Genomic DNA, 250922 nt, shown 5'->3' with positions numbered 1-250922 from the left:
ACTGAATTCTTTTTAAAAATGTTTTATGAACAACTTTCATAAGTGTAGACAATATGCCATGATCATAATCACCTTCTACCACTCCTATGTTCCTCCTCCTGAGTGCCCCCTCCACTGAATCCCTTCTTCTTTCAACTTAGTCTCTCCTCTATTTTGATGTCACCATTTTCCCCCTCTATTATGCAAGCCTTGTATAGGTAGCCTCAGCTACTATGAGGCCATGAGGCCACTTTGTTTCTGGAAGACAGCCGCACAAGTATTCTTTCCTTCCTTTGGCTCTTACATTCTTTCTTCCACTTCTTCTGCAATGGGCTGTGAGCCTTGGAGGATGTAACAGAGATTCCTCACTTAATGATGAACATTCCATTGTCACTTCTTAGGATTATGGTGAGTTTTGAGTCACCCCAGTGGTCAGAGTTTCTCTAACGAAATGAATATATGGACATAAACATAAGTGTTTATTTATTTATTTATTTAGAGAGAAAGAGAGAGAATGGGCACGCCAGAGCCTCCAGCCACTGCAAACAAACTCCAGATGCATGCACCACCTTGTGCATCTGGCTTCCATGGGTCCTGGAGAGTCGAACCAGGATCCTTTGGCTTTGCAGGCAAACACCTTAACCGCTAAGCCATCTCTCCAGCCTCAACAAAAGTGTTTAGAGGGCAGTTTGGTGACATAATATATGCATTTACAGATGGACAGGCAGGTGGAGGAGATAAGTAGGGTGAGGCATATAGGGAACAACACTGTTTCACTACCTTCTCCAAGGCACCATACTCTGGCAAAACATCCCAGGTTCAACCATCTGTATGCCCATTTGAACTCATCTTTTTTTTTTTGTAGGTATGGTCTCACTGTAGCCCAGGCTGATCTGGTACTTACTTTGTAGTCCCTCGAAATCACAGTGATCTTCCTACCTCGGCCTCAAGTGCTGGGATTAAAGGCATACGCCACCATGCTTGGCTTCTGGCTGGGAGTTATGGAGCCTTCATTGCATAGCCATGACTGATGACATTATTGGCGGTCTCTTCTCGCCAGAGGTTGGTGGGGGGGAGATCAAAGAACCAGTCCTACAAACTGCATTGGTCTTCCTGGTGACTTGTCTGTCCTATTATGAAGCAACCTGGAAGCCCTAGCCACCAGACAGGCCATTCGCATGCAAAAGTAACTACTGCTGTGAGGAACACCCAGAACTTTCTAGGCTGTGTGCCAGGGGCCAGGGGTAGAAACTAAATATATATTCTTAAAAAAAAAAAAAAAAAAATATATATATATATATATATATATATAGTTTGCAAGCAGAGAGAGGGGAAGAGAGAAAATGGGCATGTCAGGGCCTCTAACCACTGCAAACAAACTCCAGATGCATGCACATCTTTGTGCATCTGGCTTTACATGAGTAATGGGGAATCAAACCCAGGTCATTGGGCTTTGCAGGCAGTGCCTTAACTGCCGAGTCATCACTCCAGCCCTAAAAATAGTTTTTTTAATGTCATATCACAGTCCTTTGCCTCATCCTCATATGGCCTAAGATTTGAAAACATACCGGGAGCACTGGTTAGGCTTTAAAGTGCAAAACTGTGCCCCATGGCCTCAGTTGAACCTCTTCACTCCATACAAAACTCTGCAGGGCTATGAAACTGGCCCACAGCACTGATGAGAGGAATAGGTTAACCATGTCTGGAGAAAACATGGCACTCACGAGAAGTCGGGGGCAGGAACAAGATGGCAGCCACAGACTGTGAAAGGGTAGGACTTCTTTAGCAAAGACAGGCAGCACTAAAGTGCCTTTGAGCAAGCCGGCATTAAAGGCACTGCTGGTTGTTCATTTAGGACTGTGGTTCCTTTCACCTAGTTTCCCATGATGAGGATGGTCTTCATCTTTATGGTCAAGGCTGTAACCACTTCTGCATTCTAGCACATGACAGCAAGACAGGTGTAGAGAAATATGTGCAATAAGACAGCCCCAAACACAGCTGGTACTCCATGGTCACATGAACATGAGCAGCCACAAAGGAGGCTGAGAAATGGAATCCCCAGTTGGGAGGCCATGTGCCCAGCTATAGCTTGCTAACTGCAGGAGGGGGATTTGATAGACTCCTCCAAGTGTCTGCCAAAATACCACACACAAATAAAGAGCTCCCAGCCAGGTGTGGAGGTGCATGCCTTTAATGCCAAAACTTGGGAGAGACAGGTAGGAGGATCACTATGAGTTTTAGGTCACTGAGACTAATTCCAGGTCAGCCTTGCCTAGAGTGAGACCCTACCTCAAAAAAAAGAGCTCCTAAAATACATAGGAATTCTGAAGCCTTAAGCACAAATTTCATAAATAAGGCTTTGGTTATGTAAACATATCACTATTTTGTCAGTTGAAAATGGTGGCTTCACTTATTACTTCAAGTGCCCAATGGATACAGTCCCGTGTGCAGAGGCAAAACTGAATGCATTTATACCAGTGGTAAGGAAAACGGAAAGGAACACATTAAAACTTTTAGCACAGCCGAGTGTGATGGTACACTTGGGGGGCAGAGGTAGGAGGATCACCATGAGTTCAAGGTCACCCTGAGACTCTGCCTCAAAAAAAAAAAAAAATTCAGGCACAAACTAGTTGTGATCTTTAAAAAACCTTTCAGGCTTTTTCAGTGAGGGTGGTCATAAAAGCTAAAGTGAAAATTTGTATCCACAAAGGGATGAACCTTTCATAAGAAAAATACTATTTAAAGCAAAACTGATTGAAAACAACTCTAAGAATTTCATTATGTTAAAGCCAAGCATAATTTCATAGCTCTGGCTATTGTATAGTGATCGCTGACGGCAGTGCACAGGGGGCTGGTATGCAGAGACAGTGGTGGTTTAAGCATCTAAGGAAAGGGAGGATTTGAGGATCTTTGCTGGGGCTTAGCATCTGGATTCTATATGGATGAAAGGAAGCTCGAATGCATATGCATCAGGTGCATTTGCAGTCATGGCCAGGTGTCCAAGTTTACTGTATCAGAGAATTCCAGGTTCTGTCCTGTTCTCTGGCCTTCATTCTGAAGGAACTAAGACCAAGATGCTCTGGGAAGAGAAGAAAAACCACTGATTGGTGTTGTCCAAGAGGGAGCGAGTAAAGATCACCATGCAGCTTCACAGAGCCTTAGTCTCATAGGAACACACAGAACTCATATGTGTAGAGAAGAACCTGGGTGTCACCAGACTTGATCTGCATTCTCAAATATGAGGAGCCTTGTGATTGTTAATCTTTATTGTCAACTTGATTGGATTTAAAGTCACTCAGGAGGCACATTTCTCATCATATCTGAAGGTGTTTTTAGAGAGGATTAATTAAGCAGGAAACGTCCTCCTTGGATGTGGGTGGCACATTCAATGGGCTAGGTTCAAGGCAGGGAAAATTATAAAAGGGAAAGGGGGTGCTGGAGAGATAGCTCAGCTGCTAAGGTGCTTGCCTGCAAAGCCTAAGAACCTGAGTTTGATTCCCCAGTACACATGTACAGCCAGATGCACAAGGTGGCTCATGTGTATGAAGTTTATTTGCCGTGGCTAGAGGCCCTGGCACACTCATTCTCGCTCTTTCTCCAATAAATAAAATATTTTTTTCTCAATTTTTATTAACATTTTCCATGATTATAAAATATATCCCATGGTAATACCCTCTCCCCCTCTTTTCCCTTTGAAATTCCATTCTCCATCATATCCCCTCCCCATCTCAATCAGTCTCTCTTTTATTTTGATGTCATGATCTCTTCCTCCTCTTATAATGGTCTTGTGTAGGTAGTGTCAGGAACTGTGCAGTCATGGATATCCAGGCCATTTTGTGTCTGGAGGAGCATGTTGTAAGGAGTCCTACCCTTCCTTTGGCTCTTACATTCTTCCCGCTACCTCTTCCACATTAGACCCTGAGCCTTGGAAGGTGTGATCAAGATGTTACTCAGTACTCCAGTCACTTCTTTCCAGCACTATGATACCTTCTAAGTCATCCCAAGGTCACTGCCATCTGAAAAGAGAAGATTCTATACCCAAAGTGAGAGTAGTGTTAATATAAGGGTATGAATATTAAGAGAAGTGCTTTACTGGGCAGTTTGATAAGCATAGTATATACATTTATCCAGACATCAGCAGATGTTACACCCCAGGGCTCATGACTATCCCTGTTTTAAGTTTTCAGTATCAGGGATGTATTTCCCCCCATGGAGCAGGCCTCCAGTACAACTGGATGGCAGTTGGTTTTCACCATGACAGATGTGCCACTATTGTACCCATTGGCTCATTTGGCTGGCTGGCCAATTATAAGGCTTGCAGTGTCCACTGTTGAGTATCTTCACTGGTGGTATCTCTTTCTCCCATTGTACTACGTGTAGAATGGCTTCTTCCAGCTTTCTGTCAGCTGGTCTACATGGAGGAGGTTATCAGCTCAGTTCTAGCAGGATTTCTCAGTGGCTTTGCAGTCCAAGTATGTGGAGTCTTCAGCAATATGGTCTTACCATCTATTCCTGGTGGGAAACCAAAGGCCTCGGCAATGGCCTATAATGTCTTGAGGGCATCAGGGACCTCCCTGGCCAACAACTCACTGGAGGTATCCCACCCCTGTCACTAAAAATTTTCTAACAACGATCTATGGCTCCTGAGTGTTCCATTGTCTGAAACCAGAGGATTCCATATGATTTATTTGCATCCTCTTAGATTTTGATTAGCCTTCCCTCCACCTTTCCTTTACTCAGTCTCTTCCCCTGACCTCACTTTGGGCCTTTTCACCCCCATTAATCTACTTACATATATACAATACCAACCTATTAAGTACCCTCAAATAAAATATTTTTTAAAAGGGTGCTGGAGAGATGGCTCAATGGTTAAAGGTGCTTTCTTGCAAAACCTGATGGCCTGGGTTCAATTCCCCAGTACCTACATAAAGCCAGATGTACAAAATGTCGCATGCATCTAGAGTTCATTTGCAATAGCAAGAGGCCTTTGTGCACCCATGGTTTCTCTTTCTCAAGTAAATAAAAATTTTTATAAAATAAGGGGAAAAGCCAGGGCATAGTAGATGGAGAAGAATTCTACTCCAAAGGCATAGTAGGTGTCAAAAATAAAATAAGGGAAAAAGGAAGGAAGTCAGATGAGAATTTTCCTTGTTCTGCTTCTGAATCCGCACAGATGGAAGCAGACACCCACAGCAGAGAGCCACTCCCTGGACCATGCTTTCCCAGCTATGCTGGGCAGAGCCCTCAAAACATGGCAAACTAGAACGTTCCTCCATTATGTTGCTTCTTGTCAGGTATTTGGTCACAGCAGCAGTAAGAGTAACTAACACAACCCTACTGCACAGGTTCAGCCTCCCGAGATGTGCAAGGAAAAACCCACAGATCCCTATGGGCCAGAGAGTAAGGATGAGGGGCTTGCTGTGGATTTTGTTACTATCTCATGTCTTGTTGCTGCCTCTGGTATCCACTGCCCCTTTTCCAAAGACTCCAGTGTAGAAAACAATGACCCAGCTCATTTAATATGTTTTAACGAGAAAACTTGCTGCTTCATATGCATGGTCCTCGGGGGAATGTATTCCCCCCCCACACACACTGAAAATGTTGCTGCCATAGTTCCTGGTTTCAGGATTTCACAGTGGTATCAGGAAGTCTTTGGATGCTTTATTACACTGTGAAGAGAGGGTCACTGCTCACCACAAAAGTCAAGCAAGCTAAACACTTTGAAAAATGCATACAGAAAAGTGGAAAGCTTAATGTACTTTCAACAATGAAGAGAGTAAGGGAAAAACATTATCTGAAACTCAAAGCTTTTTCTCCATCAAGATTGCCTGGGAGCCAGTCTAGGCTCCTAAGAATGCCTTGTACTCCACGTACAGTACATCCCTGGGATGGCCAGAGGGCTTCCTCTTAAGACCTGTACAGGGCACTTTGGACACTACTGGGTTTCTTCCCACAAGGCCCACTATATTGCACTTTCACTCTATTTCCCTGACATTGAGTCTCTCACTGAACCCAGAACTTCTGTTTTAGGCTTGCTGGCCAGTGAGCCTCAGTTATTCTCCTGTGTCTTCTTCCCAGAAGACGGGGGTCATAGGCATCTAGGCTTTTATTTATTTTGAGGTAGAGTCTTGTTCTAGCCCATGCTGACCTGGAATTCGCTATGGGGCCTTGAATTCACAATGATCTTCCTACCTCTGCCTCCCAAGTGCTGTGATTAAGGTGTGTACCACCATTCCAAGCTTCATTTTTTTATGTGAGTGCTAGGCAATAACTTCCCCCCAGGTCTTCATGCTTGAGGGGCAACTGCTCTAACCAATGAGCCATTTTCCTTGCCCCTAAGCCCAACGTTAAAACAAAGTAGTCTCCAAATAAGGAAACTGACTAAGCCATTTTGGATTGAGTGCTCAGAAGTTAAATGCACTCCTTACACAAGTATGAGAACCCAAGGGGGCCTGAGACCACTCCAGAGTCCACATAAACATCTGGGTATGGCTATATATGCCGGGGACCCCAATCCTGTGGGAAGCAGACACTGGAGAATCGGTGGGACTTATGAACAGAAAGCTCTGGAATTAGTAAGAGACTCTATTGCAAGCAAAAACAAAAACAAAAACAGGCAGGTAAGAGATGGAGGGGAACACCACGGGGTGCTTCAGATGAGCACAGGGGTGATGCCACATCAGCACATGCATACACACAATAAATAAACCTATATTAAAAGCAAAAACAAACTTTGACTCAAAGACCAAAATAAGAAAATTACCAGTGGCTTTGAATGTGGGCTTGTCTTTCCACAGCACAAATATTTGTTCACTCTTCTGTTAAAACCAGGATAAGGTTTCACCCTCTGGAACCATCTATCATTATGCCCTGGTTACTCTCTGGACTCTGGTTAAACTGATCTTTTTGTGTCCTTTTCCAGGGAGCCATCATCTCACTCATCTCTAGGCCTGGCTCTACTGTTCCCTCTTCCTGGAGCTTCTGCCTCCTCACCCCCACGTATGTCAGAGCTCCTTCATTGCCTCTTAGTTATGTGTACTCCAGACTCTCAGTCTTTTTGGTGTTTGTTGAGGCAGGGTCTCACTCTAACCCAAGCTGGCCTTGAACTCATGGTGATCCTACCCATCTGAGCATTGGGATTAAAAGCATGAGCCACCATGCAGGGCTCTGCTCCCAGTCTCTGGCTCCAGCAGGGCCTGCACAGAGGTGTCCTCTTCACATAGCAGACCTCCAACATATATTTATGACATGAAGACATGGTTGAGTAGGTGAATAGGTGAATGCATGAATGGAAGGGAAGAATTCTCTCCTTTACAGGAAATGCAATGTGTAGTGAGTCCCTGGGTCCTTCTGCTACCTCTCTCTGTAGCAAGGTCACCTCTAATTCTGCAGTTGTAAGGATGTGACAGGAAGCTTGGAGAAAGCCACCATAGCTGCAACACTCAACCTCTGGGGCAGTCCTTGACAGTCCCCAGATAGCATGCAGGGATCCTTGAACAAGGGTTAATTGTAAGTGTCAAGGTAACTCATTCATAGGGTGCTCCAGTTACACATTACTTCCAGAAATGCCAGAGAGAGCATTCCAGATAGATGATATTAGCATTTGACTAGGTGGTCTCAGTGGAGATTGATCTCCACTCATTGGGTGGGCATCACAAATCTACAGAGGGCGCAAAGTGTACAAAAGATGAGTGAATAAAGAATCCAGTCCTTTTCCATACCTACCTCAGTGCTTGACCTGGGGCATCTCTGATCCACTCCCAGATTCAGACTTAGACCATCAGCTTCTCTACCTCATCAGCTGTTGAATGCAACCCTACTTTCCTGATCCTCCAGCCTGCAGAGGCAGATGTGGGACTTTTCCTGCCAGGCAGTCTCCCCCACCCCCACCTCTCTCAGGCACATACACACAGTAATTCCTATGGGTTCTTTTTCTGGAGAATCTTGAGAAGACTACGCCGAGGATAGCTGACTTCCCCTGTCCATTGTTTAAGCAGCAGCTCATTTCTTAGTATTTGTATAAACAGAAAATACCTGGAAATTACAGCAGTCGGTACAAATCAAGCACAAACAGGACCCCAGCAGTGCCCCTGCCTGCTTCCACATTCAGTTGTGTGAAATTGCAGTGATGGGGCAGAGATAATGATGGGTTTACGGGATGCTCTCACACTCGACGTGCCCTGCCTCTATAATCAGATAACCTTTGCTGTGGTCTATTCCACCGAGATTATCCAGGATACAGTCCCACAATGCAGGTGTGTAACTGCTAAGAAATCCACAGCATCCAGGCTCCCCATGGCGGTGGGAGAAGGAAACTGGCTGCTTTTGATGTGCTGAGGTGCTATTTCTCATCTCATGCATATTAATTACCTGCACTCCAGGCTCTCACTCATTTTGTTGTTTTGTTTGTTGAGGCCAAGATGCACACCAGCCTTTTCCATCACAGACCAGACCTATCCTCTGTCCCTACCATCTATACTGTCCATGTCACTTCCTGCCCTCTCAAGAAAGTGAAGCCAAAAATGTCCCCTTCTGTCCTGCAACCAGCTCCTCAGGTTGTTAGCTCCCTGGATTCAAATGTCATGGAGTGACGACCCACTCAAAATTAGAAATGGGAACCATGGTAGTTGCAACCATCTTCTATGTAGGAGTGTAGCCAGGATCTGGAATTGGAGCACATCTTCCACCCTACCCCAAAGATGTGACAGATTTAAATAAGGGGTGATTAAAGGGGAAATGATGGGACTGCAAACCTTCATTTGACCTGCAGTGAGACAGATGCCTGCCTGGTTTGTCCCATGCTCTGTCCCACAGGCACCCATCTTGGATGTTTTGTCCATGTAAGTCAGTCTGGCTGTTGTTTCTCAGCAGGCCTGACACAAACCTTTGCAAGCAGCACATCAAAGATGGGAGAGCTTTGTGGACAAAGACCTTGTGCTGATTTTGAACCCACTCTAAGGACCTACACCAGAATCTTGTGAGCTGTCTGTCAGTTTTAACTCAACCGAAGAGGTCAGGACAGTAATAGATTCCATTTAGATGGACCGACTGGTTATATTTTACATACTCACGTGAATGTATACAATAGAAATTCTAATTTTATAAAAATTAAAAGAATATAAATGGTCTATGTGCACACACACATACAGACACACACTTTTAGTATCCCACTACTTAAAAGCCATGAAATGAATGTGAATTAGTACTTAAGAAGGAAAATCTTGGGGCTGAGAATGTAGCTCAATTGTTAGAGTAATTGCCTAGTATGCATAAAGCCCTGGGTTTGATCCCCAACATCATATAAACTGGATGTAGTCAACCATACCTGTGATCCCAGGAGGAAAGAATCAGAAGTTCAAGGTCATCCTCAGCTACATAGTGGGTATGAGGCAAGCCTGGGCTACATAAGACCCTGTCTCAAAAAAAAAGTGTGAGGGGTCCTGGAGAAATGGTTCAGCAGTTAAGGTGCTTGTTTGTATAGACTAAAGACCCTGGTTTGATTCCCCAGTACCTACATAATGCTAGACATACAGAGTGGCACATGTATCTGAAAGTTCTTTTGTAGCTGCTAGAGGCCCTGGTGTGCCTATTCTCTCTCTTCTTGCAAATAATTAAATAAAAATACTTAAAAACCAAACAAAACAAAAAGACAGAAGGAAATTCATGAGATGAGGAGATAGCTCACTCAGTAAGTACATGCCACATAGTGTGAGGCCTGAAAGGGCCTGATTCAACCCGAGTTAAACTCCTTAACACCCATGTAAACAGCAAGGCATTGCCACACACACCTGTAATCCAAGACCTGTGGGGAACAGAGACCTGGAGAATCACTGGGGCTTGCTGGTCTGACTGAAAATCGTAGTTCTGGGGTGAGAGACTCTATCTGAGGGAAACACACAGATGAAGGGCATCTGATGTTTCCCTGTGGCCTCAATATTTGTGTGTTCAAGGGGTGGGCATATTTACACACACATGCCACACCACACATAATACACCTGAAACATGCCACAATATGGACAAACCCTGACATAAGAATTGAATGTAGCCAGTTGGAAGAAAATACATACTACTTGATTGGACTTGTTTGAACCACAGGGTGTGTGTGTGGGGGGGATGCAGGGAATGCTCCATGCTGAGCACAGAACCTGTTTGGGATGATGAAAAAGTCACAGTGGGTGGTGGTGATAGTGGAACAACACTGACTACACTTAAAATGATTGTAGTGGTAATGTTTATGCTATGCATATTTTTACAGTTTAAAAAACTAGCAGACACAGGAAATATTTTTAAAATATAGCCATATTAGTGAGGTAGTGACTGGTCTTTTTTAATTTGGGGTGCTTAGCACTGAGTTCTTAACTTTGTGTATTCTCACAAAGTGAACATTAGCTGAAATCAAGGAAACAAAAGTGTCTTTATGATTATTATTTTTGCAAATAACTGAGAAAATGCTCTTGTCCTTTTCACTCTCAAGAAAGCAAAAGTTTAGGTGCTGCGGAGATGGCTTAGAGGTTAAACGCACTTGCCTGCAAAGTCTGACAGCCTACATTTGATTCCCCAATGCCCACATAAAGCCATATGCACAAAATGGCACATACATCTGTAGTTCATCTGCAGCGGCAAGAAGCCCTGGGGGCCCATTCTCTCTCTCTCTCTCCTCTCCTGTTTGCAAATAAATATTTTTATAAAAATTGAGCATTTGGTTATACTTATGTATGAGCTTCAACAACTATCTGCAACTCAGCAATGTACTAAAAATGCAATTTAGATTTTTGGAGGTCCCTGTATCATCCTGACTGCAGAGGTAGGAGGGAATGAAGGCAACTGGCCCCCTTCATTTCATCATGCTTATCAGCTGATCTAGGCATGTCCAACATGTGCATCAGGGACCAAGAGAGAAGGCAGGGTGAGTTGGCTTAATAGGCAGCAATAATGAAGCAAACAGGTCATTGTTGTGAGTTCTAATTGAGACTAAGTAGTTTGGGAATTTGCCTTCTGAGCTTAGTTGGGCACAAATGGAATTTGAAATGAAAAATATATTTCAAGTAAGACAAATAGAAAATGTTCTTTAAAGAAAGATGCCTGGATCCGATTTCCTGCCAAAATGTATGCAAAGCAGTAGGAGCTCTGGGATCCTGTAATGGTTAAGGCCTCACCAAAGCCAAAAACAAGAGAAAGGGCTTCTTAGTCCAGAGTGGAGGCACCTGGAGGACAGAGCAGCTAAGGCCAGCATGTGAAAAGGCACATACAGACTTGCTCCAGACAACAGACTGGCAATGGAGTCTCTCCTAATCCAGGGACTGTCCAGTGAGGACTGAGTGTGCTAATATCCCATGCTGACACATTCACGGCCATGTGAAGAGCTCCTGTGCTGGGTGCTACAGAGGCCCGAAATCCTGCAGGGCAGCACTGGCTGTGGAAAGCTGAGATATTGCACACTACTTACCTTGACTTCCTCTGTTGGAAATTAATGCCAGAAGGGCCTTCAGATACTATTCCTTTCCACCTCCCACTTATTAGATCCCCAGCCCCTGCAAAGTCTAGGGAACACGGCTGTACAAGATCATGGTCGAGTGTCTGAGCTGAATGGCATCCAGGTCTGCTGGCACCTAACACCTCACTGCTCAAGTCTTCCTTGGCCCAGAGCTGTGTGCTCCTTCCTACTGTTGTTGTCACGTGATCTCATTTAACTAATTTATGACTCTGGGTTGCAGACTGAATTACAGCTATTTGTTTCCCTTCCCAGTTGCAAGCTAAAGAAATGAAGGCATCATTAATTCAGCACTCTTCTCCCAACAGCATGTTAACAAGCTTTTAGATGGTGCTCCAGCCACTGAGCTTTTCTGAGGAGGTGAAAAGGACTCTGGTCCATATGGTCTAGATTCTTGTACATTTTCATTTCAAGTGCTAAGGTTGACAGATCTGCAGGAGCAAATGGGGTGTTAGTTAATATCTAATTACTCCTAACACAAGTCACAGGCCATTTAACTGAGGCAGATGCCAGTCCTGACTTCCACCCACAGTCATTTACCTTCTCTCAGCTGACTGCTCTTCTCTTACCTTAGCAGCCGTGTCACAGTTCAGTGTGAATTCAGCCCCTGCCTTTCCAGTCCAGCTTAGTCTTGCTTCCCTGCTTTCTTCTCCCTTACCATGCTGATGGGCCCTAGGACACTGAAACAGAGAATAAAGATGGCTGCTTGTGTCTCTGGGAGCAGCACCACTGTGGTCTGAGTAACGATGAAACTGGGCTGGTTTCTTGAGCTTGCAGGAGAATCTGCAGTGGGGAGCTATCCTGGGCTGCCTTGTTACCCCAACTCTAAGAAAATTGCCAGAACAAACCTTACCTCAGTTTTAAACATCATTGAGTCATGGCAGCTCACCTCTCTCCACTCACATGAGATTTATGTAGCCATGCAGCAGGCAGAATAGGGTTAGCAGAGTAAGGAAGTCACCCGTGTTAACTTCTCCCGGGGGGCGGGGGGGTTGTGCTGGGGGGAACCGCACTGGAAAGTGCTATGAGATTCAGAAGGATGGCTTGAATACTGGTCATGAGCAGTGTTCTAGGGGAAGAAATATGACTTAAAAGGTAAGATATGTTATATCCTTGAATATGTTCTGGACTGGAAATGTAGGGGAAGCATGCTTAAGAGCATTCAGTTCCAAAGTGAAATAGGGAGGTCATCAGAAATCTCCTCAGGGCACAAATGATTTCTTTGAAGCAGCAAACATCCAAGAGCACCGTGAGTATGTGCATTGCAAAGCCAGAGGTTAAAATCTGGCCAAGTGATAGACTCTAAGAGGCTGCTGCAGTAAGCCCCTCTGCAAGTGCAGGGAAGAGCCAGGAGGTACAGCTAAGTTCTAGACCTTCTTAAAAAGGGGACAGCCTGTGTGGAAATCAACATTTCGAGATAATTTTTATTTAAAAAATTACAGTGAGAAGAAAGAATTAGAAGATTTTAATAAAAACAAATTTACATTTGTACATTTGTGTATTTGGGATCCAATCAGAGGTAAAGGAAAAGTGGCAGGGACAAAGGTTTTTATGGGACAGCAAGCAGAGAACACGGGCTTCCCCACTGTGAGCAGGCCCCCATGTGACAGTATGAGCCTGCCACCACCTCACTGTGCTCCTTGGTGACAAGCACAGCTCACCAAGTCTCTCAGGTTCTACACTCAAACCCAGTGTCCACAGTTTATATGACACCCCTACAATAACACCTGGTAGGCAACAGCAGGTAAACAGTTCATAAAATTAAATAGTATTGCCCACTAAATATTACTGTAAACAGCTTGGCCCACGCTGCTGTAACTGGAGCGTTTACATGGAGCCTAATGAGTGGGGAAAGGCCTGAACATCAGTGAGTTCTAACTGCTCTATTCAATGGCACAGCCACAAAACAGCAGGTCTGTGAGAAAGAACCATGTGTCTCATAAACAGGATTTGAGAAAAGGACCTTGTGAAAGTGTGAGAATGTTAGAGAGGACGGTTTTTAACATATGAGCTGATTCTTCATGTTGCTGTAGAATTCTGCTTGTGTCAAAGAAGTGGTAGAGATGGGAAACTGCTCAACTTTAATTTTCAATCTTTGAAAGGATTACAGACATTTCAAAATAGTGATGATCGCTGTTCAGAGAAAAACAGAGGAGAGTGTTCCCAGGTTAGGAGTGAGCATTCACAAGCCTTTTCCAAGGCCGCACCCCCTTTGTGTAGATACAACAGTGCTTTAACAGTGCAGTGCTGAATTATGGTATCTCACTCTTGCGGAATAGAACCCCAATTCGCAGGTTGTAATGACATGCAGCATTCTGCAACAGTCATCCCCAGGGACGCTCATGCCTGGCTTCAGATGCACACATTTACACAGCATACAGTGCAGCTACAAAGAGATTTCATCGTTTATTCTTTAGACGACACTTAACACAGCCCCCAAACAGTGCATGGATGCTTTTGCTTCTTGGCATACTTGAAATCCCAAAAGGAAAAAGACACACTGATCATTGTAAGTACAGAAAACATTTTGTAAAGAATAGACTGTGAGCTCTTCATCGGCCCAAGGGAGAGTCAGGCTGACAGAGGGAGGGTGTGTTCCAGGACCCTTCTGTCAGGGCAACCATCTGACGCCTGCTTCCCAAGCCTCATGGTAGGGAGTGTGCTGTCTTTCCTGTGAGGTCCTCACAGAATGATCATCCTAATGAGGAGATTCAAAAGAGGGCAGTGAAATGGCAAGAGTTGCAGCTTGTCTGTGGCAATACAGAAACAAAGAGAGGGTTGGTTGGTCACGGATGACACCTTTCCTCTGAGGGCTCAGGAAAGCTCAGGACAGGCATAAAGAATGCCGGCAGATAAGGCATCGTGCTGGACTTCTTAAGGTTGTGCAAAAGCAACTTCCAGGAATAAAAGTGCCTTGGTCAGGGGTGGAGGCAGAGGCAGCTCTGCCTGCTGCCTACCTGCCACCATGACCAGGCTAATATCAACTTCTCTCCTGGACAGCTCCCTCAGTTCAGCTTATCACATCAGATTCCCTTTTTAATTTCCCAAGTGTTCAGTAGGAGGTACATTTTAATGAGAAAAAAAAATCAGTAAAGAATATGGCAGATGAAGTTCTGAATGAAAAACCACAAAGATGATGTAAGTTCAAATTGAAACATTTAGTTGCACCTGTTCATTGAGGTGTCTCCTGTCAACAGATGGATGGAAAGGAACCTGCCCCTGGCCCTCCACCCTGCACCCTGGATGTCCCCTTTCTGCTGCAGTCTTCAGGATGGGAGACTTTATGCTTGGAGCTTTGTGTTTCTAGGTAATCTCCGGGTGCTAGGCAACCCAAAGTGTCACTCTCCCCCAAGTGAATGCTGAGGTAAATGAGGCAGAAGGAACAAAAACTATGTCCACTTGTAGTGACAAAGCAGAGCCCGGGGGTGGATGGAGATCACACCTCCTCAGGAAGGCGGGGGTCCATCGCAGGGCTCTGCACACTGGACACTTGCCCCAGAGAGACAGGGCTTTACTCTCCGACCCCATGGAGTCACAATTCCAGTGCCCATGACTGAGGTGGGAGGTGGAGGCCACACCCATGTCTGGAGTACCCAGGCAATGCTCCCTTCTTTCAAAGATGGCTTGTGCTTTGATGACTGTCACCCAGACCCCTGCCTGTCACTGTTTGGGGGATTTTTAGGGCTTTCCCATTTACATTCACACAAAGAGTAGTCAGTAGTGAGGTGGCATGTCCTAGGGATGGCATCTCCCTGGCACTCAGATGCCTTTCCTTTGTCCTGCCTGGCACAAAGCATGGTGACTGCCTGCTCCTTGCATTCAGCAGGCTTGGGAAAAAACTTGGAGTCCTCTTGGTACCCTGGAGCCAAGCTTTTCAAGTCCGAGTGCCAGGGCTTGGTGAGCTGGGCGTCGTGTGTCTGCTGGCAGCACAGTGGGTATGAACGAGCCCTCCATTTGGGTATCTAACAAACACAGGTTCAGCAAAAGGGTTCTGGCAGAGCTGGCAAATCTTTTTGTCTGAAAGTTGGACTGCATTTCCCTTTAGCTTCATCTGCAAACAGAAAGCAAGAGTGAGAGGCTGAAGGTAGTTGTCCCCGAAGTGGCTTAGCCTCCATGGACTATTAGCCCAGATAAGGACTGCTTTCACGCTAGCTTCTTGAAATAGGACATGACAAATGGGCATACAAAGAACCATCCTTACAGCAGCACAGAAGTGAATAGCTACAATGCTCTTAAAGTAATTGCTGCTTGTGTGGAATTTCTATCCAAGATCTTCCCTCCAACACAGGCCTTTCACAAAGTCATGAGCTGAGTGAGACTGTGTGTGTGTGCATCATATTACACCTTAGTCCTCTCATTTCACATAAAAAACGTAGGGCAAGAAGCAGGGACATGGCCGAAGTCAGTTGGTCAATTAGTGCCACATCCCTAGTCATAGGAAGCACAATTTCATCCATTTGGAAATCACCAATGAAAGGGAGCCAAGACCATCCACCCCAGTCTGATAAGCAAGACTTGAGTTTGTAGGTTAAAGTTTTTCTGCACAATTCCTTCCTCCAGCCTGAGAAAGCCAGTGTATTGGTAGGACCAAGAAGTACCTCAGTGAGTTCTCCTGCACTCACTAGAGGCCCTCACCACACAATAAACATTTATGCAGCACCTTCAGCATGCCAAAGATGGTTCCAGGGACACAGAGATAAAGAAAGTTTGCTATCCTCAAAGAACCTAGTCTAATCCCAAAGAAATAAAGTTGTGACTGGTGCTGTAGAGACGGCTTAGCAGTTAAAGCACTTGCTAAAGGTAAAGCTAAAGGACAGAGGTTGGATTCCCCCAGGCACATATAAGCCAGAGGCACAATGTGGCATATGTGTCTGGAGTTTGTTTGCAACTGATGAAGTCCCTGGCCTGCCCACTCTGTCTTTTTCTATCTTCCACCTCCCCACATGCAAATATAATAAAATAAATAATATAACATTATCTAATAATACTAATAAGTATTTATTTACATATTATTAATATTAATATTTATTTAAAATAAATTATTTAAAAAGAAAGTTGTGACTGCATGTCCTCTGTGCAACTCAGATACAAGTAAATACTACATAAAACTTGACGAAGGCAAATGTGCAAATGGATCCACAGTATGTGTTCCGTGAGTGTCACTGCTCTGGCACTACTAGACTTTCTCCACACACTCACTGTTTTCTTGGAGGGGATGGGAAGGGTGAGACAAGGTCTCACCCTGTAGCCCAGGCTGCCCTGGATCTCACTTTGCCTTGGGCTCCTGGCAGGCCTCGTGCCTCAACCTCCTAAGTGCTGGGACCACAGGTGTGTGCAACCATGCCCAGCTACACACACTCTCTTGATCATTAGTCTCCAAGTGTGGGGAAAAGCCACATTGTCTGCTCACATAGACCTCTTCATCTGGGTGAGAAGAATCAAATAGTTGTACAGAGAAAAAAAGAAAAGATGAAAAGGCCATTTTCCGTATGTATAAACTTCCCTTGCTTGAAACATGAGCTGACAGAAGCGAGCAAGAGCAAAGGCCAGGCACTCACCTTATCATATGTGTAGATCAGGTTTTCTGACCTGGCTAGGCCAAGAGCCACCTGTGTGGTCCTCTTGGTATGGATGCTGTTCCTCATGGCCCCCATGAGGAATGGGCAGAGCAGTTGCACAGACCAGGTGCCGGGCAGCATCTGTAGCACCTGGGTAGCGTCAAATTCCCTGGCATGATGGTTCAGCAGGTCCACTGCAGCCACGGTCAGGTCCTGGGCAGAGGGGCCGGCATGGAGGTACATGGCAAGCAGTGTGTGGAAAAGGCGCTGGCGGCAGGACGCATCCCGACCCTCGGAGCCCCACAGGCAGTAGTCCTCGGCCGCAGAGAAGTCTCCCAGCTCATGCACCAGGATATGCAGGGCCTTCTCATGCTCGCCCAGCTTCCCATGGAGGATGGCACTTTCCATAGGCAGGCCGGCACCCTGGATCTTCTCTGTCAGATAAAATTGCTGCTCAGACACAGGCAGGACTGGGCTGGCTGAGAAGCTACCCTGAGTGCATTGCAGGCTATCTGGCTATATGCACATTGCTAAATACTGCCACTGAGATGAGTGAAGGACAGATCTGCTTGAATTTTCACCTCAAGAATCTGAGTCTTAGGAAAACAGAGGATGGGCTCTATTTATAATGTTCCAAGAATAAACTCATGGCCCATGGTCTCAGAAGGCTCTAGAGAATCACTGACTGCCATTCCACCTGGTCTGTAGCTGCGACATCAATCCTCCCATATTCCCAGTACAAAAGAACAACAGCCATCCTTCCATGTCCCAAAGGAAAAGGGGCCAGGACTCTCCCATGTGTACACCAAGATATCTGGAAGTATTAGCAAGCAACCAATACTGTATACTTGAAATCACCTCTAGATGACTTATGATACCTAATACAATGCAATATGCCATCTGTCAACACTCATTCTGTGTTGTTTAGGAAACAGTAACAGAAAAATAGCTGCACATGTTTGTACAGATGCATTTTTTAATAATTTTTGTTTATTTTCATTTATTTATTTGAGAGTGACAGAGAGCGAGCGAGAGAGAGAAGCAGATAGAGAGAATCAGCGTGCCAGGGCCTCCAGCCACTGCAAACAAACTCCAGATGCGTGTGCTCCCTTGTTACAGATGCATTTTTAAGTTTCACGTTGTGTGTGTGTGTGTGTGTGTGTGTGTGTGTGTGTGTGTGTGTGTTTGAGGTAGGGTCTCACTCTAGCCCAGGCTCACCTGGAATTCATTATGGAGTCTCAAGGTGGCCTTGAAATCATGGCAATCCTCCTACCTCTGCCTCCCGAGTGCTGGGATTAAAGGCATGCGCCACCACGCCCCGCTAAGTTTCACTTTTTATTTTTTAGAGAAAGAGGCAGAGGAGGGGGGCGCACTACAGGGCCTCTAGCCACTATGCAAACAAACTCCATAGGCATGCGCCACCTTGTGCATATGGATGCATTTTTTGTAGTCTACTTAGAGCCATGTTGTTCACGTTTGCACCTTCGCTGGTGATCTGCTGCACTGCTGGCTACTGCTCCTACCCAGGAGGCTGGATGTGCCTTATGGAGACTCACGTGGATATGCAAGCTCCATCCAGTGGGGTCACAGTGCTCATTCTGAGCTTGACATTAATAATTTAACAATTTATAATAAATGTGGGACTTTTAAAAAAAGATGTACTTGTTGGGCTGGAGAGATGGCCTAACTGTTAAGCGCTTGCCTGTGAAGCCTACGGATCCCGTTTGGAGGCTCGACTCCCCAGGACCCACGTTAGCCAGATGTGCAAGGGAGCGCACACATCTGGAGTTCGTTTGCAGTGGCTGGATGTCCTAGCACACCCCTTATCTCTCTCTCTCTGCCTCTTTGTCTGTTGTTTACAAATAAAATACATACATACATACATACATACATATATATATATATACATATATGTATATATATATACATATATGTATATATATGTATATATATATACATATATGTATATATATGTATATATATATATATATATTTTAAACACACTTGAAAAACAAGCTGGCACACTGGTTGGTTGGCAAAAATGTTACCAGAGGTTTGCAAGAACCTAACTGCACTTTGTTAGGGACAACTGGTCAGTGTCCACTAGCTCAGTTTAGGGAGAGCTGCTAGAACAAAAGTATTGTGAATAATGTAAACTGACTGACTACTGATCAAAAAAATGGTATTAAATGCTGTTAAAGAAATTCCTTTAATTCCAGTACTCTGAAGCTGAAAGTAGGAGGATCACTTTGAGTTTAAGGCCAGCCTGGGACTACAAAGTGAGTTCCAGGTCACCCTGGGCTAGGGCGAGATCCTGCCTCAAAAAAAAAAAAAAAAAAAAAAAAAAAAAACAGGCTGGAGAGATGACTTAGTGGTTAAGGCACTTGCCTGCAAAGCCTAAGGACCCATGCTTGACTCTCCAGATCCCATGTAAGCCAGATGCAAAGGTGAGACAAGCACAAGGTTGCACATGCCCACTAGGTGGTACACACATCTGGCATTCCATTGCAGTAGCTGAGGCCCTGGCATACCAATTCTCTCTCTCTCTGAAATAAAATCTAAAAATAAATTTAAAAACCAAAAAAAAAAAAAAAAAAGTTACTGACACTAGTAAGTACAAGATCCAGGAATTTGATGATGTAAAGTATGGCAAGAAAGTACTCATTCTACCCACTACCAGAATACCAATGGTACTCTGAGGCACTTTCTAGAATATACAGACTGTGGCCTTTTCAACTATGAGTGAGTGAAAGCCTGAGTCTACTCCCAGATACTGCACTGTCTTCCCTGGCTTGGGACTCCAGGGGCTCTGAGCTGTGAATGGGCTGAGAGCTGGCTGCCAGGGGCAATGCCAGATGTCTAAGAACCTTGATCAAACCAAGCTGGTCCTCCATATCAGTGAACTCAACCTGCTAGCAATCACAGTATTTGGAAAAAAGATACTGCATCTATTCTAAGCATATACTACCTCTCCCCTTGTCATTATACCCTAAGCAATGCAGTCTAAGTACCTGCACAGCATTTGCATTGTGTTACATTATATTTGGCATTGCAAGTCATCTTGAGGTAATTTGTAGTATAGGGAGAGTAAGTGTAGGTTTTAGGCATACACTACACCATTTTCCACAAGAAACTTTAGCATCACAGCTTCTGTGTCCCTGCAGGGTTACAAGGACCTCTAAAGTTACTCAGGGAGGAGTGTATTTAAAGTCACTAGAAGGACATGATACTTCAAAGCCAAATCTAAAGCCTATGAGGGCGACCCTGAGGAAAAAGGCTCAAGGAACCACCCATGGCATCTCAACAGTAAGCTCTGCTAAAGCCAGACTCTGCCCACCCCATGGAAGCCCCAGACGAGGGGTGCTGAGCTTGCTCTCACCTAACAGCAAGTGGACACGGTACAAGTCGGATTTCTGGAGCAGGTGCCGGAGTTTGGCCTGTGTCTCAGTGCCTTTGGCATCCTTGCTGCTGGACGGCACCCGCTGCTGCAGCACCTCTTCTAGGTAGAGGATGGCCAAGTGGGTGTGGTACTGTTCTTTCTGCAGGAGACAGGGGTTGACCAGACAAATAGCATTTGCATGAGGGAGGTGGTGGCAGAGTCTCAAAAACAGTGGATAGGACACCCTTGATAGACTAGAAGCCTCCAGAACCCAAACACAGAAAAGACAGTGGTAGATTGGATGTTGACTGTCCACCTAAGGCCCATGTGTTAGAGCTCTGGTCCCCATGGAGGAGTTATTGGGAGGCTATGGAACTTGTAAGAAGTGGGGCCATTGGAGGTGTGCTCTTAAAGGGAACAGTGGAGCCTCATCTCATTTTCCCCCTTTCTGGCCATGAAGTGAGCAGTGTTGCTTCCACTACACTCTCTGCCAATATGTGCTGCCTCACAGAACAGCATGGGAGGCAACCAATCATGAAATGAAATCTAAAAGTACGAGGCAGAATAAACCTCTGCTCTTTGTAAGTTGTCGCAGGTATTTTGTCATAGTAACAGACAGCTGATGCACAGAATAAGGACATGTAAAGGGGAGACTTTTCATTTTGACAAGTAAAGGTGTTAGGTATTCTATAAAATAATGCAGCTTCTCTGTGTACTTTGAGAAAGTAACAAAGAGGAGGAAAGAAGAAGTGGAATGGACATGAGATGGGTACTAAGAATAATCTGCCTAATCCTTTAGGTTTCTTGCATAAAGCTTCACATTCCCTCAGAACATTAACAAGTACAGACTGAGTGACCAGAGGCCAGGAACATGATCTTAGAACCATTGCCAAAAAAGAACAGCAAGGTTCCTTCTCCTAAATTGCTAGTGACACTGCAGCCCCACGTCTTAGTCCCTGCTCAGATGTGCTCACCTGCAGTTTCCTGTCAATCACAAGGTGTTCCAGATACTTAATCAGGGCTTTAGGGTATTTTCTAAGGCAGCTGATGATGTCATCTGGATTAAAACTAGCCTTCTGCTGTTCATCCAATGGTCTCTTGGTGAAAACTTGAACTCCAATCTACAGGAAGAGCAACAATTCAGTTATTAAACTTTTCAATCACCTTTCCTTCATCTTTATTTTTGTTGCCGAATGTTCCTGCTTTACATAAAAACATTATGCAAAATATGGTGACATAGTAAATAGGAAAATTCTTATATGTCACTCCTATCTCAAAAAAGTGCTTAAAAATATGGTTATGGGCTGGAAAGGTTGTTCAGTGGTTAAAAGTGCTTGTTTGCAAAGCCCACTGGCCCAGATTCAATTTCCTAACACCTGGATAAAGCCAGACGCACAAGAAAAGTGGTGTATGCATCTGGCATTCCTTTGCAGGAGCAGAAGACCCTGGTGCATCCCCCTAAACACACACAAATAAATAATTTTAAAAGATATGGTCATGAGGAGTAATAGCTCATACAACCCCTTAAAAACAAATAAACAAAGAGCATAAAACAAGACAGAATGGCTGACAAGATTGCTCAGTGGTTAAAGGTGCTCACTTGTAAAGCACACCCACCTGGGTTGAACTCTCAAACTACCCACATAAGTAGAACATGAAAAGTGGCATAAGCACATAGAGTTTGTTTCTAGTGGTCAGAGGCCCTGGGACACCCATGTGTACATACACATGCAAAAAAAAAAAAAAAAAAAGATGGCGACGACGACTGAAAAAGCACTCTGCATTTTTAAACTCCTCATGTGTCCAGCCTAGATTTCTTTTGAAATGGTTGGAAACTAAAGAATGAAGCATTCTGTGTTAATAGGCCTTGACAACCTGTGGAGCAAATACCTGCACTATTAGGACCAGTCCAGCATTGGAGAGAGAGCTCAGTCAGTACAGCGCTTGCCTTGCAAGCACAAGGGCCTGAGTTCCATCTCCAGAACCCAAGTAAATGTGCTAGGTATGGTGACGTGTGCTTCTGAGGCTGGGAAGATAGAGACGGGCAACTCCCTGGGGCTCAGTGGCCAGTCTAGTCTAATAGGCAAGCTTCAGGCCAGTGAGAGACCCTGCCTCAAGAAAGGTGGATGGCATTCCCAAGGAGCAATGCCCAAAGTTGTTCACTGAAGTCCTCACACACTTGGATATACACATCTGCCTGCACACACGTGTACCTGTACACACAGCAGCACAAAACAACAATCATCCCAAATAGGAACTGTCTCTTACAAAGGTTAAGTGAAAAAAACATGGAAAGTACAAAATTCATATAATAACCTCAGTTCTACCTGGCAGATTATTTACTTCATCTGGGTGGACTGAGACCTGAGCCTGTGCTCCCTGAACAAGCTTGCAGCCTGCCTTTCTGTGCCCATCATGTGGAGCACACTGGGCATATCCTGCCTTCCATGGAAATAGGAGTGTGGCCATTATATCCTCCAGAGCTCCCCAGAGCACTCACATGTACAGGGTCTATCAAAGTACACGTGCATGTGCACACACCTCATGTACTCAAACAAGAGAAATATGGCCCAGTGTTATGACTATGGATTATGGGTTCTGTAGGCCTTGATTTGTCTTAGGGCTGCCATCTATGTAACCTTGGAACTTCATCTGTGAATCACATCATTCACGAGATGACAGAAGGCCACTGTGTGGCACCCAAAATCCTATGCATGTTTTGCTGCGATCCTCTGTGAGCAACAGGAAAGGCCCACCCCTTTCACCTCCCGTTGGAGTATATGCAGGTATGTTCTACAGGTGTGTGTACAGAAGTGAAGGATGGTGAGTAAAAAGTGTGAAGGCAGATGGCTCTCACAAAGGCAATATGATGGAGGATGGAAGAATATATTTCTATCTCTATCTCACACAGGAGAGCTAATCTTGCCATCCAAGGGGAATCAAGGAAATGGGCATGTTTTAAATGGTGAGAACCAAAATGATTGCTGTCTTTGTCACAGGAATCTGAAGCATTAAGATGTCCATGTTCCTCTGTCCTGAACATGTGCTACTCCCCCCATACAGACAACAGCCAACAGGTGCTTTTTCCCTGTGGTCATTTCTTAGCCTCCAAGATAAATCGGATCCTGCACATGCTACACTTCATAGCCTCCAAGTCAGGGTGATAAGAACAGAGAAGAGTACAATGGTCTTCCTGGTATGGCCCAGATTTGGGGTTGTCTCCCACCTAGGACTAAGCTACAGTGACCTGATCCCACTCCAGGAATCCACAGTGCCACAGCACAAGGGATGGTGGGTGGAGACAGGGCTAAAAATGCTGTTTCCCCAAGAAGACACCAGAAGGATGAGCTGGCTGGGCTGCTGTGCTTCTGAGAGGCCCCATAGAAAGCAGCTCTTACAGAAGCATCCAACCTTAGCGCTTCTGCCAGAGCCTGAGCCTCGATGACCCTTGGGAAGGGGAACAAGGAAAACAAGGAAAAGCAAGTTGAAGCTCTTTCCCCACCCAAAATTAAAAGGACCTTTTATTTTGTATTGCCAACTATTCCAAAAAGAATACATTTAAAAAGTACCTACCTCCTCACTTTTCTGCAAGACCCAGTCAGCATAGGTCCACACAAGCTCTTGGTCTAAGCAGTAGGTAAGAAAATCAACAATGTATTCATACAGGTCTGAGCGTGTGGAGTCCTGGATATCCCCATTCACAATGTTCACCCACAACTGGAAAAGAATAAAAGAGTAATAATTTTTAAAAGCACAGCAAAAAAAAAAAAAAAAAAAAAAAAAACCAAAATGTTATCTTATAAAATTAGTTTAGAAAGCCATGTGTCTTTACTGGGTCTTTTAGAACTTTTAAAAGTTTAGGTTTCCCTAATACAAAATAATAAAATCTGAAAAGTTTTAAGAACGTTGAAAATGAATTTTGGATTTCAGATTAGGGAAGTTCCACCAGCTAGAGAAAGCCTATGTATTATTCCAAACTGCAAAACCCTCTGAAATCTGGCCCCAAGCACCTTGAAAAGGGGATATATACCTATGGTATGAAAAGTTATAAATTCTTAAATTTGTTTAACATTTTTTTCAAAGTTCTTGCTGCTTTGATGAAGAAACTGATCACTTCTTTTACAACAGTGGAAGAAACATGGACAATGGTGGTTGTTATAAATAAGAACTCAGAACTGTTCAGTCTTAAAACAACTTTTCTTGGCTTTGAAAACTAAAATTGAGCCATCATTCTATTAATCTCTGAATGCCCAAGCCATGCAAAAATCTACTTGTATTAAATATTTGGGGATGCAAATAATACAGAAAAAAATGTCTGGTGAATGTGAAACATTATCAGGATTAACTTTCACAATAGAAAAATACTGTTAATTCTTTCAAAATGATGCAGTAGTGTTGTAACACAGGCGGTGCCCAATTCTGGGTGGTTTTTTGTTTGTTTTTGGTTTTCTGAGGTAGGATCTCACGCTAGCTCAGGCTGACCTGGAATCCACTATGTAGTCTCAGGGTGGCCTAAAACTCCTGATGCTCCTCCTACCTCTGCCTCCTAAACACTGGGAATAAAGGTGTGCTCCACCACATCCAGCCCAATTTTGAGTTTTTAAAGTAACAGTTCAATTGTCATTTTCCTTTCTCTACAATTATAAAGAAACATGTTGTAACATGAAGTCATTCAAGGTCTAACAATGGTATAATATTAAAATAATTCAATTTGTAATCATAAAGGGGCATCTTCACATTCCAGGATACATAATTGATATTTTTAAGGGCATTTTTCCAGATGCTTTTTCAGAATGGTTTCATCAGGTTGGTGAGAATAAGCAGTGGGCATACAGGAGTAGCACGTAATGTGGGTGGCACCTTGCTGTGGAGGTGCTTATGCCCTTTAGATCATTTGGTGCACTCCTTGTTTCTTGTAAGAGGCTTTCTGTCTTCAAAATACTTGCTTGGTATCTGATAATATAGGCCTGACTCTACATTTTACATTATTTTACTGTTTTTTTAAACACGGCTTTTAGAAAGCCTGTTTGGCTTTGTGTTAAAAGAACACTGGCCCTTATAATTTGAAATTTTTGAAATGTTTAAAGTGGTAATAGAGGAGTCAGAAACTTAAGCATTATAAAATTTTTTGAATTGACATTGACCTAGCCTGGGAGATAGTAGATGCAGGAAAGATACTAAACAAAAGTGCATTGCATAAATGTACTTTCAGAGCAAATCAATGATGGCGGGGGAAAGTGTTGCGAATTTGTTTATTTCCTGGGAAGAAATGTGAAGTGTGATACACAGTTTAATTTTTAAGGAGCTGATCTCAATTTTAGTACTTTCTAATTATAAAAGAAATCGGTTTCCTTAAATTTTGTTATTGTTTTGTCACAACTACCTTGGGTTCTCATACAAGTTTTTGTGACAACTCAATTTTATATAATCTTTTTAAAGGTAATTGTGATGTCTTCCTGACAGTATAAACAGGAAGTACAAATGTAAGTTTAACTTATTTTGAGAAATAAACCTGGAAACCCAAAATGTGCCAAAATTCAAAATTTTTTGAGTGTTGACATGATCCTGAAAGTGGGAGATTTCACATCATGAAACTTTGTTTCATGTCCTAAATTATATAGAAAAATTTTATAAATCACTTACAGTATGTATACAAGAGACACATGAAACATAAATGTAGTTTGCATTTAGACTTAGGACTAATCCTCAAGATAACTCACTTTGTACATGCAAGTATTACAAAATCTAAAACAGTCTAAATCAGAAATGCTTGTGATCCCCTCCAAATCAGATGTGATCAGGGGTGCTCAAACTGAATTCCTCAAACCAAATAGCCTGATTATTATATACACTGAAAAGTGCTGATTTTTAATAGAATTTCTGCCACATATGAAGATTTACTCTATATTTTCTGTGTAACTATGCTAATATTATTACAATTCTCATATCATGCTGTGTAATTCTAAAAGCACTACCATGCTTTTAAAAATAAAATTTTATCTTGGCCTTGGGGTACATGTTAATGGGAACTCATTTTCTTCTTGTACTCTGCTCTGCAATTATGTTATCCTGATGGATTGGCAAAGCAACCAAAGACCAGCTGTATGTTTGATATTGACAATGCCATGGAACTCGGGATACTTTGGTAAATATAGCTGGTGTTTTGGTATCTCACACAACAAAACAAAATGCTCATGAGGGATCTGACACCAAGTGTAATTGCAGAGGTAACAAGGAACAGAAGGGAACAAGTCTCCTGCGGGCATAAGAGGCTTTGTCAAGATCAGGATAAGGTTTGAGACTCAAGACAAGAGACAAAGCTAACACATCAATGCCATTTGAGCCAGGCACCACATTCCCCATGGTCTTCAAATTCCACCTCATCCCTGAACAGGGGCATGAACTTGACCAAGCTCACTTCTGGATTGGTGACCAGCTCACTAGCAATGGGTGTCATCATTAACACTGGACATTAAAGTACAACTGCTTCTTGATAATCTAATTTTCTGATGAGGTAGTGATACCATATGCCTCAGCAAGAACTTAATATTTTCAAGATGCTTTCATAAAATTAGAATAAAATAGTGGTTATTAGAAGTTAGAAAAGTAGGACATGAGGAAGAGAGAAGCTTGGTATGGGGTAGGTAAGTAATTCCTAGTGTTTCATAGCTCACTAGGGTGAATAAAATTTACAATTTATTGCATATTTTATAAACACTAAAGCAGAGGTGCTTGAAGTAAGAACCTGACTTGATCACGGCACACCACAAGCATGTATCAAGTTGCTACACTGAATCTATAAATGTACACAATTGCAAGTCAATTTTTTTTAAAAAAGATGAAATGACAACAGTATTTTCTTTTTCAGCACAAACTCAACCTCAATAACATTCTTTAAAGAAACTTAAAGATGTCACTTCTCATCTTTGTGGCTAAGATCAAGTATGGAGATAAAACTGCTTATCAGTATTCTCAAAGAATTCACTTTGAAGACAATAGTGGTTTTGTTCTAAAGTTTATAATTAGGCCAGGGCAACTTCTGAGCTGGTGATTTTTTTTAAAAAATAACACGGAACTAAATGTAACTAGTTTTAAAATGATGCTAACAAGCTTTCAAACTCACCTGAACCGCAGCAGCGTCCTGGTTATTGTAATGGTAGAGCAGTCCAAGTGCAAAGTACCTGGAAGAGAAGTTGATGTCACACTTCTCCCTGCTGCCCCCTGCAGGCGGGCCCCTAGCCCAACATCCCTGTTACCAGCCCTACCAGAGTTCAACAGCTACTTTCACACTACACAAGGTTGTTCATTTCTGTCTATTTTACTTACTATACTAAAAAGCACACGCTCTATGAATCTCCAAAAATAAAATCTTAGATTTTAATCTAAGAAGATCTGAGGGAAAAAACTTTAACAAAATATCATGTTTGGAACTGCTTTCCAATTTGCTTCAAATATATTTCCCCATTTCCCCAGTTAGCCACTATCAGTCCATTAGAAAGTATTAATTGTACAGAGGAGGCCAGGGAGTTTGCTCAATAGTTAGAGGTGCTTGTTTGCAAAGCCTGGCAGCCCACATTCAATTCCTCAGTATCAACATAAAGCCAGGTGCACAAAGTGGTGCATGCATCTGAAATTCATTTACAGTGGCAGGAGGCACTGGTGCACTCTTTGTCTGCCTCTTTCTCTCTCTCTAACTCAAATCAATAAATGAAAATATTTTTTTAAAATGTACAAAGGGCTGGAGAGATGGCTTAGCGGTTAAGGCACTTGGCTGTGAAGCTTAAGGACTCATGTTCAACTCTCCAGGTCCAGATGCACAAAGTGACATAAGGTTGCACATGTGCACTAGGGAGCACACATGTCTGGAGTTCAACTGCAGTGGCTAGAGGCCCTGGGCCAATTCTCTCCCTCCCTCCCCCCATGCTTGCTTGCTCGCTCTCTCTCTCTCTCTCTCTCTCATAAAAAAAAAAAAAAAAGGTAGTACAGAAAAGTTGGGCATAGTGGCATATGCCTTTAATCCCAGAGGCAGAAGTAGGAGAATTGCTTTGAGCTCAAGGCCAGCTTGGGTCTACAATATGAATTCTAGGTCAGCCTGGGCTAGAGTGAAATGAGAAATAGATGCCTGAGCCTTTCCACACGAACAGCAGCAGCACATGGCAACAGCAACAGTGTGCAGCCATCCAGACATCAGGGTCAGGGCTCTGGAGGTCAGGGACCAGGGCTTTAGTCAGGTTTCATAGCTTATGAGTTCCATGAATGTGAGCAAGTAGACTCCTTTCCCCAGCCATCCAATTTCTCCTCTGTGAGTGGGAAGGACAAGCAAGTACATGGACACTGAGTGGGGGCTGAGCCCTTCATGTCCTGCCAAATCTGCACAGCACCTGAGCCTGGTCCTCCTCCTCCCCAGCAGGGGACTCAGTAAGAGGTCAGGTCCTACCCTCAAAGAACAAACTCTCAAGACACTGAAGTGTCAGCTGGAAGCCTTCTCTTTGAACCCTCTGGGACATTATACCACCTCTCCAGGTCCTAGTACCTGAGTCACTACCACCAGTCAGTGCATTCTGTATCCAAAACAACATACATGCTGAGCATCCTCACTCTGGAAACCCAAAATCCCAAATATGTCAAAATCTGAAACTTTAAAGACCTACTTGATGATCAGAAAGTTTCAGGTTTTAAAGTAATTTATTTAATTTTGGATGTTCACATTAGGCTATATTAAACTATTTAAATCTACAAAAATGTTCCAAAATCTGAACAACTGTGAATTCTGAAATAGTTCTGTTGCAAGCATTTTGCACAACAGACACACTGCCTGCACTCTCACTCTGTAGGGAGTTCACCACAGAAGCTACAGAAAGAGCTCACAGCGTTGCAGAAGCCAACGCCATTCCAGACACCCAATGAGATCGAGCGTGGTAGCCCCCACAGCTGGCCACTTCAGATTCTTAACAAAAATCATAGCCAAAACTACTCTTCAGGAGCTGTTAGCCCTAACCAAGCTGATCAGAGTGTGTTCACTGCCCAGGAATCTAATGCTGTCAGTTAACTTCTGGGTATAATGAAGGCACAGTTTTAAACCATTACCTTGTACTAACAACACCAAGAAGGCTTCTTTCTCAGATATTTATCTAGATGTCTATCTAATCGATTTGACCACTGGAAACTCAAGGGCACCATTTTACTACCTATTATGTGTCATCTTCAACGTTGACTCAGAAGGTGACAACAGAATGAGCTCTGCTAACAAACCACAAGGTGACCTCTAAACTGTGCTCTTCAATACTGAGGAATAAGAGTGAATATTTCTAAGACCCCTTAGACTAGAATGATAGTGTCACTATGAATTCTTGGTCAAACACCATGCTACCTGAGCAAACTTCACCTCACAGCAGCCTCCCTCTGGAGCAGAGGCCTCATGGAGTGCAGAAGGGGAGGCAGAAAGTCCCACTCACTTTTTGTGCTTCTCCAGCCAGGCAGCACTATCTGTCAGCAGGCAGAAGTTTTCAGTGACCAGGAGGTCCAGCAGGCTGTCATGATCGGCCTCTGCATACAGCTTGAGCAGAGCTGTGTCAATGTCTTCCTTGTAGCCATTTGCGACCTCTGAGCTACGGACTTCATTCAGGTAGCTCATGAGGAAGCGCTTGCACTTGGCTACCTTCTCCTGGTCACCCTGGGTCAGCTGGTTCAGGTCTGCATACTCGTGAAGAGGAGGGTGAGACCGGGTGAATGAAGAGGAGGTGGGCAACAGGAAAGGGTAGAGAGAGATCAGCTCCCGGACATCCAGCTGGCCGCTTCTGCAATTACAGTGTCAAACTAAATGAAGCAAAGAGAGAGAGAGAGAGTACACATAGGCGCACAAAACGACACTTGAGGCAGTGCCCATGGGCACATGTTAAAGGGGGTAGACACAGGGTGAACACTTTAAGCGATAATCCCAATCTCCAAGTGCGATTAAACACTGGCAAACCTGGTTCCACAAAGTAGAGAGGGGACAAAGGCGAGTAGTGCAACATCAAGACATATGCACTGTGAAGAAGATATAGAGAGCCCTGAGTTCCCTCAGAACCACATTAGAAAGAGCCACACTTAGGATAATGCAAAATCAGCCTGAGCCAAGACAGCCTCATGGTTCTTTAGAAAGTGGCATCTTCCTGACACTAAATTACAGACTGCTCAATGGTCCTTAATAAAGGAACTTTATAGAAATCTAACTTACAATGTACCTAGCAATGGTCTGGCAACATAAGACACAAATGTTTATGGAGCAATTTTTGTTGTGACTCTTGATAGAATTTCAGAGCAGAATGTGAGGATACAACTTTGAATTGGCCAGCACTGCATCCTAAATGCTTAAGTCCTAGGAAGCTATATTTAAGTGATGTCCCCTCTCTGATTCATTGTTGGGATTTTTGTGTCTTCTCCCCTCCAGCCTACTGGTCCTGTTGCAATAAACAGAGCCCTTGTGGAGCTGTAATTTCCATCCTGGCCCACCTACAGGAAACCTCTCAAGGGAACAGAAGCAGGGGCTATCACGATCCTAGACTGAAGGCAGAGGACCCAGAAGGCACTGTCTATGATATTCCTGTATTTGCCTTGAGTCAAGCTCTACCATCCATCTTCCATTGTGCTAGCTTTACCTCTAACTCTCTGCCTTCACTCCACTCTGTACTCTCATGCTCTCCTCTCAGCTTGACATTCAGGTCCTTCCTACGCAGTCTCAAACTAGTAACCATCCCTCTCACACTGGGCACATTAGCTATATCCACTGACCTAGCCAATGTCATGGCCATGCTTCTTCGACTGCTGTTGCTAGAGCAGCAGCTCTCATCAGGAAGCAGTGTTGCTTCATTTGAACTTGACATGACTGTGGATAATTTTGTCATAACTTGGGACATGCTGCTACTGATGTCTACCAGGTAGAAGCCTGGAATTAACACCTTACAATGCACCAGACAGCTGCCTGTCCAACACACAAAAAAGTACCAGCAGGCCTAAACATCAAGAATGCCAAAGTCAAGATACCCAGGCCTACAGTAAAACTCCTCATACGGAAACTTCTGCTGAGATCAGGGTGAAATTGGTGAAGGGAGAGCCCTCTACTGGCCAACGTGAGCCCATGCATTGCTCTCTGGGCAGCATGGTACCTCCACTGTGATGAAAGAGGTTCCTTCCCCGCAGTTGCATAGCCCTGTCCTGCCTTGTGCTTGTGTCCCTCATTCTAATGCTTGGCCCACAATGGCTCAATGAAAGAGCCAAATCCACTGGTTGCAGGGCAAGCAGCATATGTCCACGACATGAAGATGGGTACCAAAGATAACAAGCTGGCAGTATGGCCTGTGATACAATTCTGGGGTGAGTCTAAGGATGTGTTCCAGTATGACAAATGAGTTATTAGCAATGTGTGCTAGGGGAACAGGAAGAAAGACGGAATCTTTTTTTCTCTGTGTCACACTTTTGACAAGGTGAGCAGTCAGAAGTTAAACTATCGAGAGGCTGGTAATGTACTGAAGTGTAGGAGCCAAGTCCTAATGACTGATAGATGCAGCTTTTCTCTCACCAAACCGGACTTTTCTAGTCATGTACCTGTGATCATTCACCTGGTATCACAGAATGAACCATGACATGTACTGGCATGCACCATGACATGAGTATCAAGGTTTTTGACACTGCATAGAAGAGCAAGACACAATGGCAAAGAGCTGAAGTCTAAAGGGGCAGGGAACCTACTTAAACTGAAACACTGCCCACCTTTCTAGAAACAGAGGGTAACAGCAACTGGATTGGTATGAGATAAAGTGATATTGGACACCTTTCCTCAAGTGATGACACTCTATTTACTCAGAAACCTGTTCTCTACAACCAATTTTGTAACAGAGGACCAGATCAGAGCTGCAATGGATATCAGCACATGCCTGGGTAGTGTGTAATCGGTCATCCTTAAGGCAAGGCAAGGAACAGCAGGGAACAGTCCAGCAGAGAGGGTTCCACTAAGTCCTCTGAGATGTGTAGATCCTTCTGGAACTTCCTAAATGCCAGTTTACTTGAGGTCTCAAAACTTACACCAAGGCAGTGCTCTCATGGGATAAAGATTAGTGCCACAGCATGTATAACTTCATTTCCTGCAAGGAGTTCTGAAAAAGTACCTGAATAACTATTGCCTTGCCCAGCACATGGCCAGGAGAACAGGTGTGGATGGTAAATGAGTGCTGGAAATAGGGATGGGCAAGGAGAACTAACTGAAGGAACAAGAGGACGAGAGAAAGGAGGGAGAGGATAGAGGGGACATAGGAGAGAGTAAATGCACACAAGAGTTCCAGGGGACTCTACAATGCAAGGTTATTCATAATGGCAGAACCTCAATAAGACAACCTCAACTCGCTGAGTGAGCTAACTCGGATGTCTACACAATGATGAAAAGGTCTTACAGGTCTTCCTACAAGTCCTTGCTTTTTCTAATTAAGCTACTACTAAAATTCCCTGAGAGAAGGTAGCAAGAACAGGTGTTCCTCAACATCCTTACTTAACTCTCCACAATCCTAATGTCCTGACCCACCACTCCCACCACCTTCAAGGGTTCTCCTCAGCCCTGCCAGCATAGAATTGGGACAACAGATACACACAAGCTGCTGGTGGAGCCCAAGGAGTAGCTTGGGTAGTGTGTGTTACTATGAACAGCTCTCCACTCCTACCCACAGCTCAAGCTGGCCATGCCGTATTTCTCCCATGAAAGCACGCAGGAGAACCAGGTTCCCAGCAGAGGACACTCAATGGCAATCTTTCCACCAACATTCAAATTACCTGAAGAGCTCTTTAGCTTCCAGAAACTGGAGCTGTGCAAACTGTATAAAGCCGGCTTGCTGCAAAATTCTTCTGTACATTACCTGTGAGGAAAGACAAGGTTCATTTAAAGGTACCTTAAAATCACCACAAGAAGAGAGGATGCCTTCCTCATTCACAACACAAGCTAACTCATTTTGTGTGTGTGTGGGGGGGGGTATACAGACACATGTGCCCCATGTGTGAGGGCAGAAGAGAAGGTCAGGTGTTCTCTACTGCTCTTCTGCTTCACTTCCCTAAACGAAGTTTCTCACTTAACTTGAAGTTGCCAATTTTCATCTGACTGGCTGACCAGCAAGCCCCAGGGATTCCCTCTCCTGACTCTACCTCCACTGACCTCAGCACTGTATGACCATACCTAGGTTTTTCTTGCATAGGCACTGGGGATCAAACTCAAGTGCTCATGCTTGCACAGCAAGCACTCTTCTTCACTGAGCCATATCCACCCCCCCAAGCTAACTTATTACATGGAGACATGAAGTTACAAGTTAAAGACATATACAAAATTACATGTATGTATCAGTATCAAAAGCAGACTGGTTCTAGCACCTCTACAGCTACACCAGCATTCAAGGGATGCTCAAATCCTTACATAAAATAGCACAGGCCTGGAGAAAGAGCTTAGCTGGTAAAGTGCTTGCCTTGTAAGCATGAAGACCTGAGTTCAATCCCGAGTACCCAGATAAAAAGAAAAAAACAATATATAAACAACATAGTATTTCCATAGAACCTATGCACACCCTTCTGTGTACTTTAGCTCATCTCAAGATCACTTGTAAAACCTAGTGCACCACAGATCCATTGCAGACAGTCCTTACACTTATACTATTTCGCTTAGGGAATAATGACCACAAAAGTCTGTACATACTCAGTACAAATGAAATGTACCTTCTTCCAGTGCTAGGGATGGAATCTAGAGCCTCATGCATGCTAAGCATGCTCTATCATTGAGAATTAGCCTCAATACTATCCTAATATTTTTTCTGAATACTTTGAAACTGCAGTTGGTTAAATCCAGATGTAGAAGCTGCATATATGGCAAACTGAGCACACAGACAGACAGACAGATGCATGCATGGACGTGCACACCATGCACCCCAGCATGGATCTGATTCCATTACTCTTTAATGCACAGACCTAAGGACTGGCCCAATTGTATCACCTTACAACAATGAGCAGAAGGAAGTAGGGTAAGGTTCTGTTGGCCAGCAATTCCAGCCCCATTTCTGAAAGTAGAAATGATATAGGCCATCTATGTAGCAAAAGGATCAAAAGATCCACCAACAGGGAAATGCCCACTTATACCCAGGCCTGCCAATGAGAAATAAGATAGCATTCTGGTATATGTGGCTATTAGACTCAAGCATCATCTACCTGAAGGAAAATAAAGCTACTATTGCCAACATTCCAAATATCCATGAATTATGATGCTAAAGTCTAAATGAGCCCTGTGTTGGGAACCTAAGAGGCTTACATGAGGTTATGAAAGTGGGGTCCCAGGATGATGATAGTGTCTTTCTGGTAACCAGAGGTGAGACGCAACTGATCACACTTACTCTTTCTCACCATGTAATGATGTAGCAACAAGCCCTTAACCAGACACTGAGCACATGTCAGTGTCATGCTTTTGGACTTCCCAGACTCCAGAAACATAAGTTAAACAGACTGCCTTCTTTATCAACTATTGGGTCTCAAGAATTTTTTTTTTTCTTTTTGAGGCAAGCCCAACAGAGTGACCTGTTTTGTTTATGCAAGAGTCTGAGAGATATAGAGAGAACTGACACCCATGGGCCTCCAGCCACTTGTAATTGAACTCCAGACGCATGTGCGACCTTGCACACTTGCATCACATCTTGTGTCTGGATTAAGTGGGACCTGGAGAATTGAACATAGGTTCTTAGGCTTTGCAGGCAAGGGCCTTAACTGCTAAATCACCTCATCCAGCCCTCAAGTTTCTTTTTATTTTCTTTTTAATAATTTGAAAGCAGAGAAAGGGAGGGAGGGAGGGAGAAAGAGAGAGAGAATGGGCATGCGAGGATTTCTTGCCACTGCAAACAAACTCTAGATGCATGTGCCACTTTGTGTATCTGGCTTTATGTGGGTATTGTGGGTATGAATCCAGGCTGCCAGGCTTTGTAAGCAAATGCCTTTTAACCACTGAGCCATCTCTCAAGTATTTTCTTACAAAACAGAAAATAGACTGAGAAAAGAAGTTCTAGTTAGAGAATGCTTGTCATAGTTAGAACTTCACTGTTGGGACAAAGCACCCAACTAAAAGCAGCTGATAGGAGGAAAGATTTTTATTTTGGCCTGCAGTCTCAAGGGGAAGCTCCATGAGGACATTGGAAAGCATGGCATAAGCAGAGGCTGGACATCATCTACTTGCTAACATCAAGTGGACAACAGCAGCAAGAGAGTGAGCCAAATTCTGGTGGCGTGGGAGCCGGCTGTAACACCCCTAATCCTGCCCCCAACAATACACCTCCTCTAGCAGGGCTCCACCTCCCAAATGACTATCAGCTGAGAACTAAACATTCAGAATACATGAGTTTGGAGGGGGGGACATCTGATTCAAACCACCACAACATCCCAAGAAGACTTGAAGGAAGCATGCAGTGACTCTCATTCTGCATGCAAGCAGCAGGATGCTGAAACCAAGCATGCATAAACCTCTCTGGATTTTACCTAAAAATGCCTGGCTAGAAACTTTACCAAACACTATCAATTCTTGGGTCTCTGTCTAGTGTCCAGGAAGTCTACCATGTCTGACACCTGCTTTCCACTCAGATGATCCTCAACTATAAAACCTGGAGCCAGGCTGGGTATAGCAGCATATACTTTTTAAATTTTTTTGTTTATTTTTATTTATTTATTTGAAAGCGACAGACAGAGAGAGAAAGAGGCAGATAGAGAGAGAGGGAGAGAATGGGCGCACCAGGGCTTCCAACCACTGCAAATGAACTCCAGATGCGTGTGCCCCCTTGTGCATCTGGCTAATGTGGGTCCTGGGGAACCGAGCCTCGAACTGGGGTCCTTAGGCTGTACAGGCAAGCGCTTAATCACTAAGCCATCTCTCCAGCCCTAGCAGCATATACTTTTAATCCCAGCACTTTGAGGCTGAGGGAGAGGACCAGTATGAGTTCAAGACCAGCCTTGGCTATAGAGTAAGTTCCTAGGCTAGAGTGAGACCCTACCTCAAAAAAAAAAAAAAAATCAAGATGGGTGTGGTGGCACACATCTTTAATCCCAGTACTTGGGAGACAGAGGTAGGAGGATCATCATGGGTTTGAGGACAGCCAGTGAATCCCAGATCAGCCTGGACTAGAGCAAGATCCTAACCTTGGAAAACTGAACACAAAACAAAACAAAAAATCCCGAAGCTTTGTGTGGTCTCATGGGAAAAAGGGAGGGTGGATGAGTACATGGTGATTTCAGGATATAGGAGAATCTGTATCTTTTGACACCAGAACTATCTCAATGACTTTATTGCTAGCTCATCCTTCATTATCAAAGGACTCGGCAAAGCACACCTCTAAGTATTCACTCAGTCTCCACTCTATACATAGCCAGGGCACAACGTGCAGGCAAGTTGAGAAGGCCTGAAATGGTTGCATGCTGATTTTGAGTATGACAGATGCCACATTGAGGCTTCCAACTAGTGATTTAGGGAATTGGAAATTTCTGAAATGGAGTATCCTATTGTGAAGCTTTCGAAGTTTATTTTCAAAGCTACATTATTGAATATCACATAAGAACTTCTAGAAAAAAACAGTTCTTTGGAGTACTACATTGAAAGGACAGCTTGTTTTGTGGCTCCCTTAATATGAATGGCCCAGTGAAATAAGGAATTCTGGATTGGGGATATGCTCAGTGGTAGAGGATGTTCCTAGAATACATGAGACCTTGGTTCAGTCTCTAGCATCAATAATAAAGGAAGGAAGGGAGGGAAGAAAGGATAGGAGAGAAAGAAGGGGAGGAAGCAAGGATGGGAAGGAAGGGAAGGAAGAGAAGAATTGACTGGAAAGAAGGGAAGGAAGAAAGAAAAGGGAGGGAGAAGAGGAAGAAAGAATAGGAAAGAAGGAAGAAAAAAATGAGAGAATGAGGGAGGAAAGGCGGCTGAAGGAAGGACAAAAGAAAGGATTGGGGAAAGGAAAAGGAAGGTAATCTTCCAACTGAGGGAATGTTGTCTTTTTTATTATTTTTGTTTAGCTTCTGAGGTAGGGTCTTACTCTAGCCCAGGCTAACCTGGAATTCACTATGTAGTCTCAGGCTAACCTCAAACTCACAGTGATCCTCCTACTTCTGCCTCCAGAGTGCTGGGATTAAAGCCATAAACCACCATGCCTAGAAAGTGAATTTTATCTTAAAAAAGGAATGAAATTTTGACACATGGTACAACAGGGGTGAACTTTAAAGACATTATGCAGAGTGAAATAAACCAGTGATAAAAGGACAAATACTATATGATTTCACTTATATGAGGATGTGGAGGAGGAGTCAAACATACAAATGCAAAATACAGAATGGGATTGATGGGCTAACTATATGTGCTACATTCAAGTAGGAGTTGTTTAGCAGGTATGGACTGCAGGTAGGAAGACAAACCACTCTGCAGAGGGATGGCAGTGAAGCTGGAGCACTGGGGATACATCCATTGAAAAATATACTCCTAAAGAGAGTAGACAATTTTATGTTATATAATGTATTCCCTACCATTAAAAAAAGAAGAAGAAGAATTTTTCCGGGCCTATTTCTTTCTTTTAGTGAGCTTGGCAGCAGCTGAAGGCTTCTGAGTTCAGGGATCCCCACTGGTTCAGCCTGAGGATCAATATCCTGGAATCTGATGTGTGACTGTTGCTAGCTGGCAGGTCCTGGGACAACCACTTCCTCCCTCAGCAGTATCTTCATATTTACAAAGGGATCTGAGGACTGAGCTATTGTTGACAGCTTCACAGCAGTGCCTGGCATGCAGTCTGCACCCTCACCAAAACCAGCTTCCACTATCATTTCAAGTCCACTTGTTTGATTACACTACACATATGAAGATGGGTAGGAATAAGGAACAGGAGACCTTTGCTGATGAAAGAAAAAGATTTAGCTGAGTATATAATCCCAGCATGTGGGAAGCAGACAGGAGGATCACAAATTCAAAGCCAGCCTAGGCTACATACTGAGACTTTCTCTCTAAAGGAAAAAAAAAATAAAAAGGTGAAAAAATGAGATTTCATTAGGTATTTTCCTATAAGTGGTGGAAATGATCACAGAATGGCTGTGCAGAGCTTTATTGTGACAAGTACTAGTTTCTAAAATAGGGTGTCTCAAGTGGCTAGAACAGCACATATCAAATGTGATTTTAAAAAAAACGTCAAGCTGGGCATGGTGGTGCATGCCTTTAATCCCAGCACTCGGGAGGCAGAGGTAGGAGGATTGCCATGAGTTCGAGGCCACCCTGAAACTCCATAGTGAATTCTAGGTCAGCCTGGGCTAGAGTGAGACCCTACCTTGAAAACCCCCCCCCCCAAAAAAAAAAGCTGGAGAGATGACTTAGCAGTTAAGGGAACTTGCCTATGAAACCTAAGCACCCAGGTTCAATTCCCCAGTACCCACGTAAGTCAGATGCACCAGGTGGCACATGTGTCTGGAGTTTGTTTGCAGTGTCTAGAAACCCTGGTGTGCCCATTCTCTCCCTTGCTTTCCCAAATAAATAAACAAATAGACTACAAAGATGACTCAGTGGAGAAAGTGCTTGCTGATGAGCATGAGAACCTGAGGTCAGACTCCCAGCAGAGACGCTTGGCATGTGCCTGTAATCTCAGAGCTGGGGAGGAAGACCCACAGAAGCTTGAGGGATAGTTTCTCATCTAAATCAGTCTAGCTAGGTTTAGCAAGAACCTGTCTCAAAAAGTAGGGTAGAAAGCAACTGAAGAAGATATTCAGCATTAATGTCTGGCTGTCACATGCAAGCACAGAAGCATACACATGCGCACACACACAAGTACCACACATATATGAACACACATATACACGTCCATGCACACCACACACACACAGAACAAGAAAGGGAGGGGGGAGGGGGGAAGAGGAGGGGAGAAGAAAGAAGAGGAAGAAAAGAGTTGAACAGTAAGGCTAGGACAGGGAATCAAATGGGGCCACAGACTGTCATGCAGAAGAACAGTGTATGAAGTCCCAGCTACTCAGCATCTTTTACAGCTGTAACAGGTCTTTGAGGAAGAGGACAATCACAGCCAACACATCTGCAGACACCAGGGCAGAAGTGGCCCATGTAAACCCAGGAGCACTAGACACCTTGGAAAGATGGAGCATTGTATGCTGACGCAAGAATGGCCCCTCCTCTTTCTACAGCCTCTTTCGCTTAGCTGTGACTGGTTCCTGGATCCTGGGTGGGTGAGGAGGAGCAGGTGACCTATAGGAGGAAGCTGTAAGTCTCCTGCACAAACTAAGATACAAGTGGACAACTGAGATAACTAATTACTAAGACAATGTGTAGGGGGCTAGGAAAATGGTTCGGTGGTTAAAAGCACTTACTTGCAAATCCTGTTAGCCCAGGCTCAATTTCCATGCCAACCACATAAGCAGGGCATAAAAAATGGCGAAATGTCTGATGTGTGTTTGCAGCAAGAGCACCTTGTGGACCTCTGACAGACATATAGGCGCGTGCGCACGCACGCACACACACACACACACACACACACACACACACACACACACACGCACACACACACAAATGCATAAATGAAAAACTTTAAAAACAAAGACAATGTGATAACTATTCTAGGGGTTTTCAACTGAAGAAAGGCAGCCTAACTGCAGGGTCTGGCTTGGATCTCACCTCTTACTCAAAAGACTCAACAGTGGGCTGGAGAGATGGCTTAGTGGTTAAGCGCTTGCCTGTGAAGCCTAAGGACCCCGGTTCGAGGCTTGGTTCCCCAGGTCCCACGTTAGCCAGATGCACAAGGGGGCACACGCGTCTGGAGTTCGTTTGCAGAGGCTGGAAGCCCTGGCGAGCCCATTCTCTCTCTTTCCCTCTATCTGTCTTTCTCTCTGTGTCTCTCGCTCTCAAATAAATAAATAAAAATTAAAAAAAAAAAGACTCAACAGTATCTCACATCAATAGATTCAACCAACTAACTACAGGTCAAACATATCTGAGAAAAAAAAACAACCTCCATCTATGATGAACAAGTACAGACATTTTTCTTGTCATTATTCCTAAAACAATACAGTATGACAACTATTTATTTACTTATTGGTTTTTCGAGGTAGGGTCTCACTCTAGCCCAGGCTGACCTGGAATTCACTATGGAGTCTCAGGGTGGCCTCGAACTTATGGCAATCCTCCTACCTCTGCCTCCCGACTGCTGGGATTAAAGGTGTGCACCACCACGCCCGGCTAACAACTATTTAAATAGTATTTACATTGTATTTCATATTATAAGGAACCTAGAGATGATGTGAAATAGATGAAAAGGTATTTAAAGCAAGGATATGCATTTAATGTATGCAAACAGAAGTCATTTTATAAACAGGACTTGAGAGCTAGGAAAGATGGATCACATTTATAATCCTTGCACTGGGAGACTGAGGTAAGAGGATCACCATATTTCAAGGTCAGCCTATGCTACAAAGTTAATTCCAGGTCAACCTAGGTTACAGTAAGACCCTGCCTCAAACCTCCATCACACCCCCCACCAAAGACTTGAGCATTAGTGGACTTTGTTATCTGACTGGGGGATTCTATACCCAATCTCCCAAGGATACTGAGGGACACTGAGGTATGGCCATAATTTAGTTTTGTCAGTGGGCTTATCTCCAGGAGAACAGGGGTTATGGACATGCCTGGTCTTGCCAAGACTGATTACAGGCCCTAGAAGGCAAAACATTAAATGCAGTCATCACAAGCCAACTACCCATGTACAGAAAACAATCCATTCCAGACACTAGACTGACCAGTAAGATCCATATTAACATACATAGTACATCATGGTATATTTATCATACTCACACATGCCCCTCCATTCCTACCACTTTTGGAGATTCAAGAAAGATAAAGCATTATACACACATACACACCCTTAGGTAACCACAGTTAGTACTGTCTAGACTCCAAGAAATGCTTCAAGTTACAAAATTCAGTTAATTTAATCTTCCAGAACAAATCTCTCCCCATTCTGAAGGGAGGTGAGGAAAGGAGAAAAGAGAAGGTAAAAGGAAAATGTTATGATCAAAATATAGTATGGAGGTATTGCTCAGTGGTTAACAGGGCTTACTTGCAAGGCCTAATGGCCTGGGTTCAATTCCCCAGTACCCAGGTAAAGCCAAATGCACAAAGTGGTGCATGCATCTGCAGTTTATATACAGCAGCTAGAGGCCATGCCATGCCCATTCCTGCTGTCTCTCTTTTCTCTATCTCTTTCTGCTTGTAAATAAATATTTTTTTAAATGCATTATATTTATGTGTAAAGATTGTCCTTAGTGCTTAGTGGCTAAGCCACTTGCCAGAGAAATCTAAGGACTTAGGTTCAATTCCCCAGAACCCACATAAGCCAGATGTACGTAGTAGCACATGTATCTAGAGTTTATCTGCAGTAGCTAGAGGCCCTAGTGTACCCAATTCTCTCCCTCTCTCACACACATAAATAAAAATAAAGTATTAAAAAATATTGTCAAGGGCTGGAGAGATGGCTTAGCGGTTAAGGCATTTGCCTGCAAAGCCAACGGTTCCCAGTTCAACCCTCCAAGACCCATGTAAGACAGATGCATAAGGGGTGCATGCATCTGGAGTTCATTTGCAGTGGCTAGAGGACCTGGCACGCCCATTCTCTTTCTCTCTCAAAAAAATAAATAAAATATGTTTTTAAAAATATTGTCAGGGACTAGAGGGATGGCTTAGCGGTTAAGACGTTTGCCTGCAAAGAACAGACCCGGCTCGATTCCCCAGGACCCACATTAGCCAGATGTACAAGGGGATGCACGCGTCTGGAGTTCGGTTGCAGTGGCTGGAGGCCCTGGTGTGCTCATTCTTTCTCTCCCTCTTTCTCTGTCAAATAAATAAATAAAAATATTTTTAAAAAATATTGTCAGTAAAGTCATTCCTGCCCAAGTGTCAAATGAAATACAAATGGGGAAGGCCTGATCTGGAAGGAACTGTACAATGGACAGGCACAAGAGTAGGTGTGGTCCATTCCCAGATGGGGAGTGTGGGCAAAGGTGGAGGCACGAAAAAGGAGTATACAATTTATGGGGCTACAGAGATAGTTTAGCAGTTAAGGCACTTTGCTGAGAAGCCTAAGGATCCATGTTCAATTCCCTAGTACCTACATAAGCCAGATGTATATGCATGCATCTGGAGTTCATTTGCAGTGGCTAAAGACCCTGGCACACCCATTCTCTTTATCTGCCCCCCCTCTCAAAATAAGATAAAATAAATATATAAAACATCCAAAATTACAATTTATAAGACAAAGCCTCCCACCTAAACTCTTGGGAAGGATGTATATAAACTGACATTGGTGGCTTTCAGAAGTATCATACTAAGGGATTTCACCATTTGGCTTTTTTAAAATAAAAACAAAACAGATGCATGTATTTTCTGGAGCAGTCATGTCAGGTACTGATAAGCAACTCATTGCACCCCATTCCACAGTCAGTGTGCCCTACACTGAGTGCTTAAACTTTCTGTTCTCTTGATGACATCAAAAAACATACAAAGGGCCTTGACTCCCATAGGCTCAGCACTGTAATATCCTAATAGAGTGAGATACATTCATCACTACCTACCGGGGGCCTTCAAGTTTCATTGATTTTTAATTTTTTTTATTTATTTAAATATGAGAGGGGAGGAATGTGTATGAGTGCACCAGTGCTTCCTGTCACTGCAAATAAACTCCAGATACATACACCACTTTGTACATCTGACTTTACGTGGGTACTAGGGAATTAGACCTGGGCTAACATGATTTGCAAATATGTTCCTTTAAGCACTAAGCCATCTCTCCAGCCCTGATTTTTTTTAACAAAGATCTTATCTAATCCTAATCACTCCCCAAAGGTCCCACCATTTCTATATTGTTTCCACCCTCTTTTTTTTTAATTAAAAAAATTATTTAGGGCTGGAGAGATAGATTAGTGGTTAAGCACTTGCCTGTGAAGCCTAAGGACCCCAGTTTGAGGCTTGATTTCCCCCAGGATCCATGTACGCCAGATGTACAGGGGGCGCATGTATCTGGAGCTTGTTTGCAGTGGCTAGAAGCCCTGATGCACCCATTCTCTATCTGCCTCTTTCTCTCAGTCACTCTCAAATAAATAAATAAAAATAAACAAAAAGTATTATTTATTTATTTGAGAGGGGCCAGATAGAGAGAAAGAGAGAATGGGCATGCCAGGGCCTCTAGCCACTATAAACGAACACCAGACGCATGTGCCCGCTTGTGCACCTGGCTTACATAGGTCCTGGGAGAATCGAACTGGGGTCCTTAGTTAAGGCAAACGCCTTAACTGCTAAGCCATTTGCCCAGCCCTTTATTAACTTTTTTAAATCAACAACTTCCATAATTATAGCCAATAAACCATGATAATTCCCTCCCCCATGCCACTTTCCCCTTCACAAATCTACTCTCCATCATGTCCCCTCCCCCTCTCAATTAGTCTCTCTTTTATTTTGATGTCATCATCTTTTCCTCCTATTATAAGGGTCTTGTGTGGGTAATGCCAGGCACTGCAAGGTCATGGATATCCAGGCTATTTTGTGTCTGGAATTTCCACCCTCTTAATACAAGACAATAGTTGCCGAGTTTCAACACAAATACCCTTAGTGGACATGTTCAAGCCATATTCAAGCCCTAGCACAGCTATTCTCAAACTGCCCTCCCACAGAGGTTGTGTCCAGTCACAAGTGATGCATGGAAGTGCCCATTTTCTCACACCCTTACCAATACCCTGTCATTTTTTGATCTCTAATAATCTGGTGAATGAGAAGTATATTAGTATATTTATAATACGTATATGTATGAGTGAACAAGTATCTTTTTATATACCTATCAGATACATAATTTCATTTTCTATAAATGTATTCATTCTAAGAAGTTCTTAACATATTAGAGAAAATAGCCTGCAAACTACAAATATTTTTCTAGTTTGCTATTTCCTTAAATACTATCATGAGGGTAGCACTCTCAGAAATTAGATTAGTGCTAAGAGTCCCAGGCAAGCTCACTTCCTCTCTATGCTCTGCTGAAACATAGTGAGATGACACTATAAACCATGAAGTGAAGTGAGCCTTCACCAGTACCAAACATGCTCATACTCTGGCCCTGTTATATCTCTTAGCTTTCAGAAAGAACACTGGGAAGTAACTGTCCATTTTTTAAACCATCCAGTTTATGACATTTTGTTACAGTAGCTTGAGCTGAGTAAGAAAGTAGCAAGGTTTTTATTCTTTATACATTCCATGAGTCTATAAGCCAAAATAAACCCTTTTTATCCCAAAAGCTGCTCTTGGTCAGGTGATTTCTGCCAGCAATGTGAATCTGACTGCATCAGATAGCAAATCCCAATACTCATAAGTTTATAACCAAATATATGACAAGGCCCTACAAATCTGAAAGCACAAATCAATGAGATAAGCCACACTACACAGGACCCAGATGGTACCAGAAACCACACAGGAAAGTGACAGGGCAAAGAGGCTGTGAGGCTGACAGCCAGAGTCCGTCATTGCTACCAGGAGCCCCTAGGAAGCCTGTCAGCCATATGAGAAGAGTATGTGGGAGGGAACCACCCAGGCTCCAATTAGCCAGACTTTGCACTCGAAGCAGAGGGACCACGTTGCCACAGGCAAAGAAATTCACATTATCATCAAAGATTGAATATACCACTTATAATAGTAGAATGCATTCAAAGGTTCTCACTGAAAGACTAGCTAGGTTCAATGGCACAGACCTATACTCCCAGGTATTCCAGAAGCTGTGGAGAACTGCAAGTGTGAGGCCATCTTGTGCTACAATGGGAGATTATGTTTCAAAAAAAAAAAACAAAAATTATTTTAAACATTTTTACTATTGTTTTAATGTTCTTCTAACTTCTTTTTGAAGCAAAAACCTTTCTGTTACAGTATTTATTACATTATTACATCATGGCTCTGTCCGAAGACCAGGTCAAAGCTCTGACTTTCCCACTCAGTCACTTCTTTGAATAGATGAAAATCTAACCAGGAAATATAAAAACAGCCCACTGATAAATACTGATGGGCAGTGTGTATGTTAATGTGAGAAGTCGTGCCTCTCTTATCCAAAAGGGTTAGGAACAGAAGTGTTTCAGACGATTTTGAACTTCAGAATATTTGCACATGCATAAGGAGATGTTCTGGGTTATGACCCAGTTCTAAATGCAAAAGTTATTTGCTCTGTATACACCTGATACACATAGCCTGAAGGTTATTTCAGATAGTGCTTTCAGTATGCTACATTGCAACTGGGACCCTACCCTTAGCTCAAGTGTAAATTTTCACTAATGATCTTACACTGGTGTTCAAAAGGCTTCAGATTTTGGACTTTGGGTTTTGAGGCTAATGAGGGATGCTCAAACAGTATACACTGGTGTAGATGGTGGAGGGAAGAGTTCTCAGCTCTGCCTGGAGGAAGGGCACCAGGATTAATGAAGAGGGAATACTGAAGCAAGGAATTAAAACAGAACTTTGTGAAACAGAAATGTGTGTTTCAATAACAAGAACTGCATAAACAATAAGTAAGAAAGTTCAAGAGTGGAGAGGTATGCTAGTGCACAGCATGTTCTGTAAACGTGGTGGGGAGGGTCAGCATGGCAAAGCCTGCCACTTTGAGGGCCTCCTTGACTTCAGTAGCCAGATCTCCACAAGCAAAACAATCTCAGCTGCTCTGTGTCTGGGTCTTTTCTATTAAACTAGGACAGTGGTGCCAGCTATTTCTGAATTCTTTTAAGGATTAAAAAAAAAAGTGTCTTAAATGCTACCAGAGTGTCTGACAGGCGATGGGGCTCAGGCCTTGCTCTCTTTGTGCTCCACCTTCTCGGGCGGGCAGGTATAAATTATACAAGGGCCATGCAGCAACAATATGAACTGGGAAAGATTAGGCCAGAGAAGTGGATGGGGGCAGACCACGAAGCCCTTCAAGTGTGTGAACATTACTCCGGCCATTGGGTGCCCACTAAAGTAGTTAAGCAAAAGGAGTTGGTCTGTGCGGAGAAAAAGAGCACTTCCATAGTTGCATGCTGGATGAACCACAGATGCACATACCCACTGGAGGCTATTCACACAGCTCAGGAAAAACAATTCACAGAACCAAAGTGCTGATTTGCAGCAACACAGGGATCCTGCAGAGATCAGGGGAGGAGGAATAGAACCCCTCAGTTAGCAGGGTGGACAGCAGGAGAACTCATGCTATTTCATCAGGCACTACTAAGCATCTCTGCTCTTGGTAAAATGCAGATGAAAACAGCAAAATTCAGACACAGAACACTGAAAGCCTCATAAGTAAACCCTATATAATTAGTGTGCAGAGCACATGGAAAGGACTTACCCTCCAAAAGCAACTGTAACAATACCATGGCCCCTTCTCAGCCACAAACTGCTGAAGCAGCAAGCTGGAAGTCCTGCCCAGCACCACATGGCTATAGCCACCACGAAGTGTTAGTGAGATAAAGTGCCCAATACAGTAACAGGTACTGAAGTGACAGCCGCTTTCTTCCTTAGCTTTTGCTGCCCCCTGCTGAATGCTAATACATCAGAGTGTCACATAAGTTAGGAACAAAAAAACTTTATCACTGTACACATAGACAAGATGCCACCCTTTTCCAAATCCCAAAACTGTAACACACCCTCTCTTTATCCACTTTCAAAAGCCATCCTTTGCTATATAAGAGGCAACATTAGCTCAAACACACTTCCTCCTACAGCAATCAGTTACATGCAAAATCTGTCTAACATTAATTTATGAGAACTTTCAGTGATCAGTTTTGCTAGTAATATTGTTTAACATTTTTATCTTTGTTTTATTACTAGGGATTGAACCTAAGGTCTCATCCATACTAGGCAAGCTATATCCTTAGTCCTCTTTTTACATCTTATTTTGAGACAGATCTCTATAAATTGCCCAAGCTGGCTTTGAACTCACTCTATGGTCTAGGCATGCCTTGAAGTTGCAATCATCCTACCTCAGCCTCCCATGTAGCTGTGATTATAGGTCTTTGCCACCAGTGTCCATTAACATTTCATTTTATTACTGTCAAATACGTAACTTGAATGACACAACATCTGACCAAGTATTAATTTTAGAAAATTTGATATTGATTATAACACCAGCACATTTGTGTGTGTGTGTGTGTGTGTGTGTGTGTGTGTGTGTGTGCTGAGCGTGCTATGCCACACATGTACAGAGTCAGAGGACAACCTCAGGTGTTGGTCCTCACCTTCCATGTGTTCTGAAGCAGCCTCTTATCGTTCACTGCTGTGTATGCACAGCAAGTATGATGGTTAAGTCCTGCTGTCGACTTGATCAGATTAGGAATCCACAGACATTCCTCTTGAGTGGGTCTCTGAGATTGCTTCCAGGAACAATTAACTGAGGGAGGAATCCTTCCCCCAGAGTGGGCAGTGCTCCTGGTGATATGCTATATATAACAAAGCGCTGAGAGGACACAATTTCACTTTTTTCCACCTGGCTGCTTGCGTTACTCACTGGTGAGTGCCTTTTACCTAGCTCTATCCTGCCCTCTACCCCATTGACTCGTATGTGCATCTATCCTGTTTGATTATCCTTCATAGGCATTGGAACCAAGTTTCCTCAGCCTTCCAGCATGGACTGAAGATCCATGGCTCTCCAGAAAGCCTCCAGGCTTTCTGTGCTGGACTGAAAATGCTGGGGCATCCAGCCACATGGACTGAGCAGCTACCTGGTTCCTTGACTATCAAGCCTACAGATAGCTATTATTGGACTGCTGTAAACTAATCCAATACATGCCTCTTTAATACCAATTTATTCTACTGGTTTGGTTCCTCTAGAGAACCCTAATACACCAGCCTAGCTGACCCAGCTTTCAGGGATTCTTCTTTGTCTGCCACCCATCTATCCATAGGAGACCTGGGATTACAGGCACCGACTATTATGTCCGGTTTTATGTGGGTTTGGGGATCTAAACTCAGGTCCTCACATTTGTGTAGCAAATGCTTTACCCACGAGGCTATCTGCCCATCCCAATGTTAGTGGTTCTGAAGTATACTATGAATGTGATGGTGCATCCCTAAGACCCTAGCACTAGGGTGGCTGAGGCTTCCAAAGCAAATCAAGTCTATGGGCCCCTGCAATATGAAATACTTTTCAACATGGGGGGGGCAGGGGCAAAGCCTAAAGTTAACTTTAATTCAATTCTACTCCAACAGACAGAAATTCCAAATTTGGAGGCCAATTAACTGAACTCATTCTTCCAGTTTATAAGAACTATGTTAACTGCTCTCCTTGGAAGGTCCCTGAATAAGAAAGTTGTTAAAAATACAGCTCAAACCAATGGCCATACCACCCTGAACATGTCCAATCTCATCTAATCTCCAAAGCTAAGCAGGACCAAACCTGGTTAGTACTTGGATGGGAGAAATACAGCCGTGTGTATCAAGTCAGTAGTTCAAAACCTGACTTCTCTACTGTTAGCTGTGTATGTAGTTAAATCCAAATGCTTTTCAACTGGTGGCTTACAGGCATGCTTTCTTGTGACCAGTTATTACAAACCTGAAATTTCTCCTTTGGAATGTTCCTCCGGGCTCCTTTTGCCAAGACCAAAGCTTCCTCGACTCTCCGGCTTGCTAGCAGATCCTGTATTTGTTTTTCCAGAGGTAATGGAACCAAGATGTAAACTCCTTTACTTGTGGCAACAATCACTCTTCCTGAGGGGGGAAAAATCATTATTAGAAAGAAAACCTTTGCATTCAAAAAATTACTGTTCACCTCAAAGTGGATCCTTATCTAGTATGCTCCTCACTCTTACAGTCTCTCTCAAAAGATGTCTCATTGAGCCGGGCGTGGTGGCGCACGCCTTTAATCCCAGCACTCGGGAGGCAGAGGTAGGAGGATCGCCGAGAGTTCGAGGCCACCCTGAGACTACAGAGTGAATTCCAGGTCAGCCTGAGCCAGAGTGAGACCTTACCTCGAAAAACCAAAAAAAAAAAAAAGATGTCTCATTGAAACTTTAAGTTAGAATGCCTCCTTGTTCTGCCTATCCTGACAACTAGCAGGAAAGGACAAACTTTTAATAATATATTTCCAAAAAATAACACCTCTTCTTTAGGCTTTTTCTATGTCAAAATGCTGGTCAATCTAGGAGACACATAATTTAAAATCCAGTGAGTCCAGTGAGCCAGAACTCTGCCATGAATCATTACCAACAACAACTCTAAAACACCTCATCTAATCCTTATTAAAACATTTTTTTCCTTCCAAACTGTTTACATAAAAATTGAGGCTTTAAGGCTAGAGAGATGGCTTAGTGGTTAAGAGCTTGTCTGTGAAGCCTAAGGACCCCGGTTCAAGGCTCGATTCCCCAGGACCCACATTAGCCAGATGCACAGGGGTGCACGCGTCTGGAGTTGTTTGCAGTGGCTGGAAGCCCTGGCGTGTCCATTTTCTCTCTCTTTCTCTCTGCCTCTTTCCCTCTCTGTCTGTCGCTCTCAAATAAATAAGACTAAACAAAAAAAATTGAGGTTTTAATACTACAATTTTAACCATGAGACATTTCATGCATAACTACCAAAATACCTCTTAAGTCTTGCTATTCACTTACTCATTTCCCCACCATCCTGCTAATTCACCTTGCTATCATTGTTGTCCTTATACCTGTGAGATCCTCCACATGCAGCCCTTAAAAGAATCAAACTAATTCTGGACTAGCTCCTACTATTTAAAATTCAGCACTTTGAGTGATGTTCACCTAAGCATTACCTTTTACACGAAGCAGTTTATTGATATCTTCTTTCTGTTTTCCATGTCCCAACTGAAGTGGTTTTCCTCACATTCCTACCAGGTTCTTTCCCTCTGTTTGGTACTACTACTCTTCCCAGGAAGCCCCTTTGCTTCCACACAGGGTGGGTTACATTGGCCTCCTCTATGCCCATAACCTCTATTCAAGTCTGAACTACTCAACATACACAGCACTACAACTTGGATTTACAATCAGTCCCCTGTGTGCCCAGAATTAACATTCACAGCTTCTGAATCTGTGGATTCAGCCAGCCAGAAACAAAACAATTCAGGAAAAGCTAGCTATGTCTGACCTAACATGAACAGTTTGTCTTTTTTTCATGTCAATATTCCCTAAATAAGAATAACAACTATTCAGACAGCATTTACATTGTATTAGATAGTGTAGGTAATCCAGAGATGATTTGACCAAAGCCTATAGGAGGACATGTGGAAGCTCCATGCAAACACTAAGTCATTCTATGGAAGGACTTGAGCATCTATGAATCTTGGTATTTGGGAGGGGTCCTGGAAACAGCCCTTGGTGAGTATACAAGGACAACTTCTGTATATGCATGAGTCAGTGCCCCAAATGTTATCTCACAGTGGAGACTATACTTTTTATTGTTTATATTCTCAGAATCTAAGACACTTCCAGGGCAACAATTAGTGAACTAAAAATCTGTTCTTAATGTGACACTTTGGAGGAAGAGTCCTTGTTCTTAAGAGATGTGTGCCAAGATAGAACAGGATTAAATGTCACAAAGTGATCCATTCACTTTCAAACAATGCTGTGAAACACTAACAAAGTTTCGAATCTAGGTGAAGGGGCTATGACAGCTCATTGTGTTTCTCCTTCAACTTCTCTGTATCCCTGTAAAAGTTCAAAATAGAATCTACAGAAATGAAAGCAAAGCACATTACACCCAAAACCACTTGCTAAATGTGCTCAGCACCATGACAACTGAAGCTGGTCCACTCCTCCACTCAAGAACTGAACTCATACCACACTGCCTGTGGGGCTTCTCTTGAGAGCTCACATACAGTTTTTCCTCTACTGGACAGTTCTGCACATCACACCTGCTTGGCTGACTCCTAGATAGCCTTACAGCTTTGGCTCAAATGTCATAGTCAGGAAACCCTCCCCATTATTTCAACAAAATACTTCCTCTTCTGCTCTCTCCACGGGCCTTATTACCTCTCCAGCCAGAGCCTGAGCTACAAGGGCTCTTCACTGACATGTCTCTCTCACAGCTAACCTTGCCATCCCTGAACCACACAGACTGTGCCACAGTCACTAGTATACTCTTGATGATTAGCAGAAGACCAAGGACCCCTAATAACGTTTACTGTAGAAATACAAGAAGTTTAATAAGTAAATTCTGTTAAGATTTTGATGCTAACAGGTACCTTCAAAATCCTGCAGAATGTGGCCTTCCTTAAATGGCAAGGTCTGTTTTTGCTGCTGATCCAACATGCTGTGAACTGTGATGAATTCATCATCAAGTGCTATGACATATGGGAAGCAAACAGCTGCCCCGATCACATTCTCAGACCAGTGCACAGGGGCACGCTGGGAAATACCGGCCACAGTAGCGAACATGCCTAGAAAAACAGGAAAAAATATTGGTAGTGTCTTCAAAACACTATGGGCTATTCTTTGCTGTAGATAGGATCAGAAGTAGAATAATCCACTCAATTCTCCTGCAGTTATATTCATGTGCAAAGAACCCTCTAGGACTTAATCACAGAGAAGAGAACTACCTTTTCTAAATATATATTTCATCTGCTCCCAATTCCTAATGTGGCTAAAGTTTTTTTTTTTTTTTTTTCATTTAAGCCTCATGCTCATTTATAAAGGACATGTCCCTATATAGGGAAAAGTGAGTTTAGGAAGCACTGCAAGCTTTTCTGCATGTCCACACCTACATCTGGCTTGCTTCTGTAAGTTTCACTCTTCCTCACATACTCATCAACACATATTTACTGAGTACCTACCACGTGGGTGTCAGTAATGCTTGGAGCTGAGCTTTACTCTTTCATTAAAGAATAGTTGTATAACCTGTAACAGTGCACATACATTGTAAAATAGAGAACTATTTTGCAATTCAGGACAGACTGCCATGAAGTGTTTGTCAACAATGACTACCATATCTTGTTGCTAAGGCATAAATATGGGGGACTACCAATAAATACATTCAGCAAATGAAATCAATCCTTTTAAACTTAATTTTCAAGAGGGTTAGAATGCCTTTGTGAAAACACTATGCCATCACTTCCAAATTATCAGGTGCCACTACAGCAGACAAATGGCTTCTAGTGAATGAGGTGGGAGGGGCGTCAGGTGTGTAAAAGAGAAGGCATTCAAAGGCCACATTGCTTTGAGCTGACAGAAGCATGTGGCAGGACAAACACACTCAGTTCATAAACCAGAAGCAAGCCCAGAGAATAATCCTGTTCAAGACCATGCCAGTGACCCCGAAAACCTTCCATTTGCCCCACTTCTGAAAGGATGCACTATTTCCCAATGGCACCCTCTTGAAAACTAAGCCTCTAGCAAATGGGCCCTTTAGTAGATACTCATCTAGATCACAGACACAGTAATGCTCAAATATTCAAAACAGCATCAAAGAGTGCTGTGGGAGGGACCAATGACATAGCTCAGTGGATTAAGTACTTGCAGTGTTAGGTGTGACTACCTGAGTTTGGACTCCCAGAACTCACAAAAAGCCAGATGCATTACTATAACTGTAATCCCAGTGCAACTAAGGTACGAAAGGAGGCAGGAACAGGAGAGTTGCCTAGCTGGTGAATATAACAGTGAACAAGGAAAACCTCTGCCTCAGGGTAGAAGGTGAGTATCAACACCAGAGGCTGTCCTCTGACCTCCACACACCCATGAACACACACACAGTACTAAGAAAGAAAAACACAGCAACAAAATGCACCAAGGAGTCTGAAATGAGACTAAGCTGGGGAGTCAGCACTGCCGTCAATTCTCCATGTACTTCGAAACAGCCAGATAAAGAGCTCTAGGTTCAGTGTGAGACCTTGAAGCTAGATGCAGTATGAAACTTTTACACGAATAAAAACAACTACTTTTGGGCTAGGGAGATGGCTTAGCGGTTAAGCACTTGCCTGTGAAGCCTAAGGACCCCAGGACCCATGTTAGCAAGATGCACAAGGGGGCGCACGTGTCTGGAGTTCGTTTGCAGTGGCTGAGGGCCTGGTGCCCCCCCCACACCGCCTCTTTCTCTGCTGCTTGCAAAAATAAATAAAAATTTTAAGAAAAAACTACTTTCGCTGGGTGTGGTGGCAGATGCCTTTAATCCCAGCACTCGAGAGGCAGAGGTAGGAGGATCACTGGCAGTTCAAAGCCACCCTGAGACTCCACAGTCAATTCCACGTCAGCCTGGGCTAGAGTGAAACCCTACCTCGAAAAACAAAAACAAAACAAAACACTACTTTCTTAAGAAAAAAGAAGAAGAAGAAAAGCTTCTGTGAAAGTTTCACTGGAATAAATGAGTATGGTCCCATGGACTCAGGCTTGAGTCTTGAGTCTCCAATGGGCAGAGGCCTATTGGGGAAAAGGCATGTTACTGGGATGGATCTTGGAGGCATCTCTAAGGTGTGTGAAAAACAGTTTGGGCTCTGGAAGTGTATGCCTGCTGGTGTTTGCTGCCTGTTTGATGGTGTGTCTCTGCTGCTGATGTATGGAAGTAGTATGACCCTGGATCGGTAAGCTTGAAATAAATGTTGTCCTTCCATAAGCTGCTTCTGGTTGGATATTTGTCCCAGCAATGGGACCTGACTGCAAAAGAGCCATAATGGTGAACGAGGAGGTCTAATTAAGTCAGAGAAGTGCCTGTAGACTCTTTTAAGCAGACCATACTAACTAGTTTTACTGCTAATATTCACCAGCTAAATCTATTTTTGCTAAGCAGCTAATGAAGTCTATGAAGCAGATTTGTAAATAGCACACCTATGTCTTAAAGCCACTCTTTTCAGTTGTGCCCCCTTTAAATTTCAGTCAATACTCTGGCCTAAGCCAGAGTGGGAGAGGGAACCATGTAGGATGAAGAGTAGCAGAATAAGTTTCCTTTGTTGAGAAGCATTGACAAACAATATGGTCAAAGCATTAGGAAAATTTCAGCAAGCAATTGCTTTATAAAAAGTCAAAAGCAATCTCTTTTGACAGGAGTGCTCACAAGTTAGAAAGGTAGCAAACAAAATGAAAATAGTTTTAGCGCCAGGCGTGGTGGCGCATGCCTTTAATCCCAGCACTCGGGAGGCAGAGGTAGGAGGATCGCCATGAGTTCAAGGCCACCCTGAGACTACATAGTTAATTCCAGGTCAGCCTGGACCAGAGTGAGACCCTGCCTCAAAAAACCAAAAAGAAAAAAAAAAAGAAAATAGTTTTGTTTGAACTATTTTTAAATTTTTTTGTTTATTTTTTATTTATTTATTTGAGAGTAACAGAGAGAAAGAAAGGGGGCAGAGGGAGGGAGGGGCAGGCAGGCAGAGAGCAAAAGAGAGAATGGGCGCGCCAGGGCTTCCAGCCACTGCAAACGAACTCCAGACACGTGCACCCCCTTGTGTATCTGGCTAACATGGGTCCTGGAGAATAGAGCCTTGAACCGGGGTCCTTAGGCTTCACAGGCAAGCGCTTAACTGCTAAGCCATCTCTCCAGCCCTGAACTATTAATTTCTAAAGGCATATAAGGATGCTGTTAATTACTATGCTGTATGATATATCCTTACAAGTGATCTTTCCATTTGCTTACAATTGTATCAACTGCATGCAGAATGACAATTAAGAAAGTCATTTCATTTGGCATGCTTGTGTAGCTCAGACACAGTAAGCTTGGAGAAAATGCATACAGAATATGGCTGATGGTCTCCTTCAATCTAACAATGCAACCAACAAGACGACTATGGGAATATGGTTTTCCTCATGAGGGCTTTACAGTCAAATTGGTTAGGGATAGGGTAGGCAGACAGGTAGAATGAAACAAGAGATCCCAATGGTCTTGGGAATTTTGTGTACATTAAAGGCAACCACCTGTATCAGTGAGGAAGGGCTCTTCAGTTTGTAAGGATAATGAGCAACAATGTAAAAAAATGCAAGTTTGGAGATGGCTTAGTGGTTAAGGTGCTTGCCTGTGAGTCCTAAGGTTCCATTCCCCAGTACCCACGTTGTGCACAAGGTGGTGCATGTGTCTGGGGTTCATTTTGCAGTGGCTAGAAGCCCTGGGATGCTCATTCTTCCTTCCTCCCTCCCCCTGCATTTTTCTCTCATAAATAAATAAAATACAACCAAGTCTATTCTTTACATGATAACAGAAATATTAAGTGAAAACCCAAATGACTATGTATAACCTGGAAGATAGGAACACATTCCTAATTAAAACTCAAAACCAAAAAGTAATAACTTAAAAGACCAACATATTATGGGCTGGAGAGATGGCTTAGTGGTTAAGTGCTTGCCTGTGAAGCCTAAGGACCCCAGTTCGAGGCTCAATTCCCCAGGTGGTTCCAAGTTAGCCAGATGCACAAGGGGGTGCACGCATCTGGAGTTCATTTGCAGTGGCTGGAGACTCTGACACACCCGTTCTCTCCCTCTCTCTCTGCCTCTTTCCCTCTGTCTGTTGCTCTCAAATAAATTTAAAGAAACAAAAAAATGTTTTTAAAGACCAACACATTATACAGACTTTTTAAAAAAGCTTTTGCAAACAAAAAGCTATAATCAAATATTTGAAGCATATATAGCAGATACACTGGAATCTTTTTAAAAACTTTATTTATATACAAGCATAGAGAGAAAGAGAGACAAAGAGAATGGGCATACCAGGGTCTCCAGCTGCTGCAAACAGACTCCAGATGCCTTGAACCACTTTGTGCATATGGCTCTGCATGGGCACTGGGGAACTGAACTCAGGTTGCCAGGCTCTGCAGGCAAGTGCCTTAATCTCTGAGCCATCGCTTCAGCTTTGGTATCATGAACACATAAAGAATAATAAAGCAAGCCAGGCATGGTGGTGCATTCTTTTAATCCCAGCACTCAGGAGGCAGAGGTAGGATTGCCATGAGTTTGAGGCCATGCTGAGATTACATAGCAAATTAAAGGTCAGCCAGGGCTAGTGAGAGATCCTACTGTGAAAAACCACCCAAACAAACAAAAAAAAAAACTATAAAGCTGGGCTTGGTGATGCATGCCTTTAATCCCAGCATTTGGGGGATAGAAGCAGGGGGATTATGGTTTATGGTAGGTTCAAGGCCAAACAGAGTGAGTTTTAGGTCAGCCTAGGCTAAAGTGAGACCCTACCTCGAAAAACCAAAACACACACACACACACACACACACATTTTAAATACTAGAAAAAGAAAAGAGAAAAAGCTACTAATGATACTGGATGACCTGGGGTGGTAGGGCAGCTCAGTGGCATGCACCAGGCATGCATGGAGGACTTGAGTTCAACATCCAACATCAAAAAATTTAAAAAATGGGAAGCTGGGCATGTTGGTGCCACCTTTAATCTCAGCACTAGGGAGGAAGAGGTAGGAGGATAGCCGTGAATTACTCTGGGCTTCCCCATTTCTGGAACCCCACTAATGCATTGGGCATGAGCTCTTTATTCTTGCCTTCTTTTAAGTCAAATCTATAATCTAATAAAACTTGTAAACTTTACTTTCTTGGTTTTCTTCTCTCGGTGTGTGGGTTTCAATTCTTTGAATTCATAAGACAAGAATCCCAGGACACCCCAAAATTCTCATTCATATCCATGTATTGGCATATGTTGGTGCATTGGTAAGGAACCCCAAAATTCTTGTATCATATTGGTGCACTGGTCTGGGAACTGAGAGGGTAGGTTTTCTTCTGCTTTCTGTCTTCCTCGTGGAATGAAGTGCCATCTCCTCTAGCTCCTAATTCTCTGTCTTTGCTGCAACTTTCTTCTATTTGAGAACTGAGAACATTTAAAACTTCGAAGACGGAAGACAGGAGATTTGGAAAATTTCTGTGAGACATGTATTAAAATTTTCTTTTTTCCTTTCTGCCTGCTTGTAAAGGCAATAGCAAAATATAATGTTGTGTAGAACTTTTTTTTTTTTTTTGGAGGTAAGGTCTCACTCTAGCTCAGGCTACCTGGAATTCACTATGTAGTCTTAGGCTAGCCTCAAACTCAAAGCTATCCTCCTATACCTCTGCCTCCTGAGTGCTGGGATTAAAGGACATGAGCCACCAACCCTGGCTAACATTGAGTTTTGTCGGGATATATTTTGTGCTTGCTCTTTAGAACAATGACTTGAGTTTTAAATGCTAATGGCCAGCCTGAGGGAAATGTGGATTCCACCTGGGATTTATGTGCTGGATTTGTGATGAGGAAATGCCCTGGGACACAGTTTTAAGCAGCAGCCCTACCTAGACTGTGTCATCTTTGGGGATCAGTCCGGGATTTCCTTTGTGAAGACCACTGACTTGGACTCAACTCATGGTCAGAATGAACCAAGCAAAACTGAGAAGGAAGCAAGGAGAATGATAGTTAAGCTTCTGGCCTCTCCCTTGCCCTCCTGACAGGGGGAAGCCCCAGCAAGGCCTACATGACTGAGTTCCCAAGATGGTTTTCTTTCCCTCTTTCGTTAAGGCCCCCTCCTTCCCTGGGTATGAGTGGCAGCCCTCACTGTCCCTGGAAGAAATGGCCAAAGTTCCTCAGAGACCTAGATAGAATGTACTCAGCCAGTGCTAGGATCATGTGGATAAAAGCCTGTGTAGCAGGGGGAGCTCTGCAGGGTGTCCAGACCCAGACCTTCTAGGTCCGTGACCCATGCTAGGCGGCAAATGGTGATGGAGTGGTGGTAGAGAAAACCCATGCTGTAGCGAGACCCCCACAGGCAGGGACCATGTGGCTTTGACTTGCTTGGCAGAAACAAGTATATAATTGGGCAGCAGCCTTAAGAGACTCATTTGTCTGATGTTTTCTGCTCTGCCGTTTTTAGATGTTTTCCATCTGGGAAATGAGAGACATTTCAGTGGTTAGAGACACTAATGACTGGGTCTGTCTCACAGTTTCTGGTTTTACAGGAAATATTTTATCTGTAGACACCTTTTCATTTCTGTATTAATGTGGTATGTTACGGCATAGCTTTCTTAAACAAGGCAGCCTGACAGATTTAAGTGGGGAATTCACCTTGAGTGCTAACGTGCATGCATTTTATCCCCTCTGCAGTATCTTTTGTCTGTCAGTACTGCTTCAGAATGAAGCACACTGTGTGGCTGAGACGTGCCATAAGCACAGCTTATGAGAAATTTGCCATAGATCCTGCACAGGTAGGCAGAGACCAACCAAGTGAATCTCGATGATAAGACATCCATCTTATGACTTAGTCACATCATTAAAGATCTAAATCCATAGGCTCTACAGAGTCCCATCAGTAAGAATCTATTGGTAAGGATCTAAAGCCACAGGTCCTAGTTGAGGTCTCATCAGTAAGAGTCTAAATCCTTAGACCCTAGATGTAGGAGGGACCCATTGGTAAGTACCATCTTGAAAGTGGGAAAATGAGAAAATAATACTGCAAGGTCACGCTGGTATAGCGGCTCCAAACCCAGACAGACCTTTGGAGGTCCTGTTCTCTGGCTGTGGAAATGGGTATGGAGCACAGAGACAGAAGTCTTTTTGTACAGTAGCCAAGGCCCTGCTGGAGATGTCTGTATAGGTTGGCTTAGGCTTATATTTCTCAATAACCCTGCAAACTTAAGGTCCCATTATTAAGAGTCTAAATCTATAGACCCTAGGACTATTTAGGGTCCCATCAGTAAGTATTTAAATCCATAGACCCCAGGCTTCCAAGTATGATCTAAAATGCTATGCCACCTTGATACTCTTGACTACCATGGGACTGTGTGCCCTGGCTGGAGGCATGATCTTGAGGTCCTCAGGGACTTGCTTTTCTAACTAAACAAAAGGCTTTTGAAACTTTAAAAAATAAAATAAAATAAAACCTGAAAACTAAACAACAGGTAACTCCCTATTTAAAAAAATACAATAGGGGAAGAAAGAGCAGAGAGGATGGGGTGGAAGGAGGGTTAATCAAAATTTAAGATGTTATAATTAAGCCAAATGGAAACCTACTTTTTTGCTAGCTAAATAATATATATAAGAGAGAGAGAGAGAGAGAGAGAGAGAGAGAGAGAACTGGAGAGATGACTTAGCAGTTAAGGCATGTGCCTGCAAAGCCTAACAACTTGGGTTCGATTTTCCAATATTCACATAAAGTCAGATGCACCAAGTGACACATGCATCTGGAGTTTGTTTGCAGTGGCTAGAGGACCTGGCATGCCCATTCTCTCTGCCTGTCTCTCTTCTCTGTCTGTTTGAAAACAAATAAACTTTTTTAAAGAGAGAGAGTTTGGGCAGATATGCCTTTTCTGGACCCTAACTCAAAAGGTCTGACTTTGTTTCTTCCTATTTCCTCTCCTTCTGGGCAGCTGCTGAAATTTGGAGCTTACTTACCTGATGTCTTTCTCTCATCCTTTAGTAAAGTGACTTTGAGCTTCCTTCTGTGTCCACTTCTAAATTCTTTTATCAATAAGACTAAAAACCCACAAAAAGAACCATGGTTTCACAGTTACCGGTACTGTCACATCAGAGTAGCATACGGCTATAAACACAATGAAAGGCTGGGCATGGCAGTGCAAGGCTATAGTCAGAACTATCTGGGAATATGAAGAAAAAGGACTGCTTGAACCCAGGAGGTCAAGGCCAGCCTGAGTAACACAACAGGACCCTGGCTCAAAGACAAACAAAAAAAGAAAAAAGAGGTAAAAATAAAGAACAGACATCTCTATATGATACTATATTGATCATTGAACATTAACTTTTATTTTTTATTTAAGTATTTTATTTTTATTTATTTATTTGACAGAGAAAGAGGGAGAGACAGAGGGAAAGAGAGAGAACAGGCACATCAGGACCTCCAGCCACTGCAAATGAACTCCAGACACATGCACCTTCTTGTGCATCTGGTTAACGTTTTTCCTGGAGAATCAAACCTGGGTCCTTTGGCTTTGCAGGCAAATGCCTTACTCGCTAAGCCATCCCTCCAGCCCCCCAACATTAACTTTTAAAGCAAGGTGAAAAAGTATGTAACTAGCCAAAAAAAAGAGGGAGAAACACATATTGATATAGTTGTAAATTCTGCTTAAAAATAAAGGATAAGGGCTGGAAGGATGGCTTAGCAGTTAAGGTGCTTGTCTGTGAAGTATAAGGATGCATGTTCAACTCTCCAGGTCCCATTAAGCCAGACACATAGTGATGCAAGCATGCAATGTCACAGATGCTCACAACAAGGAGCATGCATCTGGAGTTCAATTGCAATGGCTGGAGGCCCTGACATGCAAAGACTCTCTCCCTTTCTTTCTCTCTCTCTCTCTCTCTCTCTCTCTCTCTCTCTCTCTCTCTCTCATAAAAACAAAATGGCCAATCTGTTGGGCGTGCCTCAAAATAAAATAAAATAAAGGATAAATGTCCTTGAGCCTGTAGGGGGAGCAATGTCCCTGAGGCTATAAAGGAGAATCTAGCTTTTCTTTATCTCTTTTCCCTATAGGCATTCTCTCCCTAGATCTTTTTCCTTAAGCCTGAGTCCCTTCCTAGATCTCTTCCTCCCCAAAGGAGTTCCCCTTCCTATAAGTCACCAGGTGCACTATCCACTTGAGATCTCCTATTTTACAAGAGCTTTGCCTTTTTTCCTCTTGAGTTCTCTATTACAATACCTCCTCTGCCTTCTCTTAAGCGCTATAAATAAATGTTTGCTCTACTTGACTTTCAAGCATTCTTGTCTTGTAATTCTGTAATCGGTGGAAAACAATGAACCTGACCACTAGATAGGACCAATAAGACCTAAAAATGAAGATGACCTATAGGAGAATAGATGTGGGCAGGAGACATACTAGTTCTCTGGTGATTATACCTTGCTGAGTCCATGTGCCTTGGAAATTTGTAAATAGTTTTATAATAAAAAATAAACAAAACTAGGTGATTTTTTGTGATCTGAAAGTAAAATGGAACAAATCAATCAAACTGCGTATGTAATTGGTGGCATAACCACATAAGGGGGGAACCACTGCAAGTGGCTTTAAACATAATTATGTTTGATTTTGAAAAGCCTTAGGACAAAAAGAACCGCCATGAATCAGATATTTTTCCAGTAATTATATTGTGAGCAACACAGGGCTGGTTCTGCTACTCTCCTCTGTCCTGTGGAATCAATCCAAGTAGTAATTATGGAGGGGTCTAGGGAAGTTAGATTCTTTTTTTTCAAGGTAGGGTCTCCCTCTAGCCCAGACTGACCTGGAAGTCACTCAGTATTCTCAGGGTGGCCTCTAACTCAGCAATCCTCCTACCTCTGCCTCCCAAGTGCTGGGATTAAAGGCATATGCTACCATGCCTGGTATGAGAAGTTAGAATTTTGATGTGGTTGGAAGGGGACACCAGAATATAGAAGGATGGGTCCCAATAACATAATCTTATGATTGAGTAATCTGAAAAGTATGAAGTACTCAGCACTTTCTACTCAAAAGCCCTAAAATGGACACAGACCCACCACCGAGGCCATGGTCTGTAAACAGCAGCTCTGGGAATAAATGGCTGATACTAGCTAGGTCTGGGGTAGGAATACACAGTGAGCCAGGAGCACTCCAGGAAGTAAAGCTACTCAAGAGTTCTAGAGACAAACCAAAGTGTTCAGGAATCCACCTGAATAAGCTCACAACAAAGCTAACAGAGCCAAGTACATCACAGATGATTTCACAATAAGGCTTTTTAAAAGAAAGTCCTAGACAGCCAGACAAGGTGGCGTATGCCTTTAATCCCAGCACTCAGGAGGCAGAGGTAGGAGGATCACCATGAGTTCAAGGCCACCCTAAGAATGAATTCCAGGTCAGCTTGGGCTACAGTGAGACCCTACCTCAAAAAAAAAAAATAGAAGGCAGAACAGACCATCATACTGCCTCACCCTGCCTTCAAACAAAATGTTTAGGGGGTGGCCAGATAGTTAGAGAGGAGAAAGTTTGCTTCCCAAAGCACTTCCAATACTATATGAAAGAATGGACAGAAACAATGCTGCCCATCAGACCAAATAACCATTACTTACATCCAGTTGGTCATCAGTCACCTTTATCAACTGAAAGGAGAAAGTCACCCTTAAGCCCTGTAGGAAGGGCTTACCACTGAGTTAACTTGCTTAGTTCAACAACAAACACATAAAAAATTTTAACTCTCATAGTTACTTCCTTGCAGTCAACACAAGAGGTCACAGGGGTCAGAGTGGCATAACAATACTATGGGGATAAAATTAACAAAATTCAGAGTGGGAAACACAGTCCAATTTATTCAGCAAAATATTCAGGAAAAGGGAGGGAAGAAGAACCAAAAAACCAAAAGAGGTCATTCTAGAGTGGCTGCCTGAGAGGGAACAAACCAAGGGAAGGTTAAAGCAAATAACACACAACACCAAGCAAGAGATCCCCACAAAGAACATCTGGCCCCACAAAGGAAGCCTCCACCAAAGAAACCAGACACAGAATCTCAAAATGAATCTCATTTCAAACAAACTTAATGAGATCACGAATAAATGGCTGGCTGAATGGGATGAAACTGATCAAAGAGTAATGAAACAGGAACTCCAAGAACGGCTGAAGAAAATGGGAGAAAATCAGCAAAAAGAATTCAAATTACGGGCTGGAGAGAAGGCTTAGCGGTAAACCGCTTGCCTGTGAAGCCTAAGGACCCCGGTTCGAGGCTCGGTTCCCCAGGTCCCACGTTAGCCAGATGCACAAGGGGGCGCACGCGTCTGGAGTTCGTTTGCAGAGGCTGGAAGCCCTGGCGCGCCCATTCTCTCTCTCCCCCTCTATCTGTCTTTCTCTCTGTGTCTGTCGTTCTCAAATAAATAAATAAGTAAATAAAAATTAAAAAAAAAAAAAGAATTCAAATTACAAATCAAGTGATGGCTCAATGAATTGGAAGAAATACAACAAGCCGGGCATGGTTGCACACACCTTTAATCCCAGCACTTGGAAGGCAGAGGTAGGAGGATCACCATGAGTTCAAGGCCACACTGAGATGACACTGTGAATTCCAGGTCAGCTAGAATGAGACCCTACCTCAGGATAAAAAAAAAAAAAAAGAAGAAATGCAACAAAAAGATTTCAAAGGATGGATGAAGGAAAAGGAAAATAATCAACAAGAACATCTCAAATGATAGTTGAAGGAAACCAAAGAGAATCAGAAAACATGACTCCATAGATGGCTTAATAAAATTGAAGACAATCAAAAGGAGATCACCAGAAGGTTACAGGAATTTGAGGAGAACCAACAAACTCATGGGCCAATGGAACAAGCTCAATACAAACATACACAAATACAAAAATGAACTTCAGGTAGTAATAAAAAGATCAAATCGGGCAGGAGGGATGGCTTGGTGGTTAAGGCGTTTGCCTGCAAAGCCGTATGACCCAGGATTGATTCCCCAGGACCCACATTAGCCACAGGCACAAGGGAGCACATACATCTGGAGTTTGTCTGCAGTGGCAGGTGGCCCTGGCATGCTCATTCTCTCTCTCTCTCCCTCTTTCTCTGTCAAATAAATAACTAAATGAAATTGAAAAAAAAAATTTTTTTTTTAAAAAGATCAAATTAAGAAATGAAAATAAGGCTGGAGAGATGGCTTAGCAGTTAAGGCGCTTGCCTGTGAAGCCTAAGAATGCATGTTTGAATCTCCAGGTCCCAGGATGCACAGTGATGCAGGCATACAATATCGCACATGTGCACAAGGCAAAAGTGGGCTCACGCATCTATCTGCAGTGGCTGAAGGCCCTGGCATGCCCATTCTCAATCTCTCCCTCTCTCCCTCTCTCTCTCCCTCTCTCTCTCTCTCTCTCTCTCTCTCTCTCTCTCTCTCTCTCTCAAATAAATAAATAGAAAGGAAGGAAGGAAGGAAGGAAGGAAGGAAGGAAGGAAGGAAGGAAGGAAGGAAGGAAGGAAGGAAGGAAGGAAGGAAGGAGGGAAAACAGAATTCAAGCAAGGAATGGAAATGCTGAAGAATAACATAACAGAAAATAGAACTACAATAGCCCTCACTGAAGGCTCCCAAGAAAGCCTCACTAGCAAAGTAGACCACATAGAAGACAGAATTTCAGAACTTGAGGACAAGACAGAAGAAATAGATTGGCAATCAATTAACATTGTCAAGTTAAAAAATATGTGTGAACAGAAGCCGGGTGTGGTGGCACTAAACAGCAACCGGAGAGAGTACCAAAAGCTGTAAGAGAAAAACAACATGTCAAAAACAGGGCTGCTCTCACTCCTGGTGGAGAATCTATTTTATAGATGGCAGAGAAAACAGGAGAACCAAGATCCATTGATAAGACAAGAAGATGGCCAACTGCCCACCACAGGATGTGACACCTCTACCACATCTGCCAGGACCCAGGAGAAACTGCAGAGGAAGCTACAACATGAAGACTGCTCTTACTGCTAGCTTGACAAACAGCTCCAAGGTGACGGTGGCAGACACAGTGATCAATCAGAACCAAACAAAATCCAAAGGCTACAGAGAACTCAACAGGCCTGCCATAGCTTAGGAAACATTGTAGAAGAGGGGACAAAGGATTATAAGAGACACAGAATGGTTAAGAATACCCTGAGGCACAGTTCACACCTCCCTTAGACCCCCTACCCTGAGGCACAGTTCACACTTCCCCTAGAACCCCACCCCTGCTACCCCACAGGGACTGACTGAGGCCTTCATGACCCCACAGTGAATACCATAACCCCACTGAGGAAGGCCCCCAGGGTAATAGGAGTAGGGGTAAGGGAATAAAAGAGTATAATCCGTTATATATAAAATGATAAATTAATTCTTAAAAGCCTTATAAAAAAGAAATTTAATAGATATATCAACCCATTGAGTATGGATCTCAGCTGGAACTACTTCAAAAGAACTGCAAAACTACAGGCACTTAAACCTAAGTGTATATATGTGTCTATGCATATTTATTATATATAATATATGTGATATATGATAGGAGAAATACTACATGCCCAGATATATTTAATAATAGTGAATTATTGTCAAAATTTTTAGTTAATGATATTATGGTTTTTTTCATTTGTATAGAGGTTTCTAGAATGTATAAGTATATACACGAATATTTACAGACGAAATGCAATAGTGTCTGGGATTTGCTTCAAAATTGTCATAGGGACTGGACAGGTGTATAAAGGAATTGAGAACAGCTGAAGCTAGGTGAAGGCTAGGTAGGGTTCACTATGCTACTCTATTCACTGTATGTGTACATATGCTTTCCATAATACTTTTTTTTTAGAAAAAGGGTGATTGAGATACAAGATTTTTTCTTCATAAAGTAAAAGTCAGGTATGTGTCTTTGAATGGGATGGCAGACCTCTGCCCTTTCCTTTCTTTTCTTCATGTCCTAGTCAGCCACAAGGTGAACAGTTTGCTAGTCAACATGCTAGCTACACTTGACATCCAGGTCTCCCACAAGAAGCCCAAATCAATGGGTTTGCCTGATCATGGACTGCAATGTTTTAAAACTGCCAAAGTAACCCTTTTCACTTTAAAGCTTGAATACCTCGGGCATTTTGTTACTTGGTTTCCTCAATGCCTTTTCACAATGAGGAATGAAAACAAGAGACAGGGCTGGAAAGATGGCTTAGCAGTTAAGGCACGTGTGTGTCTGCAAAGCCAATGACCCAGGTTCAATTCCTCAGTACTCATGTAAAGCCAGATGCAAAAAGTGGTGCATGCACCTGGTGTTCATTTGCTGTCTCTGACGTGCCCATTCATTTTCTATCTACCTACCTATCTGCCTCTTTCTCTCTCTCTCTTTCAAATAAACAAATATTAAAAAATTAAAAACAAACAAGAGACAAACCCACCCACCTGGGAAGATATTATAAGGAAGTCTTCAGAGGTTTATTCATGGAGCTCAGGTTAGTCTGCCTCTGTTGTACTAACCTCATATCCATAATCTGATGGAACACCGGCCTACAGTGCTCATACCACTCTGATGACCTGGCCATACATCCCCAATGCTGGCAAGCCCTACTGGGTCCAGTTATGTGCTGCAGAGTGCTTTACTCTACAGTAGACTGCATATAAGATTACTATGTCACCTAAGGATGTGGTAGCCATCTTAGCTAGCCAAATTACACTGACAATGATACAACAGCAAAATTACAAAATGATGTGCTTTTTATAACCCTGTCATTAGGCACCACATGACTCTGAAGTTTTCTTACTGAACCCTCCTTCTCCCACTATGTGTGTATCCAGGGACCCCAGGAAAGTAGGCAGGGCACCAGCCCTCCTCACCCAGGCCTCCTGGGCCAGCCAACAGGAACTCCTGTCTGCCTATCCTCTTGACGATGGGCCGCTTCTCCTCGCTGCAGTATGGAAACAGGTCCTGGGAGAGGCCTGTGCTGTAGTTCAGGATGATGTACTGTGTGGTCAGGGCCAGGCACAAAAAGTGACCATCCACAGCCACAGCAAGAGGCTGCTCTGGGGTGGACACCTCCTTGACAATCTGCACACGGTCTTCATACACCAGAAACACCTGGATGGTCCTGCGCTTTGCGGAGATGATGCACACTTCCACGCAGAAAGGGTCTCCAGTCACAGGATTCTCGTTCAGTGCAAATGTTGTGGCCCCTTTGATACGGGCCCCAGAGGGGACGGGCTCCAGGTTTAACATGTTGACCAAGGTGATAGAGTTGTCACAAAGGACCAGCAGCCTGTTGAGGGCTGAGGCTGCGCACAGCTCATTCACAGGCTTCTTAAAGCCCAGGTGTCTGTGCAGCTGCTTGGTGGCAGTGAACATAGCTGTCCCTGCAGGCAGAGCCTTCTCCTCCAACAGGAAATGGTATATGAAGCAGTCATTGGTGCCAACATAGAGGTTCCTGCCGCAGCACTCCACACATTCAATGCTGATGTGCTCTTTGTCGCCCATAAGCAAGTCACGCTCCACAGCAGAGACTAAGGTGAAGGCCTTGATGTTCATCATGTCGACTGGGCGAGCTGCAAGAAGACAGAGACCATTTTAATCTCAGAGGAAGAGGGTAAAAGCAGAAACATCAGGCTGCAATGAAGCTGCACCCAAGTCCCCATCCATCATGCCAGCTAAGGAAAAGAATCTGCCATCTTTAGAAAATGGGGGGAAAGTATTCCCCCATGATTTTCCTCATCAGACAGTGGGGAAAGACTGGATGTGATAAGACGCTGCCAGAAAGTGGCAAGAACCATGCCAGGAGTTCCTCTGTGCTTCCCCCAGTGAGGGGTGCATGTCAGCCAATTTCTCACTGGTCTCCAAAAATAAACATGTACACACTGAGTAGCCAAAATGCACCTACTTCAGGCAAGATGAGCTGTGCAGTGGGTCTGTGAGCAGGCTGCTGTTCTGGCAGTTGCTGGATGGCCTCACTGGAAAGACGACCGCCCTATACTCTGGGCTTTGTGCAGTCTCCTCTGGGGAAGACTGATCTCACACGCCAGTCACAATGGCATCCCTTGGCTTCTCAGTGTTAAGAAGCAGCTTCAGGAATGGCCCCTGACACCTGCAAGGGGCAGAAGACAGCTACTTTGGAGGGAACATGAAGGCTGACAGAGTGGCAGATATGGTCAGGCTAGCTCCATAAAGCAGCCTTCATCACTTAAAGCTGCCCAAGGATGGAAAAAGGAAATCTCAGGAGAGATAAAATTACTCATTTCTTTGAGGCATTCTAATGAAGAGTGGAAGACCTCAGAAATATTCAAGAAAACATCACTTCAGGGAAAGGGAAAGGTCAGATAACCTCTCTGATGCCTTTCTACTCCCAAGATCTTAAACTACAATTTCTTACAACCTTTGTTCACTGAAGCAATAGCAGCTATACATGAATGAGATTCTAGCCCCCTTCCCTGAGTAAAAAATAAACCTCCTGAGTGGGTTCCCAGGCCTGAGGATGAGGTGTGCCTGTGAAAACATGAGTCCTTCCTATCCATTCCCATCATGTAGGCTCAAGTCTGAATGTGTCTCCCTGAAGTTCATGAGTTCAGTCGTCACCTCAAGTGTGGTGGTAGTAGAAGTAGAATGTCTGTACTATTTGGACTTCAAGGTGAAGACCTCGTGAATGGGAAGAGTGCCCTTGTCAAAGAGGCTAAAGAGAGCTTGCTTGTCCCTTCCACCATGTGAGGATGCAGCTAGAAGGTGCTTCTATAAAGACAGGCCCTAACTAGACACTGACTGCATTGGTTACTTTCCTCATTGTTGTAACCAAATACTTAACAAGAAGCAACTTAAGGAAGAAAGGATTTATTTCAGATTATAGGAGGAGGGGATATAGTCTATCTATCACAGCAAGGAAGAAATGGTGGCAGGAGTATGCAGCAGCTGGTCACACTGTATTTAGTCAGGAAGAAAAGAGAGCCAAGCTTACCCTCTTCTTTATTCAGTGCAGCCCACAGTTAGAGTGGGCATTCCCACCTCATAACCTCATGTACAAGCTCCCTCAACATACCCAAAGATTTGCTTCTATTGGGGATTCTAAATTCAATCAAGTTGGCAGTCAAGATTAACCATCACACTGACTCTGCTAGAACCCTAATCTTGGACTTAACAGGCTCCATAACTGTGACCAAGGAAGTTCTATTGTTTGCAGATTACTATGGCACTGTGTTGTAACAGTACAAGCAAAGACACTTGGCTTTTCTTTTTTTTTTAATGTTGCTTATAAGTGGTGTGTGTGTGTTGTATATGCACATATGTAAGCAAAAGTGCATGTGGAGCCAGGCGTGGTGGTGCATGCCTTTAATCCCAGCACTTGGAAGGCAGAGGTAGGAGGATGGCTGTAAATTCGAGGCCACCCTGAAACTACCTAGTGAAGTCCAAGTCAGCCTGGGCTAGAGTGAGATGCTACCTCAAAAAAAAAAAAAAAAAAAAAAAAAAAAAAAAAAAAAAAAGCATGTGGAGATCAGAGAGTGCCAGTGTCATAAACTCACGCTCACATTTCTTTAAGGAGTCTCTCACCCAAACCACAGCTTCTGATTCTGGTCAGAATGGCTGACCAGCAAGCCCCAGTGAATCTCTGGTCTCTGTTCCCCATAGGGCTGGGCTTATAGGCATGAATGGCCATGCCCAGTTATTTATGTGAGTGCTGGGGAATCAAACTCAGGGCAATTCAAGCCTTCACAAGCCCTCATGCTTGAGAGGCAAGAGCCCTCATCCATTAAGCCATCTCCTCAGCCTGACAGTTGACTTTTTCAGCCTCAGTTTCCATCTGTGAAATCAATGTAAAAACAATAGCCCCTCGTTCACAGAAGTGAGGACTATATCATTCAGCTCAGATACAAGCACATTGCAAAGGTTGATGAACTCACATGAAGACAGACTCTGTCCTGACAAGCTCTATCAAATTCAATCAGTAAATCTGCTTTGTATCCCAAGCTGAGTACCAAGAAAAAAAAAAACAAAAAACACTACGATGTTTATTCTCAGATAAGACTATCCTGCTCACCTCTACCACAGGATAGGGGAAAAGAAAAGAGTGCAAACACCTGTTGCAGTGGTACACATCTTCAATCTCAGAACTAGGGAGGCTAAGGCGAGAGAATCACACTTTCATACCTGCATGGCTTACAGAGGAAGTTCAATACAGCCTGAGTAACTTAATGAAACCCTGCCTCAAAACAAAAAGTAAAAGAAGAGCAGTGAGGATACGGCTCAGCAGAGTGCTTGCCTGGCATGTGTGAGAGACTCTGAATGCCATCCTCTTCTGGAGCCCCAAGACAGGAAGGCATGTGGGCAGGAAGGCACTGCAGAGAAGACACCTTATTCTATTATCTTCAGGCTCCTGGACTTCCTGGGTCCCAGCGACAGCTGGCTGAGAAACTCCTGTAGGCCTGTGCAAATCTTTTTTTCTTCTATATTTGTTTCTTTTTTTTTCTAAATATTACCATCTATTTGTCAGAACCAAATAGAATCTCCAGAACCCACCTAGACAATACTTTTCCATTTAAATGCTAATGAGCAAATCTCAGATATTGAAATATAGGCTTGGAGACATTTAAGTCAGTGAAAGCTGAAATAATACAAAATACTTCTTCCTTCACTGGTTGATCAATCAGGGCTGTCTTTTAAAATGGCAAGATAAAGCAATTATGCCACCAAACATGTGAATTGTATCTCCTCCTTTGCAAAAAGGATAGAAATACAAGCTTCAGGCATCTATAATCAAACTCCTCTTATTTAATTTCTTAAAAGCAGATTGTGTTTAAGTCTAGCCTCTCTCTTCACTTAGCATAGACTGAGCATATCTTCAGTAAAGAGTACCATGCAAAGAATCAAATACCTCCAATTTAGCCCGATTAAGGAGGTGGGCAAGGAAGATGGGAGGAGAAAGAGAAATTTATAAGAAAAACATGTGATTTGTTGTTTGTAAAAAGCCATAATTCTATGATATTTAAAAAGAAATGCACTATTGTTTTCTTATCTGCTTTTTTTAAACATTATATTTATTTGAGACAGAGAGAGGGAAAGAGAGAGAGAGAGAGAGAGAGTGAGAATGGGAGCGCCAGGGTACCCAGACACTGCAAACAAAATACAGATGCGTGTGCTACCTTGTGCATCTGGCTTACGTGAGACGTGGAGAATCGAACCTCAGTCCTTAAGCTTCACAGGCATATGCCTTAACAACTAAGCCATCTCTCCAGCCCTTATCTGTTATTTTTTTAAGTCTTGTAATGATAAATTTCCTAGTAGAAATCTTCAAAAACCTGGTCTTCTGTTCTTTACTTCCTTCCTTTTATCAATTCCTCCCTTTCTTTTCTTTTCTCTGCCCACATCACCACCACCACCCCCTGCCTTCTTTCTAGACAGGGTCTCATGTGGCCTAGGCTGGTCCTGACAATACACAGTGGAACTCCTAGTCTTCCTGTCTCTTCCTTCAAATTGCTGGGATTACAGCACTGTGCCATCACACCCAGCTAAGAACCTTCTTTTACAATTATATAATAATTTTTAAGTGAAATTAGATTGAGGCAAAGGAAAGCTGACCACATAACATAAAAGTTCCTGATTTTTTTTTCCTTTTTTTAAAATTTTTTATTTATTTATTTGAGAGCGACAGACACAGAGAGAAAGACAGATAGAGGGAGAGAGAGAATGGGCGCACCAGGGCCTCCAGCCTCTGCAAACGAACTCCAGACGCGTGCGCCCCTTGTGCATCTGGCTAATGTGGGACCTGGGGAACCGAGCCTCGAACCGGGGTCCTTAGGCTTCACAGGCGAGCGCTTAACCGCTAAGCCGTCTCTCCAGCCCAGAAGTTCCTTATTTTTTAAATTTTTTGTTTGTTTTTATTTGAAAGCAACAGAGAGAGAAAGAGGCAGAGAGAGAGAGAGACAGAGAGAGAATAGACACGCTAGGATCCACTGCAAACAAACTCCATATGTGTACACTGCCTTGTGCATCTGTCTTACATGGGTCCTGAGGAATTGAGCCTTGTTCTGGGTTCTTTAGGCTTCACAGGCAAGCGCTTAACTGCTAAGCCATCTCTCCAGCCCAAAAGTCACTTATTCATCTAAGCAATATTGTTCTCCCATAATCTAGTTCATGAGATAAATTTATATAGCTGAAGTGTGAATCATGAAAATGGTGAACTTGGGCTGGAGAAATGGCTTAGTGGTTAAGGTGCTTGCCTGTATGTCTAAGGAACCACGTTTGAATCCCCAGTGCCCATGTAAGCCAGATGCACTAGGTGGTGCATGTATGTGGAGTTTGTTTGCAGTGTGGAGGCCCTGGTATGCCCATCCCCCTTTTATCTGTCTCTGTCTCTCTCTTGCTCTCTCACTATCTTGCTCTCTTGCTTTCTTTCTCAAATTAAATAAATAATTAAAATATGTTTTTAAATATTGAACTTTAGGTTGAATCTCCATGTTACCATAAAGTTTAGCTTGCTGGAGTCTGAAATCAGAGGTTTCAATTTTGGAAGTAAGAATAGACATTTTCTGAGGGTTCACAACCCATCTTGCTCTATGTGGCTCGAAAAGATCTAAACCTTGAACTTTGTTAGAACTTCACATATAAAACACAGGTGTGACATAAAAAGTTGTAACTTCCACTTCATATTTTTCCTAAATATTTAAAAAATGCAGACTCAGAGAAAAAGACTAAAACATGTCAGTACATTCGTGTACTATAATGTGTTAAACAAGAAGTCACAAGACAATATCTCACTTCCCTAGGCCCTTCCAATTTCATGAAAATAAGTAAGGGAAAGAAGAATATTTCCTCAAGAATCATGGTCATGACTTTGACAAACTGAACTTATGCCCCTTGTCTTTCTTTGTAAGAAGATAGTTCACTGGTGGTCATGTGTATCTTTGCAAGCGCCTCTGAAAATGCTAATGTAAAAATATGAATCTTTTTTATAACTGTACACATGATATTTTAGTTAGTACCTGTAGTGTTGCTACAAGAACTCTGGGCATCTACCTCCAGGATCCTGCATCTCTGAAACTTGGGCTCTAGAATGAAGAGTTCATTCTCAATGGCCTCATGTGGGCTGTGCACCACAGAATATGGTACTACTTGTATGTTTCAAAAACCAGTCTAGAACAAGGTGGCACATGCCTTTAATCCCAGCACTTGGGAGGCAGAAGCAGGAGGAGTGCCATCAGTTTGAGGCTACCCTAAGACTACATAGTGAATTCCAGGTCAGCCTGGGCTAGAGTGAGACCCTACCTCAAGAAACAGAAACAAAACAACATTTAAAAAAAAAAGTCTAAGTCAGGTGTGATGGCACACATCTTTAATCCCAGAACTTGGGAGGCAGAGGTAGGAGGATCATTGTGAGTTTGAGGCCACTCTGAAACTACACAGTGAACTCTAGGTCAGCCTGGGATAGAGTGAGACCCTACCACCAAAAAAAAAAAAAAAAAATCTTTAAGAAGAGAGGGCATGTCCATCCTGAAATTTCTGAAAGTACTATGTTCACCCCCTCTAATCCAAGCTGCTCTCACTCTTGGTTAGGGAATCTACTTTTTTTCCCCCCTCAATTTTTGTTAACATTTTCCATAATTATAAAAAATATCCCATGGTAATATGCTCCCTCTCCCCCACTTTCCCCTTTGAAATTCCATTCTCCATCATATCCCCTCCCCATCTCAATCATTCTCTACTTTTTTTAAAAAAAATGTTGTTATTTTTATTTATTTGAGAGCGACAGACAGATAAAAAGGGAGATAGAGAGAGGGAGAGAGAATGGGCGCGCCACGGCCTCTAGCCACTGCAAACGAATTCCAGATGTGTGCACCCCCTTGTGCATCTGGCTAACATGGGTCCTGGGGAGTCGAGCCTCGAACCGGGGTGCTTAGGCTTCACAGGCAAGCGCTTAACCACTAAGCCATCTCTCCAGCCCTAGAGAACCTACTTTTTCAAACACACACACACACACACACACACACACACACACACACACACACAGAGAGAGAGAGAGAGAGAGAGAGAGAGAGAGAGAGAGAGAGAGAGAAGAATGAATAAATGAATGGAAATGGGTGCACCAGATCCTCTAACCACTGCAAACAAACTCCAGATACATATACCACTTTATGCATCTGGCTTTGTGTGGGTATTGGGGAAGTGAACCCCAGTCTTTAGATTTTGCAGGCAAGCACCTTAACAACTGAGCCATCTCTTTAGCCTAGAATGTTTTTTTTTTTTTTTCTAATAGATGACAGCAAATTCCTGGGAAAACCAAAATAAATATAAGAAAAGATGGACAACTGCCTAGCATGAGATGAGTCATCTCACATCTGCCAGAGCTCAGGAAACGGTAAAGGAAGTGGTGATTCAAGCCTGAGGGCTGCTCTCACTGCTGGCTACAATATTCTCTAGAAAGATGGTGCTAGACACTGAGGAGACTCAAACTAATCAAGCAGAAATTCAGAAGATGCAGAGTTCAACACTAAAGGAGACATAACACACCCATCAAGGCTCAAGGAATATTGCAGAAAAGGGATGAAAGATTGTAGGAGCCACAGAGTGGAAAAGTGTATTCAGAGACATTGTTCCGCTCTCCTCCACTGGTGCATTCGTGATGCATTCATGTGTATCCATAGCAAATACCAACAACCCCACTAAAGATAGCCCTTAGTGGAATGGGGGAATAGGAGACAGGTAATACAGAAGTAGAATATGATGGGAATATGACCAATATGTAATTTGTTCATACTGTAAAGTTCATAATAATAAAAATAACTATGAGCTGGAGAGATGGCTTAGCAGTTAGGTGCTTGCCTGGGAAGCACTTTCCCCAAAGGGAAAATAGGTCATTCTTTCAAAAAAGCATGCCTATTAGTATCTGAATAAACCAATCAGTATATATTAAAAATTTACAAGACGGGTGTGGTGGCTCACAGCTTTAATCCCAGCACTTCAGAAGGCAGAGGTAGGAGGATCTCTGTGAGTTCAAGGTCATCCTGAGACTACAGAATGAATTCCAGGTCAGCCTGGGCTAGAGCGAGGCCCTACCTCAAAAAAAACTTAACAAAAATACAAATGGCAAGCTGGAGAAATGACTCAGTGGTTGAGGTACTTGCTGGCAAAGCCAAAGGACCTAGGTTCAATTCCCCAGTACCCACATGTATAAGGTGGCACATGTGTCTGGAGCTTGTTTGCACTAACTAGAGGCTCTGGTACACCCTTTCTCCCCCTCTCTCTTTCATTCTTTCTCTCTGCCTCTTTCTCTCTCTCTCTCTCTCTCTCTCTCTCTCTCTCTCTCAATAAATAAATAAACTATTTAAATAAAAATATATACACCTGAGTATACATAGTGAATTCCAGGTCAGCCTGAACTAGCATGAGACTCTACCTTGGAAAACCAAACAAACAAACAAAAAAAAAAAATGGCAACGTTAGGGCACTATATTTCAGTTACTGCTCAGCCCACTAACCCTCCTGCTGTGTACTCAATGAGCGATTTTTCCAAAAGAAAAAAAAAAATCATTATTTTAATAGGTGCACAAAACACTAAATAAAGTTCAACATCCATGTACAACAAAAACTTGTCACATATTGTCCTATTACCTAAACCAAAAAACCTTTTAAAACTATCTCTTTAAAACAAAAAACAAGGGCTAGAGAGATGACTTAACAGTTAAAGCACTTGCCTGTGAAGTCTGATTCCCCAGTACCCATGTAAGCCAGTTTCACAAGGTAGCAAGGTGGCATGGAGTTCATTTTCAGTGGCTGAAGGCCCTGGTACATCAATATCAATTCTCTCTTTCTCCTTTTCTCTGATTAGAAAAGGAAAGAAAAGAAAAGAAAAGAAAAGAAAAGAAAAGAAAAGAAAAGAAAAGAAAAGAAAAGAAAAGAAAAGAAAAGGGCTGGAGAGATGGCTTAGCAGTTTAGGTGCTTTCCTGTGAAGCCTAAAGACCAGGGTTCAAATCTCCAGTGCCCAGCTGTACATGGTGGCTCACGCGTCTGGAGTTGGTTTGTGGTGGAGGCTCTGCTGTGGCCATTCTCTCTCCCTCTCTCTCTCAAATAAATAAATAAAAACAAGATAAGAATATTCTATTATAATCTGTGATGGGATTGGAGTTTTACTAAAACATGGTGATGTTATAACCCCAGTACTTGTGAATATTGACCTTGCTCAGGAATAACATCCTTACAGATGATCAATCAAGTTAAGATGAAGTCATTATGCACAGCCCTAATCCAATCCTTCTCACAAGAGGGAATTAGGCCATGGACACAGAGAAAAGATAATGTAAATACAGGGTAAAGATCAGGATAGACATGCTGGAAGCCACTAGAAGACATTTGAGGGATTCTCTCACACCCATCTTTAATTTCTAGCCTCCAAAGCTATGTCACAATAAGTTTCTATTGTTAAGTTATCCAATTTGAGACAGCAGTCCTGGCAAAGTAATATGCCATATATTCAACACTGTATTTATTGGGAGTCTTTGCCAGTATGAAAACCAGAAACCAAAACTGCACAACACAAAAACTCAGACTCTCAGACAGAACCATTATCAAGAGTTCAAAATGAAGACACAGAAATTCAGTTACTCAAAGGCGGTATCATGTTTAGAAGTGTTTAGTTTAAAAAAAAAAAATCAATATACCAAGCTGGGCATGGTGGTGCATGCCTTTAATCCCAGCACTCAGGAGGCAGAGACAGGAGAATTGCTGTGAGTTCGTGGCTACCCTGAGACTACATAGTGAATTCCAGGTCAGCCTGGGCTAGATCAAGACCCTACCTCAAAAAAACAAACAAAAATATCAATATACCAAAGTAATCTGCACTTCTATACATAAGTAATAATCATACACTTTAATCTTAAAATGTCTTAAATATAATGTGTGAAAGAATTAGCCAGGTATGGTGAAGCATGCCTTTAATCCCAGCACTTGGAAGGCAGAGGTAAGAGGATCACTGTGAGTTCAAGGCCACCCTGAGACTCCATAGTGAATTCCAGGTCAGCTTGAGCTACCGTAAGACCCTACCTCAAAAACAACAACAACAACAACAAAAAGCTAATAAAGATGTACAAGATCTCTGGAGAAAACCCCTATATTCTTGTTATATATTAAGGCATATCTAAATTATAATTGTAGAAAGCTTTTCTGCAAAAACCAATTAACTAGTTTTAAGTGGAAGCAAAAGAACCTGGAATCTCTAAAACTATCAAATATTCTGTTGTTGTTGTTGTTGCTTTTCAAGGTAGGGTATCACTCTAGCCCAAACTGACCTAGAATTCACTATGTAGTCTCAGGCTGGCCTCAAACCCATGGCCAATCCTCCTAACTCTGACTCCCAAGAGCTGGGATTAAAGATGTGTACCACCATGCCTGGCCTGTTTTTTTTGTTGTTGTTGTTGTTGTTGTTGTTGCTGCTGTTATTTTGTTTTGTTTTGCTTTGTTTTGTTTTTAGGCAAGTCCAACAGACTAGCCCCTTTTTTTTAATGAAAAAAGTGAGAACAAGAGGGAGAATGAGAAAGAGAGAGAGAGGGGAAAAATTGTTGTGCCAGGGCCTCCAGACACTACAATCCAGCTCCAGACACATGTGCCAACATGGGCACATGTGGGACCTTAAGCATTTGGAGAGTGGAACATGGGTCCTTATGCTTCACAGGCAAGTACCTTAATCACTGAGCAATCGCTCCATCCTCTGTTGTTTTTTTGAGGTAAGATCTTACTCTAGCTCAGGCTGACCTAGAACTAACTCTGTAGTCCAAGTTGGTCTCCAACTCACAATGATCCTCCTACCTCTGCCTCCTGGGATTAAAGGTGTTTATCACTAGTCTCAGCTCTAAAACACTATGCTTGGCTCTAAAACAAACTGAAACAAAATGATAAAATTACAGGACCTGCAATAATGAATTTCAGAAACTACTATCGAAGTACAACTTGAACTCTGATCCTTCTGCTTCCACTTCCCAAGTGCTAGGATCATAAGTATGCACCACCTTAATGACCATTCTTTGCGGGGGGGGGGGGGGGGGGGGGGCGCCAGGGAGCAGAGAGAATAAAAGAGTGGAAGCACCAGACTTCTTGCTGCACCAAATGTATGCACCACTTTGTGCATCTGGCTTTACATGGTACTGGGGAATGGAATCTGGGATGGCAGTCTTGGGAAACAAGCATCTTTAATGGACTGAACCATCATCCCAACCCTCACATGGCCATTCTGAATGTTCCTATTTCTCTTAGGTATAGATATATACATATTTATGTCCATAAAATGACTTGCACATATAAACATGCACAGCAGATAATCCTTAATGTCCTGAAACAGAAAACAGGCTTTTACAACCATTTAACTGTGGCATATTCATATCATAGAATATTACTGAGGAATAGAGTGATGAAAACAACACTGGATGAATCTCAAAAACACTGAAAGAAACAACATACATGCTGCATATTCCCATGAATTTCAGAAGCAAACAGCACTAATCTATGCTGACAGAAATCAGAAATTCCGGTCTGAGGATATGGCTCAGCAAATTAAAGGCATGTGTTCACAAAGCCTGCTGCCCTGGGCCAACCCAGATTCTATTCCCCAGTACCTACATAAAGCCACACACACAAAATGCTACAAGTGTCTGGAGTTTGAGGCCTTAATGTGCCCATTCTCTCATCATTCTCATTCTCATTTTCATTATTTTCTCTCTCTCTTTCTCCTTCTTTGCAAATAAATAAAAATATTTTTTAAAAAAGGAAGCCGGGTATGGTGGCACACACCTTTAATCCTAGCACTGGGGAGGCAGAGGTAGGAGGATCACAGTGAGTTCGAGGCCACCCTAACACTACATAGTAAATTCCAGGACAGCCGGGACTAGAGTGAAACCCTACCTCAAAAAAAAAAAAAAAAAAAGAAAAAGAATTCAGGAATTCTTACTTTGGAAGGATGAGAATAATTAAATGGCAAAGGACAAAGGAAACTTTCTGCTACAGAAATAGTCTATATTCTGCTTAAGATGTTGATTACGGAAGTACAGAGCTGTCAGAATGCATCGACCTGTAGTATACTTATGTTGTATGCTTTTTACTGTGCATGCCTACAATCCCAGCATGTAATGGGACATGCACAAGGATGGGAGTTGGGACCCAATCTGACCTACATTGGGAGACTCTATTAAAAAAAAAAAAAAAAAAAGAGCCAGGCATTGTGGCACATGCCTTTAATCCCAGCACTTGGAAGGCAGAGATGGGAGGATTGCCATGAGTTCGAGGGCACCCTGAGATAACATAGTGAATTCCAGGTCAGCCTGAGCTAGAGCGAGACCCTACCTCGGAAAAAAAAAAAAAAAAGATAGAGACAAAATACAAGGGCTCACATATCTGACCAAAGGTCAGAAACACAAGGCCCTTGGGGACAGCAAGGAAGCATAAACAGGCAAAGCCCATAAGCAGGCTTTTGCCTGAGTGGAAAAACAATTGACTAATAAACATGATAAAATATTCAACCTGATTCATCTCCTGGAACTGCAGATTATAACTGCAAGAGACTTTATGTTATACCAGTGAAATTACTGGAACATTTGAAGCTTTGTAATTCAAGTGTACACAAGAACAGGGAGGGATGAAAATCCCTACCACAGATATTTCCAAACTGGTAACCCTGTTTTAGCATTTCCTAAGAAGTCTTTGACATGATTGAGTGAGCTAAAGATTCTCCCCATTGAATTTGCATTCACCAAGACAAGAGCTCACATCAATCTTGTCTGAGATGAAGAAAACCTGGAAACACCCCGGGTTTCCTCCACAAGCTGGAAGATTATGCAGGGGGAAGTAAGAGAATGATGTACAGCTATTGACAAGGGTGAAGTCTAAGGAAAACGCCTGGAAAAGAGAAACAAATCCAGGCAGGCCAGGCCTGGGCACAGACAGAAGCCGGATTTCAGAAGTACCTTAATGTGTGGTTTCCTAAGTGGAATGCTCCATGAATTGTTATTTTCTATATGAGTACTTTTTATATGCACTAAACATTAAATTGAAATATTTATGTTTGTCTATAAAATATTAATTTTCCCAAACTAGTTTAATCTTGGAAGTAAAAAGTAATGTTTAATAAACCCATTATAATACACAAATTGTATGATATTTATTTAAAACTTCATTTCATGAAGCATATTTATCATATAAATGATTTATTCACAATTTATTGATTCACCTAAATTTAATATTTAGGTTATATTACATCTATGCGTAAGAGCCACTTCTCAGAAATCGAAGTCCATTTTGAGGTTTCCCTTAACGATGTCCCATCAATGTCTCTTCTATCGTTAGGAGATGAAGAGTAAGATGAGCAGTGTGACTGCTCAGGGTGGTAGATGCCTGCACTGGTGGGTGTCTGCACCTTCTGGGGCAGCACTTCCTCAAGGCCAGCCTCTTTGCTGGTAGCCCTGAGCCATTACTGTGCATTCTCAGGACCATGTAAGTATGTGTACTCATATTTTCTTTTCTAAAAAAATACTTTAGGGCTGGAGAGATGGCTTAGCGGTTGAGGCACTTGCCTGAGAAGCCTAAGAACTCATGCGTGACTCTCAAGGTCCCACATAAGCCAGATGCACAAGGTGCCACAAGTGTCCAAGGACGCACAAGGTGATGCACACTGCTGGAGCTTGCAGTGGCTAGAGGCGCTGGAGAGCCAATCCCCCCATCACTTTCTCTCATAAAAAAATATTTTATTTGTTTGAGAGAAAGAGGCAGATAGAGAGAGGAGAGAGAAAATGGGTGCAACAGGGCCTCTAGGCACTGCACACGAACTTCAGATGCATGCACCACCTTGTCCATCAGGCTTTACGTGGGTACTAAGGAATCGAACCTGGGTCCTATGGCTTTGCAGATAAGTGCCTTAACTAACCAGTGAGCATCTCTCTAGTCCCAAGCAACAACTTTCAAAGGAAATAAATACTTCAAAGTCCCTAGACAGTTATATGTATACCAGTACTTCCTTACTTCAGGGACAAAAAAAAAAAGATCCCCATCCCCAAGCTCAAGGAATGTGTATTTTAGCTCCATAACAAAAGGAACTTTTCCTATAACAAGCTAAAGACTTTTTCTTCATCTATCTTTTTTAAAAATTGTGAGGAGAGACAAAAAGTGTGGATGTACCAGAATCTCTGCCACTGCAAATGAACTCCAGAGACATGCACTACTTTATGCATCTGGCTTTACATGGGAACTGGGGAATCAAACCCAGGCCAGAAGGCTTTGCAAGCAAGCACCTTTAACCACTGAGCCATCTTCCCAGCCCCATTCATCTACTTTTTTTTTTTTTTTGTTTTTCGAGGTAGGGTCTCAGTCTAGCCCAGGCCGATCTGGAATTTACTCAGGGTGGCCTCAAACTCAGGGTGATCCTCATACCTCTGCCTCCCAAGAGCTGGGATTAAAGGCATGCGCCACCACGCCCGGCTGAATCTACATTTTTAAAAAGACATTCTTCCTAAAGGTAGCCTTGCTATTTTCTCCCTTTTCACTGTTAAGTTTTGTTTGTTTTGTCTTTATCTTATGGAGTTACACCATAAGTAAATAGAGATCACATGGTCATTTTAACATCTGACCCAAAGCCAGGCCAGATTTGAAACCAACATGGAAGATGGGCAGCAAAGTAGACCATGAACTTAAAACAGAAGATCAACCCTCTTTAAATAATACTGAAGAGAAGCCATTGCCAAGAGGTGCAAGGTAGATTCAGCATATGGGGGGTGGGGATGAAAATGGGAATTCTTTTTTCTAGCAGCAAAGGAATTGAACAGCTGTGTATCAGTCACATGGTTCATGAAGAAACAAATGTCAGCTGTTCGTTAGAAGGCTTCTGTTGGTGTGCTGGGGTTACTGGGGCAGTTTTAAGATCTTTATTGAATGACTTTGGGGGGGAGTGATTATCTTCTCCAGTATAGTGTTCTAGTTTAGCATCCTAGGTATAATACTTTTAAAAAGACAAAGGTTTTCCCCTTGAACATGCATTTCAGAGAGGAGAGTTTGGAAGCCTGGCCAGTCAGTTCACTCATAGTCTCAAATACTTGGAGGCTCAGGCAGGATGATCACTTGAGCCCATGAGTTCAAAACCAGCCTGGGCAACATAACAAGACTTTGCTTACCCATGCCCAAAAAAAGGAGAAGGGGGAGGGGGGAAACTGGGACTTTTGCTTGTTTCAAATATATTCCATAGAATGGCTCATGCTGGGCTGGGGCAATGGGAGCTGACTCTTAATGGAGTCTGAGCTGGAGTGTCTGAGCATTGACAGCAACAGGTAGGGAAGGTTCTGGCAGTGAGCAGTGAGGCTGAGAGAGGTGACAGCTCTCTGTTAAGACCAAGGCCCCAGAGCTCAGCTGGTCACCTAGGTATGACAGACATCCCCAATGTCAATTAGGTATCCTGAGTCCAAGCCATGGCCTGGCTAGTCATGGTCTTCACCTCTGTACATAGGGTTTATTGGACTCCACAGGTTGCTCTAGAAGGCTTGACTAGACATGGCTGGTAGGTGGAGAGCTGAGACTCCAAACCAGGAAGCTTATCTCTAAAGCACACTCTCTTAACCAGGGGTTACACTGCCTCCAAACCTGACCAGTACAAACATGAGGTGTGCACACATCCCATACAACATAAAGGTTGTTCCAAGCGTGAATGGGCATGGGTCAACATAGCCGTGAGGACAACCTTGGCTAATCATCATGAAAGTTCCAAGCAGGCAGTGGTTTGGTCATAGTGCTTTATATTGCCACCCTCCTTCTCACAGTCTCTGTGTGAAGGTAGAGGGGAGGGTGTTATTTCTTTGCAAGAGTCAGGGTCCAATAGTGTACCCCAGGCTGTCCTTGAACTCACTATGTAGCCCAGGCTGGCCTCAAGCTTCGGCTAATTCTCCTGCCTCAGCCTTCTGTGGGCTGGCATCACAGGCATGTACCACCAGGTCCAGTATCCATTCATTTGTACAATGACTCTGAGAAGAAAGTGACTGAGATGTGAAGTGGCTTGCTCAATGTTACAAAACTTCACAGGGACTCTGCCCAGTTTGTTTCTGACTCTAGCCCCATCCTTGCAGCTGCACTGATTGAAGAAACCAGAAATTTCAATTCCACTGAACATTCAGTCTTCCTGATCAAATAAAGAGGCCAGGAGCATCCTTCAAGGAAACTTGGTCCTGCTGCTATACCTTACCGGAGCTCACCTTTGAGATCAGCTAGGGCTCTTGCTTCTTGAGCCTGTGAGACTCAGACATACTTCCCATCAAAACAGGATATAAGTTTACATGCCATAAGCTGTTGAGGATACACAGACCGGCCATCACCATCTGTTTAGTGACTGAATCTTGAAATTTCCTGGAAGTGAGCCACAAATAAATTGGTTTGTACCACAGAAAACTTTTCCCCTTTGACTCTCAAGGCAGCACTTGACCAACATGGGTACAAAACAGACAGCAAAGGGCTAGTTACAGTACAAGGGTCTGCTTTGGTGACCCAAATGAGTCCAGAAAGGGAAGGAGAAGGGGAGGAATAGAGGGGAAGGTAAGGTCTAGCATCTGTTTTGATGATATTATCCAGACACATATCTATATATAACTATTTACTCATCTCATGGTCACTGTCCTTTCTCCTGAGTATACTAATCAAAACCATTCAAATACACAGAAACATATATAGCTAGCTCCTGTAATCTGTGGTTCTGCCTCTATGGATTCCATCAATCCCAGATGGAAAATTTTTGTTTTGTTTTGTTTTTTTTGGTTTTTCGAGGTAGGGTCTCACTCTGGTCCAGGCTGACCTGGAATTAACTCTGTCCTCTCAGGGTGGCCTTGAACTCATGGCAATCCTCCTACCTCTGCCTCCCAAGTGCTGGGATTAAAGGCGTGCGCCACCACGCCCGGCTTCCAGATGGAAAATTTTTGCAAAAACAATTGTATCTATACTGAACATATACAGTCCCTTTTTTCTGTCATTATTCCCCAAACAACATAACAACAGTTTGTTGTATTTGTATTTATACATCAACTAGAGATGACTTAAATGTATGGCCCAAGACAATTCTGTCCCATTGTGACCCAGAGAAACTCTAAAGTCAGACATTGCTGATCTGAAGTATATCTGAGTAGGGGCTGGGGAAATGGCCCAGTAGATGAAGGTGTTTGGTTGCAAAGACTACTATTCTGGGTTCAATTCCTCAGCCACTCATGTTACACTGGATAGACATTTATCTACAGAACCAAGAGACCCTGGCATGTTCATACATCCCCCCACACAAATAAACATTTAAATTTAAAAAGTATATGCGAGAATGTGCAGGCAATAAGTAATGCAATTATGATGGTATTTTATGTAAGGGATTCAAGCATTCACAGATTTGATATCCATGGAGGATCTTGAGCTAATAGCTCATGGATACTAAGGATGACTACATACACACACACACACACACACACACACACACACACACACACACAAAATATATATATATATATATATATCCTTATACCATATATACATATAGCATATGTACACTCGATTACACAAGGATTATAAACCATATAAATATCGTGTATGTATCATATACATCCCAAAAGTTACCTCAGCAGTTTTAACTTAAAAGAGGGGCTGGGGAGTGACGGGAAGTAGAAAGGAGCAGAATGGGAATGGGAGAGCTTCTTGGGCTTTTACTTCATAACACCTTGCTCCATACTGAACCTTCAAACAGCAACAAAGAACTGTCATGTATAAGATGCTAGGCAGTCGTTCTCATTTACATACACTATTTTTGTTGAATTTTTTTTTTTTTGAGGCAGGGTCTTACTCTAGCCCAGGCTGACCTGGAACTACTCTGTAGCCCCATGTAGGCCTTGAATACAGAGAAATCCTCCTACCTCAACCTCTCCCCCCACAATGCTGGGACTAAAGACCTATGCCACCACACCTAGCTTGTTGACTCTGTAATGTACTTCAACAGTAGGCACTTGACTATGTAAAAAAGATCTTGATTTTCAGTCATCACCAACACTTCTCAACATATTTTGCAAGAAGCACTCAATCTCATTTGGGGTAGCCCCAAATTGAGTTGTTATTTTTGCATTCATTTAGTTGTCATGTATTTTTTAATAAAGACAAACAGGTCAGGTTTGCAACAGGGAAGATGAGTTGTAAAATCTGAGCCAAGTTATTCTGCAGAATCTAACACCTGGCTGCCACAAATGCATTACTATAATGTATTTCTAACAAGGACTGGGTTCAGACCAAGACAAGATGCTTAACCCATTCAAGGAAATTTCCTTGAATGTTTTTAAAGGATGGAAAATGTAATATTAGCATAAGGCCATAATAACTTTAAAGAAAAAACACAGAAATGCTACTTGCAAGTCAGGCCTAGAAATTACAGTGCTGCTTTTTAAATAGTGGGATTTTTATAATTCTTCACATCGATGGAGCAGCCCAGTGAGGAACAAATTTAGTGCCAATCTCTATCTCTGGAAGATTTAGGCCAAGGCTGAATCCATCTGGAGGGCCTGCAGTGGCGAAAAGCAATGTCCCCACTCTAGGACCAGAGGACTGCCACACAGATATGAGTGGAGGAGAAAAGGAAGAGCGAAATAAACTCTAGAGTGTTACCAAGCCTCTTAACCAACGAGCTAAAAATGCACTTTTGTCGTGCACAGAAAACATGTATTTAAATCCACAGGTCTAACTCCAGAGTAAAGTATTCATCGGGTCAACAACTGCTCACAGCATAAAACCACAGATTTTTCAGAGCCAAGAAAAACACACCCTACATTCTCATTTATATTTATTAACAATCATTTGTGCACCTGTTATACACTAGGCCCTATGTCAAGGTGTATGCATTTAGAATACACACACGTTTTGCAATATTAGCTCTATAAGGAAGAGGGGAGACAGGGTGTCTGACCTGAAGAAGCTTGCTATGTAACCTAAGAGGGCCTTGAACTTCTGAACGTTTATTTCCAGAAAGTATATGCCACCTCCCTAAGCTATTAGCCCTATTGTGATTGGGGAAACAGACTCAGAATGTCCAATAAACTGCCCAAGGGTCACCACTGGAAGTGGCAGGGGTGGAATTTGAATCTTCAGCCCTGTGCCCGCATCACAGCTACGGAAACAGGTCCCATTTTACACATGAACCGGGGCCAGGGAAAGGCTAGTTAGTTGTGGGCAGGGTCCAGGGACTCCAGTCGGGATCTTTCTAGTATCCCTGGCTTCCTTTTGCTATTCACCACAGAGGCAGCTGTGATGACAGCTGAGGTTGCTTGGCTAGCAGAAATGGAAGGAAAAAGAAAAGGAAGCAGCTGGTCAAATGTCTTTTCCTATCTGACCATGGAGGTTCAGCTGGGCTGACCAGGGGAGATGCAAACCCCACACAGAAGCCAGACCTCCACAGCATTCTGACCAGGTGAGCCAGCTCACATGGCAGCAATCCGATCCAGCTCATGCACACCTTCTCAGTGCCTCCCCTCGCCTCTACATTCACACCCAATCTGCCTTCTTGACCCAGCACACTATCAAGGATCAAACCCCCACTCAGTGCACAGCACCAAGGAAGAGGCACTGTGTCAACTCCACTTCCAGCACCCAGGTGTAACCCCAGAACAGTGGCTCCTTAAGTGTCACCCAACAACCCTAGCATAGAAGCAGCACCCCAAAACAACTTGACAGCCTCAATCTTTCAAGTCATGCCCGTGCAGCACAGGGGACCAAGCAGAAGGCAGTGGAGCGACAAAGTCCCATGAGGATGCAGCTGCCAGCCCCTGGTGGCAGAGCCAGGGCCCAGGAACCCAACACAGGCCTGTTCCCTCCTCTCCAACACACCCCTGCCTCGCATCCCAGCTCAGGGAACAATTCAGACCTGAAGATGACCCCGAATTTCAACTCTTCAATCCACGGAGCTGGGGAAACTTCAATTACAACAAGCACCCAAAGGGGCACAGCCGTTCCTGGCCCTTCCCCAGATACGCAAGTGAAGGGCACGGTCTCTCAGGTCTTCCCTCCGCCCAGCTCACACACCGCGACGCACACACTGGCTGAGCGCCCACGCGTGGACGCCCGGCTCCCGGCGAGCCCCCGGGCGGGCGGCCGGTCTGCGTGCCCGCCTCCCCGCCGCCGCCGCCGCCCGGGCCGCGCAGCCCCCGGCCCCGCGCCCGCCCGCCCGCCCCGCAGGCCGCTCCCTCGGCGCTCACCCGCGCTCGCCGTCCCGCGCCGCCCGCGGCCTGGGGCCCCGCCGCCCGCTCCGGCCGCGGCTCCTGGGCTGCCGGCCCCGCCGCCGCTTCCCGTCACGTGGGCCGCCGCCCGCCCGGCGCCGGCGGAGGGCGGGCACTCTCCGGTCCGCCGCCGCTCGCCCGCCGGCTCCCGGCCCAGGCCGCCGCGGGCCTCTGCGTCCCGGCCCCGGTCCGGCGGCGCCCGCCCCGGGGGCGGTCAGGGGGCGAAGGGCGGGCGCGCGCGGGGGAGCGCGCAGACGGGGCCGGCCCCGGCCGCCGCCCTCGCGAGCGCGGCGTCTCCCCCGCGGGCCCGCGGAGCTCCCGGGAAGCGCCGCCTGGTCCCTGCCGCTCTCCACCTCATGGCGACCCGCGGAGCAGAGCTGGGCAAGGTGCAGGCCCCTGGACGGACGGACGGACGGACCGGCCGGGCCTGAGAGCGGACTTGCTGGCGGGCCTGCACACTGGGTTGCAGTGTGCGGTTGGGGACGAGCTACCCCTCGGTGCCCCGGCTGTAGAAGGAATGGAAGTCCCGGAGGGGAGGAGCAAATTACAGGATATTCTTCTCCGGGGGAGAGACCTGAGGCAATTCCACCCACCTTTAGGGATGCGCAAAATGGCTACACCTGCGTGTCAAGACACATTGAGGGGGTGGAGAGGTAGTTTAGCGGTTAAAGACAACGAAGAATCCTAGGTTGCCATGAATCCAGAACCCTTCAATATGGTCAAAATCCAGTTTCATGAAGGAATTAGGAAGCACCTTCCAGAACTGGGGATGATAGTTATTAACATACAAAAGTCCGAGTTTCCACTATGATTTTCCCTGACTTTGACAACTGGCTGGGCTTTTCTCCCCAGCCCTAAGGATTGTAAAACAAGGATGTCATCCTCAAATCAAATCGTTATCCCTAGCCTGGAGATTAGATACCAAACACTATGCTGTAGGCTCGCTTAACAGGAAGGGGGGGCAATTAAAGAGCCATCAATAATTAATGTTCCTAATGCTTGTCCTCCACCCCTTTCCTTAGCGTGACCTCATTCATACCTATGTCCCATCCCCTCATGCGGCTTCTGCTCTGATTCAGTGGAACCAGTGTGCCTGTCCCGGTCTCCAGTGGGGGACAGGATTCGTAGGAGCACACAGCTCTGATCAACAACTGACTTTCAAGAGCAAACACTGTAAGGAGTGTGAGGCGTCCAGTAGGCTGTGGACCACAGACCAGGAAGGTACCGCAGCAAACCCAGTTCCCATTTTACCGAGGTGCATGCGCAATATGTTATTTACCCTCAAATCGAGTGACCCAATTGGGCTCAGAATCCAAATTTTCACTTTTCCATTATAGTGTTTTGCCATACCATAGGACAGGCGGCCATACTGGAGTAACCTCAGAAGTGACCTCTGTTGATTGCCAGATACTCAACATACCCTTATGAAGTAGGCACTTCAGTTATCCCATTTTATAGGTGAGTTCACTGAGGCAAAGGGGGGAGGGAATGGCCTGTCCTGAATTCCATACTAATAAGAAACAGGACAAGAGCAGGAACCTGGGTGTGCTGGTGTAGGTACATGTGTGTGGAGGCCAGAGGACAACCTCCAGTGTCGTTTCTCAGATGATGCCTACCCTTTGTTGAGATAGTCTTTCACTGGGCTGGAACTCACCAAGTAGGCTGGACTGGCCAGCCAATGAATCCCAAGGATCCACCTGTCTCTACCTCCCCAGCGCTGCAATTATAAGTGCCTCAAGGCCTGGCTTTTTGCACTGGGCACAGGTCCTCATTCTTGCATACAAACACTACCAACTCAGCTTTCTCTCCAGTTTAAAAATATTTTATATTTTGTTACTGTTTGGCCAGGGCAGGAGAAAGTGACCCTACCCAATGTAGGCACCCCCAGTTCTTACAGACTCCTCTCTAAACCTAGAGGAATAATTGCCTGCCTTACCCCTGTCTCCCATTTTCCTCATTCTCCTAGTTCCCCAGGCCACAGTGAGTTTTCTTTTTAAAATATTTTATTTTTGTGTATTTATTAGATACAAAGAGAGGGAGAGAGTGAGGAGAAAATGGGCACGCCAGGGCCTCCAGCCACTGCAAACAAACTCTAGATGCATGTGCCACCATTGCGCATCTGGCTTACATGGGGCCTGGAAAATCGAACCTGAGTCCTTAGGCTTCACAGGCAAGTGCCTTAATTGCTAAGCCTTCTCTCCAGCCTCTACAGTGAGTTTTTTTAAGTATGTTTTTAAATTAATTTATTTATTTAAGAGAGAGAGAGAGACAAAGTAGCAAGGGGAGAAAATGGGCGTGTCAGGACCTCTAGCCACTACAACAAACTCCAGACATATGTGCCAATCAAACCAAGGTCTCTAGGCTTTGGAGACAAGTGTCTTAACTACTCAGCAATCTCTCCTACTCACCACTGTGAGTTTTTAATAAAAAATTAAGCCCTACTGATTGACTACTTTAGGGAGAAACCTTTGCATTAGGAGTGACAACGCATGGTAACAAAGATAAATCAGAAGTATTTCCTTTATGAAAGGGTTTATCACAGGATTCTTAAAGTGGCAAGCTCTGTATGGCTATTCCATATAGAAATTTCTGTTCTTCCTAGAACGTACTGAGCAGTCATGACACAAATGACAGCCACCTCTAGGTAACTGCCTGAACCATATAGCTACATAGGCTAATTTAAAATTTTCAAGAACAAATATAATGCAAAAGGTTTTTCAAAGTAATTATTAACTTATTTTATTAACATTTATTACATAAACTCTAGCCCATACTACATGCAAAGAATATTTTGTAGAATGTAATGTGTTCTCACAGAAGACTGATGAAGATGAACCTTGCAAAGATATAGCTGGATGCTTTAACAGTTGCCAAACACTTCCAAAACTTAGCATCCTCACACTTCCTCCAGGAATTCAGCAGGCAAGGAGTAGGTCTACCAGGCTCTCTACTGTATCTTTCTTTATGTAGAAAGCACTTGAAAGACCCCCCAGAGGGAGACCTTCACTCAAGTCTTGAGATAGCATGCACCCAAAGACACACGGGAGACCCAACTTGCTGCAAAAGCATGAGGCTTTATTTGGGAAACCAGAGCTCTGGGGTCGACTAGTATCTCATGCAGGAGACAGAGGAGTCGACCCCGAGCCCTATTGGGTGTTTCTTTTTATAGGGGTTTTAGCAAAGAAGGGAAAGGGGAGGGAGTTTCACAAGGGTATTTGCCAAGCTTGTACAGTTATGTCTACATATCTTATTTGTGCATAACCAGAGTCCTTGGTCAGGCTGTATCGGGAAACTATTTTATTATTTTGGTTTTTCTCAAAACTGTATTTTTGTTTTTCCCCTTCCCGGGACATAAAGTTTAGGTTGACCCGACCAACCCATATCTTGGGCCATTCGCAGCCTATCTTTTAGCCTATTTTTGATTTACTTCTGAATATACAGTTCAGGCTGTCCCCTACCTGTAGCAACCAGCTATTTCTTTACCAAGTTTACTTTAAAATTTTCCATCCTGCCTTTCACACTCAACCAAATTTTTTGTTTAGTTTTGGTTTGTGAGGTAGGGTCTTGCTTTAGACCAGGCCAACCTGGAAATTACTATGTAGTCTTAGTCTGGCCTCGGACTCACAGGGGTCCTACCTTAGGTTCCCCAAGTGCTGGGATTAAAGGTGTACACCAGGCTGGAGAGATAGCTTAGTGGTTAAGGCACATGCCTGTGAAGCCTAAGGACCTAGGGTTCAATTCTCCAGGCCCCATGTTACCCAGGTGCACAAGGGGGTGCACGCATCTGGGGTCATTTGCAGTGGCTAGAGGCCCTGGTGTGCCCATTCTCTCTCCTTCCCCCCCTCCCTCCCTCCCTCCTTCCTTCTCTCTGTCTCTAATAAATAAATAAATAAAAATAAGATCTTTTGTTGTTTTTGTAAGGAAAAAAGAAGGTGTACACCACCACTGCTGACTAAAACAGAAGCTTTTTAAATTTTTATTTATTTATTTACTGGGGTAAATAAAATTTACTGGGGTACCTGTGACAAGTTAATGCCAGAGTCTTAAACCACTGAGCAATCTTCCCAGCATTCCCCCCCATACACACCAAGCTTTTAATGTTAAGATTCTATTAGGTATACCCTTAAAAGCACACATCTAGCATGTGGGCATATCATTTTAGAAAACCAATTTAGATAAAGTTACATTTATGATTTTATTTTCATTTTTGAAATGCTTATAAATTTGCAAACAGAGAGACAGAGAATGTTAGTTGGGCATGCTAAGACCTCTTGCCACTGCAAAAAAAAAAAAAAGTTGTGCATCTGGCTTTACATGGGTACTGGGGAATTGAACCCTGGCTGGCAAACTTTGCAAGCAAACTTATTTAACCACTGAGCCATCTCCTCAGCCCACATTTATGATTTTTAAAGTAAACAATTCCTTTTTTCCCTTTTTTTTTTTTTTTTTTTTTTTTTTTTGTTTTACAAGGTAGGGTCTCACTCTAGCCTAGGTTGACCTGGAACTTACGGTGATCTGGTGATCATCCTACCTCTGCCTCCTGAGTGCTAGGATTAAAGGAATGTGTCACTACATGTTTTAAGGCTTTTCTGTTTGTAATATTACCTTGCTTAATCATATATGCTCACATTTATACACTTGTAATTTAGCTTCAGTAAAATAAGATGATCAGCTATTGTACAAGTTAAGTATTTCCTGGGCAGCTTCTTTGTGCTAGGTACTGTACCAGAGGCTGGAGGGTATACTAAAATGAAAAAGTCAGATTCTACCTTCAGGCAGCTTACTTGATTTGTGAAGGCTGTTATGTATTGTCAATTTGATCAGGTCAGGAGTAAAGTTTAAAAAAAAAAAAAAAGCCCTCTTGGGCAGGTCTGTGAAGGTATTTCCAGGAAGATTAACTGAAGGGGGAAGACCTTCCTCCAGAGTGGGCAACCCTTCTAGTGGTAGCTCTTATATTTATAAAGACATGCCAGGAAGAGGCAGTGTCATTTGCCTGGCTGGCCTTGCTACTTGCTAGTGAGTTCATCTGCCCCGTTGCTGCCATCCTCCATGAACACTGGAACTCACTTTGTTCAGCCTTCCAATGTAAGCTGATGGCCAGTGGCTCTCCAGGAATCCCCCAGCTTCCAGCACCAGATTGCAAGTACTAAAGCATTTAGTCTCATGGACTGACTTACCAGTTACCAGGTACTTAGACTCTGAAGTGTTCAGACAGTCACATTGTAGGACTGCCCATACCATACCGTGCAATACTGTGCAAGCCAAGCTAATAAATTTATATATAATATATATAAATCCATATATATAAATATATATATACACACACATATAATTTACTCATTCGTTCTATTGGTTCTGTTTCTCTAAATAACTCTGATTAAAACACTTGAAAACCACTAAATTGGGGTATTGTGGAAGAAAAATCCTCCTAGACCAAAGAAAAACAAAATACTGTATTGCAGAGGTTTGATGACAGCAGAATCAGAAGTGCCTAAAAATTGGGAAAGGTTGGTTCATTCATATTCACTCAGCATACACTTAATGTCTTGCAAGGACCCAGAAAAAAAGAAGTGACTTGTGAGTGTTGTGATCTCAACATGAGTATCTCCAGAAATCCATGTCGAAATACACTGCTGGATGTGATGATAGTCTCTAGGAAGTCATTATCATGAGTGGGATTCGTGCCCTAATCAAAGAGGTCCGAGAGAGCTTTTTTTTTTCTTCTGGCATGTGAAGGTACCACCAGAATTTGTCATCTATGAGGAAAGGGTCCTCATGAGATGCCAAATATACCAGTACCTTGGACTGCCCAGGCTCTAGCACTATAAGAAACAAACCTCTGTTGCTTGTAAGCCAGCTAGTCAATAGTATCCTACTAAAGCAGGCTGTGCACAGCAGGGCACTGGAATTGTAAGAAAGCTGGTACTGTAGCTAAGCAAAAGGTGAGCAAATGCATGTTTACCATGGTCTGAGGAATAGGAAATGACAATCATACAGATACTGTGATTAAATAGCTAAAAACATAAACCCAGAATGTGAAATATCACAGACACTGTTATATTAACTTTGAGTCTCTTTAATACTCAGATACATTTTGACAAATAATGATAAATGTTTATAGCCTAATACCTTAGATATTCCACTGTAAGTGGAATCACCACCCAAAATCCTTAGTTTATATTGTGTTAATGAGTTATGTATCTGTTGTAGTTACCATCTCCTTGCTGGGACAAAACACCTGAGCAAAAGCACCTGATGGGAGAAAAGTGTTTATTTTGGCTTATAATCTTGAGGGGAAGCATCATGATGACAGGAAAAAGGTGGTAGAACAGAAGCTGAACATCACTTCTTGCCATAGATCCGGCAGAAAGCAGCAAGAGAGTGAGTTGAACCCTGGCAAGGAGGAAGCTGCATTATAACATTCCAGAGCCCAACCCCAGAAACATACCTCCTGAAGCTCCACCCCCCAAATTGCCACTAGCTGGGGACCAAGCATTCAAAACACATGAATTAGGCTGAGTGAAGATGGCTCTATAAAGGCATTTGCTTTCACTGCTTGCCAGCTTAGTTCAGTATCTACAAAAAGCCAAATGCAGAAAGTAGCACATGCATCTGGAGTTCGTTTGAAGCACCAAGAGGCCCTGGCATGCCATTTTCTCTCCCCTGAAATAAATAAATCACATTGAGTTTTTAGAGACATCTGATTCAAGCCACCACACTATCAGCTTTTCTCATTGCTATGAACAAATCCCCACCTGCAACAATTTATGTCAGATGCGTGTTTAATTCTGCTTACAGTTGAAAGACAGAGTTTCGTGTCAAGGAGGCATGGTGACATGAGCAGGAAGCTGGCATCACACTCTAGCACAGTCAGGAAGCAGAGTGTGAACAGTATGTGAGCCTCAATGCCTGCCCCCAGATAAAGTCTTTCCCTAAAGGTTCCACAACCTTGCCAAACAGAGAGCAAGTGTTCAAACATACAAGTCTCCAGGGGACATTATACATTCAAACCACAAGAAGTTACTCATCCTAAAAAATATTTTTTTAATTTTTTTGTTTATGTTATTTATTTATTTGAAAGCACCAGACAGAGAGAGAAAGAGAAAGATAGACAGAGAGAGAGAAAATGGGCACGCAAGGCCTCCAGCCACCGCAAACGAATTCCAGATGCATGCGCCCTCTTGTGCATCTGACTATCGTGGGTCCTGGGGAATCGAGCCTCCAACCGGGGTCCTTAGGCTTCACAGGCAAGCGCTTAACTACTAAGCCATCTCTCCAGCCCCTAAAAAATATTTTTACACCACAAACATTTATTGAGCACCCACAAAGTAAAGCATGGTGTCAGGTGAGAGAGGAAAATGAAATACAGAAAACTTGTCCTACTTACCACCTGGTCAGGTGATGTCAGGAAGCCAAGTGTCATTTCTTTACAGCTTTATTGTATATAATAGAAAAATATGAATTAATGAATAAACTTGGTTGCATAGCTGAGCCATATCTCCAGCCCACATTATTCTTTTATTTTGGAAAGTGGTTGAGGTATGGTCTCATTCTAGTCCAGGCTGGCCTGTAATTCACTATGTAGTCTAAGGGTGGCCTTAAACTCATGGTGATCCTCCTACTTCTGCCTCCTGAGTGTTGGGATTAAAGGTGTGAACCACCACACCTGGCACATTATTCTTTTAAAAAAATTATAATTTTTTTCTTTTTTTCAGCCCACATTATTCTTATTAACATGGTAATTCTTTCCTTAGGGCTGTCTCCAGGTTGGAAAGATCTGAAGTGTTGAGATAATAAGACAAAACCATGAGATCCTCTCAGCACTTGTCATTCAGGAATCCCGAGATGACTTTTCTCCACCCTTTGTTATTGGGTTTCAGTCTTTTGGTCTCTGGCTCTGTGATGGTTTGAATGTAAAACATCCTTCATAGACTCGTGTATTTGAATACTGAATCCCAGGTTGCTGGTGCTGTTGTGGGAGGTGAAGGAACCTTTAGGAGGTGAAGCATTGATGAAGCAAGTGTTAATAGGGGCAGACTAGCTTGTCACTCTGGCTCTTTCTACTTTCTCCCAGGTGATGTGAAGATGTGACACAGGCATCCTGCTCAGGCCTGCCATAATGAACACTTCCTCTGAAAACCATAAGCTGGTATGTAAATATCTTCCTTTTTAAAAGACTATTTATTTATTTTTCGAGGTAGGGTCTCACTTTAGCCCAGGCTGTCCTGGAACTGTGTGTGTAGTCCCAAGCTGGTTTCAAACTCACAGTGCTTCTCCTACCCTTGCCTCCCAAGTGCTGGAATTAAAGGTATGTACCACCACACCTGGCTTAATATTTTCCTTTTATAAGTTGCTTATGGCTAGGTATTTTGTCCAGCAATGAGAAAGTAACTACTACACACTCCTGAGTTGATGGTTTCTATGGATTTCTTGCCTGGTGGTATGGCTGAAAATTTCCATGGGGCAGCCATTCTACCTAGGCATATTTGAAGTGTCACTACAGAGAATGCTTTATCACAAGATTTCTAAGATAGAAACACCAACTAAACACAGAAAACTGAAAATTTGCTCTATAGAAGCTCTGCCCAGTAAGCCATGAGCAGACATTGCCAAACAGTCTCTCCTTTCCTTGGAGGCAGGAAGGGGTGTGTAAGGAAGTCTTTCTAGTTCCTCCTTTCTGAATTTTTTTTTTTTTTGCCTCAAACTTTAATTTCCTCCATTTTGACTATTTTTGCTTTAGATAAGTGTTTTGTTTTGTTTTGTTGGTTTTTCAAGGTAGGGTCTCACTGTACTTCAGGCTGACCTGGAATTCACTGTGTAGTCTCAGGGTAACCTTGAACCAAGGTGATCCTCCTACCTTTGCCTCCCAAGTGCTGGGATTAAAAGTGTGTGCCACCACACCCAGCTCTAGATAAGTGTATTTATTTTAAGTGAAGAAGTACTTTTGGCACTGGGGTAGGGGGTGAAGACAGATTTTACCTGCCATAAAATTTTACAGATAAAGAGGTTGAGGTTTCAAGTTAAATGATGGGTCTAAAAAAAAAAAAAAACACAGGGAGGAGTAGGTTAAGGACATGTAACTGTATTTTCAGACTACTGAACTTGTTTCTTCTTACCCCATCATCTTGCCACTTCTCTCCCTTGATGATCATCAATAACTACAAGTGTCCATGTGGAAATTAATTTCATTTCAGAGATAGGAAGCTATAACTAGGGGAAAGGAAGATTTGTCATCAGTGAGAATGTAAGCAGGGTTTACCTCCAAGGCTGGGCCATTGCAAAAACTGACCTTTCTTCCCTTCACTGCATCTTAGGAACAATAACCTTCTAAAAATTACTTTCGGTTTTGTAAGCATGCATACAATTTGTGTTAGCACAAGGTTTCTTGATAAAGGACTGAAGTTATAAGATCAACTCACCTAATGTTTGTCTAGCACTGAGAACTGGGGTACGGTTTTAAACCTATGTTCCCTCCAACACAAAGCAAAGTGCCTCCAGTGAAGGAAACCAAGACAGTGAGGCCATTCGTGCTCATGTCACTACTGTTAAGACCAAGTCAGATTTGGATATAGCATGGCATGTGATGGTGATTACCATGAAGCTATGGTACCCAACTCCAATTCAGGACATTCATTTCAGTTTCAAGACTGGACATTTGGGGGCAGGTCACTTCATCTTTTTCAGATCAGACTGAGTAAGGTGGGTTTTTTTTTGTTTCTTCTCTTCTCCTCTCCTCTCCTCTCCTCTCCTCTCCTCTCCTCTCCTCTCCTCTCCTCTCCTCTCCTCTCCTCTCCTCTCCTCTCCTCCCCTCCCCTCCCCTCCCCTCCCCTCCCCTCCCCTCCCCTCCCCTCCCCTCCTCTTCTCTTTTCTTTTCTTGAGAGAGAAAGAGACAGACACAGAGAAAGAGCAAGTGCAAACGAATGCCAGGGCCTCAGCCACTGAAATTGCACTCCAGACCCTTGCACCACCTAGTGGTCAAGTGCAACCTTGCACTTGCTTCACCTTTGTGTATCTGGCTTGTGTGGGATCTGGAGAGTCGAACTTGGGTCCTTAGGCTGTGCAGGCAAGCCCCTTACCTGCTAAGCCATTTCTCCATCCCAGTTTTTTTTTTCTTGAAGGACTAACATTAATGCTTAATATCAGTATTGATTTTTTTTTTTTTTTTTTTTTTTTTTTTTGCTTTTTCAAGGTAGGGTTTCACTGTAGCCCTGGCTGACCTAGAATTCACTATGTAGTCTCAGGGTGGCCTCAAACTCATGGTGATCCTCCTACCTCTGCCTCTCAAGAGCTGGGATTAAAGGTGTGTACTACTGAAGGCTGGGGTAAGAGGGAGATACCATCACCTCCAGGGTGATTCTTGCTGGTGAACAGTTTTCAGGACCAAAGTTTGCTCATGTTCTAATGCGTCTAGTGCCTGTGTTACTAGGCAACCAGGCAGTTAGAACCTAGAGTGGTTACCTGACTATTCCTCAATTGTGACCTTGCCTCTTAGAGTGCCCAGCTTCTGAGCTACAAAGTCCTGAGTAAGAGGCTCCTAATCCCTGGCCACCTCCCACGGCTAGACCACAGTACAGAGGATGGGCAAAGCAGGGCCAGTCTCATCTGTTCCTGGCTATATTTCTACAAGGAAGGCAATAACCAGTATGAAACCCATAGTGCTAGGACCACACTCCTTGGCAAATCTGCCTGCTTGCCCACTTACCTCAACTAGTAAAGGACACAGAGCAGAAGGCAGCCTGAAACTGGGGAGAAAAAAAAGTCTTCAAAGCACAATTCTTGTTAAAATCTGCCAGAGATGCAGGCAAGGTTCCTATCAGCCTGTGAGGCCCAGGTCAAGAGTCCAAGCAGTGGTGTGCTCCCATTGCTGAATGCTACCTGCAACTCACCTGCAACCAGGCTCATTTTTTGGCATCTTTAAGGCAGGCCACATCCCAACCTGCACATCTAGAAGGACAACCAGAAAGGTTAGAACCCAAACAAGACTGAAGCCTAAGCTGGGGAGGGGCATTTGCTTTGCTCTGGGATAGCTAGAGAGATAAGCAGAGTAGGGGTGCCTGTGGGCAAGGAGGTAGGGAGTGGTGGCTTAGGGCACAAGCACCAGGGAGTCTCAAGCTCAGCAATCAGGCTCCTCCAGGGCCTTCCTAATACTGACATTAAAGCTAGGCCCTGAGGTCTGACCCGAGCTTAACAGGAGTGGTCACTACTGGCAAGATGGGCACTGTGGCTCTATAAAAGACCTTCCTTATATGGCCTGTGCCAAAGACAGAAAATCAGCCTCAAATTCCCTCAGTAACAATCTTGATGCCACACCCCCTTTCCTGCCTCTCGGATTCACACACCTTAGGAAAAATCCCAACATTAATTAGGATCAGCTCAGAAGAAAGGGTTAGAAGCTCCTAAACTAGCTTGTGAGGCCATTGCAGGAAAGCCTCTGCTGTCACGGTTCTGAAGGGGAAGGCAGGGCTAGAGGAAGCAAAAGACACACAAAGCCACAGCTCTGCAATAGGGCTGGTAGAGGTCCAACAGGCCCTGGTCCCCCACCCCAAAGTGCCAGACCAGGCCCAGTGGCTGTAAACCTGAAGACAGTCTGAGAGCTCAATTCTGTCTGGTAAAGATCTCCAAAATGCTGGTTTTCACCAGGACCTGGTATCTCCAAAACTTTTGATTCCACAATATCACCTGCCCTGTAGGTGACTTCTGGTACAAGACACTTCATTCCATTGTGGAAAGGCCGGGTGACAGAAATGGTCTGGCTGACCTGGTCCACTGCTGACACTCTTCCTTGATAGACACCCAAGCTTTCTCCACAGTTGATGGACACGATACTGCCTAGCCAATCCATAGCCATGTTTCAGAGGTGAGACCACTCTGACGAGAAGGAACCATTCAATGTACCTGACTGCTGAAAAGGAGACGACGGCAAGGAGCAGAGAAGAGACTGAGCGAGCCAGTGGCCACGCTGGCCTGGGGGTATGGGGGACCGAGTCAGCCACTTTCGCCTCTCATCTCTCCGGGTCCCCAAATTCCTGGGGAGACAGAAGGGGCCATCCCCATCCATCTGCTCCTCTCCTCACCCTAAGGACCCCCCCCACTCCGCTTCACACCTGTCCACACTGACAATGTATTAATTTCTAACAAGTAATACATAGTGAGTGATACAAACAAGCATTCAAAACATGTAAGAAGTGGGGCTAGAGGGCTGGAAAGATGGCTTAATGGTTAAGGTAGTTGTCAGTGAAGCTTAGGACCCAAGTTTTATTCCCCAGGACCCACATAAGCAAGATGCACAAGGTAGTGCATGCGTCTGGAATTTGTTTGCAGTGGCTGGACGCCCAGGACACCCATTCTCTCTGTCTCTCTCTCGCCACTAAATAAATAAAAATATTTTTAATAAATAAAATATATTATTATTTATTTTTTTATTTATGTTTTTCAAGGTAATATCTTACTCTGGTCTAGGTTGACCTGGAATTCACTATGTAGTCTCAGAGTGGCCTTGAACTCACAGTGATGATCTTCCTACCTCTATCTCCCAAGTGCTGGGATTAAAGGCGTGTGCTACCACGCCCACATTTATTTATTTATTTATTTTGAGAGAGAGAGAGAGAGAGAGAGAGAGAGAGAGAGAGAGAGAGAATGGGTGTGCCAGAGCCCCCAGCCACTGTAAAGGAACTCCAGACACACGCACCCCCTTGTGTATCTGGCTTACGTGGGTCCTGGAGAATCGAAACAGGGTCCTTTGGCTTTGCAGGCAAAGGCCTTAACTGCTAAGCCATCTCTCTAGCCCAATAAATAAGTATATATATTTTAAAAGAAATGGGGTTGGAGAGATGGCTCAGAGGTTAAAGGTGTTTGACTGCAAAGCCTGATGGCCTGGTTTGATTCCACAGTACCTACTTAAAACCAGATCCAAAAGGGGCTCATGCATCTAGAGTTTGTTTGCAGCAGCAGGATGCCTAGGGTGCGCTCATTCTCTCTCAAATAAATAAATAACACTTAAGAAGTGCGAGTTCTAAATGTGCAAAATCCTGTGAGCAGCATAATCATCATCCCATGAGTGACGAAAGAAGCATAAAAGATTCACAATGACTAGGAATTAGACCATAGTTGACACCAGCACTAGTTTATTTAAACTAAAAGCTGTTGCTTTATTGGGTTATTATTAAGTGCAGACGATATTTACTTTCTTCCTCTTGCCATTTCCTCTGTTGTCCTGAGCAAATTATCCTAACAGTACCAGTTTAGAGCTAGTTACTATTTTCCACACTTAAGCTGGTGGATGCGGAGGATCATTTTAAATACTTGAGGGCTTATGTCATACGTGATGAGGGTCATAGGGAATGAACAGTAATGAAACAGTCTCTGGCCTTACTTTATGTATAAGAGCGATTAGGCAATAAATGACAAAGAAAAATTTAAAAGAAAACAACGTTGACATGACAATGCCATCTTTGCCTTAAAGTCTATCTGCCCTCGCCACCTGATTCTTCCAGGCCTCCAGGAGAATTCTTTTGGTCTCAGCTATAGGACGTCACAGGAGGTGCGACCTATCCTGGCCAGCTCGGTAAACTTCGCTCTTCCTGTCTTCCTGCTAGGCCTTCCGGATCATTCTTCCGTCCGACATCCCTTTTCAGTCATCTAAGGGAGATTCAGACAAGGGCGCGGGCTCCCAAACTCCGCCCGGCAGCAGAGGGCCTTAGGGGCACCCGGAGGGACAGCCCGGCTCCGCCCCATGACGTCACTTCCGGGACGCTTCTGCCGCGGCGCTTTGTGGGTATCCGGCTGGGGTCTCCTGGCGACGACCATGGCGGGGGATGTGGGCGGTCGTAGCTGCACGGACTCGGAGCTGCTGTTGCACCCGGAGCTGCTGTCCCAGGAGTTCCTTCTCCTCACTCTGGAGCAGGTTGGGCGCCGGGCCGGGCGGGTGGGCCTGCCTGCCGGGGAGGCTCGGGCCGAGATCGCCGCAGGTCGCCGTCGGGGAGGACGGGCAGCCCGCTGCCGTCGCTGCTCGCGCGCGGTGTGAGCCGCGCTCACCCGGCGCGCGCTGTCCTCGCCCCTACCCCGGGAGAAACCTCCTTAGACTCAGGAATTCCGGGAAGCTTGTCCTAACCCCAGAGTGTTCCGTGGTCCCGACAGAGGCGTCGCCGATACCCGTCGGCCCGTGCGTAAGCCGGGGCCTGTGAAGGAAGGCACTGGAAGAGTGGACCTGAGCCGAGAGGGTTAGCGCATCCGAGAGACCGTCCCTTGCGCCGCTTCTCGCCGTGTTTATCGACGTCGAAACTGTATCAGATAGCAGCCATTATCATTAAGGGCCTCTTTCTTCCCAAGTGGTTCTCGCTCCCATTTAGCTAGTGTGGCATCTAATATTAAGGTGAAAAATCAAGGAATAGTGAGCTTTTTTTTTTCTTCTTCTAGGTAGGGTCTCACTCTAGTCCATGCGGACGTGGAATTCACTCTGTAGTCTTAGGGTGGTCTCGAACTCACGGCGATCCTCCTACCTCTGCCTCCCGTGTGCTGGGATTAAATACATGCCCCGCCACGCCCGGCTGAGCTAAGTTTTTTTTAAGGTGACAGAAATAAATGGATGTTTCTGTAGAATTTAAAGTGGTTTCCCCCTTCAACTTGTGTTTCTAATTTCCCTAAGCTTTGTTAAATAGATCGTTTTAATACTGACTTCTAACCTGTGGTCCTCATGCTTAACCATTGAACCATCTCTTCCCTAGCCCAGGTTTAAAGTTTTAAGAAAGTGTTTAAATTATTTTTTAATTTCAATTTTGTTTTATTGTTTGCAAAGAGAGAGAGAGAGAAAGAGAGAATGGGCACGTGCCAGGGTCTCTAGACACTGCAAATGAACTGCAGATGCATGCGCCTCTTTTGCATCTTGAATCGAACTCAGGTGTTTATGTTTTGCAGGCAAGTGCCTTTGTCAGTTTTACACAGCCTATTCATATATCTTCTGGCCTTTCTGAATTGAAGAGTATAATCTCATTTGCTTTCTCAGCTTCCTAAATCCAAACTGCCTCCCAGCTATTCCTGTGCCTAGATTTCTGTGTTCCTTGATGTCCAGACAAACTGGGAAATGAAGGACATGAGGTTATTTAGGCAAGGATGGTTGGGCAGTGGCTTGAAGGGACATGAGCAGTGAAAACATAGGGAAGTAGGCTGTTCTGATGAGTTTTTACTGTCATCACACAAGGAGTGCAGATTCCTTCCACAGTAGTTAATGTCTACTTAAGAAGCCAGGAGCTGAGGGTATAACACAGGGTAGAGGTCATGCTTAGTATACTTACAGACCTAGGTTCATCCCCAGCTGTACGCAGCCTTAGAGAGACATGAGACTAATACACCAGGTGAGACTGAGGCCTCCTACCAATCTGACGGTAATAGTTATACTCATGGTAGTTTGGAGACAGAATTATATAATTAAAAAAATTTTCTTTTCCTGCCCAGCCAGTATCTGACTTTCATTGCCTTTTATAGCTTAAGATGATTATACTGGAAATGATAGTCAAGCCTGGAATGTTTGCTAACAGTTATTGGTAGCAGTTGTCAGAGTGAGAGCATGTGACCACTCTCAATATTTGCAGGGTTTAATCTGTCTGTGATACCCCATCTTATATTACCATGTAGGTATAATAGGACTTTTAAGTGTGTGAGAATGATTTTATATTAAGCAGTTAGATTTTACCATGTTAGGTAGATAAGTAGTTATTAAAATTAAAGATGTTTTTTTGAAATTATTTTTGTTTCCTTTCCCACAGAAGAACATCACTGTTCAAAATGATGTAAGAGTAAACAAAGACAATCTTACTGATCTCTATGTCCAGCATGCTATACCATTGCCTCAGAGGGATTTGCCAAAGAACAGATGGGGAAAAATGATGGAAAAGAAAAGAGAGCAACATGAAGTGAGAAATGAAACTAAAAGGTACTTTGTAGTGTTCCTAGGTTTCATTTTTTTCCTGTATGACTGACCAGTTCCCCCCAAGTATGTAAATTGAGAATCAAGAAATTATTCATTAAAAACCTGTTTATTGAGCATCAGGCACTATGATGATAACAGTAGATAAAACTGACAAAATCCCTTGCTCATATTTCAGTGGGAGAAACACAATAAAGTTAAATGCATGCAATGTTATGAAGTGATAACTGCTAGGGAGAAAAGTAAACTGTGGAGAAATACTGCAATTTTGGTAAATTGGCTAGCAGCTACTTTACTGAGCAGTGACATTTCAGAAGAATGACCAGTAAGAAGATAACATCGACTACATAATCCTGGATCAGCAGCATGCCTGTCATATACCAGAGTCAGGATTGGAGAGAGTAGGAGGTAAGAGGTGTTTAGGGATCAGTGGTAGAGATCGTTAGATCATGTGAATCATTTAGCTTCATTCTGAGATGAGTGGAGAAGGTTTTGAGCCAGCGTGGTGACTCTATCAGGTAAAGTTTTCACAAGATCACAGTGACTGCCTAACTGAGAAGTGATGTAGAGTGGGGAAGTTGCAAGGATGGAAGCAGAGAAACCACCAAGGAGGTTGTATTGTAATCCAGGTACTTAATGGAAGTAGCTTTTAGCTAAAGTAGGGGATGTAGTGCATTGGGGTTATAACAAGTGGGTACTATTGATCAGTTGCTTGGTTTCTTGTTAAGGCAGTGCACTAGAGATGGTAGCAGGGTGGGAGGACAAGGAAAAGCAAGGATGTGTATATCTGAGTTGATGAGGGGTTTGTTTTTGTTATTTTTTGATTAGTGGTTTTAATCTCTGGTTGTTAGTTTCATTATTGAGATTATTCCCCAAGAGTGAATTGAGGAGGACACAGATGCTCATAGTATTTTAGAAAATAAGCACAGGCACAGTTTTATCTTTAATCAGGCATATTAAGCCTCATTTTAGCTTGATAGTTACAAGTTACTACAGGATACACAATACTGTTAACTTTGACAAGTCTGTGAGTTATGCTCCTTACAGCTTTTACTATTTTTTTTTTCTGGTTCTTAAAATTCAGGTAGTATTTTATCAGCACATTTAGGCACATTGTCCATGTAAGCAAAATTTTGCCTGCTAGTTATATTTTTCTTCAGAACAGAACTTCATATGACAGTCCTTTGGTATCATTTGGGAAGGATCTTTGACTCTTTTAAACATTTGCAGGTTGGTAGGTAGCTCAGTAGTAGAGCACTTGCCTAGGTATAGAAGGCCTTGAGCACCTACTCACACACAAAAAGTTTGCAACTTGCTTCTGATTCAGAGCATTAAAGTTGAAAAGATCTGTGAGAACTCTTGTAGTGTTGAACTGCTTTTTGACTTATCTGTGGAGAAAGTCCAAGCTAACACCCAGCTAGGACCAAACACTTCTCAGTATGCTTCAACTCCAGGGTGCCTCTTGACTCTGAGCTTGAATGCTCACACACTGGTGAGCCCTGCCTTCAGTCCCTTGCTTCCTTTGTGCAGGGGCAGTAAGAATACAGTGAGATAGATGACGTTTCATCTTTCACCAAATGATGTTCAGTGGTGACTCAAAGATCATTTGGGTTTGGGCAGTTAACCAACAATTTGATTAAAATGCTAGTTTTTATATTCTGATCTAGTAGTTGATTTTGAATCTTTGGATTCTACCTTATAAGGTCCCAAGGTGGTGGACTTCTGGTCTCTGGACAACACTTTGAGTAGTAAGGCTGCAGTGTCTTCCTGGCTACTCAAGTTCTTTCAGCATGTTTAATTCAAAGACTTTTTAATGCTCTAGTATAACTTGTGCTATCATGAGTAATAAACAAATGGATGTATTATTTACCTTTGCTGTTAAAATGGAAATGTAATTTTCAGAAGCTAAGTATGAGGACTTTCACCGAATCTTATGATTAAAATTGTACAAACATAATTACCAAATAGTTTAGAAAGTGCTTAGGCCTTAGACACTATTAACGACTGCAATAGACTACCAGTGTGGCAGTCTTATCAGTGTGGTTGTTTTGTTATAGTATTATAGGTTATCTTTTAAAAATAATAATTATGACTACATGGTCAAGTTAACCCTATCAGTAAGCTCATAATTTTTTAAACATTGTTACTGCTTGGAAATTCTTTAAATTCTGATATTAGGTGGCTAATATTTTTAATGTAATAATATCTTATATATTAAAGCCAACAGAATTTCTTATAAATACTTTAGACTTTAAATTTAAACAGCAGAAATTTGTGTCATTGATAGTGAACAAATTTCCAATAGTCCTCTTTAGTACAGTCTTATCAGTTAATCTTGATTATTATTGTGTATTTTAACTTTGAAATCCAGTGCACTGTTTTACCATCCCACATAGTATTTTTCAAGAGTTTTTTTTTTTTTTTTTAATTTCAGGAGCACCACTGTAGATGGGTTGAGGAAAAGACCCCTCATTGTGTTTGATGGAAACTCAACAAGTACAAGCATCAAAGTGAAAAAGACAGAGAATGGAGACAATGATCGCCTCAGACCGCCCCCTCAGGCAAGCCTTACCAATAATGCCTTTAGAAAAGTTCCAAATTCTTCCTCAAATGTTTCACCCATAATTTTGTCTTCCAATTTGCCTACAAATGATAAAACTGAGCACAGTAATAATGACAGTAAACAGAACCATGACTTAATGAATAGGAAAAGTCCTTCAGGCCCTGTGAAGTCACCACCTTTGTCCCCTGTTGGAACTACTCCGGTGAAGTTGAAGCGGGCTGCTCCAAAAGAAGAAGCAGAGACCGTGGTGAGTGCAGAGTGGCTTCCAGGTAGCATGCGGCCTGAACTGTGAGCCTTATAGCCCTGATTGGTCAGCTGATGTGCAGAGTTGGCGGGGGAGCTAAAAATCAGCAGAATTTCCTTTGGTGGGTTGCAACCTGAAAACAATCAGACTTGAGATCTTCTCAATACAGAGATTAAAATCTGGTTTCACAATAAAATAGAATGGAATGGTGATAGTTTTAATACTTTTCTCTTTACTGTGATGATTCAAACAAAGTTAAGCTGGAAAGGCTAAGAGTAAGGGGAAAAAGGTCTTCGTGAAACTAAGAGGGCAGAAAGGCCCCTCTGAATACCAGGAAGGCAGGGTAGCTGGTTTAGGCATTGTTTTCATAACGGCAGTGATTTTAATAATTGTCAATACTACTTTTTTGTTTTTGTTTTTCTAGGTAGGGTTTCATTCTAGCTCAGGCTGACCTGGAATTTACTATGTAGTCTTAGGGTGGCCTCCAACTCATGGTGATCCTATCTCAGCCTCCTGAGTGCTGGGATTAAAGGTGTGCACCACCATGCCCGGCCTCAGTACTGTTTTAAGGGCAATAAATAGGTACATTACTGTTCACAACATGTTATACACTTACACCCCACCCACCAAATAAAGGCTGGCTGAGAGCTATGACAGACATTTTAAAGCATGTATAAAAAAAAGACTCCATTGTGGAATAATCAGGACTAATGAACTTCAGTGGTAGTATGTAGGATCCAGAGTATATGTGCAGAAGTAAAAACCATCTACATGAGAGAGACGTGTGGTTCCTTCAGCATTTATACTCTTACATAGTGGGGCCTTTGAGATCAAGGGCCAAGGCTCTGTCCTACAGTACAGTCAGTACTCCAGGCCAAGTGAGTCACATGTACAAGCTCTACACTTATAAGGAAAGGTCCCTGTGTAAGACCCATCCCTAGAGTAAGACAGGCAGCCTAAGAGGGTACGGTGGCTCCGGCTCTGCACACTCCACTGTAGTTTTGAGGGAAATACTACTTTACCTATTTGTCCCCACCCAGGCTTTTTTTCAGTCTCCTGTTTTACCCTAGCAAATGCACTCCAGTGCAGCACACAGTATCCATCCCTGGCCATGTGGGCTGAGGAGCAGAGGGGTAAGGCCCAGGTATCCCAGTAAGGCCCATTCCAGGGTGGGCGTATGCTTCAGAAGACCTCTTCCGCAGGCTGTGTATCCCAGGCTCACCAGGACCCAGGAGGAAGAGAGCATGTTTGGCACCACTTGATCCCACAGCCTGAAGTGCATCCTTGTAACTCTTTAATTGTCGGATTTTGTATCTTATTGCTCATGCATTGGAACCCTGAAATTTAAAACTCCATGATAGATAATTATTGTTTTTGAAACTTCACTCAGTTTATTGCTACTTAAAATACATAGAGAAAGGCAGTTTTCCTAGACTTTTCTCACTTAGTTCCTTCTAGCATATTGGAACTAAAAAGAGAAATATCCCTTTATTAGTGAGCTTGGAACATTAATTGGTTCAGGTCATAACATTTTTATAAAGTAGCATTTGGGCTTTGACCTTAAATCTGTTAGTGCTTGCTATAAAGCTGCAGTAGAATCGTCTCTCCTAAGCCTCAAATTTTCCAGCTTTGGAAGGATGGAAGCAGTTTGGGGGGATCCATTACATATGTTGTGTTCTATTTCATGCAGCACATGGACGCTTAGATTTGATATGTTGACTTCTTATAGTCTAGTTGTGGTATAGTATAGTTTCACACACTTGCTCAGAATTCCCTTAAGTGGCCAGACTAGTTTGATTCCAGGTCTGTTTGATCCCAGAGCACACACCTAGGACACCATGCTGCCTCCATATTATTGCAGCCAACTTTGCAAGAGAGAGGAAGATGTGAGATGAGAGTGGGGAGAATAAGCCACATCTCAAATACTGTAGCAGTAAGGAGTGAGCTTTCAAGAAGTTTTTGTTTAGGCAGGCATATTACATAGGTTAACATTTTTGCATACTGTCAACATTTCCTACTGTGTTTGGATTATGAGATAGAGGAGGTGAAGTAGGGAGGGAAGAAGTGGGTCTGGAGCAACCATTGTTCTCAGCTTGGGCTGCCCAGGTAGGATCACCCAAGAGGCTTCCAGAAACTAAGAGAAGCCAGAGCTTGGTTCTCTGCTGTGGAGTCTCATTTCATTGTTTCTGGGAGAAGAGAAGGCCCAGTCTGGATGTGCACTTAAGTGCCCCAGGTGTTTCTAGTGTGGAAACATTTGAAAAGCACAGAGCAGAAAAATAGGAACCAAAGTAGCTTATTTTTCTCGTAATATGAAAAATACTCCCACCAGATGGCAGCAGTAACCTTCCACTTTTATTAAAAGTAAACCTTGGTTGGTTAAATGTTTATTTTAGCTATTCAGAGACATTTCTACAGTTCTAAACTAGCTTCTACGTCTGTCTTTTAGAACAACCTGAAGCCCCCGGAAGCAAAGAGGAAGATACAACATGTTACATGGCCGTGAAGGGAAGTTTCCAAAAATGTAAATATAATGTAACTGTAGTTTTTCAAACAAGTATACAGCATTTACAGGGGTCCTGATTATTGTGGAATTTTCTTGAGAAGTTTAAAATAGGTTTGAAAAAGTCTTTTCCTTCCCTTCCTTCCTTCCTTCTTCCCTTTCTTTAAAATTTTTTTTGACTTTCATGTCCTAATTACAGAACAAATTCTTTTTAAAGCAATGGCTTTAGTGTATATCATTTGTAACTTTCTTTACTCAAGCAGAAGCATGTAACAATTACAGTATTTTAGTAAATACTGCCACACACATCTTCAAGGTTTCAACAAGAAAAACATCTTGATAGTATTGCTGGAAACTACTCTGAAGGTTCTGTGATAAAGTTACTGTTTTTAAGTGTTTATACCACTTCATAAGAAGCAGAAGGGAGTCATTGCATGCTGTTGTTTCCTTTCCTTGAAGTCCTAACAGAATTGATTGATTGGTTCTAAACTAACTGGTGCATCCTTTAGAATGTTCTTGCCTTGCAGGATGTCTGCCTACTCTTTTCTTGAGCAGCCTGTGATCTCACTTGTGAGTTCAGCTTTTATTCCTAGGACCTTATTCTTTTTAAAATGAAGTTGATTTTAAAGTCTTCAGGCTGAGTAATCATGTTGGAGGTGGCACTTGATGGCAGAAAGTTTTGAGAATGGTGGGGCTAGAACTTAGGCAAGTCTAGGAAATATGTCAGTGAGAGAGGAAGGTCATGTGCCCTGAAAAGGTAGTAGTGGAACCACTAGAGTGGGAATCACTGCAGAGTTAGGCAGAGGAGAAACTGGGCCCTGTGCTATATAGTATGTGCAGCTTCCTGCAGGGTTGAACTACACAGATATACTTATGAAGGCCTTTGGTCTACTTATGTGTAAGTGGTACTATCACACCTGTTGTATAATGCAAGACACTGAGTAAATACAGTTTATGTTACAGTCATGAGTTCTTCTACCTACTTCCTGTTATGGTCAATATGCTTTAGGACTGTCTTACTCTTTTGTTACATTTTTAGTTCAGCTGTCCAATAGCCTTACAAAACATTAATTCAGCCTTGTAGGTAAGTATTGTACAAAGGCTTTAGTCCTGTAGTTTTTAACCATTCTGCCTTCTTTCCAGACTGTAAATCTATAAACATAAGATAAAATTGATGTGTAGTAAGTGTTGCATACATTGTTAATATTACTGTAAATTTTAAATATATTGTTAATCTGCTGTAGTATTGTTGATGGGAACTGTACTCCTATACATAAATATTAAGGGAGATTTAAAAAGTGCAGATTTTAGTATAGAATGACAAATTATATTTTATATTCAGTTGTCCACTTTGCTTCCACCTGCATTTCTCACTTTTAAGAGAGTTAACCATTTGACAATTTTAAGTCAGTGGGAACTTATTTTTATTTATTCAGTGAATTTTTAATTTGTATATTTAACTTACAGAGTAGGTTGGTAATAACAGCTGAACTGTGTAACATTGTTGCTTCAAATTGAAGTTAATACTATGAACATTCAGAGTCAGTGTTCACAAAGCAGCAGATTATTGAGCTGTTTTGAGTTTGAGAAGTGGAGAAGCGCTGAACCATGCACTGTGCATTACATATTCTCACCTTCTTAGAGTGCTGTGCCTCCTAAAGGGATCACAGAACTGGTTTTCTCCACATGATGAAGAAGCATGTCTAGTGCTGGGAATCTGGAGCAGCAGCATTGGGAATCTTCTATTTTGAAGTAATTTAAAAAGTTAACTGAAAAAAAAAGTTAATTTTTTATTTTGAAGTGGTGGTTTGGGTTGCTTGTTAAGGGTAGAAGGACTTTATTTGAATGGTGTACAATTCTGGTATAACCTTTACTCACGAACATAGAGTTCATACTGTTGCTTTTGGTTTGTATCCCAATAAAGCCAGCTGTTGTTTTTACTAGGCTAGGTACATGAATGGCATTAGAGTCAGTCAGTAGTTTATGAGGTGTAAAAGACACCACTGTTGCCCTCAGCCAGTGGGCTTTGTTTGCCTCATCTTCCCCTTCCCCCCATTTTACCCTTTCTAGCATTTTCCTTCTTGCCTTTTGTTCTTTTTTCTCCTTACTCTTTATCTAAGCCTCAGGCTTAGATTTGCAAGTTGTACTTCTTGGTCCCACTTTATTTACTAAAAGGTAAAATTGACTGACCCTCATCCCCCACAGTCTGCTTACACCAGAGGGATCATAGACTATGTGAACTCTACAGTCTCAGGACCCTGCAGCACCAGGGCACTAAATTGCTTCGGAAGGCTGGTAAAGCCGTACAGTTTTCCAAAATAGCCTTATTGATCTGGAAGCTGCTGGGCCCTTCAGAAAGATGGTTCACTACTGCTCTAAGGCTGTGCTTGCAAGTATTTAAATTCTTCAGAATTGGAGTTTTTATTTGAAACACTATTTTGGTTAAGTTTTGAGATACAATTCTAAAACTGATTTAGAGACTCATTCAATAGCAATGACCTTTAAAAACTTACATTAAGTAAAACTGCCAGTAGATTAAACCATTTATGTGTGTAAGAGCTGCCTCTCTTTACTACTGTGGAACTTCAGTAATTTGTGGAGGCTACCAATTGGTCAAATGTTTTTCAGTGTGCTCTTTTATTAAAATGCTTGTGCAAGTTTTGTAATTCAGTACAGAAAAGGTTGACCTTGTAATGTACATTTTTGTATGTAAAAAGTCTTTTAAGTAGCCTTATCCTTATTTAAATAAACTGAATAAAATTATCTTGAGTAGATCTGTTATTCATTAAAAAATAAAATGGAAAAATGCTCTAATAACTTGATCTGTGTTGAGTAAACTGTCAGAAAGCATTGTTCTGTATAGCACAACTTTCTTTACATGGATTGGTTTGGAGCAGGCATGACAGACAATCCAGCTCTATCTTGGAGCAGGAGGGTGGTTATAGAGGCAGCCATTGCTGACTGCCCCTGTACAGAGATGCAGTTCACATATCCAGACCCTCTAGTATAAAACACCACAGATAAATCACACGCTTGGGGGAGTAATTTAAATAATTAACTGGAAAAACTAATTAACTGATCATTTCTTTCTTCTTTCCCCGCCCCTTCTCTTTGGGGTGTGTGTGTGTGTGTGTGTGTATGTGTGTTTTGTCTTTTGTCTTTTTTGAGGTAGATCCTCACTCCAACCTAGGCTGACCTTGTATTTACTCTGTAATCCCCATCCTGGCCTCAAACTCACAGCAATCCTCCTACCTTTGCCTCCCAAAGGCATGCATCACCATACCTGCTTCTTGGCTTTTTGAGACAGGTCTCACTTTGCAGGCCAGGGCCCCTCATACTTGCCATTTTTTCATCTCCTGAGTGCTGAGGTTATAGTTTTGAGCTGGCATCTTAATGTTACTAAATGTAGAGACTGAAGGTCTCAACTTTTAGCTCAGGGGACTTCACATCTGCAATCTTTTCATCCCCTGAGTGCTGGAGTTACAGGTTTGAGCTGGTATCTTAATGTATTACATGTAGAGAATGAAGCTTTAAAGTAAATTCAAGAAGATGCAGTCATTTTCTACTTTGGACTCTCGTCCCTGCGAAAGAGATGAGAAATCTCGTGTTTAGATTATTTTTACTGGAGTATTCTATTAAGTGAGGTGCCTTGATTCTTTCAGCTCTTGGTCACTTAGTTGATTTCCTATTGCAGAATAAAAACTAGAGATATGAGTTACCTGTGTCTTTTTAGTAGATCTTAGGGATGCACAAGGCAGTTAGGTTCCTGTTTCCATGGAGAAGACAGATACGAGAGTAGTGAAGTCACATCAGTGCCTTGACAGGAAGTAGGATACTTAGGAAGTGTTGGAGATACTGTAAACATTGTGGCTAAGAAGGGCTCAGGAAAAGAAAGCTTAAAGAGTGACTAAGGGACAGCAGTGGGATGCTTCAAGTGGAGCATTCCATATGACAGTTTTGTAACTTCTTCTGGACATATGAATGTTTCTTAAGTTCTAACCCTTGCCACATAGGCTTGCCCACTGGAAATTCATGGCCCAGCTTATAGCCCTAAGTGTCAGACATGTTCCTGACTAGCTGCATGAGTGCCCCAGGTGAGATTTTGTCCTAAGTGCTGACTCGCAGAATCATGAGAGAGGGAAATGGCAGCAGCAAGGCTGAGGGCTGAGGATGGAGTATTAAGCCATAAGTGTTGGGTATTTGTTGTTGCATAGCAGTCAATAATGGGTACTAAACAAGGGAAGTAGGAATGGCCTAAGGTGTGAGCCTGGGAGATGGTTCAGCAGGCTAGAGCACTTTTCACACAAGTATGAATGTTTGCTGAGCGTGGCCATACGCAACAGTAACCCCAGTCCTGTGGGGGGGGTGGGTGGAGATAGGTCAATCACTGGGGGTTAATGTCATCCAGTCTGACTGAATAGGTACAGGCTCTGAGAGAGACTTTTATCTGAAGGACAACATGGAAAAGTGATAGAAGTGAGCACCTGATGTTCTCCTTTGGCTTTTGCTTGGGTATAAGTGGGGCATGCACATGAGCATATGCGTGCATATATATGTACACAGCATACATACCACACTATACATACTACACACACACATCGCAAATTAAAATTTTAGTCCTAAGGTGTAACACATTTTTAGAGGCAGAGAAGATAGGTGGGAGCCATCTTAGGTGGGATCTTAATGTGGCCATCTGTGATAAGGACTTTAGATTTGATTCTAAGGGCAGTTGGAAACTGTTAACTGTTGAGATTTAACCAAGCATTCAGTTTAATGAAAAATAAGTCTAGGCTAGGTAATATGATAGACCTAATACAATTCCCTCTAATACAATTATGTAGACTTTATTTTGTAGTATTTGAACTAAGATGCTGATGTTCCTTGAAAGAACTCTTGGACCTTTAGGTGACTGTAAAATACCAATTATGGATGGAGACACTTTTTTTTTTGTAAGTTTTAAACACTAAGTGTTCTATTATATCTGTTCTGCCTTCCTATATCATTTTTTAAAAAGTTTTAAAATTATTTATGTATTAGAGAGAGGGAGGGAGAGATTGGACACGCCAGGGCCTCCAGGCACTGCAAACGAATTCCAGGCACATGCACCCTTTGTGCATCTGGCTTATGTGGGTCCTGGGGAATTGAACCGGGGTCCTTGGCTTTGTAGGCAAATGCCTTAACAGCTAAGCCATCTCTCTCTCCAGCCCTTAGTATATAATTTCTTAAGCTCTCTAATAGTAAACTTGGGACAAGTTCATACTAACCAAAAAATTGCCAAGATAGTAGAGTTTTCCTGTACCTCACACCCACTTCCCTGCCAACATATTTGGCAGAGTCTCACTCTAGCTCAGGCTGACCTGGAATTCACTATGTATTCTCAGGATGGCCTTGAATTTATGGCGATCCTCCTACCTCTTCCTACTGAGTGCTGGGATTAAAGGCATGTGCCACCATGCCTGCCTGATCAACCTTTTTTTTTTTTTGTAAAGTATTTATTTATTGGGGTGGGGAGAGGCAGAGAGAGAGAGAGAATGGGTGCGCCAGGACCTCCAGCCACAAACTCCAGACACACATGCGCCACCTTGTGCATCTGGCTTACATAGGTACTGGGAAATCCAACCTGGGTCTTTAGGCTTTGAAGGCAAGTACTTAAAATTGGTAAGCCATCTCTCTGGCCCTCTTTTTGATGTAGGACTTTTTTTTAGATGTTTATATGTATTTCTTCTTTCGAGAAAACTCTATTTAGTTCTATTAGCCCATTTTTAATTGGGTTGTTTGATTTCTTATTGTTTAGGTTTTTGAGTTCTTTGTATATCTTGGATTTTGTCAGATGTATAGCTGGCAAAGATTTTCTCCCATTCTGTAAGTTGCCTCTTTGCTCTTTTCACAGTGTCTTTTGGTGTACAAAAGCTTTTTAATTTCATGAGATCCTAGTGGTGGATTAGTGGTTTTATTTCCTGGGGTTATATTCAGAACATCATTGCCTATGTCAATACGTTGAAGGGTTCCCCCTACTTTTTTCTAGCCCTCTTTTTGGTGTTTTTGTTTTTTGAGGTAGGGTCTTGCTGTAGCCCAGGCTGACCTGGATGGCATTCCTCTTCTGCTTCCCAAGTGCTGGGATTAAAGGTGTGCATCACCATGCCTGGCTTCTTTTTGGTTTTTAACATATGTATTCTTGGCTGTCCGAGAAGTAGGTTTCCATATGGCTTATTCATGACATCTTAAATTTTGATTAACCCTCTTCCCAGCTCTCTTCTTCCATCCCTTCCCCTGATCCTACTTAGAACATTGACCCTCAGTGTTCTGCCTTTCTGCTTACTCATCTATAACACCTCCCTCTTACTCCGTCCCCTCTCCTCTTCCTCCATAACTACTTTCCAGCTCACTGGCCTCTACTGCTGGCTTATACTCCAACTCACATGCAAATATAAGCATTTGAAGCTGGAATCTACATATGAGAGAGAACATGCAGCGTGTGATTTTCTGAGTCTGGGTTATCTCACTTATTATAATCTTTTACAGGTCCATTTCCTTGAAAATTCCATAATTTTATTTTTCTTTACAGCTGAATGATACTCCATTGTGTAAGTGTATATTTTTATTATCCATTCATCATTTGAAGGACAGCTAGCATTTCCTAGCAATTGTGAATACAGCAGCAATAAACATGGATGAGCAAGTAACTCTCTGGTAATAAGAAGAGTCCTTAATGCCAAGGAGTGCGATAGCTGGGTCATATGGTAGATCTATTTTTAGCTATCTCAGGTACCTCCACACTGACTTCCACAATAAGCCAATGTTTTGAGGGGGGTTTTTTGTTTTGTTTTTTTGAGGTAGGGTCTCCTGTTGACTTATTCCAAATCATGTTTACGTGTAGCTGCATCCTTCTTTTTGTCACTGTTTGTCTTACATATGTGTTAACCAAGTCCTGTGGTCAGCTACTTCTACAATGAAACCTGGTTCACCCTAGAGAAGAATTAAGAACTGAGGCCTGAAAAAAAAGTTAAGAAAAAAAGATAGAGCTTACAACTTGAGACTCCAGCCAGTGGCTCCCTTCCCAGGGTGTGGTGGATCCTCGGATCTTGTAATCCAGCCCCTAATGTGTGTTCAGAGCCAGTCTGAGCTCTCTCTATGCTTCTAGCTGTTTGGTGATGTCTCTCTGATATAAATCTATGGAAGTGAGTCAGTTTCTTCCACCATTGATGGATTCTGTAAGCCTGGAATAAACCATTTCCTCCCATTAACAATAAAAAACCAGAGTCCTGGGAGTGGGGTGGGTTTATTGTTGCACGGTGTCGTTTCCTATTTCTAGCTATCACCTCTGCCTCCTGTTTGTTGGGATCACAGTGTATGACCACAGTGCCCAGGTGCAGCTCTTCTTCTTGCTTTCTTAATTTCTTTTCAGTTTTTCAAGGTACGGTTTTGCTGTAGCCCAGGCTAACCTGGAATTAATTCACTATGTAGTCTCAGGGTGGCCTTGAACTCACTGCAGTCTTCCCAGTTCTGCCTCTTGAATGGTGGGATTAAAGGCATGTATGACCATACTTGGCTTCCTCCTCCCTCTTTCTTCCTTCTCCTTCCTCCTCCTCCTTCATTTCTTGCTTATTTAAAAGAGAGGCAGGTAGAGAGAATGGGCACACCAGGGTCTTTAGCCACTGAAAACAAATTCTAGATGCATGTGCCATTTTGTGCAACTGGCTTATGTGGGTACTGGAGAGTTTAACCTGAGTCCTTAGGCTTTATAGGCAAGTGCCTTAACTGCTAAGCCTTCTCTCCAGCCCCCTGCCCTTAAGACAGAATCTCCCTCTAGTCTTGGCTGACCTAGAACTCACACTGTAGCCCTGGATAGCCTCAAACTTGGAGTGATCCTCTACCTCAGCCTCCCAAATGCTAAGGTTAAAAATGTGCACCACCATGTCCAGTTTCTCTAACTTCAGTTTTAACATTTTAATTCCATTGTATTCTTTTTTATACTTCTATTGATATTGTATCTAGTGATTATTAGCAGATCTTTCTCAAATTCTTTAAACACAGCTTCTTCAGTTTTTTTTTTTTTTAAAGAGAGTCAGAGAGGTATGGCAGGGCCTCAGCCACTGCAATCAAACTCTGCTTGCACCACCTAGTGGGCATGTGTGACCTTGTGTTTGCCTCACCTTTGTGCAGTTGGCTTATGTGGGATCTTATGAGAGATCAAACATGGGTCCTTAGGCTTCTCAGGCAAGTACCTTAACTGCTAAGCTATTTCTGCAGCCCTTCTTCAGTTTTTAAAATAAACATTCAATATGGTGGCATACTCCTTTAACCCCAGCACTTGGGAGGCTGAGGTAGGAGGATCACTGTGTTCTAGGCCAGACTGAGACTACATAGTGAATTCCAGGTCAACCTGGGCTAGGTAGGGTATGACTCTACCTCAAAAACAAAACAAAACAAAAAACCCACGTTCAACCAAAGTTTGGCAGTGTACTGCTTAAGCAAGCTTTCATGGAACTCCTTCCTCTGGGTTTGATGGTTGCCTCCATCATGAAATCAGAGCAGCTGTGACTACCTGTACAAGACCCTCATCACTGAGCCCGCAAAAATCCCCCAGACAAAAAGGCTGTAGGCGCAGAGGCAATGCAGGAGTGGCACAGGAGCTGGCTCATGAGGTTTTTCCTGTCCCCAGGATATATATGCTGTTAACAGTCACTGGAAAAAGACTTCAGTCATGTCACCGCCCAGAAGTAGCCCATGCTTCTTTAAGTGACCCGCTTACTGATGTACCTGAAAGTTACCCCAGTTAAACATTGGCACATAAGCTAGTGTTTGGTGGAATTATTTTCTTGGGTTTGTTGTTAATTCTTTATTTGGGGTGCATAGACACTTGTTCACATCAGGAAATATGCCATACTTGGCACCCCAACAGAGGAACATCAGCACCTAAGTTGGTTTTGGAAGGTGCAGTTGCATTGTCCTTGCTCTGAGAAATGATAGCTAAGTTGCCTGAAGAGTGTAGCATCTGTAGGGGCAATGCCAGTGCGGCCTTCCTCCCCTATGAGGCATGGAAGGACATACCATTTTTGCTGTGGCAGTGTTCCTGTTACAGGCAGTAAGACTTGCATCTGAGGCTGCTGTGTCTGAACATGAGTGTCTATGAAGGGAATCCCAGGATGACCATCTTCTGTGTGGTATAGAGTGGTATGCCTCCTTTATGAATGGGGTCAGCCAAACAGCTATACTGCAATCCCTGAAAGTAGTGTCTGTGGGACGGGATCACAAACAGGGTATAGCAGCAGTTATGTGGCCTTTGTTGTGGCTCATAAGACATGCAGCTGAGGCTCAGCTGTCTTCCCAGAAATAACGTGTCCACATATGGGGGGAATTGCAGTGAGGATGTACAGATTCCATACAGATTCATTAGCCTCTAAATGAGCAAGAAGAGTGAAGGAAGATGAAAGAAAGGTATTGGCTTGCTGTTTCTTGCAGCTCAGTGGGAGGGTGTAAGGGAAGGACGGTACTGATGGCATCATGGAATCCATAGGAGGAATTAGACAGTGTAAAGGAAGAGAGTGAGGTAGAAGTGATAAAAGATGCATGCCCCTTAGGTCTTACCTTTAATATGGAGAAAGGGAAAATCTGTGGAATAACATCCAGGTTGGGAGCTTAATAATGTCCCAGTACAGGGAACCTAATCAGAGAATATCATGCCTTTGAGCTGCTTGAGTTGGGAAAGACTTTCAAACAAGAAATGGATTCACAGGCATTAGCTTCCTACTCTGTTGCACCTATTCTGGAGCTTAGGTGCATGCATCAGATGCAGTCTGTTACATCCCAAAAGAAAGCAGCAAGAAGAGCATGGTGCTCCTAGAAAGCTGTCTCAGTTCACAGCGCCCAGCCTTTGACTGCATACAGATGTCAATGGCCCATGTGGTCAGGTGTTAGGCGGAGAACCTCAACATTTAATCATTGCATGCAACATGTCTGTCAAAAGATTGTGTCCTGAATAACTTTATTGTAAGTTGCATAATCTTATTCTAGGCTTTACATAAGAAAGGAAATTAACAGAGCTACATATACCAATTTTTCTTGGAAAACTTTCAAGTTCGTGACAAATATTAATTGCACTTAAAAATTAAATAGGCAGTGAAAGGATGCATTTATAAAGACATCATTCAAAGGGACTTTCCCACTTGGATCTGCCTGTGTGACTATAAAACTTCCAAACCATCTTCCCTCCCAGGGTTTACATAAAAGATTTCCCTGTCCCTGGGACTGGACTGCTAACAGAAGACTAAAGGGTTGCAACAAATATGAAGACTACTGGGCAGTGAGAGGAAAGCCTCAGGTGGCTGGTGGGAACCAGAACACAGTAATTGCCTGGCTGAGAAAGAAAACAATTAAATCTGTGCAAGGCCACAGCCGTGGATTCTGCACTGCCTTCAGATGTCCTTCCCACAATCAGGGCAGAGGATGTCATCCCTTTCAGTGAGGAAGCCCCGCCCTACCAGGGACAGGGAGCACTTCTTGCAGTTAAAGCAGTCGTTGTGCCACTGTCGTTCCTCAAAAGAGATGTACTTTGTGCCACCGAGTCCTGTGGACAGAGAAAACACATGGGGAGAAAAAGTGGAGGAGTGTTAACTTGAGAATGCAGCAACTGGAACTGAAAAAGGATTTTAAACATTATTTCCACTGTACAGTACATATAAGATATGTATAAGTGGGTTGGGGAGATTGCCTAGTGGTTAGTGCTTGCTTGCAAAGTTTGACAGCCTGGAATCAATTCCCCAGAACCCACATAAAGCGTGATGGGCAAAGTTCATTTGCGTAGCAAGAGGCCCTGCCCTGTCCATTTTCCCTCTAGTTCTCTCCCCCTTCTCTACTTGCAAATAAATAAGTAAAAATATTTTTAAAAAGATAATGTAAGGCTGGAGAGATGGCTTAGTGGTTAAGGCACTTGCCTGTGAAGCTTAAGGACCCATATTCGACTCTCCTGATCCCACGGAAGCCAGAGGCACAAGGTGATACAAACATGCAAGGTCACACATGCACACAAGGTGGTGCATGTATCTGGAGTTTGACTGCAGTGGTTGGAGGCCCTGGTGCATCAATTCTCTTTCCATCTCTCTCTTACTCTCTCGCTCTCATCAAAAAATACACAAAAAAATGTTTAAGTGAGTTTCTCAAATGATCAACTAATTTGCATAGTCTTGAGTTCACAGAAGAAAGCATTAAAAAAAAATAGCTCTAAAGGGATGTGATAAATGCTACAAACACGGGCCTGTAGGGCTGGGGGTGCAGCTCAGAGGTACTTACCTCTTTCCCCCTGAAAATGTAACCCCCATAGGAAAAGGGAAATGATGTTCTTGCAAATGGCCAGTAAAGAAGTATTACAGGTGAGTGGATGGCCAGTGCCACGGAGAGAATACCCTGGGATGAGACCCAGAGGGAGGAGCCTGGGAGTGTAGGTGGATGAGAGAAGGGCTCAGCAAGGCAGGGTGTAGTGTGGAAGGAGACCATGAAAGTGTTAGGGACTGGATACGGCCATCATTTGATCTTTTTATTTATTTATTATTTTTTTAAATCAGTACTGGGGATGGGATCCAGGTCCTCAGGCATGCTAGGTAAGCACTTTAACTCTTGAGTGACAACCCCAGCTCCAAGATTTTTATTATTTATTTAGTGTGTGTATATATGTATGATGTGTGTGTTCTTATGTGTGTGGGTGCACATGCATGTACGCATGTATGTGGAGGGCAGAGGTCAATATCAAAGGTGTTTCTCAGTCACTGTCCATCTTATTCTTTGAGACAGAGTCTCTTGCTTAACCTGGAGCTCACCAGTTGGGCTACCCAGAATCTATAGGGATTCTGTTTCAGCCTCCCTGGTGCTGAGATTATAGGTGTACACTACTGGACCCAGCATTTTTACATGAATTTTGGGACTCAAAGCTCAGGCCCTCACACTTGGGCAGCTTGCACTTCACCAAATGAACCATTGCCCCAGTCCACTTGAACGTTCTTTAAAATATTTATTTGTGTGTTTGGGATGGGGTAGGGTCAGAGTCTCTTGCTACTATAAACAAATGCCTATTTTATGTGGGAGGCTGGAGAATCAAATCTAGGCCATCAGCCTTTGCAAGCAAGAGCCTTTAACCACTGAGCAATCTTCCCAGCCCCCACTCAAATATTAAAAAAAATATTTTAGCCAGGTGTGGTGGTACACTCCTTTAATCCCAGCACTCGGGAGGCTGAGGTAGGAGGATTGCTGTGAGTTTGAGTCCACCCTGAGAATACAGAGTGAATTCCAAGTCGGCTTGGGTTAGAGTGAGACCCTACCTCAAAAAATGTTTTTTTTTTTATTTGAGACACAGAGAGAGAGAGAGAGAGAGTGTGTGTGCTAAAAAGAGGCAGACACAGAGAGAGACTGAGTATGGATGTGCCCAGGCCGCCTGCCTCTGTAAAGGAACTTTGGACATATGGGCCATCTGGGTTTGCAATCAAGATATATATACATATACATATACATATACATACATATATATACACACACATTTTTTTTTTTCCTTCCAGGCTGACCTGGAATTCACTCTGTATTCTCAGGGTGGCCTGGAAGTCACAGTAATCTTCCTGCCTCTGCCTTCTGAGTGCTGGGATTAAAGAAGTGCACTACCAATCCTGGCACCACATATTTTTTAAATTTATTTATTTGAAAGAGAGAAAATGGGTATGCCAGGGTCTCTAGCCACTGCAAATGAAGTTTGGACACATGTGTCACCTTGTTCATCTGGCTTACGGGGATACTGGAGAATCAAACCTGGGTCCTTAAGCTTTGCAGGCAAATGCCTTAACTGCTAAGCCTTCTCTCCAGTGCTTTTATATATATATATATATAAAATTTTATTTATTTGAGAGTGACAGACATAGAGAGATAGAGGGAGAGAGAGAATGGGCACACCAGGGCTTCCAGCCTCTGCAAATGAACTCCAGACACGTGCGCCCCCTTGTGCATCTGGCTAACGTGGGACCTGGGGAAGTGAGCCTCGAACCGGGGTCCTTAGGCTTCACAGGCAAGCACTTAACCGCTAAGCCATCTCTCCAGCCCTCCAGTGCTTTTTAAAATAATTATTTATTTAGAGCAGCTCCATATTTTAAAAAAAGAACAACAGCAACACATGTCATTTCAATTTGAACGCTAACATGTGTCTGACCACTAATGCTAATCAGATGTTACAGGTCCACTGGACACTGACTGCACCCTCAAGGGCAGGTGGTTGTATGACTGCTTGCCATCCTGAAACACAGCATCTATCTCACAGTTGTAATGTGTTCCGGTGAAATTTGGATGATGAATTCCAATTACATAGAGTTGTTTCCAGAAATAGTGATGTGATAAACCATACTGTGACAAGGTAACTTAGGTCCTGTTGTAGCAAGTACTTTGGCTGATGCTAGGCATTGTCCTTAGAGCTTTTCCGCCTCAGCAAGCCATGGCAGGGCTAGGTCTGAGTACATGTCTAAAATGCAAGTGTCCATATCCCTACTACTACCCCACATTTGCACATACTAGCAAAACTCATCAGTTCTATTTTCCAAGTGTTGTCTAACTATAAAACAAGTTACTTGGGCTGGATAGATGGCTTAGCGGTTAAGGTGCTTGCCTGTGAAGCCTAAGGACCCAGGTTCCATTCCCCAGAATCCACACAAGCCAGATGCATATGGTGGGGCATGTGCCTGGAGTTTGTTTGCAGTGGCTAGAGGCCCTGGCATACCCATTCTTTCTCTCTATCTAATAAATAAATAAATTAAAAAGTTAAAAAAGAAAATGTTACTGGGCTTGAGGATGTGGCTTAATGGCAGAGTTGCTTGCCCAGCATGTGCGAGGCCCTGGGTTCAATCCACAGCACACAAGAAAGCAAAAGAAAAGAGTTACATCAAATAACCAGTTTCTAGACTATCAACTGCCTTTCCTAATCTTAGCCTCACAAAGACTACAGACTACAGATCCTAGGCACTGGCTCTGGGCAGAAACCTATTGGGCCTGAGGCCAGTGGGTCTAATTGGCTTGTACATTTAAGTCACCTGCAAAGCTCTTAAGAATTTCAGGGTCTTCTGGCAGATTGAAGAGTGGCTGTTTATCTTCTTTAGCATATGGCATCTCTGAGTGAGCTGCAAAGCCAAGAAGCTTCTAGGATGCCTTGGCATTACTGCCATTCCATGCTTCTCCTTTCTCTTCCCTGGTTGGTTCTACATCAGAGAACAGGAGGCAGGGAGGGGCACTGGCAGTGAACACAGACGTTGGGAGCATATGTGAGGAAAGATGTAAGGGCAACATGGGGGGCAGCTGTCCTGGGTTAAACCTGCTGTAGAGGTTCCAAGTGACAGGACAGGAATGAAAATCAATACAGGCCCAAAGGGAAGTATAAGTATACAGTCATCTGGTTACTCTTCATGACTATAAACCTTAATGTCCTTTTGAACACTGCATCACCAAATATTGAGCCTTGCTTCTAAAAAACACAGGACTAGGTTTCTGAGAAATTGGTCACAATGTTTTTGTCATCTGGTGAACACAAAATATTACATGTGCTTCTGTTTATGTGTAAGGCTTTGTGGAATGTATTTATATTTGTTGATATCAAAGTTGTCTCAGCATTATAGTTCTCTAATATTTACTTTTTGTGAAGGAACATTAAACCTTATATTGGAGCCATTTTAAAAAGCAGAAGTGCCAGAAAATCACAAAAAATACAAAAAGCATGTTACTAGACAGATTGTGAAAAGGACATTTAAAGTATAGGAACAGGAACAAGAAAGCGTCATTTGTTATTTGTCCAACCTCAGCTGGGAACATGCACATCTGGGAGATGAAATTTGTCTAAGGGTGACTGAAAACGTTCTGATTTCAGATGGCAAATCAATATCAGAGAGTAGCAACCTTGCACCATTTGTTGTAGAAATAATGATGAGCAATTATGTCTGCGAATAAAGCATTGGTTGGGAAATATTTTTAAATTTAGCTACAAAAGTCATTTAAATTGTAGTAGAGAAGAAAACCATTAGGGATCTATGTGAAATTTAATCAAAACTCAGTCTTATGCAAATCTTTGGAAATTTGCTTAAAAGTACATTTTAGTTGCAATTTCAAAGTTCTATACATTTTTTAAAAATTAGTAATTGCTTTTCAGAGAATTAACTTTGCTGTTTTAGAGGAAAGATTTTTGTTTTCTAGAGGATTTTCCCCACTGATATGATGACAGTTGCAACAAGCATTTATATCTAATGCTTTACATTTAAACTGCTTTTCTGTAAATTACATTGTTACAAAGCTTTATAAATGTTTGCCTGTGACAGCTGCATTAAAGATGAATGTGTCATTGCAAAAGATACCATTTTCCTCTTTAGATAATTTCAAGGGAACTATGATATGTAAATAGATGGAATCGTGTTAACATTGGAAAGTTTAAGTGTTCTGTTTTTCTTTTTTGAGGCAAGCCCAACAGACTGGCCTTTATTTTTATGTGAGGGAGAGAGACAGAGAGAGAGAATTGGTTGCCAGGGCCTCTAGCCACTGCAGTCAAACTCCAGATGTGTGCACCCCCTTGTGCGCATGTGCAACCTTATGTGTTTGTGTCACTGTGCATCTGGCTTACATGGGCTCTAGAGAGTCGAACATGAGTCCTTAGGCATCACAGGCAAACGTCTTAACTACTAAGCCATCTCTCCAGCCCATAAATGTTCTCTGTATTTTAATTTCACATACATACATAATGAGAGGCTGAGGAGATAGCTTATCAGTTAAAGGTGCTTGCTTGTAAAGTTTGCCAGCTCAGGTTCAATTCCCCAGAACCCATGAAAAGCTAGATGCAGAGAATGGTGCCAAGCATCAATGCATTCATTTGCAGCAGCAAGAGATCCTGCCAACAATAAAAGGCAAATATGTGAGCTCTGGGTTATACACCAGAGGACTGTCACCTGGGAAGATGAGTTAGGGAAACTTGGTTCTGAACCACAGGAAAAAGAAACTCAAGGTCAGGTATACAGAAGTGTGTAAATGTGTCTGTGTAAAGACGTGCAAGGCCACCGAGGAAGGCTTATGGCTTGCTGCTCCTACTAGTGGTGTTTGCTGACTTTCTGAATAGAGATGAAGCAATGAGCTGAACGAATAGGGTTGGAAACTCCATAACATTTCCTCTGCCAAGATGGAATCCCCCCCCTCCACCTTCCACTTCTCACCTGGTCACTGACTGCTGTAGCAGTATATGGTGAGTATTTAAACTTTAGTCTAAAGCTGTCTGTCCTCCATCCTGAATTTCTTCAGCATGCTCAACAGCTCAGTCTAGTGCCTGGTTTGCCTAACAAATAGATTTTGCACTCTCACTGTTAAACTCTCTGGAGAATAACAGAAATATTCAGAATGTGCCCTGGGCTGCCATCTAGCTGTGGCCCATGGTAGAAGAGTCCTTCAAGGTGACAGGGGGCATATCTAATAATTAGGTCAGCTGCTGAGCCTGAAATGTGGTATTCATTGTACTCACACAGTTGTTATTGTCTCACAGACTAAAGCCATATGGTTCCTCCATGACCACGTGGCTGGGAGAAGTCGTCAGTCACCTGCTGAAGCATATGCCGTATGCCCAGGAGAGGAAAGCAGGGAGGCAGAAAGAAAAGTAAGCCGGGGAAGACCCTCAGCGAGGGCAGGAAAAGCTCAGGATAGCAACACCATCACACACTAACAAATTTGTCCTGCCTGGCTTCCACATCTCTCCACAAGCAGACATCCTGTGACCTGGCAGTGGGCTTCCCTAAACACTCACCGCTGATGGGATTGGTGCACCCAGCACATTTCTTGGCATACAAGTCACAGAAGCAGGTCAGGCAATAGGCAAACTCATCCCGCGCAGTGAACCGCTGCCCTGACAGCTGCTTCTTGCAGGCAGTGCACACGAAGCACTCCCTGTGCCAGGGCTGCTCACGGTAAGTGACACCTCCCGTGGTGATGGGCTGCGGAGGCAAGCACAAGAGTTAGGAGGGGTCTCTCTTCCTGGAAGACATTCCTTGCCTCTACTACAGCTCAGGGACGATGCCCAAGCTCACCCAGGAATTATCCAGTTTGTTAAAAGTGAGAAGAAATGGCTGTGCATATCCCAGTCACCTGTATGTACTTTTACTCCATAGCTACAGCCCTCAGCTTTCCCCCTAGTGATACTGGTCCTTGGGCATCTGTACTCAGACCTTCACAGGAGTACAGAGGAACTGAAGGCATGGGTATCACAGGCACTGGTACCTCCTCAAGGAGAGAGGCAGTGCAGTGTCAGGGTCATGTCAGAGTTAGCATCAAAGACATTCACCCTCATTCCTCATTAGACCCAAGGCTAAGGCAAGTGTGGTTTGAATGTATAATATGTGCGAAGGCCTCATGTGCTTGTGATTTAGCCTCATACTTGATCTGCAGCTGATGGAGCCTTGGATAGGTAGAGACTTGTTGAAGGATGTGTGTCAGTGGGGAGGTCCTTGAGGCCTATTAGTCCAGCCCCATTGGGTATTCAGCAGCACACACTCCTTTCTTCCTGTCTTTGTGGAGGTGTGCTTAGTTGTCTATTCTTGTCATGCTTTCCCTGCCAGGATGAAAGTTTTCCTCAAAACTGTCTGTTTTGTCCCAGCAGGGAGAAGGTAATTGTTAACAGCAGCACACCATTGCTAAAGGTCTTAGTGGCTCTGGTGGGAATGATGAGAACCAAGGAAGAAATCCCAGCATCCCACTCACTCAGCCTGTTCTGGCTTTGTAGGGTAGGAAAGGAGAGGATTAATGACACCCACAAAGGGACAGACATCTTGGAAGTGTTGGGAAAACAATCTGAAGGCTCATTTTCTTCCTGTCTTAGCCAGAGAACATTTGTGAGAAGAAGCTATGAGTTAATGAACTGTTCATCCATACCTCAGTTTTATCCAATTTTTTTTTCTCAAAGTATTGCTTCTGATGCTAATTTAAATGATGGATGGACAGTGGAGTAAGAGCTTAGAAGAGTCCAAGTTAGGTCTCAGTTTGAAACACACTGGTAAGGGAAGATGGAGTGGAAAGTCCTCAAATAGAACATTGGTGCTTTTATTTTATTTATTCATTTATTTTGATATAGGATCTCACTCTAGCCTAGGTTGACCTGGAACTCACTGTGTAGTCCCAGGCTGACCCTCAACTCAGCAATCTTCCTACCTCTGCCTCCCAAATGCTGGTATTAAAGGTGTGTGCCACCATGCCTGGCTCTTTTGTTTTTTGAATAGTATGTTAGTATTTGGCAACTGCTTAGGTCATGTGTAAATTTTATTTTTATTTTTTGCTTTTTTATTTCTTGTTTTTTTAAATTTATTTATTGTGTTTCATGGTAAATTTTGTGAAGTAAAATGGTATTCTATGTTACAAAGGAATAAACTGAGACCCAGACGAAAGTATAAATGTCTTGTCCAAAAAGAAGTTCATAGTTGGTTAGACAAGGTAGGAATTAAGAGTTCAGGACCTGTATGACAGAATTCTGTCCTGTATTCATGTCATCAAACCATAACTCAAAAGCCGTTTGCCTAGAACATCCCTGGTCGAGGAACAGAACTGATGGAAGGCATTATGGGTATCCATGTTTCTGGGGATGTGGGAGCATGTGTACTGAGATGATACCTCCTGTGCCTGGAGTTTCTCTGCATCCTACGCCCTCCTCCCCACTCCTTCCCACACTTCAGAGGCTGACTCAGACTCATCTTATCTCAGCATGACTTTCTTAGAGAAGACTTCCCTAAATACCCCAGGCCTCCACTCCTCACTTAGCTTGGTCCTGCTGTTACCTCTGTGTGCATAGCACACATGTCAATAGAACCTGGCTTGCTGAACAGTAGGGTGGCTTCTGTCTAAATCAGAATTGAGTATTTCAGTGCATCTTGTCTGGTGCCTCAGGGCCTCCTTCATGGTCTAAGGAAGCATGCCTTGGGCACAAATGTTCTATGCAGATTTAGGGAACACCCACAGACAGATGGGTGTCCCACAAGGATGTGTCACCTTCAGTTCTGCAATAGAGTAGACCACACAAGTGGGCTGGAAGACAGGAAGAAGCAGCTACTCAAAGGGTTCACAAAATGCCATTCCAGAGCTACAGTGCAGTGTCTGTAGATGACCTGCGAGGCCAAGCAGGGGGGATGGACATAAGATCAGTGGCCCCGAGAAGTACTGAGTTTTTTGTTTGTTTAGAAGTAGGGTCTTACTCTAGTCCAGGCTTACCTTGCACTCACTCTGTAGTCCCAGGCTAGCCTCAAACTCACAGGAACTCTCCTATCTCTGCCTCTGAGTGCTGGGATTAAAGATGTGTGCCACTGGTCCCAGTTAAGAGTGCTGAGTTTTTGTGTGCAAGGTGCACAACTGCAGAGAATTTCTGGAAGCGGATGTCTACTCTGATCATGGAACATACCAGGGTGAACAAGGCACCCAGGATGAGCCATCTGTGGCATTTTGCAAGATTACAGTTGGATGGACCCGCATATGAGCTTTTCCTACCACACAGATGTATTCCCTGAAAAGGACCCAAATGTTCTCAAGCCAAAAGATGAGGCTACATAGCAGAACAACACCTGGAGCAAGAAGAACTTATGGGACTACAATTGGGAAAACAGGTCAGCAGTTAAAAGTGCTTGTCTGAAGTTATGGTACCGGAATGCAGACAGCATGAAACAAATGCAGAGATGTAAGACAGGGCACAACTCAACAGGTTGGCACAGCTCCTACTGGTATGGAGATCCCAGAAACTCCACCATCCATGGAGCTGCACATGGGAGTGAGTATGGGGAGGCATGAAGAAAACTAGGCCCTATTCCATGTGGCACAACAGGATAGGCAGGAGGTAGTTGGTGTCCCAATGGTATACGGAGCCACAACATAAATAGCACATAGGGGCTGTAGAGATGGTTCAGTTAAAGAAGCTTTCTTGCAAAGCCTAGTGGCCCAGGTTCAATTCACCAGTACACAATACAAGCACAGAATGGCACATGCATTTGGAGTTGGTTTGCAGTGGCAGGAGACCTTGTTATGCCCATTCTCTCCTCTGTCTCTTTGCTTGCAAAGAAATAAAGATTTTTTTTTTTTAAAGAATATTTACTTGCAAGCATAGGGAGACAGAGAGAAGAGAGACAGAGAGAGAATGGGCATGCCATGGCCTCCAGCCCTTAAGTAATATTTTTTTGTGTGTGGTTTTTCAACATAGCATCTCACTGTAGCCTTGGCTAACCTAGAATTCACTATGTAGTCTCAGGGTGGCCTCAAACTCACAGCAATCCTACTTCAGCCTTCCAAATGCTGAGATTAAAAGCATGCATCACCACACCTGGCAATAGAGAAATTTTTTAAAGCACGTAATCATGCCAATCAGTTTAATAAGCAATCTGACCCCTGCCCATAGGCAGACCCTTTCTCCTTTACTGTTCTTTCCACATTCTCTCTGTCTCTCTCTAGTTTTTTGAGGTAGGGTCTTGCTCTAGCCCAGGCTGATCTGGAACTCACTTTGTAGTCCCAGGGTGGTCTCGAACTCACAGTGATCCTCGTTCTTCTGCCTCCCGAGTGCTGGGATTAGAGGTGTGCGCCTCCACACCTGGCTACATTCTTTCTGCTCAGCTTTCTTCATGTCCCTTCCCTCTTCTCTCCTCCTCTCCTTTATACCCTCTTCCTTTTTTGCCTCTTTCAAGTTTAGCAGTTGGTTTCTTGTTTATTCCAGATGAATTTTAAAAGGACAGCTTTAGGGTTGGGCAGTTTCCCTTACTTCTAGCATCAGGTCATAAACATTGGAAAATGTTCTAGAAGGCAAGAATTTTTTCTGAGAACACACCATCACTCATCTTTTGGAAAGAAAGTTCAGAGCAAGGATACAGTCAATAAATGCACCGAACCACATGAGAATGTGCACAGAGCAGGAACTGCAGGGTTCTCACACCACTGGGCTGGGATAGGTGTCCTTTCGCTCAACATGGTGCACCAAGGGAAGGAAAGCGAAACCCCTGGGGGAATGTGAGCTACCTTTTTGCACTGCACACACTGCAGTGCATACTGCTTCTCATAGCAGGGCACACAGAAGTTCTGATTGTCTTTAGGGATGAAACTCTTCGTTCCAATGGGCTGCTGGCAGCGCTGGCAGATGAAGCAGGTCTCATGCCAGCTGCTGCCCTTGTACTCCATTTTGCGGGTACCTGAAGTCAAACCAAGAAAAAACAGCAGCTTTTATTAGACTGACCCAAGTTCTAGCAATCTGCCTTCAGAACCTGCTGTTGATTAGTTTTGTGATAAGGTAAGACTCTAGTTCTTTTTATTATTTATTTTTAAAAATTATGTATGTATGTATGGGCATAACAAGTGCTGCATATGAACACTCGATACACCACTTAAAAATATTGTTTTATTTTATATTATTTGAGAGGGAGAGATAGAGAAAGAGGCAGGCAAAAAGAGTAAGTATGGGGGAATATGGCCCCTGCCCCACCACTGCAGACAAACTGTAGATACATTTGCTCCTTTTCATCTGGCTTTATGTGGGTACTGGAGAATTAAACCCAGGTCCTTAGGCTTTGAGACTTGGCAAGCAAACAAGTGCCTTCAACCACTGACCCATCTCTTCAGCCCTGCACCACTTTCTGAGTTCAGCTTACATGGGTGGCTTGGGATTTGAACTTCAGTAGGTAGAATCTGTAAGCAAGTGCCTTTAACTGCTTTAATTGTATGTGTGTGTGTTTGTGTGTGTGTCATCCCAGCCCCTTCAGTTCTTCTTTTATTATGTGAAATTTCTGAAAAATATTTATTTATTTGTGAGGGGAGAGAGAGAAAGAGAGAGAATGAATGGGCATGCCAGGGCCTCTTGCTGCTGCAAACAGACTCCAAACACATGTATTACTTTGTGCATCTGGCTTTACATGGGTACTGGGGAATTAAACGCAGGCCAGGAGGCTTTGTAAGCAAATGCTTTTAACCACTGAGCAGTCTTCCTAGCCTCCTCTTCAGCTCTTCGAAAAAGCTTGCCTCATGCTGCGGATAACTCCTATTTCAGTTCTTTTGGTTCCTTATTACGCAGTTAGCTTCTAGAAAAATATGTGTACATAATAGATACTTGACATTTATGTATTGTAGAATGTACACTGAAAATAAAAATCTAAGTCTTTGGGGCTAGAGAGATGGCTTGGAGGTTAAGACACTTGTCTGCAAAGTCTAAGGACTCAGGTTCAATTCTTCAGTTCCCTTGTAAAGCCAGATGCACAAGGTGGTGCATGCATCTGGAGTTCATTTACAGTGGCTGGAGGCCCTGGCACACCCATTCTCTTTCTCTGCCTCTTTCTCAATGAATGAATGAATGAATGAATAAATAAACAAACAAACAAATCTAAGTCTTAGGGAGACAGTTCAGTGGTTAAAAGCATGTACTGCACAAGACCAGCAATTGGAGTTAGGATCCCCAGAAACCAGAGAAAGTAGGACACAAGTATGACAAGGTCTCTAATCCCAAATGTGCCTACAGCAATGGGAGGTGGACTAGGAGAATCCTGAAACTCTAGGGCCAGCTAGTCTGGCATACTCAGAAGAAAATTCCCACACACAAGGTAAAAGCTAAGAGGGTCACCCAGAAGTTGCTTTCTGACCTCAACATGTATACTGTGGTGCATGTATACACACAGACACATACACACGTACCAAGAACATGAAACCCAAACACCCTTTGCATTACAAAACATCATTTGGAATCTGACAGAGCTGAGCTAGTCTACATGGGGGATGAATTCTGACACAGGTACTATAGCTGTCCCTCTCTATGGGCAATCTCCATGATTTCAGTTGCCTGTGGTGAACCTCAGTTTGAAAATATTCAATGGCAAGTTCCAATAATTCATTAGCAGGGAGTGGTGGCACACGCCTTTAATCCCAGCACTTGGAGGCCAAGGTCGGAAGATTGCTGTGAATTCAAGGCAAGCTTGAGACTACATAGTGAATTCCAGGTCAGCCTGGAATTACAGCAAGACCCTATCTCGAAAAGCCAACCAAATAAACAAAAAACCCAATTCATTAGTTTTAAATTACACATCCTCTGGGTAGCTTGATGAACTGCCACACTGCCTATCCAATCCTCAAGATAGCCATCAGCCTGCCTGTCCAGTGTGTGCACTGGACCTACCCTTCCCTCAGTTCAAGACCAACTATCATGGTATCACACTGACTATGTTAACATAACCCTATTACCAAATATTTCTGTGTGCAATTTACAAATTAAATGTCATAAAGCTTAGTGAATAGGGTTGGACACTATCCATGATTTCAGTCATCCAACTTTGGGTCTTAGAACATATCCCCTAAGGATGGATGGGCTACTGTACATTCTGCTGCACATCCATAATAAACACCTTTCTTGTTTGAAGGAAGTTAGAAGTGCCTGGGGACTGATGGAATTGGAGCTCAACTAAGTGAGGAGCTCCTGCAACACTATGCACCTGTCCATGTGAGCCATACTGTGATGAATCTTTGTGGCTTTACACACTGTCATTAAAACCTGATTTTGAGTAACTTATCATTTCATATGCTTCTATTGTTTCCATAGAAACATTGTCTTCATCATCCTTGATTCATATCAAATGTTCTCTGTGTACTGTATGCAAAGTATGTGTATATTATAAAAAGAGGTAAATTGGTACTAAGATTGTAAGCAAGCATTCTTTGTATAAAGCCCAGGAAAGATTGGTGGAGAAGAAATGTAATGGATGAGGAAACCAACAAGTGTTTCTAGTACATGGTAGCTCAGGGGACAGCCTGTTATACATGGCTCATGCAACAAATCCACAATGCTGCCTGTTTTAAAAATGAAGTTTGACTTTGTTTTGTGGGACCGAGAATTAAGCTAAGGGCCTCTTGAACACTAGACAAGTGGTCTACCCCTGAGCTGCACCCACAGCTTATAGATGAGGTCTTAGTGGAGTCTAGCCAAGCCCATTCATTTACATTCATTGTCTATGAGTGTTGTATTTTTTTCCACACCACTATTGCAAAGCAATCGTGTAACTGCACACTACTGTGTAGTTTTGTAGAGTAACTATATATAGTCTACAAAGCCAAGAACATTTACCTGGTCTTTTTTTCCCTAAGTAGCATTTTTTCTTTATTATTATTATTATTATTTTAAATTTTCATTAATTTATTTGAGAGAGAAAAAGAGAGGGAGGGAGGGAGGGAGAGAATGGGTGCACCAGGGCCTCCAGCCACTGCAAACAAACTCCAGACACATGACCCACCTTGTGCATCTGGCTTATATGGATCCTGGGGAATTAAGTCTGGGTTCTTTGGCTTTGCAGGCAAGCATCTTAACTGCTAAGCCATCTCTCCAGCCTGATGAAGGTTCTGTGTAGCCCAAGCTACCGTCAAATTCACAATAGTCCTGTCTCAGCCTTCTGAGTGTGGGAATTATAGGCCTGCAGTACCACACCTAGCTTTTGAGGATCTTGATGGAAGAATCTTGTCAGCTGTGGGGTGCCATCATGTAAGGATGGAGAGCATATGGTGATAGGCACACCCATTAGATTTCAATCAGGAGCCCAGTAATGGAGGAATGGGTAGAAGAGCACTGCTGCTCCAGACCTGGTTGAAGCACACTGAATAACAGCACACAGAAGCCATGAACTAGTCTTTCGTTCTACGTCCAGACATGTTAGATACAGCCCAAACAACAAAGCTAGCGGCTGTGATCTAGCTGGTCAGAAGGCTGTTGAGGATATAGCCGTGGTTCAGGTGACAGGAATGTGAGAGAATTATTATATGATTATGATTTGCCCTGCTGGGGCTCCTTTCTCAGAAAGTGTTCTTCCAAGAACACAATTTCAGGATCTGTTGTGCATAGATTATGTAAAATATGCCGAACACATGTGTGAGTGGGAGGCTTATTCTTGGTTGTGTTCTGAAATAGAGCTTGAGCAATGGACTGCTTGGGGAATTGTACCTGCAGGGAATGTGCAGGACCAGATCCACCAGCACATCTGTGAACCAGTCTGCTATGGCCACAGACCTGTGGAACTACACAGTATGGCCAGCAGGTGGCAAAAGAGCACCTTCTGCTTAGGGAATGGGACTTAGAGCAAACCAGCAGAGGGAAGCTACCTGCAGGGAGTGGTATCATTTCCACTCCAGCAGGCAGGTCAGGAACCACCCCTCCCCATCACACACACAGGATACAGGATGAGTCAGCACCAACTTGATACATCTGTGAGTAAACTGCTGACAGACTCGGCATTCAGCCAATGACTGGAGAGCACCAATCCTGGGCAGGGATGAAATTCTAGTTTCCTGTCTGATTTTCTAGAGATTGACTTGTGTGGTGGGTGGGGGAGGGTGGGGAGTTAGACTTGGACTGAGCCCCTGTGTTATAAACCTAAATTCGCTACCAAAGCTATGCTGAAGCTCTGCCTACTCTCTCTGGAGTCCTTTTACTTTCATTTGTAAAAAAACAAAAAAAATTGTGCATGATATGTATGTGTGGGTACACATGCTGTAGCATACATGTGGAATCTCATTTCCACCTTGTCGAGACAGGGTCTCTCTTGTTTTGCTGCTGTGAGGGTCAGGCTAGGTGGCCTTCAGGCTTCAGGATTCTCTTGACTCCACCTTCCATTACGACAGGAACCTTGGGATCACAGATGTATCCAGCTTCACGTGGGTGCTAGGGATCTGAACCACAGTCATCAACTTGTGCTGCAAGCACTTTTAATTACACAGAGCCATCTCCCCAGCACTATTTTGTAATTGAAATAATACTTGTACTCATTTGAGGGCACAGAATTATAATTCAATATATGTGTGCAGTGGCTAACAATCAAAACAGGGTCATTAGCATTTCACTATTTTCAAATGTTATAATTTCTATGCACTGGCACATCTGTGGTCCCACCTTTTCAGTAGGCTGAGGCAAGAGATCACTTGATCACTTGAGGCTAGGAGTTTGTGGCCCCAGTCCCTGGGCAATACAGAATCCCTGTCTCTTAAAAAAAAAAAAAAAAAAACAGGTGGGTGTGGTGGCTCATGGCTTCAATGCCAGCACTTGGTAGGCTGAGATGGATTGTCTTGAGTTCAGGACCAGCTTGAGCTACAGAGTGATTTACAGATCAACTTGGACGAGAGTGAGACCCTGCCTTAAACAAACAAACAAATCCCACAAAACAACAAGAACAGCAAAACTTTAGCCTAGTCTAGAAGCTGTTGTGGATGTGTTTTCAGATGAAATTGGAATTTACTATCAGCAGACTTGGAATGAAGCAGATCACACGCCCTGACAGCTGGGCCTCATCAAATCAGATGGAGGTCTTCTGAGAAAAGACTAAGCTTTTCCCAAGTGAAGAATCTTACCACCTCAAGAAAAGCTACCTATCTCCAGCTTGCTGCCCAGTGGAATCCAAATGCTACACTGGGAGTTTCAGCATCAGCTCTTACCAGATCTTCCAGGTACCCAGACTGTCCTTCAACTTTCAGACTTGCCAGTGCCCTCCCCGCTCCACCACAAGAACCAGTCCTTAATGTAAACCTGTCTCTGTACACACTCACAAAAAGCTCTTGCATATGAGCATCATTTTCCTGTTGAGTCTGTTTCTTTAGAGAATCTAATACAGGCTGTCCAGACAGGTGAATATTACAAAGAGCCAGGAAACAGGTCTAAGATTTTTTTAAGCTGTGGGAGGTGCTGAGTGAAGGTCAATGGCTCCTGAACTGAGACTTCAAAATGCTTTCGAAGAGTCACTGCAGACAAACTATTCAGATGTACTCTTGTTCTCCCACCTCATCAGGAAGGGAAATGCCTCCTTCTTTGGAAGTGCAGGCGTACACCTTTGACCCCAGCATGCAAGAGGTTGAGGCAGGAGGAGGATCACTGTGAGTGTGATGGCGGCCTGGAGCTACAGAGTTTCACGTCAGCCTAGGCTAGGGTGAAACTACTTCAAAAGACAAAAACAGGGCTGGTGAGACTGCTAAGTGGTTAAGGCACTTGCCTGCAAAGTCTAACAACCTGGGTTTGATTGCCTAGTACCCATGTAAAGCCAGATTTACAAAGGGCACATGCATCTGAAGTGTGTTTACAGCAGCTAGAGGACCTGGTGTGCTCATTCTCTCTGTTTCTTTCTCTGCTTGCAAATAAGTAAGTAAATAAATCAATACAAAAACAACCACCCTGCATGAAATTATCCAGGCTATCCTTGAACTCTATATAGCTGAGGGTGGCCTTGAACTCTTGATCCTCCTAACTCCACCTAAGTGCTGGGGTTAAAGGCATGTGTCACGGTACTGGTTTATGTGGTGCTGGGGGTTGAACCCAGAGCTCTGTGTATGCTAGGCAGGTACTCTTTCAAATGAGCTGTATCCCCAGCACTTGATCCATTTTTCAATCAAAGTTGTGGTTCTTACTGGATTGGGACAGCTATGACAGCATGAATTCTCTATAGGACAGGACCACAGCTTGGTCTGGACTTTTTAGGCCTCAGTTCTCATGTTCACTGTCAACACCTTCTTGGGCTCTGAATTTTCAACACCTGCAACACTAACATGGCTGCATAGGGGCCACAGCCTGGGATTCCTCAGTTTTTGGTCACCATGAAGGTTTGTCTTTCCCACTGGTTCCCAGCTGTGCAGTGACCCTGTCAGTCTGTACGTTTCTGTTTCTTGTCAAAGCATGTAACAGTCACTTTAAAATTGTATTAACCAGAAACATGGAGTAGCAGCAAGAAATCATCTTGCTGAAGGCTTAATTATCTCCTTTTTAAAATGTATTACTTTTTAGCCTATATATCTTCGCCAAATACTTCCCATATGTCAGTCTGTCACCCAGAACTCTATAGTGCTTTTTCTTTGCCAAAAACAAAGCAAACTAAAAATAAAACAGAAACTTTAGCTGACCAATCGAGAAATTCTCCCACTGAAGCGTCAGAGCTTGGGGTCTGGGGATGTAACTCAGTGAGTTGGCACTTGCCTGACATGTAAATCCCTGGGTTCTAGTCCCTGCACCACAAGGAAAAAATGTTAGCATTTGACTCCAGCTAATCTTTTTAGTGTAATTTTTTTTCCTATGTCAATGGGATCCAGCTATTGAGTGACAGGGTTAGTCACATGGCTCTTTGGATTTCAAAATCACAATTTGCTATGTTGAAATTACAGACTCATTGTCAATAAAAATAAAGAAAGAAAGAAATCTTAAAAAAAATTACAAAACTCACCCCTCCCCCAACTCAAATTTAGTTACATGCCTTATTATTGCTTTCATAATATAATGAATTAAAAAATCTAGGGCAGGGGCTGGAGAGATGGCTTAGCGGTTAAGAGCTTGCCTGTGAAGCCTAAGAACCCCGGTTCGAGGCTCGGTTCCCCAGGTCCCACGTTAGCCAGATGCACAAGGGGGCGCATGCGTCTGGAGTTCGTTTGCAGAGGCTGGAAGCCCTGGCGTGCCCATTCTCTCTCTCTTCCTCTATCTGTCTTTCTCTCTGTGTCTGTCGCTCTCAAGTAAATAAATAAATAAAAATTAAAAAAAAATCTAGGGCAGGCAGGCACAGTAGTGCACATCTGTAGTTCCAACTACTCAGAGGATGATGTGGGAACATCGCTTGAGCAGTCTCTTCTCTGCCTTCTCTCCCCTCCAGCATATGTGGTCTCACTGTATGGTCCTCATTAGTTTCAACTCCTGGGCTCAAGGGATTCCCTCCTTCCTCAACTCACCTTCAAAGTGCCACCAAACTTGCTAAAACCATGATTTTTTTTTTTTTTTTCGAGATAGGGTCTCACTCTAACCCAGGCTGACCTGGAATTCATGGCGATCCTCCTACTTCTGCTTCCTGAGTGCTGTGATTAAAGGCGTATGCCACCATACCCGGCAAAACCATGATTCTTAAAAAAAAAAGGGCTGCAGAGATGGCTTAGGGGTTGCATATGCACTTGCCTGCGAAGCCTAAGGACCCAGGTTTAACTCCCTAGAACCCACATAAGCCAGATGCACAAAGTGATGCAAGCGTACAAGGTCACACATGTGCATAAGGTGGCACATGGGTCTGGAGTTCGACTGGTTAGGGTTTCTGGTGTGCCAATTCTCTCTCCCTTTCTCTCTCATAAAAAGTGAGCTCTCTTTTTGGTTTTTCATGGTAGGCTCTCTTGTAGTCCAGGCTAACTGGAATTCTCTACGTAGTCTCAGGCTGGCCTCAAGCTCTTTTAAGAGACCTTTATGTTGTTTTCACTCCTCAGTGGAGCAAAAGTAAACTTTCATACTTCACTTTCAAACTTCATATATTAAATAGACCTTTTAAATTCTCCAGTGAACAAACCTCAACAAACCTTTTTAGATAGTTGTGGGAGAAAGTTAAATTTATAGCTATGATGAATCATAAAAGCTCAAAGCATCAAAGTAGCTAATGAATTAAAAAATTTCAACAGGGCTGGAGAGACGGCTTAGCAGTTAAGGCATTTGCCTGCAAAGCCAAAGGATCGTGGTTCAACTCTCCAGGACCCATGTAAGCCAGATGCACAAGGGGGTGCACAACCTGGAGTTTGTTTGCAGTGGCTGGAGGCCCTGGTGTGTCCATTCTCTTTCTCTCAAATAAATAAATAAAATATGTTAAAAAAGAAATTTTAACAAACATGGATCACTTATTCAATGTATACTTTAAAACTCAGAAAGTCATAAAAATAATACATTATTTTTTTGAACTTCACACATACTTTAGCATTACTTAATATTATCACTAAGGGCTAGAGTCTCCTAATATATTTGCCCTTGATTTTAAACCTTTTCCAAGTTAAATGTTACAAAACAAGCTGCCTTGACACTTGTATTTATTTGAGATAGAGCCTTTAGTCTAAGCTGACCTCAAAATCTATCCTTCTGCCTCAGCCTCTGAGTAAGGGTCGGTATTTTGAAGATGAATACTTTCTAGGCAACTTGAGTTCACTGATCTTCACGTTTCTCAGCTAGACGGCACCAGTGGCCTTGCCCCAGTCCAGCCTGTGCCCAAGATCTGTCAGAATGCCCATACCAGAGGGCTCAGAGCCCACAAACAGGGAGTATACTTCCCCAAATCCTGTCTTCTCAAAGACAACTTTGTCTCCAACCAGATTAACATCCCTACCTGGATCCAAGTGATTACTGACTGTTTCATCATGCCCAGCCTTCCATGAGAGGCCACACTTCCTGAGGACACTGCCGAGGAGAGGCTCTGCTGGCCTGTGTGGCTCTCTAGTCAAAATGCCAGAATGCAAAGGACCCCAGGAGAATGCACACTGAAAAATTACCTGACGTTCAGGGGTAAGTTTTGATCTGTATTTTTATCTGCTGAACCCAGCGATTCTGCTTGCTGGACATCTTTTCATTGGTCATGCAAAGGACATATGGAAGATGGTCTCTGAATCAGCCATAGCCTATGCCTGTACCACCTCTTCAGTTGCCCCATGACCACATCCTAGGTCAAATTCTTTAGGCTACTCTTACCTGTATTTCACTTCTATATGAGATTGTCTTTTGTAATTTTGTACTTAAAAAAATGATCTTTCTAAAAAAAACAAAACAAAACAAAAAAACCAACCAACCAAACAAAAAAAAACCCAAAGGACAGTGCAATCCTATCCAAGTGCCACATAAGACATTTTATCACTACGCCCAGCTCTTGACCCAATCATAGTTCTATCCATTTTGATGTCTGTCTTTCTGGCACATTAACTCCACAGGAAGATATTAGGTGTGGCTCTCAGCCCTCAGTTTAGCAACATCTAGCTCTGGATTAGACCTGGCACACCTGGGGCACAATGCCTTTTTACCAAAACAACAGAATGAGTACAAAATTGGTAGGTAGAGAAGAAAGAGAAAGCATATACACTGGTGGAAAAGGCTGGGATAGAGATGTGTTTCCAGAGGCATGTCCAACATTCTCTTGCTGGTCAGCCCTCTCCCTCTGCGCACATCCTGAATCAACCACCCGCAGAGTGGGAATTCTTGAAGGAAACAATTGCATTTGTGCCAAACATTTATAGACTCCACTTGTCATTACTATGCACTCAACATTGCATAGCAGCTGTTTACATTTGCATGATTTAACACATATGGATGTGTGTATGGGATTTATGTGAGTACTAGGCAATATAAGTGAGCTGAACATCTTTGCATTTGGAGCCAATCCCTGAAGATACTGAGGGATGACTGTGCAAAAACTTAGATGCATAAAACCAACTTAAAGATTCCATTCCTCCCAATGACACACCCCATCACTCTACTTCTTAAATCTCCAAACACATCTTTGTAGACCAAGTGAGACTCCCACACCACAGCCCACCACTAGAGTGGATCAGTGCTGGGGGCAGGGGGTCCTACTGTGACATTGTTCTCATGGGAAAGGACTGTGAACTGACCTGGCATGATGGTCTTCTTGCATTCCTGGCACTTGGACGAGTACTCGTTGGAATAGCAGTCCGTGCAGAGCAGCTGCTCCTCCTTGGCGGCAAAGGGCTTGTCCACTAATGAGCTCTTGCACTGAGAGCAATGGAAGCATCCCTCGTGCCAGTGCCTGTCCTTGTAGGACAAATCCTGTGAAGCCAGACACAAAGATGGTTAGAGGCAAGTCAAGAAGGGGAGGTGCTCCTATTTGACTCACAGGACAAGAGTGCCACAACCCGCAGGGTAAACACAAACTGGGAACAACCAGGGCTTTTTATGTGCACTGCAATACCTTGTCCTAGGTGTGTGTGTGTGTGTGTGTGTGTGTGTGTAACAGAGAAATAAATGCATTTGAAAACTGCACATGGATTTTCCTTAGGTACTTCCTAAAAAATACAAACATAAAATGAATCACTGTGATCACAAGCGTGGTTGAGAGGGTGTTAGGACAATCAATTACAGGCCCCTAAGGGCAAGAGCCTAGGCAGCTGATGGGAAGAGTGTCAAGAGAGACCCATATAGGGCCACAGAGTGATCATGCATGTCAGCTAGCTGGAGGGGATGTGGGGTAGATTTTGGACAGAGGAAAGGCATCAACATGGATAAGGTGTGAGTGACAGCATGCTGGGCAGAGCTGAGGATTAGGCAGGAGACAGGCAAGCCACCGAGGTAAAAGTTTATGTCCAGATGGTCAGGATATAGGCTCCTGTTGTCAGTAAAGTTCATTTCATCCTGAAAGCCACAAGAAATTCAAACTAAGATTGGGATGATGAATGGATAAAGATTTGGGAGGGGAGGGGGATGTACACTAGACTGCATAAGTTGGAGGCGCACTGGGATCCAGATGGAAAAGGCTTTTAGAAGACAGAACCCAGGCCTTTTATAAGGGATAAGGACCAAGAGCCAAGAAGAAAACCATGTCAACTCTGTTCCACTCTCAACCCTGCTTGAAGAATGAGAAGAGATCTCTCCATATTTGCCTTTTTGAAATTATATAAGGTATTGTAAAAGTACCAACACAGGGGTTCGAGAGATGGCTCAGTTGTTAAGGACACTTTCTTGCAAAGCCTGATGGCCCCTGTTTGATTTCCCAGTTCCCATGTAAAACCAGATAAACAAAGTGGCATATGTATCTGTAGTTTGTCTGCTGTGGTAAGCAGCCCTGGTATGCCAGTTCTCTCCCTTCCTCCCTCTCTTTACTTATCTCTCCTTGCAAATTAAAAAAAAAAGTGCCAACACAAAATTAAAATAACCTTTTCATGTCCAGCTTTACCTTAGAAAGGCCACTTATCTACTGCTGTCTGTGTAGGTATACCCAGCTATGACTCCAGACCATCATCCACTTATAGATGAGGTAGAAATGGAATGTCAGACCATGCAGCTTCCTGGACCAGCTTCCAGAATGCAAGGGGTCCAGAACACTCAAGGCAAGCTTCTCAAGTATAGGGTCATCAAGAAGATGGTCTCCAAGATGCTCTAGTAGCCACACTGGAGTGATGCTGAGGGCCAGATGACTACATATGTCTGCTGAACTCAGAACCCAAACTGGAACAAATGGTTCTCTTTTGCTGAAATACCATTTTGCATACATGCACACACAATGTCAGAACCTAGAATCAAACTAATATTAGGTGACTCTGGTCATCTATAAGCCACATGTTCTTAGTTCAAGGGAACTTTTTAAAAAATACATTTTGTTTATTAGAGAGAAAAAGAGGGAGAGGGAGAGAGGGAGGGAGAGAGAGAGAAAATGAATGAATGGGTGTGCCAGGGCCTTCAGCCACTGCAAATGAACTCCAGATGCATGTGTCCCCTTGTGTATCTGGCTTATGTGGGTCCTGGAGAATCAAACCCAGATCCTTTGGCTATGCAGGCAAATGCCTTAATGGTTAAGCCATCTTTCCAGCCCCAAGGGAACTTTTGTGGCACATACCTATAATCACAGCACTCAGTAGATGGAGGCTGGAGGATCAGAAGTTCAAGATCATCCTTCTTACATAATGAGTTTGAGGCCAGCCAGAAACTCTGTCTCAAAAACAACTACGTGTGTGTGTGTGTGTGTGTGTGTGTGCGCGCGCCAAGCATGGTGGCTCAAGCTTGTAATCTCAACACTCAAATTTGGCACAGATTGGCCCAATAGAAGTGTATGGTTTGATTGGCTCATCAAATCAAGAAGTCACTGCTTTAGCCCATAGGTTCTAGGGCCCAGACACCATCAGAATTCAAGTTTTCTTTCTGTCTCTCTCTCTCTCTCTGTCTCTCCCCCTCTCTCTTTGAGATAGGAGGATCTCTGTGAGTTCAAGACCAACCTGGGCTACAGAGTGATTTTTTTTTTTTTAGGTTAGAAGTTGCACAAACCATTAAGAGCCCTGCTCACCATAAACAGTAATCAGCCAGCTTCACAAAAAGTCTGAGTTTTAATCATACTATCACTGTTACAATGTTGATCATGGAATAAAGGAATCAAAATTTTAATTTTGCAAAATAGTACAGCAACTCCTTAAAAAATTAAAAATGGTATCACCATTTGACTCAGCAATTCCAATTTGGAGTTTGTACTCAAGAACTGACAGCAGAGTCTTGAAGAGGGATTCTGTACTCATGTCACACTGTGTGAGTCACAGTTGGCCAAAGGCAGGCACAACCTAAGCCCATGGTGGAGTGAATGGGTAACACAGAGCAATGTGGTTACACATTGGGGTGTAGTTCATTTTCCAAGAGGAATGAATCCTCTCACTTGCTACAATGTGAATAGGCTTTGAAAACATTAGACTAACTAGGACAAGCCAATCACAAAAGGACACATACTGTAGGACCTCACCTGTAAGAGCTACCTAGAATAGTCAAGTTCATAGAGAAGTAGAATAGTGGTAGTCAGAGATGGGGGCAAGAGGGATGGAAAAGTTGGCAAGAGGAGTGGGTGAAGCACTTGCTGTGCAAGCATGAGGCCAAGTTCAGATCTCCAGAAACCACATAAAGCCGGATGCTGTAGCTCAAGACTAATCCCAGTGTTCCTATGGTGAGGCGAGAGGCAGAGACCTGAGGATCCCTGGAAGCAGCAGTGCCCTGGAAGCAGTAGTGTACAATGGTAACCTTGCATCAAACAAAGTGGAAGATGAGGACCAGCTCTTTGGGTTATCTTCTGACATACACACACACGTGGTTGTGCATACCTCCACTCATATACACAGTCACACAGAAATGCACAGTCCTATATGAATATGTATAGTTCTTGAATCAGGGATTATTAGTAATTCTCAAATTAAAAAAAAATTTTTGTTCATTCTTATTTATTTGAGAGTGACAGAGAGAAAGATGCAGACAGAGAGAGAAAGACAGAATGGGTGCACCAGGGCATCCAGCCACTGCAAACAAACTCCAGACACATGCGCCCCCTTGTGCATCTGGCTAACGTGGGTCCTGGGGAACTGAGCCTCGAACCGGGGTCCTTAAGCTTCACAGGCAAGTGCTTAACTGCTAAGCCATCTCTCCAGCCCAATTCTCAAATTTTTGTAGGGTTTTTGATGTAGCATCTTGTTCCAGCCCACACACTTGAAATTAGTCTGAGGCTGGTCTCGAAATCACAGTGCTCTTCCTACCTCAGCCTGCCAAGTGCTGGGATTAAAGGTGTGCCCTACCACACCCGGCTCAGACTCTTTCAACAGACTAATTTGTCTGAATACCAACCTCTGATTATATTTCCAAGTTTGATGTGCCCCATAAAAAAAAGGTGCTCACTAAACAGACTTGTACCATAGTAGGTGGCAAGTCCTGGGTAGGTGGGTGGGTATGTGGAAGCAGAACTGGCCTTTACCCGTGTTTCAGCTAGAGATAGTGTATCAGAGACTTTCTCATTTCTGTGAACACATGCCTGACCAGAGGCAACTTAAGGAAGGAAAGAGTTTATTTCAGCTTACAGTTCCAAAGGGCAGAGTCCATCATGGTGAGGAAGTTGTGGCAGCAGCAGGAAGTCAGCTTATCAATGGGCAGTCAGGAAACAGAAGAAGAGCAAGTGGGGGATGACGGGGCTGGATAATGGTTTAGTGGTTAAGGCACTTGCCCAAGAAGTCCAGCATCCCCATGTTAGCCAGATGAACAAGATGGTGCATGTGTCTAGAGTTTATGTGCAGTGGCTGGAGGTTATGGTGTGTCCATTCTCTCTCTATCTGCCTCTTTCTCTCTCTCACATAAATAAATAAAAAAAATATTTTTTGAGGTAGGGTTTCACTCTAGCTCAGGCTGACCTGGAATTCAGTACGTAGTCTCAGGGTGGCCTTGAACTCATGGTGATCCTCTTACCTCTGCCTCCTGAGTGCTGGGATTAAAGGGATGCACCACCACACATGGCTTAAATAACATATTTTTAAAAGGAAGAGCAAGTTGGGCCAGGCTAAAAGAACCCTCAAGGCCAGTCCCCAGTGACCCACTCTCTCAGCAAGGCTTCTAAAGGAATCTTCTAAAGGTTCTATAACCTTCTGAAACCGTGTAACCAGCAGGCAACCAAATGTTAAGACACATGAGCCTATGGGAGACATTTTACATTCAAACCACAACATATGGTGATGAACTTCCTAGACCAACAATATCCAAGCATATGGGATACTTAGGTAGGAGTCCTGGAGTCCACACTCTGCTAAACAAGTGTTGCTATGAGCTTGATACCCCTCTAAGATTTCAGGAGCAGGAAACTAAATTGTGTTGTATTTCATCAGAGCAGTTAAAACTCACAGCCTGACCAAATACATTCTTGCTCTTCCAGATACTACCTGCTTGGCTAAGGGTACCTTATTTAAACTCTCAACTTCAGCTTTTTTATCTATAAACAAAAATAGGTACCTGCAATTGGTTGATTATAGTGGGTTTAGTTAATACACATAAATGTTTATAACTGTGGCTGGTATAGAGTATTCAATGAATATTAGTTCACTGCTAATCAAGCAAACAATAGCCTGAAAGTGTTACTTGTTGAAACTACATTTCCATATGAAGATGGTAGTAAAGATTAGAATTTGTTTTTCACCTTCCTTTCTTCCCCTTCTTTCCTTCCTTCCCTCTCTCTCCTTCCCTCCCCCCCTCTTTCTTTTAATTTTTTTTTTTTTTGAGGTAGGGTCTCACTTTAGTCCAGGCCAACCTGGAATTTATTATGTAGTTTCAGGCTGGCCTCATACTCACAGTGATTCTCCTGAGTGCTAGTATTAAAGGCATATACCACCACACCCAGCTCACTCTTTTTCTTCCCTCCCTCTCTCCCTCCCTTACTTCCCTCCCCCCCCCCTCTCTTTTTAAATTTTTTTTTGAGGTAGGGTCTCACTTTAGTCCAGGCTGAGCTGGAATTTATTATGTAGTTTCAGGCTGGCCTCAAACTCACAGTGATCCTCCTACTTCTACCTCCTAAGTGCTAGGATTAAAGGTATGCACCACCACGCCCAGCTCACTCTTTTTCTTCCTTCCTTTCTTTTTTTTCTTTTTCTTTTCTTCCTTCCTTCTTTCATTTCTTTCTTTCTTTCTTCTTTCCTTCCTTTCTCTTTTTTTTTATGCAGATGTCATTTATTTGGTCCATAAGTACAGTATATTTGTTATTTGAGTCTTACAAAACATCAAATATAAATAACCTGAAACTGTAACAAATACACAAAAATTGGTTTCTTACAGACATCCCAGGCAGTATAAACTGAAATGAGTAAATTAACATTGTTTTACATTAATATACATAGTGCCAGTTGACATTTAAAAACAAGTCTCAATGCATAGCACTTCTTTGAATCTGTTCAGTTAAGAGTATGAAAATGGTTAGATCTAGGCTAAAAATAACTCTTCTTCTAGCCAAAAATAAAGGCATAATATTTATAACCAGGTACCAACTTTACTAAAGCACAATATTTTAAACTCTCAAATGATACCTAAGATATTTACATTGAAAGGCAACATGCACGGTGTTGTTTCAATGCATCACTGGTTTGTGCATAACTCTGTTCAAAGGGATTGAAATTTATATTCCTACTGTCAGTACAGCATACCGCAATGTTGCTGACGGTCCTAGCAAAACAAATGCTTTCAAAGGGAGCAGAATCATGTTCAAGTCACTGGTGTCAATGTTGCCTTCCCCTCTGGAACAAAGGACAAAACAGCCCGGTTCTGCCCAGATGAGCAAGCACAGTAAGATCAGCTCAGTCTAATGCTATGATGTCATCGAGCTCTTCGGTCTGCTCTAGGCGTGACCTCTTGGTGCTGACATTCTCCTCCTCTCATTTCCTCTTGCGACTCCTCTCGTTTTCACCAGTGTCAGCGTTATTGGATGAACCTTCTTCGTCTGAGTCAACGATGAGCATGTCATCTTGTTCTTGTGCTGTGGAGGTGGAAGGCTGGGCTCCATCATCACTGCCATTGGTTATGCTTTTGGAAGCATCTTCAGTTTGTTTGGGCCCCACCTTTTCTGGGGCATCACCAACAACTTCAAATTCAACATCCTTCCCAAGGTCTTCACTGTGAAGAACGTTGATCAATAAAGTGTAGTCCTGAAGGAAGTCATCAGCTTGGAGCCGGCTGCCATTTCTAATTCCAAATTCTGACAATTTCTTGTGATTATTAGCTTCCGTCTCTCCCTCTTCTGAAGATATTAAAATTGTTCCTTTCCCATCTTCAATTTGGACATCTGGTGCCACCATAGCAAATTTTTCTTTTACTATCTTATCTTGTAAGGTGAGAACGGTCACTTTATGGACATTCAGACGTACAGTCACCTCTGGCTTGCTGGCACATACGTAACAATTGGGGTTAGGAGGATCCAGCGCACAAGGCACAAGAAGTTTCTTTCTTGGATTTGGCTGCTTATTCAAAAATATTTTTCTACACTGGTCTATTTTTCCTGATAAGATCTTCAATCCTTCCAATACTATCAATCCAGCAATTACTGCGTTAGTAGTTGCAATAACTGGAATAATGTTCCCTGCCATTGATTTTATATCAAATCTGCTCTTCATATTCATGCTGAAGATATGCATCCTGAGGTTTGCGGCGGAGGTGACAAAGTCCATTGCAGAAGGATCATCCTTATCCCATATGAGCTCAGCTCCATCCCCTTTTTCTGCTAAATGAACTCTTAAAGTCTCAATGCTCTTTGAAAAAAAAGTGGCATAGCTCTTCACATCTAGAACCTGCTGGTCTTTCAGGCCTAACTGGGGCTCACTCTGCAGATCAGATGCATCAGCTTCTTCTCCTTGACTTTGTACCTCAGCCCAGTCCAGAGGAACTGGAGGTTTCCTTTTGCGCCACAGTTTGTCCATTGTCAATAGATACCTGATATCATCTTTAAAAAGCTTGGTAAAAAGTTTAACTGGATCATATCCAGTTGACTTAGCCCATTCCTTAGTGGAAATATGCTTAATGTCTCCATCTTAATTAGATGCCCGGGCTCTGGCTTCAGCTTCTGTTGGTTCCCAGGAAGCTTCAGGGTCAGCTCTGTCAGGTGACACTTCTTGGTCCGCATCCTCCTCCCCAAACAGCTGGTTGAACAAATATTTTGCCCAAACGATGCAATGAATAGGTTCAGAAGGTGTATTCCAAATCGTACAGCCAGGAAAAGTTCTCTGTGTTGGCTTAGGATGACATTCATAACACTCAATTATACCCTTCTTTATAGTAGTTACTTGTCCAAGATAACCAGCAGTCCCACTCTCAATAAGAGGCACGTCAGCTGCCAAACACATCCTATTAACATGGTTTCGGGCAGCTCTGTTATCTAATGCATTCATAACCAATATAAACTGTCGAAAAAATTCCACATTATAGTCAGGGTTCATGATGCTGTCATGGTAAGCTACAATGTTGGCTTTCGGATAAAACTGTAGTACACTTTCTTTGGCAACCTGTGCCTTTGATCTTCCAACGTGCTTCTTTTGAAACAGAAACTGCCTGTTGAGGTTGCTGACATCAATAGTGTCCAGGTCAATCAGGTCGATGTGGGAGAAGCCAGTGAGCACGAGGTTCTTGAGGAGCTCGCAGCCGATGCCACCCGCACCCACCACCAGCACCTTGCCGCCGGCCACCGCCTCAGCCAGCTCCCGGGGCAGCCCCCACGACAGCGCCATGGCGGCCCGGACGTTCACGAGCCGCCTTCCTTTCTCTTTTTTGAAACAGTCTCATTATGTTGCCCAAGGTGATCTCAAACTCATGATCCTCATGTCTCAGCTGCAAGTTCTGGGATTATATGCATAAACCATTATAACTCACTAAAGATTAGAATTTCTACCATCTTAAAAGTTCCCATGCTAATAACTCTTAACAATCTGCTTTTGTATGGTGCTTTTGAACTTACCTTGACCCTTTAAAATCTTATGCATTTCAACCCCATGAAATACGGCTTTAAGCTGACATACAAGAAAATTTAGAGCAATGATGCTAAAACACACTGCTTTCTACAACATTCCCATTTCCCTTTCACCTTCAGTGACTCAATAACAATGCTCCTGTTTTTTTTCCTGCCATTTTAGCCATTTCTCAAGTTGATCCCAACTGTTCACCCGAGCCTTAGCTTGCTCCAAGTCCCCTTTCAAACCTCCATCATTTCCCCCTCTCTCTGGCAAAATCAGCCAAAGGTCACACCTCACCTGCTCTTTGACATTTCTGGCTAGTGCCCCAGGCCAGCATAGAACCCCATGCATCTCTCTCAGACTAAGTATGCAAACCCATTCTCCAGTGAGTAGGCCATCAACCCCTTCCTTCAGCTCTAAGTTTGAGCTCAGCTAATGATGATATCATGAATTCCTCCTGGACTCACTTCTTAAGAAGTCTGCACTAAGCAGGAAGTGAGTAAAGACCTTATGGTGAGAGGGTGGCAACTGGATACTGGCCACATTTGATTGTTTGAGAGCTTTGGCTCCATGTGGTTTGAATCTCTTCTTTTTTTTAAAAAAAAAATTTATTTATTTATTTTGAGAGTGACAGACACAGAGAGAAAGACAGATAGAGGGAAAGAGAGAGAATGGGCACGCCAGGGCTTCCAGCCACTGCAAACGAACTCCAGACGCGTGCGCCCCCTTGTGCATCTGGCTAACGTGGGACCTGGGGAACCGAGCCTTGAACCGGGGTCCTTAGGCTTCACAGGCAAGTGCTTAACCGCTAAGCCATCTCTCCAGCCTGGTTTGAATCTCTTAAGTGAGAGTCAGGGCCTTTAACACAGAACTCTCCAGAGCTCAGAGACAGACTGGGAAATGCCATTCAATGAGGGATGCTGGGTTGGAAATGATCTGAACTTGACTTATAGCATACACATGCTTTTTTTAAAATTTATTTTTTATTGACAATTTCCATAATTGTAGATAATAATGCATGATAATTCCCTCTCTCCCCCCTCTTCCCCTTTGAAACTCCACTTTCCATCATATCCCCTCCCTCTCTCTGTCAGTCTGTCTTTTATTTTGATGTCACGATCTTTTCCTCCTCTTATGATGGTCTTGTGTGGGCAGTGTCAGGCACTAAGGTCATGGATATCCAGGCCATTTTGTGTCTGGAGGAGCACGCTGTAAGGTGCTCTTCCCTTGGCTTGTACATTCTTTCTGTCATCTCTTCTGCAATTGACCCTGAACCCTTTGAAGATGTGATAGAGATATTTCAGTGTACAGCATGTGCATTTTTTACATAACACATGTACCAGGTATTATAGGTAAGCTACAGATGATTTAAAGAATACTGGAAGGCTAGAGGGATGGCTTAGCAGTTAAGGCATTTGCCTGCAAAGCCAAAGGACCCAGGTTCAATTTCCCAGGACCCACATTAGCCAGATGCACAAGGGGGTGCATGCGTCTGGAGTTCATTTGCAGTGGCTGGAGGCTTTTGAATTCCCATTCTCCTTCCCCCTCTTTCTCTGTCAAATAAATAAATAAAAATAAAATATAAAGAATACTGGAGCAAGTATGCAGGTTACATGCAAATGCTGCATCATTCTGTGTAAGAAACTTGAGCACTTGTAAATTTTGGTATACAGGGGTTCCTGCATCCAGTCCCCTGCAGATACTAAGGGACAACTATACTGCATCATGAGCACTAATGGTGTTTAGATGCTGGGAAGCAGCAGAGCACTAACTTGTCTAGCACATGTGAGGCTGTGTGTTCATCTCCAACACTGAGGAAAAAAAAAAAAAGAAAAAAGGAAAGAGAAAAACAAAGTCATCTAGAGAAAGATTAGAGAAAAAAAAAGTCTCTTACACTTCCCAGAAGGAAAATACCAAGGCTAATCTTGTGTTCACAGAAAGGTCATAAATTGCAGTCAAATGTTGATAAACACGGAAGACAAGACCCAAATACTTCCTGTCAGATATCAGAGTTTTCCACTTCAGAAACATTCCTAGCATGGGACATGCTTGTTGTTCGGCTCCAAATGTGTCTTTGTTGGGACTTCAGCTGAGGCCTGGGGTCAAGTTAGTGGCCTATAGAGACCCTTGGCCTCTCAACAGCTGGAGGTGGCTGGGTCCCCATCTATAATCAGCTGGCTCTCTTCCTCTCCTCTGTGCTCTTTCACCTGGCTAGGAGATATTTGGCTGCCAGTTTCCCAGACTACCTGCTTCTCACATCCATCCCATTTAGTAGACCAGCATGCTGAAAAGATGTTCTATATTTTGAGATCATCAGGTGATCATGTTTTCAGCAATGTTCTTCCAAGTTCTTACACAAGTCTGGAGGAATGAAGAACAGCTGTCACTCAGAGGATGTTCTTATTCAGTTTCCTTGGTAATCTTTCAAAAAATATTTTTAATTAATTAAGAAAGAGAGAGAGAGAGAGAGAGAGAGAGAGAGAGAGAGAGAGAAAGAGAAACATGGGTATGCCAGAGTGTCTTGTCCCTGCAAACAAACTCCAGATATATGTACCACATTGTATATCTGGCTTTCCATGGGCAATGGGAATTGAGAGCTGGCAGGCTTTGCAAACAAGTGGCTTTAACCACCGAGACATCTCCCCAGCCCGCAATGAAAGTCTTATTTCACAGACATGGAAACTGGGGCTCGTCAAGGGCATGACTGACCCCTGTGACAGAGCTCACTGAAGGAGGGACTCAATGTAAAGCCAGTGTTTGTGTCACCGATGGGTGCTGCCGCCTCTGTTGTTGTGTCTTGCAGGTGACCCTGTGATTTCTTGAGATAAGAGGTGCTTCTTATGGAAACTAGCCCATCAGCTGTGTTTCTTACTCTGAGGACCCCACTTCATTAAATCCCCTCAAAAGCAGGGCTGTGTTTCCTTACAGAAAGATGTCCCAAAGATTCAGTAGTCACCCTTAGCTACTGCTTCACTTTTTATGTTTTCTGATACTTGCAGTCAACCAAGACCTAAAAACATTAAATGGAAAATTCCAGAAATAAACAATCCCTAAGTTTTAAATTGCACCCCATTCTGAGTAGCATGATGAAATCCCCAATCATCCCACTGTATCCCAGGTGGAGCATGAATCATCCCTTTGTTGGGCGTATGCACACTGAGTATACAACCCTCCTCCCCCTCCCACCCTGGGCAGCTGTCTTGGTTATCACACCAACTGTCAAGTGTCCAGTGATTGTACTAGCCACAGCCTCATGGACTTACTGTGGACCTTGAAATGCTTCCTCAGGGATAAGGGGCACTACTGTACATATGTGGTGAGTGCTTGTTACAATGTCTATGGACAAATCCCACATAAAAAACCTAAAAGAGGAGAGATTCACTCATTAAGAACCTAAAAATAATTCTAATTTTTTTTCTTAAATTAAGGTAAGGTGTCACGCTAGCTCAGGCTGACCTGGAATTCATTATGAGGTCTCAGGATGGCCTCAAACTCACAGAGATCCTCCCATATCTGCCTCCCAAGTGCTGGTAAAGGCATGCTAACCACCATGGCTGGCTTACTAATTAAAAAAAAAAATCTCATATTTAAAAAAAAAAGAAGCCAGGTGTGGTGGCACACACCTTTAATCACAGCACTTGGGAGGCAGAGGTAGGAGGATCTCTGTGAGTTTGAGGCCACCCTGAGACTACATAGTAAATTCCAGGTCAGCCTGGGCTAGAGTAAGACCTTACCTTAAAAAACTAAAACACACACACCCACCACCACCACCACCAACAACAACTTGAAAATCATCCCAATAAGTACCAGACAGCAAGTGGGACTGAGAGGGTGACTGGAATAGGCTCTTTTCTGGTTCCAAAAGAAGGGACCAGAAAGGTTGTGCTGACAGGAAGGACAGCCTCTTCCTGCCTGACTCTACAGAGCTTTACTCTCGCCATGGTCAGGAATCTTCCAAACATTGAAAACTCATTTAGACATACCCTGAGGCCCCCAATTCAGAAACCCCACATGCTACCTGCCAAAAGCCAAAAGACCTTTTCCTTCCTTCCTTTATTATTATTATTGTTTTTTTGAGGTAGGGTCTCACTCTAGTCCAGGCTGACCTGGCATTTGCTATGTAGTTTTAGGGTGGCCTCAAACTCATGGGTGATCCTCCTACCTCTGCTTCCTGAGTGCCACCTTGGTTTTTCTGTCCCTAAGATCTTCTAAACCTTAATCAATTCAGTGCTTCCTTCTTAATTAACTACTGAGAGCAATGCCAGCCCTGAATAACCAATAGAGTTTCTGAATAGACCGTCAGGCTGCACCTGCTGCCATTACTTGTGATTAGTTGAATAGAGACAACAGCTGAGTGCAGGTTATGGAGCTAACAGTTGGAGAAGTTTGGCCTGGTAATCTCTGTCACAGCTCAGCCTATAAATATCCCAAACCATGCACTGGGGGAAGTAGATTTGAGACTTGCTCTGTAGTCTCCACATGCTCAGCCCCCTTGTGAGAAAAACTCCTTTTGTGAAATTCATCATTTCAGTGTTTGACATACTGCAGGGGACATAACAGGCCTGGTTCAATAACACTGGGAAGCTGGAAGCAGGGTTGGAAACAAATCCTGCATCCTTCCCATGGCATAGTAATTGCCATTGGTGGGACCCAGAAGGACAAGGCCTTTCACTAAGGGCCAACTGGCCCAGGCGAAGTAGACACATCTTATTCATAGGACTGATCTCTAAGAGTCCACATCTCATCTGAAGAATACAGGCCAAGGTTACAGGTGGGTGGGAAACACAGCACATCAGTTAGAAACTGCTTTATCTAGATTCAAATCCTTTTCTACTACCTCCTAATCCCCAACCCTAGGCAAGACCCTCAACTCCTCTAAACCTCAGTGGCATCTCCATAAAACATGATGAAAAAGTCCCTGCCCAGGAGGAGGAGGAATTTAGATTATACAGCAGAGTCATTTCTGAGCATAACCATACAAGTAACCCTGCAATGTGTGCAGCCTGTGACTGCTCCTGGTCCTACCTACATCTACAGGCAGGTGGTTTGTTTTTGTTTGTTTGTTTGTTTTTATACCACTATTTTGTTCCCTTCGAGCCCTCCTAGGCACAACACTGGGGTATAACAGCCTGTCCAATATCATGGCTTTGCTTGCAGAGATATGGAACATTCGGAATCATAGATAGATAGGTGGCCCATAGTTTGTTAAAGTCACCAGTTTTTTACAATGGGCAGTACTTGGGAGACAGAAGTAGGAAGATGAGTTCAAAGCCAGCCTACAACTACAGAGTGAATTCTAGGTCAGCCTGGCCTACAGTGAGCCCCTACTTCGGAAAACAAACAAACAAAATATAACCTCCCTAAAATTACCAATCTTTCAAATGCATGGTATCCCAGAATTATTAAGCATTCTTTTTTTTCTTTAGCTTTCTTAAGATTTTAAAGTCAAAAACTTAGGTTGATCCAAAAGAAGTCTGTAATCAGCATATAAAATATTTTGCTAATATCAACAGATGTCTAAAAATAATTTCAGGAAGAATTGGGGCTGGTCATCCCCACAAAAGCATGATTCATGCCCCACCTGGGACACAGTGGGATGCAAAATCAGAGAATCATAAAAGGTCATCTGCATTGCTTCTTCTCAACTATTCTGTTGGCCAACAAAATCAATGATTTTGCCCTTGAAGATCGCTGCACTTCCTTAGAGTAACTGAAGGGAAGCAAGGAATGTAGCTGTGGCTACACAGAAGCAGTATTCACATATGTGTAAGCTAGCGACAGCAACAAACTCTCAAATAAGGTCTATCTCATTTAAAAATATGAAGCCTCAAAATTAGCTCAGTCCCCACACACATGCAGATCTGTTAAAATTATACACATAGACTGTCCCCAGTGAGGCACATGGCAGCAGGGCATCTTTATGCGGTTGAGTGGGCATCAGACCTGCTAGCTCAGTTGCTCTTCTAAGTACCCTGCCGCCTGCTGGGAGTTTTGGCTTTACTTCCTGAAATAAGAAGAACATTTTTTCCTATCACAGCTTCCTCCACAAAGTCAACTACATAACTGTATTTGAATATCAAGAAGAAAACCACCACAAATAGTGTAAAACAACTCACTCCAATTCAACAGCTCCTTTTGTTCTGAAATGTGGAAAATCACACAGTGTAACCCACATGTCTCCCAACGCTAATGTGGGTTGAAAAGTTCAGCATGACTGCCTCTGACTTCGGCAGAAGCTTTGTTGATTTTGGCCCCATGCAGGAAATTCTTGTTTATTTGTGCATAAAATATCTCTGGAAGGAAGACTGGTTTTGGGGGTCTTTCCATTAAATCATATTGGAGAAATGATAAGTAATTTTTGTCTTGTTTTTATTTCAGTCATTGGTCAAGGATGACTAGCCCCAAATATGTGCTATTCTTTCCTTATACTGAAGTTCTTTGTAAGAACACTAACTTGATCTCTCACCAGCGTATTTCTCTCTCTCTCTCTCTTTTTTTTTTTTTTTTGGTTTATTTTTATTTATTTATTTGAGAGTGATAGACAGAGAACGAGGCAGAGAGAGAGAGAGAGAGAGAGAGAGAGAGAGAGAGAGAGAGAGAATGGGCGCACCAGGGCCTCCAGTCACTGCCGACGAATTCCAGATGCTTGCGCCCCCTTGTGCATCTGGCTAACGTGGGTCCTAGGGAATCGAGCCTCGAACCGGGGTCCTTAGGCTTCACAGGCAAGTGCTTAACCGCTAAGCCATCTCTCCAGCCCTCTCTCTCTCTCTTTTAAGCGATACAGGGTTTCACTCTAGTCCAGGCTGACCTGGAATTCACTATGTAGTCTCAGGGTAGCTTCAAACTCACGGCGATCCTCCTACCTCTGCCTCCTGAGTGCTGGGATTAAAGGTGTGTGACACCATGTCTGGCCAGCATTTTTATTTTTATTTTTATTTTTATTTATTCATTTGAGAGAGAGACCGAGAGAAAAAGACAGATACAGATATATAGGTGGACTGATAAGACAGACATACAGAAAGATATGGATAGATACAGAATGAGTGCACCAAGACCTCCTGCCACTGCAAACGAACTCCAGATGCATGAGCTACTTTGTACATCTGGTTTTATGTGGGTACTGGGGAACCAAACCATGATGCTTTGCAAGCAAGTGCCTTTAACCACTAAGCCATTTCTCGAGCCTCCCAGTATCAAAATTTCTTATCCAGGTAAAGTTTTTGTAAAATATTTGCAGCTTCCTCTGCCTAAGAATTCATCTTCCAAATGGATATTTTAAAAAAATTTACTTATTTGGATGTATGCATGCACATGTGCAGGCACATGCATATTTGTGTGTATGTGTGTAGAGGGGGGCGTGCCAGGGCCTCTTGCCATTGCAAATAAACCCCAGGTATTTATGTTTTACATCTGGCTTATGTGGTCAGCTTGGGAATTGAGCCTGGGCTGGCAGGCTTTGCACTTGTGTGCCTTTAACTGCTGAGCCATCTTCTAAGCCCTAAATTGACATTTTTACTGATACTGCCATCATGAAAATGGATAAAGAGGGCGAGGCTTCTGAACTGTGGGTGGAGGAAAGCTGTTTCAGAAAGAATGGGGAAGGAGTAAGAAAGAGTAAAAGCTTAGAGTTTACAATATCCAAGCTGTATTAGGATGAGGACTTTGTATCTTTATCACAATAACCCTATGAAGGAAGCATCTGATTATCTCTCCATTTTATAGATATGGAGAAAAGCATAGAAGGGTGAAGTAACTGGTTCAAGTTCATACTGCAAGTGAGACAGTGAACTTATTCTTAGCTTATTAATTTAATGAAGAGATGGCTGCACGTTAGATCTTAAATGTCCTTCATGGGCCCATGTGTTAAAGATTTGGTTTCCAACCTGGCAGTATTAGAAGGCAGTGGAACTTTTATATTTTATATTTTATTTATTTATTTGAGATAGAGAAAGAGGCAGATAGAAAGAGAGTTCGTTGCCAGGGCCTCTAGCCACTGCAATAAACTCCAGACACATGCACCACCTTGTGCATCTAGCTTATGTAGGTACTGGGGAATTGAATCAGAGTCCTTAGGCATTGTAGGCAAGCACCTTAATGGCTAAGCCATCTCTCTAGCTTGGAAGTGAAACTTTTAGAAAGTGGAACCTAGTGAAAGGTCCTTAGATGACTTGAAGGTGTGCCCTAAAAGGGGTTGCAGGACTCTGACTTTTGCCTCTTCTTCTTCTTCCTTTCGTTCCCCCTCAGGTCATGAAGGATAACTAGTTTTTCTCTGAGTGGCTAGTTGTATGTGGTGCCTCCTCACCGGGCCTAAATAAAAGTAGTGGCACAACCAATTATGGAGGAAAACCTCTAAAACTCGGAGCCCAAGTAAGCCCTTTCTTTTTATAGGTTAATTATCTAGAAGTTATGATGGAAAGCTAACAGATGCTCAGAACATTTACTGAGCACAGCAAGACAGATGCCAGCAAAATTGGAGAAGGGAAAGTTAGATAATTTGAGATGAATTATATTGGGTCTCTTTGCTCATAGTAGACAAATCTATGAATATTTTGTTGATATACTTATTTGCAAGCAGAGTGTGGGGGGGGGGGAGAGAGAGAGTAAGTGAGTGTGTGTGTGTGAATGGGTATACCAGGGCCTCTAGCCACTGAAAAAGAATTCGAGATGCTTTCCTAGTGCATCTAACTTTATGTGGAATCAAACCAGGATCATTAGGCTTTGCAGGCAAGCACATTAACTGCTGAGCCACGTCTGCAACCCAAACCTCTGAACATTTTAAAGTTTGCACGACACAACTGCTCTGTTTCCTTTTTTAACACTTGACACACTACTCCTATTCTGAAACCAGAAGGGACATGGCTGTGGTTTGCTTTTGAGTGGCCCATGTCCATACCTGTCACTTCTGCTCAAGGCAAAGGCCTCTTTCTCACTAGTTGCAATCATCCCTCAATACCCAGCCTGAGCCAGTTGGCCAGCATGTATGCACTGATATTTTCTAGTCCTCAAGGAGAGTGGTGAAATCCCAAAGCAATGAGAGAAGAAAAGATAGTACAATGCCTTGAATTTCCTTGGAGTCCATAAGCTGAGAATTCCTTGGAGACTACAAAATGGCCCCATTTTGCCATCCATTCTGTAGCATTGGAGGTGACACGCACATTAATTGTGTTGTAGCAGTGATTTTGTATGTAAATGTATCAGGAATCTTAGATACAAGAATAGGTCCTACTATCATTTAGGTCTGGTGTGTCCCCAAAAGCCTATGTGTGAAAAAGGCTTTGGTCCCCAGCTTGGTGCCATTGGGAGACGGTGGAACTTTTAGGAGGTAGGACATAGTTTGAGGAAGTCAGGACATTGTGAGGATACTGTTTGAAGGGGATTTGGGGACTTTGATCTTTTCTTGTTTCACTCTTCTCCTCTTGGCCATCATTAGGTGAACAGCGTCCCCTACCATTACTGCTGACATCACACACATCCTCACGACAGGCCCCAAAGCAGCACTGCCAACTGCTCATGCTCTGGAAGCTCTGAATCAGTGAGTCACAATGAACCTTTCCTTCTAAGTTGTTTATGTCAGATACTGTTTTGGTTTACATGTAAAATTTTCTCCATTGGCTTACTAGGTCTGCTGCTAGTGATACTATTTGAGAAGGTGGCTGAACCTTTAGGAGGTGGAGCCTTGCCAGAGGAAGTGGGTTATGGGGGGAGGGCAGGCCTTGAAGTCTTATGCCTAATCCCACTTCCTGTTTGTTTTCTACTTCCTGCCTGCTGATACAATGTAGACTTCCATTCCTAGCACCATGCCTTCTCCACTATGAAACTTCCACTGAAAACTGTAATCTGAAAATAAAACCTTTCCTAAGCCAAGTTGCTTCTGGTCATGTATTCTTTCTCAGCAATGGGAAAGTAACCTGATACAGATAGTTTGTCATAGCAAAGGAAAGCTAATTAAGACTGGCCCTTCCTTTGGTGACCTAGGTAGAGCCAAAAAATGTACAGAGAAGTACAGGTTATGTGTGCCCCTCTGGCCCTGGTCAGTCAGCAGGAACAAAGAGGCCAGTGCTGACCCATGCTGTACCATTACCCTGAGAAGCTGTTCATTCCCTTAAAAAATACCAATCCTATTCTCCTAATGAAAACCTCTGTAACATCTCAAGGACTTTGCAGCTCCTCTGGGCCTATTGTCTATGGGCTGACTCCAGTTCCCTCAGGTGCACATTTATTCATCAAATATTGACTAAGCTCTACCTGCTGCCTATTAGTCACCAGGTGGCAAACAGCAGTAGAGCCTCACCATGAGAAAGAGATACCACTGCTTGGTAGGGTGGGGCTAGATAAGGGTGCCAGCAACAGAACAGGAAAAGTTGACTTGGTATGTAGAGGATACATCCTGGCAAGGCAACTGTTTGGTGGTCAGAAACCAGATCATGAAGGAAGCAGCTCTGCAAGGCCTTAGAAGACAGTCAGTCCATTAGAGGGGCTTTGCCTGACTGAGTCCCATGAGTGACAAGGACCAGGCTGTCTGCATCAAGTATGCAGAGAAGTGCCCAGCGAAGCTTTCAGGCCCACAGGCAGCTACCTTGCAGTCACAGCCAATGGTCGTGCCACACTCCTCGCATGTGTTGGCGTACAGCTCTTCAAAGCAGGTCACACAGTGGGGGTTCTCCTCCTTCAGGATGTACTTCTTGCCATACAGTGACTCACTGCAGTGGTGGCAGTCAAAGCGCTCCGTCATATTGACACCTGGCTTTACAACGACCTATCATAGAAAAGGAGAGAAAACCCAGGTCAGGCTCAGGGACACGCTTCACATGCCATGTGTACAAAGGCATTAACTAGGTACTTGTTGAGTCTTCTGGGCCAGTCATTAAATTGCAGACTTTCAATGCACCTAGTTTTCAGTGAAACACTTTTATTTATATTTTTTTTTAATAATTATTTATTTTAGAGAAAGAGAGAAAGAGAGGGAGGGAGGGAGGGAGGGAGGGAAAGGGAAACAGGTAGAGAGAATGGGCGCACCAGGGCCTCCAGCAACTGCAAACTCCAGATGCATGCACCACCTTGTGCATCTGACTTTACATGGGTACTGGGGAATTGAACCTGGGTCCTTTAGCTTTGCAGGCAAGCAACTTAACCACTAAGCCATCTATCCAGCCCAGGGAAATACTTAAAAAATCATGAGTTAAGGAAGTTTTGTGTTTGGATGTACTCTATTTCATAAAGAGTGCTTATGGGCTGGGAGTATATAGCTCAGTGGTAGAGTGCTTACCTTGCATGTACAAGGCCCTAAGTTCAATTCCCAGTACTGCACAAAAAAAGTATGTTATAACTATCAGAATTTGGTATGTAAGTAAAAGCATCAGAGCTTCCATCCCATCTGGCTGTGTGTAGACTTCCAACCCACTACCTCACCTCTTCCCTTTTCTTTCTGTCCTCAAAATTGGACAGCCACAGAGGTAATATGTTCATCTCTATAAAAAGATGTTCTATGCATGAGTTTTACAACTCATGAATGTGAACAGGATGAAGGCACAGTGGCACAAGGGGGTAGCTGTCAGGGAAACCTACAGCAAAAGACCAAGACAGCATCAACCTTGGCCTGAACATTGCATTGGGAAGTACACTGTGTCCTCCTGCAAGAGAATCTTCCAGCTTCCTTCAGGGATTTGTTTCTCCCCAATGAAAAGATGATCATCCCAGCCTGCCAGGTACCCAGAGAGCAGGATAAAGAGAAAGGCTTGCTCCCAAAAACATGGATTATCAAACAGTGGGGAATGCAGTGACTAAAGTCAATGGCTTTCCAGGTGACACCTCAAGCCTTGCAAAGAGGTCTAAGAATGTGTCTTCAAGCCAGGCATAGGCATTTTTCCAGGATGAGTTTACAGTGTGCATAAAGAGGAAGGGACATTCCGTAAGGTGGAGAGAGGGTTCTCAGTTCTCTACTTCAAACCAACATTCCTACAAAATCATGTCAGAACTCTTGTGGAAAAAGTCTGCTATGGGAATAGCACTGTGGGCAAAGGCCTCTGGCACACAAAAAACACAGTTGACTTTCCTTCAGCTCTTCTTTTATATATATTTTTTGTTTACTTTTATTTATTTATTTGAGAGTGACAGACAGAGAGAGAAAGAGGCAGAGAGAGGAAGCGAGAGAGAAAGAGGGAGAGAGAATGGGCACGCCAGGGCCACCAGCCACTGAAAACGAATTCCAGACGCATGCGCCCCCTTGTGCATCTGGCTAACGTGGGTCCTGGGGAATCCAGCCTTGAACCGGTGTCCTTAGGCATCACAGGCCAGCACTCAACCGCTAAGCCATCTCTCCAGCACCCTTCAGCTTTTCTTAAATGGCAATAATTAATTTATTAAAAGTGAAAAGTCTTGTCATTAAGCAGGCATACTAGCTAGCTATGCAACTGAACAATATCTCACAAACTCTAAGCAAACTCAATTCAACTTCCAGTCATTTCAAATTATTTGAGGGTGAAATCTTAGAATTGGGCTCTCTGGTGCAAATATTTGCTGCTGGTTATGATTACAGCAAATATGATAATGTTTATTAATCTGATACTCTGTGTATGCAAGGTTGTGACAACAATAAACAGATATGGGAACAACTTTCAAGAAATAATCCCTGGTTATTTCTGTGTTTACAAAATCATTTTCTTCCAAAAGCATTAGACATGCAGTTGGACATATATGGCAAGATCTATCCTTCCAATTGACTCTTTGTGGAGTCCAAGGAAACTTTGTCTGGACATTCTTATGATAACATTGTAAGATGAGGCTCTTGAGCATTAGAACTATTATTCTGAAGCCAAGTGTATGAATCTGGGGCTGTAGCAGCTATGCTGGAATATTTGCTTTCCTGTAATTCTTTGGTCATTGGCCTTGAAAATGCCTGCTTGCTTATTTCATCCCAACTGAGAATTGTTGCAATATATATTATTTTTCCAGTAATGGTTGCCATTTAACTACAGAATGAGATTATTGCCTATTCTGTTCATATAAACAAAAAGATACTGGAGAGCAAATGAACTATAAATCATGGCATTTTGAAGGCTGAAATGACTCCCAAGATTATCCATAACTACCTCATCTTATGGATGTAAAAAATAGAGCCCCGAAACAATGGTGGGAAAAGAGGAGTTTCATGAGCTTTCCCCAGAGCCATCTAACTTTGAGAAAGTAAACTCTTCATTTTAATTGAAAAGGCACTTCCTTGTGGGTTTAGACAATCAAGGTTCTGGTGTGGAAAGGTCTGCAGGCTGTATAGCCATATCCACAAGTACCATGTCTGTATTTGCTCCCAGTGAGGTGTGCCTGCTTCCCTCCATGAATGCAGTGCTCAGATGAACCCACACAGGAGGCACTGTGTTTTCCACCTCTTCTGATTCTGTAGGTCCACGGCAGAGAATAACCAAAAAATATAAGGATATAACCTCTGAGACTTGGCAGAGGTTCTACATTGCTCAAAGCATGAGTGGTACTATTTCATGCTGACTGTCACATAATTTCAGGATTGAGGAAGCAGCTTGTCTGCTCTGAAGACCAACAGGGCTGACACACATGTCCCTACGTCCATAGATCCTTATGATGAAGGTGGAGCCCACTCTGCCTTGTTCCTCATCTTTGCTATGTAGTCACTGATGTTTTCAGCATCACCTAACACTGTAAGGCATGAAATAAGCAACCATCACTAACTAGGAACACAGCAAGGTGAACTTTCACATGGTCCTCTTTTAAAAAACTATTTCTTATAAACATACAAAGAAATGGATTTGTTTTATTTATAGTTTATACATTTGAATCAGTTTGTTTCACTGGTTTAGTAATTGTGCTTGCAAATATGCAAATAATCTGACAAAAGAAAAAAAATACACAAAAGTTCAATGCTAATTCTCTTTAGGGATAAAAATAAGTTGATGGGCTGGGGAGATGACTCAGTAGTTTTGGCACTTGCTTGCAAAACTTGACAGAGTGGGTTCAATTCCCAAGTACCCAAGTAAAGCCAGATGCCCAAAGTTGATGCATGCATTTGGAGTTCATTTGCAGTAGCAAGAGACCCTGGTGCATCTATTCTCTCAGCTTCTGTGTCTCTCAAATAAATAAAGAATAAAATATTAAATGACAAGAAAATGTAGTTTCAATTAACTATGAATGCCTGCTGTTATGATTAGTAATTTGGGTCATTTTTCAAAATAAAAAGATACCTACTTTTTATCTACGACTTGTTCATTCATCACTTAGACTTTTTAATATGTAAGGTCCTGCTTTGTCAAAGTGCTTTTGTCGAGTGTTTCTTAGTCCTTGAGATAGTCATGTAGTATCTTTAACATGACAACATTATACTTATCTCTGATAACTGCCAACTAATTGGCCCTTTCCTAGGTGTAAAAGGGAAAGGATAGATGGGAGAAAGAAGAAAAACCCAGGATTTTAGAAATGCTCTAATGCATTCCCTTGACTGCCAGGCTGTGTAAGTTAGAACTGAGAAAACAGGAGTGATTAATCAGGAGTGTGGGGGTGCTAACTTGATGATTTAAGGGAGTGCTGAAGATTGAACCCAGGGTCCTCCCACCATGGGCATCCTTTATCATTATTTACTGTACTGTCTTACAGTTTTCATACTTTGTATTTATTGCACACTGTATTGTTACATTAGGACATTTTCTTTTTTATAAAATGCTTTATTTATTTATTTGCAATGAGAGAGATAAAGTGCACACGCTCACGCACATAAACATCAGGGCCTCTTGACATGAACTCCAGATGCAAGCTCCTCTTTGTACATCTGGCTTTATGTGGGTACTGGAGAATCTAACCTGGGTTGTCAGGCTTTGCAAGCAAGTACTTTAACTGCTCTCGCTTTATTTTATTTTAATTTTTTTGAGGTAGGGCTTCATTCTAGCCCAGGCTGACCCTGGAACTCACTATGTAGTCTCAGGGTAGCCTGGAACTCAAGGTGATCCTCCTACCTCTGCTTCCTGAGTGCTGGGATTAAAGGTGTGTACCACCATGCCCGGCTTCAGCCCTGCTTTCATTTGTTTAACTTTTTATTGATAGCTTTCATGTGTGTGTGTGGACACACACACATATATGGAGAGAGAGGGAGAGGGAACAGACAGAATGTACCATGTTCATAATCCTCTCCTAGCAGCCTCCCACATAAGGACATTTTCATACAAATATGGACTGTATACTGGGCATCTTTCCGTCAGCCCGTTATGCTCTTCTCTCCCCTCACACTCCCATTAGTTCCCTTTGTCCCTCTAGATGCTCTGGCTTCTACTTTCATGTCATATAGACATACATGATTTAGTGTATGTGTATTAAATCTAAATTTCCTGAGAAAACATAGATAAATACCTTTTTTTTTTTTTTGCTATTTTTTTGAGGTAGGGTCTCACTCTAGTCCCGGCTGACCTGGAATTCACTATGTAGTCTCAGGGTGGCCTGGAACTTTCATTGATCCTCTCCACCTTTTCCTCGCAGGTGTTGAGATTAAAGGTGTGTGTCACCACGCCCGGCTAGATATGCACTTCTAAGACTGGTTTCATTTGCTTAATATGACTCTATCTAGTTGCATCAATTTTCCTGCAAATGACTTCATTCTTTTTTATGACTAAAAAAATTCCATTGTACATATATACCAGTTTTTTCATCTGTTCCTGTTGTTGAGCAATAGGTTGGTTTCTCATAACCTAGCTATTGTGAATAGTGTAGCAATAAACATGGATATGCATGTATCTCTATGATATGTTGACTTGGAGTCCTTTGGGTAAATACCCAGAAGTTGTATAGCTGCATCACATGGAAGATCTATTTTTGGTTTGTTGAGAAAGCTCCAGACTGATTTCCATAGTGGCTGGACTAGTTTACATTCTCAATAGCAGTGTACAATAGTTCCTTTTGTCCACATCTTTGCCAGAATTTGTTATATGTTCTCTTAAGGACTGACATTCTGACAAGCACGACATGGAATCTCAGTGTAGTTTTCTAAAAAAATATTTTATTTATTTATTTTTAATCACAGAAAGGGAATGATAATGAATTATGAATGAATGGGCACATCAGGGACTCCTGCTGCTCCAAATGAACTCTAGACATGTGTGCCACTTTATGTGGGTACTGGGAAATCAAATCTGTGCCAACACAGGTCAACAGGCTTTATAAGCAAGCACCTTCAATGGCTGAGCTATCTCACCAGCCTTCAATGTAGTTTTAATTTGCATTTCTAGTGTATCATATTTGTTCCCCATCATCCTCCCTTGCAAGTCTCCACTGGTCCCCTTTCTCACCCAAATACAACTGCCTTTTTTTTGACACATACACACACACACACACAAGAATACGAATCTAGGTTCTACCAATAAGAACATGCCATGTCTAACCTTCTTAAAGATACCCTAAGCAATATAAACCCTCACTCAGAGTCAGAGTAAATGGTCCATAAGTTAATGCAGAAACAGGGAGTCTTCCTTTCCATCAAAAGAGTCTTATATTCATTCCTCCTTTGGTTATATATTACTAAATATAAACTTATTTTTATTTTGTGGCTAGGAATTAAACCTCAGTCTTTGAACATGATAAATTACATGTTCTCCACTGATTATCTCCAGCCCCAGGACATTAATGTTACACATCTATCACCTTTATATATGTTATCTATATATCTATATCCTATTACCTTTAATGAGGAAATACATTCATAATGTTATATTAGAAATTCCCTATAACTTTGCATTTTAAAATTCTATAAAATACCTAGTTGTTTATTTATTCACTCAGAAAACAATGGATAAACTGGAATTATGTGTTGGACATTAAAATGCTGGACATACAAAAGTAATTGTACAGAGGACCCTCTGCTCAGGAACTAGTGGTACACACACACACACACACACACACACACACACACACAATGCCTTATGTCAGATTGCACAGCTCCATGCCAGGAGCTCAGTGGAGACCCCCAGACCTTAGGGGAGCATGGATGCGGACCTCCTGGGAGAGCTGGCTTCCTGGAGGGGAGAGACTGTGCTGAGAAGGGGTGTCAGGTGATGCTGCAGGTCAAGGGACAGCAGGCAAAGCCATGTGAATATGAAATGGGGTAGTATGATGGAAGGCCAGCAGGCAGGGGAATAAACAGTACAGCTAAAAAGACAACCAGGAGCCAAGGTAAGGAGGAACTGTTCATCTTGTTTATGGACTTAAGTCTTCATAGGCCACAGGATTTACACATCAGTTCCCATACTGCACTGAGGGGCAAATGTTTACTGTATGGAAGTAAGTCTGTCACGAGGAGCAATATCTCCCAAGAACTGAAGTCATGCCATCAGAGTCCAATTCTATTTGTTGTTTGGTTTGGGGATCACACCTGAGCCTTGCACATGCTAGGCTAACACTCTGCCACTGAGCCACATCCGCAGCCCTTTGAAGTCCAGTCTAAATGGTTTCCTTAAAATACAAAGTAGGATTTTTTTTTTCACCCAATTGTGCATGATCCACTTACCTCTATGAACTCTTATCCCTCCCAACAGGTTATATATAATTCCTGCCTATTACCTGGTACATAGGAATGCTGAAAGGATTAGGTAAGGGCATGCAGGGAGACACCTGAATGCAAGGCGTGACTGCCGACTTGTTATTTCACTGAATCAAATCCAAATTATAGGGTCCTGGAGTTCTCTTCCTTGCCAGGGTTAAATCATCCTCAGATGTCATCTCCCTCTGGTGACATACTACCAGAGAGAGTATTTGAAGAAGCTTGACCTTAGGGTCCACGCTTGAGGGCAGGTCCAGCCACCCACAATGGGTGAGCCAGGAACCAGGTGCAGGTGGTGGGTTGGCTGGAGCAGGGCTTTGATCTCTGTCTTCCCTCTGCTAGGTTCTAGTCTGTTGTAAAACAATGGTTCAGAAGGCTATGGAGTAAGGATCCCATTTACTGCTATTGACAAATTGCATGCAGTCTGTTTGTAAACATTTAAATTTAAAAACTGTCAAGCAGGGCTTGGGCAGAAAGTTCAGTTGGTAAAGTGATCAGGAAAACCTGAATTCAATTCCTAAAACCTATGTGAAAAGTAAAACCTGGGCATGTTGGCACATCAATAATCCCAGGCCTTGAGACACATGGTCCTCTGGGGCTCACTAGCCATACAATCTAGCTTACCTGATGAGTTTCAGGTCATTGGGAGATCCTGTCTCACAAAAAGTGGCATAGGACCCCCCCCCAACATGCACACATGTGTGAGCACCCACTCACCCACTGGATTTTTCCTTTGCCATCCTCACTCCACACGTACATGCACGTATGTGCACATGCATCTACACACACATTCACCTGCACACATAAATAAATAAACTTTCAAACAAAGTTTGAGTTGGGGAAGTGCCATAGCTACAAAGATGGAAGAGAAGCATGAGAAAGGAGGAGAAGGAAATGGAAGTGGGAGCAAGGATAAACAGAGGTAGTGATGAGGGAAAGGAAGAAAGAAGGGTATAAATGCGGTCAAAGAGAGGCCAGAGAGCGTGTGTGTGTGTGTGTGTGTGTGTGTGTGTGTGTGTGTGTGTGTGTATGTATATATATAGTTTTTAATGATAAAGATTCCTTGAGAATCCAAGGCAGGGATTGGCATGATGAAAAAAAAAAAAAATTCTCCACGGCCTACTGGCCCAGGGCTTTGAGTCTCAGGCCTATCCTTCCCAAACAGGATACCCTTGGGCTACACACGAGGCCAGCTTTGCAAAGGAGTCTCAAAACAACATCCTTTTATCCAACTATCTACTTTAACCTGACCCTGAAGTGCCCATTGTCTCCTTTCCCTTTGAAGCCCAAAGTGAAGAACCTCCTTCCTGGGGCTCCTGCTTGCTGAGGCTCCTTCAAATTGCCATCTCCTACAGAGAATCCTAGCTCTTCCCACAGCATGCACACAATCAGCTATAAATGCCAGCCAGAAAAAAAACAATTCCCACTTGTTTGTTCATTCGTTCATTCGCTCATTCATTCACTCATTCATTCAGGACAGAGTTTTGCTATGTAGCCCAGGCCAGCCCCAAACTTGTTATCCTCCTGCCCTTGCCTCCCAAGTGCTGGGATTTCAAGCATAGACCATTAGGCTTGGCTTCCACAGTGATGATCTTTAAATATAATCTAGGACCCAGGTGGGAAATTCCAACAGCAATCAACAATCAACAGCTTTTTAGTGAGAGAATTAGGAAAACTGTAGGCTCTTTTTAAGACTATATTGTGAAAATGCTTTCATGATATCACAAACTGTGATTGCCTGTGTCCACACCAACTATAAGCACAGGGCAGGTAGCAGTATATGACACTGAGACCTCACCAGCAAGAAACATACACACAAGGCCTATGTAAATATTTGCAGAATGGACAAAGAAAGGAATTGGTGGATGGATGGACATAAACATCCCACAGACAAGCAGGGGCAAAAATCAAGATTGAAAACATGGAATGTTGTATATGAACAATTTGCCTAAAAGTTACGTATTTGTTTGGTATTTGGTGCCACTAAAATTTCCAATGTAACAGACCCAGAGTCACAGTCATTCTCTTCTAATACTATCTTCATTTCTCCTCCAGATAGCCCACTGCTTCCACAGCAGGGAGAACTTCTCTTACTGTGTTTGGACTCTGAACCCTCAGGAACAAACAGCTGCAAGACTCAGGATGCAGCCTGGCCAGGTCAAGAAGCAAAAGCCAGCCAGAAGACACTCCCAGGTTCTGGGAAGAATGCACAGTTCCTGACATGGGCTTCAGGGACTGGCAAGAGGCCCTGTGGGTATTGTGTCTATAATCAAAGATGAACCACCCAAACCCAAAGGCGCGGAGGACTGTCACGCCCAGAGACCTGGTCAGAGGACATGTGCCCCAGTTTAAATTCCTCTGGATGGAAATACTGACATGCAAACATCGTTCACTCCAATACTTCTTTTTAGTCTAGCTGACTATTTAGGTACAAATTTTGGTGAATTAGAAGAGGCATCAGTCCAAATGAGATTGCTGCATCTAAAAAAAATAGACTAATGTGTCTGGAATATACTTGAAACCAACTTCTAGATGTCTGGATTGCAAACACTTTTAGGTAATGAGATATAAGATGCTTGTCACTGTATATTTATTGATCCCTTTAAGGAGTCCTTATTGAAAGTGCATCTTAGGGCAGACTGACTTATAATGTGCTACATGCACTAGTAACTTTTATAAACTGAAAACTGCTGTCTTTTGAATGATCCTTTAAATACTCAATAATGAAAGACATGAGAAAAATAATGCATGTTCAATTTATGATCTGGTTTACGAATACAATAGCTATGCTTAAAAAAGTATACTTCAGGGGATGGAGAGATGGCTTAGTGGTTACGCACTTCCCTGTGAAGCCTAAGGACCCAGGTTGGAGGCCTGATTCCCCAGGACCCACGTTAGCCAGATGTATAAGGGGGTGCACACATCTGGAGTTGCAGTGGCTAGAGGCCCTGGTATGCCCATTCTCTCTCTCTTTCTCATCTGCCTCTTTCTGTGCCTGTCACTCTCAAATAAATAAATAAAAATGAACAACAACAAATTGTAAAAAATGTGCTTCAAACCTTTAAATCCAGCCAATGAGAATGTGTTCAGCAAACCAATGTCTCCCATGTAGTATTAAGCAATGGGAAACTGAGACCCCCCCCCCCCCGCCCACATTCTCTGATGGAGAGTAAAGTCTAGCTCTAGCTCCAAGCCATCTTTAAAATCCTATGGTGTCAATTATTCTCAAAACATACCAGTTCAGTAGTTAGTTGCAAGACCACCCTGGTGAGACAGGCCTGAAGAGCAGGCTGCTTTCAGTTCATAAGTTACACTGGAGCAAGAATGAATGGAGCGAGCTCCTACCACATAGCCACACCAGTGCTTTGCTCGGGGCCAGGGGCGGGGTATACAAGTGATGCTGCCTGCTTCCACACCTACAGAATGAAAACCACCTGTCTGGCACAACAGGCTCCTTCCATCTCCAATGTGTAGCTCACTGGCCACTGAGTCTCCTTCTGCCTGGCCTCCATTTCCAAGCCTCCTCTTCCCCACTACACAAACTGGCCTTTTCTTTTGTCACCCCACTCCATAAACAAACATCCTCTCTTTCTCATTGCAGCTCTGCTCTTTGTGGTGCTGCCGTGGCACTTTATATCAGGTCCACCCCAAGACAGGCTTGCATACATGCACTGCACTCATTGGCTGCCGAATTCAACAGGCTTCAAAGGTTGCATCAGGTCTATTTTCTCTTTGCCTGGCAGGCTAGTTGTGTAACAAGTTGTATTTGCTGGTTATAAGCATACATTTAACTCAATTCTTTTTCTCAACAAAACAGGGCAGCTGCTTCTTGTACTGCCATAGATCTTGCCTGCCTTCTCAGTACCATAAGCTTTGAGGAAAGTTTAGAGGAAATCAGGGCAATGCAGATATGTATCAAAGCTGCCCATGGTGGTGTGTGCCCTTAATCCCAGTGATCAGGAGGAAGTAGGAGAATCATGGCGAGTTTGAGGGCAGACTGGCTACAGAATGAGTTCCAGAGTTAGAGTGAGACCCTGACAAAACAAAACAAAACAGAAAAAAAAACAACAACAGATAAGTACCAGGAAGGTAAGGACAAGTATGAAGATGCATAATGTCCAAGTTCAGTAGAGGCATGGGAACCACTGGTAACTGTTGAATTAGAGAAGAGACCCACACTCTCCCAGACCTCTCAGTACATCGCCATGCAGGGCCTATATCGACAGCAGAAGGCAAAACAAGCTCATAGGAAAGTGGAGATAGCATCTGAAAAGAAGAGAATGAGACCTTTAGAAAAGCTGTATTGGGTAGCTAGATCAGGAGTCACCAGAGAAAATGAACCAGTAGAAGATAAATGAATAATTAATAGATGGCCCTCCACCTATAGTAACTTACAATTTTTCACCTTACCAATGGTGTGAAAGTGATCACGTAGACTGGATTTCAAAAGACAGGTGTGGTGATGCATGCTTGCAATCACATCACTTGGGAAGTGGAGACAGGATATCAAGAGTTCAAAATCAGCCTTGGTTACTGTTGCAGTTAGGTTCTTATTGTTGGCAGAAATCACCTGACCAAGAGCAGCTTCTTGGGGGTGGGGGGAAGGTTTATTTTGGCTAACAGACTCGAAGGGAAGCTCCATGATGGCAGGATGGCATGAGCAGAGGGTAGACATCACCCAGGCCAACATCACAACAATAGGAACAAGACAGTGTGCCAAGCACTGGCAAGGGGAAACGGGCTATAATACCCATAAGCCCACCCCAACAGTACACTGCCTCCAGAAGGTGTTAATTCCCAAATCTCCATCTGCCGGGAACCTAGCATTCAGAACATTGCGTGCTGTGCTGCTAAGCTAGGACAGGAAACTCAGCATGATGGGCAGATTTAGCTCATTTTCAATCTCCAATGGCACACCTGTATGTAAAGTGGTTTATTACAGGGATCTGACTCATTCAGTATGGAAGCAAAATGTTTTAAAACCCAGAGTCAGCAGGCTATAGACCCAGGAGAAACAGTCAGGTCCAGTTAGAAGCCAGTGGACTGGATAGACCCAAGAAGAGGTGATGTTTCAGTCTAGCCCACAGGTAAGAAAGGACCAGTGTGCCAGCTCAAGTAGTCAGCTGCAAGACTTCCTTCATGCTCAGCCTCTGTTTTGCTTATGTGTGAATTGGGCTCAGGGCAAATGCATACTATAGAGGGCAGCTGACTTCATTTATTCAGTTCTTCTCATCCAGAAACTCTCTGCAGACACACCCTCAATAATATTTGACCAAATGTCTGGGCACCTTATGATCCAGTCAGGTTCATACATCACAGGGCCTCAAAGAGAAGTTTGTGACTCAGGATGACAATGAAATTTGCTGGATGCACGCCAAGTTAAAATACCAGCTTACTTCTTGGAAGACCAATAATTGGTCACTAGAGAAAGCCTACACATTTTTTAAAGATGGTCATTTGGAAGAAGTAGGCTCCCAGTATTATACACCAGAAGTGGATACTTGATAAGTGTGTCTTTGATAACATTATTAGAATAAAAGTACCCAGAAGTATACAATGTGTAACAGTTTTGTTAACCATGTTCCAGAAACTTTATCCCTCGGGACTAATGAGTTAGAGAGAATCTTCCTTACTATAGTCCTAAATTAGTCTGTCTTTCAGTATTATAATGAAATACCTGAGGCAGGCTAACTTTGTAAGGAAAAGAGGTTTGTTTAGCTTACAGTTCTGAAGATTCAAGGGCATCAGTTCTGTGTGGGAGAGAGATCAACTGCCGAAGGAAGCAGAGACTGAGAGAGGCTGGAGTATCACCCTTCCTTCCAAGGGCAGGCTCTCCACTGACCAAAGACCTCCCATTAAATCCCAACCTTTAAAGACCCCACCTCCCAACATATCCATGCTGAGAACCTAGCTTCCCACACTTGAACCTTGGAGGCAAAGGGTCTCCTGTGTACAAATGAGGCAGTCTGTGTGTCAGAGGCTAGATAACCAGCCCTCAGTGCAGAACAGTAGAACCAAGTCTCCTGCCCATAGATACACTCCCTGTATCCTACTGGTCATTCCTGTCTGCAATTCCATTATCTCAGTAGTAGAGTGGCTTGACAACCAATCTTGGGTCAAAGCATGCAGTAAAATATTCATTCAGTGTACACCCAGTGGAGTGGAGTGCTCCAAACTCAGGCTGTCAAGCTCTCTGGGGGCAGCTCTCAATTGTACTTCTGTTTCTTCATCTGGGAACACGAGGCTGTCAAATATATATGCATTGCTTATAATACACAGTCTTGATGACAGCCCTGCTATAAAAGCAACATTGTTATCTTGTTCCCAGTGAGGAAACTGAGACACCTGTGGGCTTAGATGATTTGGCTAAGGTCATGCAGTTTGAAGGATTCAGGTGAACTTTACAGCCTGGTTCCAGCCCACATGCACACATCACCTGAGGCTTCTACTCCTGCCCATAGCATGTCTTTGAGACCAAATGAAAGAAGGCTGAACAGCAGGCCAGGACAGGGGCCTCTCCAATTCTGCACACTGATAAGCTTAAACTTTAGGAAAGAGCTAAATCTGAAAAGCAGGTTTAAAAAGTCTATAAATATGTGAGGAAGTATTTTTGAGTTTGGTTTCATTGACCTTAACTGTTGGGACTAGTACTTCCCGGATTTAAGACTTTTAAGGCTCACACATGTAATCTAAGCACTTGAGAAGCTGAGACAAGAGGATTGCCTCTAGATCCAGGCCAGCATGGGGTTACATGAGTTCCAAGCCTGTCTGGGACAGAGGGTTGAGACCTTGTCTGAAAAACAGCAACAACAAAAATACCACAAGCATACTCCCTCTCTTGTTAAGTTACAGCCAAATATATGTTTCAGTAGAGTAGGCATCAACGTGAGATGCATTCAGAGTAGTGTTTTGAAAACAATTTTCATGATTTTAATCCCAAATTGTGGTTTATTATGTCCAAAAACATGTGCACGGAGGTGCACACCCTACGTTGGCTGCCATGGAAAATAGCTATAATCTCATCAAAAAATGAGCTCGCCTAGTTCCAGAGGCACACTGGGGACAAGAGAGTGGATAGAGCTTATTCTTCGTTTAAAACCAGAAATAGCATTGAACAATTTCTTCCCACAGATAACACACAACCCACAACCTGTAAATTAGAATTCTGTTCATTTAAAATAAATGTTTTTTTTTTTTAACCCAATAGCTCAGGTCTTTAATTTTTTCCAGGAGTCAAGATAGGTGAACACTGTGCAAACTCCATTTCTTGTGACCAAAGCTTAAATAATGCCTCAACACCATTGTGCAGACCAGCAGGCCGGGTGGTCCGCCGGGAGAAGGGGGACAGCAGTCACCTCCCTTCCAGAGGACAGGGACAGGGAGCAGCATTTGCCCAGGGGCCTCGCCCGTGGCTGGTTCGGCTCCTCCCGGCCACCTGGCGGTGACCCACCTCTCCAGAACGCACGCAGCAGTCTTCCCTTTGGGGACGGGGAGTCCCTCTCCCCCATTCTGAAGGTCAACTCGCCCACCCTCACATCCCCAGTACTCCAGCTTGGGCTCCCCGCTCCCCCTAGACCTGCCTCCTCACGGTTCGAGTCCAGGCTCCCTCCCGCTTCGGGCGCCGCATCTGGTCTCCGGCTCACAGCCCGGCTCCCCTCTCCCGGCGCCGACCCGCGACCTCCCTCACGCGTGGCCGGCAGCTCCCTGGGCGCGCGCCGGGCGGCGGGGCTCCGCGGGGACGAGGTACTTACGCGGCGGGCGGGCCGGGGGCTCCGGGGCTCCGGGGCTCCGGCGGGCGGGCGGGCGGCGCGCGTGCGGCTGGCGGCGCTCCGCGGGCCGAGTGGAGCCGGCGTCGCTCCCGCCCTCGAGAACCCCCGCCGAGTCATTTGACCATATAAGGAGACGCGCGCCTGGGCGGCGCGCTGGCGCGCGGCGCCGGGCGCCCCTCGCACTCCCGGGGGCCGCCGCTCGACCCTTTGTTTCGCTCACGCTCTGCCCGGGTTCGGCTCTCGGCTCCCCGGGTCCCCCCGCTCCCGGGGAGAGGTGCCTTGGCGCGCCGCGGGCTCGGGCCTCGGCCACCAGGCGCGCTGCGGGGCGGCGTGCGGCGGGCTGCTCGCCGCGGCGGGCTGGGACTCGGGGTGAATGGGTCACTTCACAGGTTTGAGGAAGGACGACGTGCACGCCGGGGAGCCGCGGGCTTGAGGGCCTTGCCTGGCAGCACCTTTCCACGTGAAAGAGCCCAACTGATGATAAGGGGGAAGGACTAAAGGAAAGGTCCCATGCCCACACTCAGGGCCCGAGGGCTGCTCGACAGTCAGTGGTCCCTGGGGCAGAGAAGCACATGCAGAGGGCACGAGGGAACGGGCTTTCCACGCTCCAATCCGAGGCCCGCTGCGCTTTGGTAAGGCCTGCCGAGGGGATCTTGTGGTGGTAGAAAGGCACAGACATCAGGAAGGTGCCTTTGCTCTTGAGCAAGCAGCTGGTCTGCATGCAAACACCACGGAAGATGTTGTGCAGACACACAGCAAAGGCCTGAATGAATGACTTCTGTCATTTCTGTGATACTATACCTGACAGAAGCAACGTAAGGGAAGAGGATTTATTTTGGCACGGAGTTTCCCATTGGGAAGGCAATGAGAGTAAGATGGCTGATCTCATTGTGTGCGACCTTCAGGGAGCAGAGACAGGACGCTAGCCAGTGAGCCTCGGGGAACCCACTCCACCTTCAGGATTATAGGCTCACACCACTACATCTGGCACTTTCTCCAGGATACTGGTGATTGAACTCAGGTCCTCATACTTGCAAGCATTTTACTGACTGAGCTGGTGACTGATCTGATAGCTGGTGAAGGGGGCATTTTGCTAAATTTAAAAATGCACATACCATTGACCATTCCCAGCATTTTCCCTTACAGGAAACCATCTTGCATTTACTTTGCTCGTGTATACAATGACACTCAAGAATAGTCATTGCAAATTTGGCTATGAGAACAAAATACTGTGTTATATTATGTGTTCACCAACAGGGACCTAGCTCAGTGCAGTACGTTACATTTTAAATTATACCTGCAGCTGTTGAACAGGTAATAAGTATATTTAGTGACTCGGCATGATCTCCAAGATATGCTCACTAAGAAAAATAAAAATAGAGAGCACTTCAGAGATTGTAACTAACCATTTGTGTTTATGAACAAAGAGAGGAAAAGCAGTATATGCTTATATGTTGTGGCCTTTGGGGAGTCTGGATGTCTGAGGTGGACAGGAAGCAACAGGGACTTTTTTTGGTATTCACTTTTTATTTCTTTCCTGTGACATTGGAGTTATCTAAATGTGTTGACTACCTAAAAAACAGTTTTAAAATGAAAGCAACATATGCTCATTAAAGATGAATAGGGGGCTGGAGAGATGGCTTACCAGTTAAGGAATTTGCCTGCAAAGCCAAAGGACCCAGGTTCGACTCTCCAGAATGCACGTAAACCAGATGCACAAGGGGGCACATGCTTCTGGAGTTCGTTTGCAGTGCTGGAGGCCCTGGTACACCCGTTCTCTCTCTCTCAAACACACACACACACACACACACACACACACACACACACACACACGGAATGTCTGTGGTGAGGGCAAACAACCCTCAAAAAAAAGAGGAATAGAAAACAAATTGGTTAGACACTTTTTTTTTTTTTTTTTTTTTTTTTTTGGTTTTTCAAGGTAGGGTCTCACTTTGGTCCAGGCTGACCTGGAATGAACTATGTAGTCTCATGGTGACCTCAAACTCACAGTGATCTCCCTACCTCTGCCTCACAAGTGTTGGGATTAAAGCCATGCGCCACCACGCCGGGCTTGGTTGGACACTTTTAATCCCAGCACTCAGGAGGCTGAGATAGGAGGATACCTGTGAATTTGAGGCCAGACTGGGCTACAGAGTGAGTTTCAGGTCAGCTTGGAACTAGAGTGAGACCCTGCCTTGGAAAAAAAAGGACAAAACAGAACAGAACAGAACAAAACAAAATAAACAAACAGGAAGAAATCAAGGAAGGGGATACAGTTTCTGGTTTGAGTATCCTGTACCTATATGAAAATTCAGAGGACAAACTACAAATACATTTCTATGAGACAATCTGGAAAAATGTACTTTAACAAATTCTATCTTGTACACCATTATATTTCCAAGACTTACTTAACTTGTGCATAGCACACTATGTGCCTGGTAAAAATATGTACTCTAGTTTCAGACTGGCCTCATACTCAGGGTGATCCTCCTACCTCTGCCTCCTGAGTGCTGGGATAAAAGGTGTGCACCACCACACCCAGCATCACTTTGTAGCAGATGAAATATTATGGAAAAGATAAATACTTTCTAGGCAAATAACCTGATCCTTCACGTTAGGCCTGGATCTGAGAGCCTGTCTTACCTGTAACTACAGCTTTGATCAACTTGGTCCCTTGTAATATGGCCTAATTGACATTAAAAAAAAATTGTGAAGACATTTAGAAGTGATGCATGTAAACTACTCAGGACAACTTCACATTACTGTGCACATAGTAGGTCCTCAGTGAATATTTGATGTTTTCAAGAATAATTCAGAATAAGAAGGAAAAGAAAAATTAAGATATAACTCCTGTTCTAACGATGAAAGATTGTCTTCTTGAGAGAAAAACCTCAGCTCTTCATAAAAAGTTAGTTCCTCAAAAAATGTAACATTAAGCCGGGCATGGTCGTGCATGCCTTTAATCCCAGCACTCAGGAGGCAGAGGTAGGAGGATTGCCATGAGTTCAAGGCCACCCTGAGACTACAGAGTTAATTCCAGGTCAGCCTGGACCAGAGTGAGACCCTACCTTGAAAAACCAAAAAAAAAAAAAATATATATATATATATATATATATATATATATATGACATTAATTGGTTTGGAGAGATGGCTCAGCATTTAAAGGCACTTGCTTGCAATGACTGCTGCTGGCTCAGCTTCAATTTTGCAATATTCGCGTAAAGCCAGATGTACAAAGTAGCACATGCAGAGACAAGAGGCCCTAGTGCTACTACCATTCTCCCTCTTTCATACACAGAGATAGATAGATAAATGATAGATAAATAAATAGATGACAATTAGGTATAGATATTTTTTAAAAGAAGAAAATGACATTGAGAAATAATTTTCCTGAAGATGAAGGAAGCACAATAGTTTACTGAGTTCTTTTGTTTATTCCAGAGTGCCTGTAGGTTCCGTGTTCACCAGCCAGCACTCCCTTCAGGGAAGCATGAGGGAATGACTCTGTAGTCACGGGTCCTAAAGCTCTAGGCAAGTTGCACACAGGAACCCCTGGAAGCGCCTTAGCAGTGCTCATTCTCAGGTTGATCCTGCCTCATTACCTCTCCAGATGAGTCTGAGAGTGCTTTGTGATAAGAACAACCGAAGGGAATTCCATCTCTGCCCCAGGTAGTTTAGCCATAAACCAGAGCTGTCAGTTTCTGGAAGAGGGGAGGGAAAGCAGAGTTCAGGTAGACTCAACAGGGAGCAAGGTCGGGAACTCTCAAGTCCACTCAGGTGGATTAGTTACTTTGCTGTCAGTTCCTCCACTCGAGGGAAGCCTAAGGTAGAAGCTAAACAAAGTAAGAAGGTTTGGCACGGGGAGAGAGCCATTCAATTGCTGAAATTCGATTCATATGAACATGACCCAGGGAGAAGGTGGAACTTCTGGGGCCCCATGCTTGAGACCATCACCTGGTGGTGGGATCACCACCTACTCAGAGGCAGGCAGAGTCTCCTTCCCTTGAGGCTGGCCATCCCACGGTGGCTAGGATGGCCTTACCTCCAGGAAGACAGGGAGCACGTGGAAGCATGAACCCAAGGACAGCCTTCCCTACATGGAGGACTTTGAGAATGTTGTTGTCTTGTTGAAGAGGTTTCTCTTAAGCCATGCTCTGCTCAGACAGGGGCAGGAACCTGGTGGATGACTCACCCTAATCTTTCTAATTACCTCACATGGTTGGAAGATGAGTAAGTGTCTAGGATCAGAAAACCAGAGAAAGGGGCAGGACTGATCGAACCACTCATACTTCCACCTGGAGGTCAGGAGGCAGGTCTCTGCGTGCCTACCAATGACACAGAACCAGACCCCAGTGTGGGGGCTCACATAGCTGGACCTAGGGTCCTGGAGTAGCAGGAAGACCACACACATGACTCTGTGGGCAGGGTGCTCATCCTTCTCAGAGCTGGTACAAACACAGAGGCCCCAAGGCCTTCTCCAACAATCGAGAGGGACTTGATACCCACGCAACTCCAATGTCCCGTCTCTGTTCTTTTGCCTGAGTCTCTCCATCAAAGGCAACTGCTATCCCTCCCCGCATCTTTGGGCCAGGCTCTCTTGCCTCTTGGGAAGAAAGAAAATGTTTGGCTCTATTGAGAGTCCATATTCCATTTCCTTCTCTCTCTTTTTCACAAACCAATTTAATGGATGCAAATAGTCAGTGTTCAAAGCCTCAAAACACGTCTGACTTCCAGCCAAATCCACAAACGACTCTATGAGCCTGAGTTTTCCATGGGTGGTTAAAGCTTACTTGGAACATTGGATACAAGTTTCCACTGTGGCTTTGATATCTCCTTAAAAAAGCTTCTGTTTGGTTGGCTGAACAGCCAATGAAATGAGAACGATGACACTCACAGTTCATCTCAGTCAGCAATTATTACTGGACTCTTTCACAGGGAACTACTTCTCACGTAGCCCTGAAAAAGGGTGCTTCTTATTTGAAATTGTGAGAAAAAAAAAAAAAACCCTTGATATGTACAAACTGTATGTTCTGAGATCCCTTCATTGCTGATCTCGGTCTTTTTCTGGAACAATCTAGTCACTTGTCAGCTTGCTTCTCTGGCATTTTGTCTTTTCTTGTCATCAGTGAAAATACCTGAAAACCCATGAGGCCTCTGACAATTCTTCCTTGCATTTCCGCAAGAGGACATGTCTCATTTGTGTCTGAGAATGTTTATTCAAACCACACTAAAACCTGTCACTCTTTGTAATTTTAGAAGTAACTGTAACTTCAAAATCTCAAACTCTGTCTTCTATCAGAGAAGACCTTTTGTACTATTTTTGTTTGGATTTGACTTTGACCAAATTCATTAACACAAATCCTGCATGGTCTGGTTAGAAAGGGCTTTGGGTCACTTGGCTAGAGAAGGGAAGGGGCTGAACTCTAGACCAGAAACTCCTATAGGGATTTGACAGCTTTCTGTCGCTATAGAGAAAAGATTTCTTTTGGTTCATGCTTTTGGAGTTTCCAGCATTGCACTGGGACTATGCTCAGGGAGTGTGATATTATGGTATGGCAGAAAAAACCCACTTTCCTTAATCCAGGTAGTTAAAGAAAGAAAAAGAGTCTGGGATCTTACAGACCCCTTTAAGGGCACCCCAAACCTCTAGTGCTTGGGAACCAAGCATTTTTTCTGAGGTTCTTGGAATACACCCTAGACCTTGTGCATGCCAAGCATACAGTCTTCTACTGAGCTAAACCTCTAGCCCTGGAGATCAAGGACTCAACACACAGGCCCTTCGGGAATGTATAAGATCCAAATTGTAATAGGAGCAGTGTGTGTGGCCACAGGTAAGTCCCTCTACTTTCTCTGTCTTCTTTACCTCACCTCTGAAACTTGTCCTCTCAAGTTATGTAGTCTTTCTTCATTTTTTTTTTTTTTTGCACATGCACACTTATTTAGGCTAGAAGCCAATACCAGATGTTTTCTTCAACCACTGCCCACCTTACTCTTTTTTAAATTTTTTTCTGATTAATTTATTTATTAGAGACAGAGGGAAGGAGAGAGAGAGAGGAGAATGGGCACATCAGGGCCTCCAGGCAGTGCAAACGAACTCCATATGCATGCACCACCTGTGCATCTGGCTTACGTGGGACCTGGAGAATCAAACATGGGTCCTTAGGTTTGTCACGCAAGTGCCTTAAAGACTAAGCCATCTCTCTAGCCCCTTATTATTTTTTTTCTCTCTCTCCTTTTTAATTTTAGAGAGACAGAGAATTGGCTCTGGGGCCTCAGCTACTGAAATCAAACTCCAGACATTTGCACCATCTAGTGGGCATGTGCAACCTTGCATTTGCTTCAACTTTGTGCGTCTGGCTAACTGGGATCTGGAGAGTTGAATGGGCTTCACAGGCAAGTGACTTTACCGCTAAGCTATGTCTCCAGCCCTCCACCTTATTCTTTAAGATAAGGTCTCTCCCTGAACCAAAAGGTCACTGGCTGGGCTAGACTAGCTAGCCAGTGAGCCCCAGGGATTCTGCCTCCACTCCCCCAGCACTGGGATTACAGGTATATACCACCATATCTGGCATTTTACGTGGGTGCTGGGGAGCCACATTCAGATTCTCATGCTTGTGTGGCAAGTCCTTTACACACTGAGCCATCTTCCCAGCCTTCTTCAATTAATTTATATGGCTAAATTTTTAATTGAAAATCTTGTATATCATCTCCTAGAAATAATTCTGCACGATGGTGTAGATCTGTGTAAGAAGAAAAACTATGCTTTAAGTTCTTCCAGAAAGCAAGGTTAGAACACTTTCCACCAATTTTAGAAGATTGTTTAAAATGGGTTCATAGAAGCATGACAGACTTTCTGGAATAGACAAGTTTCTTTCTACATCATTACAATAGGTAGTTGACTGTTGAAATACTAGGAACACATTTTCTAACTAGTGAGACCTTCAATATCTCCTGGCATTACTACTTGCCAGAATTTTTTTTTTAAGTTAGACTCTAGGTGATCCTGACTGCACAAATATTTTTGGAGTCTTCTGCACTGTGGGAGTCACTGAGCAAGAACTGCACAACAGTACCAGATGGGTCATCTGTCTTCCTGGAGGGACCATGGGGGTTCCAGTGTAAATGACTGTCAAGCATCGGAGACAACCATCCAACTGTCATGTGACTCAAGAGGGACTTTTCTTTTTTTCCCTTTTCTCTTTTGCTTCCATCTCTACAGTTTGAAATTATATTTCCATTTCACACATGGCCTTAGGGTAACTTAGCTTCCTTGTTACTCTGGATCGGACTCAATTCCCTCTCATCTCATTGGATCAGTGTCTGTTTTTCTATGTTGCTGTATAAGTATTGGTCCTTGAGTTTCTGGGTCATGTTTGAAGTAGAGGAAGAAAGACTTGAGAGGTTTTCTTTTCTTACATGTATATTTAGCAAGTTACCAGGCTTCTGACTCTGTAATACTAAACAAGAAGAGGGTCACTGAGACTCCCTTCCTGGTTATTCTCTTTATCTCTGTCTAATCATTTTGTGTGCCTTCAGCCAGGGTGGGAGAGTTTTTGTCACCATTGTCACAGTGTGGTTGATCTAACCGAGGACTTTGTACACACTGAGCATGCCTGCTAGCCCTAAGCAATACTCTTAGCCCTCATCACAGGACTCATGGAATGCCTGTACTTACTCTAACCTCCTTGTTCCCGAAAACTCCTTTTTTCCTTGTAGACTAGATACAATACCTCTACCTACGAAGCTGTGTGTTACACCTGTCCATAGCTTTACATTTGATCATTCCACACCACCTTTCCTTTGTTTATAACAGGAGAGAAAAACACGTGAGCCACTTACAGGAAAGATGAAGACCTTTGTTTCTGTATTCATTTTGCAATGTGGTCTCTATTTACTCAGTTCAATTTAGGTTTCCTGAAACTGTCTGAGCCAGTATGAGGCTGTCATGAACAGGCTAGTATATATGTGCCTGCTTGGACTAAGGCAGTCAGGGACTCTTCCCACTTGAGTGCTTCAGTAATCTGGGATTTCCCCTGAGATCCATCTTGCAAACAATTTTAAGCGAAGTTGAACAGCCTGACCTTGGAAGTGGCAGCAGATGTGGGCTTGAGGGTTAAGGGGAATAACCCCCAGGTTGTAGCATCCACAGGTACTGTGAGGAGCTGAGATTGAAGTTGCAGAGACGCTGTATGTAGGACGTCCAGGGAGAGTGCTTTTGATTCCTGGAGTCTACCTGTTCAAGAACAGGCTGCTTCTCCTGCCCACTCCCTATTCTGAGTCTTACTCAACTACACCAAACAGCTCAGAAAAACTTCCTAGATGGCCCCAGCCTAAAAATGAACCTATTTTCACTTATAGGACCCGAATCCAGTGAAGCCATGCCTTTAATTTCTGCAAGGGCCACATTAAATTTCCATTGACTGCTTTAAAAAATTCTGTCTATGCAAATGGGAATGTACATAATAAAATAATCCCACTAGGTTTCTGTCCTCTGTAACAGCACAAGCACATGCGATGGGTCATCATGGCAAGGGGCCCATGTTCCTCTTTGGAGACAGTAGCTCTACTGTAGCTGTGCAGAGGCCCCCTCCTCCCTCAGACTGTGTTTCTGATGGGCAGATGGCAGATAGGGGCCAGGCAAAAACCCATGTACTTCCCTTTGCCAGGCCTGCCTTGGGACAGACTCGTTCATCTGGAGAAATGGATGCTGTAACTGAAAACCATTGACAGAGGTTGGCAACACTAGTAAATTCATATCTCCACCCTGCCATGTGGCCATCAATACCTGCAGAGACCACCGTGGGAATTTCCAAGTCAAGAAATCTCAACTTCGTCTTCAGCATTGGGAATACTTTCCAAACCAGGCTATAGCCCCTTGCAACATCATAGCCTTTGTTTTACAAGAAACAAACTTCCCTGTCATGGTAGACTTGCAGTGCCAATTCATTTATTTTAGGCATTTGCAAGTCACACAAATGAGCAAAGGGGACTGAATTCTGGCTAGAAAAGCATTCATTGACATGACAGAGAATGTAAACAAACATATCTGTAATTGTTTGGATATTTTGTTTGGCTTCAGTAGAATTTCACTATGTAGCCCAGGCTGATCTAGAATGCTCCCTTGTCCTGTCTCAGCCTCCCAAACACTGGGATTTCAAGCATGAACCACATTTCAGGCACACATAGCTTGGATCCTGAATGAACTCCTAAAGCCAGTGTGTGAAGGTTGGGTCCCTGTTTGACACTATTGGGAGGTGATGGCATCTGTCGGGGGTGGGGCCTAGTGAGCAGTCTTCAGGTCATTGGACATGTGTCCTTGAAGAGGGTAGTGGAAGTGTGGCTCTTCCTTCTAACTGGTTCTTCTTGGCCAGGGGTGAGCAATTTGCCCCACTATACCACCCTTGCTATGATGTGCTGCCCCACCACAATCCCAAAACAGTAGGCATAAGTAATATAATATTGTCCCAAGACTTATCTAGGCTCTTTGTCCCAAAGAGAGGCAGAGAAGTGGCTGGCTCTAAAATCCACTGAAGTCACCGTAGGGCTGTTCTTGGCTCCTCTGGGACTCCTGAGGTGCCTGTGTGAATCTGATGGAAAAAGCACAGGGCTTCACTTCTCCATGGCAGCCTGTACCAAAGCCAGGGCTGAGGCTGGAACCTTCCCCAGTGTCTCTACCAGGAGAGCAAGCTGGCTCATGCTTGGTTCCTATGTGGTGGCTGTGCCAAGTAGCTGGAATGAAAGGACATTGCAGAGGATCAGGATTCACAAGGAGCCATTCTCTGAGGCAGAGCTGGACACATGGTCTGAGATGTGAAAGGAGGAAGGGTCAGAGTCCAGGGCTAGGACACAGGCAGCTTGCTAACTTGGGTCCAATCCAGAACTAGATTCAGAGTAGGAGGGCAGGGCATGAATTTTGTCTCCCAAATGGAATCAGGGTGAGGCTAGACAGGCAGCTGGCCAGCTGGAAGGGAAGCTGGGGAGACTAAACCCGAGGTGACTTCATTGGCAACTCCTCCACCTTCTAGTAGCCTCCGCCTGCCTCCCTTCTCAGTCTTGGCAGAAACAGGACTGTGTCCTGATGCTGCACAAAGCCCTACAAAGCTGCACAATGAATTCTTTCTTCTCTGCATCTGGAGAGTCTGTAGCTGAGGGAGAGGAGGGTCTTAAACTGCATTTGGGTCTATTTTAATCATGTCCATTTCCCTCAAGCTCCTCTTACATGTCAGCCCCTCAGTAGGAATTGCTCTAAACATAGTAACTACCTGCCAGCAGGTTGATTAGGGCAAAGCCATTTAAAGTCTGTTGTCATTACTAATCTCTGGGGAACAGATCGCATATTGTGCTGCTAGTTGGTGATGGTGTCCAAAACCAACACTTTGGCTTACATTTCTCAGGCAAGAAGGATTCTTGGCATGGGCGCCAGGGGGAAGTGTGTGGTTTGCACATCTCCTTGTATCAGCTTGTGTTATTGTGCTGACTACAGTGTCCACATAGGTGGAAAAAATGCTGCACTATTTCAGGCGAGGAGTGCTGAAATAAGTAGTACTTTAGGATCTGGCTCAAGAGTGCTACAAAGGTGAACAAAGGTGGTGGCAGTTATGGGTACCAGCATCTAGGGAAGCTATGTGATAGAAACATGCCAGGTTTTCCAGGAAGTCACATGCTACATGTTAAACCCAGCCCAGGTCATGTACCATGGACCTAGTACACAACATGTGTCAAGACTCTCCAGGTCCATTTTATCATTTGCAAAATCTCTACTGTTTGACCCTTTATCTATGGCTTGTTTATCCTCATGAAAATTAAAGGGCAGAGGTAACTAATAACATGAACCAAAATTTATGAATTGCAGGTGACCACTTCATCTTAGATACATAGAAACTGCTGAGACATCTTGGTTTTAATTAGAATCCATTTTCTCTGGTGAGCCCAGAATTCTAAACTTTGGAAGTGGTAGCAAGCATCAGGAGTATTGACATGGAATAAGAACGCAGCTTTGGAGTTAAGAATCTGTGGAGTATCCTGAAACCTGGGTCTACTTCGCTCCTTGGAGCTCATACAGGGTTGAGGGTCTATACAGCTCTGTGGTAGAGTCCTTGCCAACCAGGCAGGAGGCTTAGAGAAAGACAAGTAGGGAAGACTCATACAGTATCCTTCTCTTAGAAGTCAGAGGACACTGTGAAAACAGAATTTGTCATTTGTGAGGTGATTCTTACTTACAGTGCCACATAGATAAGTAAAACTCAGAGTTGTCCCAACTAGAGTGACTGGAAGGTAGGTCGCCAGATGTAAACAAATAAAATTCTGTATTTTGATCATAATCACCTCCCATTACCTTGTTTTGCTACTATACTCCTTATTCTTCTCAGCTAGTCCTTCATCTACGTTAGTGATGATGATGATGATGAGTGTCCCAGTGAGTTGAATTAGGGTGGCTTGTATGAGGATGTGTGTGTGGTAGGGGGTCACTTACCACAGTACATGCAACTTGAATAAGATGTCACCCTGTCCCTTAGCAACTATTAATTGACAATGACTCTCCAGTAAGGGATGGGTGCCTCATGCCCTCCTTCACCATCTGTGACAAATCCGATGGGCCCAACAGTATGCAAAATAATGACAGCTACTGTGAACTCATGAAGGCAATTTTAGGGGCTGAGGAGATGACTCAGCAGTTAAAGGGGCTTGCTTGGGTAGACTGCCAGCCCAAGTTCAATTCCCCAGCACCCATGTCAAGCCAGACACAAGCATCTGGGTGTTGGTTTGCAAGAGACCCTCATGCATGCCCCACCACACAAATAAATAAAAATATTTAAAAAGTAAATGCAACTTTGTTGTGCTTTGTGCATCTGGTAATAAATAAAATGAAATAAGTAAAAATGCCATCTCTTAATGCATCAGAGACAAAATAATGCACAAAACTTTATAATGTTTTTAGGTAGAGTTCATTGAAGGCATTTCACATTAGGCAGTGGAATAATCCTGGACAGAATTTGCAAGGAAAGAAACTATATCTGTGAAAAGCACATTAGAATGTTTTTGTGGTTTTTTTTTTTTTTTTCCCCGAGGTAGGGTCTCACTTTAGCCCAGGCTGACCTGGAATTCACTATGGAGTCTCAGGGTGGCCTCGAACTCACGACAATCCTCCTACTTCTACCTTCTGAGTGCTGGGATTAAAGGTGTGCACCACCATGTCCGGCTAAAACCACATTAGAATGTGTTGGAAAAAATGATCCTGATGAAAAGCTACTCCTAAAACAGAATCTATTCTCCCACCCCACACACCCACAAAACAAGAAAATAGAATCCTTCAAAGCACAGCAAGCCACACGCCTTCTGCTTGCTGTGCAGCAGGGTCTCCTGTGACATGTCAGCTGTGCATGGACAGGACACAGACCATGAAGTGAACCCTCTAGGCTAGTAAAGCCTGGAAACACATCTTTTCATAAATGAGGAACAAGAAGAATTGAAACTGTGAAACTGTATAGAATTATTCCAACCAATCTAATTTAATTTAAGTAGCTATTCTTTTTATTTATTTATTTAACTTATTTAGTTTATTTAAGAGAGAGTGAGACAAAGAGGCAGATAGAGAATGGGCATGCCAGGGACTCTAGCCAAACAAATTCCAGACACATGTGCCACCTTGTGCACCTGGCTTACATGGATACTGGGAAATTGAACCTGGGTCCTTAGGTTTCACAGGCAAGCACCTTTACTGCTAAGCCATCTCTCCAGTCCTAAACCAGCTATTCTTTTTTTAGAGTTATATATTTTTATTGCTACTTTAAAAAATTATTAACAACATATTTTATGTGGCTACATCTTGTCTTAGTACCCTTTTTTCCCCCTCATCCCTGGCCCCATTCCACTGGGGACACTGCTCAGTGGGGTTGCAGGTATTCCCCATGGGGTTGTGTTAAACCAGCTATTCTTAACTTTGCCCCACCCAACTCAGAATCCTTGGCATAACATTCATAGAAGGGTGTCTAATTCATGTTATTAAACATGGTTACACAGCAGGCTTCCTGTCTTCGCACACCTGAAAAGCAAATATGCAAACTGCTAGAGGCCACTGCAAGAAATAGGAATGTACCACTCCTCCCAGCATGTCACACTGGCATAAGGATTTTTTTTTAATTTTTATTTTAATTGAGAGAAGAGAGAGAGAGAGAGAATTGGCACACCAGGTCCTCAACCACTGGAATCAAACACCAAATGCTTACACTACCTAGTGGGCATGTGCAATCTTGTCCTCACCTACTTTTGTGCATCTGGCTAATGTGGGATCTGGAGAGCTGAAGGTGGGTCCTTAGGCTTCACAGGTAAGCATCTTAACCAATAAGTTATCTCTTCAGTCCAATAAGGGTTATTTTAAAAAATTAATTAACTTATCCAGGTGTGGTGGTGCACGCCTTTAATACCAGCACTGGGAGGCAGAGGTAGGAGGATCGCTGTGAGTTTGAGGCCACCCTGAGACTCCATAGTGAATTCCAGGTCAGCCTGGGCTAGAACCCCCCCACAAAAATTAATTAACTTATTTATATGCAAGCAGAGAGAGACAAAGAGAGAAAGAGAGTGAATATGGGCATGCTAGGGCCTCTTGCCACTACAAATGACCTCCAGACACATGCACCACTTTGTGCATCTGGCTTATATGGGCAGTAGGGAATTGAACCCGGTCACCATGCTTTATAAGCAAGTACTGAGCCATCTGTCCAGCCCCTAGAAGGGTTATTTTAAGCTAAAGGCATTTAAAAAGCAGTAGAAAAAAGTAGAAATAACTTTTTGCCACTCCCACATCCCATCTGTCTGAAAGCAGGACACAAATCCTGCTTTGTTAAAGTGTTTTCCCCTCTTCTCTCTTCTACTAGGAGAACAACCCTTATGTATTAAGGTGGGTTTGTACAAAGTGCTGGATTGAAGCAGATGTCCCCCATAAACTCATGTGTTCTGAATGCTTGGGCTTCCACATAGGTAATCCAACAAGCCTGCTTTGCATTGCCCATGGCCATTTCCAAAATGCAAAACCATGTTGCAAATTCAATGACCCTTTCCTTCTTGCACTTCTTATACTCTGTAATACCAGGTGGACTACCAATTTGTTAATCTGAGGGGAGGGGATAAAACAAACTTTGAAGAACAAGATACTCCTTCAGCATTCAGGCCCCTTCAAAAGAATATGCATTGTTTCTGTTGTGCCAGTACAGGTCAGCTGGCCCAATCTTAATTGCTGTAATCTCTCAAACAATTGCAGCTAGGCTGGAGAGATGGCTTACCAGTTAAGGTGCTTGCCTGCAAAGTCAAAGGACCCATGTTAGATACCCAAGAACCTATACAAATCCAGATGTACAAGGTGGTGAATGCGTCTGAAGTTCATTTACAATGGCTGGAAGCCCTGGTATGCCCACTCTCTCACTTTCTTTCTCAAATAATTTAATAACAAATAAATAAAAAATTAAAAAATTGCAGCTGAGGGCTGGAGAGATGGCTTAGCGGTTAAGTGCTTGCCTGTGAAGCCTAAGGACCCCAGTTCGAGGCTCGGTTCCCCAGGTCCCACGTTAGCCAGATGCACAAGGGGGCACACGTGTCTGGAGTTCGTTTGCAGAGGCTGGAAGCCCTGGCGCGCCCATTCTCTCTCTCCCTCTGTCTGTCTTTCTCTCTGTGTCTGTCGCTCTCAAATAAATAAACAAAGAAAAAAAAAATTGCAGCTGAACATGTAGCAGCTTTGGCCAAGGATTTCATTTTTTCCTGTGCCATATCCATCTACTCACGTTAGTACATTTCTACATAATGCAACCCTGCATAAGTTCTCAGGATATGGACATAAGAGCAAGCCTCTCACATAAGCTGCTTTTAGCCCAGTTCAGGCAAAGCTCTTTCTCATTCTTATAAGCCAAACCTCTTAGTCCACAGTTCTTTACTGCATTCAGTCTTTCAACTCTGACCTGAGTGGTCTATCAACCTGTACTGGCAGCACTGAAAGACATGACTTAGGCCAAGATTTCCAGTTTGTTCACATTCCTCCTGCAAAGCAGTTCCAAAAGGTCAAAGTCACAGAATCATATTTCAAGCAACAATGACCCCACTGCTGAGATACCAATTTACTATTGTGATCAGTTTCAAGTTGCTGCACAAAGAATCTGACCAAAAGTTTATGGTAAGAAAGGGTTTATTTTGGTTTGCACACCTGAGGGGAAGCTCCACCATGGAAGAGGGAAATGATGGCGTGAGCAGAAGGTGGACATGACCTCCTGGCCAGCATCACATAGACAATAGCAACAGGAGAGCGTGCCAAACACTGCAGAGGAAGCGGACTACCCATAAGCCCACCCCCAACAATACACTGCCTCTAACAGGATCTGGTTCCCAAATTGCCTCCAGCTGGGGACCTAGCATTCAGAACACATAGCATTATGGGTATACCTATATCAAACCACCACAGCATGTCTCCCTTCAGAGTAGCTCTAGGGGCTCCACCATACCATGAGCAAAGATTCCCTAGAGTTATGCAGAATCATGAGTATCCTGGTTTGTCCAGGTCTCTGCATTCTACAGGTCAGACTAATGGAAGATGTGCAGATTAGAGTCATGTTGCATGTGGCCCAGGCCTCTTCAGCCTTCATAAACAAGGCTATGTGGTAGTAATAAAGGGAATATAGCCAATGTCCCTTTCTACATGGAATGTGAGGAAAGTGTCATTGTAAATTTGACTTTGTGTGTATGATACATCTCTTACAGTGACATTCTGATTGCTAGAAGTTATTGACCTACAGTTCAAAAATCAACAATCCAGCTCCTGGCAGGTGATGGGGTAGGCTATTCACAATGATGGTTGCTGTCCACAATTTATCCCTGGATTCAACAAAACATGCACAAGATATTCAAAATAACATTGTGGGGAGCTATAAAAAGCAAATCTTGAGTTTTACTCAAGTATTACTCTCTGAGTATTACTCTCCATCACGAAAATGAGAGGGGATGTGTGGGCATTGCATTAGATATTATAATTAATCTAGCATATGAGAGGATTATGAAGGTTACATGGAAACCACACATTTTGTATAAGGGACTTGAGCACATATAGATTTTTCTGTTCCAGGGATCCTGGAACCAATACCCTGTAGATACTGAAGGATGACATATTCCATAGAAAGTTCAATGTCTACGGAAAGAAAATGAACTCTCTTCTTATCAACAAGACATGTTTACCCCAATGCCATTGTGTCATTGCTGTAGCTGTCAAACTCAGGGTATATCTGCGATGTGAAAAGCAGAGTTCTGGGATGGGGTCATAGTGCAAGGTCTTTGCCATCAGAGACTCACCATCCTAAGGTCTCATTTTCTTTCTTTTCTTTTCTTTCTTTCTTTCTTTCTTTCTTTTTTTTTTTTTTTGAGGTACGGTCTCGCTTTAGCTCAGGCTGACCTGGAATTCACTATGTGGTCTCAGGGTGGCCTCAAACTCATGGTGATCCTCCTACCTTTGCCTCTCACATGCTGGGATTAAATGCGGGAGTCACCATGACTGGTTCATTTTTTTTTTTTTTTTTTTTTTTTTTTTTTTTTATTTAGAAAGAGAGAGAGAATGGGCATGCCACGGCCTCTAGCCACTGTTAGTGAACTCCAGATGCCTGTGCCACTTTGTGCATCTGGCTTTACTTGGGAACTGGGGAATTGAACTACAGGATATCAGGCTTTGCAAACAAATGCATTTAGCTACTGAGCTATCTCTACTGCTCCTCATTTTCTACATTTTCTTTGCCAGCAAACATCTTAACTGCTAATCTGTCTCTTTAGTCCCAATACTTGCTCTTTATCCTTATTTTTTCTATATTTATTTCTTTAACAGAAAAGATGTCTCTATTTCCTCACTATGCTATCTTTATATTTAAACTAATGTTCATAGTGTTTTTGTTTCCATTAGCCTTTGGGGTCCTATATTGAATTTGTGGTCAACAAAACCCAAAAGAGTTACAGGGGAAGAGTTGGAGGGGAGGGAACTCTAGATCCCGCATTCTGCATGTTCTCCAACACATTGGCTAGCTCTGCATTAAGAAGGAGAAAATAGCCATTTGATTTAAAGATGGGTGGGTCAGCTCAGGATTGTAGCATGTTTGCTGGTTTGCTCTGAGATTTCAGGAGGCTGATGTGATTGATCCCTTTGTCCTGTGAATTAGAACCAGTTCTTGGGCATGGAGGTGAGTGTCTTCTGCTGGGCACTATGGCAGTCCTTGTGGAAGGATATGAGTGCTTCCCAGAGAGGACAAAGCTAGAGGTGAAACTCTAATGGAAACAAGGGGTCACATAGAAGGCAAATATCTTCTTTTTGAATTATAGTTTCCTCTGTTTTGATTTTCCTTTTTAATACAGAATTATGGCTGTAGATAAAAAATGACCTACAGGCCACACTGCAAGCCACTTATCATCATAAGGATGATTAAAACCTATTTCTGATAACCTTTTGTCTTTCCCAAAAAACATGCCAAGAAATGATTCAGATGAAAGACACTGAACTTAAATGCTGCCTGCAATTTAATAATGCCATAATGTTGTGTGTTTAGGTTGGGTTTTGTGTTCTCTTTGTTTGATTTGTTCAGAATTCCATTGTCTAGATTAGTATAACATGGAGTGCATTGACCAAGATAAATCATAGCTAAATGACTGTGACTATTTCCCATCCTAGTGCTTTTACCAATAGTTGTCATATTTATCAGTTAACTGGGAAACCAAAGCAAAGGCTAACGTCTACCATGTTAGAACACTCATACTTTTTGCTGTTTTCCTGTAGCTAAAGCACCTGGGAAGCTAAGAGAGTCCTACAGCAGCCAAGTGACATAGGGTAAAAGTGGAGGGTGTTTGCTCTGGGCTTGACCTGGGCTTTAAAGGGCCAAGTTTATGAGGCAGCTCTTCTCTTCCTCTCCCTGACTCTACTCTTCTGAATTTAGCTGTAGAACCAAGACCATCAGATATACAGATGTTAGGAACAACCAGTGGAAATGAGGCCAACACCAAAGGCGAGACAACACCAACACCAACACCAGGACTTGAAGTTACTGGCCACTGTCTAGAATGGGCGCTCTAGGTCCTCCCACCACTGCAAATGAACTCCAAAAGCATGTGCCATCTTGTGCCTCTGGCTCCACATGGGAACTGGGGAATCAAATCTGGGCCTTTGGCTTTGCCAGCAAACACGTTAACTGCTAATCTGTCTCTTTAGTCCTGATACTTGCTCTTTACCCTTATTTTTTCAAGGCTACACTGACTGGGCAAGCTAACTCATTTTTGTAGGAAGAAGAAGGCTTCTCTTTGTATCACGCCTGGTTCCAGGGCCTTGGCCTCCTGCACAGCAGTCTCATGACCCTGTAGGTTATCGACCCGGCTCCAGCTCGGCTGGATACAGGTCTTGACTAGAAGGCATCAAGTGGACATGCTCTGGGCTCTTGGACACACAGGAAGAGGGAAGAGAATTTTCCAGATGTGTTTCCTCTCTGAGCTACTTCCTACCCTCTTTACTCCCTCCTCAAACAAATCAGTATTCATTTCTGATGTCTAAAAGCAATTGCATCCATGTTATTTTAACCAAGCTCCAGAATCCAAGCCAAAAGTATCTGAAAAGGGAATGAGAAACACATGGTGAAGAATGAAGAAGGCCCGTCTTCTCAAGCACCTTTGCAGTTTGCTCTCTCCAGAGGTACTGCTGGGACTGCTCCCTTCTGTTTGGCACCAAGGCCCCAGGATCTCCTCTCCCCCATCCTCACATCAGCACTCAGGAATGTGGCCTGCACTGTGAGAGGCCACCCTCCTGTACCTACCCTTCCTATATTCTGCACAGTGATAGGAAAATGTTGGATGAAGAACAGGGGCCAGGCTGTGGGCATTTTCCACTTCAGTTGTGGAACAGAGGAAGCTAGGGTTGTATGTGGGAGTGCCAGGCACATAAGCGCCTGGCACTCCCACATAAAACCACAAATTGTGGCCTGCTGCCTCTGCACTGCAGATGCTGGAGTTGCTGGTAAGTAGCATAATTGCTTTGGGCTTCTGAGAGACCTCCACCCTCATGGCCCTGTCACCTGCAGTTCACCAATGCAGATTTTTGGTGTGGGCTTTTAAAATTTTCAATAAAGGCACATAATGCCAGAACCAAATATTAGGAAACTGATCCATTAGCTCTCTCAAGCATAGCCATCTGCAGAGGAAGGGTGACCAAGAGAGCACACAGGATTAGGAGATACTTGTAAGGATCCAGACAAGGGCAGAAATGAAACAGTAAGTGCAGTTTATAGCCAGGGACCAGAAATCCTGATGGCAGCACCAGGCAGAGCCATTTCATGTCACAACTGCTACACTAACACGATATGCTCTGGGGGAGAAATTCTTGACCTTCCCTGTGAGATACATCCTCTTTTAGTTAATCTTGCTGTTAAGATCATGCTGGTCAGAGCCTGAAGTGGTGGCCCACACCTTTAATCTCAGCACTGGGGAGGCAAAGGTAGAAGGATTGCTTGAGTTTGGGGCCAGCCTGGGACTATAGAATGAATTCCAGGTCAGCCTGAACTAGCGTGAGACCCTACCTCCAAACAAACAAACAAATAAACAAACAACAAAAGAATATGCTGGTCTCCTTCCACTAAACTGATTGCATATGTCACAACACACCTGGAAGCTACAAAAGTTGAAAAACTTTGTGGAAACTTAGATAAGTAAGACTCCTCATGAGCTCTTGGAAAGGGCAGTAAAGATTCTTCTAGATACTCTGACTTAGGACAATTCAACCAAAAAAGGGCAAGTTAACAGGGACTCAGCTCTCCATGTCAATAGTCTATCAGACTTTCAAGCAGAAGACTATGCAAGGGACTCACACAGTCAAGTTGTAAGGAATTGGACTTTAGCATTTTTGAATCAAACTATTTAAGGCTTCAGACATGCTCACAGAGATTGAATGAGATCTCAAACCATATATTACACAGTGTGCTTCATGCATCTAAATATATATAAATATTGAGAAGATATAGTACAAACCCTAGGTGAAAGGTATTTTAACTCCTTTATGACCTATGGCAGTGTCATCGTACTGCTGTGATCTAAGTGTCATTCTGCAGCACACACTGTTATTCCCACTTTGCTGCACATACATTCTCCTCTGACTTCCAAAATTGCAGTGTATACAGTAAACAAAAGTTTCACTTACTGAAACTACATACAGTTTTCCCCTTTCTGAAACTCATGGTTCTGACACCTTCCTATCCTCTGGGAGCTGCTTAGGGTTCCACAGTCCCTCCCACCTTGAATGGTACAAGCAGCCTTGGGGCTCTTGAGTGCCTCCTGCCCAGTGGGTGGGAGGTGTATATTTATATATGGGGGTAGCCCTGTGCCACTCTTAGATGAGATGGACAGAGCTCATTTGGCACTGGTTTGAGAGCCAGAGGGTGAGTGCCATAGTGTTGAGGTTCAGGAAATGACACCCCAAAGTCAAGGCCTTGGAAGTAACATTCCTCTCTCATTGCTCTCCTTTCCTTTACCCTTCATTCTCTTAAGGCAAGCTGCAGGAACCACATTTCCTCTTCTCCAGCAAAGATCATAAACATCAGAACCACTTTTCTCTAAACCCACCATAAAACCTGAAAACAGCCATCTAACTTTCTCTTGCCATTTTGTGTAAAAGTTACCCATAAAGAAAACCTTTAGTCTGCCTTGTCTGAAAGTAGATCCTAAAACCCCTAGTTCAGAAGGAGACCTGCCCAACCTTAGGGAAGGGTGGCTGCACAGAGAGGACATGAGCAGCCTGACAGACCCTGCTGGGTCCTCACTCTCTTTCCACTGGATCATCTGCCTCTGCCCAGTCACATTTCTATACCACACTTCCTGCTTCATCAGCCCTCAGCTCACAAGTTAGGAGTTTATTTTGGGTCATCGGGTCTTCAACTGAAGGTTCTTGTGACATGTATAAATGTGTGACACTAGATAAATGTCTTATGTGTTTTTCCTCTTAATCTGCCAATAGCCAGTTTCTGTCAGTAGATTCCAATACCTAGCCTTTAGAAGGAAAGTGTGAATGTCTCATTTTCTACCAACTGCACCTTGCCTCCAACTCCTGCTGTCCTCTCCAACTTCCTTCTTTTGAACCCAAATAAGTCTTCTGTGTTTCTGCATGCCTATCCCTCTGATGGATTAGACCTCTGTCCTGAACATGCCCTTTGCTGGGCCTTGGAGTTGCCTTTGAGCTCTTTCTGGTCCTGAGATGCTGAGATTCAGCTAGAGCCCCAACCTAATGCTGAGATCTTCCAGTTTTCACCTGCTTCTGACAGGGCCACTTGCAGCTAAAGCAGACACATGACTGTCCCTGCCCTTCTTTTTGCCTTTATGTGTTGTGTTGGCTGGTTTTGTCACCCTGCTGGTCTTAGAGTGTGTCTCTGGTCTACTTTGCCTTCCTGGACACCAAGTCCCTGTCTGCGAGACAGAATCTTGAGCTAGGTCACCCCAGCCAGTCTGGCTCTTCCCATATTAAGTGGCTTCCCTTATCCGCTCCTCTTATCATGGGAGTCCCATCACCTGCAGTCTGTACTGCACCTGGCTCCCCGTGGGAGACATGGAATTGCCTGTCTCCAACAGAGCTTTCATTTCTCCCAGGCAACTGACTTGTATCACATATCTGTGGTTTCTTGGAAATCAATCATATGTCTGGGGATACAGCTAAACTGATGATTTTAAAACTTACTGTGATGAGACAAGACAGTTTACAAAGTTAACTGTGAACCTGTGGCATCCTGCACGTCAGATGATCTGGGCAGATATGCAACATCTAGGAAACCTGAGCCGGGGATCCAGAGCTTCCCATTCTCTCATTGCAACAAAGGGGAAGAGGATATTGAGCACTGCACAGTGTGGTAGGCTCAAGTCACTGTTCTATTACAGAGGGATGATCCACCAAAATGTGGATATATTATCCTTTAGAACCTGTGGATATTACCCTGCATGGCAAAAGGGACAATTAGGGATCATGTCACAGTGAAATTATCATGGTTCACCTGGATGGTCCCACTCCAATTACAAGGGTCTTTCCATGTAAAGAGATGGAGTCAGAGAGAGATCTGAAGATGCTCAGCTGCTGCCTTAGAAGGGAAGGCAGAGGCCATGAGCCCTAGACACAGGCAGCCTCTCAGAGCTGGGAAGTCAGGGAAGCACTCCACATTGCAGAGTGTGAATGCAACCCTGCTAACACCTTGATTTTAGCCCAGAGAGACCTGCTGTAGACTTCTGCTTCCCAAACCCAAGGACAATAAACATGCTTTGGGACAGTGCCTCTTACAGAAGCAGTGGGCATGGAAAGCATCCCCTAGATCTACTTACATGGAAAGCATCCCCTAGATCTACTTACAGATTTTTTTGATTTTTAAAACTTGGAATTACAATTGTACCTGGTTGTTATGAAAGTGAGTAAATACTACTTTCATTATATTTACTTACTTACATCGTATTACTTATTGTAAGCCATCTAGTGATGATTTAAACTCAGTACATGAAGGGATATGTGCAGATCTTATACACATAATGAAAGACTGAAATATCTGTGGAAATTGGTATCCACAGGGATCCTTGGTCCAATCCAGGATGATTAAACAAAGGGATAACTGGATACCTGCAATATACATGCATATATTTGCAGGTGTATCTATGTGTCACATAGTGCTTTGAATAACAGTATCAATCAATATAAGAAATACATCACTCAAATAGTTACCAACAGACCCAGTTATTCCCTTACTGGGCATGTACCCTAAAACCTTCAAGCCTCAGTCCAGAGAGATTTTCTCAACCATGTTTGTAGTGGCCCAATTTGTAATAGCTAAGAGCTGGAATTAACCCCAGATGTTCATCACTAGAGGAATGGATAACTAAGATGTTGTATATCTACACAATGGAATTATACTCAGCAGTAAGAAAAAATGACACAATGAAATCTGAAGAAAAATGGTTGAACCTGGAACAGATCATTCTCAGCGAACTTACCCAATCACAGAAAGATAATCGCCACATAGTCTCACTCATCTACAGCACCTAACCTGAATGTACCGAAGATGGCGACATACCCAGCAAGCATCTCGAAGACCAGACAATAGGGTGGGTGGGGAAGGAGGGGAGGGCAGAGGAGGAGGTGGAGGACACAAATCTGGAACCAAACGGCAACATCCTAAAAGGCAGACCAAACGGTTGAACATTTACCAGGCCCTTAGAGGGAACACCTGAGTCACAAGGCACTGGAGAGGGTACGATGAAGACTGGCTCTAATCTTCTACAGTTTCTCTCTCTCTCTCTTCTCTCTAACTCTTTTATATTAGTTGTCTTTTTCTTCCTTCTCTTAGTGGGCATTGACCTGTAACTCCCAGTACCAGCAGGTGGCTATCATCCATAATGAGCTTTTGATCAGAGAGAGCAAGGTTCCCTTAAAGAAAGACAGATTTCTGTCAGAGTACTTGATGACCCACCAAAGGCTAGTGGTAAGACCCTACTGCTGAAGACACCATATGCAGTTGACACATAACATGGAGTGACATGGCTGGAAACTGGAAAAGAGTCAGTCCCCAGACAGTCAGTGTGTCTAGTGCCAGAAGGTGCTACATGGGCGACTGGGGAAAAATGACCAATATCTTTCCAAGTACCTCATGGTCTAACCTACTTAGCACCAAATAACCTGTTGTGATGCTCACACAAATGCAGTAGTGATGCACAGCCATTGTGGGAAACCAACTGCTCTAGATTTGGCTAACTGATTCACTCAGTGGAATGGAGCCCATAACTGGAGCTGGGAAACAAGACAGAACCTTATCCAAAAATAAGCCCACTCTCCATTATCAAGCTACCACCAATTGTGGACTACAAGAGGGCCTACACCTATTAAATTTTCTCTGGAAAAAAAAAAAAGGTTATCCCATTTATCTGGTGCCAACTTTACTCTCCATTGGAGAATCTGCTTCTCTTTTTCAGATAGACGCAGACCCTAAAGAGAGAGCCACCCCATCATACCTCAAAAGGGCCCCAGCTGAAACTAAGAATAATTGGGGAAACAAGCAAGGGAGCTGTTTTCTTGGTGAACCTGGTACCAGCACAAGGGTGAAGGAGATAGACACAGAGAACAATCAACTCCTACCAAGTCAGATATCCAGAGACACATAGGCTCCCAAGACCTCATCACTAAAGCAGACCTAAAATAAACCCAACATGGCTGAGGGAAATTTGCGGAAGAGGGAGCGGAAAGAATGTCAGAGCCACATATTGGGTCATGATACACAGAGACATTTTCTCCTACTCAAAACTGAGGGCTAACACCATACTGCATGACCCATATTCCCCACCAGGAGGGGCTGGGGGAGGGGGAAGGACAGGGAGGAGGCTAACAATGGTACCAACTTGACTGTATTCGCTGAGTACAAAACCAATTAATAAAAAAAAGAAATACATCAGTCAAGGTGCTAGAAAGAGACAATGTGATTTTAGACCAAGTGACAAAGAGGTGGGTCACAGATGTGGTTTGAATCAAGGAGGAAGTGACATGTGTGCTGATGAGCAAGTGTATGAGCAAAAGAGGCATAAACAAGTCCAAAGGCCCTGGGGCAAAGCAGCGCTGGGCCCAGCTGGTCAGTATAACTGGAGACTGCCTAAGCAGATGGGGCAAGGAGATGGATGGGGCCCAATTTCTGGCACATGGATCATGTAGGACACTGGAAGTTATTGGTAGAGGGATTTTATGTTGATTTAGGAAGGCTTTGGAGAGTTTTGACCAGCAGAGAACCATGTTCTAATATAAGTTAAGCATATGATAACAAATTTTAAAAAGAGACTAGTGGGGGCCAGAGAGCTGACTTAACGATTAAGGCATTTGCTTGCAAAGCCAAAGGATCCTGGCTCAACTCTCCAGGACCCAGTAAGCCTGATGCACAAGGGGGCGCATACATCTGCAATTTGTTTGCAGTGGGTGCCCTAGCAAGCTCATTCTCTCTCTCTCTCTCTCTCTCTCTCTCTCTGTGCCTCTTTCTCTCTCTCAAATAAATAAATAAAATATATTAAAAAAAGAAATTAATGATTAGGTTGCACACACATTGGCTTCTGTAGCTGCATAGCAGTTCCTGCCCCATGTTGGTGGTTTGCTGGCACTCCTCAAGAGGGAGTGAGGTGCTTCATATAAAAGTAGCAACAGCTGAGGATGCAAGCCAGGCCCTGCCAGAGTATATCAGTGGTCAGATCAGAGGGTTTGCTGCTCTTGCTTAATAGTGGTGCTGACATGGATTGATTCATCATGCCAGTGATGCTGAACTTGCCACTGACTTCCCAAACCTCTGACTTTTTGAGAACCTCTTCCTGCTTCCTGCATAGTTTTTCATCTGTAGAGGATCTGTAGACACGCATGGCGATTGGGAACATTTCTTCCCCTTTTAGGCAATTGCCCATGTTGGTTAATCTGAGTGCCAACAAACTTGCACCTGCTTATAGGATTTGTGTATTTTCAATTTGCAGGACCAGAGAAAAAAGGAACGCCAAAAGGAGTCAGTCTTGAGTACATTTCAAATCTCTTAGCTTTTTAAATGTTGCACCTTTATTTAATTAACTTTACCTGATTTCCCTGTCTTTTGACTCAGAGGTAGAAAGAGCACAACATTGGGCTTCATTTCATTGTCAGTCAAATTGGCTTTTTAAATAAGAAGATTAGGTCTAGAGAGATGTCTTAGTGGTTAAGATACTTGCCTGCAAAGCCAAAAGACCCAGGTTTGATTCCCCAGTATTCACATAAGCCAAATACACAAGGTGGTGCGTGCATCTGAAGTTTGTTTGCAGTGGCTAGAGGTCCTGGTACACTCATTCTCTCTCTCTCTCTGCCTCCTCCCTCAAATAGATAAATAAATGAATAAACTATTTGAAAAAGAAATAAGAAGACTACTATATTGGCTCACCTCTATTTTTGTTGTTTTTAAAATTATATTTAAAGAGAGAAGAATATTGTCTCCTAAAAATTACTTGAAAGATTCTGGATACATAATTGGATAAAGGATCATGAAAGAAACTTATATACTTAGAATTTATTCAGTGTCTCAACTTCTTGCCCTTCCCCACATTCAGCTACACATTATACAGAATGAGACCTTAGAATCAGAGAATCTACTCAAGGATTCATTATCATCAAATATTAGAATTCATTGCCCATTAATAGATACTGTTATAAGCATCATGTTCCCTTTTCAGATGGTGGTGACCTTGGGATGACTCAGAAGGCACCATAGTCCTAAGATGAAGTGACAGAGGAGTGCTCACCACTGAAATATTTCTATTATCCCTTCTAAGGCTCAGGGTCCATTGTGGAAGAGGTGGAGGAAAGAATGGAAGAGCCAAAGGAAGGGTTGGACACTTACAATACACTCTCCAGACATAAAATGGCCTGGATATCCATGACCTCACAGTGCCTGACACTACCTAAACAAGAGCATCATAATAGGAGGAAAAGACCATGACATCAAAATAAAAGAGAGATTGACTGAGAGAAGGAGGGGATATGATGGAGAGTAGAGTTGTGAAGGCAAAGTGGGGAGGAGGGAATTACCATGGTTATTGTTTGTAATTATGGACGCTGGCAATATAAAAAGAAAAGCTACAAAAAGAAAGTCCCAAAGAGAACAAAAGAAGTGAGGCAGCCCTCACCCTTAAGCCATCATCCCTCCCCTAAACACATATACCTTAGAGGAATTAAATTTGTTTCCATCTCCATGTTCATGTTGCTCACAACCTGCTTCACAGTTATGTTCTCGAGTGCTGGCAATTCTTCCTTTCTTACAGGCTCCACCTTTCTGTCTGTGTGATATTTATCCTAAGCATTTCCTTTTCCAGCCCTAAGTTCCAATAGTACTCATGAATGCCATTTAAACCACATTACCTATTGCACATGGCCATCCTAAATCATTCTTTTACTATTAAGTTTAATGCTAACTGGATTACAGAGTCTTGAAGAAAGGGAGAGCATGTTTCTAACTTGGTTGAGTCTTCTACAGTAAATAACAATGTTGTGACAAGGTTTCCTCTATCTGAAAATGATGCCTCCCTATTGTTCTTTTTTTTTAAACAAGTCAGTTGAGTACCTGTGTGTCATTCTCATTCAATAGATCTTAGCTAGTATTAAGAGGCTAACAATCCTGATTAGTCATTTACTATTTTAAGTTGTTTAATTCTTTTAACTTTTATTGACAACCTCCATGCATATAGTCAATATACCATGGTAATTTTAAAATATTTTTTGTGTGGTATACATATGTATGTGCCCCGTGTGCTTATCTGTGTCAGGGTGCACTCATCTTCAGTGGCCAGAGCAGAAACTTGGCTGTCCCACTCTACAGATCTTCTGCTTATTCTTTTTTTTTTTTTTTTTTTTTTTTTTTGTTTTTCAAGGTAGGGTCTCACTCTGGCTCAGGCTGACCTGGAATTCGCCATGGAGTCTCAGGGTGGCCTCGAACTCTTGGTGATCCTCCTTCCTCTGCCTCCCGAGTGCTGGGATTAAAGGCGTGCGCCACCACGCCCGGCTTCTGCTTATTCTTGTTTTGAGCCACAGTCTCTTTCTAATCCTAGAACTTGTCTTTTTTTTTTTTTTTTTTTTTTTTTTGTGCCCTGCAGAGATCACCCTGTCTCTGCTCCCTTACAGGGCTGGGGTTATAGGAACATGTGACCATGCCCAGCCACTTAACATGGGTTCTGAGGTTTCAAACTTAGATGGTCTTAGCCCCTCAGGCCTTCATGCTTACACAGGAAGCACACTTAACTGTTGCCATCTCTTTAGCCTGGTTATTTGCTATTTTTATCATTGTAATAATAAAAATATTTTATATTTACATGCAATTTCCCAATGCAATAACTTTCCTGATTAGTATAATAAAAATTTAAATAAAATTTAGTAGATCACTTAAAATGTAGAGAAAAATGTCAAATGCCACTAGACTTATCACTTATGTATAACAATTTCACATATTTTGGTACATTGCTCAGTTAAAAGAATTTATTATGAATATTTCTTTGTATGCTTTATTTGCTTATTTAATTTTTATGGTGTGTGTGTGTGTATACATGCATATGAGGAGGCCAGAGGACAACTTTTGGTGTCACTGTAAGGAACAGCATCCATCTTCTTTGAAACAGAGCCTTCTCTGGCCTAGAACTCACCAAGTAGACTGGACTGACTTTCCAAGAGCCCCAGAGATCTTTCTGTCTCCACCTCTCTAGTGCTGTGATCAGTGGTATATGCTACTACACCTGGCATTTTTAGATGGGTGACGAAGTTCACAGGTCCTCATGCTTGTGAGGCAAGTGATTTGCCAGTTGAGCTATCTCTTCAGCTCTATTTCCATTAAAAAAAAACAAACAAACAAACTTTTGCTCAAAATTAGTAAACTTTATTTAAACTTTAAAAAAAAGACCAAAAGCAGCTTAAGCTTTGTTCTTCCAGAAGAGAAGACATGATCCGAAACAGGAACTACCCCTTTATAGTTAAAATACCCTTTAAGCCCAATCAAGCCACAGGCAAAGAAAGATCTTCACTGTGGAGCCAGGCATCGAGTTGGTGGGGTAGGAAAAACCCCACAGCTAAGTCAGTGAATACTGACACAGACAGCATGAGTGGAGAAGACGACCAAAAGCCCATCAAAAATGGGATTTAGAACTTTAATAGAGATCTCTGTCACAAGAAGTTATGTACAAGGGAGCAGGGCTGGGGTCACAGCCCACAAGGGACAAGAGAGGAACGTACAGGGCCAATGAGGTTGCCCTAGCCAGTGTTGCTGTGCCCTTCTTCCCCTCAGTTCTCCTCATCACTGTCATCTGGGCTAATGGCTGGGCTAGTGAGGTTCTAGGTAGGGCTGGTGGGCGAGTAGCCAGGCGAGATGGGAGAGCAGGTAGAGCCTTTGGGGGAGGTGGGGGAGTAGATGGGGCTGGTGGCTGAATACTTGGGAGAAGTGGGTAAGTGGGGCTAGTAGGTGAATACTTGGGGGAGGTTGGTGTACAGACTGGAGATATTGGGGAATATGTAGGAGAGGTGGGTGAATATTTTGGGGTGGTTGGAGAGTAGGTGGGGCTGGTGGGAGAATACTTGGGAGAAGTAAGTGAATATTTGGGGCTTGAAGGTGAGTACTTGGGAGAGGTTGGGGTATATTCTGGTGAGCTGGGACTGTAGGAAGGACTGGTTGGGGTGTACTTGGGTGAAGTGGAGCTATAGCTTGGAGAGCTGGAACTGTAGCTGGGAGAGCTCGGGGTATAGGTTGGAGCCTGTGGTACATATCATGGGCTTGATGGGGAATAGCTTGGCAAGGTTGGGAGTAGCTGGGTGAAGTTGGGGAATAGCTTGGCGAGGTTGGGAGTAGCTGGGTGAAGTTGGGGAATAGCTTGGTGAGGTTGGGCTATAGTTAGGACTGGTGTGGGTGTGTAGTTAGGACTAGTCGATGAGTAAAAATATGGAATGCTTCACGAGTTTGCGTGTCATCCGTGTGCGGGGGCCATGCTAATCTTCTCTGTATCATTCCAATTTTAGTATATGTGCTGCCAAAGCGAGCACCTGTTTCCAATTTTTAAAAATATTTTATTTATTTGAGAGTGAGGAGAGAGAGAGAGAAGGAATAAGAATAAGAGAATGGGTGCGCCAGGGCCTCTGCAAATGAACTCCAGATACATGTGCCACTTTGTGCATCTGGCTTACATGGGTCCTGGGGAATCAAACTGTGGTCCTTAGGCTTCGCAGGCATGAGCCTTAACTGGAAAGCCATCTCTCCAGCCCTTCTATTTTTTTTTTTTTTTTGAGATAAGTTCTCACCCTGGCAAAGGCTGATTTGGAATTCACTCTCTAGCCCTAGGCTACACTGTGATTGTCCTACTTTAGCCTCCTGAGTGCCAGGACTAAAGGCAAGCAGCTATGTTCAATCTCTAGCACCAAAATGTCTATTTTATTTTATTTTTATGTCTGTGATGTGTGTATATATATATATGTATATATGCATGAATGTGGGCATGTGCATGCATGATGTATATGTGCTGTCAAAAGACAACAGCTTCCACCTTCTTTGAAGCAAGGTCTCACATTGTCCACTGCTGCTTTTTTTCCAGGCTAGCTGGCTCATAAACTTCTGGCGGGTTCTCCTACCTGCCCCGCTTCTCACCAGTAGGATTACAAACTGCTGGGATTACAAACGCTTGCAGCAGAGTCTAGCTCTTTGTGTGCGGTTTTGAGCTCTGGTACTCATACTTGTGTAGCAGATGCTTTATCCATGAGCATCCCCCTAGCCCCATCAAAAAAATTTAAAAAGTTTACTAATTTTCACTTTACGATATTTTTACAAAGAACATTTGTTACATGTCAAACTGCTCAGAACCTGTTTGTGCCTTTCCATTTTTTCATCTGTAGTCCTATATAACGGAGAGCAAGTGTGAACCACTGACAAGTGGAGTGAGATAGACAAAACAGTCAGCAAAGCAGAGCAGCTCCCTTCTCCAGCCTCAAAGGCTGCAGGAAGAGTCTATTGATCATCAAGCCAATCATACTGGAAATAAGTTGGTGTAGCCTAATAATATGTCTGGCCAAATCTCCATTCATGCTGTCTACTTCCTATTTATCCAACTATTATGAATAGCTGTCTAAGAACATTTTAGAATCAAGAGACATGATAAATCATAAAAACACAAAGAATGGTTATTCTTAGTTGGGAGAAATACACATATTTTTCCATTTTTGTATTTTCTACAGCAAACACATTATTTGCATAGCTGAGGAAAATGAAGAAAAATATAAATGCTATGAATATAATTTCACCTCCTTTTTTGGTGGGGAGAGGAAACTTGAAATCAGCATCTGTGGGCCATATATTATGAATATTGGATATTTCTAAGACAGGGAGAAAGGTGTTAGTCTCTGCCCTCAGGCTTGGGCAGAAGGAAGAGGCATGAGATTGTCCAGATTCAGGGATGTGGAATTGCAGGTAGGTTCTGGAAGGGCCAAGAAAGATTATGAAATCTACAAATGCAAACTATGCTTCAAGACAGACAGGTGCCGGGTGTGGTGGTGCACGCCTTTAATCCCAGCACTTGGGAGGCAGAGGTAGGAGGATTGCTGTGAGTTCAAGGCCACCCTGAGAGTCCATAGTGAATTCCAGGTCAGCCTGGGCCAGAGTGAGACCCTACCTCGAAAAACCAAAAAAAAAAAAAAAAAAAGACAGACAGCAATGCAAGTTGGCAGTCAGGGAACCATATGTTGGCAATTATGGAGTTTTTAGTGGATGCCTATATTATAATATTTACATAAGGCTATGTGGGGGGATCTAGCTTGGTGGTAGAATGCTTGCCTAGCATGTTCAATGTTCTATATTTGATTTCTGAGCCTGAAAATATGTTTTCTTAATATTAGAGAAGTCCCTAACATGCAATGGTTTGAGCTTAATCAGCAGTGCCATTAACAACAAAAACTTGTGATATACTTGTGATATAGGATGTATCTCAATATGTACCAGGCTTTTTTTTTTTTTACAGTACAATTTGTTGTTAACACAAAGCCTAGCAATAAAGCAAAATCCAAATAACATTCCTCAAGACAGAAGGTCAACAATAACAAGAAGCCTATACTCAGCCATTACAAAGTAAAACAGTATGAACCTGAAGCTGAATCATTACTACTATCAGCAATTTTTTTTTTTTTTTTTTTTTTTTGAGGCATGGCTTTTTCTAGCTCAGGGTGAACTGACCCCAGGCTGGCCTTGAATGCACAGCCATTCTACCTCAGCCTCCCCAGCGCTAAGATTAAATGTGTGTGCTACCACGCCCAGCTTCTAAGTAGTTAATATTATCTTTGGGACTCAGAATTTTTCTTCTTTTTCTTTCTTTTTTAAAATATTTTCACTTTATTTATTGATTGATTTGACAGAGAAAGAGGAAGAGGGAGGGAGAGAGAGAGAGAGAGAGAGACTGGGGACTCCAGGGCCTCCAACCACTGCAAACAAACTCCAGGCACATGCGCCCCCTTGTGCATCTGGCTAAAGTGGGTCTTGGGGAATTGAGAGCGGGTCCTTTGGCTTTGCAGGCAAATGCCTTAACTGCTAAGCCATCCGGCCAGCCTTTCTTCTTCTTTTTTTTCAAGGTACAGTCTTGCTCCAGCCCAGGCTGACCTGGTATTCACTATGTTGTCTCAGGTTAACCTGGATCTCACCGTGATTCTCTGATCCTCCTACCTCTGCCTCCCAAATGCTGGGATTAAAGGTGTTTTGTTTTTCTTTTATAAATAACAAAATGAGATGGCTCATTAATAAAAATACTTCCTACAGAAACTTAAGTACTCAAGAGCCCAAATAAACATATGCAATCTGTGATGGGCTTCTGAAATCCCAGAACTATGAAGGAGAGCTGGGAGGTAGAGACAGGAGGATTTCCGGGAAGCTAGAGAAACAGTGAGAATGAGAGAAATCCTGCCCCAAGATGAGGTAGGAGGTGAGGACTGGCTCCAGGAAGTTGTCCTCTGACCTCCATACCAGTGATGGAGCATGCAAGCGCACTCACTCACTCATACATGAGCGCACACACAACTATCCTCCCTCAAGAAACAAAATGGGATTAACCAGTTATTTAGATTATGGTAAAGTGCTCTTCGTGGAGACTGGCCAGAGGAAGTTTATATACGTGATATCTATTACCATCTGTGTCATTTATCAGTGCTGACCGAGTTTGGTACACAATCAGCGCATTACTCAGTAGTGTTCATTTTTGCTCCAGGAGCTAGTAAATTTTTTTAAAGCACACAACAGCACTCTGAACTTTCAAACCACTGGCCCTCACAAGTAACAAATCATCTTATATAAACACTCACAGCCTACTCAGACACATCAGTAATTGGCCTTGGGAACCCAAGTTATCAGGAAATCCTGAATGTGCTTGTGTGTGGGGCAAGGGGTGAGGGGCTCAAGTGCACAGAGACTTGACTCCGTCCGGTATTGAGTTTACATTTCTTCTTCTCTGCCCTTTTAGAAGTTTACCAGTGTTCAGTGTGACCCCCACCAAGGGGAAGCTAAGGTGAGCGAGGACCCCGGCCGCTCTCTGCATCTCAGCAGGCAACGGGGCTCTGCCTCTGCTGCTGGCAGGCCGGGGCTGGCTGTGCTGCTGGAGGGCCGCCTGCAGGCAGCGTGCCTGAGCCTCGCCTGGGTCTGTAGGTCCACAGGGCTACCTCTGCACAGGGCGCAAGCAGAGCAGCTGGCATCTCTGTCTAGCTCAGACGCGGACTGCGACACATGGGATCGAGGGTCTGAGAGACCATGGCTCTTACCTGTGGTGTCAGTGCGCTGCCTTCGGTCCTGCAGCCTGTCTGACGAAGGACGGCGGCCACCACCGCTCAGGTTGTTTGCCTCGTTGGAGTGTCCTAGATGCGTAGGCTCCTGTTCACAGTGCTATAAATAAGGTTCCTCCAGAACACCGGCCAGCCCAGGAGATAAGAACCCAACCCTGGCTCTCACAAGCCTTTTTTGGTCTCCAACGGCAAGGATATCAGGGTCCAACTGGGAAGGGGCTGCTGTGAGTGTCCCGATTTGGCCTCCCTGCCTCAAGGACATCTCAGGCCTCATACATATTCCAGTAACCCAAGAGTTGCATAAGGAGGAAGGCCACCACCATCAGAAGGGGACCCCACTTTGTCAACAAGAGGCAGATCCCCCAGAGTGGACCTGAGGTACCCTGGCTGCATGCCCCTCACTAGAGGGGTTTGGCACTAAGTATACCAGTGGGAAGGCATTTATCTGGGGCCACACAGCACCTTAGTGGTCTTAGAAAGGAAGATCCTGGCTGTGTGTATCTTTCCAGAGCTCCCTCTTTGCAAGGGCTCACTGATCATGCCTCCCTGGCTTAAGAGGGTAAGATGATTTCCTAGTGATTGCAGAAAGGAGCCCTGGTTCCAGAGCTACTAGGCACATGTGAGGCTGTGGAGTAGACACATGCCCAGAAACACCTACCCTTTCTGTCCTCTCGCTCACTGTAGGGTTTTTCTGCAGAATTAAACAGACGGGTTTACTAGAGCCGTTTAAAAAGCTATAGGCTGGAAGAAGCAGAGGAGACTAACTTGGGGGAAGAAACACCTCCTTATCCTCCTTAAATGTCCACTTTATGAGTGTGCTGAGGAGGTATATTGCCTCCAGCCCCCCTCCCCAGAGCTGTTCATTTGGCACCAGCTGCCAGAGTCCCCACAAGAGATCCAGCTTGGAATCCATCCCAAGGAAAACTAGGGATGTGGGCAGATATAGCCACCAAGACCATTCCTGGAGATCTTTTCCAAAGGAAAGTTGGAAACAATCTTAATTCCTAGCAAGAGCAGGGTAGTTAAATGATAGAGGGAAGGGGGGAAAAGGTTTCCCTATATCATCCTAGAGTAGGCTCCAATTAAGTCTATATAAAATAGATTAACAGGAGGAAACCCATCTTAACTACATGAATACACACTAGAGTCCCAGAAAATACAGGCTTGAAGAAGGGTCAGATGACCCAAGTTTATCTAGCTAGCATGAACTATGGAAAAGAATAGGAGTTTGGTGCTTCTAAGGGTGTTGTTGACAAGGAGAGGAGAGAAAGGGGAAGAAATAATGGTCAATTAAAGGTTGTCTTGTGCAGCTAAATCTCTCAGACAATAAAAGTTGTCTTGGATCAGCTTTCTGTGTCTGGGTGCAGACTATAAAGGCTACCCACAAAGTTGCGTCTCTGTAACATATCTTTATGCTTAGGGTCTGGTCTAAGGCTTAGAATAGGGATGGTTTCAAAGCATTCCTGTTGAATGGCTGTTGTGCAAGAGGCTCTGTGACAGCTGCAGCCATGGGGCCTGAGCCTGACCGAGGCTGAGGCCTCCATTGGGACCTGGACTCTCTGAGCGCTCTCTGGTGTTAGCTCTCTGCCTACCTTTGATTCACCAGCTGACTATTGGAGATGTCAGGGCTCAGAAAGTGAAGATCTCAGAAGTAGTCTCTGACCACCTTCTCTGTCCCTTTTTGTTCTCCCTAAGGCAAGTGGGAGAGATTATCATCCCTATGTCTTAATGTGAGCCATAGAAAGCTAAACTCCTTTCCCCCAATTCCAGCCATAAAACATAAAAATACTGCTCTAACTTTACCCTGATTTTCTGTTGACTAAAAATTCTGACCTAACATTGCATGATAAATCCTAAGACCCTCAGCCCAGAGGGATCCTGCCCCATTCCATGGAGGAAGGAAAGCTGAACAGAGAGGCTAAGAAAACTGGGAGCAGTCAGCCCTGGGTTTCCCCATCTGCTCCCATTTACCTCAGCCCCTTTTGTCCAATCTATCAGCACTATCAGGCTGTCTGTGTTTCATCAGTCTAGGCATGAAAATGGCCAGTCTTTGAGCCTTCCATCTAAGGGCTCCTGTGTCATGTAAAACTATGATCAAATACACTTATGGTCTTTTCTCTTGGTAACCTGTCTTGTTGTGGTGGTGTTGGGCATGATGGACAGGAAAAAGACCAGCTCTTTCTTCACCCTTGTGCCTATCTTGACTGGTAAAATGAAGGGACTTCCAGTCCAAGGGGATGGAGGTTCTGAAGGAAGGAAGAGGGACTGGAGCTAAGAAGTCCAGAGAGAGGGCTTCTCTTGAAGGGATCTGGACCATGAACCAGGAAGCTGGGAGGCACCTTCTTAAAGGTGAGTTTTCTGGGATCAAGTGCAGGAGTTAACACTTCACTCTTCTTAAGTTATTGGCTAGAATGGCCTATAACCAAAGACAGCTTTGCCAGAAAATATGAAACAGAAATGAAATAAAATGGACTGCTCCTCTCTTCATGGGAGGTAAGTCAGAGAAGTGAGGGGGTCTCTAGAAAAGATCTCAAGAAAGAGTTGAAACTTTGGAGTTAAAGGCCATTGCTTTTCTGAAGCAGAGAAAGAAGTGTGTGGGATGGGTGTGCAGTTCAGCTAACATCTCCATAACAAAGGGCAGACTAGCAAGAGAAGAGCATGACACATTTGAGTCAGAATTACACGTGATCCAATGCCCTTCAGAAAGGAAGACACCAAGAGTAGAGGAAACGTCTGTTTTTATGATTAAGTTCCATGAATCAGGGAGCACCATACTGGAATGACTGGATAAGGGTCTGAATTAATGTTTATTGTCTGAGAGGGAAACCCAGCTGGGCCTGTCTGTTCAGATTTTTCCTAGTCCCCCAGGTATGGTCAGGACTGGAGGATGGGGGGGGTCTTTCCATATTCTATCAGACAAGGTAGGTCAAAGAATTTCTTGATGGTGGCTCTAAGACAGAAAACAGGGGGGAGATTAGAGAGAAAATTTTTGTCTTATGGCAGATGTTGAGACAAGGGGTTGTTTTATGTGACCTGTCTTAGGGAAGAGAAATCTAGTTTGTCTGGCTTCTCTTGCTGGGGGGGGGGGGTTGGGTACAGGAGAAGAGAAGATATTTTGCTCTGAGGCTGTATCTCAGATCCAAAGTGCCTTTGGGTACCATTTTCTGAACCCTCTCAGTACCTTTTCCACTGACAAGTAGGTAGTGATTTAGTCTGTCCCCCATGTCCTGGTGCAGAGAGGGAGGTACCCTCAAAAATGACGATTCCTTTATAGACATAAATTTCTTTTGCAAGAGTAGTTTTCCCATCATAGTTAAGTCAGGCACATTTTGGACTCTGATGGAGCATCCTTGTTTGACATCCTCCTTGCTCCATGTGGACTGAGACACACAGCTGTGGAGGTGGGCAGGTGATAAGCAGGCAGCCTGCCTGACAGTCACAGTCACACACCACTCCACGCAGCAGCTGCTGTGTCATGTGTGTGTGTGGAGATGGAGGCAGGGCAGATTCTGAGGCAGCTAGGACCAGCATGCTAGGTGTTGCAATCACCTGTCTTTCAAAGCATCATAGAAGATAGATGGACCGATACTTCTAGATTGTATTTTCCAAACTCAAAGATCAAAGACAGGTCTGTAAGAAACATTTTTATTCAAGTTATAAAATATGTACAATAAAAGGACAAGACCACATCAGTGTAGTTTAAATATTCTTTCTTTGCTTTCTCTCTTTCCTCCCTTCTTTCTCTTTGTTTTTCTTTTGTTTCCCCTCCCTACCTCTCTTTCTTTTTTTCCTTTCTTTTCTTTTCTTTTTCTTTTTATTTCTTTTTTTTTTTTTTTTTTTTTGAGGTAGGGTATTGCTCCAGCTCAGGCTGACCTGTAATTCACTCTGTAGTCTTAGGCTGTTCTCGAACTCACAGCGATCCTCCTATCTCTGCCTCCCAGGTGCTAGGATTAAAGGTGTGCACCACCACATCTGGTCTTTTCTTTCTTTCTTAAGATAGGATCTTGCTATATAGCTCAGATTGGCCTTAAACACACACAATCTTCCTGCCTTAGCCTCTCAAGTGTACCACTATGCCAAGAAATTTTTTATTTTGTTACAAATAATTTTTTCTTTTTGGTTTTTGAGGTAGGGTCTCAGTGGCCTCGAGGTCATCATGGTGATCCTCTTACCTCTCTGCCTTATGAGTACTGGGATTAAAGGTGTGCACCACCACACTGGGCTGCCCAGGCAAATTTAAAGTTCTTAATTGGATTTGTGGCTTGCATCAGAACACAAAGTAGAAAAAGTATTTTGTTGGCCTAACAGAAGACAGCAGAAATAAAAGAATATAGAGAAGATTGGTTATTTCAAGGTTATTGTCCTTGTAAGGCAAGAATAAGAAGACAAAAAAAAAAAAAAAAAAAAGAAAGAAAAAAGAGCCAATTTGTTTCAGACTGCTTTTTAAAAATGCTTTTATTTATTTGCAAGGAGAGGAAGGGGGAGATGAGAATAGGTGTGTGAAGGCCTTACACTACCGCAAACAAACTCCAGATCCATATGTCATGTTGTGTATCTGGCTTTGTGTGAGTATTGGGATATTGAACCTGGGCCATCAGGCTTTGTCAGCAAGTGCCCCTAACTGCTGAACCATGCCTCCAGCCCCAGATAGCTTTATAAGAAAAAATAAGGATGAAGGTAGAAGAAATATTGTTATTGTGCCTATTAAAAACAAATCTGTTTGGGAAATTTGTAGCTGTCCTCTTCCAGGTTGTCAGGATGAGGCAGTAACCTTCTGGAATGAGGGCCTTCAAGAGAAAGAAGGAAATAGGAAGATGATGGCTGAGTTCCCATTATGTCAGATAAGCAACTCAGCTTCAGCTTGGAGCTATGGCCCTTTAGGGTGAGTGACTGGATCTTGGATTTTAGCTTGATCACAAGGATAGTGCTATAGCAGACTTGATGGCCATAAGCTCCTCCAATAGTATCACCATGGCTTGGATGAGGATACCCCACCATGGCCAGGATCTCCTGGAGAACTGCCTCCAGCATGTGTACCCAGGCATTTTGCCCACGGGTCATGAAATCCACTTGTCCATCCATTAGCCCCCACTGACCATGTATTCAGTAACCATGTGAGGAGCTGCTCCTGTGACCTGAGGACCATGCTGGCTATTACAGCCTTGGCTCTGGACCAGGTAGAAGAACCCCCCTCTTTAAACCTTGACCCTGAGCCCCTACCTCTCCAGGTCATGTGCTGACCACTGCCTGTCACAGTTAACTTGAGCGAGCTACTGTCCTTGCTGCTTCTTGCTCTGGGGTGGACAGTATCGGCATGCTCTTTCTGTGGACTTGTTCTGTGGCTCCCAGACCCACAAGGTTTGTTCAGAAGGATGCTGTGCCTCACTCAGCAGCAGCTCCAGCCTGCCATCAGGAATTTGGACATCTTGTCAACCCTGAGGGCAAGCAGGCCCACTTCTCTCCTGCCCCAGCTTGATTGCTGCTGGGACTGCCCTCTTCCTCTCAGAGGGCTGGGTGCAGGACGTAATGCACCTGGTCACTAGCCAAGTGAATCAGTCTCCGAAGCATGGCTTTGGGTGTACAGAGAACTTTGAACTAAAGGAGCTCTGGAGGGCTCAGAATCAAGGTCTTTCTGTCCTTCACCTGACTTCCTGTCTCCTCACCCCCATTCTTCCCTGAAGCAAGTCATAGTAATGACATTTCTCTTCCCTGAGGCAAGTCATAAGAACTAGAACTGTTCCCCAAAGCAAGTCATAAAACCTTGACAGGCCACTCTCTTCCTATTTCCGTCTTTCTCTTGAAGGCCCTCATTCCAGAAGGGTACCCCTCATCCTGACAACCTGGAGGAAGGACAAGTACGGAGACAAGACCCAGAGCAGACACACTTGGCTGGATTCCATGTCTGCCTCTTTCCATTATCTCAGATCTTTTTTCTTTTTCAAAAACAGCAAATTATTTTCTGCTTTAATTTTTTTATTTTATTGACAGCTTCTGTTACTATAGTCAATAAATCATAATAATTCCCTGGCTCACTCCCATTTCCCCCCTCTCAAGTCCATCCTCCGTTGAATCTCCTTCCAATCAGTCTCTCTTTATTATGATGGTCCTGTGTACATAGTGTCAGGCACTGAAAGGTCATGGATATGCAGGCCATTTTGTGACTGGGAGATTGCATTATAAAAAGTCCTACCCTTCCTTTGGCTCTTAAATTTTTTCTGCCACCTCTTCAGCAATGGACCCTGAGCCTTGGAGGGTGTGATAGAGCTGTCTCAGATGAACACTCCACAGTCACTTCTTCTAAGAACCATGGTGGCTTTGAGTCATCCCAGTGGTCACCACCATCTGAAAAGAGAAGCTATTCTAACCAAAAGTGAGACTAGCATTAAGATAGGGGCATGAACATTTTAAAAAGTACTCTCCAGGAAATTTGGTAGGCATAATATTTGCATTTAGCTATACAACAGTAGGTATTTCTCCCCTAGTGCTCATGACCTCCCCAGCCATAGGCTTTTGACTAGGTTTCCAGTACCAGGCATAAATTTCTTCCCATGGAGCAGGCCTCCAATCCAAACCGCCACAGTCATTGATTATATGAATGTGTTATGCTTCTCTCTCTTTTAACTGTCTGTTTAAAATTTTCTTTATTTTTTGGTTTTTCAAGGTAGAGTCTCACTCTAGCCCAGGCTGATCTGGAACTCACTATGGAGACTGAGGATAGCCTTGAACTCACGGTGATCCTCCTACCTCTGCCTCCCAAGTGCTGGGATTAAAGGTGTGCGCCACCATGCCTGGCTTAACTGTCTTTTATTATAGGAATGCCAGCTATGACCCTAATGATGGTCAAGAAAAAGGGTCATTTTTCCATCTCGTACTTTAACTGGGCAGATTGTCCCTGGTGGGTTATGTTACTAGATTCCGTGACAGAAAAGGGAGTATAGTCAGGGATCCTGAGAAGGACAAGCTGAGGAGCAAGGGAAGCCTGTAGGGATGGGGCCAAAATTTCAGTGATGACATTTTCAGGAAGGAGAGGCATGGAACACATCGCGTCATCTTTTGGAAGCAAAGTAGAAGCAAGAAAGAGAAAATCTGTGTGGTTCTGGACTAGGAAGTTCTAGGATGCAGAACCTGGGCAAATCAGGGTGCAGAGTGGGAGCTGATTATGAAATATGTCACCCACCTGGTCTCTGTGTGCAGAGACTGGAAGGACAAGCCAGCCTCTTGCAAGCGGATGCCTGTGACTACCTAGTCGCTCCATCTGCTGTTACTGAAAGCTCTGTATAAACATTCCTTCTGCACTTCCAAGAATAAGAAACAGGCAAGGACTGCTGCATAATTGTCTGATAGTGTAAATACATCCCTGAACAGCTCTGGGAAGTTTCAACCTGAAAAATAGCACCGCCATTTGCTTATGTGACAGAATCCAGGCATCCCTTCTTTTTCAATGTGGCTGGGCTGAACTCGTGTGGATATGGAAAAGGACTAAGTTACCTTCTCAGGCAACTAACAAAGTAAATGACTGGCTTCTCAGTGTATGTTAAACTATCACTCTGTTGAGGCTTAGAAAGTGGTACCTCATTACTATGGGCCTCAGAAACTAAGCTTTTCCCTCATTGTCCCTGTCCTCTTGTCTGTCTTCATTCATTAGTGTCATAGCTAGCATTCTGGAACAAAAGACAGTAAAACAAAACTAGACAGAGACCTGCTGTGTTCTTTAGTCTATTTCCATTAGCTCAGAGCCTTTTGCCCCATCACATTTTACACAGCTGTTGACACTTCATCAATTTAAGTATGAATGTGGATTGTCACCCTGGTCTTTGGTTCTTTCACTAATAGGCTTCATACCATATGAAACTGTGGTCAAATAAATTTATTTTTTCTTGTTAGTCATTTTTTGTTTCTATGACAAAAAACCTGAGATAAATAACTAAAAAGAATAATTATTATTCACTAAAAAGAGCATTTGGCCAGGTGTGGTGGTGCATGCCTTTAATCCCAGCACTTTATGAGGCAAAGGTAGGAGGATCACTGTGAATTTGAGGCCAGCATGGAACTACAGAGTGAGTTCCAAGTCAGCCTGGGTTAGAGTGAGACCCTATCTTGAAACAAAACAAAACAAACAAAACCAAAACCAAAAACAGAGAGAGAGAGAGAGAGAGAGAGAGAGAGAGGGAAAGAAAGATCATCTGTTTATTTTATCTTATACGTTTAGAGGTTTAAATCCGTGATCCCTTGGCCCTCTCACTTTGGGTTTGTGGCAAAGCAGAAGATCATGGGGAGAACATGTGGCCAAACAGAGATGCTCACTTCAGCTAGCAGGCAACAGGAGAGAGAGAGGGAGGGCAGGGTCTCAGAATCCCGTTCAAAGTTATGACTTCCACTAGGCTCCACCTCCTAAGTAAAGGACCTAGCATCTCCTAAGATAGCCATCAGGTTGGAACAATTAAGATTCAGATCAGTGCTGGGTTCTGTGGTAACTCAGAGATTAAGGCAGAAGGATCATGAGATGAAAACTGGCCTTGGCTACTCAGTGAGTTATAGGTCAACCTCAGCTTCATAATAAGACCCTGTTTTAAAAGATCAAAGCAGGGGCTGGAGAGATGGCTTAGTGGTTAAGCGCTTGCCTGTGAAGCCTAAGGACCCCGGTTCGAGGCTCGGTTCCCCAGGTCCCACATTAGCCAGATGCACAAGGGGGTGCACGCGTCTGGAGTTCGTTTGCAGAGGCTGGAAGCCCTGGTGCGCCCATTCTCTCTCTCTCCCTCTATCTGTCTTTCTCTCTCTGTCTGTCGCTCTAAATAAATAAATAAAAAATATTTTAAAAAATATTTAAAAAAAGATCAAAGCAGGGCTGGAGAGATGGCTCAGTGGTTCAGGCACAAGACCTAAGGACCCAAGTTTTATTCTCCAGAATCTACATAAATCCAGATGTGCAAGGTGATACATGCATCTGAAGTTCATTTGTAATGGTTAGAGGCCCTGGTGTGCCCATTTCTTTCTCTTTCTCTCTCCCTCGAGTCTCTCTGCTTCTTTCTCTCTCAAACAAATGAAAAATTTTAAAGATCAAAATAAACTAGTTCAATAGTGACATGTCTGTTATGGGAGAAACAAACTACTCTCTAATTAGACCTGGTACTGAAAACCTAATGAACATGAATGAATGAAAAGCCTGTGGCTTGAGAGGTCATAAGCCCTAAGACGGAAACTACTAGATATATTATGCTGATCAAACTTATGTTTATATGCATATATTAATGTTACTGTCACTCTTGGTTAGAGAAGCTTCTCTTTGTAGATGGCAGTGACCACTGGGGTGATTCAAAGCTCACCAAAGTTCTGTGAAGAAGTGACAGTTGAGTGTTCAGCACTGAGACGTCTCTGTCAAACCCTCCAAGGCTCAGGGACCATTGTAGAAAAAGTTAAAGAAAGAATGTAAGAGGTAACCCAGGCCAAGAAAGCCAAGCATAGCATGTTCTCTATCATATGTGGATCCTAGCTACAGATGATTGGACTTCTGTGTGGGTAGGAAGAAAACTCAATAGCAAAGGCCAGTAAGTTAGAAAAGAGATATAAAGGGAAGAGAAAGGAAGGAGGGGAGTACTTAATAGGATGGTATTGTATATATGTAAGTAGAAGAATAGATAAATGGGGGTTAAAAGGCCCAAAGTGAAGTCAGGGGAAGAGATTGAGTAAAGGAAAGGTGGAGGGAGATCTAATAAAAATCTAAGAGGCTATAAATAAATCATATGGAAACCTACTTTTTTGGACCATGGAACATTCAGGAGTTGTAGATTGTTGCTAGAAAATTTTTAGTGCCAGGGATGGAATACCTTCCAGTGAGTTGTTGGCCAGGGAGGTCCCTGATGATCCCAAACATTACAGGCCATTGCTGAGGCCCCTACTGCTGAAGACTCCACATACTTGGGCTGCAAGGCCACTGAGAAATCCTGCTGGAACTGAGCTGAGAACCTCCTCCATGTAGAACAGCTGACAGAAAGTTGGAAGAAGCCATTCTGCATGCAGTTCAATGGGAGAAAGAAATCACCAGTAAAGATATTCAACAGTGGACACTGCAAGCCTTATATTTGGCCAGCCAGGCCAAATGAGCCAATGGGTGCAATAGTGGCATGTCTGTCGTGGTGAAAACCAACTGCCCTCTAATTGGACTGGAGGCCCACTCCATGGGAAGGAATACATCCCTGATACTGAAAACTTAAAATGGGTAGTCATGAGCCCTAGGGGTGTAACGCCTGCTGCTGTCTGGCTAAATGTATATACTATGCTTATCAAACTGCCCAGTCAGCACTTCTCTTAATGTTCATACCCTTATATTAATGCTATTCTCAATTTTGGTAGAGAATCTTTTCTTTTCAGCTGGCAGTGACCTTGGGATGACTCAGAAGGCATCATGGTGCTGGAAAGAAGTGACAGGAGTGCTCAGTACTGCAATATCTCTATCACACCTTCCAAGTCCTAGGGTCTATTGCGGAAGAGGTGGCAGAAATAATGTAAGTGCCAAAGGAAGGGTAGAACTCCTTACAACATGCTCCTCGCAGACACAAAATGGCCTGGATATCTATGACCTCACAGTGCCTGACACTACCTACAATAAGACCATCATAATAGGAGGCAAAGCTGATGACATCAAAATAAAAGAGAGATTGATTGAGAGGGGGAGGGGATATGATGGAGAATGGAGTTTCAAAGGGGAAAGTGGGGGGGGGAGAGGATATTACCATGGGATATTTTTTATAATCATGGAAGTTGCTAATAAAGAAAAAATGGAAACAAGGGAAAAAAAAAACAGCCAATACAAAAAGAAAGAAAGAATGTAAGAGCCAAAGGAGGGTAGGAGTGCTTACAATACTGTTTTCTAGACACAAAGTGGCTGTGGTATTAATGACTTCACAGTGGTCTTCTACACAAGACCAGCATAATAGGAGGGAAAAAATGTTGATATCAAACTAAAAAAGTGACTACTTGGAAAGAAGAAGGGATTCAGTGAAAAGGTGATTTGGAAGGGGAAGGAGGAAAGGGAGGATGGTGGGAGGGGATTAGAATCCTGGTATAATCTTTATATTTGTGGAAGTTGTCAATAAAAAAGTTAATAAATAATGAGAGACCCAAACCATAACACTTGTTAACTATGTTATGGAGTGTGACAAAGGTCACAACATTTCTACCCCTACATCATTTTAAGGAAGAATCAGTAAGTGCCTGTGGTATGCTCAGGCTGAGGGTTTCTGCAGTTTGGATTCCCCAACTCAGTCTTTTGTTTTGCTTCCAGTCACATGCCAAAATACCCAAATCATGTACCACAGTAGATGCTAGTGGGTCAGCATTACTGCCTGCATTGTGGACATTGTGTGCTTTTATTCTCTAATCTTAAAGTACTTTCAGAAACTCCATCACATCAATTTATGTGATTGGGAATAGCTTGGTGATAAATTGTATAAGATTGCTTGAAATCTGAAACAGTCAGCATTTTCAGTCTGTAGGATGCAACATTAAATAGTGTCATATCATAGCTATACGAGGAATTCAAGGAGAATTTGGAGTGGACTGAATGCTTTGCTAGCCGAAATATCTATATGAACCTCACCCAGGAGCTGAAGGACATAGTTCAGTGGTAGATTCCTGCTTAGCATGCATGAGGTTCTAGGTTCCATCCATAGCACTGCAGAAACAGAGAGAGAGAGAGAGAGAGAGAGAGAGAGAGAGAGAGAGAGAGAGAGGGAGAGAGGGAGGGAGGGAGGGAGGGAGGGAGAGAGAGAGAGAGAGGAGAGAGGAGAAAATAAGAAAGTATGAAAGAAAGAAAGAAAAAAAAGAAAGAAGGAAAGGCCACAAGCCACTCCCAGCAATAGATAATGGTCTATAATCAGGTCAACAAACTATAATTCTAAAGCCATTAATAGTCAGCATACAGTGTGATCATTGAGAAAAACTAACCCACTGGAGAGGCGTTGCCTGGGATTCCTGGACTGGAGGCCGCTGGTTGTCTCTGTTGCTTCCCATTCATTCACCCTCCTTTGCTGAATGCTCAGGCGGCTCACATGATAAAACTCAGAGAGCTCCTTTGCTGTTTAGCATTGATTTGTATGTTGTCAATGGAAAGTAAAACAAAACAAAACAGTGGAGATCAGAATGTAGGAAGAGGATGAGGGTAGGTTATTAGAAGCTCAGAATTTCCCTGTAGGTTGGATGCATTCCAATTCAGGGAACAGCTTCTTGTTCCTGTTCCTAAGGCCCTATAGGTACAAGTTCTTGAGTCTTGTCAAGAGTCTTTTTTGTTTCCCTAAATGCTAACCACACTTTTTAAAAAATTATTTATTTATTTATTTATTTGAGAGCGACAGACAGAGAGAGAAAGACAGATAGAGGGAGAGAGAGAGAATGGGCGCGCCAGGGCTTCCAGCCTCTGCAAATGAACTCCAGATGCGTGCGCCCCCTTGTGCATCTGGCTAACGTGGGACCTGGGGAACCGAGCCTTGAACCGGGGTCCTTAGGCTTCACAGGCAAGTGCTTAACCGCTAAGCCATCTCTCCAGCCCCTAACCACACTTTTGTTCCTTGGCCAAAGTGCTGCTACAGTTGCCTAGGTGGAGTGCAGTATCTCTTTCATACCTGGATCCTGCTATGATTTGCATATGTTCTCCAAAGTTCATGTGTTAGACACTTAATCTTCAATGCAACAGTGTTGAGAGACGTGGTTATGAGGTTAAGTCACAGGGGGTTTGCCTTCACGATTTGGCTCAGCAGTGTCATCATGAAGTGGGCCTGTTTAAAAAGCCAGTTCAGACTCTGTGATGCAGCTTCCATGATGCCACCATCCAGGATAGTGTGAGACTTTGCAATGATGCAGCTGACTTTAGTCACTCACGCTCCTGAACACTGCGATTAATTACGAGTATCACTTTGCCTATGCTATCCATTACAATCTCTGTCGAGTCTGTATGCTGACTAAATTCATCCAGATCGCCCCAATATGCCATATCAACATCCTTATTCTCCTGACATAGATACACTCAGACACCCTGAGATAGGGAGTGTTATAGTTAACCTTCTCAGTGCTGGGACAAAACACTGTCCCCAAAGCAGCTGGTGTAAGGTTTATTTTGGTTTATAATCCCAAGGCAATCTCCTTGATAGTAGGCAGAGCAGAAGCTGGTCATTACCTCTTTGCCACAGCAGGTAGAAAACAGCAGGAGAGTGAGCCCAACCCTGGCAAAGGGGAACTGGCTATACCACCCAAAGCTTGCCCCAGAAACACACTTCCTCCAGAAAGGCTCCACTTCACAAACTGCCACCAGCTGGGGGGCCAGCATTCAGAAAACATGAGTGTATAAGGGGCAAGTTCAAACCACCACAGACAACTCCTGATCTCACAATGATTCAATCAAGCACAAAGCAGTTAGAGATTCAGGCACACCACCTCAGCAACCCATGAAGCTTCCCTTCTAACTATCCCCTTTCCTATAATGCCAATACCCTATTCTCTCTCTCCTCCCTTTTAAAACATGTAAACAAAAAAGCAGGGTATATAAGCTTTCAAGAGAGCTAACTTCTCCCCTGCTGTGGGCTGAGAAGGAATGTCCCTCCCCCATCACCACACAGTCATGTTCCATGCAAAGCCCCTCTCTCAGTATGGTAACCCTCCTCCCCTATCACAATACCTTTAAACTTGCTTTTTTACCCAGGGATCCAGAGTTTTTTTTACCTTTCATTTTGGATGCTTCCATTTTCTCCTGGCATCAAATAAGATTGTGGGCTCAACAAACAATTTGTCTCTGGTCCTCTATCTCAAACCTTGAGCTATATTACATTAGGTACATTGCACTAAATCCTGGATTCCTTAAAAGCTGCTGGTCCTCACTATATGTTGTGTCACTGGCCTGGTAGGAGGCATGCTATTCTAAATGGACAGTTGCACCCTTCATTTGGGCTCTCAGACTATTGAAACAATGGGCCCCAAGAAATTGGAGTTTCCTTAGGCATCACATGCTGGGAGAAGACAGAAGGTTGAAGTCTAGTGACAGGCAGAAGAGGAACTTGTCTCAGTGAAGATTTGATAACCTTACAGGGGAGGCTGGATTGAGACCATATGCACATGGGAGCAAACTTAACTGGAACTGCTTAGCTTTCTGCTGAAATGCAGATGAGATGTTAGGACCCTAAAGATGGTCAGGGATACAGGAGGGCATTCATCGGACCTCTGGTTCTTTTTCCAATGTGGCTTCATTGAATACATTTCCTTTTTTGCTTGTAACTCTCAAAAAATAAATAAATAAAAACATGTTCTCTTACTATGGTACCTCTGACCATGTGATGGTGCAAGAAGAAGGCTTTCAGCACTGTGACCTTCCCTTTTGAGCCTTCAAAGCCGTGAGCCACATCAGCTTTCATTGTTTATAGGTTTCCCACTCTGTGCTATTCTGTTAGAGTAGTCAGAGACAGGCCAGATTAAAGTAGAGGGAAAGATCAAGTGTCTTCAGACGTAGCTAGAGAGATGCCCCATGCCCATGTCAGCCCTCACTTCACTGTGGCTGCCCTCAAGGTTCATCTATGACATGTCACAGCATGTTAGTATTTCCTTTTTAAAAATACAAGTATTTATTTTTAATTTTTTTTAATTTTATTTATTTGAGAGCGACAGACACAGAGAGAAAGACAGATAGAGGGAGAGAGAGAGAATGGGTGCGCCAGGGCTTCCAGCCTCTGCAAACGAACTCCAGACGCGTGTGCCCCCTTGTGCATCTGACTAACGTGGGACCTGGGGAACCAAGCCTCGAACTGGGGTCCTTAGGCTTCACAGGCAAGCACTTAACTGCTAAGCCATCTCTCCAGCCCAAAAATACAACTATTTTTTTATTTGCAAGTACAGAGAGAGAGAGAGAGAGAGAGAGAGAGAGAGAGAGAGAGAGAGAAGGGGAAGAGGCAGAGAGAATAGGCACACCAGGGACTCTAAACACTGCAAATGAACTCCAGATGCATGTACCACTTTGTGCATCTGGCTATACACAGGAACTGGGAAATTGAACCTGAGTCATTAGGCTTTGCAGGCAAGTACCTTAACCAGTGAGTCATATTTCCAGCCTCCAGTATTTCTTTTTTTTAAGTGCCTAATTAAGTAACATCCCACTGCATGTGTATACCATACATCAGAGGACAGCTGAGTGTAATAAAAATTTGCTATGTTCAAGAAATTGCCTCAGACACTATAATAAATGAGTACATACATAAATTAAGGATCAGAAACCTTAGTTCTGTGGCTCAGTTAGGAGCAGAAGTTAGAAGATAGGTGCTTCCTGAGCAGCTGTGCTCTAGTCTAGAAATGTGGGCATGAAGGAAGTATCACTTTTTTGTTTCTTAGCTTCTAGCCTATTTACACAACCTTAGCCAGTCTGTCTAAAGATAACCATAAGAGGCATGATAGCTAAGGAGTGTCCAGTCATCGCAGTCAGGCTGCTGTTTCGTTCTATCCTGCGGGTGTGACTACTTACTGCCACTGCTCCCAGGTCAGGTGGTAGCAACAGGATGAAGTCTGACTCATCTGCCCTCTGTCTACATCTGACGCCACACTCCCTCTATTCTTCTCTGCCATAGATATGTCACCCAGAGGTGGCATTTTCAAGTTCTGAAGATTACACTCTCTTTTTCATGACAGGGCTTCTGGTATGGTTGTAGTTGTCATGGTCCAGGTTTCTGAGGGTCACCCCAGCTACCAGGCCACCAGCAGTGACTTCTTCACACTTCCAATCGGGTCTCTCAGCAACTCTACTGCTGATGTATCCAGTTTCAAGAACTAAATACCCTCTGTTCAAATAACTTGATGCTGAATGTTCTCCAATTTAGATCTTTTAAACGGCTCCCATATTTAATGTTAAAATTGCCTCATATAAAGATAGTACACATTACCTAAAGCTAACCCTATCCTTTGATTCCACCTGACTTTCTGTTTTGTGGAGAAGTAAGCTCTATCCCCTCAGATACTTGGAGAGCCTTGCCACTGAGCTCCAAATAGTTGACTTCCATGTTTGTGGATTCAATGTCTGTGGATTCAACCATCTTCAGATTAATATATTTTGGAAAAACTGCCTCTATCTTTACTGAACATGTGCAAACTTCCCAAGTCCTTTACCCCAACAGTGCAGCCTATATCATCAAGAAAAAATTGTCAACAAATTATGGCAGAAATGTGGGGAAAGATGAAGCCTTATTCCCTGCTAGTGGGAAGGTAAATCTGTGCAGACACTGTGGAAATTAGTATGAAGGATCCTCCAAAAATCAAAGCCAGAACTATCAAATGATGCAGCCCTACCACTATTGGGTAGGAACTCCAAATCAAGATGCCACAGGGATACTTTAGAATCCATGGATTTTGAAGTCCACAGTCTGCTACAGACACCTTTGGGTGATTGTATTTAGCCCAAATCAGTGAAATATATATTGTGGAGGAAGTAAGTACATGATAGAGAAAGGAATAGCAAGAAAGAGGACATGGAAATGGGAGTATAAATAACCTAGCCATACTGTTAAATAAGCACTTTGATAGGTATATTAACTAGAAGAAAAATCAATTGTCTGATGAAAAAGTGAATTAGATGCAGTGGTACTAAACTAGAACAGGTATCAATACAGCAGGAGAGCTGGACCTGGCAGATGGGGGTGTAACTAAGCCCTTCCTAAGTAGGGAGGGTAGGAAGGTTTGCAGCACCCAGGCAAGTTCCCAGAGCTTCCATGTCCGCAGGGGCACAGGCACACACAACAAGTATACTTGGGAACATCTGTTGGTTGATAGCATAATCAGTCACATGATGTGGAGAGACAACAGGTGTTGAACACTCACGTCTTCCCAGGCACCCATTCTTCCTGAGCACTCCCAGTGGAGTCTTATGTTGCTCCACCCTTCTGGGCATCACATAAGTAACAATCAGGTGAGGCTGGCCATGATGAGGGTGGACTAGATGGCAGGCTGGTGCTAGCATGGGAGAAAGAGACCTGTGTGGAACTTGGATGGGTGCAGGATGAATTCTCACGGGATGTGGTAGAAATGGGCTGATCTTCTGAAAGGAATAAATATTACTACTTAGGGAATAGAAAACTCCAAGTGATCTGCAGGATGGAGAAATGAGTCATTACATCATTTGACACCCCAAGAAGCAGGTGTGGGTCTAATTGAGAAAGACTGCTCCAGTGAGTTCCTATCTCCCCTTCCAAATTCTCCATCCATGAAGGACCCCCCAGAGGCATTTGTGATAATCTTATCTTTATAATATATGAATGAAAGATCAAAAATCAGAAATTAGCTGGACGTGGTGGTGCACGCCTTTAATCCCAGCACTTGGGAGGCAGAGGTAGGAGGATCGCCGAGAGTTCAAGGCCATCCTGAGACAACATAGTGAATTCCAGGTCAGCCTGAGCCAGAGTGAGACCCTACCTCGAAAAACAAAAACAAAAAAAAAAAAAACAAAAACAAATCAGAAATTAATTGTGTTCCTTTACAATGGCCTGCCAGGAGTATATTAACCATGTCTTACTCTATGTAATAGTAATGTACTTTGAGATTGCTGGCCACCCACCCATCCATCCATCTATCTATCCAACAAATCCTTACAGAGTGTCTCAAGTTTAATGTACTGTTATATTGCACACAGCCTTAGGTATTCATTTTTCACATTGGCTTCTCATCACCACAAAACTCATTGCTTCTGGTCTGGGGATGTAGCTCATTAGGATTTATCTAGCCTGTGCTAGGCCCTTCTTTGATTCTTATTGTTGCCACTACTGCTGGAAAAAATATCCATTTTTGGTTGGAGAGATGGCTTAGTGGTTAAAGTAATAGCCTGCAAAGCCAAACGACCCAGGTTTGATTACCCAGGTCCCATATAAGCCAGTTGCACAAGATGATGCATGTGTCTGGAGTTCATTTGCTATGGCTGGAGGCCCTGCCTCACCCATTCTCACTATCTGCCTCTCTCTCTCTTTGTCAAATATATAAATAAAAAAAAATTTAAAAATCCATTGTTTAGGCCATATGAAGAAATTTGCAGATGAAATCTATGTGCAGTGATTTTATCCTATTTCTTTTTAGTCACTTTCTAACCTTGTGTAGGTATGGTATAGTTTGAAACCTCTGTCTTCCTGTAGATAAACATCCCAAGGAGCAAACAGTAGCAGCTTTCCAGCCTTAGAGGGGTTAGCTTTCCAGACTGTGGTCACTAGCATTAGCCTATGCTCAGCACATGTTGACTAGTGAGGACACATTGCCCAAGTGAGAGTGGAGTCTTGGAGGCATCACTGCACAGCTGTTACTGTGTTAACTAATGCTTATTTTCTGTGATCGTGCTGCAGTTACTCCTGGCACCTAACAGGTAATCCAACCCCTGGCAAGTGCCTGGCCAAATGCTGATGGAGAACTTCTATAGTTACGGTGAGAATGAAGGGTTGATTTTGATCCCTTTAGCACTACGAGGAGAATTTAGGAATGGAGGCAAAGACTGACTCTAAGTGAAGAGTGGGGCAAGTCCTAAGCTAACAAATACTAACACATAGATTGTCTGAATGTGGAATCTAGAAAGCCACCCCCAGTTGCCAAATGGAAAGACTCACTCAGTGGAATGCCTTGGTAATTTTGAGAATAGGGCAACTGGAACTACGCAGGAAAGCAAAACACTGGATCACCCTGTGAAAATGAAGTTACTAAGAGTTTTAGGGTAAGATGGTGAGATAAATTTATCCTTTGTGTGACTCTGGTAGTGAAAAGTCATGGCAACAAAAAAGGAACTGTACGCTGAGAAGAGCATGAAAGGAAGAGCTCTGGAATGAAGAAAGACACGATGGAAAACTGACAAGCACAGAGGAAGTAGGAATCAGATTGCAGCTCCAGCCCTGGCTCCCATGTAGGGGAAGGGAATCCCTTGCAGAAAGCAGAGGTAGGCCTGGAAAGTAGGCAGATCTGGTGACAACAAGCTGACAGTCCAGGCTCAGGAGGAACCAAGCTTGTTATAGACTTTAAATTTAGTGTTGGGCTTTGGTCTGAAAGGATGAACATGGCAGGCTAGATTCAGAGAAGAAATCCATTGAACCACTCCCCATATGTTGGAGTACTATAGCCAGGACTATTTTATTTATTTATTTCTTGTTTTTTGAGGTAGGGTCTCACTCTAGTTCAGGCTGACCTGGCGGCGTGTGCCACCATGCCCAGCCAGCCATGACTATTTTGAGCAGGACCCTTGGGACAAGAAAACATGGAACAATCCCAATTCAAGGTGTCTGAGGAGATCCTGCTACAGAGTGAGTAGGAGAAGACCAAAATAGGCAGTTGTGGGGAGGGGGAGGGTCTTAAAAACTATTAGAAATTTAAGCAGTAGCAACAGGGCTGTGGGGGGCATGTGGTCTGTAGCTCCATGTTCTGTGGTGATCAGCAAGATCAGTCATGTTTGGTTTACTCCAGGGGCCAGGTTTAAGAGTGCCAAGACCAAGGCCGCTGGACTGCTCGGTCCTGTCCAGTGCAGGACTCAGTGGATCCAGACTTTGGAAGGCATTTGGAGCTATGCCACAGCTTGGACCTTTGTCATGCTCCTGTGTGCACAGACCGAGGGTCTCCAGAGCAAGTGGGCACCAGTCCAGTTCACATACTGTTCAAGCTCATCAGGGCTGGCAGTAACTGTTCTCTGCCATGAAGACAGCCTGGCAGCAGGTAACAATCAGCTTTGTGGGAAAGGAGGGGCAGGGGACAGTGCCAACCTGCTAGGAGGGAGCGGAGAAGCACAGCACGCCCCAGCTGTGACCCGGTAACCCCCACTTCATATCTGGTAGATCCCATTATTCAAGGTCACAGAAAAAGTTTTCCTAATGTAAGCACCTCAGCTGCGCAAAATTTTAAATTTGTTTTTCTTTTCATGTTTCTTCTATCCTAGTTAATTTACCTATGTTATTCTTTTTTTTTTAAATATTGTTTTTGTTCATTTTTTATTTATTTATTTGAGAGCAACAGACACAGGGAGAAAGACAGATAGAGGGAGAGAGATAGAATGGGCGCGCCAGGGCTTCCAGCCTCTGCAAACGAACTCCAGACGCGTGCGCCCCCTTGTGCATCTGGCTAACGTGGGACCTGGGGAACCGAGCCTCGAACCGGGATCCTTAGACTTCACAGGCAAGCGCTTAACCGCTAAGCCATCTCTCCAGCCCTACCTATGTTATTCTTGAGTTAGATATTTTTCTTTTTTCTTCCTTAAAAAAATCTTTATGTTCCCTTTCCATGTCTTCCTTTTATTGCTAAAAAAATTCAATAATATTTATTAATTTTATTAATATTTATTATATATCTTTATAATTATATAATATATGCTTTTATAATTATACAATTTTATTAATATTGATTAATTTTAAACTATTGAGTTTATTTTATATTGTTTTGTTCCTCTTTCTTTCTTTCTTTTTTCATAGGTAGCATCTTGCTCTAGCCCAGGCTCATCTGGAATTCACTATGTAGTCTCAGGCTAGCCTTGAACTTGCAGCAATCCTCCTACCTCTGCCTCCCAAGTGCTGGGATTAACGATGTGTACCACCACTGCCACTGTTCCTTTCTTTTCTGTTGTTACTGGTGGTGGTGACATTATTTCAAATGCTGTTTTCCTATCTCTGGTTTGGTTTTATGTTGTTTTTGTACTGTGGTTTGTTTCCCTCTCTCTGAGAAGTACTGGAGAAGTACAAGAAGAAGGCTGTTTACTAAGAAAAATCCTTGCATAAAGGTGGGAACAATTTCCATCCCACAGGATATTCAAATCTCAATGTATAAACACAAGAAATAAGAAAATAGGACACCATAATTCCTTTAAAAGTTTATAACTCTTCATTAACTGAATCCAAAGATATTATGGTAGTTCAAATCAGGTATACCCTCACAAACTCATGCAAATTAATAAATAATAAACTCAGTTAGAACAGTTTAATAATAAATAGTAGGTCAAGTAAAATAAGGAATATCAGATCTTTAAAACAAGGGTGATAAATTATCATATTCAAATATTGTAAAGAAAGTAAAAGAAATTGTGGACAGATCATACAAAATTATGGAACATGAGACCAAGCTTACAAATAATCAGTATAGACAGTAGAATCAGGGTAAAGCTAAAAACATAAAAAACTTTGCTGCATAAAATAAGGCCACAAAATTTCCCAAATCAAGAAAAATATATGTATATGCAGGTACAGGAAGAATTTACAGCCCCAAATAGATACAACTAGAAAAGAACCTCTCCATTCATATTACAGTTAAGATGACAGAGGACGTAACAACTAATATTAAAAGCTCCAGGAGAGAAATGACAACTCACATAAAAAGGAATTAGATTTCTCAGCAGAAACCTTAAAGGTCATGAGGGCATGGAATAATGTGTTTCAAATCTTGAAAGAAAATAACTGCCAGGCCGGGCATGATGGTACATGCCTTTAATCCCAGCACTAGATGGGAGGCAGAGGTAGGAGGATCATTGAGAATTTGATGTCAGCCTGAGACTAGGGAGAGTTCTAGGTCAGCCTGGGCTAGTTAGAGTGAGACCCTATCTCAAAAAAAAAAAAAAAAAAAGGAAAGAAAGAAAATAATTGTCAACCTTGGTTATTATAACCATTCTTCATGCTAAAAGAGGACACAAAGAGCTTCCAAGATAAAATGAACTAATTTAAAAGATATTCATAAGAATCTGTCACTAAGAAGAAGAGAAAAGAAAAGCACAATCATGAGACACAGAAAATAATAAATGTTGCTAAAGGAGTAGACAAGCAAATAAGAAACATGATTAATTTGATAAATCATCAAACCTCTATGAAGAACAAGGAAGAAATAGACATAGTTTAGTAAAAACAAATAAAAGAGCAGCTAAATGATAGAAACTATTATATATATTTTCAATAACATCCTTGAGTGTAAATGATTTTAATTCTTCCAGTTAAGGTACAGATCAGCTGATTAGATGAAAACTAACACCCAACAATATTCTGCCTGCAAGAAACTCACTGCCAAAAGGATGAAAAATGATATCCCATAGAGATGGATGTCAAGTGAGCAGGAATTACTCTCATTTCTGATAAAGCAAATTTCAAGCCAAAATAATAAGATACAAAGATAACCACATATTGATAAAAGACCAATCCATCAAAAAGATGTAACAAAGGCCTGGGATGTAGCTCAGTGGAAGAGCACTTGCCAAACATGCAGAAGACCCATGCTGTGTCATTAGGAGACAGAGAAGATAAAATAAAGATAGATAATAGATAGATGATAGATAAAGAGAACAGAAAGAGGAGGAAAAGGAAGACATAGAAGAAAAACAATTGATGATTATAAATACATATGTATTAAATTTCAACTTTAAACAACGAACACTATACAACATAAAAAGAGAGAAAGAGCCTAGTAAAATAATAGTGGTGACTTCCACCCCTATTCTTACCAATAGATAATTAATTAGACCAAAAAGTTCTATAATAACAAAGAAGCATCAGAGTTAAGTTATAGATCAAATGGACATAGACACATGCTTATTATTCCATTCAGCAGCGGCAGAATATAGCTTTTCATTAGCATATGGAAAGTTTTATAAAATGAATCACATTTTAGCTATGAAAGTTTTAAAAAAATATTTATTAATTTAAAAGGAAGAGAGAGAGGAAGAGAGAATGGGCATGCCAGGGCCTCCTCCATTGCAAAAGAACAGACACATATGCCACTTTATGAATCTCAGTTTTTTGGGGTGCTGAGGGAATCAAACCCAGGCCATTAGGCTTTGTAAGCAAGCACCTTTAACCACTGAGCAATCTCTCAAGTTCTAAAACAAGTTTCTTTAAGGATTTTTAAAATTGACAATTTCCATACTTTCAGACAATAAACCATGATAATTCCCTCCCTTCCCCCGCTTTCTCTTTCACAAATCCACACTCCATCATATTAGTCTCTCTTTTATTTTGATATCATCATCTTTTCCTCCTATAAGGGTCTTGTGAAGGTATTGTTAGGCAACGCAAGATCATGGATATTGAAGCCAATTAGTTCTACCCTTCCTTTGGCTCTTCCATTCTTTCCTCCACCTCTTCCGCAAAGCCTTAGAGGGTGTGATAGAGATATTTCAGTGCCGAACACTCCTCCGTCACTTCTTCTCAGCACCATGGTGCCTTTTGGGTCATCCCAGTGGTCACTGCCGTCTGAAAAGAGAAGCTTCTTGAACCAAAAGTGAGAGTAGCGTTAATATGAACATTAAGTGAATTGCTTATGGAGCAGTTTGGTGAGCATAAACTGTGCACTTAGCCGGACAAGAGAAGGCATTACACTCATAAGGCTGATGACCTCCCCTGCCATAGGCTTTTGATTAGGTTTTCAGTACCAGGCATGTATTCCCTTCCATAGAGCGGGCCTCCAGTCCAATTAGAGAGCAGTTGGTTTCTCCCAGAACAGACATGCCACTATTGCACCCATTTGGTCATTTGGCCTGGCTGGCCAAATTTGAGATTTCCAGTGTCTGCTGTAAAACAACTTTTTTTTTTTTTTAAAAAAAAATCTATTTGCAAGGAGGATAGAGAGAAAGGGAGAGGGAGAGTTTATAAGTGCACGGGGGTCTCTTGTCACTGCAACCAAACTCCAGATGCATTCACAAGTTTGTACATCTGGCTTTATGTGGGGTTTGGGGAGTAGAAGCCAGCAGCGAGACTTTGCAAGCACATGCCTTTAACTGCTGGGAAGCTTTCCCCCTAAAACAAGTTTTAACAAATACCAAAGCATTACATTTTTGTATCTTATAAGATCATAGGAGAATTAAAATAGAAATCAATGACAAACTACAGAAACTGTGCAAACACATGATTGAACAATATACTTTGGAATGTTCTATAGGTCAATGAAGAAATTCAGTAAATTAAAAATTCTTAGACTCAAGTGAAAATTGAAACACAACACATTAGAATCTGTGGGATGGGCATGTCAGGGCCTTCAGCCACTACAAATGAATTCCAGATGCATGTGCCGCCTTGTGCATCTGGCTTATGTTGGTCCAGAGGAATCAAACCTGGGTCCTTTGACTTTGTAGGCAACCACCTTAACCACTAAGCCATCTCTCCAGCCCAAACTCAATTTTAATAAGACCCAAGTCTAAGAGGCCCTACATTCAAACTACCACAAGTTGATAAACAAATTTGGCCAGTAGCAGGGATACAAAATCAGCATACTTGTAGATTTATTTTTTTATGCAGTTTTTTTTCAGTGCTGAAGACTGAACCCAGAGCCTTCGGCTTGCTAGACAAGTACTCCATTCACTGAGCTAAATCCTCAAATCCATATTTATTTTTTTAACTAAAATTTCTTTTGTGCAGTTGAGGGGCAGTACAGGAGGAGGAAAAGGGAGAATGGGAGGGGATTATGAACATATTATACTGTTTATATGTATGGAAGTTATCAATAAAAAGTAAAAACAATCTTTTATTTATTTATTTATTTGACAGAGAAAGAGGGAGAGAGAGATAGAATGGGCGCACTAGGGCCTCCAGCCACCACAAATCAACTCCAGATACATGTGCCTTGTTGTGCATCTGGCTAATGTGGGTTCTGGAGAGTTGAAAGTGGGTCCTTTGGCTTTGCAGGCAAACATCTTAACCACTTGGCCATCCCTCCAGCCCACAAACAATCTTTTATGTGTAAATGTATGTGATGTGTATTTGTGTATGAGTGAAGAATGACATGTGTTACCAAGTATATATGGAAATTAGAGGACAACTTTTGGGCTGATCCTTACCTTCTACCATATTTTGGAGGCAGTTAATTCTGTCTCTCTCAACAAACAGTGATATAAATTGCAATGAATTCATCCAACTTTAAAAGTCCCCATAGTTTAACAAAAACTTATTTTATTTTATATATATTATAACAGATGATACTGTTTTATCCTTTCATCTCTTCTACTGTTACCCTGGGGGCCCTTTACAATGGCATTATGGTGTTTTCTGTGGGATCACGAAGGCCTCAATCAGTCCCTATGGGGTAGAAGGAATGTTGTGCCTCAGGGTATTCCTACCTACTCTGTAGCTCTTACAATCTTTCCTCCCACTCTTCCACAATGTTCCCTGAGCTATGGCAGGCTTGTTGGTGGTCTGATTTTTTAGTGAGTTCTCTGTAGCTTCTGGATTTCTGCTTTGATATGTTTGATTGATAACCATTTCTGTTACCATCCCCCTGGAACTGGTTGTCAGGTTAGCAGTAAGAGCATTATTTATGTTGCTCCTTCCTTTGCAAATTCTCTTGGGCTCTGGCAATTGTGATTGAGGTGGGCAATTGGATATCTTCTTGTCTAATTGATAGGTCTTGGTTATCCTCCATTTTCTCTGCCATCTGTATAATAAAGTGGATTCTCTAAACAAGAGTGTGAGAAGCTTGGGTTAAAGGATGCATATAAAGTTATTTGAGAGATTTTTTTTTGTTTTTGGGTGTGTAAGCCCACTTTTGTTTTCTAGAAACCAATGGAAGCTTCTTTATGAAGTCTAAGTTCTTTGATCATAGGTTTCTGACTTGTTTTCCAGTACCAGATATGAGTTATACCCCACTGAGCAGGCCTTATGTCAATCAGAGAATAGTTGACTACCTGCATAGGCTGTATGCCACTATTATACAAGTGTGCACTTCTTGTCCAGCTAGTTGATTTTGTAGTTTGCAGAGTCTCTTGCTTTTTTATGCTGTTGGTGACCATATTCCACAAGAGGCTCCCGTAGGGCTTTCCAGCATTATGAGGGCTAGCCAGGGAGGTGCTAGCTTCCCTTTTGGTTCTAGCATGATATTCTGATGTCCCATGACTGCAGCCCGTGGTGTCTTCAACAATAGGATCTTACTTCTTAGATGTGGCAGGTAATCAAATATTTTGGCAGCGGCCTACATTATTTTGGGGACCTCATAGTTCTCCTTGGCAATTGCTCACTATGGGAGATAACCCAATTTAGGGCCTGAGATTTATTGGCCAGAGTCCATGGTTTTAAGATTAAGCTTCTTCTACCTTCTGTCCAGACTGTCCTTCTCCCCCTTTGTTGGTGATTGTATCTTGTACAATGCTAGTTAGAATGCAGTTCCTATGGAACCTCCATAGCTTTTATCAATTCTGCTACTCTCGCTGGGCTGCCCACATCCTGGAGCAAATGCCATCTCAAGCCAGTATCTCTCCTTGATGGCCATTCTATACTCCTGCTGTCTTCAGAATCCTAGCATCTCCACTGCACCCCATGGTTCATCCATGCCATCCTTCTCATGGCCTTTATACAGGGACTATGACCCTGCTCTACTCTGCCTAGGGGCCATCTCCAAATTATCATGTTGCAAATCCAATGGCCTGTTCTCTCCTGGATTTGTTATATTCCCATAATACCAGGTAGGATACCAATTTGTCAGTCCAGGGAAAAATAAAACTGAGTTTGACAAGCAAGAAAACTCCTTCAGCATTTAGGCCCCCTACTTTTTAGTGTCAGCATTCTTCTTACTGTCTCAATACAGAACACCTGGCCTCATTGCACTGGTAGTGATCTCTCAAACAACTGCAGCTGAGACAGGCTGTAGCCTTCAGCTTGAACTCTCATTTATTTCTGTCACATATTCTTTTTCTCACACCACTCCATTTCTTCTAAACTCAAGCCTACTCAATATCTTAAGACAGAGGAAGAGCGAAGCTAGCCTCTCACAGAAGCTGTCTCTAGCCCAGTCCAGATAAAGCTTTTTTTCCTCTCATAAGCCAACCCTCACAGTCCACAGTTCTTACTTCATTTAGGTCTTTCAACTCTGACCAGAGTGGTCCCTCAAAAGTGCTTACAGCACTGCAAGTCAGCTCTGATGCCAAGATTTCAAATCCTTCTGCATCTTGCCAACAAATCAGTTCCAAAAGGCCAAAAGCCACACAGTCAGCTTTCTATCAGCAACAATCCCATTCTAGTGATACCAATGTTCTGTCATAGTTGTCATTTATGGGACAAAACACCTGACTAAGAGTAGCTGATGGGAGGAAAGTTTGTATTTTGACTTATAGTCTCAATGGGAAACTAAATGATGGGAAGAGAAAGCATGGCACGAGCAACAACTGGACATCACTTCTGCCACAACAGGTGGAAAACAATAGCAGGAGAGAATGAGATGAATTTTAGCAAGGGGGAGCTGGGCTATACCACCTCTAAGCCTGCCTCCAACAGCACGCATTCACCAGCAAGGATCAACCTCCCAACTTGCCATCATCTAGGGATCAAGCATTTGGAACACATACATTTATGGGGGGGCATTGGATTCAAACCACCACGTGGGGCTTAGAATGGAACCTAGCTGAACATATGTTTGCCCACTAAGTGATATTTCATGGTGGTTAATTTCTGAGGTATGTGGGCCATTCATCATTTTAACTTGTTTAGTAGAACTTAGAAATCATTAAGCAGAGTCAGTAGTGAACTCAGGAGCATGCAAGGTCAAAAGGAATGGCCTCTGTTGGGTTAGCACAGATATGTCCTTTATGTTCTGCAGCAGAACCTGCCTTGCTGGAGTATTATGGATGGTGGTATTTACCAGTTTTAATAGGATTGCTGGCATATTGTGAATGAGCTTTTGTGCCCATATTCTGAGCTTGCAAATGAGGGTAGATAACAGAATGAAGAGAATGAACTAATGAGCAGAAGTAGAAGGCTGCAATGTGGTGCTGAAAGGGAGGACCTGAGACTTGGGAGGAAATGGTGCCCCCAGGTAAGGCTGGGGAGGCTTCTGTTGCTGTGGGGTAGGTACATCCTGATTGAAATTTCAAACTCTTTACTCATCATATTCATGTGTGAATTGAATGACCGCTCATAACCCTTAGCATAACGCTCAGATGGGAGCATTAAGTTGCAGACAGACCTAAAGATCCATAGCAAATTTAATATAGTTCTGTATGTATATTTATTTTTGATGGATATGAACTGGTTTAGGAGTGTCAAACATGCACAATTTTTATGAATATGTGTGCAGATGTATCTGTGTGGGTGTTTATGTGTGAGTGGGTACGTGTGTGTGTGTGTGTGTTGGTTATAGGACAACCTTGGATGTTATTTCTTAGGAATGCTACCTCTCTTTTCTTAAAACAGGGTCTCATTGGCCTAGAGCTTGGCAATTAGGCCAGACTGGCTGGTGAGCAAGCTGCAGGAGTCCTCCTGTCTCTACCTCCACAGCACTGGGATTACAAGCATGTGCCACCAGGCCTGGCATTTTTACATGTATTCTGGGGATCAGATTCAGGTCTTCATGCCCGTGAGGTAAGCACTTTACAAATGCACACTTTGAAACCAGGGGGAACAGAACACATCTTGGCAAATCTAGGGAGGCTCTTAAATCATGATAAATGAAGCCACATTCAAACTTTGGAAATGATAAAAGTGTATTTACCCTGAGTAAAATATAATATCCTGTTTGGGGGCCTGGGAGGAAGAGCACCTTTTAAAAGAAGCTTACTCAAATCTCTTAAAAGTGTTCTTGGACAAAGAGAAAGCAACAGTTGGCTGTTTTAAGTGTAAATGTGGGAGAAACACAGGGATTGTATTTCACCTAAAGTACACAGGAAGTCAGCACTCATAGGAAAAGGAGTAAAAGCCCAGGAAGGGAGACATGTGGTTTTGCTAAACTAAAATAGTTGAAAATTTAATGGTGATGTTTGACAAAATCAAGATGTCACTCTATTTGTTAACCTCCCCTTGAAGTGAACTCTTACCTATATGACACAGCCTTGTTCGCTAGTTCACTCCAGGTACTGGACCACTGTGATTTACGACAGGGTTTAATGAAATACAGATCAACCTGGAAAACTCCACACACAAGGGGAGAGAATTTGGTATTCACCAATTCTTGGATGTTTTGTTGGTCCCACAGTGAGGATGCTTTTACAGAGGCTCAGAGAACTGATGCTCACCTGGGAGAAGATGCAACAGACATTGACCGTTGAAGTCGGACTTTCACATTCAGGCTCCAAGCTGTGGGTGGATTGGGGTACAAGAGAGAAATGGTGAGGAGAGTGGAGGAGAGCTGTGGAAATGCTGGGGAGGACAAGGAAAAGGTGTTGTAGTGTAACAGGGTACTAGGGGCCCAGGAAACTCCTTGAACCCCAAGCCCTAGGTTCATTTTTAATTTTAATCAAAGAATTGAATTAAAAAGACTGAGAAGGATAATTATTATATTTATTGAGGGAAGTATAGAGCCAAGGAAAGGTACCCATGTGGCTAGAGATCCTATGTGGAGGGTCTGGAACAAAATATGGAAAGAAAAGAGAAAGGAAAGTTCAAGGTGCCCCTGCCATGTTGAGAGCCAGAGGGGATAGAGGATCACATATGGAGAGTAAGGGCTAGGGGGCCCAGCCATCCCAAGCCAGCAGAAGGAAAAACTCACACAGCTAAAAGTTCCCAAGTTATCAGAGGGCCTGCTCTTCCCTTGAAAAAGATATTTACAACCTTAGAGTGGTAGGCTATCTTCCAGCTCAGGTGAACCCCTAGGGGCAGCTGGTTGGTCAGGGCTAGGAGCTGTCTCAGGAAAAGGTTAGCTCTGGCACCAAGTTCCAGGGGCTGAACTAGGCCAACCACAATATTTAAATCCTTTTGAAAGACCTCCCTCCCAGGAGGGGTCCTGATTATTTGTGGAAAAACAGGTCTAGAGAACTAGACAAAAGAGATAAGGAATCAGATCATCTTTGATTTCTAGCAAGAGAAAGAAAACTTTCCTGCACTTTTTACCTTCAGGGATCCAGTCACCCTAACTGTACTCCCCTCAGAAGGAGGCTAGAAGACAAGAGAAATGGACACAGAGCAGGTAGAACTGGGGCTGTCTTCCTGTCTGAGAAGATATCCTGAAAATTAAAGATCTCATGAAGAGATGGCATGTAAACTGTCCAACAATAGCTTGGCAATGAATAGTCTCCTCTTCAAGGAAACGTTCAGTGGATAATGTAGGTGATAAATCTTCCCAAGCACACCCTGGGGAAGTCACTCAAGCCGCTCTTCACTACACGTGTGCTTGTCACCCTGCACATCTGCTGTCCTAATCCATTCCAGCTGCCACGACCAACATCCACAGACTGGATGGCTTCTTCACAACACAAACTTGTTTCTTGCAGCTCTGGAGGCTGAAAAGTCCAAGTTGAAGGCACTGGCAGACGGAGTGTGTGGTTCATAGATGGCTTTTTCACCCCTTGCGGCTTCCTACACCAGAAAGGTTTAGAGGGGCCCATTGTAAAGGCACTAATTTTATTTATAAATGCTCCACCCTCATTACCTAATCACCTGTGAAACTCCAATTCCAATATCCTCATCTTGGGGGTTACAATTTCAACATCTGAATTTGGTGCAGACATAAACATTCAGACCATAGCATAGGTTTTGCATTATCTCGTGAAAAACAGATAACTGCTTACTGAGACATTTACATTATTTTTAGAAACAAGAATATTAATAGCTTTTAAAACTTATTTTTAATACTGAAAAACATAAACTTTTGCATGTTAATGTTAACCACACATATTTTGCATAATGTTTACTATCTTCTTAAGTATCAATCATTTCCTTATGGAAAAATTTTCAAAATCTTTATGAATATACTTGATTCAAATTCATAGTATTTATTTACACTTTTTCATAACCATCCATTTCTACCCCCAAGAGACACAATTCCTCTCAGAGTCATGGGCCCTAATTACCCTATACCAATAATCCTACTGAGGAGGATCTAGAGAGAAATGGAGATCAGAGGAGGGGACATATTACAGCATATATTAACAAATTAACTTATTAGGGCTGGAGAGATGGCTCAGTAGTTAAGTTACTTGCCTGCAAAGCCTAACAACCTAGGTTCAATTCTCTAGTACCTATGTACAACCAGATGCACAGTGTTGCATGCATATATTTGTAGCTGCTGATGTCCCTACATGTCTATTCTCTCTCTCTTTCCCTTCCATTCTCTCTCTGTTTGCACATAAATAAAAATATTTTAAAAAAACAACAAGGAAAAGACATAAATTCATATCCTCTTTTGAACCAAAATCAAGGATAGCTTTGAGTAGTTTTCTTTCTTTCTTTCTTTCTTTTTTTTTTTTTCCAGGTAGGGTCTCACTCTAGCTCAGGCTGACCTGGCATTCACTATGTAGTCTCAAGGTGGCCTTGAATTCACAGTGATCCTCCTACCTGTGCCTCCTGAGTGTTGGGATTAAAGGTGTGTACCAACACACCAGGCTTGAATTCACTTCTATTGTGATATACATTGATTTTAAATCTTCAAGGTGGACAGGGAGTAGGAATAGGATGGAAGACAACAAAAACAAACAAAAAACTCAAAATACACCTCCCCAATCATCTGGGCAGAAGAGCCAAGGAGAGGGTGGGAGAAAGCCTTATCCTAAATCACTGGTTCTGGCTTGTTATTCCCTGTGCCATAAATGGGTTATATCCTACATTGAACTGTTAGTCAGAGTGACCGGTGAGGTCCCCAAAACACGACAGTATGTACACACTTGTGCAATAGTGGCATTCAGCCTAGGTAGGTAAGCAGTGGTTTTCTGATTGACTAAGAGAACTGATCAATGGGAAGGAACTAACTGTTAATGAGAACCAAGTCAGAATCCTATGGAGACCAAGATTGTGGGCTCTAGTGAGAAGCTCTCATTAGTCTTTGTCCAAAAGAGAGGCTATACCCATCAATTAACTATGCTTATTCCCTTTAACCCATGCTGCTCTCACTCTCTGCTGGAGAATCTGTTTTTTTCTTTACAGAAGGCAGTGAAAACCAAAATTGATCAACATGATAAGAAAAGATAGTTGGCTCCTTGTCATGAGATGAGCCTCCTGTCGCACATCAGCCAGGGTCCAGGTGACACCACAGAGTAAACGGCAAGTTAAGCAAGAATGCTGCTCTCATGGCGAGCCTGACAACCTGTGCCAGGGTGATGGTGACAGACACTGAGAGCACTCAAAGCATAGCAAAGCAGAAATTTAGACGTTTCTCACAGCTTAACACTCCAAGGCTCAGGAAATTTTACAGAAGAGGAGGTAGAAAGATTTTAAGAGCTGCAGGGTGGGGAAGAGTATCCAAAGGCATTGCCCCTCCTCTAAAATGACAGACTGCTGCACTCATAATTCATAACTCATAACCCCATGGGGAATAGCAGCAACTTCACTGAGGAGGGTCCTCAGTGGAACGGCTGTAGGGAGGAGGGGAATAGGACCAACACATGATTTGTTCCTACAAAAAAGTTTCTATTTAATAAAAAAAAATAGGTGAATAGGGAAAAGAAGTGAAGAGAGAGAAAGAGAGAGAGAGGAGAGAAAATCCATATACAACCAAGTTCAGAGACTTGAAAGAAATCCTTCTTACACAACTCTCAGAAAGAACATACCATTCTGATACTATGATGTTGAATTTCTACCCTTTGCAACTGTGAGATGATAAATTTGTTTTTAAGCCAAAAGAAATATGCCCTCCTCTCTCTGTCTCTCTTTCCTCTTCCAAAAAGATGAGTCAGTCAGTCACTGCGAAATTTAGAATTGAGGTAGGTGAGGTCAAGGCTCCTTCTCAAGAGGTACAGAATACAGTGTGGCAAAGGCAACTAACTGAGGAGGTGGCAAGTGTTTGCCATCAATCTATACTCCTTACACTGATAGGTACAGGGTTCCTTTGGTTATTCATTCTAGAAACTGGAAGGCTCACTCCATCCTCTCACTGTGAAAACACATCCCAGGCAGGTGAACGAAGGCATTAAGATAGATCATTTTTCCTGCTTTAATCTCTTGTTTTGACATGATTAGGCATAACAAAAGAAGAAATTATAACCCCCAAATCACTGACTCTTATTAACAGATACTTTCTGCTTACATCTGTCAGTGGGCCCAGAAAGGTCATGCATTGTAAATTGCTTTTGCTTAAGGGATTCCAGTCTGGACTCCAGAACTAATGTGCAGATCTTAAAAGAATGTGTGTGTTGGATGACCATGCCCCTAGAAAAGCCAAGTAAGCAAACCGGCAAACAGACAAACAAGGAGGAACGCCTGTAGCTCCCGCTCATCGTGTTCTCTTCATTGTAAATCTGGATATTTATGGAAAGTTGGCTTTTCTGAGTAAGCTGTTTTCAGTAACATTCCAGAAACAAGAACCTCAAAGTCTGTTTGGCTTAAAATTGAAAAGAAAAGTGCAGGAGGGAGAGGGGAAGAGAGGAAACAATTCAGTGAAGGCAGGTGAAAAGAAACAGCTGGGGCCTAGGCCTTGGTGAGCATGATTTTCCAGGGCAGCTATGATCTCACAGACCAGACTGGCCTTGAAGCTTCCTCAGGGACTGCCCATCTGTCCTGTCCTGCCTGGATCTCCCCTGAACCTCTACATTCACTTCAGTGGTTGACACCCTACAAGTAGGCATTAACATGGCTGTTATGGATACATGGATTTGCAACCCCTAGACCCCTCTTAAAGACTTAAAAATGGACTCTTTCTAATATGGTTCTAATGGGATACAAAAGTAGTGACAGAAAAATTAAAAAAAAAAACCAAAAAACAGCTCCAGTATTCTCCATTGACCTACTCAGAAATCTCCACTACACAGCCTTGACTTTGTAATCCATCGTAATTCTAGGCTGACTGAACCACGCAGGCCAACACGCACTCCTCGACCCAATCCAGTCTTGATGAATGAACACTTATCAGGTCTTCAAGGGTCCTTGGGCAAGAGGGGGCCATGTTGCCGTGAGCAGGAGCTATCCTATGCCTGAGATCAGAACCAGCCCTTCCTGCCCCACATACCATAGTTGCACAGCATGGGAGGGAAGGCCCACAGCAGTCTGTACTTGTCCCTTCTTTCCAAAGAACCAGCTTCTGTGACATCCATATTTCCAGCCCAAGGCAGTTCTAAGCTCTTGCAGATGACGGAAGACCAGAGTAGAGGATTTAACTGCCAAAGACATTGGAAGAAAGCAGTCAATAGCATAGAAGTCATTCCAGTTCTGGCTGGCCTAGAGAAGCTGGCCTGGAAATTCAGCATCCCTGGCTGTTGGGGGACAGTTACACCTGCCTGTGTCCATCATCTACCTCTGAAAGAGATGTTTTCCAAAACTCTTCTATGCTAGAAATTTACTTTTTTTCCCTGGGAGAAATATGTCAGCTCTTAAGATATATATATTTTCTATGATTACAAGTGTTTTGTCTACTGATGTCAGAAGTTAAAAAATATCAGTGTTCTCACCATCCAGAATTAGACATTGTTAACAGTAAGGTTTATTTCCTTTTGTTAGAAAAAATTTATAGGAGCCACTTTTTTTTCCACTGAGCTGTTGCATGAAGCCCAGAATGGAATCATTCATGCTACACGCTGTGTAATCATACTGAAAAATGGGCAAGCTTTTTCAAAAAACAGGAGATTCACAACCACCAACTAAAAGGGGTCTAGTTCACCTGAACCTGCATGGCAAGGAAGTCCCCTCTGTTTAACCCAGAATGGAAAGTAACTCTGCAGCAACAACCACTCTTTATTCCTTCTTTCTGCTCTCTTCCATCATTTTCTGCCTGTAAATCCTTTCTCCTCTACTAGCTCATCAGATTGTCTTTGTAGAGCTGTGGGTGGTGCACTGCTTGACTCATGAATTGCTAATAAAAATCTTCTTTTAATTGCTGATAGATATGTGAATGAGACTTGCCAACTTTTGTGTTTTTAAATTTTTTATTTTTTTCCTCACATATATAAAGAATAAGATATAGGCATTATTCTAATGTTTCTTTCATATAATATTTTTTTTAAAATTTTTATTTATTTATTTGAGAGCAACAGACACAGAGAGAAAGACAGATAGAGGGAGAGAGAGAGAATGGGTGCGCCAGGGCTTCCAGCCTCTGTAAACGAACTCCAGACGCGTGCGCCCCCTTGTGCATCTGGCTAACGTGGGACCTGGGGAACTGAGCCTCGAACCGGGGTCCTTAGGCTTCACAGGCAAGCGCTTAACCGCTAAGCCATCTCTCCAGCCCTCATATAATATTTTGTGAATACTTTTTTCTTCCTTCCTCCCTCCTTCCTTCTTCTTTTCTTTGTTATCTAATTCTTTCATTATGCACATAATATAGTTGAATAATAGGTAATAAACACAACAAAACAGAATGGTATGAAAATTGTTCCACCATTGAGCTGGGGGTATAGCTAGCTCAGTGCTACCATCTAAGAGGTTATGGATTTCGTCCCTTGAGCTGAAAAAAAAAAAATCCTACAATTGTCTGCTTAATCAGTTCATAAACATTTTCTTTATTGTTTGAGAAAATAATTTGTGTAACTAAAAGAAATTTCGAGATCCAGTAGAATAATCTCTAGTGGCAGTTTACATATTTAGAAAATCTAAATATTACAATCCAGTTGTGGGGACTCATGTTTGTAATTCTAGCACTCAGGAGGCTAAGGCAGGCAAATTGACATGAGTTCAAGGCCACCCTGATTTATATAGTAAGTTCAAGACAGCTTGGACTACAGAGTGAGACCTTGTCTCACCATAACTGAAAAGAAATCTAAATATTGAAGTTATGTAAACTTGTTGTGGTGAGGCAATGACTCAGATGTTCTCTCAAAAGTCATGTGTTGGAACCTTAATATCATTGCAGCGTGAGTGGCCACTTGTGTCTTTAGGAGAAAGATGTAGTCCCAGGGAGGAGGCCATGGAGACAATGGAGTTATTCCTTCATGAGCTTCCCAATGTTGGAAAGGACAATGACAGATTTGCCCCTAATGCTTTGTAAGGGAATGTGGCTCTTGCCTTTGGACTTCTGCTTTTAAAAATATTGAGGAAGCATACTTTTCTGTAGCATTAGATGGATTTGGGGAAATGTATTGCAGCAGCCCTGGGAGCCTAACACACCTGGCCAGCATGCATGTGCACTCCTGAGTTCTGCTGTGTGTCCTTCTGTGACTTCCCAAGGAGCCCAGAAGTATGAGTGGACAAGATGGTGCCTCATGCTTGGGCAGCACTTCTCTGTAGAATGCCTGGTATTGGTTTGGGTGCTCAGGATACAGAAAAACCTGCACATATTACATTCTCATCTGCCTGGAGCTTGAAAACAACCCAATAAACCAGCTCCTGTATAGCTGTGTCTCCAAATCCAAGTCTTCCGCATCTGTGCATGGAAAATATCTGAAAAATATACATAACATAATGTATTTATGTGGTATTTACATGGTATTTATTTGGATTTGCAAGTCTCCAGAGGTGATTCTTTTATTTATTTTATGATTTTTTTTCATTAGTGATGATTTCAAGCATACAAAAGAATGTGCTCAGGTTCTATACAAGCTGCTATACTATTTTTAACTTTTATTTATTAATTACTTGAGAGAGAGGAAGGAGAGAGAGAGAGAGAGAGAAAGTAGGCACTCCAAAGCCTCTAGCTGCCCTGGCTCCAAGGGTACTTGTACCTTTCCCTGACCCATGAGGTGCAACAACATATTTCACAGTGAGAGAGGTCAAGGTTATGTCTGCATTAGATGATGACAGACACAAGCAGAAGGATTAATACAAAGATTAGAATTGCAACCAAAAACACACACATGCTTGATGGCTTTTGGTATGTCTAAAGAACAAAGAAGAAGGTGGGGTTTTATTGGGAAAGAGAAAAGCTACAGAAAGTGTTCTGAATGAAAATTCACTGGTGCTGAGGCATCATTCAGGATCCAGCCAGCTCTGATCAGTGCATGTCAGCAATGGCAAGGAAAACCTTGTCACCTGAAGGTCAGAGCAGGCTGTGTGGTTGGAACAGGCTTGTGAGTCAGCCAGTGTGTCAGGCATGTGTTCCTGCACAGTTAGATGCCCTTGTGTAGCTAGCTGTTCTGTGTGACTCATGCAATAAGCCATCATTTGGAAAATTTTCTTGTGCTAGTTCATGCTGTGGGGTAAATCATGCATGAGAATCTACCCTCTATAACCTCCTTCAACTCCGTGAGGTGCACGAGTGATTCCATTTTCACAGTAGGTCACCCAGCCAGGCCCACAGTGCTGTCACTCCCCCATTTACAACCCTCAAATCATCTTCAGTTGCTCCCAAGGATGAGCTCTAACTTCATTGGCTCAGGCTGGGAGCTTCCTGCCTGGGTAGATGAAGTATGGCTGGCAACCCTGCAATTCTGACTGTGGCCTGGCAGAGACCTGCTGGGATAGGGCGGTGGCCAAGAGGCCAGCAGAGTGCACAGCTTCTTTTACCTTGGACAATCTCTGGACAGCAATGCTGTCAACTTGTCTCTTCCCAAAACTCTGGAACTCCACTGGGCTGGGTAATGCTACTCTAGTCTTTTGCACTCAGCAGTCCAGCTAGTATGTCTCCCATTGCTCTTATTTCTCTTTTAGTCCTCCAGTAGGATTCTGGGCAGTTTCTCTTCTGTAATGTTGGGCTTGAAAGATGTTAACAGAACTATTTTTTTTTTTTTTTGGTTTTTGGAAGTAATTTTAATTTAATCTGGATGCTAGTTACATAGTGTTTTTTCTTTTTTAAAAAAAATTTTTATTAACATTTTCCATGATTATAAAATATATCCCATGGTAATTCCCTCCCTCCCCACCCCCACACTTTCCCATTTGAAATTCCATTCTCCATCATATTACCTCCCCATTACAATCATTGTACTTACATATATACAATATCAACCTATTAAGTATCCTCCTCCCTTCCTTTCTCTACCCTTTATGTCTCCTTTTTACCTTACTGGCCTCTGCTACTAAGTATTTTCATTCTCATGCAGAAGCCCAATAATCTGTAGCTAGGATCCACATATGAGAGAGAACATGTGGCGCTTGGCTTTCTGAGCCTGGGTTACCTCACTTAGTATAATACTTTCCAGGTCCATCCATTTTTCTGCAAATTTCATAACTTCATTTTTCTTTACCGCTGAGTAGAACTCCATTGTATAAATGTGCCACATCTTCATTATCCACTCATCTGTTGAGGGACATCTAGGCTGGTTCCATTTCCCAGCTATTATAAATTGAGCTGCAATAAACATGGTTGAGCATGTATTTCTAAGGAAATGAGATGAGTCCTTTGGATATATGCCTAGGAGTGCTATAGCTGGGTCATATGGTAGATCAATCTTTAGCTGTTTTAGGAACCTCCACATTGATTTCCACAATGGCTGGACCAGATTGCATTCCCACCAGCAGTGTAGAAGGGTTCCTTTTTTTCCACATCCCCGCCAACATTTATGATCCTTTGTTTTCATGATGGTGGCCAATCTGACAGGAGTGAGATGGAATCTCAATGTAGTTTTAATCTGCATTTCCCTGATGACTAGTGACGTAGAACATTTTTTTAGATGCTTATATGCCATTCGTATTTCTTCCTTTGAGAACTCTCTATTTAGCTCCATAGCCCATTTTTTGATTGGCTTGTTTGATTCCTTATTATTTAACTTTTTGAGTTCTTTGTATATCCTAGATATTAATCCTTTATCAGATATATAGCTGGCGAAGATTTTTTCCCATTCTGTAGGTTGCCTCTTTGCTTTTTTCACTGTGTCCTTTGCAGTGCAAAATCTTTGTAATTTCATGAGGTCCCAGTGATTAATCTGTGGTTTTATTGCCTGAGCAATTGGGGTTGTATTCAGAAAGTCTTTGCCAAGACCAATATGTTGAAGGGTCTTCTAGCTTAGATATTCTGTCCTCTCCTTCATCCATTCTACTGGTGAGATTTTCTACAGAATTTTTTATTTCATTAACTGTGTTCTTCATTGCTAGTAATTCTGACTGGTTTTTCTTTATTATTTCTATTTCCTTACTTATGTCTTGTATTGCCTTCTTTATTTCATGGAATTGGTTTCCTGCATCTTCTTTGATTCCTTTGATTTCCTCTTTAAGTTCCTCTTTGACTCCTTTGATTTGTTCTCTGACTTCTTTGAACATATTTACAATCATTCTTTTGAAATCTTTTTCAGGCATGTTCTCTAACTCATTCTCACTGGAGGTCATTTCTGATGCATTAATACTTTTAGGTGGATTTATATTGTCTTGCTTTTTAGTGTTTCTGTGTTATAATGTATATATTTTTGTATCTTGGATTAAGTTAATGCTTGGATTTTCTAGCTAGCTGGGTATTCTTAGCTGTGTCAATTGATTTGATGTTATATATTTTCAGGGTAGGAGCTTAAGGTGTTAGATGTGGCTCTTAAGGTTCTCAGAGTATCTACAGAGGTGTTCCTAGGGGTTGAGTTTCCCTGCTATGGGAGTATTCAAGTAGGCTGAGTGGAATAAAATACCGGTAGATTCTAAAAGTTAACTAAACACTGTACCCATTCAGTCAAAAACAGCCCCAAGTATGTATGCCAGGGTAGTTATTATAACAACCAGATCCTCTATCAACACAGAGGTTAAGATTTCTGGTCTGTTGAGGGATCCCAGTCAGCTTGTGACCAAGTGAGACCCATGCCTGGTGCAAACCCAGTTACCTTGGATGAGTTTGGTCTCAGTCAAGTTGCTGCCTGGGTCGTCGGGCTGCTGTTCTGATTTCTGGAGCTGGGCACTGGCTTTTCCTGTGGGGCAAGCCAAGCCTGGCAACTGTGGCCCTGCAGATCAGCACCCCCACTGCTGGAACTGCTGCTGCTTCTGGGTCTGCTCTTGTTGCCGCTCCTGCGTCTGCCACTGCTGCTGCTCCTGGGTCTGCTGCTGCTGGGGCCCCTGGTACCGGTTCCGGAGCTACTGATGTTGTTGCCGAACTCTGCTCCTGCTTGGGTCCCGCTGTCAGCTCAAGTTGGCGTGGCCAGGTCCCCGGACGCTGCTCTGTTCACTGGAGCTGGGCTCAGGCGGTGGGGGAGGGGAGGGAGCCGCAGGTGCTCTGGTTCTCTCGCTGCTCCACCTGTTCTTCTACCTCGTGGTCTGCTCCTCTGTTGCTCACTGCCGCTCTCCCTTCACGTTTCCTGAGTTGTGGAGAGCGCGGTGTGAGGGGAAGCGCCCGCACCTGGCTTTTCCTGCGGCTGGAGCCGAGCCTGGCGGCTTTCTGGTGCGCCCCGCTGCCGCGGCAGTTGACGGAGCTGCTGGGGCCGCTTTTGCCAGCCTGTGCGGGCTCTGGATGCTCTGGATCTCTCCTACTTCTCCGCTGCCACTTCAGTTTCCTATACACCTCACTTTTTAGTAAAAGTGTGTATTTTGCTGAGGTTTTTTGGTCTTTTTTTCCCCCAGGCTGCTTTGGCATGGTACCTACGCCGCCATCTTAACCGGAAGTCTCAACAGAACTATTTTTAAAAAGATTTCCTAACATTTCTCCAATTCTTTTGGAAGTAGATGACTTTCAGATAACCCTATACCTGATAATATTCAACAAGAAATATATTTGTGAAAATTAACTTTCTATTTTCATTTTGGGGTATCTTTTCCCCTTCCTCTTATGCAAATAATTTCATCTACACACTTGTCATGAAAACAATCTTCTCTAAACAGAAGCAGAGAGGCTGTGCATAGGGGCTGGGTGGGGAAGTCAATAGTACTGGAGGAGGACAAGGCAGGCTTTTGTTTGTTTGTTTATTCATTTATGAGAGGGACGGGGAGAGAGAGAGAGAGAGAGAGAATAGGTGCACCAGGGACTTTAATCATTGCAACGAACTCTAGCTATACATGCCATCTTGTGCATCTGGTTTATATGCATACTGGGGAATCAAACCTAGGTTGTTAGGCTTCACAGGGAAGTGCCTTAACTGCTAAGCTATCTTTACAGCCCCCAAGACTATGCATTTAATAAGTGGCCTGCATGTTGGGTCTGGAGTGGGGTAGATAGCAATTACATGTGGAAATTTAAGGCTAGCAGCTCTGCTTTCAAGAACAACAGTGATGTCTTGATGCCAACAGGGTATGGGTTTGTGGAGCGTAGTGTCTCCATAGCCTTATGGGCCTGGGCCCTGCCCATATCTGTTCCCTTGTCCCCATGGGGCAGTGATAAGTCAACTATATCTAAAGCACACTGTCCCAGAGTGGCTGCCTTTGTGCGCCACTTTTCTTCTGAATGTTGGAAGACCCATGCTGACAAAGCCTCTAGGAGACTTGGATAGAACTGGCAGCATACTCTTGAGAAATGTGTTTTGGAGGTCCATTTAGCATCTTGCTTCCTCTCTATGCTGTAATTTTACTGCACTCTATCCTAAGCATGTGCTAGAAGCATAGTCCCCAGGGCAGCGATGTTGAAAGAGGACCTAGATGGGAGGTGGTTAGGGCAAGAGGGTTCCACGCACAGTTTGATCTCTTGTTTCTTTCTGTAGCCTCCACTTCTGCCATGGGAATAGGCAGCAAGAGGGATGTCTGCACTAGGAGCTTAGGCTTCAATGGGCCACAGAAACTTTTGTGATTTTACATGACTCTGTCTCAGGTAATCTGTTATAGCCTCACAAACAGATGGAGGTACTACATGGGAGAGCTCTCACTGTAGTTTAATTATTGTAATAATGTAGTTGTTTGAATAGTAAATGTTCCCCACAGCCTTGTGTGCTTGGGATTGACCCTTGTACTCAATCTCCAACTGCTGGCAATTTGAAAGAAGGAAGCTTGCTGGTAGAGGTTTGTTACTGCAGGTGGACCTTGAGGTTTATTAGTCCAGCTCCAGTGCCACAACATAAAGTACTTCCACCCAGATATATGACAATTTTCTGCTCAGGCCATCTGCTTGAAACCATAAGCTGACATAAACAAATTCCTCCTATCAGCTGTTTCTGGTCCTGTGTTTTGTCCCACTAATGAGAAAGTAGCTGAAAAACAAAGTAAAATTGAAATAATTTGAAATATTGAATAAACTATTATATGATTGTAAGACAAATACCCAGTGTCCAACCACATCAGTATATACTCAGCTGTCTGTCCCATTAAATGAAGAAGGTTGGCTATAAAGATGGGTAAGGATCACAGTTCTTGTCCTATAAAAATAGCCACACATGTGCACAGAGCGGAGACACAACAACCTACTGAAGATGACAGCTTGAAGAGGCCCATGCGAAGTGACATGCAGAGAAGTAAAATGAGAGGTGCTGCCTCTGGAAAAGTCTCCTGGACCTCAGGCCAAGAGTCTTGAACCAGCTCTTCCAGGAAGATGGCGGTCACTCTGCAGAGAGCCCCCCTTCAGAATCTGTGAGGAAGACAGGAAAGAACAAGCAGAAGACTCCTGGAAAGGGAGACGGTGGCAGTACCAGTGAAGTACCCCCCAGCCCCCATGGAAGAAGAGGGCTCAAGAAGACCCACTGTTGAAAGTGTTAAAAATAGAATGGAAGTCAACATGAGGGTTCCTGAAGAATTAAAACTTGGCTTGCTGAGGATGGGGACTTAGTTACAAGGCAGAGCAGCTGTTCCAACTCCCTGCTGGAAAGCATGCAGATGCCATTCTTGAGGAATATGCAACTTGCAAGAAATCACAGGGCAATGCTGATAATGAAGAGTACATGGTTAATGAAGTTGTGGTGGGAATAAAAGAATATTTCAATGTGACATTGGGCACTCATTTGCTCTACAAATTTGAAAGGCCCCAGTATGCTGAAATCCTCTTGGCTCACTTTCATGCTCCAAAGTCCCAGGTTTATGGAGCACCACACCTGCTGAGATTATTTGTGAGAACTGGGGCAATGTTGGCCTATTCACCCCTTGATGAGAAAAGCCTTGCCTTATTCTTGGTCTATTTGCATGATTTCCTTAAATACCTGACAAAGAATTCAGCACCTCTGTTTACTGACAGTGGCTTCTGCTGATTATCATGGCAAATCCCTGTGAGGGTCTCTACTATTATGTCTGCTATCTGTCAACACTTCTATCTTAGTTTTCTCATTGTATAATTGACATTCTTTAAAATTATCAATGTAGAACAGGGCTTTCAGTTTGTTTCCTGCTCTGTTGTAAACAGAAAATAAAGGCATGTAAAGCTCTTTCTCATTTCAAAGTTGCTACCAGTGTATGCAATAATTAGACACAGAAGAAACATTCAGTAGAACATTTTATTGCCTAGTTGACAACATTGCTTGAATACTGGTAGTTTACTCCTTTGACACTACATGCTTTTCCAATATGTGTTAATGCTATATGATGAAGCGCCCTGATTCCTAGTGCCAAAGGTTCAATTTAATGTATACACTCAAAGACCCATGGATTTATGAACTTTTTTAATGGTGCTTGAAGTAAAACAGCCCATTCTCTGAAAATCCATCTCTGTTGTTCCTTAGGCATTCTGTCTTTGATCAAATTGTTGAAGGATGGTGGTTGTTTACTGGTTTTTATATTGGAGTCTAAGGTACATTCTAATATGATAGAGGCAATGCATTCTTGTGTAGCCACAGTTTTCTGAAAAGTTGATATTTTAGGAATTGTATTTCAGATCTTAAATAAAACATTTTTCTAAATTTTAAAGCAAAACATTTGACTTATTTTTAATTAACAAATAATACTTTATATTTATGGGGTATAGTGTATTGTTTTATACATTTTCTTATTGTTTATTCTTTGCTATAAGAAAAAAACTGAACCTATTACATACTCTACTTCAAATATTGCTTGAAGCAACTTTTCATCAATTTTATATATATATATATATATATATTGCAGTTTTTAAGGTAGGGTCTCGCTCTAGTCCAGGTTGACTTGGAATTCATTATGTAGTTTTCAGGGTGGCCTCAAAGTCACAGTGATCCTCCTATCTCTGCCTCCCAAGTGCTAGGATTAAAAGCATGTGCCACCACACCTGGTTTTTCTTAGGAAACTCCATACTGACTTCCAAAGTGGATGCATAAGTTTACATCCACACCAGCTGTGAATAAGTGTTCTTTCCTACATCCTTGCCAGCATTTGTTTTCCTGGAGATAACCATTGTGACTGGGGAGAGATGGAATCCCAGAGGTTTAATTTGTATTTTTCCTGATGGCTAAGGACATCAAACACCTTTTCAAGTATTTATGGCCATTCTATTTCTTCTTTTGAGAACTGTCTATTCATTTCATTGGCCCATTTGTTGATTTGGTTTTTTGTTGTATAGTGTTTGCAGTTCTTTATATATATCAAGTATTAAACCCATCTGACACATACTTGGCAAAGACTTTTTTCCATTGTATTAGATGTCTCTTGGCTCTGATGATTGTTTCCTTTTCTGTGCAGAAGCTTCATAATGTCATGCCATTCCTTTTCTCAGTTCTAAAGATTATTTCCTGTGTTATTGGAGTCCTGTTCAGAAACCCCTCACCTATTCCTATATGTTGAAGTGTTTTTCCTTTAGCAGTTGCGAAGTTTCAGATCTTACATTAAGATCTTGCATCCATTTTTTAGGTTCTTATTTATTTATTTATTTATTATTTTTATTA

The 250922-nt window shown here is 43.2% G+C and overlaps 3 protein-coding genes, 1 long non-coding RNA gene, 1 other non-coding gene and 2 pseudogenes across 8 annotated transcripts; 3 read left to right on the top strand and 4 right to left on the bottom strand.

Moving 5' to 3' along the window:
* Positions 1-12919: 12919 nt before the first annotated feature.
* On the bottom strand, positions 12920-87016 carry Tgfbrap1 (transforming growth factor beta receptor associated protein 1). Of its 2 annotated transcripts, none has more exons than XM_045147466.1 (12): positions 86988-87016; positions 66636-67337; positions 51655-51849; positions 49021-49175; positions 33209-33291; positions 29863-30204; positions 27531-27588; positions 23981-24124; positions 21382-21528; positions 20408-20567; positions 17029-17462; positions 12920-15521 (listed from the first exon to the last, which is right to left on the bottom strand). In XM_045147466.1, exons 2-12 carry the CDS (start codon positions 67321-67323, stop codon positions 15345-15347), a joined length of 2583 nt encoding a protein of 860 aa, XP_045003401.1. In that variant the 5' UTR covers positions 67324-67337; positions 86988-87016; the 3' UTR covers positions 12920-15344. The 2 variants fall into 2 exon arrangements, with proteins under 2 accessions (XP_045003401.1, XP_045003400.1); XM_045147465.1 differs by lacking the exon at positions 86988-87016 and adding an exon at positions 67670-67863.
* Positions 87017-88064: 1048 nt separating this feature from the next.
* LOC123460147 lies at positions 88065-99255 on the top strand. Its single transcript, XR_006636806.1, has 4 exons — positions 88065-88229; positions 88346-88466; positions 95083-95157; positions 98699-99255. It is a non-coding gene; the product is annotated as an uncharacterized LOC123460147 (long non-coding RNA).
* Positions 99256-100767: 1512 nt separating this feature from the next.
* Positions 100768-111000, top strand: C4H2orf49 (chromosome 4 C2orf49 homolog). The gene is made up of 4 exons (XM_004651789.2): positions 100768-100911; positions 102770-102936; positions 105365-105740; positions 108184-111000. The coding sequence occupies exons 1-4, from the start codon at positions 100813-100815 to the stop codon at positions 108238-108240; spliced, it is 699 nt and encodes a 232-aa protein (XP_004651846.1). The 5' UTR covers positions 100768-100812; the 3' UTR covers positions 108241-111000.
* A 7205-nt stretch (positions 111001-118205) lies between these two features.
* On the bottom strand, positions 118206-173298 carry Fhl2 (four and a half LIM domains 2). Of its 3 annotated transcripts, none has more exons than XM_045147638.1 (6): positions 173251-173298; positions 158534-158713; positions 139624-139798; positions 129256-129425; positions 125027-125213; positions 118206-118804 (listed from the first exon to the last, which is right to left on the bottom strand). In XM_045147638.1, the coding sequence occupies exons 2-6, from the start codon at positions 158687-158689 to the stop codon at positions 118653-118655; spliced, it is 840 nt and encodes a 279-aa protein (XP_045003573.1). In that variant the 5' UTR covers positions 158690-158713; positions 173251-173298; the 3' UTR covers positions 118206-118652. The 3 variants fall into 3 exon arrangements, with proteins under 3 accessions (XP_045003573.1, XP_045003575.1, XP_045003574.1); XM_045147640.1 differs by lacking the exon at positions 173251-173298 and adding an exon at positions 173080-173203; XM_045147639.1 differs by lacking the exon at positions 173251-173298 and adding an exon at positions 171223-171330.
* Positions 145159-147750, bottom strand: LOC123460130 (annotated as a pseudogene).
* Positions 173299-202736: 29438 nt separating the features above from the next.
* On the bottom strand, positions 202737-202843 carry LOC123460375. Its single transcript, XR_006636940.1, has one exon. It is a non-coding gene; the product is annotated as a U6 spliceosomal RNA (small nuclear RNA).
* A 45636-nt stretch (positions 202844-248479) lies between these two features.
* On the top strand, positions 248480-249348 carry LOC101599719 (annotated as a pseudogene).
* Positions 249349-250922: the final 1574 nt, after the last annotated feature.

This window comes from Jaculus jaculus, chromosome 4, assembly GCF_020740685.1.
Source record: "Jaculus jaculus isolate mJacJac1 chromosome 4, mJacJac1.mat.Y.cur, whole genome shotgun sequence".
Taxonomy (NCBI): Eukaryota; Metazoa; Chordata; class Mammalia; order Rodentia; family Dipodidae; genus Jaculus; species Jaculus jaculus.
The sequence above is the reverse complement of the archived record's forward strand: the minus strand, read 5'-3'. Positions and strand labels throughout refer to the sequence as shown.

Excerpts from the sequence above, each read along its gene's own strand:
- Tgfbrap1 (XM_045147466.1), bottom strand. The coding sequence starts at position 67,323 with ATGATGAACATCAAGGCCTTCACCTTAGTCTCTGCTGTGGAGCGTGAC. Across the intron at positions 51,850-66,635 it reads GGCTGGCCCAGGAGGCCTGG|GCATGTTCGCTACTGTGGCC; the intron begins GTGAGGAGGGCT and ends CTGTTTTTCTAG. Across the intron at positions 21,529-23,980 it reads TCTTGCAGAAAAGTGAGGAG|ATTGGAGTTCAAGTTTTCAC; the intron begins GTAGGTACTTTT and ends CTCTTCCTGTAG.
- C4H2orf49 (XM_004651789.2), top strand. The coding sequence starts at position 100,813 with ATGGCGGGGGATGTGGGCGGTCGTAGCTGCACGGACTCGGAGCTGCTG. Across the intron at positions 100,912-102,769 it reads TTCTCCTCACTCTGGAGCAG|AAGAACATCACTGTTCAAAA; the intron begins GTTGGGCGCCGG and ends CCTTTCCCACAG. Across the intron at positions 102,937-105,364 it reads GTGAGAAATGAAACTAAAAG|GAGCACCACTGTAGATGGGT; the intron begins GTACTTTGTAGT and ends TTTTAATTTCAG.
- Fhl2 (XM_045147638.1), bottom strand. The coding sequence starts at position 158,689 with ATGACGGAGCGCTTTGACTGCCACCACTGCAGTGAGTCACTGTATGGC. Across the intron at positions 129,426-139,623 it reads CAAGAAGACCATCATGCCAG|GTACCCGCAAAATGGAGTAC; the intron begins GTCAGTTCACAG and ends GTTTGACTTCAG. Across the intron at positions 125,214-129,255 it reads AGTGTGTGCAGTGCAAAAAG|CCCATCACCACGGGAGGTGT; the intron begins GTAGCTCACATT and ends TTGCCTCCGCAG.